This window comes from Pseudorasbora parva, chromosome 3 (assembly GCF_024679245.1).
Source record: "Pseudorasbora parva isolate DD20220531a chromosome 3, ASM2467924v1, whole genome shotgun sequence".
NCBI classification, from domain to species: domain Eukaryota; kingdom Metazoa; phylum Chordata; class Actinopteri; order Cypriniformes; family Gobionidae; genus Pseudorasbora; species Pseudorasbora parva.
Window position 1 is genome coordinate 55,077,592 of NC_090174.1, and position 288,358 is coordinate 55,365,949.

At 38.9% G+C, this 288,358-nt stretch overlaps 1 protein-coding gene, 2 long non-coding RNA genes and 1 other non-coding gene across 5 annotated transcripts; 2 read left to right on the forward strand and 2 right to left on the reverse strand.

Moving 5' to 3' along the window:
- Positions 1 to 83,306: 83,306 nt before the first annotated feature.
- trnaa-agc (transfer RNA alanine (anticodon AGC)) lies at positions 83,307 to 83,381 on the forward strand. Its single transcript has one exon. It is a non-coding gene; the product is annotated as a tRNA-Ala (tRNA).
- An 18,718-nt stretch (positions 83,382 to 102,099) lies between these two features.
- On the reverse strand, positions 102,100 to 221,510 carry LOC137072064 (uncharacterized). The gene is made up of 5 exons (XR_010904610.1): positions 221,492 to 221,510; positions 216,371 to 216,435; positions 118,015 to 118,097; positions 102,218 to 102,356; positions 102,100 to 102,137 (listed from the first exon to the last, which is right to left on the reverse strand). It is a non-coding gene; the product is annotated as an uncharacterized lncRNA (long non-coding RNA).
- Positions 208,482 to 212,787, forward strand: LOC137072063 (uncharacterized). 2 transcript variants are annotated; one of them, XR_010904609.1, is made up of 4 exons: positions 208,482 to 209,044; positions 210,410 to 210,569; positions 211,352 to 211,431; positions 212,129 to 212,787. XR_010904609.1 is itself a non-coding variant. In XM_067440278.1 (4 exons), the coding sequence occupies exons 1-4, from the start codon at positions 209,853 to 209,855 to the stop codon at positions 212,417 to 212,419; spliced, it is 624 nt and encodes a 207-aa protein (XP_067296379.1). In that variant the 5' UTR covers positions 208,482 to 209,852; the 3' UTR covers positions 212,420 to 212,787. The 2 variants fall into 2 exon arrangements, 1 of the variants encoding a protein (XP_067296379.1); XM_067440278.1 differs by having other exon boundaries at positions 208,482 to 209,945.
- A 28,250-nt stretch (positions 221,511 to 249,760) lies between the features above and the next one.
- LOC137072065 (uncharacterized) lies at positions 249,761 to 260,669 on the reverse strand. The gene is made up of 3 exons (XR_010904611.1): positions 260,014 to 260,669; positions 255,808 to 255,866; positions 249,761 to 251,070 (listed from the first exon to the last, which is right to left on the reverse strand). It is a non-coding gene; the product is annotated as an uncharacterized lncRNA (long non-coding RNA).
- Between the last annotated feature and the right edge of the window lie 27,689 nt (positions 260,670 to 288,358).

Genomic DNA, 288,358 nt, shown 5'->3' on the forward strand with positions numbered 1-288,358 from the left:
GTCATGCACGAGACATTGCAAAAGACGTAAGGTGTAGTGCGTATTTACATATATAAACAATCTGTGTGAACTACTACTACGTCGACATGATATCCCCATCTTACTGATGGAGCAGTGTGATATGTAAAGTTTAAGAAACCTCCAATGCTGTGCGAAATGTGAATGCAGTGATGTTCAATCAAGGGTTACGACAAAAACAGACATACCACTAGAAATATTTACCGTTGCAGGTTTTCTCTTTTCTTCAGTCTTCTCCATAAACCGCCAAATTCATCCCACTCCACGAACAAGACAGGTTAAACAAGCCCTTGACATCACTTCCTTTTCAGCTGAATCAAAGAGAAATATATACATGTTGAGGCAGTGTTAAAAATGATCTGTGACCAATATATATAAGAGGAAGGACTTTAAGGAAAGTTAATAACACATAACATAATAAAGATACATTCCTTAAAAACAAATCTGTTAAAGCTAAATGTGTTCACCTTTACCTGTGAAGGGCTGAACCTTTAAAGGACTTGTTCAGCCTCCATTGCAGCTTCTTCAAGATCAGCATTGGGAGCTTTGAGTTCAAGTTCCCTGTTAATACTAGCAGCTTTCTGACATAACTGGTCAAAATTAGATTTTGAGTTTTAAAAATATGCCAAGATATGTCTAGATGAATTACAAAATACAGTTCAGAAAAAAAGCTGAGAGACAGAGAAAGACAGACAGACAGAAAGATAGACAGACAGATAGTAAGTTAGCTTTTGCAAGAGATGGCTTCTTAAAATAACTGTTGGATTTAAGGTTGTTGTTGGAGATGGAGGAGCAGGTGATCTGAAGACACTGCAAGACAGAAAAATATTAAATTACAATAACATAAATATTGAATTACAAAAAAAAAAAAACATTAAAGGCATGGCAAGTGTTGGGGTAATTGTGGTAGAACCATGGTATGCAGTGCTTTAACTTCTAATAGAACACAGTAAAAGTACAGTTACTGAGGTAAAACCATGGTACGTGTCATGGTTACTGTGCTTTAACTACAAATACAAAAGTAAAGCTATGCTTACTGTGGTGAAACCATGGAAAGTATTGTGTTTACCGTGCTTTAACAACAAAATACCACAGCAAAACTATGGTTACTGAGGTAAAACCATGAAAATAGTTTTTTATTGAGCTTTAACAACAAATACCACAGTACAAATATGGGTACTACTACTGTGGTAACTTTAATAGATTAGCAAGTGTTGTGGTTATCGTGCTTTAACAACAGATACCACAGTAAAACTATGGTTACTGCATGTGGTAAAAGCATTGTAAGTGTTGTGGTTACCATGCTTTAACAACAGATACCACAGTAAAACTATGGTTACTGTGGTAAAAGCATTGTAAGTGTTGTGGTTACCATGCTTTAACAAAAGATACCACAGTAAAACTATGTTACTGTGGTAAAAACATTGTAAGTGTTGTGGTTACCATGGTTTAACAACAGATACCACAGTAAAACTATGGTTACTGTGGTAAAAGCGTTGTAAGTGTTGTGGTTACCATGCTTTAACAACAGATACCACAGTAAAACTATGGTTACTGTGGTAAAAGCATTGTAAGTGTTGTGGTTACCATGCTTTAACAACAGATACCACAGTAAAACTATGGTTACTGTGGTAAAAACATTGCAAGTGTTGTGGTTACCGTGCTTTACCTACAAATACCACAGTAAAACCATGGCTACTGTGGTAAAAGCATTGCAGGTGTTCTGGTTACCGTGCTTAACTACAAATACCACAGCAAAACGGTTACTGAGGTAAAACCATGAAAAGTGTTTATTGAGCTTTAACAACAAATACCACAGTAACACTATGGTTACTGTGGTAAAAGCTTAGCAAGTGTTGTAGTTACTGTGCTTTAACTACAAATACCACAGTAAAACTACAGTTACGCTGGGAGAAGCATGGGCTGCTTTTACTACACGACATGCTCGATATACTATGGTAAAAACATGGTAACATCGTGTGCACTTTTAACATGATCCCTTTCCCATCACTGGGGAATTTCAAATGAATATTACAATGAAAACTTACTATGCTGGCGTCCGTATTAATGATTTGAACGTCACCGTGCTTGAAAAATCGGACAAAATGTCCCATATTTAAACAAGACACATGATTTCATTCATAAATACGTGACGATCGACTACTTTACGGGATGTATGGAACCCCTACCTGTACGTGTCTCGAAGTCATCTAAAATCCATATTTTTATAGGAATAAACAAACCACTTCGAATAGCTGCAAGAGTTTAACAAAAGAGCAAGTAGATAGAAAAGCCACAATGAATTGAGGCGAGAGTTTCTTAAAGTGACATATCTCCAGCTGCCGGTAGGGGCACTATTATAGGAAACGCTTGTATTGGTCGTATTTAAAGGTATGGATACACGACTTATATGGTCGTATGGGTTGGAGGACTTGTTGTGTAGCACCCGTATGAGCGGGTGTTATCTGGAAATAACATACCTCTGGAATGCGCGATTGACCAATCAGAATCAAGTTTTTCACAGAGCCGTGTAATAATCTGCGATAACAACCGGCTGGGTGTACATTATCCCGCTTATTACACGGCTTCTAGTCTCAAATAAATTAGACAAAAAATTTGTCTTGAGATTCATTTTTTTATTCTTACGCAAAGCTTCAACGAAGAAAAACAGTTCCAAACTGCTTTAAGCCTTTATCTATTGCTGCTAAATATTGAAAATGGATGCTGAGGGTTAGTTCACCCAAAAATGAATCCAAGCCCATGGGCGTAGATTACGCGGGGGACGCGGGGGACGTGTCCCCCTCACTTTTAATAAAATGTATTTTCGTCCCCCGCACTTTTACTGGGTCTCACCGATCCTAGTCGACCCGCTCCGAGCGGGATTCGAACCTGCGCGAGGGCGGGCAAGTTAACAGGGACGCTAAAAAACAGCTTTCTCTAATCTCGGTTGAGAGCGCGCTTCTTGAGGTCACGGGCAAATATATTTACATAGAAACCAAAGTGAATACATCAAGATTTAAATTAAGAGACAAAAAAATTATCTATGCAGGACCTGTAATTTTATTCGAATCTAAGTATGAGGAGGGCGCGCTCTCACAGAAAGTCCAAAAGCGGATTCGTAGAGGCAATACCTCTGGAGCTGTAGCTGAGCTGAAGGAAAACAATCGTTATGAGTGATGAAACGTGACGACGACAATCAGACGATTGCGACAACATATGCTTTATGTGTGTTTTTCAAGTCATCAATGTAGTCTATTTATTGACAATAAAGTAGGCTATATGAATAATGCAGCTTTTAATGTTTAGTATCTTCTGCTCACCAAGGCTGCATTTATGTAATCAAAAATAGTTAAAACAGTACTATTTTGAAATATTATTACAAATTAAAACAGCTTTTTTTCTATGTGAATATATATAGTAATTTATTCCTGTGATCAAAGCTGAATTTATAATCATTACTCCAGTCTTCAGTGTCACAAGATCCTTCACTAGTCGTTATAACCAAGATATAATAATCAAAATATAATCAAGATATAAGATATAAAAAATAATTTTATAATCAAGAAACATTTATAATTATTATCTGTGTTGAAAACAGTTGTGCTGCTTAAAAATGTTGTGGAAACCACGATAGCCTACATGTTATTTTTCAGGATTCTTTAATGAATAGAAAGTTCAATGGACAGCATTTATTTGCATTTATTAAATACATTATCTTTTTTAATATTAAAAATATCACTTGTGATCAATTTAATGCATGCCTGATCAATAAAAGTATTAATTTCTCTCTTTTTTAATTTTACCACAAATGTTTAGATGGTTTCCACAAAAATTAAGCAGCACCTTGAGCAGCAAAACTGATAATAATCATAAATGTGTGTTGATCATCAGATCCTCATCTGAGAATGATTAGTGAAGGATCATGTGACACTGAAGACTGGAGTAATGACGATAAATTCAGTTTTGATCACAGGAATAAATGACACTTTACTATATCTTCACATGGAGAACAGCATGGTTTACATCAGAATATATCTATATTTTTTTACATTGCATAAAATCTATGGAATCTTAATGCACAATTGTTTGTAGTATATAAACCAATCATAAAATTGGCATAAAAAATAGGAGAATAATATTATAGATATTAACTAGTGGTTATTGTTCAGCAGTGTATTTGATATCTTGCCCAATTAAAAGCAAGAGATGTGATAAATTATATTGGTCCAAAAAAAAGGGGGGGGGGGGGGGGGGTAATTACGACATTTCTGTCCCCCTCACTTCTGAAAAGATGGCTACGCCCCTGTCCAAGCCTATGATTTACTCACCCTCAAGTCATTATAGGTGTATATGACATTCTTCTTTCAGACAAATACAATCAGAATTATATTTTAAAAGTCCAGGCTAACGTTAATCCCAGCAGTAGTTGTAACGTTAGCTGTTTTTGAAGTCCATAAAAAAATGCAGCTGTCCGTCACGTGCTCCACGCGGCTCCGATGGGTTAATAGAGCCTTCTGATTCGAATCGATGCGTTTGTGTAAGAAAAATATCCATATTTAAAACTTTATAAAGGAAACCCGCCTTGAAGTCTTCCATTGCAGCCATGGCTGTTTAAGTATTTAACAGCCACAAGATGGCGCCAGCGTTGAGCATAGAAGTAGTACTGGTCAAGATAACTGTTATCTGGAAATAACATACTCCTGGAATGCGCGATGGACCAATCAGAATCAAGTATTTCACAGAGCCGTGTAATAAATATTAAATAATGTAGTCATTTTTTATTTTCTTTTTACTTTTACACTGAATGTTTGCTGCTTCAATCCAGATCAAGTAGGCTATTGACTGTAGGGTAAATGTATTATAGGGTGTGAAAATTGTACAGCTGTGGAATTTGTATAGGTTGTGAAGATGTGACTAAAACTAACACTAAAACTAATAAAAACTGAGAATTTTCAAAACACCCACTTTAAAAAGTAATTAAAACTAAAAATTAAATTGAAAACAAACATAACATCAGTTAAAGGGGGGGTGAAATGCTGTTTCATGCATACTGATCTTTTTACACTGTTAAAGACTTGGAATCCCATACTAAACATAGACAAAGTTTCAAAAGTTAAGGTGGACGTTTGATGGGAGTATTTCTTTGTCAAAAATACTACTTCCGGTTAGTCATAAGTTTCGGCAAGTTTTTTGAGATCATGCGTCCCCATTGACGTTAGTGGGGGCGGAATTTCCTTGTATGGGCCTTACGGACAATTCTACCGGAAGCGCGTGAGAGAGAGAGAGAGAGGGGGAGAGAGAGAGAGAGAGAGAGAGAGAGAGAGAGAGAGAGAGAGAGAGAGAGAGAGAGAGAGCGAAAGCAACAGCCTACGCCCATCAAAGCGCTGGTTTGTAGATTGCTGGACAGGTGACAATTACACATAATGTCACCAAAAAAGTGCGTTTTTGGTTGCCAGACCAAGACAGTCTTGCACAGATTCTCCAAAACCCCGCGTTAAGGCAACAGTGGATGTAATTTGCTTTTCCGGATCAGCAACTGAGTTGCGCGAATGTTTATATCTGTTCGCTGCATTTCGGTGCCGACTGTTTCACAAGGCCCAGCTCGACGCCGCATTTTCCCAATCGCCTAATGCTGAAGGATGGAGCAGTCCCAACGTTAGAAGGGTGAGTGAGACTGCTTCAAATGTCTCTACACAAACCACGCGTAAACACACAAACACACGTGCACAACTGCACTTCCCACATGTACACCTTCAAAGACAAAAATACGACGATATAATTCAAGTATAAATATGTAAATAACACAAGCCGCTAAGCATATTATATAGTTAGTGTATAACTTGTAACTTACCACATACAGACGTCCTGCTCTAGTCGTTTTTGCTGCTGCTCCTGTTCAACTGCAGCCTCTGGGTCTGATTCCGGATCATAGATGTATGGCTGTATCTGATTAAAAGCCATATTTTTATTTTGAATAAAGTTTTTTTCCCGCTGTTAGGGATGACGGACTCGACTCAACACTACAGCGCTGCTGTACACGTCATTATTTAGCTCCGCTCACACGACACGCCCCCACCCGCTCGGCTTTTTTCGGAAAGACTCGGAACAGCGCATCTTTCTTATATAATTATTAAAAAAATAAAGACTTTTCGGAGATATGCAGGATGCAATGCTACTCTATAGGTACTCAAGATTGACATGACACTGACTGAAACTGAGTGTTTCACCCCCCCTTTAAACCTCTGGAAACATAAAGAGCAAAGTAGCCTAGGCTAAATAGTACATACTAGTATTTGAATTTGTTTTTAATTGGTTAGTATTGTTTTTACATTATATTATTTCATATTTTTAGTTTGATAAATGTAGTTAATCTGAGAATCCTAATATTATCTTAATGAAACGTTGCACTTGGCGATCACGGTGGGGATTGATATGGTAGTGGACCATGATGGTCATAGAAGAAGTGAAGGAGCAGTACCCCCCCATTTATGGTGGGGTAATTCACACTCGGGTAACAAAACAGCCAATACTGGACAACCCATGCATCTGAAAACAAAGAGGAACTTAGGGAACGTTTTTTTTTGTGTACAGATGACAACAACGTCAAAACGGTCGCCGTTCACGTGGATCCACAGAAACGTATAAAAACTCTGTATTCTGCTGCCAAGCCACTAGATGGCGATGCCATTTTGTAAAGAAACACTACCCATAAACATAGACTGAATATGTAATACATGCGTATGACATCACCGTTTTCACAGGTTCACGTTTTTGTCGTTCACACAGAGACAATAGTATCGTTTTCGAAACAGAGCTTTTTTGAAAACCCGTTTTCAGAAGTTAGCATTTTCAGGCCGTTTTTGGGCCAAAATGCTGTTGTCATGTAAATGAACGTCCAAAACGCATAAAAAAGTTTTCTGTTTTTAGATGAAACCGATGTTGTGTAAACGGCCTCTCAAATATACAAATATAACAGGCCCAAGGGTGACCAAGTGTGCAGACTGAATTAGTTTCCATAGAAACTAATGATTGGTGGGAAAAAGGAAACCGGGAACACAGGAAGTAAGCAACTGAGGAATACATACTAAAAATCAATGAAAATGACAACAGCTTGATTCAGTTCGGTTAACTTAAAGCTACACTGTGTAACTTTTTTTGTTTATTCTTAGCTAAAAACACTTAGTTCTTTCAAAAATATATGTGTTCATTAATGTATATTTACTTCTTTCAAGTAATAAAGTATTCTCGCAAGTTTATAATAGGCCATTGAAAATACATACGGGTGAGGGGTTCGAATGCCAGTCGCCATGTTGCCCCTCCATCTTGAAAGTACATTAGCCAAAGAGGGACATACCCGTAAATTCAAGCTTCGCTTTTCGCGTTTTAACACTCGACGGCAGTCGTGAATGAGGTCGAACTGGAAGCCATGTTAATCTTGGACTAAATCGGCCACCGTAGGAGTTAAAACGAAATCAGAATTGAGAGGAACAGAAACGAATATTCACTGGATTGTCATATACCTTTACACCGCTAGATGGGGGAAAATATCACACAGTGGAGCTTTAACTGTGTAAAGTTCATCAACTCAAAATACAATAGGGGCTTTATTCCCTTTGAGCCAGTTCCATGTTGATTCCATTTAATTCAATAACAATGTTGATGTTGCAAAATGTGTCAATATGAAACAAAATCGAATCAGCTATAAAACAACGCTGCTCCTATGTGATGACAATGAACAAGCCTGCATGCTGGTAACCAACAAAAACAGTTTGATAATCCTTGTGTGCTTACTTTTCATGCTATTTACTATATAGTGCATATCACACTACATAGAGACCGAGGAGTGATTTCTCCTCTTTCTGTATAAAATTGCTGACCATCTAGACTCTAGAGCTGCTACCTGCCTGATCTGCAAGGAGAAAAATCACAGTTCTCAAGAAGTGACAAGCGTCATCATTACTCCACTAAATGTGCAGAACAGAATGTTTTGCTCAACTCTGAAAGTGTCTGTTCATGCATCGATAGTCCTAAATGTGTGCTAATAACTGCATATAGATTAAATTCACAGTTGTAAAAACACTGTTCAACTTGCGCCTGATAGAGAACAACACCTGGCTCTAGACCGCTGCTTTACAGGTTGAGGTTTGCATGACAAAAGAGACCGGCCTTTGCCACAGATGTTTATTATGTTTATTATGACTCATAGACGCAAACAGCATTAATAAGCCCGTGGGGACGAGCGGCTGCCCTAGAATTCCGCAGGTAATTGGCCGCCTAATCAATGTTACATTATTCTACATGTGTTTATAAGATGTGACAGACTGTTTATTTAATTTGTTTTATTAATATTCATTAACTCAAAGAAAGCAAGGCACTGACCAGGGGTGCGTATCCCAAAAGCATCGTTAGCAAACTATGGTCACAAGTTCCACTGTTACCAACACTAAAACATGCTGGGTTAAAAACAACCCAAGTTGGGTTGAAAAATGGATAAACCCGGAAATTGAGTTGTTTGAACCCAGTGAATGGACCCATTCAAACAACCCAATTTCTGGGTTTGTCCATTTTCAACCCAACTTGGGTTGTTTTTAACCCAGCATTTTTTAGAGTCAGCATAGTTCAGCGATTTGGCAGCATTTCATGAAACTGTGGTTCCAACAAACATTTGCAAGCAGTGTTGCAAACTTACATGTTTTTGGAACTATAGCTCTCGAGTTTCTTGTAAAATGCCACGTGGACTTAAATAGATCATGTTCTTGGGCACATTAAGAAACCTAAAAATTAGTTATTTCCCATTTAAATACACACTCTCTTGAGCAATGTGCTCTTAATAATGCTGGGTTGTTTTTTTAACCCAAAATGCTTGGTTGAGACTGTTGGGTTATTTTTGTTGGTTTATTTTTGATCACATTTTAAACACTATTGGGTAGTCTCAAATTTCCAGTTGTTGGGTTAAACCTGCTGGGTCACAATGCTTGGTTAATTCTACCCAGCACTTGGTTGTTTCACGTGCTTTGCGCCTTGATGTTTAAATTCGCTCCCAAACTGTCATTTTGAAAGGACAAAGTAAGAGGTAAACTGGTTGCAGGTGTTTTAAGATAAGTTCATAATGTTTTTAATATTAAGAATAATTTTAATGAGCATAATTATAGTTTTCTTCTTCGCGGCAAAAATTCTTAAGCTTAAATTATGTTACCTATTGATGACAAAAGATTTACCTCAGAATCCGATGCCTTGTAACGTTACTGACTCACATAATCATGTAAGCTTAGGTATGTGAGATGATAGATTAATACAGTTTGTGATTATTTACACGGAACCATGATCCCCTTACGAAAACTATCCATGCTTTTATGTAGAGATGTCACAAGTACCGGTAGGCCTACTTCGGTACCAAGTACATACTGAAATTTAAAAAATGTGACAATAGCCTACCAGCATTTCTGTAGTAGCATATTCGGCTCTTTCCCAGCCAGTGTTTTTAACCTTTTTCACAAAAGTGTCATGGCCCCCCATGAAAATCTGAACATGCAATATATCAAAAAAAAGAACAGACCCTAACAACTCAATTTATTCTAGCTTCATGCATTCTTTTTTTTTAATCAACATTTGAATTAGGGCAATTTTCATTAACTCGTTCCCGGCCAAACACAGCATTTTCAGTTATTTGTGAGAAAACGCTCCCGGCCAAGGTTTCTGTGTTTTCACTGTCAGACGCTAGGGGGCGCTATTACGCATCTCCTGAATGAGTACTGAATCTCCTGACCAAAACCAAGCAGCAACCTCCTGCGATCTCTCTTGAAGTCAATATGGAAGTAATGTAAACTCCAATTCCTCAAATGGCCACTAGGGACAGGCTCCAGAAGGGAGCAGAATCTCATTGAGCCCCATGTTAAAATTCCCAACTTTACAGCAGACAAAAACATGTTTACAGCCTGGTACAAATTGTGGGTTTGGCCTATAAGGCTAATTTTGACCTTCATGACAACTGTGAGGGGGTGAATTTTTTTTATAACTCATTTGTTTACATTAAATAAAACCTTTAAGCTCTGCATAATTAAGGGCATGGTTACAGGTGGATAGCCATTTATCTGCCGTCTATAGTCATTGCATCACCTATGCTCCGCCCACGTTGTTTGTTTGTTTGTTTGTTTGTTTGTTTAAATAAAGAGGGTCAGCTCTTTCTTTTGATATATTGGATGCTCAGATATTCATAAAACAAAATATTCTATGAGCTATTACATTTTTGTGAAAATGGTTAAAAACCCTGACGGTGGCTGGCAACTTACAAAAAAAAAAAAAAAAAAACGCTGTCAGGGAAAGAGTTAAAAAAGCAACATTTTGAGCAAAAAACTGAGAAAGTCACATTTTTGTCAAAGACTACATCTGGAGGGGATGCAGAACGATGATAAAAACACAGATGGTGTAGATCGAGTCCATCAACACTCCCAAAGCTTCACAGTCCTCTAGCTCGACCTGGGCCGACATTTCATTCAGTAACATTAGATAGTTTTGATTTATACGCTGTAATGTTTGTGATCACGCTATTTTACATATGTATGATTACATATGATATTGCTTGTTTCTGCGTCTTCTTCAAATGTGTGGATTGTATACTCTTTCAGAAGATGTGTAATAGCACCCCTTAGGGTAAAACTCTGTGTTTGGCAGGGAAACGTTTTCTCACGGAAAATGTCATGCTTGGTGGGGAAAGAGTTAATGCCAGTCTTATATTGTTGAACTAGCCTGGTTCAAGAGACAGGGGTGCGACTGGTTTTGGGATACAGTCGTGACTAGTTAGTTAGTATATGATTCATCATACTATGGTGGTTTAGCAGTGAGTTACATCGTTGTACTAGAAACACACCTCTGATAGGTTAGCTTGTCCATCCAATCTGAAACAACGGTGTGAGCCTGTGTAGGACTATCTTTGACTTACCAATAGCAAACAGAATAAACCTGTTTAAAAAGTAATTTTTTGCATTGATACAGAGAAAATATAGACTGGGTAAACCCAGGCAGATCTGCCCGCGATTTGATTTCGCCCTGGAGCTTAGGATTGGAAACCTGTACATTTTTCTATCCTGCTTCTGTTACAAATTTGCGGGGACCAAAAAACAAAAAAACAAAAAAACAAAAAACGGCTTATGCACCTGGCACGCTATTGCCGTGTATTGCTATTGTTTTTTACACAATGATGGATAGAGAAGCGATGGATCGTTCGTTGGTCGATTGGTTGAAGGACCATCCAATTCTGTACAGAGTTGTTTGAATTATAATAATAATAATTTGTTACATTTATATAGCGCTTTTCAAGGCACTCAAAGAGCTTTACATTGAAAGGGGAATGTCCTCAAACCTTATTCGTTGATCACACCTCTTGTGTAGTAGAAAATACAGAGCAGGCTCTCCAGACCAGTGTTCAATCTTAAGAGAAAATCTGTATTGCACCCTTATATAAATGTTGTCTGTTACCAATAAAATTTAAATATATTATACACGTATTCTGCTGGAATACATTTTAAATAACTGGCTGGATTGATGTTTTGAAAGTTTGGAATAAAAGTAGCTAAAGCAACCTTTTATGCATTTCAGTGCTTTGTTTTCTTGATATTTGTATTAAAAACTGCCGGGTTTTATATTTCGGTCTACTTAGACATTCTTTTTGTCAATATCCAGAAAGTTTCACAGTGAGATTTGAGATCTCTGTATCTGAAACGCTGCTTCACAGTTATCTCACACTGTCATGTCAAAACTACTTTTTTTCTGTTGATATGTTCTTAGTCAGCCTTCAGAGAGGAAAGTAATTCAATCTTGCTGCTTTCTTCCCAATAGAGCCTCATTCTGACAGCTGCTCTCGCCAACATAATGTGCTACTGACACATTAGATTCGACAAACTTATTTGAAATGGATAATTCATTTTTTTTCCTCAACTTGGTATGGTGCACAGGTTTGTTTCCTTTTTTTTTTCTTCCTCCCAACTTTTCTATATGGCTGTATTCTACTTCAGATGTCATACAAGAGTTGAACATGTTAATGCGAAGGAGATGAAAGCCTAAAAATATGAAAACTGATTGTCGAACCACAGCAATTTATTTCTTAAAAGGGGTCATATACAGCATTTATCATTATTCTTCCTCCTGAGATCTACTTATTAATTCTGTTTGTTTTGGTTATAATTTTTATTTTCATGACCATTTGTCACCCTCACTCTTTTCAAACAGACCACTTTACAACAGCCTACATGTGGAATATAAAACTGCCCTTACTCACTGCTGCAGGTTTGCTGTCGGGTGTAAAAATCAGTGTCAGGAAGGTTACTTTGGAAATGCAGTTTAGTTTAACTCTTTTATTAAAATTTTTCAATCAGAGAGTTGTTATAAAAGGGAAAATACAGAATTTGTTACAGCTTAATAATCAAGAAATCCAGGTAGAATTAAGCAAAAGCATTCATTACTCTCTGGATTAGTTACATACAGACAAAATGAAAAACTAAAATAAAAAATAAAAAAGGAGAAAAGTAAAATAATAATAATAATAATAATAATAATAATAATAATAATAATAATAATAAAATAAATATAAAAAATAAAATACATAAATAAATAAATAAATAAATAAAAAACACCACGCACCTTCATAGAGAAAAAAAAAATTTCCCTTTATTTTATGAATATTTCTGATGTTTCTTAATCAATCGGGGAGGAGCGAGACAATAAGGCCAATAAGAATTAAATGCCAAGGAAGGGTATTTTAGAAATCTAAATATTTTTTAAAGTACAAAAGGAAAGGTTGCCAAATCATGTGGAATCGTTCTGATTTACCGACCATTGTGAATCTGATTTTTTCTATTTGAATAAACTGCAACAAGTCATGCATCCAATGATATAAATGGGTGGGGAAGGATTTTTCCAGTTCATTAATATAAGTCTCTTAGAAATTATTAAGCAGAATGCTAGAGCATTTGATTGGAGAGGTGATAAGGACGCTTTAGCAGGATTAAGACCAAATATCTGAAATGTAGTTTAAGTGGAAACCGTTAAATGTAATACAAATAATTACAGATTACAAGTTACCCTATTTAAAATGTAATTAGTGTTACTATTTCAATTACTTTATTAAAGGGGTGATGAATTGAGAAACCAACTTTCCCTTAAGCTTTTGATATATAAAAGGTCATGATAATATAAGATTATCCTGTAAATTGAAAACTTCCTTTTTAGTAGAAGAAAAGCTTTTATAGACACCAGGCCCAGAAAACAATCCTGAGCTTCATCCTTACGTCATTGCACGATGAAACACCGCCTCTACAGCAGTGTAATTCAGTAGCCCCACCCACCGACTCATGGAGCTGATCGGCTCTAGCCAGCAGCAATAAACATGCTGAAGAAGATAGCAAGATATTGTGGAAGAACACAGTCACTGCATAAGCTTCCTTCGGATCCTAATATTAATATTAGGAATGTGTGATACTTCATTTATTTTTAATGAAGTTCCAGCTCACGTGGGGAAGAACGTTTGTGTGTTCGCTTCATTTCACTGTGGAATCGTTCATAAACAAGCCTCAGGTGCTGGATTTGCAGACACAATGTTGTGCCTTCTATATTAGATCCGACAAAGATGGTGCAACAAACATATGTGAGTTAAACGTTTTTATTTATTTATTTATTTATTTATTTATATGTAATAGTAGTCCTGGGGCTGTACCAAACGGGCAACCAAAACATATGGCCGTCTGCAAAAATTCTTTCTTGATCTGGATGCGCATGTGTGTGTGTGTGTGTGTGTGTGTGTGTGTGTGTGAGTGCGTGTTTCGCGCTTATATCGTCCGATCGTGCGGGTGCGGGCCATGTAATACAATTGCAGGTGGATGAGAAATAAATCATTGTGTTTGTTTGATAAAGACAAGTTGCAGTTGCCACTTTCAAAATAATCTCTCCCTCATGTGAACTGAACTGACAGGGGCTAGATATGACAGCGGAGCTGAAGCTCATTAAATATGCAAATCTTAACCAATCGTAGCTGTGGGCATTTACTTCCAAGTCTCCAGTGTGCCACTTCCATTAAACCCAGCGTTCAGGAGAGAGGCTCAAAAACAGTGTAGAAAATAGCCTATTACTTATTAGTTATGATGTTTTTGAATGTAAAAACCATGCGAACGTCATTAGTTGACCTCACACAACATTAGAAAAAAGAGAAAAAAACAGTTCATGACACCTTTAAAGTAATATAACATGATTACAACTGATTACTTTTTGATTTCTTTTCTAAATTTCTAACAAATGTTTTTAACTGGTAATTGATTTCAAACATTTAAACAAGATGGGGTTAACCCTTACCGTGCTTTCACACCGCCACCGGCGAGAGCGTCAAAATTCACTCTGGCCCCCCTGCCATTGACGCTGTAGAAAAATATGTGGACGCGCTGCCGCTGTGACGTAGATGGAATGCTTGGTCTTTTTTAAAACTGTATTTAAAAAGGCCGCAAAGCAAACAAGCATGTTGATGGACAGATTGACCACAAGCAGGGTTTAAGTTAACCTCAATGAATGGTTTAAATGTAAAAGTAAAGATCAATTGCATTCCCGCTGAAGCGTTCTAGCGCCTATAAAATAGGGTTGCGCTCCGTCTTAACAAATTACAAAATCACGTCATTAATAATAGGGAAACCCGCACAGCAATGATCAACTTCTCCTCTTTTTGGCTTGGGAACTAATGTGGTCGAAACCAAAGTTTACAGGCCTGCGTTCTGTGGATTTCTCTCAAGCACTGCCGCTGAACCGTCGTAACTCATTACCATAAATGAGCTGATTTCAACTCTCCTCGACGCCCAAATCGTCCAAGACGCGCCGCTCTCGCCGAAGCTCGCCGCCGGCTCCCATTGAAAATGAATGACTTCCGGCCACCTAGACGCTCTCGCCGCCGGCGGTGTGAACGCACAGTTAAATGCATGAATGTTTTCGTCAGTCATTATTACAAATTCGGGTCTTTCGAGACCAGGATCTGTATCTAACACAAATGGATCTCTACCTGCCACGATTATATAAAACTCTGCTGATATTAGAAGAATCAAATAAAGCATACAGGTCCTTCTCAAAAAATTAGCATATTGTGATAAAGTTCATTATTTTCCATAATGTATCCCTCAGATTCTCTGATCAATTCTCTATGGGGTTTAGGTCAGGAGAGCTGGCAGGCCAATTGAGCACAGTAATACCATGGTCAGTAAACCATTTACCAGTGGTTTTGGCACTGTGAGCAGGTGCCAGGTCGTGCTGAAAAACCAAATCTTCATCTCCATAAAGCTTTTCAGCAGATGGAAGCATGAAGTGCTCCAAAATCTCCTGATAGCTAGCTGCATTGACCCTGCCCTTGATAAAACACAGTGGACCAACACCAGCAGCTGACATGGCACCCCAGACCATCACTGACTGTGGGTACTTGACACTGGACTTCAGGCATTTTGGCATTTCCTTCTCCCCAGTCTTCCTCCAGACTCTGGCACCTTGATTTCCGAATGACATGCAAAATTTGCTTTCATCCGAAAAAGTACTTTGGACCACTGAGCAACAGTCCAGTGCTGCTTCTCTATAGCCCAAAGTGTCTTGACCTGGGGAATGCGGCACCTGTAGCCCATTTCCTGCACACGCCTGTGCACGGTGGCTCTGGATGTTTCTACTCCAGACTCAGTCCACTGCTTCCGCAGGTCCCCCAAGCTCTGGAATCGGTCCTTCTCCACAATCTTCCTCAGGGTCCGGTCACCTCTTCTCGTTGTGCAGCGTTTTTTGCCACACTTTTTCCTTCCCACAGACTTCCCACTGAGGTGCCTTGATACAGCACTCTGGGAACAGCCTATTCGTTCAGAAATTTCTTTCTGTGTCTTACCCTCTCGCTCGAGGGTGTCAATGATGGCCTTCTGGACAGGGTCGGGGCGGCAGTCTTACCCATGATTGCGGTTTTGAGTAATGAACCAGACTGGGAGTTTTTAAAAGCCTCAGGAATCTTTTGCAGGTGTTTAGAGTTAATTAGTTGATTCAGATAATTAGGTTAATCATCAGTATTAAAACAATAAAAGACCTGAAATTTTTCAGTTGGTGTGCAATGAATCTAAAATATATGAAAGTTTAATTTTTATCATTACATTATGGAAAATTATGAACTTTATTACAATATGCAATATTTGAGAAGGACCTGTATTTTGTTATTTTTGCTTGAGCAGTTCAGTTTGAGCAGATGTTCACCACCATCACTGTCCTCATTAGAGCTCATTTCTCAGTATATTCAGCATCTGCCTTATATTTGCTGTCTCAAAAATAATCTCAAAACTGTCAATTTCAACATCTTCAAAATTAATGTTTTAATGGCTGGCAACTTCTAATTTGCTCATATTCTTTAATAAATATTAGTTTGTTTTTTCTTGTTATCTTGATTATAATTAATTGATTGAGCAATACTAAGAAGGTGGATGTCTAACTTTAAAAAATGAATGAGGAGAAGGATTGTGAATCACGTCCTGGGTCACAAAAGACCCGAGATATGCATTTAAGGGTTTACCACAGAGATATTGTGGTATATTTAAGAGAAAACACACAATTCTAGATCATTATATTGTAGTAAAAACATGTTTTTCTTCTTAGTGATATAAAAAAGTAACCACCATGTGTGTTTAAAGGGAAACTATTATACCATGGCCTAATATTGATTTCTCAGTAACAGAAGCACGAATATATTCTAGTTTTATACTCATTAACAACCCAAACAGACTCCCCCAGTGTAGCTGGCATGGTATTATTATTATTTTTTTTTTAGTAAAGTTATATTTATTCCACCTAAAATATTCTTTGGACTCAATGACCAATCGTTGTGTGGTAGTAGCTCTATTTTGCAAGTTAAAATGAGAGAGAGACTAATAGAGAGGTTTGTCCACTAGGTGTTGCTTAAGGTTAGTCATCATAAGAGATTTCTTTCTCGGGTTCGACATTGAAATATTTTGCACTTAAATGTTATATTTGCGCCCTTTTCAAATTTCTGAATGAAAATATTGTTAAAATTTCCATCAATGGAATGCATTTTATCATTGCCATGGTGGCAACTCTCAGACAGGTTGTGTCAAGCTTTCAGTGGCAATGTGTACTGGTGTAATTGGCAGATTTGGTGCGCTGCAAATACAAACGAGAACCAATCGAAAGCTTCAGAATTGCATCACTTTACTAAACGTCCTTTAAATGGCAGGATGCAAAGTAACAAATTAATAACAAACAGATCCTAGCTTTTTACAGAAAATATTCAGATCCCCTTAGTAATTGTTAAAGGTGCATGTGGCACCAAATGACAGCTAGTGGTTGAAATAGGTACTGCAAATTCAAATTAAATTTGCCCCGCCCACTCCTCCTTGACTCAACGCTCACATGGTTGCCCTGCTCTAATGCTCTACTGGGTGGTCGCCCTGCTCGCTTAGTAAACAAACTGCAACCGGTCCAAAATGCAGCAGCTCGAGCTCTTACTAGAACCAGGAAATATGACCATATTAACTCGGTTATGTCAAAAATGCACTGGCTCCCTATTAAACATCATATAAAGTTTAAAATATTGCTAATTACTTATAAAGCACTAAATGGTTTAGCTCCCCAGTAGTTGAGTGAGCTCTTAACACATTATACGCCATCATGTCTATTGCGGTCACAAAATTCTGGCCAGTCGATAATACCTAGAATATCCAAATCAACTGCAGGTGGTCGGTCTTTTTCCTATTTAGCACCTAAACTCTGGAACAGTTTTTCTAGCATTGTTCAGAAAGCAGACACACTATGTCAGTTTAAATCTAGACTAAAAACACATCTCTCTACTATGGCATACACATAAAACTTTATCAATATATTATTTTTTAAATCAGTTAAATGGTTGTTTTAGGCTGCATTAACTAGGTCAACCGTAACCGGGAACTCTTCCCATAACACTTGATTTACTCGTTAAATCATAAAAAGAATGGCATCTATGCTAATATTAGTCTCTCTGTTTATCCCAAGGTTTACTGTTGTCAGCCAGATCTGGGCTGTATCCAGATCAGATGGTGGACCTGCACCTAGATGTGACAAATGCTGCCCTGAAGTGTCAGCAGAGACCATGTCAACTAGATTCTCCCTGTGATGGCCTCATCGACATAAACAAACCCGTCTCCTGCGTAATGACTCCGATCTTCAACCGGATGGAAATGGACAAATATTCGGACTGTTCAAATCTAATATGACTTCTGATTTGAAATGTTGCCTCAATCATAATCATAAAATGTTTGTTCGTTTGGCAGAGAACTGGCACCCCAACTGAGCCTGGTTTCTCCCAAGGTTTCTTTCTTCATTATGTCACCTGATGGAGTTTGGGTTTGTTGCCAACATCGCCCCTGTTGCCTTAGGCTTTTGGCTTGCTAAGTTGGGAATACTAAATATTGAATTATTACTTTCTTTAAAATAATGTTGGATTATTTTCCTGTTACCATTGTAAAGCCGCTTTAAAACAATCTTCATAAACAGCATTATATTAATAAAGGTGACGATGTGGGTTACCAGTTTGAGGACACGGAACAGGAACTAGCGTAATTGACAATGGAAGGCACGGAGACTTACACCGTAAGTTGATGAGTTGGTTTATCCTCATTTTAATGTGCGTCCATTCCTAGAGAATTTTAGATGGGTGCTGAGGCTTTTTAGGGCAGAAAGAAGCTGTAATCTCTGACCCAGTTTGTTTGCTGGCTTCAATGGCAGCAATAGGCTGTATTTTCTATCAACTGTCAACCTGTGCTGTTGAAATACTATTAGGTAAACAGACGTCAAAAAAAAAAAAAAAAAAGTACCACATTCTACCTTTTAAGAATGACTACAAGTGGCCGTCACTGGGGCTGTACCCTTAAGGGTACATTTTTGTACCTTTAAGTCAGGGGTAGGCAAGTTCAGTCCTAGAGAGCTGATGTTCTCCAGAGTTTAGCTCCAACCCTTCTAAGCAACCACAGTACAAAACTCATGGCTCCCAGCATGCATGGCTACATTAACTATGTCACCATTGTTGAGATTCATAAGCTGATTCTTGATATCTGTGTGCGTCTAAACTTTTCCCCCTTTTATAATGTTTTTAAAAATCCAAATTTATAACATCTGATCTGTGCCAAATAAGTATTGTTGGTGAATATTCTTTATTATTATTTTTATTCAGTGATGAGTTTAGTCAAACTTTATTCTTCATGATATACAGTTTGTTTATGGTTTCTTTTGTTTTAAACAATTATGTGTTTTGTTTACACTGTAACAAAAACCACTAACTCACCTAAAATCCAAGTCAAACTGCCCAACTAAAGGAAACACTGATCTCCATAATGGTGACCAAACATTTCAAATAAAACATCAAAATCTAAACTTGTTCATTCTCAATTTGAGCTTATATAGATGTCTTTCAGGGCTGGAGCCAACCTCTGCAGGACAGTGACTCACTAGGACCGAACTGAGGAAAACAATGGAAGAATTGTGGACCAATTGTGTACCTTTAAAGATACAGTTATATGTTTTGTTCCCCAAGGAACAAAATTGTACCTCCACTGTACCTTTTTTTCTGAGAGTGTACAGACCAAAACAAAAACAGACATTGCGACACAGAAAGCACATTTCAAAGTAGAATAAATGGCTGTAGCATAGTTTTTCAGAGAAACGAGTATGTGAACTCAGCATGTTTCCTAAATATCCGCAAACATATGGTATTGTTATGCTTTAGTACAGTTAAAAACTTACATGCAGCACCTTTAACATGTTCAAAATAGTTTTCCCAATGGATTAAAGTTACATTTATTTTGTAATTAAATTACATAACTCCATTACAGGTAACAAGTTACTCCTCAACACTGAATAATTTTGCCCTGTCATTCAAAAACAGCCACCATGCAAAGCTGCATAACATTTTGACAGGATAACAAAACAATCTCTGATTAAATGTGTTGCTCAAACTGTTGAGATCAAACTGAAATGATAGAACTCGTTAAAAATAAACTTTAGCCTCTTGTTTCTAACTTTAAGAAGGATATGTAGAGCGGCAATTGCAACACAGCCAGGAAGGAACACCAAAAAGTTTTTCAGATTTTACCTTCTCATTGTCAGTCTTTTTAGTATAGGAATAGCCATCTTGCTTCATCTTTAGTACTTGACTGTGACTGGGCTGAAAAAGTGTTTAAACCGAACAGGCATCTTCACTGTTTTGAGTTATGAAGAAAATTAAGAAAATCGAATTATCTTTAAAATGTGTTATATTTTGTGCATGTTGTCGTAATGATCTTTTGACTTGATGAAGGCTTAACCAGACACTTTTGTATTTGCACTTAGTTTGATTTCTGTTAGCCAATTGGATGTTATTTGCATCAAATCATCCATGACACAGTTATTTATTGAACCAGAAAACATTTTCCTCACACTGTAAAATGGCAAATTAGTCAGCTGACTTGGGATGCATGCCACCACAACACAATAGACCTGTATAAAATAAAATGGCATGTTTTCAAACATTTTTCAACATTCCTCTTGCGCAATGAACTCAATACAGCTGGGACATGACGCATGAGCTATAAGTGATGGAATAAAAGAGAACAAAAACCATCTGTCTTGAAAAACTGCCATATAGCAGAAATGAAAAATTACATTTTATCATAATATACAAACTTGACCAAATCCATGTTTTTGTGTGTGTGTGTGGAATCCATGCATCTTGTTATATACTTTTATGATACATTTATGTTGCTTTTATGTTATTTTTGACACTGCACTCTGTTCATTCAAAATAACTCCTTTTGTGTTCAATGTAAGTCATATAAAACAACACAGAGTGAGTAAATGATAACAAACTTTAGTTTTAAACCCATTACCCATCATACCATTCAAGTTCAGCATCTATGGCCTTTTTGACAGCTGGTATTAAAATACATTTTGGGCAACTGGATCACAAGTGGAAAATGCTAAATATAGGTGTAAACAGGGTCTAAAACCTTTTGAGCGTGTTCACCATTGATCACTTCTAGAGGTAGTCGAAAAAAGATATATATATATATTCCCAAAGAGTAAAAAAACAAACATAATGCAATTATGTGGAAGTTTCAAATTTCAATATTTTTTATTAAGAATTCAACATATATGACATATCGAAAGTTTAAACTGAGAAAATGTATAATTTTAAGGGAGAAATAGTTTGATTTAAAATTTCATGGCATCAACACATCTCAAAAAAGTTGGGACAAGGCCAGGTTTACCACTGTGTGGCATCCCCTCTTCTTTTTATAACAGTCTGCAAACGTCTGGGGACTGAGGAGAAAATGTTGCTCAAGTTTAGGAATTGGATTGTTGTCCCATTCTTGGCTTCTAGTTACTCAACTGTCTTAGATCTTCTTTGTTGCATCTTCCTCTTTATGATGGGCCTAATTTTTTCTATGTGTGGGAGATCTGGACTGCAGGCTGGCCATTTGAGTACCCGGATCCTTCTTCTACGCAGACATGATGTAGTAATTGATGCAGTATGTGGTCTGGCATTGTCATGTTGGAAAATGACAGGTCTTCCCTGAAAGAGACATACGTCTCTATACGTCTCTGAGCATATATGCTCGCATCCAGACGTCATATATGTTGTTCTAGAACTTGGATATACCTTTCAGCATTGATGGTGCCTTTCCAGATGTGTAAGCTGCCCATGCCACACACACATTTATGCAACCCCATACAATCAGAGATGCAGGCTTCTGAACTAAGCGCTGATAACAACTTGGCTTGTCCTTGTCCTCTTTAGTCCGGATGACATGGCGTCCCAGTTTTACAAACAGAACTTCAAATTTTGATTATTCTGACCACAGAACAGTTTTCCACTTTGCCACAGTCCATTTTAAATGAGCCTTGGCCCAGAGAAAACGCCTGCGCTTCTGGATCATGTTTAGATATGGCTTATTTTTTGACCTATAGAGTTTTAGCCGGCAACAGCAAATCGCATGGTGGATTGTGTTCACCAACAATGTTTTCTGGAAGTATTCCTGAGCCCATGTTGTGATTTCCATCCCAGTAGCATTCCTGAATGTAATGCAGTGCCGTCTAAGGGCCTGAAGATCACGGGCATCCATGGTTTTCCGGGCTTTACCCTTTCACACAGAGATTGTTCCAGATTCTCTGAATCTTTGGATGATATTATGTGTAAGGGAGGTTTGGATGACCTTGTATTTCCCAGGATATATACTGACTGTTAAGGTAATGGGACATCTTAGATATGATATTGGATGATGCTCCACTATTTTTCGCTGCAGCATTGGGGGAATTGGTGATCCTCTGCCCATCTTGACTTCTGAGAGACACTGCCACTCTGAGAGACTCTTTTTATACCCAGTCATGTTGCCAATTGACCTAATAAGTTGCAAATTGGTCCTCCAGCTGTTCCATATGTACATTTAACTTTTCCGGCCTCTTATTGTTACCTGTCCCAACGTTTTGGGAATGTGTAGCACTCATGAAATCCAAAATAAGCCAATATTTGGCATTACATTTCAAAATGTCTCACTTTCAACATTTGATATGTTATTTATATTCTATTGTGAATAAAATATAAGTTTATGAGATTTGTAAGTTATCACATTTCTTTGTCATTTACAATTTGTACAGTGTCTCAACTTTTTTGGAATCGCGTTCTGGATCACATTCACTCACGCACCGCGCCGCTGCTTTAACTGACTTGCCTATACAGTGATCAGTCACGTCACATTAAAGAGCGTCAGAACGCCATTTATCGTTTGAATTTCCTGATAAATTGGACTGAATACTTATATTCGTGTGGTAACTAGGTTTAACAATTTTTTTCCACACTTAAAACAAGCCAACTGTTAATTGTTAAAAATTGCACTCTGAACCATTCAGTACAGAAGTGCACCGCACCGAATGCCCTGTACCGAAACGGTTCGGTACAAATACGTGTACCATTACATCCCTACTCACAGCGTTTGACGTGGTCTTGCGGCTGTCAGAGCAGAAAATGAAAGCTGCTGCTCTCCATAATGTATTCCATCATCTTTGGTTCACATGTAAATTGCATGAGTTTATTTCATCCATTAGATCAAAAGATCTGAAGAAGCCCACACATTTGCCCGCCCCTAGGCCCTCCCCTTGAATAAATCAGGCCAGAAGGGGTTGAAAGTGGACAAAACTAATTAAAACACCAGGTGTAAAGAGGACTGTGTCTCCATCTAGTTGTGATCAGTTTGACCAACGCACATCTTAATTCCTGGTGTAAACAGGGCCTGTGTAATCACAATACAGGGCTATACTCCAGGGTTTTCTGGGCTACTGCAAGTTTCATCAGCACAATGGATGTGTGAAATAAAGCACACACCCTGAGTGGTCAGTGATGATGAGCCAATGTAATGTCCAATTAATCTGACGTTAGTGTGAACTCGCATCAGTGGGTCCCCGAGCAAAAGAGCTTTAGCATCTTGTTAAAGCTTGCCGGGAAATATGCAAACTTGTCATGAAAGATAATTACCACCTTCAGCCACCCATCTGCTGGCCGTTGACCAAATTGACTTGAGTTTCATGGTTAATGTCGCCATAGATGTGCTGTAGGGGAAATTCTGCTACGGCAGATTTAGCTAGATTTTCTTTTCTTTTCTGTGCAAGTTTGCAATGCCGGTTCTGATGCTACTCTAATTAAATAAGATGTCCCATTACCTTAACAGTCAGTATATTTCCTGGAAAATGCAAGGTCATCCAAACCTCCCTTACACATGACATAATTTCAGTGGCATTATGACATGCATATTGGCAGGCTGGAGAAGGTTTTAACAACTTTAACTAAGTAAACAGTTTCTCTTCCAGGTCACCATGGTGAATAAAGCACAAAAGCGGCTGGATCTTTCTAACTCTCTCCATATGTCTCCGTCCCTCCTGCTGACTTCCCTCAGGGTAACTCTAATTGCTTCTCTGATGACCTCCACAGAGACACTTTTAATAATCATGCATAAATAGGCCTACACAGTATATGCAAAGTTTTTATAATACGTATACTCGAAATATTTATGTATTAGGCCAGTAGTTTACAATAATTGCTACACTGACAAAGTTCAAATGTAATTATTTCATGAATAATTCATAAAAGGAACTACTTGCAATTATGCGCTTTCAAGAAAAAAAACATTGTTCATATTTTCGAGGACTTTGTTTTGTTTGTTTTACCATGATGCATAATGAGAGTAGTGTGAGGTTTACATTAACTTGCCTTCTGTCTAGGGTGACCAGATTTGTGAACTGCAAACCGGAGACATTTCCTATTTGAATGGTCAAAATGTCATTTGTTATTATCTGTTAATTAAAGCTTAATAAACGGGGACAATACATTGGTTGTGGGTTCCCTATGTTATTGATTATTAGGATTTTTGGTCTGGTGGTAATAGTATGTAAATAAATAAAATAAATGTATAACAAATATTTTTACATTTTATAATTCTAAAAGTTTATACTGTATAAATGACAACTTTTTTTTACTTCAAATGTTTGTGAAGTTGTTACATTTGTGCTTAAATGATTTTTACTATACCTAACTGGGCTTGTTATTTAGCATTTTAGACTTATTTTAAGCAGAAAGTGTGTATTCTGCAAATGTATTTGTTGCAGGTGTAATTGTTTATTTTTTTATATAGTTAAGATGTGTGTTAAAGGGATACTTCACCACTTTTTCATATTAAACTATGTTATTCCCTTAACTAAGACGAGTTGGTACTCTCTCGTCTCAGTGCGTTCACTTAAGTGTCTGACGCGTGGTGACGATCTGATAGCATTTAGCTTAGCCCACTAAGCCCAGTTCATTCACTATGGTACCAAACAGAGATCAAGTTAGAAGCGATCAAACACCTCCACGTTTTCCCTATTTAAATACAGTTACACAAATAGTTGAACGATCTAGTATGGTGACATACAATAAAACATGGCGCTTTTCTAAGCTGAGTAAAAAGGAGAACTATAATGCATGGCGGAATAGCACGCAGTAAAAAGTCCCGGCTGAAACATCCTCCCTCACATCTCCCCCTCCCTCTCTCATTTATGTCAACAGGGGGGAGGGGGAGATGTGAGGGAAGATGTTTTGAGCCGGGACTTTTTACTGTGCAGAGTCAAAGTACTCTCAGAAGTGCTATTCCGCCATACATTATAGTTCTCCTTTTTACTCCGCTTAGAATAGCGCCATGTTTTATTTTAAGTCACCATACTATGTTGTTCAACTTTTTGTGAACGACTGTTTTTCAGATCAGATTTAGAGCAGTGATAAAACACAGATGGAGTAGATTTAGTCCATCAACACCACTAATGCTTGCACAGTCATTTTGCTCATCCTAGGTCTACATTTCATTCACTAACATCAGGCAGTTTTGATTTATATGCTGTTTAATGTAAAGACGACGTACGATTGCTTGTTTTACTGCGTCTTACTCGTGTGTGTTTTGGTCAGGAGATTCAGTACTCATTCAGAAGATGCGCAATAGCGCCCTACTAGCATCTGACAGTGAAAACACGGAACCCCGGAATATTCCGTTTTTGGCCTGGAAGTGTTTCTCACAAATAATGGAAAATTCCATGTTTGGCAGGGAAAGAGTTAAGAGATCCATTCATTTCAATGGCTTGCAAAGCTTATATGTGGGTATCGCACAATTGAAGAGCTTGTGCACACACTGCAGTCAAAGTAAAAAATATTTCAAATTTTGCCATTGTGCGCTGTGATGACAGCCAATAGAAACAGTGCATTCAAACAAGCATGGAAAGCAAAACAAGCACGGAGCCTGAATTCCCCAAAGTGTTCCCTGGACATGATGGTTTCATGCACCCAAAGCCATCTTCCTTGCTGCTCTTCTTCTTACTAACAGGGCTAGTGTTATCGGTCACTTCTTGGCATGGGACAGATACATATTCGCATGGTGGAACAATGATCAAATAACTAGACATATAGAACGCCCACTAAAAGTTTTGAAAACTCTGCCTACTTTGCTCTGGCCAGCAAAGGGCTTTGTATCTGAAGGTCTAAACCCTGAAATTACGCATCTTGCGTGAAAGCCCCATCAGCGAGTCATCGTAGCTCGCTGTGTCATCTGTGAAAATAATCACGGCACGATTATATATCCAGGAGGCTTGTTTTGAACAAGCTGTAAAACGGGATCAGGCTCATGATGAAAATATGGCAGTGATCAGGTTGTGTATGTGCTGGGTGTACAAGATGGCGCAAGAATGCAAGTGTTTTTGTGCATCTTTACTTCCGCTCATACTCTTCCGATCTTAGCGACATTCGCATTTGGAACTTATATGAAACTTGGCTAGATATAACGAATGTTTTTAAAATCAAAGGGAAGATGGTGGTCTAGCAGAGATGAAAGAAAACATGCACTCTTATGTTATTGCGTATTTCTGTGCGCAGAGATGATGATCTTTCTCTTGATGATTCCGGCTCAGCTGTTAGTGAAAATCCACAGGGATATCTTAATTCATACAGAACACTCAGGTGTGTAATATCCATTTCCTGATTTTGTTCTGACTGCAGAGGGACTAAATGGTTTAAAATTGCCTTCTCTTACTGTGTGGAATAACACTACCATAATCAAGATCTATAGTATCAATCCTCATCAGAGATATAAATAGGCATGATAATACAATATGGACTCAGTGTACTTTATTTTGGTAACACTAACTGCATTTTTAAATGTATAATTTAATTATTATAGGTGTGCATTTAATGTTAATATTTTGTATTTCCCGTGTGCATTTATAGTAATTAATGCATTTTAAGTTAGAGGAGTAAAGAGAATATTTTGCATAAAACATTATCTGACTGTATAGGCAGCACATACAATATAACATTTTACTATGAGTAAAATATACCCACAACTCTTATTTTTACTTAGCTATATTGAAAACGGTGTTAAATACATTCAAGCAAATGAATCACAACTATTTATTAAGATTTAACAGCCCTTGTTTTTATCCAAAAAGATAATTCATGCCAATCGAATAGTGACAATATTGATGGAGCAAGTTTATGTCGGTAAGTGAACATTTTAAAAACAGTATTTATGAAGAACAGAAAAACAGAAAAACAGAAAATAGTATTTATGAAGAAAAATTGTAGCCTGTCTCTTTTTATGCAAACAAATCTCTAATCATGGTTATTCCGGTAACACTTTAGTATGGGGAACACATATTTACTATTAACTATGACTGTTGCCTCAATAAACTCCTAATTTACTGCTTATTAATAGTTATCACGGTAGTTTTTGTAAGTTTAGGTATTGGGTAGGATTAAGGGATGTAGAATAAGGCCATGCAGAATAAGGCATTAATATGTGCTTTATAAGTTCTAATAAACAGCCAATATCTTAGTAATATGCATGCTAATAAGCAACTAGTTATAGTTAATAACTGAACCTTTAAATAAAGTATTACCGTTATTCCTTGTAAGCCTTTATTTGTGTAGTCTGTTCCAAGGAAAACATAAAACATTTTTTTCAGCTACAGGTTTCCAGTGTAAAGGTATAATTATTTGGATCTTTATAATTCCATACCTAGTTTTTCGCTATATTTGATACATATTTATATATTTACAATAGGCATATTTCTGGGCAATAAGACATAAATGAGACAATTTTGACATCGATACCATGGGGAAAAATTGCCATATCGATATTTTTCACATTATCTCAATTATCGCAGCTATCACTTAAAGAACCTGGCTTATAGATCAATGCATTTTCTTTCTAAACTGTTTACATTCACTTTGACTGTAAACACTGTTTATGTGAAAACTTGCTAAGACCAGCATTTTGACATTATTTTGTGTATTTTACTGTTAAAGTGTAATAAGAAGTGAAAAATAACTCAATTTAGAAATAGGCAGCTTTACGTGTGAGCACAAAATCTGCAAGAATGAGGAAAATTATGCACAATACACACAATCCCACGCGGTAATTCAAGCCCTGAATCTCCACCAATATCTGAAGCGAATGAAACGAGTGAGTGAGTGGAGGCGGGTTTGTGTGTCAACCTGGTCAAAGAGATGAGAGAGCGAGAAATTGAGTATTGGAAAAAAAAATATATATATATTTTTTTTTTTTGTTGAAAACTCTACTCTGTACTTTAGTTATTATTTCAGATGTCTTTTTAAAAGACTACAATTGAATGTCAATATTATATATAACTTTAAACCCGCCAAAGTGGCTAGGAGGGACTGCATTACACGCAACTGTTGAAATACACCCACATTTGGCAGGTTGGTGTGTGTTTATGTCAAGCCCTGATATTAACCTTTATAAATTGGTTCATTTCAGTGAATCAAAGCCATGTACCACAGTCTAAACGATTCTAAATTAATAACTTTATATGTAAAGCAGTCTGAATTGCCATTGGGTATGAAATGTGCTATATAAATAAACTTGCCTTGCCTTGACTCCACTTGGTTCTTTTTAGTGATTCACCACCATATAGCACAAATAGTCCCACTCATTTGCAAATGAATGACTCTTATGAGATTCTTTTTAGTGAATCAGAATTAGACACCCATACTGCATGGACTCAAGCACCTGCACTGTTATGTTGTGATTGGGGTTTGTGAGACTTGGCTGATTGTTTATAACACAAATGTAAATGGAAAAAAGGAAAAAAAAAGTACAAAAGCTGTCACTGGGGCGATACCCTTTCAAAAGGGTACTAGCTTAGTAGCTAAAGAGTGCATATTAGAACCTTATTGCTACATATTAGAACCAGTGATTTGTACGCGAGACTAGGACTTGGTCTCGAGACCATATTTTAATGATCTTGGTCTCGTCATGGACTAGTGCTCTGACTTATTTCTGAGTCCACTCGAGTCCCATTCAAAATATTCATGATTATTACTTTAAATTGATGTTTGACACGTCAAGTAATGTGAGTTTTTCTTAAGCGCCACTGCACACAACTAACATTAGTGCAAATGTAGCAGGAAGGATATCATGTAGAGCGAGCCTCTAGCTCTTAACTGTGTGAAAATGTCTGCTACATCATCTGTTATTCAGTTTTCATATAAAAGCCACAAAGAGTTCATATGTTTCATATGTAGTAAGACTCGATAAAAATAAAATAAAATAAAAACATTCTGCGATGTGTAAATTCTGCAGTAAATCAATTACCGAAGCAAAGGGAACAACTTTCAATTTTCATCGACATGTGGAGTGAAAGCACAAAGATTAAGAACTAATAAGTTCTGACAGCTAATGCTAAGTAGTTTGTTGTAGAAGTCTGCAAGTGTCTTTTTATGCCCGCACTCATGCTCTCGCTTCTATTTTATGCTGTGTCCACCTGCTATCCGCCTAGTGATCGTGTTTTTAAGAAAGTTATATTGATGCTACATTATGTGTCTCAAATATTATTTTAGTATATTTACTGTTTACAAAGTAGGACAAAATTGTCACAGAGAAATCCAAACCTTGTTTAATTAATAATAAAATGAGTATCTCCCCAAAAAATGTCTAACAGAAGGCTGCCCGCCCGCCCTCTCTTTCTCCAGCACACTTCTCAAACACACAGACATACGAATCCATATTAAACCCTGTGGCTCGTGGGGACACATTGATGTCTCAAGACACGAAACGATCCGTTTCTGCGAGAAACACAACAGTATTGTTATTATTTACCTCATATCAGACAAATCTTATCTAGTATATTTCCCTACGTCATTACTTCCATCAAAGGTGTAAACCCAGGCGCGATCATCCTCATTAGTGCCTGCGTTTATGGGTCGAATATGCAATCTATGTAAATATATCTATGATCGCGCCAGCTCTCTCTGGTCTCGGTCTCGACTTGACTCGACCCTCTCTGAACTCGAATTAGCTGGTCTCGACTACAACACTGATTAGAACCTTTTAAAGGCTACCATGCACCTTTTATAGCTTACATTTTTTTCTGAGAGGGTGGTATTTAAAAAAAGAAAAGAAAAAGAATGTTTTATCACTTTTAATATGTAAAAATGTACAGACTTTCTGTATGATTTGTTAAATATCAGCAATGTGACAGAAACAAAAAAAGTGTGGCTCCTTCGCCACCTTGCAGTCCTGACATTGTTCAGAAGTTGGCAAATACCTTCTGTCAGAAATGTGTTGCCATGCATTTGCAACAGCAGTGTATTCTGGGAGTGACAAAGTGGGAATGAGGCATCCCATTTAATAGTCTCATACTCAAATGTGGCTTCTGAAAAGGTTCAATTTCTCTAATAGCACTTTGCGGCTGTGTTCTCTGGTGTCATTTTTTTTTTCTCATGTTTTCTCATCCCTGTCCCCTTCTGTCTATCGCCGTATCGCCTCTTTCTCTTTACTTGCAGTTGCAAGCTAGATTTTTACTGAATATAAAAGGCTGTTTCTTCCTCTTTCCACTCTTCTGTTGCTATTATTTTAATGACAGAGGCCCCATTTCATCTCAGGGCTTTGTTGACAGGTTGTCACGTGGCTTTCTAGCCAAGCAGCCTTTAATAGATGTTTCTCCTTGCAAACGCCATAAACTCTTCACTGAACACAATTAGATCGGTGCAGTATATCAACCCTCAGGAGCTGGATCAATAAAGATGACGTGAACGTATAGCGGTGCATGAGGCGGTATGCCAGGGGCTTTATTATGTGATTCATTTAGCTATTAATGAGCCGTTTTAGTCTCTGACAGCTTTCAGATGATTGAGGAGAGGTTTTATCTATCTGAGTGGTGAGGATGATATTTTTTTGATGGTGACAGTCCACCCTAGGCTGCAAAAAAAGAGCAAATTTATCAAGTGATGCCAAAGTAGGGGTGGCATTAGAGTAGTAATAATGCCATAATGATTCAGGATCAAATATTACAAATGTCACACCTGTTAAACTCTAATCTGTTTTAAAATGTGTCATTTTTTTCTGTTGAAATACTGTGACTAAGCAAGACTTTGCAGCTTCTGGATCGTGACATCATGATGCTGATTGGCTGATAGCACTACAAAAACAAGCAGTCTCTGTATTACTACAAATGTACAGTGGGGGAAAAAGTATTTAGTCAGATGAGAGAGGCCTGTAATTTTCATGATAGGTGCATTTCAACTATGAGAGACAGAATGTGAAGAAAAAAAATCCAGAAAATCACATTGTCTGATTTTTAAAGAATTTATTTGCAAATGATGGTGAAAAAAAGGTATTTGGACAATAACAAAAGTTAACCTCAATGCTTTGTTATATACCTTTTGCCGGCAACGATCGAGGTCAAATGTTTTCTGTAAGTCTTCAGAAGGTTTTTACACAATGTTGCTGGTAGTTTGGCCCATTCTTTCATGCAGATCTCCTCTAGAGCAGTGATGTTTTGTTGGCTGTTGCTGGGCAACACAGATTTTCAACAGGGTTTTATGGGGTTGAGATATGGGATCCTTCATTGCCCGGGCATAGTGTTTTGGGATTATTGTCATGCTGAAAGACCCAGCCACGTTTCATCTTCAATTCCCTTGCTGATAGAAGGAGGTTTTTACTCAAAATCTCACAATATATGGCCCCATTCAATCTTTCCTTTACATGGATCAGTCATCTGGTCCCTTTGCAGAAAAACAGCCCCAAAGCATGATGTTTCCACCCTTCTGTTTCCGCCTTCTTTCTCCTCCAAACATGACAAGTTAGGTTTTTACCAAAAAGTTTATATTTTGGTTTCATCTGACATTCTCCAAAATCCTGGATCATCCAAATGCTCTCTAGAAAACTTCAGATGGGCCCGGACATATACTGGTTGAAGCTGGGGAACACGTCTGGCACTGTAGGACTTGAGTCCCCGTCGTCATAGATTGTTACTGATGGTATCCTTTGTTACTTTGGTCCCAGCTCTCTGCAGGTCATTCACTAGGTTCCTCTGTGTGGTTCTGGGATTTTTGCTCACTGTTCTTTTGATCATTTTGACCCCACGGGGTGAGATCTTGCGTGGAGCCGCAGCTCGAGGGAGATTATCAGTGGCCTTGCATGCGGCTATTGCATATTCAGTCTTCCCAGCCTGGTGCAGATCTACTATTGTGTTTCTGGTGTCCTTTGACAGCTCTTTAGTCTTGGCCATAGTGCAGTTGGAGTCTGACTGTTTGAGGTTGTAAGCAGGTCTTTTATACTGATAATGAGTTAAAACGGGTGTTATTAATTCAGGTAACAAGTGGAGGACAGAGGAGCCTCTTAAAGAAGAAGTTACAGGTCTGTGAGAGCTGGAAATCTTGCTTTTTTGTAGGTGACCAAATTCTTAATTTCCACCATAATTTGCAAATAAATTCTTTAAAAATCAATGTGATTTTCTGGATTTTTTCCTCATTCTACCTCTCATAGTAGAAGTGTACATATGAGGGAAATTACAGGCTTCTCTCATCTTTTTAAGTGGGAGAACTTTCACAATTGGTGGCTGACTAAATACTTTTTGCCCCACTGTAAATCCGCAAGAGTCTAAAAAATATGTTATTATATATGGTGAGATTCCAGCATCTAACTGTAGGTGTTAACCAGGTATGGAAGCTTGTTTCTAGCCTGGCTCCACCTACTTCCGCTCAATTTTCCTTCAGTACTCCTTCTGGGATTGTGGTATATTCTCTGGTTTTCTCTGATCAAATTTTAACCTCTTCAATCTGCAAACAGAGGGAGTGGCTGAGAAGGATGACGTTGATGTTGTGCGCTACAGTCTATGGTTTGAGATTACATACGTCACGACCAAACGTTAGTGATTGGTTATAGCAGATCCACATCCAGATCCCGCCTTCAAGGAAGTTAACGCTTGTCAATGGAGAGTGGCCAGACTTTCTGTACAAATGAAATCCACAAGAGTCTGGTAAGACCAGGATAGCTTGTTTCTGTCACAAAACAATTTAATTGATAATTTTGACTTTTGTTCTCAAAACTGCAAAAAAAAAAAAAAAAAAAAAATCTATAGAAAATAAGTCAGAATTACGAAAAACTGGCAATTGAGAGGAAAAAAAGACTGAATTGACAGTTTATATCTAGCAAATTACAAGAAATGTAAACACAATTGTGAGATTAAAAGTCAAAATTATTTTTTTAAATGTCTTATTGCATGGCAGAAACAAGCTTCCACAACAAGGCAATGCTAACAAGCCAAATTTTGACTAATGGGAGGCAGGGCTCTTTTTGAAAACAGACAGTTTTACAGTTCTACATGTCTCCTTCAAGACATGATACATGCATTAAAAGCATTCATGTGTGCACAATACATGTCTCAAGGAACCAGCATTCATTATGGAAAGATATAATTTATTCTCAAACCTCTGAGTCTTGGATTTCTTTTTTTATCTCATCCCCCAGGTGGCCAAAGGATGTTAAAAATGTTTGAAAATCAGAACAAAGGAGAGAGAGAGAGAGAGAGAGAGAGAGAGAGAGAGAGAGAGAGAGAGAGAGAGAGAGAGAGAGAGAGAGAGAGAGAGAGAGAGAGAGAGAGAGAGAGAGAGAGAGAGAGAGAGAGAGAGAGAGAGAGAGAGAGAGAGAGAGAGAGAGAGAGAGAGATGCACTTAGCTCATGCTTGAGAAGTTCAGAATATCTTTTTAAAATCAAAATTGAAATAGCTTTTATTGACATTAACATATTCATGGTATTTTTGTGCCCAATTTATCAATATATAAAGAAAAAGTAGTTTTTCTTCTTAATCTTTCATCAGAATGTATTAAAGTTTTGGCTGATGTCACCTAAAAATTTGATGATGGTTAAAAGTTAAATATAAACAGATTTAACCAACTATATTATTTTTGAATATTTTTTATTTTTTATATTAAGAAATTAATACTTTTACATATGATATTATAAACTTCTGTTTTGTATAAATTATGTTCTTTTGAACTTTATATTCATCAAAGGATCCTACAAAAAAAAAAAAAAAAGATCAGTTTAACAAATTTACAAAATTAAGCAGCATATTAGAATAGAATCAGCATATTAGAATGATTTCTGAAGGATCGTGTGACACTGAAGACTGGAGTAATGATGCTGAAAATACAGCTTTACTTTCACAAGAATAAAAAAAGGTTATTTTAATTCGTTTTTTAAATTAAATTAAAAATAAATTAAAATAACTCTCTTACCAACCCCTATCCTTTGAACAGTGTGTAAATTCTCTCATTATTTTTAATGGAAGAGCACACTATTGAAATCAAGTTTATTTGGCTCGTTTTTGGACGGATAAACTCCTCTGCTTTGAGACTGTGTTGAATAAAAATAATTTATTTTTTAATATAATTCAGTAAACTGCTCTTTATGTCATTCCAACTCGTGAGCCAGCTCTTAAATTCTAATTGTTTCCCACTCCTGCTGCAAATGCTCTTTCATGTTGACTTTAACAAGAACCAATTATAATGTGATTCCCTAATGAGTAACAGTACACATCCAACTGGCTACAGATGGAAACCACACACACCTGTTCAAAACAAAATGAATCAAATTGCTCATTTTATCAGAAAGGAAGGGACTTAATTTGTTCAATTAATTTGTCTAATGGCGTTGTGATACGACATTCTTTCTTTTTCGTCGGGAATGACTGCTCCAAATGGCAGGATAAAATTGTAACAGACAAATATTTTAAGTCAGAGCATTTAAGGCCTGCCATTCGGAGGAGGACTGCCTGACACGATGACGTTATTGTATCATACCTGCTAAATTAGGTTATGATGTGGGAGAGATGGAGAGAGAGCTCTTCTTTTGTCTAAATTTCCTTCTTATATTCACTTGAAACAAAATCAATATTATATAATATTTTCAGGATCTTGCTGTGTGCACTAGATCCATACAAGTTTTATATCTAGTTTCTGTATTTTAAACCTTTAAGCATATTAAAAATGGGGAAATTCACTAAAAAAGACAACTTTCATGTATGAATTATGACAACCTCAGTCAGGATTTTTCCCTATGTGTTTTTATTGCTCTTAGGGCATGGAAAACAAGATTTGAACAAGATTTTTATTTTTTTGTTCACTTGTTCATTTCAGCGGACAATGTGTTTTAACTGAAAAGATACTGTACTAAATAATACAGTAATAAAACTATGATACTTTGTATATTTGACAAACCTATGAATAGAATAGAAAATCATGTGAAAACTATAAAATGTACAAAAATGTACTTCAATTATAGCAAATGCGTTTGTTCTAGCTTGACCAGCAGACAGTGGAGACTTATAATTCATATTTAGTTAAAGGCCTACTTTGTGTGTCTTTGATATCAGAACATTACGAGGTGATTCCATCAAAGATTTCTACAACCGGTGAAAGGTTCAACTTTGGAAAATCAACTCAGAATATACAGAAAAGCGCCGATTTGCCCTCATTGGCTGAGGAATCTAATTATGTTCAAAATTATCAGTAGACACATTTTTACTGTAGCTCTTCTCTCTGAGAAACCTCAGACTGAGATCTGCATTGATCTTTTGATGCTTTTATAATGTGGAAAATCCGGTAGCAATCCGGTGTTTTCAATTACATATGAAATGAGCACTATTGGGAGTAACACATTACAAGTAACGTGCATTACGTAATCAGATTACCTCTTTAACGTAACGCGTAAAGTAACTCATTACAAGTAACGTGCATTACGTAATCAGATTACCTCTTTAACGTAACGCGTAAAGTAACTCATTACAAGTAACGTGCATTACGTAATCAGATTACCTCTTTAATGTAACTGTTACAGGTGCATGTAGTTGCTGTCTTAATGTTTTGTCTGCCCTCTAGTGGGAGGAATTGTTGTTTCTGTCTTGTTTAGATTCCTTACACCTGTGGATCCGATGAGCCTTGGTATGGAACCTCTCCGCTACGTCTAGAGGAGCTTGTGCGGCGTGCTGGTTGCGTTTCGTTTCCTCCCCGGAGTTTTGTGCTTTTTGCTCTCCCCACTTTGTGCTAACCGTGCGTTCACACCGCCGCCGGCGAAAGCGTCAAAATTCGCTCTTGCCGCGCTGACAACGACGCTGTAGAAAGCTCTGTAGACGTGCTGCCGCTCTGACGTAGATCGAATGTTTTTTTCTTTTTTTAAACTGTATTTAAAGAGTCCGCAAATCAAACAAGCATGTTGATGGATATACTAACCACAAGTAGGGTATAAATTAACTTCATGAAATCGTTTAAATGTGAAAATAAGAATTAATTACATACCCGCTGAACAACGAGCGTTCTAGCGCCTGTAAAATAGTGTTGCGTGACTTCTTAACAAATTACACATCACTATGAATGATCTTATCATAAATGATAGGGAAACCCGCACAGCAATGATCAACCTCTCCTACAATTTGCTTGGGAACTAATGTGGTCGGAACCAAAGTTTACAGGCCTGCGTTATCTGGATTTCTCTCAAGCGGAGAACTTCTACATTCTGTCTGGTTGCTGCCTGTTGCCGCCGAACCGCGTCATAGCTCATTACCATAAAGTTGAGCTGATTTCAACTCTCCTCGACGCCCAAATCGTCCAAGACGCGCCGCGCCGCTCTCGCCGGAGCTCGCCGCCCAGCTCCCATTGAAAATTAATGACTTCCGGCCAGCTTGCCGCTCTCGCCGCCGGCGGTGTGAACGCACAGTAAGATTATGAATTTGTGAATAAAACCCCTATTGCGAGCCTTCTGTGTTGTCCCTCTTTTGTGTTGCGGTGGTGGCCGTAACAGTAACACATAAAGTAACGTGCATTACGTAATCAGATTACCTTTTATGTAATGTGTAAACTGATAACAAGTAGCGTAATACATAATAAAATTACTTTTAGATGTAGCAAGTAATCAGATTACTTTACAGATTACCAAAAAAAGTTACTGCAGCTGAAGTATTCAAGCTGAAGATCAAGAGTCACTGTAATAGTATGAATCATAGCTGAAATATAGCCAGTGAAAGCCAACCTAGTGGACAGATGATTAATCCGAATTTCGGTCCCACTTTAGATGAAGTGTACTTAACTACTATGTACTAACATTGAAATGATTTATTTGCACAAATTGTGTACATAGGTGTTTTTACATTGTACTGCATGAAATTTCATTTGTAATTCATTTCTGTAATTAAATAAATTATTACACTTCCCTTACACCAAAACCCACCCTTAAACCTAACCATACCTCCAAACCTTTCCTAACTTTACACCTCAAATACAATATGAACACAATACGTATTGTAGTTTTTGTTATGTAAGTATGTAGCAGTTAAGGATTTCCTAGTGGTTTTTATTCAACTATGCCATCAAAACCCATGCATAAGTACCATGCATAACCCATGCATAAGTTTGAATAGCGGTCCACTGTAATGACCTCTGTGTGTGAAAGGGTTAATGCAAAAACCTGCATCTTATAGCTCTAGGAACTCAGTGTAACTAGGCACTAAATGTGCTGGAATAGCAAATCAATTCAATAAAAAAGCAAGTGCTACAAACTTAAATATAAAGGTTCTTTATTGGCATCTATGGCTGAGAAAGCTTCAGCATCCATAGAAGTATCCATTGTATAAAAGGTTCTTTATGGTGGAAAATTATGGAGCCCCTAAAGGCACATGGACTGAAAACCCTAATAAGTTCATTGAACTCAATTGATTTGAGTAAACTCGTTCCCTCAATTCAATTGAGTAATGGAGTCTCCCAAAACTTTTATATTTAAGTTTACTTAACTTGGTGCTCACGTTCACTGTACTTATATTGTTAAGTTCACCAAACTGGGTACACCAGAAGTTGCTTTTTCCATGCTGGGTACAACCAATCAAAACTTCAGCATGCATTGCAGCATGAATAAATTATACATCTGAATTGTGACTTGTACTTTTGCTGTTTTGTTCTGATGTTTTTGTAGCTTATTTTATGTTCAGAGTTGATCTGTTTATCTGATTTAAAAAACAACTTTTTGGGTTGTCACCATTGTAGAGATTCATACACAGATTCTTGATGTCTGTGCATGTCTAACTAATGCCTAGATTTAAACATTTTGTGCACAAAATATAAAATAATAAATTGTTCAATTACCACAAGAGTAAAGAATCTCATGGATATTTTTTATTAATCATTTAAAACTCTTAATAACTGCTTTGACAACCAGAGCATTAGACTCTGCATGAGATCAGGGATTCTGCCAATACATGATGATGGTATGAGAGGTTGCTAGGCAACGTGGGGGAGAGGACGCTGGCGTTGTCTGTTCGCCGCTTCTCCACCCACAAATCATGTTAATGTACTATTAGATTTAGATTTTATTTTATTATGTTTGTGACTAGTCTAACAGTCAGAGCTACAATTGGGACTGTTGCTGACTGCTGGCAGCCACTGAGAGGACGTTGTTCGTCGTTTCGCCGTTTTCCACCGCTTCTCTAATGTTTATGTTTGAATTGCTGAGGTTGGTTCTGGTTTGGAGGACATTTGATGTTTCTCGCCGCGGCTGCTCACTGGTGGTCTCCCTTGGTCTTAAGCTGCATGGTGGCTGAAGTTTTCACCGGGCTAGCGTCATCTGGGCCATCGTAATAGGCGTCCGGCATGATGTTGGGATGTTCCGCTTCTCGGCTGCGCCGCTATTCCGTCCTGCATTGCGGCCGTGGAGCGGCTTGGACTTCTGCGCCGACCCCGGTGTGTCCACAGAAGTGCCCGGAAAAATGTTCTGCCTCCTGCATGGTGCTGCGGCGATCCCCATCGTTTGAATCGTCATGAAGACCCATCATCTGGTCTTCAGCTGTCGTGCCTCGACGATGTCATCAGGACACACTGCCGATGGGAGAAATCTGAAACATGGAGTGGACCACAGTGTGCTGCGGAGCTAACAGAGACTTCCACCATCAGCTGTTTTCTGTTCACCATCAGCTGTTTCTGTTCTGTTTTCTGTGTTGGTTGATTGTTTGTAGTATTCTATATTTTTACTTGTTATTCATTTTTTGTTGTTTTTCCCCCCTTTGTTGCACTTTGAGATTCTTCGGAATGAAAAGTGCATTATAATTAAAATCTATTATTATTATTATTATTATTATTATTATTATTATTATTATTATCATCATCGTCAATGATTAAACAACATCACTTGATGATATTTTCTCTTGACTTTTTGTGTTCCTTCACAAATGTGTCTCACAAACACAACGCAGCCAGAGAAACATTAATATTACACAGTCAAGGGTCAAAAGCCCAACTAAAGCAAACACTTATCTCCATTATGGTGACTTCCAACAAAACTATTATTTTCATTAAAACAGAAATAAAGTCAGTCTGGTTAGTTTTAAGTTAGTTCGCATATTTATTATGTTTAGAAACTTACAAATTGTTACTTACCGATTTTAAGATTGCACACAATGAAAAAATCTTAATTTGAATCAGGATCCGCCTTTTGTAAATGTCCTCCAATCAGTGAATTAGTTCTTGTTGCCAGACAGAACTACTTGCATGGCCAAGCACATCAAAGCAAGACCAGAGTGAGCTATTTTAATTAATTATTATTTTGAGTTCAACTTAAAATCTTAAGTTTATGTATTTTGTATTTACTAACTTGTATTTTTGAGTTTTTGGACTAAACTAGTAATATTTAGTTAAGATTACTTGATTTGTTTAAAGGTGCACTATGCAACTTTTCGTCCTCTGGAGGGTGCCTATTCTAAACGGCTCGGACTTTTATTATGACGGGACAGGACACAGTCGACGGACGCGCACACTTCCGCTTTTCCCGGTCAGGTAAAAACAGCTATTTTTATCATATCAGATACATTTAAGGGGCCAAGGGCTTCGGCCATCCGTCCGCTCTCTTCCCTGAACTGAAATGAAGTAGTGGGCTGTACTTTCCTTTTGATTTAGTACAAAACTTTTCTTTTGATTTAGTAGGTCATTTTTTGGATATGTTTACCTCAATTTTTACACAGGCACCTTTAAGTAAAGACAACATTAGGGTTTACAGTGAAATCAAATTTTTTTAGCCACCCTCACAAATCTTTTGTGTTCCCCTGAGAAACTTTGCAGTCGCTCACAAATAACGGTTCATTCAAAGGTTCTTTGGGGAACCAAAAATGGTTAGTCTAAAACACCCTTTCAGAACCTTTATTTCAAAGTGTATCATGATGAATTTAATATTGGATTATTCCTGACTGTGGAAAGCAGGTACTCAACCTAGCAACATCGACTTGCAACATGGGGAATTGAGACACGCAAAAAAAACGGTTCAGCTCAGATTTTGTTTGCCGTGTTTTTGCATTTATTTTAGTGAATCGGGCGCTAAAACAACAGCGGGTGGATTTCATTCTGACATCTAAAAAAAACTACAGAGTCAACTGCCATCTTTCATTGCGAATTTGAATTTGAAAAGCTGTAGTAATCATTTTCATACATGAATATTTTATACAGTTTTTTTTTAAGTGCTTGCATGATAGGTCATTGTTGTGTTTGTCAGATGCCAGGCTTGTATAATGTTATTTATGAGCATGCACACGTGAAAGGACTAAGCGACTGTGAGCTTCCCCTGAGAAGATGGTTTCTGGTGGATGTATGGCTGGCTACCCTCGGTGGTTCAGGCAAAAGCCATTTGGAAGCAAGATGGATGACTCCAGGGAAAAATAAAACGTACCTTTGAGCATAAAAACCATTTCACTCTAAATAATTCAAAAGCCTCAATGTTAATGTCGTCCCACTTCTTCAGATTGAAAGCAAAAGTAACACAGAAAAATAACAACAAACCTGAGTGAAGAGCTGCAGACTGGAGAGTATGAGAGAAAAGTGTGATGTGACCTGGAAACTAAAATTCAATATTCATTTGAAATTACAGGGCAATTCTTGGGTTGATTACTCTTAGATGGAAAAGAAACCAGGTTTAGGGCTGTGAAATGTTCCATTAATATAAAGGAGAGGTAAAACTTTTGTCTTTATAAGACACCCCCCCCCCCCCCCCATGACTGTAAAATATGTATTTTAGTGAATGGCACATTTTAAGTTTTGATATATGGGGTATGGTCATAGGTCAACTTTTGATTGGCCATTGGACTAGATGTTATGCACCCTGCCAGGTGCGTACCAAAAGCGCTAGTGTGAGAGCTTTCACACTGGGCATGTTTGCGGCGGTCTGAGCGTGAGTGTTCCTGGCACCCCCCGCAGCGGCAGTCTGGTTTCACACTTAACTTGATTCTATCGAACCACTTGTGTTCATTTTTTACGTCATCATGACACCTGGTGTGCTCCTGGTGCGCTCTGCATGACAGCTTTTACACTACACATTTTTCATGCAAACAGTGCCCTATATTAACTAAACTGCCAGTGTGAAATAATCCCTTAATCATCCCCAACATTTTCACATTTTCACCCCTTGGGGGATTTTTTATTTTATTATTATTATTATTATTATTATTATTATTATTATTATAAATACACAGATATTCACACTTGTTTGACAAATTCACCCCCCCCCCCCCAAAAAAAACGTACTTGTCTCGTCACAGTTAGTTATTAATGACATGATTTAAAAATGTAAATATTTTAAATTCAAAATGCATTATAGCTTTTTATTTTATTTTATTATAGTTACTGTGGGTTATTAAACATACCCATTGTAAAAGAGCGGTCAAATAGTTTTGTTGATTCCTCCTTTGCTGGCAAAAAAAAAGCAGCATGTGTGACGTGCCAAAGCATGTGTGACGTGGCACGGTGGCAGTGAGATTCGAGTTGACAATGGCGCCGGCATCACACGAGAAAGAAACCGTGCAATCTCTTCTTCAAACTTTGTTTGAAAGAAGACCACTGGCTGAAAAACAAAAAATAAAAGAAATGGGACCGGACCAGCCACAAATTAACATCAGACAGCAGGTGAAAGACAAGGAAGAGTCTTATACTAGAGTAACGTTACTAGAGAATTATGCTTGGAGGATTGTGATTTTTTTTTTTTTCGTCTGTCATTCGCACGGGACTAGTATTATCTAGGGACCTCTGGTGTTTTGTTATAATTGCAGAGAATGTCTGTGATCTTAATCCCGTGCGAATCCTGCGAATCCCGGCCATGTCTGTAATTTGTAAAGTAAAAATTCCCCCTTAAATGACCTACCATATTTCGCCGAACACCGAGGTCCTGTGATAATAGTAGTCCCGTGCGAATCGACATCTCTGTGATTTGGCCAGGATTAGGCGGATCGTATAACATTTTTTGCAAGCTTTTTTTTCTTCCTGTGAGCATTTCTATCTTTATCTTTCACAAAGAATAAAGTCTGCATTCATTATGCACACTGTTATGAATTCCTGTGCAGCCACGCCCGCACGGATTATACTTTCACTTTATCAAATAACAATTTGGTATCAATTTGGGAGTAATCTGATTGAATGGTGTGTTAAATATTAACATCAATACTGTTCTTAAAGGGGGGGTGAAACACTCAGTTTCAGTCAATCTCATGTCAATCTTGAGTACCTGTAGAGTAGTATTGCATCCTTCATATCTCCGAAAAGTCTTTAGTTTTATCATATTTATAAAAGAAATATGGGCTGTACCGAGTCTTTCCGGAAAAAACCGAGCGCCTGGAGGCGTATCGTGTGGGCGGAGCTAAAGAATGACAAGCGCGCAAAGCGGAGACGTCCTCAAGCGTGGAGAAACCCATCTATCTCAGCTAATACAGATAATGATCCACAATCAAATCTGAGGGAGAAATAAATTGAACAGGAGAAACGGCAACAGCAGGACGTCCGTCTCTGTGGTATGTAAGTTACTGTATTTAATGGCCTCTCCACATTTCTGTGTGTTTACTCGCAGAGTATGAGGACATGATTCGGTTTATGGACTATTGTATGCGACTAGACCTTAGAAGTAGCAAGCAAAACGGTTTTGCACGTCAGACTAGTGTAACGTTATACAACAGAGAACAGCAATGGAGTAACCGTTAGCGCATTTGAATGACGAAGCACGCGATCGTGTCGTTTACTGATGTTTACTCATGCGACGGTAGCCAATAGCAGAGACATTTGAAGCAGTTTAAGTTAACTCACCGTCGAAGCTTTATCGCTGGGACCGCTCCGTCAGAAACACACTTCTTTGGTATGATTTGGTAAAGTCCTGTGACAGCAGTGGCGTGTAAATCCATTTTGAGACGCGACTGAAGCGATGTTGTCAAGCTTCCCGTCATTTCTGCGTTCAAATCGGTTCAAATCCAGCGCTGCCTTCCCGGAATGCTGTGCTGAAGCGTTGAAGTCGCTCGACGTCACCCATAGGAATAAAGTGGAGCGCGGCGCGCCACATAAGTGTTCACGGACGACTGGATCTGCAGCTGAGAGACTGTTTACAGCGTGCTCTAGTCACGCGCGCGCGCACCCTACCGGGAGAAGAGCCCGTACGGCCCATACAAGGACCTTCCGCTCTTATTAACGTCAAATAGACCCATACTCGAAAAAAACTCGCCGAAACTTGTGAGAAACCGGAAGTAGTATTTTTGACACAGAAATACTCCATCAAACGTCCAACATTAGTTTTTGAAACTTTATCTATGTTTAGTATGGGATTCCAAGTTTTTAACAGTGTAAAAAGCTCAGTATGCATGAAACAGCATTTCACCCCCCCTTTAATGAAAAACAGAACAGAACAGTACAGTACAATGACAAGCTTGTTTAAATAGGCGCTTTTACATTTAGTTTTGAAACTGAATCTTCTGCTGTATATTGTCAGCTTCTCACTCGTGATGAATAAAACCTGACTCCTGTCGCTGGTGGTTTGCTGTACGATTCATGATGTGAATACTGGAGACAATGTATAGCATTTTTTATTGACTTGCTCCCCATTACAATTGGTAATGGTCTTCTTCATCTAGTGGTTACTCCATGTAATAACAGCGACTATCTACCTCTTTGTGTTTATTGAATATTGACGCAAATTACAGCAATTATAAGTTCACCTCGTATGACTTGGTTTCCAATGAATCTCAAATTGGCACATCTTTCTGTCTTTGAAAGAACAATATTTGAAATCAAGGACATTCTAAATTCTTACTTTAATAATTACATTATATGCTATTTGTTTTTAAATCTTTACTTTGGTGTTAATGTAATAAATAAACAGCAGAAATTGTTCAATTGTTAAAATAATTTTTTTAAAACCACATTGTCCCTCAGCCCCCCCTACTTTTTCCATCACCAGCCACCACTGAGTCACCCATGACCCTGTCGCCGGTTCACCACTGTTCCTTCCTTGGACTACTTTTGATAGATACTGTCCTGCAGACCAAGACCAAGACCACCCCACAAGAGCTGCAGTTTTGGAGATGCTCTGACCCAGTCATTTAGCATCACAATTTGGCCCTTGTCAAACTTGCTCAAATCCGTACGCTTGCCCATTTTTTCTGCTTCTAACACATCAACTTTGACGACAATGTCACTTGCTGCCTAATATATCCCACCCACTAATAGTTGCCGTGATGAAGAGATAATCAGTGTTATTCACTTCACCTGTCATAACCTGATCGGTCTCTCTTACCACGCACACACTCTTTCACTGTAACAACTAAAAGTGCTGCGCTGGAATTCACACTCATATTCAGTAAACAATCTCTGCCTTATTTGATATTGGCCATCATTTTGACATTGACAGGAGCTGTTAGACCACTGATGCAGACCAGCCTAAAAATGTAACATTTTAATGTAAAATTTTGTCTGTCATTCTAACAAACAAAGCAGTGCATAATGGTGAGGAGCATTTAAAAATATTAAATATTGAGGGGGACAATTTGACCATTTCCAATTATTGTCCCTTGTCCCTCTCAACGCCTATGGCGGTAAAGGCCATGCCCCTTATACAGTCTATAACAAAGTATGCTGGGAAAATAACCTGCCCTACCCCTCTTTTTGTGTGCAGTTGTTAATTGTGTCCAACAAAGTTTTTGTTATAAGTTAATAATACTGATTTATTATTTTAATATTATTATTTGTAATATTATATAATTTTAATACAAAAATATTCTAATATACTAATACTATACTAAATAGTATACTAAAATATACTAATACTAATTTCCACAGTTAGTATAGTAAAATCACAGCTAATAGATACTTGTTGGATTTTCAGGCATTTATTTTGGTATGTCCAACTCAAACAATCACTTAAGTGATATTCAGAGATTTTATTAAGATAGCATTTTGTGATTTTTACAAAGCCACTATATAATTCTTTTAGAGTGTATGCTACAAAGATTTGTTCGTTTTGGAATTAATCCTGACCTAATCAATCATTTGCCAGCTATTTCGTCTGTATTGTCTGTATAACTGTTTACAGAGACAGCTGTGTCATTATTTGAATGAGTTAGCACATTGCTGTGTGCCGTCTATTATTGTAGGATCATCAATTTCAGATTTACTCCCCCTGTAACATCACATAAAAAGAACTGCGTTCACTAGCATCCAAGCGATACTTTTGTCTATCCGATCCAAAATGAGCTGTAACGTGAACCAGACTGTATGAGTCAAAGGTCTGGATCCACGAGACTAGGAGAGATTCTAAGTTTCCATTGTGATGCTGAGCAGAAAGCCTCGTCCTGCCCTTTTTGAGGACATTAGGAGTCTGTGAGATCTTGTGCGGTGGCCTTTGGAGCTGCTTTGATGGATGTTATGAGCTATGCCAGAATGACAGAAAAGTTGATGGACCGTATTCAGAGATCCACTGCTTTCAGGTACTGACCTTTACTCCTGACGTTCACATCGTAATATATGAACACCTGCGAGTCTTTCAGACACTAGACAAATGTACAGATACAGTGCAGCATGAAAGAAGGTATCAGTTCACATCAGTTCACACATTAGAACAGACCCAGCACAGAATGGAATGAATTTCCCTGTTTGTCTTGGTTGGATAGGACTTCTTTATGTGCTGGTCAACATAGTGGACAAGTACAATTTGCTTTTTAGCACAATTAAAAGGGACACTTAAAAGTAGGGTAGATCGCCTACCTTGCTTTTCATAAACCCTGTTTGTTATACTGGTTGAAACTCTCTTAACATTCTGATGCAATGTGATCCAGGCAGATAAGCAGGGTTGATTGAGGAATCACATTGCATTAAATAAAATTAAAAATTATAATGACAAAAAAAATGAATCAATGAAATGTAAAAATTGTAATAGCAAATACGTGTCAAGATAAGATAAATCTATCTTAGTATCACAGATGAAGTTTGTGAATATCAGAATGAAAGGCCCCTAAGAAGTAAGACATTTAAAGAAAGTAAGAGGCAAGGAAGAAGCCCCAAGTCTTCAGAAACTGAACATTTTATACGCTGTGCTTACATAACAGGAAGGGACTAGGGAAAGTACTAGGGAATGACTTTGCAACGATTTAAGGATGCGCTGACAAGATCTGATTAGGTCACCATGTTCTTGTAATATAGCAGATCTTGCATTATCCCATGTCTGCAGAGATGAAAACGGATGCACTTTGATAACACGGTACATCATGCAATCAAGTGAAGGAAAAATACACTCAAAGAAATCAATAACGCGCAGGGAAAATCATGTAACATAAGGCATAAAAAGGATCAGGAAAAGAAAAAGAAAAGAGTCTGAAAATGTAATAAAAGACATCAGTAAAAAGAATAGCATTTGAATAAATTTAAATATAAAAGATTTTGCATGCACCACATTCTGATAGCAATCAATAATAGAATTGGTCTTAGTAATTAAAAAAACCCACAGCAAATGTCTGTCCGATCATTACATTTGGTCTGAATGCAATTATAGTTTTTCCTACCTGCCTGTCAACCTACAGTCAAACCAAAAAATATTCAGACACCATATATACTTTTTTAATTGTGCAGGACACTTTAGTTCATTCATGTAATTGAGGACAGCAAAATAAAGTAAACTGTAACATATACCATTATTATACCCTAATATTGCACCATTCATAAAGTTGACTATACCAGTAAAATGTATACAAATTTGGGACCAAAATTATTTAGACCACATACTGGACAAAATAAAGCATTGCTTGGTAATTGTTTGAGGTAAATTGTGTACTGAACTCTCTGAAATCTGAGCTGTTTTTGGGCCCTTTGGAAGTTTTGATATGCTCTGACATCTGTGCTTTTTTCAGTTTCTTATAAACATATTAATGACAAAAGTGTCATTACACTAGCCTAGAAATCTAGACGCACCCTTTGGGCAGCAAATCTAATTTGCAGCGAGTGTCGTCTAGCAACTCTCAATTCACTTCAGAGCTGTAAACAGCAAACTCTGGTCGCGCCAATCATATCGTGTATAGAGTCGGTGGGCGGGGCTTAATATAATGACGGCCGAGTTTGCTTCTAGTAAACACAAAAACGGCGGTCTTTCGAACCAGCTTTGACCGCGACTCTGGAAGACTTGGAGTTAAGCTTTTCTCTGAGAAAAGAACAAAGAACGGCACTGAAGTCATTCTTAAAAAGGCGAATATGTGTTCTGAGTTTTGCCGACCGGATACGGCAAAAGTTTATTCTGTCAACAAGCTCTGTTTCACCTTCGTTGCTCTGGTTGGTTGTAGCACTATCCTATCGCGAGCAGAGGGAGTTTGAAAGACAACCGTTTATCCCGTCCCCTCGGATTGAGCCCTGTCTATGGTGAGTTTCCAGACCAAACATCTTGATGTGGGTCTGGCTTGTTAGGCTATCATTACACTGCATTCAGCACAAACTGGGCTACCACAATATGATCATTGACCTCTAGGGGCTAACTCTAACAGCTGATTGGTTGATTGTAATCCATTACATACCTTTCTATCAAAGTTATCTGTTACAATATACTACCTCAGATACCATCTCTGATAAGATAATTCCACGTCTGACTGTGCCGTTAATTGTGCTGATTTTTAATGCTGGATTTAATCAAAGTTTTTATTTCTGATTCCTGCCTACTGTGTTCTGACCGACACACCAGTGCTACCACAGCTTGTCTAAACACGTGCACTACAGTCCTTAGTACAAACAGTTACAGAGATGCTCTGAAGGGAGGGTCGGATCCCATGTTTTCAAAGCTAGCTTGCTATTGCTAGCCTCTCAGAAATAACATGCCCTACCTTTAACGCTGCATAAGCTCGTTGTTTTTGTTCAGGAGGAACTGTAAAAGGTTGCTGCTTTTTGTTTGTGGCGCTCGGTGACTGATGACTGTCTACAGCAATGCATAGCCTTGCAGAACGTGCTGCGGATGGGTTATGACTGCGCGAGCAGGGAGCAAGTAGTGGTATGTAAATATAAGTTGACAGGCAGGTAGGACATCCTATCATGGCATTCAGACCACATGCAAAGTCCTGAGATTTCCACAGATGATATATGTACACGTTTATTATTTAGACCATAATTATTAATTGCTATCAGGGTGTGAAGAGAAAAGTGTTTACAAAAATGCCTACTGTACATTTAACAAACAAACAAACAAAGGATAATAAATATAGCTGCAAGCAGCAATACCGGAGCCAAACGCAACAGAAGTAAACAAGGAAGATAGCAGCAAACCAACTGCAAAAATTGCACTTTGAAGCAAAAATGTTGAAACCTCTCATTACTACATTGAGTTGTATAGAGCCACCTTCATGTTTTGTTTAATTATAGCGCCACCAACAGGCACAATCCTACCATTTTTCATGTGTCCTCAGGGTAAGCTCATACATTTGTGTCAATTTTAGGGAAAATATTTCGTTTTGGAGTTATAAACATTTATGAAAAAAAAAGAAGAAAAAAAAAAGAAAAAAAAGAGGCTGAAACCTTATTTTCATTGGATTTTACTCCCCCGGCCCTGACTATCAACATTTTCACATTTGGGCATTAGTAAATACTGTAGCTATCGACCTCTGTTTCTAAACTTCTGACACTGGTTTCGTCTTGATCGAACTGGTGGTTTCGCAGATATCAGCTAACATTTTATAAGCGCTTAATTACAATACCGCAGAAACAATATGCCAAAACCTGGCAATTCTGGTAGCATTGGGTGGGGTTCTCCACCAGATGAAGCTGTTTCAAAACTTCTCAGGCTCGTTCAGGGCATCGCGCTCATGACCCAGAGTTTTGTAACAATCCATGTGTTCATAAAATACAGTATTTAAAAATGTTTTTCAAAATGGCCGACAACAAATATGGTCAATATGATCAAATTTGATATCAGTCGACTCGGCATGACGTCCCAAATCTAACAAGACTACATTACGATTTTTGGAATCGCCATTTTTCAATTTTTCCGGACCAGTAGGTGGTGCTGTGCCGAAACACTGCATGTTGTCCCAGGTCATGCTTGTGATGACCAAATGCAAGGGCTACTTTTGCCCTTCATGGCAACTGTGAGGGTGGTTATTTTTTTTTATAACTTATTCGTTTACATTATGAAAAGCCTTAAAGTTCTGCATAATTAAGGGCGTGGTCACTTTGATTGACAGGGGTATAGTTTGTCTGCTGTCTGTTAGTCATCAAGTCACCTCAGCTCCACCGACGTCCCGCCTCTTTGCCCATTTTCTGTTATCCGGGCGTGACGTGATCACACTTTGCCTAGATGGCAACAGTCAGCTGTACTTTACGCTTCAAAACTGCACTTCAGAGTCCTATGGGTGACGTCACAGAACTACATTCCCCCCTTCTATATGTAAAGCGCTTTGGGTGTCTAGAAAAGCGCTATATAAATGTAATGAATTATTATTATTATTATTATTATTATTATTATTACATCCATATTTTTTTATAGTCTATGGTGATCATCCTAATTTTGATTTGAATACGATAAAGTGTTGCAGTTATAACCTTACATGTATTTTCATAACCACTATGTAAAATTAGTTAAATCAGTTTATCGAAAATGATTTGACGAATCAGCTTAAATTCCATAACTTTACTGTCAGCATGGTCTGAAGATGATCTGGTTCAATTTACGAGCAAGTCAGAACAACGGCCAAGGAGGAGTTAGAAGAAAGTTGGTTTTACAGAATATTCTAAATGGCGGAAATCTTTACGTAAGAGAAAATGACATCATATGGTGCAATCGAATAGTATTGAGCCAAGAAACAAATCGTTTTGTTTCTAGCCCTTATGGTTCAAAAGTTGTTAGCATAAACATGACTGAAACTTTGGACATGTGGTGGGGGTGGAGGGAATGAGTTAGAGACTCCAAGAAGAAGAAGAAAAAAAGGAATAATAAGAAGAAGAACACTAATGGTTTCAGCAGGTCCCTTGACCTCTACTAATAATTGCATTAAATAAAGTAACAAAACAAGTGGCATTAACTAAGAAGTGTAACATTTCATGATTTGTGTGTGGAGGTTTAAGTGTTTTTTTGCTTGATAAAAGTTATCAATTAATCAATTAATATAAATATATATATATTTAAATAAGTTAAACCAGGTTCAAAACAAATATTAATGACAAAAGTACTACAAATTAAAAGGGAAAAGAAAAAAAGAATTCAAAATATTTATAAAAACTACGAAAGTATATTAATAATACGAAAACAAAACTGGTTAAAGCCAGTCGCAAAAATGACATTAGATTTGAGAAATTGAGCTTGTGTATCATCATGGTGTGATGGATATATTTTGTTAATGGCATTCTTACATTTTTATGTGTCTTTTGGGGCCATTGTATGCTGGTGAAAAGCTCTGCTGTTGTTTCAGCACTAAATAAATAAATCCATATTACATAATTCGCTGAGGCAAGACAAGCTTTTGGGAAAGCTTAATTGCCACATTAAATGATCAAAATCACATCAAATTCACAGTAATGGGGATGTTAATATCATATTGTTCACATATATTATATCTTTCATAATACCAACAGCCGTGCACAGGCACACTTCATGTGACATCTTGTGCGAGTCAGACTGCTTCATTCACTAATCACAGTTTGCTTATTTCTTTTTAAATGTTCATCCTTGAAGACAGCAAAGATGGTCTGAAAGATCACCGTGTTCTAGATCATGTTCTAATTCTCAGGCAGTGTTTGACTAATCAGAGGCGCAGAAGACCCGGAGCGCTCAGCCTTTCTCCGGCCTGACCAGTGCTCTAAAGCCAGCAGTAATTGGACCTCCAGGGAGGAGAGAAGCTGCTCATGTGACCGCCGTCAGATTCTCTGGGGTCCCGCTACAGCACCACGGGCGGCACAAGAAAGTGTCTTCCAATGCAAACAGCCAGCAAGCCAAATACAGCTCAGAAACGCCGTGCAAATACTGTTTTCTCTGACATTCACGCTTCAAAGAGACGTGCCGTTAATGTGATCAGCAAAACAGCGGCGTGAGTGTCCCGAGAAGGATTTGTCTTTTTCCTTTTAGAGCTTTTATTTGGAAACTGCTGTATTTAAAGCTGATTGTTTAGTGCAGCAAAATGTGTGCCTGAAAACGTTGCAGCACTTGTGAGACAGACAGACAGACAGACGGACAATCATAAGGGACTGCCTTTGCCATAAAGAGATTTCCTAAAGTAATTACACTCTCTAACAAAGGCCTGGGAAATTGAACCATTAATTACAATGCCGAAAGGCACAAATGAAATCTGCTATAGCCCGTTTTAAGGATGGCAAATGCTCGATTGTATCTGTTTTCTGTAATGAGAGATTTGGCTGCGAGCAGATGAGTATTCCATTCCAGCCATCGCACTGTAATTTCAATAAATTAGCTCTGTAGCAAAAAATAACTTAAATGCTATTGAGACCAGTGTCTGTTTGTTTCAAGGACCTCTACCACCATTTGTTTGCTTCTGACCGGAGAAACAAGCCTATGTAATTCAAGCCTCAAGTAATGTGTTTTTGGAAACAGAAGGCCTGTCCATTTATCTTCTTAAACTGGACTAAACAAATCGAAATAAACAAGCAGAACTATGTTAATATAACTATATGTGTTTTAAGTGAAGCAAATCAGTCAAAAGTTCATGTTCACCACATTAACTATGGACATGTCAAGTCAAATGTGTTTGTGATTTACACATTGTTTCAAAGCAGCTTTACAGAAATAAATTATATTAAAGTGCCCCATGTAAGGAACGACTCCATTGACAAAAATCCTACTTTTATGGAAAATAACTACATTTTTACAGTATTTTCTTGTAAATGTGAATTACATTTAAATATGTAAAAGCACAAACAATATCTGTAAATGAACAACTTGACCATTATTTTAAGGATTGTATCATTAATGACAAATTACAGTAATTCCTTTTTTTTATATAGGAAAATGACTATTTTTATACAGTATTTTTCAGACAAATATTCTGTAATAAAATATTTATCTCATTATATTAAAGAGTTATGTCCATACTAACAATTTAACATTATTCTTTGAAATTTTAAATCTTCTTAGTTTATATTTACACACACAAAAAAAAAAAAACAGTCAAATGACTTACAAAGACTTCAAATTAAACAAAAATATTAGGGCTGTCAATCGATTAAAATATTTCATTGCAATTACTCATATCATTGTCATGAGTTAACTCACGATTAATCGCAATTTAATAGCAAAATTTTAATCAGCTGTAAATGTATCTTAAATTAAGTTTTTAATACTCTAATCAACATATGAACAAAATGCAAATGTATGTTTATTATTAGTGAAACCATACTCAGAGCATGAAGACTAGACAAGTATCAAAGGTCAGAGATGTTTATCAAAGAACTAGTTCATGTCTCTTAAGTCTAAGCTTAAATTCTGAATAAGCAGTGATTGCTCATTTTAAGAATATAAATAAAGGGTTTTATTTATATAAATAAAGTTTTTACACTGGCCGTTTAATTCAGAACAGGGCACAGTTTGTATGAAAAATTGGCAATGTGAAAGCTGTCATGCGTAATTGAGTATTTTAATTGGCTTTAAAAATTGGATGAAACGGTTTCACTGTTATCCGTATTTTAAATGTTAAACGTATTATGCATTGTTTTGTTGCACAGACTTCAAGTATTCATATTCTTGTGTAATCGACGCGCCATCCTTAATGAACCAGTCTCTTGCGTGATACCCAAAATTTAGAATATTCCGATCTAATATGATTTAAGACTATGCAGGGTTGCCAGAATAATAATCATACACTGTTTAATAATAGGCCAGAGGAGAACTGGCACCCAGACTGAGTCTGGTTTCTCTCAAGGTTTATTTTTCTCCATCATGCTCTGATGGAGTTTTGGTTCCTTGTCACTGTCGCCTTTGGCTTGGCTTGCTCAGTTGGGGACACTAAAATTATGATCAAAGTTATTCAACTAAATATACAAATTAAATTTATTAATTAGGTCATATTTAATTCTATAAACTATCCAAATCAAACTACCCAAATTGTGTTGCAATATTGTCCTGTTTAACACTGTGAAGCTGCTTTGAAACAATCATCATTGTGAAAGCGCTATATAAATATAGTTGATTGATTGATTGTATTTTGTCTTCCAAAACAAAACTAAATTTACAATCTTGAGCATGCTCACTTTATAGAATGTTTTTTTACTGTAATAATCTGCAAAATAACAGTGTTATTCTGCAGAATTTAGTACTGTCACTTTATTGAAGGTGTTTGATCATAATAATCAAAGAAAAATCTGTAAAATTAGTTTTACACTTTAAAACAAAATAATTAAAAAAACAGTCAAATTACTGGCAGCCAAACAAAAACCGTAAAATGAAAGTAAAATATCTTAATTTAAACAAGAATTTATATATATATACACTGTAAAAAAAAAAAAAAAAAAAAAAAAAAAAAAAAAATTGCTCCAATTGAACATTTTCTAGTGACTGATCACATCTACATTTTTCAGTTGGCCGAACTGAAAATCTGTGAATTAATATATTTTCCAGTTAGCCAAATTGAAATTCTGTGAATCGATGCAGTTTAAATCAAAGGAATTCAATTTGGCTAACTGAAAAATTTAGATGTGATCAGTCACTAGAAAATGTTCAATTCGAGCAAATTTTTTTTTTACAGTATATTATATTATATTATATATATATATATATATATATATATATATATATATATATATATATATATATATATATATATATATATATATATATATATATATATATATATATATATATATATATATATATATATATATATCAGTTGTACGTCAGTTGTATTTCAAGACATTTCTCAGGTTTTTAGGTTAGGTTCTCAGGCTTAAAAACACTCGTGTGTTGGACTCATTTCTTACGCATCTCATCCCACACCAAAACATTTTTAGAACAGTTTAGAGCTAGTAATGAAGGCTTGAGCCTTTGATAGCAGACTAATGCAGTTATTCTCATTTAGTTTTGGTCTCCTAAAATAGGTTTACATGCACCCAAGGTTTAAAAAAATAATTTTCTTACAATATACATTGCCTGGTATTGCAGTGTCTAAAACAGTTCAATAAAGGATCCAGTCTCTCTAAACCCCTCCTTTCCAAGAGACTACTCGGCTCTGATTGGTCAGATGGCCCAGTTTGTTGTGATTGGTTACTGCTTACAGCTCACGTCAGAAACAAAACACCTATAACCATATCTAAAGTTCACCCTTGAATGCTTCCTCAGCACTTATACCAGCAGTAACAGTGACATTGGTTTTACCAGAACCAAGTCGAGTGCGAGTCCTCATATTTTGGAAGTGCGTCAAAGTGCATTCTTCTCAAAATGACGACACCACAAACCAAACTCTTCCAGGCGTCAAATACAACTGCAGTGTTTGAGGGTGGGACAAATTAGATGTTAGAAAATTGTTTAAAAAAGTTAGATGTAAAAAAATTGCAGTCCTTTTACATAAAACTATATTACACACTACATCAAAGGTAATATCTACAAATGCATATTAAGGTCATTTATAGGCTATATAATATACAGGTCCTTCTCAAAAAATTAGCATATGTGATAAAAGTTCATTATTTTCCATAATGTAATGATAAAAATGAAAATAGCATATCATGAAAAGCTTCTTGATAGATGTAAAAAAAAAAAACTTGCAAAAGATTCCTGAGGCTTTTAAAAACTCCCAGTCTGGTTCATTACTCAAAACCGCAATCATGGGTAAGACTGCCGACCCGACCCTGTCCAGAAGGCCATCATTGACACCCTCGAGCGAGAGGGTAAGACACAGAAAGAAATTTCTGAACGAATAGGCTGTTCCCAGAGTGCTGTATCAAGGCACCTCAGTGGGAAGTCTGTGGGAAGGAAAAAGTGTGGCAAAAAACGCTGCACAACGAGAAGAGGTGACCGGACCCTGAGGAAGATTGTGGAGAAGGACCGATTCCAGACCTTGGGGGACCTGCGGAAGCAGTGGACTGAGTCTGGAGTAGAAACATCCAGAGCCACCGTGCACAGGCGTGTGCAGGAAATGGGCTACAGGTGCCGCATTCCCCAGGTCAAGACACTTTTGGGCTACAGAGAAGCAGCACTGGACTGTTGCTCAGTGGTCCAAAATACTTTTTTCGGATGAAAGCAAATTTTGCATATCATTCGGAAATCAAGGTGCCAGAGTCTGGAGGAAGACTGGGGAGAAGGAAATGCCAAAATGCCTGAAGTCCAGTGTCAAGTACCCACAGTCAGTGATGGTCTGGGGTGCCATGTCAGCTGCTGGTGTTGGTCCACTGTGTTTTATCAAGGGCAGGGTCAATGCAGCTAGCTATCAGGAGATTTGGGAGCACTTCATGCTTCCATCTGCTGAAAAGCTTTATGGAGATGAAGATTTGGTTTTTCAGCACGACCTGGCACCTGCTCACAGTGCCAAAACCACTGGTAAATGGTTTACTGACCATGGTATTACTGTGCTCAATTGGCCTGCCAACTCTCCTGACCTGAACCCCATAGAGAATCTGTGGGATATTGTGAAGAGAAAGTTGAGAGACGCAAGACCCAACACTCTGGATGAGCTTAAGGCCGCTATCGAAGCATCCTGGGCCTCCTTAACACCTCAGCAGTGCCACAGGCTGATCGCCTCCATGCCACGCCGCATTGAAGCAGTCATTTCTGCAAAAGGATTCCCCACCAAGTATTGAGTGCATAACTGAACATTATTATTCGAAGGTTGACTTTTTTTGCATTAAAAGCATTTTTCTTTTATTGGTCAGATGAAATATGCTATTTTTTGAGACAGGAATTTTAGGTTTTCATGAGCTGTATGCAAAAATCATCAGTATTAAAACAATAAAAGACCTGAGATATTTCAGTTGGTGTGCAATGAATTAGGGCTGGGCGATAAATCGATTAATTCAAGTTTGTAGTTTCATGTCGATTTTTGTGAATGAAAATCGTTTTTCTCTTTCAAATCTGCCGACGCTCCCTCTGGGCTCCTGTAATGGCTCAGCCCTCCCCCGCGCGTTTGCCAATGCCACAGAGATACACAAACAACAGGGATAGCGTCTAACAACAACATACAGGGTCATTGGTTCAGTTTTTCACAGAAAAATTAACAATACTCTACTGTAAAGTGTGTTTGAAGTCTGAACGGAACTGCGCTCATTTGAGCTGCGCGGACAACGAATGCAGCGCGAGTGACAGACACGATACACAGCGCTGGAAATCTAGTGAAAGAGTGTTTAAATTCACCACAGAATTAATAACATCGCTACTGTGATCTAGTGGAAGCGTTCGGCGCAGAATTCTGTTATGAACCACAGTTATCAGATCAAACAGAGCTGACATGAAGACAACATGAGCGAAGGTCAGGGGTTTCAGTCACAAATCACCAACATTCACCATGATTTACTGTAGTAAAACCACATGGATTTAATGTTGTTGTCATTATTTATCTCAGGATTCGTACAATCTTTTGAGATTGAAATTCAAGCACTTTCCAATGGTTTCGTACACTTATTTGTACACATACTGCACTAATTTCCAGCACTTCAAAGCTCTAAATATCCAACATGCTATTTTTAATGTGATGGTTTGTAAAACTAATAGTTAAAAGGGGTCTTGTGAAAGAAATAGTATTTTAGTTTATTATTTTTAATGTGTAATCCATTTTGTGGCAAACAAGCATTTTTTATAAAAAAAAAAAAAAAAAAAAAAAGATATGCAGTGCCCACCACTATAACCAGCAGAAGAGCACTTATTGATTTATTAGCCATTTACACTCCCTAATATGGAGAAAAGTACGAAGTCACCAAGTCTCATGAAAAACTAAACACAGAAAGCAAGTAAAGAGCTCATTTAATAATCACTGAAGCTGTCGGTCAGTTCAGTGTGAGACTATTGAAGAACAATGGTAATCTATATTTAATAATATCATTAGCATATTTTGAAATAACATTTAAATTTTCCCTATACTTTTTTGCACATTACTGTTGTTAATAAAAGTTCATTTGATCTGCATATCAATTAATACAACTTTGATATGTATACTGTATATTGCAAAAGATATGGTGCCCATTTATACTGTGGAATGGTCTGGGTTATTCCCATGCTGAAAGTTTTGCACCCCAGGAAGGCACTCTACCAAGCCGCAAATATTTAACCTAAACAAAATAAAGTTAAAACTTGTTTTGAACAATTTCTTTGTCATGCCGATTAATTTTAAGTAGGAGGGAAAAAAAGATAAATAAATCAAAAAAAAAAAAAAAAAAAGTAATAAAATAAAAATCGATTAAAATTGTAAATCGAATTTTTTGGCAAAAAAAATATGGGATTTTTTTTTTTTTTTTTGGCCATATCGCCCAGCCCTACAATGAATCTAAAATATATGAAAGTAAAATTTTTATCATTACATTATGGAAAAAAATGAACTTTTATCACATATTTAATAAATCACTATGCGAGTATAGTCTACTGTAGTTATGCAGATTAAATTATCCCACGATTGTCTTGGTTGTTTTATTATTTTAAACCTAATAAACTTATTAGATTAAAAAAAAGAAGGGGAAAAAAAGTGATTGTGCTCTTTAAAATAAATTCCACTTGCTTTGATATGTTATCTAATGCGGTGACATTCACGTTTTCAACTGTTGCTAAAGTGTCCAAATGCTTTTTGAAGCTGCTGTTGGTCTTTTATTGCTGTAGTCTCAATTTCCCTTGGGGGATCATTGAAGTTGTCATCTTATCTTGTTCTCACAGACCTTTCACAACACATTCAAAATATTTATTGCTATTGGTTCTTACCTTGACGACACAAGACAGGAGGGTGAACTCCATATTAGTGAATTCGAACTGTCATATTTGTCACTACAATTGTTTAAAATCCTCAATGCAGTTGTTTAAGCCTTTTCTATTCATTGATAATTACAACAAAGGAGTGAAAGTTTAGTTGATTGGCATGAGACTCAAAAGAAGCCACAAAGTCCCAAATTCTTTCTGACATGAACATGCAGCAGACAAGGAAGGGAAAAAAAAATAGTATAACAAATAAAGCAAATCAATACATTTTTTTTTTTTTTTTTTTGGATTGTCTAAAGATACACAGTAAGAAAGGATTGCTAAGGCATGGACGGTTATTTTTGCAGCTGATCTTAATGCATATGCATTTGTAGTTTCCCTTTCAGGCTCAAAATTTATAGGAGGAGAATATTTAAATGAATCACACAAGGTGATTTACTAAGGTTTAGCTCTTGTCAATTTACTGGCCTTTGCACTATTATTTACCACCCCCAAAAAAGTGTCTCTTAAAACAGATGCTAACTGGTAGTTTATGTTGGTCATTGTGTAAACGATCCGGCTGCGTCTGTGTTCTTTAATGTGCGTCATCAGTAGGTCATGCGCAGAACTGTCCACTCCCATCTGTGCTTTTTTTCAGGGTAATTTGCCCTGTTTAGTAAATCGGGCCAAAAACTGTCCAAATGGTGTAGTTACTATATCTTCCAGAAGGGCTAATGGGTTATGATTGGCTCAAACAACAACATCAAAAACAAAAATCACACAGAAATGAGTATGCATGAGCAAAATGCCAGATCTAAATAGCGTGTTTTCAGAGGTCCCGCATCAGCCAATCAACTCTAAAAATGGAAAAACTAAGGCTGAATCCAAAATTGCCCCCTATATACCCTCAAATAGGACATTATCTGAAGGGACACTGTAGTGGTGTCTGAAACTATAGTGGACTTTATCAAGCGCACTCATTCTGTGCACACATTGCACCACAATAACGATTGTACAACTGATGTTCACACAACAGCTGTCTCGTTTCCATTCACTTTTTCAAGTGAACTGTATTAGTGGACCAATGTAGGGAATAGTAATTGGGGGTTCGGTGGTGGTGGTAATGGGGGGGGATTTTGGTTTTAGCCAATAAGAGAGTGAGATACAGGGCAGCAGGAGGTTCAGAGAGGAGTTAAAGAGCAGAATATCCATATTTTAATAGATATATTTACAATTCTATCAAACAGACACAAAGCCCAAACATTTGCACATCCAGCCGCAGCAGCAGCACATTACAAAACTCTTTATTTACCTCAAACTCTCTTTGCAGAACACAATCCTGGCTCCCTGTCTCTCCAGCAATGTCCTCCGCCATAACCTTTTTTTCTTTTTCTCCACAAATCACAGCACAGACAATTTGGAGCAAGCTTTGTGCAGTTTATCATTTTTAATAACAATTCCAAGTCTTGCGTAAGAACTCCGGTCTGACGCATGTGATCTCGCGTGTTTGGTTGGGAATGTTGGGAAACATAGTTTATGCACCGGAGAGGGAGTTGACGGCGATTCTTTCCAAGGGGGTAATCTAGCACTCGGAAAGCGTTCCACCCATAGGGGCGGCCATTGCTAACCAAGCCATCACCTGCTGTTAGCATCCCATTGACTCCCATTCGTTTTTGAGTCACTTTGACAGCGAATAACTTTACATCTGAGGCGTTTAAAGACTCCATTTGTCCATTATTTATTTCTAAAGAAACACGTAAATGTAGAAATGGCTCCATTACCTTGTATCTTACACTATCGCCCCGTAGAAGCTGTTTTTGTAAAAAAAGGCTAACGATTGCGTCATAACCAACGCGTCTCTGTCGCACATTTGAGAAATTACCGTACAGACAGGAGGAGACGCTCAGAAACAATCTTTTACTGTCTATAGCCCTATTCGGACGGGATTAGATTAACATGGGGACATGGGGGTAAAGTCATTTTACCTCAGGACGTCGGTAATATTAATGGTCAATTCGCACGGGATTAAGACATCTCAGTAAAACTAGCAGAAGTGGGAGGAGTAACTCGCTTTACACACCATGGTAACCTCCGTGTCGTCATGTGCATATGACGTTGCTGTTATCACGTGAGCAAACACACGAGCGCCAGTCTGAACTCCGTCTACAATATAATGTTTGTTTTAATAAACAGTTAGATCCAGTCTAACGATTCTGATTGGATTATGTTGGTAATAGACACTTTCCTAGAGCTAAAATAAGTGTTGTGCCTCTAATAAGTGCTTTTGATCTTCTTTTTGTTTTAAATGATATGCGGAAAATACTGGAGGTTTGCCACAGAGTTGTCCCTCCACCTACAACGCAACCGAATGCTTCAAGCGCCTCAAAGCTCGCAAAATGTGTTTTTTAAAAAAAAAACTTTCAAAAAGGAAATGATGGAATTTTACCTCACATTTTTACAGCGGGTCTATTCAAACGGGATTAGTATTACCCCAGGTAATTTTTCCGGACCGTTTTACAGAAGGTAAAAGTCTTGGTAATCTTTACTGACATTGTCCGTAATGACTACCAAGATGGCACATTTCGGACGGGACTAAAATCCCCGAGAACCTCTGGTAAAAATTAATTTACCCCCACAAAGTCTGATAAAGTCAAGGGAGAAGAATGGGGAGAAGCCGATAGTGAGCCAAAAGCAACGGGAGAAAATATTTAAACAACGTCATTTAGATTTTACTTTCCACAACTACTAGAAGACCTACAGCTGTCAGACAGGTTGTTTAAGTCACATCTACATCCTCAAGCTCAGTCTGAGCCATCTGGACGTGAGTGCCTCTGATATACCTCATTTTCCACCGTCTATGGGAATGCTCTGTCCATTTCTTTTACTGTCTATGATTCTTCCTCTTGTATAGTCACGCAGTGTGAAACCTCCTGACGCCGATCCATCGTGCAGTGTGAACACAGCAGTGACTGAATGCTACCCCAGATAGTTATGCAGTGTGAAAAGAGCAATGACTGGACGAGTTTGAAAATCGTGCAGTCTGAACTAGGCTTTACTGACTGCTTTCACCAGGCATTCTAGGCTCCTTGTGTGCAACACGCTAATGGGCTACATGATGTGGGTCGGGCTAATTAGTGGACGCAGGTGTGACAGGATACTGAGATGCCTTCATAAAGCCTCAGTTTGTGGCACACCAAGGAAATGGGGAATATATGTTTGTTTGTGGCCAATTTTGAGAAATTGTGAACGTTAATAAAAAGGAAAGAAAAGGGGGAAGAAAAGATTTTTACCTTTTCTCCTGGGGATTGTTTTCCTCACTGTGAGAATTGAGTGGGCCAGTGCTGTAAGGAGATACATCTCTCTATTAGTGATGCAGAAGTTCTTGATTCTCTTCCAGTAGAGTGGAAAAACAAACAACAATCAAAGATATGTAAGGCAAATGTGACAAGCAGAAGCCGAAGAGTTCCAAGCATTCATTATAAGTCATTGACTACCTTTGGTTAGAATCACAACACTACCAGAGTCTCGCATTCACACCACGTACAGCGGACGGGATATTAGCACTCATTAAAACATGAGATCAGTGTTCATAAGGTCAAGGGGCAATGATAATGTACAAAACTGAGACTGTCGGAAATTACTGCACCACGACCCAGGTGGTTATACTGTATGTATATACTGTCATTTGTAAAATTACATTTAAAGCAATTTAAAGTCCCTCTGTGGTAAAAATCTAGTTTTATAAATGTTGTTTATGTCTATGTGGTGTTTTAAGACAAACCATGTGTATATTCATAAGTCAAACCCATTGTTGAGTATTTTCTCTTTAAAACTGACTGATACTGAAGGCAGACTGTTAAATTATGTGGTCAAGCAAAAGGATAATCATATTAAAAGGGTACATAACATAGTTTCTGCCGATCTCATGTTAATTTTAAGTACCTAAAGAGTAGTATTGCATCCTTCATATCTCTGCAGAGTCTTTAGTTTTATCATATTCATAAATCAAAATTCATAATTAAAGGTGCACTATGTAGTATTTTTGCAGTAAAATATCCCAAAAAACCAGCAGGCCAGTGTTCTATATTTTGTTCAGTTGAGTACTTACAATATCCCAAATGTTTCCAACTATTTGTAAATTGTGAGAAAATTGCTATTTTAACCAAGGACACGGGATGTCTGAGGGAGTCGCCTGTCAGTGGCTTCATATCTGCGTTACCGTCGGTTTCCAGTTTTATTCTGCAGAAGCGCTTTACTCTTAGCAGTGTGAACGAGTGTCAGCAGCCGCTGAGCGAACACACAGAGTAACGTCATAACATCATTTTAAACACACTTAAATGTGTCTAATACGATAAACAGAGCTGCGTTACCTCAGACTCATGACCGGAAAAGCGGAAATGGTGCCCGAGACATGTCCTGACAGTCCCGCTGCTTGAGCTGAGTGTTGCGAAACAATCGCTCCAGCGGCCTTGCTCAGCTCCTCAACACTCGGTCCTGCTCTTCTTCATAGTACAGTAATGCTAATAACCGCATCCATGAACATGATTTCTACCCGAGTCCTATACTGATTATTTTCCACTGGCTGTGAGGTGAAGACCACGTCATATGAATCTGAGCTCAAGTTCAAGAGTTCAAGTTCAAGAGTTTTATTTGTCACATACACAGTTATACAGAATACAACCGGCAGTGAAATGTAAACTGAAAAAAGGATTGGACATTGGCGAGCAGAATGCTTGGGAGAGGAGGACTGAATGCTTTCTTCCTCAGTCTGTTGCGGATCCCAGCGCGTTTCCCGCTGTGTTTTTTGAATCTTCGCCTACGAGTCAAGTGGCCTTTGTTCAACTCGGCGTTCCGAAGAATCTCAGGTGGCCACAGAGGATTGATGAAAGCGTCTTGAACCAGGTCAGTGTAGCGATAACCTATATCCAAAAGTGTTTTGCTATCATAGCAGAAAAAGGCTGATGATAGATTTGTAAAAATCGAGAACAAAAGAGTGTAGAATAATAAATAAAAGCAAAGTCTCAGAGGAGCGACCTGAACGGCGACCGAACACGGCGGCGCCATCTCGCATGATTGAGACTTGGTGTCAAAGTTGACTTGGTGTCAACTTGGCTCAAACTTGGTGTCATCAAACTACACCTTTGTTTTGAATAGGCGCTCCCTATCGACGAAAAAAAAAAAAAAAACATAGTGCAGCTTTAACTCTTTGTGAACAGCCAAACTCCTGGAGGCGTGCAGTGGGCGGAGCTAAAGAGTAATGAGCACACACACGCAATACATCATGGCATTATCACTGGATAACATTTGATTCCCTATTAATTCGTATTGTTGACATTATATGCACTTGTGCACTGATTGCCAACAAAACACAGACATTTGATGCAGTTTCACTCACCGTCTGCAGATTCGACTCATGACCGCGAACAAACAAACACACTTGCAGAACTCTCTTACTGCTCCGGAAAAACAAACTACATCCACTGTTTGGTTAACGCTGGGTTATTTGGGAAGCTGAACAAGGTTATCTTTCCTTCACAACCAGAAACACACTTCTTTAGTGACATTGTTGATTTTGTGGTTTTAAAACAAAATTACAGCACTGCAGATGGCTTTCGTAACCGAACAAAGCTTGTTAATGGGCAAGCTCTCGCTCTGATTGATGTGCGCATGTGCTCAGCCGGGAGAAGTGCCCATGCAAGTAATTCCACCCTTTAAGATGTCACACAGGGCCTTAAGAAAAAAAGACAAAAAAATACTTTGAAACTTGTTCGAATCCTGAAGGAGAGTATTTGGCACAGAAATACTCCATCTTACGTCCAACTTGTTTTTTTTTTTTTTGAAAATTTTATTTTACTTTTTTTCACATATAACAACCACAACGAATACAAAACAAATAAAAAGAACAACATACAAAAAATTTAAAAAAATTACAATTAAAAATTAAAAATAAAAAATAAAAAAAGAGATACAGTAGTTAAATCAACTTTATCCAATCAAGCCATGTGGTACTATATTTATATAATTCAAAAAGGGTTTCCAGATCTTATAAAATAATTCACCCCTGCCCCTCATTGAATATGTGATCTTCTCTAAAGGTACACAGCTGCAGACCTCCGACAACCACAATCCAATTGGCACATCAGTGTCTGCTTTCCATTTCAAAGCAATGCATTTTTTAGCTATTATTAGCAACATTTGAGTAAGCTTAATAGCTTGACTGTTTCGAAGATTAGAGTTGGCAAAATTACCCAATAAACACACCTCTGGATCCGTTGGGAAATCAATTCCATGAATCTGTGATATACTATTACATACTTGCACCCAAAAAACCTTCACTTTGGGGCACAACCAGGTAGAATGCAAAAATGTTCCTTCTTCTGCACCACATCTGAAGCAGAGAGGTGAAATCCTGTTGTTAAATTTATGTAATCTAGATGGAGTGTAGTAGAGCTGGTGTAAAAAATTAAACTGAATTAATCTATACCTAGAATTCAAGGTTGAGGTGACCCCATCTTTACACAAATGACCCCACAGGTCCCCATCAATTCTTACTCCCAAATCCAGCTCCCATCTACTTCTGGATTTGTCTGGATCCTCTAGAGGCTGATTTGAGATCAGAGCTTCATATACTCTAGAAATTGTTTTATATAGTGGTTTATCAGAATAGCAGAGTTGCTCAAGACCTGTCAAATCAGGTATCTTAGGATACGATTTGGCTTTAACTCTCAAACAATCTCGTAGCTGCAAATAACTAAAGAATTCTTTGTTACTCAAATGATACTTATTTTTAAACTGTTCAAACGACATTAAAACATTATCCTCAAAACAATGCTCCAAATGTGTAATTCCCTTATCTGCCCATATCTTAAAGTTTTTGCTTTGACACATCGGTAGCAATCTGTTTCCCCATAAAGGTGTTTTAGGAGAGAGAAAATTGCCCTGTCCCATCAGCGACTGCAATTTGTACCAAGTGTGAACTGAATGGATAATCATGGGGTTATTAGTTCTTGTTTTGATCAGTTTATCATCCCATGTGTATAAGATATTGGCAGGATACTCTTCTTTTATCTCAGATTTCTCCATATTAAGCCAAGAGGGAAGGGGGTTACCAGCAAACATCTGAGCCAAATACCTGGATTGGGCTGCCCAATAATACATTTTAAAATTGGGAAGTCTCAGTCCTCCTTGATTATAATCCCTAATCAGTTTATCGAGGCTGACTCTGGGGGTTTTACGATGCCAAATAAATGATCTTATCGACCCATTAAGCGAAGTGAAAAAGGAGTTGGGGATTAATATTGGAAGAGATTGAAACATGTATAAAAATTTGGGCAAAATATTCATTTTAATTGCATTTATTCTACCAAGTAATGTGAGTGGTAGATCCATCCAATTGGTTAAATCTCTACCCACCTTCTCTAAAAGACTAGCCACATTAAGTTTGTAGAGATTCTTTAAATGACCATCTACTTGTATACCCAAATATTTAATACCAGTAGGTGAACACTTAAAAGAAAACCCGTCTAGTGCAGTATAATCAAACTCTGATAATGGCAAAATTACACTTTTGTCAATATTTACTTTATATCCAGAGAATGTGCTATATGATTGTAATATCATCTGTAAATTGGACAAAGAGTCTATAGGGCTGGTAAGGAATAAAAGAATGTCATCTGCAAACAGTGATATTTTATGTATTTCAGAGCCAATTTCAAAGCCCTTTATGTCAGGGTTACATCTAATGGCCTCAGCCAAAGGTTCAATAGCCAGCGCAAAAAGGGCTGGGCTTAAGGGGCATCCTTGTCTACATCCTCTATAAAGAGAGAATGTATCAGAAGTAATTCCATTAGTAACAATTTTTGCTTTAGGGGATTTATAAAGTGATCGAATTAGGTCAATATATGCCGCTCCAAATCCAAATTTTTTCAGCACTTCAAAAAGATATGACCACTCGACACGGTCAAAAGCCTTTTCGGCATCAAGAGAAACAGCTACTCCTGGTATGTGTTTTTCTTTAGCAGTGTGAATGACATTGAAAAATCTCCTCAGATTGTTTGCTGATAGTCTCTCAATTACAAAGCCCGTCTGATCTGGGTTAATCAACAGAGGAAGACGCATTTCTAATCTCTTGGCTATCATTTTAGTAACTAATTTATAATCTACATTAAGGAGTGAAATTGGCCTATAGGAGGCACATTTCAGCGGATCTTTACCTTTCTTGTAGATTACCGAAATTATTGCATTGGAAAAAGAGTCTGGGAAACAATTGTCCGTCCTAGACTGGTCAAGCACTTCCATCAAATATGGCACCAGCAAATCTTTAAATTCTTTATAAAATTCGGCTGAGAAGCCATCTTCACCGGGAGATTTATTATTGGGCAGTAGAAGAATGGCTTCAATCAGCTCAGAAGCAGAGAAAGGTTGATCCAAACTAAGCCTGTCTTCCTCTGAGAGACATGGTAAGTGGACTGAAGAAAGGAAAGAATCCATTTGTGAATAATCTGTACTCGCCTGAGAGGTATATAATTCTGTGTAGTATTGCTTAAATGCACCATTAATCTCTACAGGATTATATGTTTCCGCGTTACCTATATCTATAGCATTTATCGTTCGTTTCTGTTCATCTCGTTTTAGTTGCCAGGCCAAAACTTTGTGCGCTTTCTCACCAAGCTCATAATAACGCTGATTAGAACTAATAATAGCCCTCTCTGCCTGGTAGGTGTTCAATTTATTATACTCCAATTTTTTATTAAGTAATTCCCTATAAACATCCTTATTCTGATCCTTATGGTATATTTTTTCAAGTGCTGAGATTTCAGTTTCTAGCTCATTCAGTTTGGAATTTTTGGTTTTTATTAACCCCTTAGTGTATGCAATACATTGACCCCTAAGATAAGCCTTTAAAGTGTCCCATAAAATAAAGCTGTTGGAACAAGAAGGTTTATTCGTAGAAGTAAAAATATCAATTTGTTCTCTTATAAATTTACGAAATTCAGATTGTTTTAGAAGAATGGGATTTAGTCTCCATCTATAAGACCGTCCTGTTTTCTCTGGGATGGACAATGACATAACAAGGGGGGAATGGTCACTCAATAAACGAGGAAGATATTCAACATCCAGCACACGATATAAAAGCTGGGTGGATAACAAAAAATAATCGATACGAGTGTGGGTATCATGAGGATGTGAATAAAAAGAGTAATCTCTATCCTGTGGATGTTCCTGCCTCCAAACATCAGTTAAATTTAAATCTTTCATAAAAGCAGTGGTAGACTTTGCAGCTTTAGAAAGAGGCATTGGTTTAGTCGAAGATCTATCAAGTATATTGTCAAGGCAAAAGTTAAAGTCTCCACCCACCAAGAGAGAGCCTGTTGATTGAGCAATTTGAAGGAAAACATTTTGTATGAACAAGTGATCATCAATATTTGGGGCATATATATTTAACATCGTCCACTGTTCAGAGTACATATGCCCTTGTATCATTACGTAACGTCCTGACGGATCGAGTACAGATTTTGTAACGGTAAAAGGGATATTTTTATTTATCAGTATGGCCGTTCCCCTCGACTTGGAGTTAAATGAGGATGCAAATACCTGACCTACCCACTCCCTTTTTAATTTTTTATGCTCAGAGTCCGTTAAATGCGTTTCCTGCAGGAAAACAATTTCTGCCCCCAGCTTTTTAAGGTAAGTATATACTCTTTTTCTTTTAACTGGACTATGTAGGCCCTTTGTATTGAATGTCACAAATTTCAAGGGCTTTATCATGTATAATTTATGATATCAAAATCACCATATAAAATGCCCACATGAAGAATGAACCCTAACCGTATCGATCCAATATTACCAAAGATTCTAAATGATGACCTGTATCTCTCAGAAAAGCAAAAATACAAAATAAAAAAAAACACATATAAACACATAAAACCTATAGCTGCTGATGCTGAACCAGAACTATACAGCAGCGTAGGAAAACGAATCCGTTGAGAAACGCTCAGCTCGCGCTTCGATCCTTTCCAAGCAAAGATGCGGGGCTAACCCACGAGCTCTCCTTACACATAAAACACACTGATATAAGCAGCAGTCGTTTATAAAAAATAAAAATGCCCCAAACGTATTGAACACATTACAAAAGAAAAACTGTGTCTGTCTTTTTGGTCCATTAAGTCTCTGACAAATAGACAGAAGCAAAGTAAGAAAAAGATGAATTAGTCACCCACCGGAATTCCTCAAAGGAAATGGGGAGGATAAACGAAAATACCAAATATCCAAATAAAAAGTACGGGTGACCAAGGGTGATCAGGTGAAGTTCCCAAAGTATCGGTCTGCAAAATCACTCACCCGTCCAGATCTAAAGACTAATCGCCGAGACAAGTAACGTTATGAGGCCGTATCTGCGTCCCGGAACGCTGCAGACTCCGCCACGTCAGTCGCGATCCGACAGAAACTTGAATGCTTCATCTGGCGTGTGACAGAACCGTGTTCCACCATCATCTGTAAAAATTCGAATACGAGCGGGATATACTAGATGACAGTTGACATTCTTCTCCTTTAATGCCTTGAGTGCTGGAACCATTGCTCTTCTGCGGTTCATCACCTCCGATGAGAAATCTGGGAAAAAGCTGACTCTCTTCCCATCAACAGTAATTGGAGCTTTATCACGGGCGATCCGTAGGATATTTTCTCGGTCCTGGAATTTCAGAAGTCGAATTAGGATGGGCCGTGGGCCCTTCCCCGGGATACGCGCTGCTGGAACGCGGTGGGCACGCTCGATGACAAGTGGGGCGCCGAAGTTCTCTTCTCCCAAAACACTCGGAAACCATGTCTTAAAGAATTCGACTGTGTCTCGGCCTTCAACTCCTTCACGCAAACCAATCAGGCGGATGTTATTTCGCCGGTTGTAGTTTTCCATGTATTCCATCTTATTTCTGAGAACTTCGTTTTCTTTTTTGAGGAGACTGAGAGACTGCTCGCTTCCCGAAACTGTATCTTCCACATCGCTGATCCTTTGTTCAGCCGTAGTGATCCGGCCTTGCATAGATGAGACAGAAACTGTCAGGTTATCAATTGATCCCTGAATAGAATTGCGAAGGTCTGACATTTGAGAGATTAGCTCTTGCTTAACACTCCCAATGATCTCGCGAAACTCTTTCAGCGCGGCGGCGAGCACTCCCGCTGAGCTTTCCCCCTCTGAGACGGTCGCCTCGGCGCCATTTTGTGGAGACTTTCTCTCGGTAGTTTCGGCAGTTTTATGTTCATCTTTCTTAGGTTTTGGTCGACGCTCCATGGTTCCACGCTGTTCACAAGTACTAGGTGAAGATTGTCCTCTATTTTGGGATATGTTTCAGTGTTTATTTCAATGGAATTAGGCAATTTCTAGAGAGCTCTCCCGGCTATGTCTAACTACCGCGAGCACATCACGTGACTCCTCCAACTTGTTTTTAATTTTGTTTTGTTTTTGGCCATGTTTAGCATGAGAAGTAGAATACGTCAGAATGCATTAAATAAAATGGCATTAGGCATTTTATTTTTTATAATATGTCGTTATGGCGACCAAAGATGAATTTTAAGGGATACAATTATTGCCTACAGGGGGATGAAATGCTCCTAACAAAATGTTTAATGTTCACCGCTAAAGTGATAAACTGAATGCAAACAATATAAAGAGGGTTCATTGCTGGAAATAACACCTGCACAAAGAATCAATGTTTAAAAGGATATTCGGTAACACTTTACAATAAGGAACAAATCTGAAAATGAAACAATAATCTTATAGCATTAATTAATCATAGTCAATGTTATTTTTACATTTGTATTTAACATTTCTTAAAGGAACACTCCACTTTTTTTGAAAATAGGCTTATTTTCCAAGTCCCTTAGAGTTATACAGTTTAGTTTTACCGTTTTTGAATCCGTTCAGCCGATCTCTGCATCTGGCGGTAGCACTTTTAGCATAGCTTAGCATACATCATTGAATCGGATTAGACCATTAGCATTCGGTAGTATTAGTATTCGGCCCCCTTGAACTGTGCGACCTTTTGCCACATTTCAGGCTTTAAACTTATAAAACTGTAATTTTTTGTGAAGAATCAACAACAAGTGGGACACAATCATGAAGTGGAATGAAATTTATTGGATATTTCAAACTTTTTTAACAAATCAAAAACTGAAAAATTGGGTGTGCAAAATTATTCAGCCCCTTTTTTTTTTTCAAGTGCAGCAAACTCTCTCCAGAAGTTCAGTGAGGATCTCTGAATGATCCAATGTTGACCTAAATGAATAATGATGATTAGTAGAATCCACCTGTGTGTAATCAAGTCTCCGTATTAATGCACCTGCACTGTGATAGTCTCAGAGGTCCGTTTAAAGCGCAGAGAGCATCATGAAGAACAAGGAACACACCAGGCAGGTCCGAGATACTGTTGTGGAGAAGTTTAAAGCCGGATTTGGATACAAAAAGATTTACCAAGCTTTAAACATCCCAAGGAGCACTGTGCAAGCGATAATATTGAAATGGAAGGAGTATCAGACCACTACAAATCTACCAAGACCTGGCCGTCCCTCTAAACTTTCAGCTCATACAAGGAGAAGACTGATCAGAGATGCAGCCAAGAGGCCCATGATCACTCCGGATGAACTGCAGAGATCTACAGCTGAGGTGGGAGACTCTGTCCATAGGACAACAATCAGTCGTATACTACAGAAATCTGTTCATACATGTTCGAGTGCAGTCATTCAGTCTCACGTTCACCGCAATAACGAGTGTGCAGCCGCTTTACACACAAGAGCTGTCCGACTTCACGCACTCGATCGTCTTCATTCACTCCTTCAAGTTGTATTAGTGAACAAAAGTAGCGAAAGTAATTTGTGTCTTCACTGAGCGTGCTCAAACTTTAATGCACAAACCAATCCCATGCATCATCACCAAAACATCCTGCCTCTCTTCCTCACGTTAACTTATCCCATCATCCTACCTAGATATTTCCCTCTGCTGGATACATTAGGCATTACAGTTAATCTACTGCATATCAACAGTCTATCTATGATATCAACACAGGGAATAGTGATGTATGCGCGCACGCAGTGCGTGTGTGTTCGCGCCGATCTGTTGGTGTGTGTGTGTGTGTGTGTGTGTGTGTGTGTGTGTGTGTGTTCGCGCCGATCTGTTGGGGTGTGTGTGAGTCTGTGTGAGTCTGTGTGAGCGAGAGAGTTTATGTCCACATGTATGTTTGGGTGCGTGAAGTCAGACAGCTGTTGTAAATCGTCTGTACACTGCGGTGCAACGTGAGACTGAATGACTGCACTCGAACATGTCCACTATGATGTCGGACAATACTACAAATGGCCGTCCTTTCAAATAATGCCCTATTTCAGGGTATAGGGGGTCGATTTCGGATTCAGCCCCTGTCGTGGAGACTGAGCAGCCCAACATCTCGATTGAGACAACGCAGTCTGTCAGGTGTGTGTGCCCGGCCGCCGATCTGTTTGTGTAGGTGAGTTTGTGTGCACATGTATGTTTGAGTGTGTTTTAAGTACAATTACAAAGCAATTCATTGGTTTTGTTTAACTCTGAAACAATTTTCGAGTTGCGTTGTGGTAAAAATAGCTACGGGTAACGCCAGCTGATTGAGGAGTTCAACCAATCTACGTCATCAACCTAGAACGCAAACAAAATGGCGCCGCGCATGGTCCAAATATAAAATCAATTTTTTAAAATAACGTAGATCTTTCATGGGTTTTCTACTACATAATTCAGTGAGAGACATCATTTATGTTATATTAAGCCATACAAGTCTCAACACCAGGGGATCCCTTTAAATAAGAGTTCTACACAGAATCCAATACTCGATAATGAAGATACTAGGAGGTGAAGGGGTGGAGGTGGGTGTAAATGTCTGTGCGACAGACTGAGGAACATGAGTTTTGAATGAGCTTAAATACTATAATTGATTAGAGTAGGTGGAGGAACAAATGAGCTAAGCGTCAGCTGATCACGTTTAGCGATCAGTTGTTTGCCTGAACTGCTTGAATTTCATTCGATCACTCAAGCACCATATATCCATAAAAAGTGCTGTTTAAAGTTTGCCACAGGCCACCTGGGAGACACACCAAACATGTGGAAGAAGGTGCTCTTGTCAGATGAAACCAAAATTGAACTTTTTGGCAACAATGCAAACCGTTATGTTAGGCGTGAAAGCAACACAGCTCATCACCCTGAACACACCATCCCCACTGTCAAACATGGTGGTGGCAGCATCATGGTTTGGGTCTGCTTTTCTTCAGCAGGGACAGGGAAGATGGTTAAAATTGATGGGAAGATGGATGGAGCCAAATACAGGACCATTCTGGAAGAAAACCTGATAAAAGAGACTGGGACAGAGATTTGTCTTCCAACAAGACAATGATCCAAAACATGAAGCAAAATCTACAATGGAATCGTTCAAAAATAAACATATCCAGGTGTTAGAATGGCCAAGTCAAAGTCCAGACCTGAATCCAATCGAGAATCTGTGGAAAGAACTGAAAACTGCTGTTCAAAAACGCTCTCGATCCAACCTCACTGAGCTCGAGCTGTTCTGCAAGGAGGAATGGGCAAAAATTTCAGTCTCTTGATGTGCAAAACTGATAGAGACATACCCCAAGCGACTTACAGCTGTAATCGCAGCAAAAGGTGGCGCTACAAAGTATTAACTTAAGGGGGCCAAATCATTTTGCATGCCCAATTATATATATATAGCTTATTGTTAGATCATGTTTGCATGCTGTAAAATATTACTTATTTAGATATTCTCTAAAATGCCCACTTCCTTTTTTAATTATGTATGAACCGTTATAAAGGGCTATAGTTGGAGGGAAGCAATCAGTGATGTTTTTCTCTCACTGGTGTCTTGCACATTGATGAGAAATCTCTTAATGGATATATTTCTGGTATTCCAGTCTGACCTTGCTCTGTCCTAGCAAAGAAATTGGGATTGTTAGGCAGTAGACGTGTTGGCGATCAAGAATCCAATGTCAACAGCACAGTGAATCGATCTAATGTCATCTTACACAGGGGAAAAAACATATATCACGACATTGACGGGTTACCAAAGAAGCTTTTGTTTTTGCTTCACTATAAATCAAGATGATGAAGGTTTTTATAATACAACTTTCAAATAGAAACCGGCCGATTACCTCAGGGCTCGGGTTTTCTTTCTCTGGCTGTTCTGTAATAGAGGGGCACATATCTTCATTTGCGTCAGCCTAAGAAGAAATATGATTATTAAACTGGTTTTGCTTCAGGACTTTGGACACAAGTAGCAACCAAACGTAACCTGTATTTATTGCTGTATTAAGACAATATTTCCCTTCGCACTGGATTGTGCTGTTCACGGTCTCATCCTCAAAGCACCTGCTTATTTTGCTGTCCATCTACAAACTGACAGAGAAATATTTGCTCTGTTTGATTGGATGTACAACAAATCTGTGACTCGAGTATTGTCTGTCAGGTGTCTTCTATTCTTTCGACTAATACGTGAGAAGCATACTGTGAAAAATGGTATAAAAAAGGCATACAACTTTCTCCCGAGGCTCCCACAGGACTCTCTATTTGGGCCAGTGCTATTCTTACACTGCTATTAGTGAGGATCACAATCATTTCTGTTAATTAATTCAGTTTTTCCTCATAGCTGATAAGCTATTGAATCTTTTTTATTGGCTAGCAGCTATTTAATGTTTGCCACTGATATAAAAATCGGTACATAAAAAGGGTGTAAGATGAAAATGATCAAACTGCAATATTTCTCGACTAACTGCTCCCTTTAGGATACAGTAAGAGAGACCGAGAGAGAATCTCAACCACAGAAAAAAGAGCTGAATTGAAATGGGAGCTGGTATGAGAGGATCTAGGAGGAGGACGACGAGGAGGAGGAAGAGAACATAGAAAGAAAGCTTTTAAAAAAGAGTACAAGAAGAGAGGAAGCTTTGAGGAAGAAGAGAGATGGATAATCACCCCTCTGTGTGGGCGGCAGAGGCTTCCTCTAATGAGAATCTGGTGGGTGTTCTGCTGGAGTCGTGACTCGTCTGTTCTCTAGTATTGTCTCTGAGAGTTTCCCAGAGCACTGTACAGAAAGCACAATGTAACACCAATCAGCCAATCGCAACAGCACTGCTGATTCAGATGTCACGGATCCTTAATTAGATCTGCTAATTGGACCCACTCCATCAAAGACTTTCTCGCTACATCTGTGACTGATTGGCCTGCTTAAAAGCTGTAAGGTTCAGTAGTGGGATACAATATAATAATAGGATTTTTTTTCTCTCCAAATAGCATGTTATAAAAACGTTTATATACATGTTATATACATTTGTTTTATTTATGTTTATTATATAAATATTATGCATTTAAATATATTTTATGGAGTCATAGACTTGCAAGTGTATGAATATAAATATAAATAAAATGAAAAATAATTAATAACATCAGAGTTTTTAATATTTTTATACTGTAATAATTGTACAGTTACCCTCCAAAATAATGTAAAACAAACTTAAAAGTATTTGTTGTAATGGTATCTTTTTATGAATGAAAGCCAGTATAACTTTTTTAACGGTAATGATAGCCATTCAACATTACATAAACCCATTGTAATACATTTCATATTTACCTGTGACCTCCGTCTGACAGATAGAAAATATATACAGACATTTAATAAAGTTATCAAACAATATGCACTGCAAAAATAATAAATTAAAAATAGATGAATCTTTATTAAAGCTGCAGTTTTCTCTGTTACCTTTGTTCTTTGATTAAAATTAATGACAGTCGACATCACAGCAACTGGTTTGTTAGGCTGCTGTCACTTTAAGATCTGTCACTGCCGATCATGACGCGGATCTGACGCGCTGTCAGGCGCATCTCATTTTCTCTTTTCAACTCTTTAAATGTGTCATGAACTGTTTATGTTTGTAAATAAAATATATACTGTTGTCTGAGGTCAACTAATGATGTTTGTGTGGTTTTTACATTCAAAAACATAACTAATAAGTAATAGGCTATTTTCTACACTGGTTTTGAGGCTCTCTCCTGAACGCTGGGTTTTGATGGCCGTTTGAAGACTTGGAAATAAACGCCCACGGCTAGGAACGGACATTTGCATATTTACTGAGCTTCAGCTCCCTGTCAGTTCACATGAGGGAGGGATTGTTTTGAAAGCGGAAACTGGAATGATTCTCTCACAGGGCTCGTAAATGTATTTATTAAACAAGCACAATGATTTATTTCTCATCCACCCACGATTGATTGGAATATTATTTCTGTATAACTTGGCCCGCCGGATCGGTGTTTTATGGGGACTTTCCATAGGCGTTATGGATTTTATACTGTACAAACCGTATTTTCTATCCCCTTACACTGCCCCTGCCCCTAAACCTACCCATCACAGGAAACATTCTGCATTTTTACTTTCTCAAAAAAACTCAACCTGTATGATTTACAAGATGTTAACATAAAATGTCCTCACAGGGACAAGGATTTCGGACATTGCCATCTTTGTGGGGACATTTTGTCCCCATAACGTAGGGATTACCAGCCCACACACCCACACACGCACACACAAACACACACACAATCATCTGTGCACACACCCAGATCAAGAAAGGAATATTATTTCTCTATTTGAGATTCACCGGCCTGCTGACAGCCGGCTGCCGTTTGGAAAACACATAGACCCAGGACTTACTATTACATATAAAATATACATTTTATAACCTCTTAAAAAAGAAGTTTGTTGCACCATTCCTGTCAGATCCAATATAGAAGGCACAGCATTGTGTTTTAATCTCAATATGTCTGCAAATCCAGTGTCAATCTGAGGCTTATTTATAAACGATTCCGCAGTGAAATGAAGTGAACACACAAATGTTCTTCCCCACATGAGCTGGAACTTCATTAAAAATAAATGAAGCATCACACATTCCTAATATTAGGATCCCGAAGGAAGCTTATGCATTGACTGTGTTTTTCCACAATATCTTGCTATCTTCCTCGGCATGTTTATTGCTGCTGGCTAGCGCTATCCGAACAGCTCCATGAGTCAGTGGGCGGGGCTACTGAATTACACATGCTTATTATTCTGTAGAGGCATATATATATATATATATATATATATATATATATATATATATATATATATATATATATATATATATATATATATATATATATATTCCCCTACACAGTTATCATATAAAAAACTGCAATGAGCCATGAAAGGGCAACCTCTGAATAATTTTCTTCTGAAGTTTCCAGTCCATCTCAACTATCCTTTTGAATAAAGTTAAAAAGTCCATAAATTATTCAAATATACTGTGCTACTGCACTTCATGCACCATGAATTAAAGCTTATGTGTGTAATTTTCTGCACCACTAGAAACACCAAATGGAATTACAAAACGAATGACTGTTTTCAAGCAGGTTTCCCAAACAATCCTCCCACCTGCCATTATAATATGCCATATAAAACATCTTAATAGCGATGACAAATAAATTGCTCTTCAAGCATTGAGGATGCATCTCTGTAATCTAATATGCTATATGTCTATAGTGGTTATAAAGTATGCATTCATTTGTTTGATGGATTGATGTACTAGTTTGTGTGTTAGTATTAAATAAGGAACCTGCTGATAAGTCCATCATAAACCAGCATGGATTTCATGCTGATCCCAGCTGGGTTATGCTTTTTAGTGCTGGTCTAGCTGGTGGACCAGCATGGTCTTGCGGGGTTGAGTGTGAGCAGGCCAGATGTTTGTATGCAAACAGTTTTTGTGAAGACAAGTATTGTTTTTGCTTTTATATTTCAATATTTTCATGTTGCTCCAAACCTGTATGAGTTTCTTTCTTCTGTTGAACACACATAAAAAAAGAATATATAGAAAATATTTTAAAGAAAGTTAGTAAAGGCCTATCCAGACAGTCGACAGCACCCATTGACATCCATAGTATTTTTATTTTTTTCCTGCTATGAAAGTCAATGGGTGCTGTCAACTGTCTGATTACCAACATTCTTTAAAATATCTTAAAATATTTTATTTTTGGGTGAACTATCCCTTTAACGATATAGAGGCAAAACAATATAAGATTGAAACATGATTTACTGTAATGATTTATTGTAGCCTAGCTTTGTAATTTCTTTTGCTCCCTCAGTTGAAAGTAGACCTAAACATTTCAATCGTTTTAGTTTTAGTTCTAATTTTAATATTAATCAATGTCATTTCTAAATCAAACTGTCAAAACTTTTTGCTTGTGTTTGATTTGTTCAATTGTTCAGTGTCCCGCCACATTGTGAGTTCATTTGTTTCAGCTGTGTTTAATGCATTGGGTTTCGCACTCGTTGTCCGATCACCGTCATGTTAGTGTGTATTTCCTTGCCTGTCTGCCTGAGTATTTTAATTCAAGTTTTCAATCATAAGCATTTTGTTCAAAAACAGGGGTTATGAGAAGAGCTCTCACAATGCTACTGTTAATAACAACCTGATAATGAAATTGGAAAATTGCTGTTTTTAAAGACATTCTTGCTCATTTAAGAACTGGTGAGTCACTGATGCCAAAAAGTGCACATAGTAAAAGGTGTTATCGCAGTCAGGTGCATTAAATATTGTCGACAATTAATATCATTAATTAAAAAGTCGGATAATTAATTTAACCAAATGCAATGTTCAAGTGCCCAACTAAAAGGAAAACGAATCACCATAATGGTGACTTCAAAAAGACTTCAACAACTTTTGTACATGCTCCATATGAGAGCAATAAATCCAAATGGGTTTATAATAAGTGAACATGGTAATGCTGTTTTTTGCAGTATTTAATCATCCTCTTGTGATATATTGATATAATTTGCAGCTTATTGCATCTAAGGCTTTTACTTATACTCTCTATAAATTAGGACCATTTGGAAACTAGGAAGTTTGCTGTGTGTACCAATAAACATAGTAAAGCAAAAACATTTTATTACAATGAATTGGAAAATTGTCTTGTTCTTTATTTAACTCAAAACACACGATATGTAACACATATACAAGTTTTGTTGCGGTCTTGTTGGGATCATACTAGCACCTAAAAGACCAGCAGGTCCACCAGCACACCAGCATCCCAAACTGGGGACTAGCAAACCAGCAACCAGCATCCCATGCTGGTCCCAGCATGCAAAACATACCTTATACTGGTGACCAGCAATGCTGGATTTTTCAGCAGGAGAGCCTGGTATGTAAAGATGAACTTGAAAGCGGAGTAGCTCCTCTAATTAGTGATGGGAAGATAAAAGGCCATCATCCATAATTGAGCATGGCGGTAGTATTCTGTCATCTCCTGTTCTTTAACTTTTTCCCAAAAGTTCAGAACAGTTTGAGCACTTGGCTTCTTTCATCCGATAAAGAATTAAATTCCTTTTTAACTTCATGCATGTCACCTGCATAGTTTGTACAGGGAAATTAAATCGTTGGCCTTTTGTGCACATCTCTGCAATAAACAGAACCCGCTTTATGTTTTTTGATTGTGTGCGTGTTGGTATATGTGTGCGCTGGTAACTCCGAGTAGCCGCGGGGCACACAGTAAACAGTCTCCAATGGATTAGTTTTCTGTGGCTGTCAATTTCATGCTGAGGAAGAAACAGGTGCTGCCGTAAACTTTATGCAGAGTGTCAATCGATATCCTAAAGCAACACACCGGGAGTGCATCAGAATCTGGATCCTGTTGTGCAATCATTGTCAGGTCTCATCAAAACAAACGGAATGTGTGCTATTTAAATTTCATGTCTTCTCTATAGGTGAGTTTCTTAGATTTATATTTTAAAGGGCTAGTAAGAGATTTCTGAGATGCACTGTTGATATTTCAAGTCAAACCAAACAAACACACCGCTGCCTTTTGTCCTCTGCCCCCAAAATGCACGTGAAGATGACAAAACAAATGGCAAAGAAGACAAAAAATAAACATACAGTACACAAGAGAATATACAAGCAAGAGTTGGTTGTTAGTCTCAATCAGAACACCAGCTCCAGACAAACAGTGACACTCAAAACGGTCCTATCACTACAGCTAACATTGCCACAACAGCATAGCTTGATTCTGTGAAGCAGCAAAACCAATGTTACTCATGTTTGGCATAGATACTCCAAAATCTCCATGTAGTGCATTTAGAAACTAGTTTACTTGCGATTATTTACTTGCGATTAATCACGTGATTGTCATGAGTTAACTTACGATTAATCACATTTTGATCAGTTATAAATGTACCTTAAATTAATTTTGTTTTTAAGTTTTTAATACTCTAATCAACATGGGTATGGACAAATATGCATGCGTTATGTAAATGTGTGTTGATTATTAGTGAAACCATACTCAGAGCATGAAGACTAGACAAGTATCAAAGTTCAGAGATGTTTATCAAAGAACTAGTTCATGTCTCTTAAGCATAAGCTCAAATTCTGAATAAGCAGTGATTTCTCTCATTTTAAGAATATAAATATATGTTTGTTTTTTTACACTGGCAGTTTAATTCAGAACAAGACACAGTTCAAATGAAAAAATTGGTCACGTGAAAGCTGTCATGCGGACCTGTAAGCGCACCAGTACCACACCATACCTGGAGGAGGTTGTAACGAGTAGGAATATAGTGTAGCCCCTTTAAGAGCCGCGCGCTATCTATTAAACTGCGTGTGTGTACTGCAAACGCATCATGTGTGTTGAATATTTTCTGTTGCTCATAAAGATTGTGACGCGCTTTTGTGAGTTTCACGGGGAATGAATTGGGAGCTGTTTAATGTCAATCCTCTCCGTGTTTGCATTAACTCATGTTTAGTGAGCTATCCCTATTTTTTTCTTCCAGACACAACGCGTTACAGATTATGGTTACAAAGTGCTCTGATTTCGGCTGCACTAGGACTGTTCCGCGATTCACGTGAACAGAGAAACACGGACTCGAGAGCGCGCTTGTTCAGAAAAGTAACCGGCCCATTTTTTCAGCCGATTGTAATGTATAGTTCAATAAAAAAAAGTGGTGATGGTGTTAATGATTTACTTCGGATATGAGCGAGAGCGAGCTTGTAGCGGATTCGCGCATCGTGCTCAGACTTGGACTGCAGAGAATGGGCTCAGTGTAAAAACGCACTTTTCTTTCGACCTAGAGTTTAATAAAAGTTAAACTGAATTTGTTTTAATCTTATGTAGGCTATAACTGCACTGGTTACAGAATAGTTTTCCTTTTCTTTCCCTATTTCTATTTGCTCCTGTATCCTTTACGTCTATGGCGGTTCTTGATTTCTCCAACTACGGGCTACGCCACGGATAAAACAGAAAATGCATGCTGGGTTAATTGCGTTAATAAAATGAGCCGTTAAAATGAATTTGCATTAACGCGTTATTAAGGCGCTAATTTTGACAGCCCTAATAGGGATGTATGATATATCGGCGCCATATCGTTATCGGACAATAAATTATTATTTTTAGTGTTATCGTTTTTGCCCTGATGTATGATGTTGGTCAGACGCGTTTCATTGGTACATCACACGCAGCAGACACACTAGAAGAACTTAAGCTAGAGTGAAGACAAGATGTCGGCAGTGTGGGAGATCTTCACGGTGAAAAAACAGGACATCAAAACTGCACTTTGCACCCGCTGCCAATGTAAGCTAATGCAAGGAGACAGTAGAACAAAACGCTTCAATACAACAAATTGAATAAGCCATCTGAAGTTCTTTTGACTATCAGACAAAAGTCACTGCCAAACAAACAGCGGCAGCCCTTACCAACAAGCCAATACAAAAGCAATAACATGTAAAGTTATTGAAATGATTGCAGTTGATGACTAATCTTTTAGCATTGTTGAAATCCATGAATTTCGTCGGCTAATCGAGTTTTTGAACCGTGCTACTCCAATGCCTAGCCGGCGGTACTTCGCTGATGTATCGCTCACCGCTTTATACAATGAAGTAGAGACCATAGTCGGACAGAGTACACAGCTTCATTACTTGAGCAAAAGTACAGATACCCCTTGCTAAAAAGTACAAGTAGAAGTACTACAGTCAGACGTCTACTTAAGTAAAAGTACTACAGTGCTTGTTTTAAAAAGTACTTGAGTATCATTTTCTAAATATTGCATTACTACTGCCACAGTGCATACATTTATGTACAGAAACATCCTATGGAGTTATGAAAAATAATAATACCTTGGAGAAAGTAAAATGAATTGAAAGTTAAATCAAGTGATTTTCATCTATTTACCATGTTGCTTTATTTAACATTTCTCACTTGCCCACAAGGCAATAGCACAATGGCAACGCTCTGACAAACCTCTGCTAGAGTTTTAATGGATCACATTTGAACCTGCCTGTGTTAAACACACCGCATGCTCAAGAACATTTTGGCACATTCCTGGGATGAACCTGCTGCATGCGTCTTCATCCATTGTTTCGTCCATGGCTTCGTCTCTTATCTAAATCTGACCATGGAGTTGACTTTGGCGGAAAACTGATTGCTGATAGGCCGTCCCAATCAGTGGTGCCTGTACAATCCAATCTTGTTTGAGAGGGAAACAACAAATTGAGGGCTTCCGAGATTTTTCTTTCTCCTTTTTAATTTTTAGTAATGGGTACTTATGGTTATGAATAGAAATGTAGTGGAGTAAAGAGTACAATATTTGCCTCTCAAATGTACTTGTATGAATACAAGTCAAATGTACGAGTAAAGTCATGAGGACTCCCCAAAAATGATACTCGAGTAAAGTATGGATCCCTCAACATTGTACTTAAGTACTGTACTCAAGTAGATGTACTCCGTTACTGTCCGGCTCTGGTAACGACAAACATCTGCATGCTTTTGAGCAAAAATAGAGCTGATATAAGTTTTACTAATAACATATGGATTTCCGACGTATGTCCAGTGAGTATGTTGAGCCTTATTGCTCAGTGGATTGAGGAAAACTTTGAAATGAGGAGAGTAATGCTGCATGCACAAGAAGAATGCCCACCCCAACATGTTAGCTCAGTGGAACATGACTAAAGATATGTAGTGATGTGAGATAGTTGCCGAAACATGGCAAAAGCCATAGAGGATTGCGGTTTGAATAGTCTTGACTATATGGCTCATTCTCTTCAGTTAGCCATACATGAAGGAGTTCTGAGGCAGCGCAGCATTTCCAACTGTATGGCGATAGGGATAAAGATAGTTGGACACTTCAAACATTCTCAGCTCGCCATATCCCGACTTGGAGAGATTGCTAGTGTAACAGAGGTCATCTAGTAGTCACTGTGCGGGTAAACCTCACTCCTCTGACCTCAAGAGATGCTCTAGTGGCTGACACTAGAGGTTGCAGCCTCCTTGTTCGAGCGTCCAACTCTCGTGCCAGCGGACCCCGGTTCGAATCCCGCTTGGAGCGGGCGGTTCAAACAGGGGAGTTTACACTAGGATTGTCAAAAAATATGCTCCAACAAGACAGCATATGTTATATGATGTCGAGTTTGTCAGCGCAGAAGTGGGCATTTGGGGCAGAATGCAAGCTTTCTGCATTATTCAGCACATACCTGTGGGGCCTTATTGAAAATGCATTAACACTCCTTGCACCTTTCGAAGAACTGACGAGAGAAATAAGTTCACACACGGCAACAACTTCAGACGTGATTCCCTCTGTTGAGGCTCTAAATCGTTTACTGAACAAGAGTCTTAGTACAGATGGTGGAATGAAGACAACAAAAATGACACTTCTGGAGGCTGTGAAGTATGCTGTCAACGGTTTAACAGCATATTCACCAAGCCTTTGTACATCTTGGCAATGACCTTGGACCCAAGGTATAAAGATCACTTTTTTGATCAAGCCACTAAAACATGGGCCACAGACATGCTGCTGTGACAACTGAACATGATGACAGCAGCAGAAAATCACACCGAGAAAGAGAGACACAAGACCGAGTCCCATTTAAAAAAGAGACGCACAGAGAGCAACAGGTGCAGCATCCGGCTTGACACGTACGGTGAAATTCTTGAAGAAAACATGACCAAGGGACATTATTTGAAGACACTCCAGTAGGACAACAGGTCATTTGCTTTCTCATATTCAAAAGTGATTTACCTAATCATTTAAGAAATAAAATATTATTATCTGACAACTGTTATATAGAATACAAAACAAAAAAAATATTTAATGTTACAGCTTCCCTCATGACAACAAGTTCTTACTTTACTGTAACACATCAAAAGTTAAGCAATGTTCCAAAAGTGTATAAGTCACACAAGATTTAACTCATTTATTTGTTTAGCTATATTATTATATAGCTTTCCTGTAGCTCAACTAGTAGAGTGTGGTGCTAGCAACGCCAAGGTCATGGGTTCGATTCCCAGGGAAAGCAAGAAATTACAATAATGTAAAATGTGTGCCTTGAATGCAATGTAAGTTGATTTGGATAAAAGCGTCTGCCAAATGCGTAAATGTAAATGTTATTAAAGTCAGTGTAATATAATTTAAGACAAAATGACTTTTTGAGTTTACTGTTCTTATTTTAATTTCTTATTTTTTTTTTTTTTTTTTTTTACCTTAAACTACTTGCATGGATTCAACTTTATATTCTTTTCTTTTCTTAAAAGAAGAACTTTATATACTTTTCTTTTCTTAAAAGAAGAACTTTATATTCTTTTCTTTTCTTAACTTTATATTCTTTTCAAAATCTTTCTGATTTTGTGTGTTATATTGAAGGAAATATTGTAATACACTTTGTATTCCTCTTTGTAGGTGAATGCATATCTAAGCGAGCCACCCATTTCCAGGAATAAGAGCCCATTGCAGTTTTGGAAAAGCAATATGTCCCGTTTTCCAGCCCAGGCCCAAGCTGCATGCAAATACCCGTCAGCTCCCTGTACAAGAGTAGACAGCGACCATCTCTTCCCAGCAGCATCAAACGTGATTGATGAAAAGAGAAACAGACTTTGTGGAAGAACGCGGAAATGCTTCTCCTTGCCAAATAAATAAATAAAATAAATAAATTCTGCTGACATTCACATAAGTAGCAGCCAAATGGTCTGACAATCCCATATCATTTGGCCTACTGGTCTACTTGTTCTTAAAGACCCACTGAAATCAAAATGAAGTTTTTGAGCTTTTAGTATGACAATGTCAGCCTTAAAGTTATAATTAGGTGGGTGTGTTCCAAAACAATGACAAATTTTACATTTAGGAGATATAAGCATTCAAATCTTACAGTCTCTCACTTCCGTTTAAACGAATTACAGATTTTGATGACATCATCGCAGACTTCACCTTCTTGTCAAATGTTCTGTCCAGTCAAATGCTCTCTAGAATCTAAAGCCCGCCCCCTACGCTGCTAAAGACGTTGTGGCTGTAATCGGTCTGTTTTTAGTACATTTACTAATTTCTACATGGTGGAAGCACATAGCACACTATATGCGATAGGAAACGATTCGGTGTAAATGAAGTCTGGTCTCACGTTAGTTTCACACACCGCAGCAGCGCACACACACATAGTCTAGACCAGGGGTTTTCAACCTTTTAGGATATGCGCCCCCCCAAGCTTGTCTAATTTCATTCGCGCCCCCCCACCCATCCACCCACCCCATCCCTATCCCCGGAACATCATTGCTATACAAGTTGTGAAGAGATTCAGTGTTTGGAAGGAAGAAGACAGGGTCGGCGTGACTGCACTCGCACGTTTTATTTACAAAACTCAAATCAATAAACAAAAGTCGTGCCAACAGTGCATTCACTGTAGCCTTTCTACAGCATACAAAACAATCTCACAATAAAACTATTTCCAATAGTCAGTAACTCATTCCACTCGTCAGTAACTCTTTACACTCGTCAGTATTTCCACAGGATCCATCAAACTCTCCCGTTACAGACCTTGCGGAACCACTAATATTTCACCTTTAAATTTGTATTACTGAAATACAATAACTTTAGCACAATACATTTTTCGAGTTTCACGTATTATGTCCTGCATATAGCATGCATAAAAAAGTTATATTGAACAGTAGTACATAATCTAGCAGCTTACCTAATGTGATGGCTGAGCCTGTTTCTGAGAGCATAACATACCAATCCGTGGTTTCATACCCGACACAGCTATCCGTAAATCATCGTCCACTGTCAATAAGCGTGAGCGATACTTGCTTTTGATGTAAGTTAATATAGAAAATGTTGCTTCGCAGAGCCAAGTTGAGGCAAAAGGCAAAAGTATATCAATTGCAAGTCTCGCAAGTTCAGCGTACTCTGTCTCCACTGACAGCCAGAATTCCGGCAGTGTGTTCGAGTCAAACAGTGTCTTCAAAGTTCGGTCACTTGACAGGTCCAGAAGGGCATCCTGCTGATTTGATGACAGACTCACTGCGCTTTCGATGAAGGGGTTACGAACCCAGTCATACTGGTTCCAACTATGCTGCTCAGGAAAATACTTATTGAAATGTGCAGACAGGGCTTGTAGATGGAGAGTTATTTCTTTTTTTGTATCATCCCAATTAAGCTCATTTTCCGTGAGAAATTCATCCAAGGTTGGGAACATGTCTACATTACCCCCATCAACCTGTCCTCTCCATCGCTCCAATTTCTTCACAAACCCCACAATTTTATCGGACATTGTTAATAGGTTTGAATTCGGGCCCTGAAGAGACGAATTAAGGGTATTGAGTCTATCAAAAATGTCAGACAGGTATGCAAGATCTGTGAGCCACTTTGGGTCAGTAAAAATATTTGCAAAGGAAGATGCACAATCGAGCAGAAAGTCTTAGTTCGTCGCGCAATGCAAATATCCTCTGCAATACTTTACCTCTGGAGAGCCACCGTACCTCCGTGTGCAAAAGTAATGATTCATATTTTGACCCCATTTCTTTGCATAATAGGCCAAAGAGTCTTGTTTTTATGGGGCGAGTCTTGATGAAATTGACAATTTGTGTTGCTGTTTTAAGCACTGCGTTCAATTCGTCAGGAAGAGTTTTTGCTGCAAGAGCCTCCCTGTGGATCATACAGTGGGTGAAACGCACATGCGGAGCTACTTCACGAACCAAAGCAGCGAGTACTTTATTTTTCCCTAACATGGCTCCCGCTCCGTCTGTGCACACACCGACACAGTTGTCCCAACAAAGACCAAGTTCATCCAATTTACCATTGATTTTTTCAAAAATGTCTCTTCCGGTGCATGTTTTTTCCATTGCTGAGCAAAATAACAGATCTTCAAGCAATTTTCTCTCATGATGGTAGCGAACAAATACAAGTAGTTGCGAGGAGTTTGAGATGTCTGTCGACTCGTCTAATTCTCTCAAATAGTTGACATTTGATGTCGGTTGCCATTTCAGTAATACGGTGGCTCATAGTGTTGTCTGATAGTGGAATTTGTTCAACGTCACTGGCAAACTTATCTCCAAACATATTTCTACAGATGGCCATTGCTGCTGGACAAATGAGGCTCTCTGCAATTGTATGAGGCTTTTTATCCTTGGCAACTAAATAAGCCACCTCATATGATGCTGTAAGCGCTTTGACTGCCACAGTGGTTTGGCTGGTCATAGTTTGTTTTTTTTATTTTTTAATCCTGATTCTTTACGGCGAAAAAAGTCAACCGGTTTATCTTTTAACGTTGAGTGTTTGGTTTGTAAGTTACGTATAAGCTTCACAGGTTTCAAACTGTCATTTGCAAGCACTTCAGAACAGACAACACACTGTGGACGTGGTTCCTGATTTAGTGTGATGCATGTGAATCCGTATTTTATGTACTGTTCGTCATACTTTCGTCGTTTTGATGATCCCAGCAGGCCTTTGGTTTTTGCTATTAATCCTCTTTGCGTGGAAAGCCCGGTTGACGTGGAGGGTTCGACATCAATTTGCGGAAGTTGTACGGGTTCAGTCGGACACTCTTCTTCTTTTTCGCCCGTTTTACCACTGGTGGTACGTTTAAGCCAACGGTCCATTTTAGTTTTGTTTTTTAATATTTAGCTTGAACTCGATCGCGTCAATTCTGCTCTGTAACTAACAAGGTCCCTCGCCTGATTAACTGAGGTACTAATCAGATTGCCCCCTCTAGTGGATGAATGAAGATTTGCTATCTTACTCTGAATTCACAGTTTCTCGCGCCCCCCTTAACAGGTGATGGGCCCCACAGGTTGAAAACCCCTGGTCTAGACCAGAGCCGTTGACACGAGAGTGCAGATCATGTGCGCGAGTCGGCGCAGACAACAAACATATCGGACCCATTTAAATTTTGCACAGAATGCTGTATTTCAAAGTGATATGGAGGAGATTATGATGATAAACGGTTAAAGGAAACTGGCTTTACCAAACAGAAAGGCTCTAGTCAAACTGTGATATTGAAGCGCTATTGGCTGTTTCAGAAAAAGGGGAGGAGCTGCTCACAGCTGGAGCCGTTTCAGGGGAAATCACGTCAACACACTGAATAATGCGACGCGTTTCAAGGCACTTCAGCGGGCCTTTAAGTACACTGGAAAATTTAATTAGTTAGATTTAAAAAAAGAGCATGCAAACCGATTGCCTTAAAAAACACAAAAAGTGAAATAGGAAGAGTATTGAAATTCCTATATACTTGATTGAATACTTGATAATTTACTTTATATATACTCTTGACTTTATATACTAATTTCTGTCTGTCTGTCTCTAATTTCTAAAATACTGTTGTGTTTTGATGCTGAAAATAGAAGTGTGTGTGTGTGTGGGGGGGGGGGGGGGGGGGGCATGTTTTTGGACATATGAGGACACAAATGTGTATAATAACATGGGTATAACATAGATATTACAAGAAAAGGGTGAAATATGAGGACATTGTCCCCACTTATCAAAATGCTTATAAATCATACAGGATAAGTTTTTTTTTAGAAAGTAAAAATGCAGAATGTTTCCTGTGATGGGTAGGTTTAGGGGCAGATTTTTAGATCATCAAGACAAAATGGAGGGCGTCATGATCTGTGAGGAATTGCCTCATAGTGTTTGGTTCATCCACAGTTGAGCCAGGGGGATCTAAAAGAAAGAATGAAAGACAGACAGACAAACAGACAGACAGACATTTGACCAAGCTGTCATTGTTCATAGCATGATATTCAAATGAGGAGGTGGTAACATTAGAAAGCCTTATAGAGGTTAAGTGCCACTTTGCCCTGTGTCAATGCTGCAAATCTCAAAAACGTTGTGTGAATATGAATTAGGGTGAGCCCGTTGGGGTATGGATGTTAACAGCTTTGTAAGTAGCTTTAAAGTAGTGTCACAACCCCATCCCATCCTCCTACCATCAGTTACACGACATCCAGGGAAATTCACTTTTTGTTGAGTTTGTCGGTGCAGGATAATGCAATTGATTACCCCAGTGCTTCTGCATTTTATTACGTTTACACAGGTAACATTTGCTGTGCAAACAATGTTAATTATGCTTTGATTGAAATTTAAATGTGAGATCTTGCAGATTTTTAAATTGCATGCATATTTGTGCAATAGTTCTGGAGAAAACTTTCACTGACAGCAGTGTTCTGAATAATATATGTAATATTTCTGTAGAATATATAGTATGTGTATTATGCACATGTACATTCTCTGTAAGAATTGAATACCTGTATGACCTCTGATACTTCGAACAGATATTTTAAGCTGCAGTCCGTAACTTTTTGCACTCTAGTGGTTAATAAACAGAACTGCATCCGTCTTGCGGAAGAACATTACAGCCGGAGCTACTTCTCTCTGTTTATGTCTATGGGCGAGTCACGCAGGTACTGTGCTCCTCCACAGCGGTACTTACCAGTCTGGCCTGAAATAGTCCCAATGTAAACCCTTATTATAAGTGTACCATAATGATTCAGGGTAAGATAAAAACAGGGTTTGGAAAAGGGATTCATGTTGTACATTATCATTATATAATTTTTGTAAATCTTGAACACAAAAAAAGTTACGGACAGCAGCTTTAAGTTTAAGATGTATGTATTTGTATGTATAAAAATATCCATCCATTTGAATTACAAAGCTTAACATAATACACTTAATGTAACATAAATTAAACGGGTTTAATTAATTATTTTTTTAATAAAAAAGGGAGCAAATTTCTGTACTTATAAAATATATTATCTATTTTATTAAAATCATAAAATCATACTTTTAAAATGTATTTATTCAAATTCTTTATAATCTGCATAAACCTTACCCGTTTCTTATCTTTATTTACAATTGACAAATATGCATCACATTAAGTTTATTAACAATCTCATCAAAAAGAATGGAAATTGTATGTGCAATTCAATTATATAAATCTTTCACCTTAAAATCTTAAATCTTTTTCAAATCTATTTTTGTATATTTGCCAAAATGTGCAGTATACAAGACAAGGTATACCTGGAGAAAGCATTACGTATATAATAATTAAATAATTGAATATATTTGATATTGTTTCTAGGTGTTATTAGCGAAACCATTTTTAAAGTCTGAATTTAATTTGACAAGTCAGGTGTCTCCGTTATCACTATAGGCTAGACTACAATATACATGTGGGCATCTCAATCGGGAAAGTAGCCAGAGGAGAAGAGTGGAAGCCAATCCTTCCCCGACCCCCACTCCCGCCCCCACCCCCACGCTTGCACAGAGGGCAAATGAACTAAGCCGCCCACAATCCCACGACTATCCTGCCTCCTGCCCTGTGTTTTCCACTGTTCTCACTCCAGCACACCTGTATGCCACGACTGGGCACAGCGCCAGCGTCCCCTGCCAGCGGCCACAAACACATGCTCGGCCAGCTTCACTGACCTGCACTTCTCACTATACACATCTTTCACTAATTTCATGTCCTTCTGGGGTAATTGTTCATGAATTTGTGCTTTGTCCACTTTTCTTGCCACCAAAAGATGTGCATCACTGCTATGAAAAATAATTAAAACAGCCGATGTTTCGGAATCTCCTACGTATATTATTAAACGTCAAGGACTTTCTGCTGTGCAGTGTTCCCCATCCTTGTTTGCTTTCATTCTGTAGTGAATCTGTTTCCTGAGGCCTGACAATGCTTAAAGTCTAACGCACTGAAAAAAAGTGTGTTGGATTCACATGATTTAATTGTGTACACCGGTCCCACATTTCATTCAAATTCTATTCAATTCTATTTTACATTGTGTTGCCATTATAACTTCCTTTTATGTGATTGTTTATTTCTCAGGATTATTCACAGTTCTAATTGAAAGCTGATAGTAAACTGTATTATATTCATCTACTGCCTCACAGTTTATATACATCCGTGTTTAAAAGTTTGAACACATTCAGAGTGCACCAAGGACGTTTTCCACCTCCGCAGGACTCTTATACATTCAAACTGTCTTTTTTAGAAATGTTTCTTCTGACCCGCAAACACCTCTAGAACTACACCGTATTATTCCATTCCCGAGTCTGTGGCCTACCTTCCTTTTATCATGATGAAAACAGTCCAACTGTTTGCTCTGCTATGGCCTTCACTCTTCACTAATGGAGGGCACCTGGAGTTCTTCCTGACCGACATGCCCACCACGGTAATGGCTGCTTCTGTAAAAGAGATCTTCCTTGTAGTGAGAATGCAAACGGCACAAACCAGCACTTTCGTCTCTCCCATAAGGGCCGTCACTCGTGGGAGGTGTTAAGTAACCGCATGCCCGCCGGTGGGGTATTATTGTACAGCTCAGATGAACTAAACACAAATAACAGGACTCGAAGTCCGTATATAGAATAGACTGGTGCTCATTAACATTTGTAACATTAGATGTCCCTTGAAAAAATAAAAGGTTTTCCAAATGAGAATCAACAACATACACTGCAAAAAAAAAAATATATATTTTTGTCTAGGTTTCACTTCATTTTTCATACCCCATTGCCAGATATTTTTGTTCTTGTTTTAAGCATAAACTCACTTAATTTTGATATTTTTTCCCAGACAAAATCTTGAGTAATGATGTAATAATATTTTTAATAATTGTTGCTTGTGTATTTATTTATTTTTCTGTGAGTAGATAGGATGTACAGTAGCCTACATTTGAAAAGGGTAACTATCTATAGCAACAAAAAGTATTTGTATAGGTTGGGTAAATTTAAGGGATACGTATGGATAAGTTTAATTGTATAGGGTTAGGTGTGAGGGATGGGTCCACAGTGAAATGCAACTACATGCAATTTTTTTTTTTTTTTTAAATGTAAGTAATGTATAAAACATGTATGTACACAATAAGTGCATTGTATCAAATTATTTATTAAAATGTTAGTATATAGTAGTTAAGGCCACCTAATATGAAGTGTTTTTCAAATTATAATTTCAACTCTCTCCCTGAAAAATAATTTTCACAAAAATATCATGGCCCTCAGAACATTTTGTTGTATGAATATCTGAACGAAGGAACAGACCCTCTGCTTTTCAAATACAAAAAAGGCATTTTATTCTAGATATGCGTTGTTATTATTTTTTTATCATCACTTGAATGTGGGTAAGTTTAATACAAAAAAAAGCAACGTTTTGAGTAAAAAGCTGAGAAAATCTCACTTTTGTCAAAGACATCTAGATTGCTTTCAGCACAATGATCAAAGCATAGATAGAGTAGGTAGAGTCCACCAACACCCCCAAAGCTTTGCATCATGTAGCTCAACCTGGGTCGACATTTCATTCAGTGACATTAGACAGTTTTGATTTATATGATGTTTAATATAGGTGATTGCGTTATTTATGATTACATATAATATTGCTTGTTTCTGCTTCTTCTTTTCCTGTGTTTTAATACAGAGATTCTGTACACTCTAAAAATGGCTGGGTTAAAAACAACCCAATTGGCAACTCAGCGCTGGGTAAGTATTGGACAGAACACAGGCTGGGTTAAATTAACCCAGTGGCATTTTAACCCAGCAGGCTAGGCTGTTGAGAAAACCCAAAATGTGGTCAATTTTTACCATAATGGATTTGCTATTCTGGGTTATTCTTGCTGGGTTGTTCTTACAATTTCTCCTGTGCATTAGCCTACCGTAAAACGAGACAATCATGAAAGAACAAATGAAGAATGCATGTTTAGACTGTTAAAACAATCACTTTTATTGCTTGACAAATGGCACAACAAACAAATGTGTTAAAATTGGCAACAATGACAACTACAAACCTAATATATTCTGTCAATTTATTCACATTTAAATCAAACTTTTATTTTTTACGGGTTGCGTGTCTGTGTTCATGATATGACAGCTTTCTCAAATGAAACGGTAAATTTTGATGTCCTCAGTAACACGGCAGAGTCTAAAAAGACAGAGAGCGTGTGTGCGCACGCCCCTGTCATTCACACAGAGACGCAAAACATGGAAGAGTAATATTTAGATAGTATTTAATAAACACAGACACTGGTATATATTCAGCCAACACAGTCTCACCCCTACTCGTCAAATGTTGCCGAACGGTCAAGGGACCCTGACGTCAGCTGTTGACGCACAGGGTACCCCTAAATCGCCATTTTTCGACGTACTGGGTAATCCACTGATTTCAATGAGAAACCTAGGGCGTCATATACAGACGTGTTGGGCATGTGAATGTTATCGTCATGATGGAATTTATTGGGTTATAATTTTTCCATTATGGCATGTTGGAGTGTGATTCTCAATTTAATCAGCCAGCACAATTGTATTTACATTTATTTACGCTATGATACACGTTTGAAACAGTAGTCAAACCCCACCCCGCCCTAAACCTACCCATTTGCGTATTATATGATATAAAACACAGACTGTAACAGACAACAGGCACACTTTATTGAAAAAGTCCAACTATTCCGACGAGGCCAAACGATTGAATTCTTCTTACTAGAAGGGTTAATGCTATCGCTCGCTTTTTTAGCACGGGACATACATATTTGCTGCTGATTGAATGAATAGAAATAGACATATAGAACTCCCGCAATAAGTTTTGAAAACTCCGCCTACTTTGCGCTGGCCAGTGAAGCGCATCTGAAGGGCTGCGCTGAACCCCGCGGCAAGCGCAGCGCGTTCCGCGTTCGGTGTGAAAGGCCCATGACGCCGGGGCGCGGGGCGGCGCGCGGCGCGGATAGAGACGGTGATTGCTTTTGGGTCTTTCTTCACACAATTCAATCGTTTGGCCTCTGCGGAATAGTTGGACTTTTTCAATAAAGTGTGCCTGTTGTCTGTTACAGTCTGTGTTTTATATCATATAATACGCAAATGGGTAGGTTTAGGGCGGGGTGGGGTTTGACTGCTGTTTCAAACGTGTATCATAGCGTAAATAAATGTAAATACAATTGTGCTGGCTGATTAAATTGAGAATCACACTCCAACATGCCATAATGGAAAAATTATAACCCAATAAATTCCATCATGACGATAACATTCACATGCCCAACACGTCTGTATATGACGCCCTAGGTTTCTCATTGAAATCAGTGGATTACCCAGTACGTCGAAAAATGGCGATTTAGGGGTACCCTGTGCGTCAACAGCTGACGTCAGGGTCCCTTGACCGTTCGTCAACATTTGACGAGTAGGGGTGAGACTGTGTTGATTCAGCTACAGTCTGGAGCCCTGCGTGACGCGACTGAATATAGTCTACTTGTGAGTGAGTCGATGCTATACAGATAGGCTATCGTCACATTTTTTAAATTTCAGTATGTACTTGGTACCGAAGTACCGGTACTTGTGACATCCCTACATAAAACCATGGTTAATTTTCGTAAGGGGATCATGGTTCCATGTAATCACAAACTGTATTAATCTATCGTCTCACATGCCTACCTAAATAAACACGAGTCAGTACATTGCATCGGATTCTGAGGTAAAACTTTTGTCGTCTTAACGTCATGTAAGCTTAAGAATTGTTGCCGCGAAGTAGAAAAAAAAGCTAGAATTATGCTAATTATCTGCAACCAGTGGCTGTGTCTTTTGCATTGTCCTTTCTAAATGACAGTTTGGGAGCGAATTTAAACGAATCAAGGCGGGAAGCACGTGAAACAACCAAGCGCTGGGTAGAATCAACCAAGCATTGCGACCCAGCAGGTTTAACCCAACAACTGAAAATGTGAAACTACCCAATGGTGTTTAAAATGTCATCAAATAAACCAACAAAAATTACCTAGCAGTCTTAACCCAGCATTTTGGGTTAAAAAAACAACCCAGCATTATTTACAGTGTACTCTTTCAGAAGATGTCTCAAAATGCCTCCTAGTGTAAGAGTGAAAAATTGGAAAGCCGAAAAATTCCATCAATGGCAGGGAAGTGTTTTCTCACAAATGATGAACATTTCTGTCACTGGCGGTGGAAGAGTATTTTCGTCCTGTGACCGCGGGGGCAGAAACATTCACTTAGTAGCCATGCCCATTTACTAGACCGCATTTAATGCTGAGGAAGACTCAAGACATTTTTTTTGCAGATCCGTGCGTAATTGTTTTTACAACGTTGTCATCATGTACATTAAAAACACAAGGGAAAAACGTTTAATTTTTAAGTATATTTTTGTTGTGTAAACGTACAGCCTACACGCCTCTGAAGGACTGAACTAGAAAGGACACAGTCTCACTATGTGAATGCAGCTTTCCATTTGAGAAGCACCCATAGCGTACTTCTGTGAGGGATAATGAAGACTACTTTTTATCATGAGCCCTTATCACTCTACTTTCCGGACACCCAATTAAATTACAGCTCTGACTGTTTCTTTTTTTACAGGTTACATCATGGTGCTGCTCAATGCATTATTACTCGTCTCGCACATCATTACGTTATGACACAACATAGTTATGGGTGAGATAATTGGTACCACAGCTCACCGTTAATGTAGTTTGAGACTAGTGAGGAACAGACACGTACATCTTGCACAACAGTTTTTGCTTTCAGATATCAATTAGAAGAATAGATCACTCAATATATATATATATATATATATATATATATATATATATATATATATATATATATATATATATATATATATATATATATTTATTTATTTATTTATTTGTGTGCTATATTCAAAGTCTTCTGAAGCAAACTTTGTGTGAGGAACACATAACCATGAATATAAACCACGAAAATAAACTGGAATTTTGTGTCTGTTCTGTATATGCTGCTTTTACTCCTTAAAGGTGGGGTAGGTAGGACTGATCTAAAACACTTTTGCCCAAATTTGTTTAAACTTTCTTTATATGTCAATTCATAATTAAAATGTAAGTACTCTGAAAAGGAGAGTATAAAAATCGAGTGACTCTAGTCTTTTTAATCTGCAATAAACACCGCTCATTATTTTCGTTCGGGACGAAACACATGATTGGCTTGGGCGACTGTCACTCTCTCTCGCTACCATGGCGACCACCACTTTCACTACAGGATCTGCCCACATGCGCACGCTCGTTTGATTTGAGCAGTTCAAGAGGCACGAAACCTAGGCAGAGAAAGACCATTCAAAATTCACAGTGCAGGATTTTACAGTCAGCGAAGGCAAACAATGGAAAAAAGAAAGACAGTACGAGAAAAGGCAATGCACAGAAAGTCTTTGGATAAACAAAGAAATCAAACGCGAGTAAATATCTGCGTGGCTTTTCAATGATGGTGAGAACTGAGGGACCTGAAAAACGACTCATTGCTGACTGTATTTCTGCTGGACAGGTAATCTTTCATTTTGATTATAATTTTTTGGGCATGTATCAAGAGCACATGAAGCTGCCTAAAATAGCTAACATAACATTACTTAGCATAAAGTTGCAATATTATACACTTAGCCATTAGTAGAGATGATAAATATCAATATGTTTAGCTCAAGTTGATCGCTGTTGTGTCAAATTTCGCAAAATGTAACTTTAGATAACAAAATGCATGTGTAAAAACTAGAACACTGCATCCAGGAACTTTTTTTTAGAACTAAGTTAGCTTTAGCTGCTAATCAACAATGCTTTCATCATGGAAACTCTTACATGCAAAACGCTGTATAGGTTATGAATCTTACACGAAATTCATTGTCATCACAGTATAACTGATGTTATTGGAAAAACATGATGCTACCCGTTTTCTTTGCCTTATAAATATAACTAGCTTGTTACCGAATCAAACAAAAATATATTTTTAACTTTACCAGTAATTTATCGGTATTCTAGCTTGATAGTGAGTACTAAAAGACATCTTATTTGTTTATATTCATACTGATAAAGTTAGATGTTTTATTACATGCACACCGCTCATCTGAGGTAAATAATGCGTCTTCCAGCTGAGCGGTCTGGGGGAGAAATGAAGAGACCATTTAACATTATTTTCTCACTGCGCATTGATCTTGCTCTGTGATTTTTTTACATGGCCTAACACTTTGTGGGTTGAGAGTTGCTGTTGTTCCCAATTGTGTCCACTTTGTTATAATACCACTAACATCTCACAAATGGACTTATTGCACAGGAGGCAACCTATCACGGAACCACACTTGAATTCACTGAGCTCCTGAGAGCGACCCATTCTTTCATAAATGTTTGAAGAATCAGTCTAGGTGTTTGATTTTATACACAAGTGGCCATGGAAGTTATTGGAACACCTGAATTCAATGATTTGGAGGGGAGTCCCTAAACTTTTGGCAATATAGTGTATATACAACTATTCTTCTGACTAGATAAAGTGGATAAAGACATTATGTTTCATTTTGTTTTGTTGTAAATTAATCTCACAATGCTAAACTGTGCACAATGTTAACCACTGGAAGACCACAGGTGAATGTACTGCATTCATAGAAAGGCAGTTAAATGAAGGTTTGTAATATGAAGTATTTTTCAAATTGTAATTTTACTAGTTTTTTTTTCTCTCCCCAAAACATACCAACTAATGGTCAGCTACTTGAACAAACCTAACATGTTCCTCCAGAAGTATAGCCCTACTTTTTAAGATGCAATGTGGTGCTTTTTGTCCATTGACTTATACTTGATTATGGAATAAAGTACACACGCTATTGTAATAGGAATTGCAAAAAAATAAATACTACTAAACTATTTTTTAAAAGTATAGCTTAAGCATAAGATTTATATAAACTGCTACACCACACACAGCATGCTATGATTAAACATCATATATTGGCTGGTTGGTGTGTGTGTGGGGTTGGAGGAAACCACCGTTGATTCACATCAGTGTATAGACCAGGCATTTGACAGGCTGACAGTGACTGGAGGTCTATACATTCAGCAGCAGTTCAATTGAAACCTAGAAATGTTGTCAGTGTGTAAGAGACGCACGCATGCTGCTTCCATGCTACACACACGCTGGCGTCCAGTGTGAAACAGGCGTGAAAAAAGAATGGTTCAAAAAATCAGGCTATGTTCAAATATAATTGGAGATTCAGTACTGTCAAAAATAATTAAGCACAACTCAGATTGTTTATTGTAAATATGTTTTTGGAAATATGACTCATTTTATACATCATGTACAGTCTGTATAAGTTTTGATTTTGTGTTCAACCGAAGAAGTAAATGCATACAGGTTTAGAACAGCTTGAGGGTGAGTAAATGATAACAGAATTGACAATTTGGGTGAACTATCTATCCCTGTATTATCTGCTAACATATTATTTTGATGGTTCCCCAACATTCTACTAACTTTGCAACTATACATGTAAACTTATTCTACTAACCCTAAACCTAAACCTAACCTAACAGTCTAATACTCTGAGAGTTAGTTGACATGTATCGTTGCAAAGTTATTTATAGAATGTCTGAAGTGGATTAATTAAATTAAGTGTAACCAAACTTTTTCATTGTTCAGTAATCGATTTCAAATAAACACTGTAATTTTGAACTTCCTATTCATCGAAGGATCCAAAAAATTTGTATCATGGTTGCCACACAAATATTAAGCAGCACAACTGTTTTCAACACTAATAATAAGAAATGTTTCTTGAGCAGCAAAAATATGCTTTGATTAGGGTTGCAAAGGGGCTAAAAATTGCAGGTACATTTCCAGAAACCTTCCAAGCATTTCCGAAAATGTCCAAAAAAATCTTGGAAAGTTTTCAAAAATTCTGTAAAGTTTCTGGAAATTTTTCAACCCTAGCTTTAAGAAATACAGCATGTTTACACTCTCAAAAAAAAAAAAAAATCCTTTTGAGTTTTTAGTTTGTGTGTTACCCAGCTACCTGTCCCTAACTTTACCCTTAAAGCTCCACTGTGTGATATTTTCCCCCATCTAGCGGTGTAAAGGTATATGACAATCCAGTGAATAATAGTTTCTGTTCCTCTCAATTCCAATTTCGTTTTAACTCCTACGGTGGCCGATTTAGTCCAAGATTAACATAGCTTCCAGTTCGACCTTGTTCATGACTGCCGTCGAGTGTTAAACGCGAAAAGCGAAGCTTGAATTTACGGGTATGTCCCTCTTTGGCTAATGTACTTTCAAGATGGAGGGGCAACATGGCGACCGGCATTCGAACCCCTCACCCGTATGTATTTTCAATGGCATATTATAAACTTACGAGAATACTTTATTACTTGAAAGAAGTAAATATACATTAATGAACACATATATTTTTTGAAAGAACTAAGTGTTTTTAGCTAAGAAAAAACTAAAAAAGTTACACAGTGTAGCTTTAAACTTACCCACACCACCACACCTGTCCCTAACTTTACCCTTAAACTTACTCACACCACCACACCTGACCCTAACTTTACCCTTAAACTTACCCACACCTGTCCCTAACTTTACCCTTAAACTTACCCACACCACCACACCTGACCCTAACTTTACCCTTAAACTGACCCACACCACCACACCTGTCCCTAACTTTACCCTTAAACTGACCCACACCACCCCACCTGACCCTAACTTTACCCTTAAACTTACCCACACCACCACACCTGTCCCTAACTTTACCCTTAAACTTACCCACACCACCACACCTGACCCTAACTTTACCCTTAAACTGACCCACACCACCACACCTGTCCCTAACTTTACCCTTAAACTGACCCACACCACCCCACCTGACCCTAACTTTACCCTTAAACTGACCCACACCACCACACCTGACCCTAACTTTACCCTTAAACTGACCCACACCACCACACCTGACCCTAACTTTACCCTTAAACTGACCCACACCACCACACCTGTCCCCAACTTTACCCTTAAACTTACCCACACCACCACACCTGTCCCTAACTTTACCCTTAAACTTACCCACACCACCACACCTGTCCCTAACTTTACCCTTAAACTTACCCACACCACCACACCTGTCCCTAACTTTACCCTTAAACTTACCCACACCACCACACCTGTCCCTAACTTTACCCTTAAACTGACCCACACCACCACACCTGACCCTAACTTTACCCTTAAACTTACCCACACCACCACACCTGTCCCTAACTTTACCCTTAAACTGACCCACAACACCACACCTGACCCTAACTTTACCCTTAAACTTACCCACACCATCACACCTGTGCCTAATTTAACCCATATCCCACCTCAATATCAGCAAAAGTGTTCAGCAAAACAATATGAACACAATAAGTACATTTTACTCATTTGTTGATGTAAGTACATAGTAGTTAATGCCACCTAATAAAGTGTGACTTTAATGTTCTTCCATATGACACATGCATTTTTATTTATTAACCTCAAGAGCAACAAAAGTTACGGACTGCAGCTTTAAAGATAACGCGTTTGTGTAACTCACACAGAAAAATGAAAGTAGAATGTAAAAAGCATTCAATTTTGAAGATTTCTGAGCTGTGTTTTACTCTCCCCGATAGACAGTGTCTCCATCTGAAGGTTAACCGATTAAAAACGTGTGAATAATTCAGCATGTGCCTCCCCATTGGGTTTTACTCCGTCTCTTTCTGCTCTTTCTTCCTGAGTCACAGAGTTTCATACGCTCACTCCATATGAACCATTTCAAATAGGCACATATTGGTAGAGGTCTTTTTCTGTTTTCATTGGGTAATTAATTAAGCTCTAATGTTTTCATGTGTTCTGATTAATATTTACGTGGGCGACGGCACTGACAATATTCCTCTTGCTGTATTTATTAGACACGCCATCTGTAACCACACTCCCAAAAATTTAATGAAAATGAAAAGCTGAAAATGACCTTTCGAGCTTCCACAGTAATCAAACAACAGTGTTTGTTTACAACTTCACATTTCAAATGATTAAATGAATTGAAACCCCAATTAACGGATATCAAGGACACCTCGCTGCCACTCATCATTCAGATGTGTACCATATTTAATGATGATAATAATGCAACCTTGGTGAATGGATTGATTGAAAAGTGGATGTGAGGCCTAATGAATTTAAAAAATGTTCTTGGCCATTTACAAAGGAATCCTTTTGAAGATTGACATTCTAGTTCAAGGAGAACAGGCTAATAGATGGCAGGAAACAACTGTTTTGAAAGCGAGGCGCTCAGGAAAACAGGAAATAGGTCCACCCTTAAGAAGAAATGCAAAAGTGTACCGTTGATTGGGCGGTGCATTGAAAACCGCACGAGAGAATCAGAGCGAGGCCTTTGATCGAACGATGCAAAGAACGTCAAGTAGAAATGAATGCAAAGAATCCTGGGTTGTTTTCCTATACCAAAGAATTTTCCCATGGGATAGCGAGAAGTCATGAAATGCTGCTTTTAAATGTGCGGATCACCACCAACTTCATAGTGCCTGAATAAAAGAGACACTTGGTTTATGTGCAGTGAACCGTAGAAATGAACTGCCGTAAAAAAGAGAAGAAAAAGCATCTCACACTCTTCCTTCTTCCTAACTGAATAAATATTCTTAGAGCTTCAAAATAACAATGTCAAGACACCCCATATTTTTTTATTACCTTCTGAAAAGCAAATCCTGGATTTCTTCTCAAATTGTACAGTGGTGTCTGCGCTCTGAGCTGTGCTGGCAGGGAAAACGATTGAATATATTCCAAACGTGGAAGAATTTTAATGAACACGAGCTGTGTAATGTTGGTATTAAACACTGGTGAATTTCACCCTATCATCTAAGAGAACGATCTGACATCCAGTTTTTATGCTGGAAATGGTTTTGTTTCACCAGTTAGGGTTAGAATCTGTGTTTTGAAATCCATACACTAATGTACAAATGAATGGGGTCGGTAAGATTTGTTAATGTTTTTGATTCATTCATCAAAAATACAGTAAAGATTCAAGACGCTTTATTGTCGTTATACAGTTGCAATATACAGTGAAACGAAATAATGTTACTCCAGGACACATAACACAGAACAACAGAGAGTTTAAAAGGAAACAAGTGCAAAACAAAAGTGCAGACCAAACAGTTGGATACAATACGCCACAGGACAGAAACAAATGAACATAGAACATAGCGCCGACTGTAGTGTAACGTGTGACGTGTAACTTTGTGCTAAGTAATAATAGCAGCATTGAAGTAGAAATAGGGAAAAAGCAGCAATAGTTTTGAGAATTTAAAAATGGCTAGTGTTTACAGCAGAAGCATTAAATAATTAAAAACAGTAAAATCAAACCACACAAAAAACACTTAATATTGTAAAATAGCATTAGATTTTTTTTAAATAACCATTTTCAATTTATCCTTGTCATTCAAAGCTGGATTTTCAGTCTTCAGTGTCACATGATCCTTCAGAAATCATTCTAATATGCAGATTTAATGCCTTATTAATCTTGACAGTTAATTATTAACAACAGTTTGCAGTTGAAAGAACAGCATTTATTTGAAATAGAAATCTTTTGTGACATCATCAATCCCTTTATTGTCACTTTTGATCGACTTAATTGAAAAAAAATTAATTTAAATGATTACATTTAAATTGTAATAATTAAATAACTTATTTCAACAACAATAATCAAAAACAATAACACGTTTTTTGAGCAGCAAATCAGCATATTTGAAGGAGTTTCTGAAGGATATGTTTTTATCTAACAACTTTTCACTCCAATAAATGAGCATAAGACTTGGTGAGCATCAGAGACTTCTTTCGGAAAAAAATAAAATCATAGCGACTCTTTAGTCTGGTGTAACCTCTATAAAACTCCCATTTCAACAACTGAACACATGGCAGAAACTCATTTTGCATAATTAAAGTGAGGCAATGACATGAGTGAGAGACGGGATTTCGGTAACTCAACCTTTGTCCCCGCATTTGGAGTCCATCTGTCTTCCCAACTCTCCTTAAAAGGAAATCCATTTTCATGAATTTGGTCTGACAAAACCATGCTGTTCACCAACAAACCTCAGGGGAACTACTTACCCCAAAAAACATTTCTGTCATCATTTACACACCCTCATGTTGTTCCAAGCCCATACGACTTTCCTCCATGACATACAAGGAGACATTTTAAAAATCTTAATATTTTCACTGCATAGACTGCGTCTGCATCTATGAAGCTCTACAAGGAGAAAACAACAACATACAAGTAACCCATACAACTAGTGTACTGTATTTCAAATCTTCTGAAATCATAGAGAACAGGCGCACAAAGAGAATAACAGCATACGTCTTTGGACTAGGGGTGTGCGCGAATATTTGAATAATCGAATATTCGATCTGTAACTAATATTCGAAAACTAAAAATACTAATCAAAGTTTACTGCATTATTTGCTGGCTGTAAATGCACTGAATCCATTATAAATCCCTCTAAATTTTACAGTTATAACTAAATCCACTGGGTGGCGCTGTGGAGCGGGTTAATAAGTTGAGTGTATTTGATCACTGTGTCGTCTTCTGCCTCGCGATGTTTGGAATTACTTAGATGACAATTGAAAATGATCTTTTTAAAAAATGAAGTTACTTTTGATGAAATCAATTACTGAAACTGAGTTATTATAATGTCACCACCACAAACAAAAATCACATCACATTCAAACACCAGTGGAATGAGGAAAGACGGATCACTGCATTCACGACTGCAGGTAAGCAGCACATCTGTACCCCGAGAGAGAGTGAGATAACTTATGATAGCAAAATTATCTCGAGACAAATGCTTCCTTTAAAGTTCATTGAGGGTTTATGAACAGAAAACACAAAGTTCTTCACTTAAACTTCAGTTAACTGTTATATTTGTCTCCACAAATTCTGTCTGTGGTGCATTTTCTTAGCCTGACAAGCCAGACCCACATCAAGATGTTTGGTCTGGAAACTCACCATTGACAGGGCTCAATCCGAGGGGTGGATAAACGGTTGTCTTTCAAACTCCCTCTGCACGTGATAGGATAGCGCTACACCAACCGGAGCAATGAAGGTGAAGCAGAGCTCGCTGATAGATTAAGCATTCGCCGTATCCGGTCAGCAAAACCCCGAACACATCTTCCCTTTTTAAGAATGACTTCAGTGCCGTTCTTTGTTCTTTTCTCAGAGAAAAGCTTAACTCCAAGTCTTCCAGAGTCACAGTCAAAGCTGATTCGAAAGACCGCCGCCGTTCGCCAGTTTCTGTGTTTACTAGAAGCACGCAAACGTAACTCGGCCGTCGTCATTATGGCCCCGCCCACCGACTCTATACACGATGTGATTGGTCCGGCAAGAGTTAGGGGAATACAGCTCAGAAGGGTATTGAGAGTTCCTAGACGAACCTTGCGGGCAGATTAAATTTGCTGCCGCTAGGGTGCGTCTAGATTTCTAGGCTAGCATTTTCTTACCTGAGAATATCATCATCCAATAATATTATAGTTTTTCTCAACATGAAAATGTGAAACAATACAAACACGACAACCATACCGACTCGTGTGTTTGTGTGTGTGTGTGTGTGTGTGTGTGTTCTGCACGATAACTGACACTCTGCTTTATTAGTATTTCTTTTCCGCTTGCGCTGCTTGAGCTTATAACGCTTTTGCTCTTTAGACACATTTTTTATTATTATTTTTTTTTACATGCTGTTTAATGTTTTAAAAACCTTAAGATATGACGTAAACGTGTTGACTAATCATAAGCTTGTTCAGAAATGGTGACGACATGTTGATGATAAAAACAAAACAAAAACTCTTATTTTCTCAAAATACCTCATTTAAATAAACAAATATTCGAAATATTCGATTTATATGAGCCCAAAATTCGAATACAATATTTTGGGAAAATGCCCATCCCTACTTTGGACCAATAGGAGGGCAAGTGAATTGCTGCTAGTTGACTATAGCATGGATGTTTTATATATATATATATTAAAAAAAAACGTATAAGGAGTGCTTTAAACTAGTTAAAGGTAGGGTAGGCAATTTCTGATAGGCTAGCAATAGCAAGCTAACTTTGAAAGCATAAGATTCCACCTTCCCTTCAGAGCATCTCCAAAGCCACACCTTCAAAACACTTGAACGTACACAGCAGAGTCTGCAAAGCGTCGCCGTTAAACTAACTAATGTCTCAAAGCACATAACATTTCAATAATAATGAACATAAACAACTTAAAGAGCTCTGACTTGTACCACGACTGCTTCAGATTCATTTCGCCATTGATAGTGTTGACATTGAAACGCAGAGGTATGGATATACACATGTTGAACCCCATGCAGGACATTGTATCATTGCATTCGGATGAAATCGTATGAAAAGATGTTTTCCTGAGACTTCGAATTGCTATCAGGATGTGAAGAGAGTTTCAAGCAGTATAACAAAATGTGTTTTTAAAAACACACATCCTACCTTTCCTACCTTTAAGAAACATGGTGCAGACACCAGCATCTAAAACTAAATAATATAATGGTGATCCCCTTACACATTTTAAGTAGTTTTTATTTTTTATGGACCAGTTTCCCAGAAAGATATTACCCGCTAAATTTCTTTTAAATTGTTATCCAGTAAATCCAGCTTCCTTTGAGGAGTGGCCAATTTAAATTCGGCTCATGAATTTGAACAAACACTATTCTGAAATTTGCCCAAATCTATTCAATGCTTTACTTGTCTGCCACAACGACAATGTCTTTGAATTAGGGGTTGAACGACTTTTAAATCAACATTTATGTGATGAAAGTCGAGTTGACGTCGACTAGTCGCTGACGACGTCAATAATGAACAAATCAGCCTGATCCTTGAGCTGAGACGCGAACTCGGGTCTTCTTGTGCCCAGGACAGCTATGGCATATGACACACCACTGCCCATAAGGTTATTGCTCCTACATAATACCTTTTGTATCAGTTATTTTGTCTTATGACGTTATAAACTTTCCCACAGATTTCTGCTCGTTCTGAATAAGATGCAGATAAATTAGCACAATAAAGATTACATATGAATGCATTAGTGATTCTGTGTGAATTAATTATACCTGGCAGCGTCTCTCTACTAATAGTGAAGCTGTAAGTCTTAGTCATCAAGATATATATGCTAGAACTTTTCAGTTTCTAAGCTATTTTAATGATAAATCCCAGAACTGTGTTGACAATACATTTCTGCACTACTGAATGGTTTTATGTGAGGCGCGCGCAATCTCCGTGATCAGGCTATGTGTTTACGATCGGCTATGTGTGTTGCAATGCAGCACGCAGTTTAGCGTGATGATTAACTTACGCAAAATCTGATATTTGCAGCTGAATTAAATGACAAGATATGTACAGGACACTATACTGTTAAAAAAGTTTGGGCAAGTATGATTTTTTTGTTTGTTTGTTTGTTTGTTTTTTACAGAAACTGGCAATTATTTATTCAGCAAGGATACGTTATTTTGATTAAAACTGACAGTAAAGACATAACGTTACAAAAAAAATGTATTTAAAGTATAGGCTGTTCTTTTGAAATTCAAAGAATCCTATTAATTTCTACAAAAATATTAAACTGCACACCTGTTTTCAACACTGATAATAACATGAAATGTTTCTTGAGCAGCAAATCATTGAGAAAATGATTTTTGAAGGATCATGTGACACTGAAGACTTCAGCTTTGCATCACAGAAATAAATGACATTCTTAAACAAATGTATTATTTTGTAATATTTTGCATTATTACTTTTTTGTATTTTTTTTTTGGAATGTACTGTTGATCAAATAAATGCAGCCTTGGTGAGCATTAAATACTTACTTTTCATTAAATTCATTACAAAGGAAATGATTCCTTTAAAAATATGATAAATTAAGGACTTTTTTCCGAGTGCATGATACGCACTTTATGGTTTATTATACTCACGTGCCACGCACCCCCATCCTACCTAAGAGAGTGTCATATACACGGCATAAAGTGCGTATCATATGCACGCGAAAAACTGCGTACCATATGCACACCAAAACTCATGAAAATCAAGTCAATCAGAAAAAAAAAAATCCTCAGCTCTGCGTCTGTCCCCTTTATGGCACTGCTCATTGGTTTAGCTGGGGAGGATGCATGTGTGCTTAGTGCTGAATAAGGTCATGGAGTGTAATCCTACCAGTGAATTTCATTTTCAGCCTGCACTTTCAAATTAATTCATTTAACTCCAACCTCCTAATCACAGTGGAGGGTAGATCTGCATGCTAATTGCACAGGATAACAGCGCTGATAAGACCCACTGATTCTTAAGGGAGCTTTAAGAAAGAGCTGCGCCATTGGTCCTTGTAGTGCATCTGATTGGATGGGCTAATTACTGGGACAGAGAACAACCCAGAGCACCATGTAGACTCCAGACTCAACAGATGTCAAATCAATTACATAACGTGTAAGGCTTTTTACGTGGAAAACAGGATTGTCTTTGCTCAGCTGAACTGAAAGAGTTGTATTGTGTAGAAATATGAGTCATTAATTAGAAATGATCACACCCATCTGCACAAATGACAGTATTATTACGATTAACAGTACTGTTGAATGCAATGTCGATTTGTGGTTGTTTTAAAGGTGTCATGAACTGGCTTTTTTATTTTTATACTGTTGTCTGAGGTCAACTAATGACGTTTGTGTGGCTTTTACATTCAAAAATAGGGCTGGGCGATATGGCCAAAATTTCATATCCCGATATAGCTCATTTGATATCCCGATAACGATATACATAACGATATAGCAATTTTTCTGTTAATTCAGTTTATGAATAGTCTATACAAAATTGCAATGTGGAAATGCAGTTTGAAATGATATACAAAACAAATAAAGGTAGTATGGACTACATTTTTATTTTATTTAGAACCTTTTTTTTCCAGCAAGACTGATGGTAAAGTTAACACCTGCCTAGGGATGTTAACCGATGACCGTTTGACCGATGGTTGACCGTATCAACGTTAACCGATCAAAGTTGTCGGTAAAAAAAAAAAAAAAGTGATCTCTAAATTAGGCTATTATAGACAGTGGCCTAAACACTACTACAGTTAGCCGTCTCATTCCAAAATCTTTTCGTGTGAAGTGAACATATCCCTCACACTCAATTTTTCATAACTCGCCTGTTTGTACTTAATAAACCAATAAAATCATTTGGCGCGAGGTCACAGCGTTTGGGTTTGCGCGCTCACAAGGTTTGCAAAAAGTAAACAGGCTAAAACACTCGAGGTTAGAGCCAGGGCAGACGGCAGGATGAAGCGTCATTCTGCATAAGATGGGCTTACATTTGGAAATATATTACATCTACATTTTAGTGGTAACACATAAGGTGTTGATCCTCATCTTTCTTTATTATTGTTAGCACTACCTCGAACTAAAGCGGCGTCTCTTCGGAGCTGTCACTTTCTTAAATGAGCCGCGGCAATGTTTCAAATGAGCTTCTAACGCTAGACAAATGCCTTTATTTTCAACGCGATCACCTTGTACCCAAACCATTTCTAAACTAAGGAGCCATTGTCCTCAGATTACCAACAAGCTCCTCGGCGGCGCGTTTGCGGGACTCGTGTGCGCGTGTGTGTGTGTGTGTGTGTGTGTGTGTGTGTGTGTGTGTGAGAGAGAGAGAGAGAGAGAGAGAGAGAGAGAGAGAGAGAGAGAGAGAGAGAGAGAGAGAGAGAGAGAGAGAGAGAGAGAGAGAGAGAGAGAGAGAGAGAGCACGCAGCTCGCGGGTGTTATTTCAAATAGCGCAGCATATTTTAAACTAATCAGTTAACCGGTTTCAACCGGCTAATGAGGCTCGGTGGTCGGTCAAGAAAATGTTTAGTTTTCGCCATCCCTACACCTGCCATTAAAATATTTTAATATATGGCTATATGGTGTGCCACGCGTAAAAGCCCGTTGCAGCGTCTGTGTCTGAAGTTTGTTTTGAGCGCTTGTGCCACCACTCTGGCATAATTACTCTGAGAATTACCCTGGTCTGAACCGCGTCTACTACCGTCTTCCTCCATGATTGCTTATGTATTGCAGCGTGCATGGGCATGCCGATGCGTGAGGAGCATCTTGACGTAAAATTCTGCCGTAAACGCCTTATCGTGGCGTAAGCGATAGAGCCTTATATAAAACGATAGACATTTTCTATCATCCAGACGATATATTTTGTCATATCGCCCAGCCCTATTCAAAAACATCATAACTAATAAGTAATTAATAGGCTATTTTCTACACTGGTTTTAAGGCTCTCTCCTGAACGCTGGGTTTTGATGGGCGTGACGCACTGAAGACTTAGAAGTAAACGCCCACGGCTAGGATTGGATAAGATTTACATATTTAATATCAGATCACATGGGAGAAATTGTTTTGAAAGCGGCAACTGGAATGATCCCCTCAAGGGGCTCTTAAACTTCTTTATCAAACAAACACTATGATTTATTTCTCATCCACCCGCGATTGATAAGAATATCATTTTTGTGTTACATGGCCTGCCCGATCAGTGGATATAAGCACAAACCGCATGCACACAGACACGAGCCCTTCAAATGTCAAGTAAGGAGAGAGTGAACAAGCGCAGATCAAGAAAATAACATTATTTCACTATATGAGCTTCATCGGCCTGCCGACAGGCTTCCGTTTTGGTAGTTTCCCGTCTGGAAAACACACACCGCAGGGATGATGGGCTTTGTGAGCCCTAGCCCATACATGCCTGAGTCCAGTGTACTAAAGGTATGATCTGTTAGACACATACACATAATCAAAATTATCTATAACAATGCAATACTATCACATACAAACACGTTTTACTCACATAAGTGTGTTGCACCATTTCTATCGGATCCAATATAGAAGGATCTTCTTAATATGTCTGCAACAAATCCAGCATCTTAAACTTGTTTACTAACGATTCCACAGTGACATGAAGCGAACAATATCTTGCTAACTTCTTCTGCATATGTATTGCTGCTGCCTAGTGCTATACGAACAGCTCCATGAGTTGGTGGGCGGGGCTACTGAATTACACATGCTTATTATTCTGTAGATGCGGTGTTTCATCGCACAATGACTTAAAGATGCGGCACACGATTGTTTTCTGGACCTGGTGTCTATAAAAGCTTTTCTTTGACTAACAAGGACGTTTTCAGCTCTGAAACTTGTTACTCATCTCGCTTCCAAACTTTTGCAGAGTGGGTGTATGGCACGGCTTTCTAAATCACGGCACTCAAGTTCAAATAACTTTTTTTTAAACGCGTCTCAAGACCTGCATCTGGCATTTTTAAAAGCAAAAACGTGTCCTGTGTCCTCGCGACAGCCTCTACTTTTCTGCTACAGACTGAAGCACGTGAGTATGTAACCCGCTGAGCCGTTACTTTCAGTAAAAAAAGGGATTAAAAAATACTACAATTTTCTGTTGTTATTTTTGTGATTGTTTGGGGCATTGTACAACCCAAACATTAATCAATGCACAAATCATAAAAATAGAGTAACACAATCTGTTCCTATCCTGTTTTGATTGGGTGGGCAAGGCAGATGTTTGGGTGGTCCACCCCTGCCCATGCCGGAACCGACCCCCCCCCCTGATGCGTATTATTAGATATCTCAGGCTTTTATGGAAAGAGAAGCATCATATTTATAAACAGAAAGGGGTCAATTATTTACATGAGCGCACAATATAATTCTTAATTGCAAGCTGCTCCTACTTTATATGAAATAAATAGTCAGGTGGAACAGAATATATAGCAGCTGAAGTGTTAAAGCCTTCGGGCTTGTTCTGTTGCAATACAAAAAAGACGAAATTAAAAGGTAATAAATGCCTCAGCAGTGAAATTAATTTTCAGGGGATATTCCCACACTTGGCTTTGATTTTCATGGCAAGGTATGTGGGCTGATTCAGTAGCTCCAGGGTTTTAAATAACCCTGAATGTATGGCAGAGCCCTTTTCATCAGACTATCCCACCTATTCTTTCTTTTTTATGTTAGAAACACCTACACATCGTTCTAAAACAGTCTATGAAGAACAAAAGTTGATTTATAAGTCAGCCTTTTATTAGCACATAAAATGCATTAAAACGAGGTACCAATGATGTAGCTGTCACTTTATTCACCAAGCTTTTTGACACACATTTGACAACCTGATTCAGACAACAGTTATTTCAACAAGTCTGCTGTCTGCTAATGCAATTGCGCTCGCTCACCTCACTGTTTACTGCAGTTGAATACGTGACTGTGATCAAGCCTTTTGTTAAATCGTTGCTAATAGAGGTCAGCTGGTGCACAATTAGTGAAGAATTAAAAGGAAAATCTCATGGCCATAAACGCATGTGAATGATCATGCTAACAAAAGTAGCCTCTTATAGTCTGACTGACTTAGTTCACATATAAAAAGTATTTCTCTAAGAATATCTTTCTTTCTTTTTTTCTTTGAGAGAGACATCATTTGTGAATAGATGATAAAAAAGGAACACATTTTGCTGTTTACTAGCAACCAAAGAATGGCATTAAGGACTTGCAGGAATTAGAAGAATGTCTGCAACCTCTTTCAAATATTTAGTTGTATTTTTTTAAAGCATCAAATAGAAAACTAGTTATTATGTGGGATGCACAAATAATACAATTATGACAAATACAGATACACTAAAAACTAAAATTGTAGGCCTAATTGTATTACATTTAAAGGGATAGTTCACTTTGAAATTAAATGTTGATATGTTTTAGCTTACCTCATGGGCATCTGAGATGTAGGAGTATTTGTTTCCCCAGTAGTTTCCATTTTGATCATTTTAGGTCAAACCGTTCTTGTCTGTGCCTCACATAATGCAGGTCTATGGTCACCACCTCAAAGAGCAAACACAGAGCCCAAAAAAGTCCAAATTAAACAATCCCCCATCGTAAGTACACACTGATGGCCTAAGACACGAAACCAGCGGTTTGTGTGAGTAAACGGACAGTGTTTATATCTTTTTTACCTCTTGTACACCACTACGTCCGACTGATCCGAGGGCGCGCGGGCGTGCATGTTTCCTGTTGTGACATTCGCGCATTCTGGCTTTAGTTTTTTTATATGGTCACCATATATTTGGTTAGAATGGTTTTACATGAAAGAGATATCTAGTCAAATCAATGTGAAACTATGTGTACTACTCATAAGGGTGTAGTCAATGATACTACTACTAATACTACTACTAATAATAATAATAATAGTACACAGTGTATTCATGTTCGTGTAGCTCTACTTAGTGTTGACTTTGTAAAGTACAAGCTCTGAGTTCTTGAGTAGTGTATTCTGGTTCAAATAAATATGGTTGTGAGAAATTCAACGTTGTCTGTTAATATATCGAAATCTTCTTCCATTGCGATGTCCTGTACGTCTAAATATGTTTAGATCTTCACAGTGAAATGTAGCACTTCCCAAATTTCTGTGTAAACAATGAGAGACGTACACGCGCGAGAGATCCACTTCTGGCGCTCTGATTGGTCAGCTGGACCAGTGTGTTTTGATTGGTCAACCGCTTAGAGTGTTTCGACATGATGAGTTCAAAATTGCATGCTATCTGAGTAGGTTCTACATTTGAATTTGAACTTACTTTGCGACCATTAAAAAACTACATTCTATATAGTATGAATATGGGAATGAAATTCAGTCATATTTTTACTGTCACAGACACACACACACAAAAGTTAAATGTACTTAATTTTTCTTTGTCGAGTAATACTTTGGCATTAAGTAAACTCCAATTAACTAAGTTAAGTAAAATGAACAAAGAAACAACATGTCCTTTAACCAATACGCCTATATAGGTCGTCTGTCACATCCTCGAAATACGACCCATAGGAACGTTTACTAAAGTTGTGCTCCTTTTGACAACAGGACACTTTCATTTTAAAGCATTTTTTCCCCTTTTATCTGCATTACAGTTCCAGTTTTGCATCGCTCAATTGGTAAAGCATTGCAATATACAACAACAACAACATGTGATCATGCTATCGTGGGTTCGATCCCAGGGAACACATGTGCTTTTAAAGTGTGTATACACTAAATATCACTGGGTAGGATTATGGAGGGGGTAGGTGTAGTTGTAGTTGTAAAAAAATATATATATATGTATATTTTTACTTAATGGAAATATTACAAATTGTGGTAAAAAGTCCACACACTGCATTTTGATTGGTAACAACAGTCATGTGTCATTTCATGACGTCAGATGTAACACGACTGTAATTGTTTATTTTATTTTACGTCCCCTAGAGGACACATTACTTTAAAACGTAAATAAAGGTCGTAATAAGGTTCTTGAAAAATGACCTATAGAGTCAGGGTTTTTTTGCAAAGAAAGGGACAGTTTGCTAGCCTGACAAGCCAGACCCACATCAAGATGTTTGGTCTGGAAACTCACCATAGACAGGGCTCAGTCCGAGGGGCGGGATAAACGGTTGTCTTTCAAACTCCCTCTGCACGCGATAGGATAGCGCTACAACCAACCAGAGCAACGAAGGTGAAACGGAGCTCTTTCATAAATTAAACATTCACCGTATCCGGTCGGCAAAACTCAGAATACATCTTCCCTTTTTAAGAATGACTTCAGTGCCGTTCTTTGTTCTTTTCTCAGAGAAAAGCTTAACTCCAAGTCTTCCAGAGTTGTGGTCAAAGCTGATTCGAAAGACCGCTGTTCGCCAGTTTCTGTGTTTACTAGAAGCACGCAAGCGCAACTCGCCCGTCGTCATTATGGCCCCGCCCACCGACTCTATACACGATGTGATTGGCCCGTCAAGAGCTTGGCGTTTACAGCTCAGAAGGGTATTGAGAGTTCCTGGACGACACTCGCGGGCAGATTAGATTTGCTGCCGCTAGGGTGCGTCTAGATTTCTAGGCTAACAGTTTGCAAAGAAAATAAGTAATTTTAACTTGGCCAGTAAAAGGTTATTTCTATTTAGCTGATGTTTCCTTTAAACTATTTTTTACTCAAACAATATAACACACACAAAAAAAAAAGTCTCCAATTGATCATTTTCTACTAACTGATCATATCTACATTTTTCAGTTGGCCAAATTGAAATTCTGTGAAATGATGCAATTTAATTCACAGAAAGTCAGTTCGGCCAACTGAAAAATTTAGATGTGATCAGTCACTAGAACATTTTCAATTGGAGACCTGAATTTTTTTTTGCAGTGTAAATTAACGGTGCTGAATGTAAGAATGACAGCTAATGATTGAAAATAGACACTGTAGCCCAAATTTAAAATGTTGTTTGGAAAATGTATATATATATATATATATATATATATATATATATATATATATATATATATATATATATATATATATATATATATATGATTACACTCTGCATGTGAAAAAAAAAGTTTTTTTTTTTTTTAATCTTTTTTTATGATTTAAAATTTTGAACAACAATAAAAAATGTCTAAAAAAAAGCCATATTCTGTTTACAAACAGTATTATGTCACTAAACATGCTTCACAATCTAATGTCCATAGAGAGATCCACATGAATAGCATAATTTTTTTAGACATAGGTTTTGTTTGCCAGACAGTTGTTCGGTAAGCTCATCTGCATGCCTGCTGTGTGGACGCTCACCCGGGTCAAATTAGCATTTTGCAGGTGGAGACGGCAGCAGCTCTGAGCAGTGGCCATGACACATTGATGTGCTTTGTTGTTACCCTGAATGGCTTTTAGCTGGCAGCGCTGGTAACAGGTGATGATTGTAGCCGGAGAGCTGGCTAGTCTTTTAAGTTTATGTGTTAAATGCGATTCCCTCCTTTTTGAATGATTGCAGAAGCGATGTGCATTGTTTATCTGGCCAGGGGGGAAAGAAAAACAACGTTTCGCTTTCGAACGCCTGCTGGCTGAGGGATTCTTCGAAAATCAAAGCCATAAACAAAGAATTGATGTATGAGTTGAACATTGTCTATGACACTCACATTGATATGTAACACAATATGGAGGGCTTTAGATCATTTTTCTCTCTATCATATTTTGTAAGCAATCTACCTCTCTTTTTGGCACATAGAGAAATGGTTGAGATACACATTAGGAATTAAACCATCACACGCAAGTGAATTTCTGACATATTTATCAAAATTAGGCCTGGTGCTATGAGAAAAGCCTGACCCTGAACGGTTTGTTTGGATGGTGGATAATTTAGCATTACAACAAAGCAATTAATGCTGCAAAAAAAAAAACAAAAAAAAAAAAACCTCGGAATTCATCAAATCAAGAGCCAAACACCTATGTGTGCAATGTTGATAGTTAGGCTTTTTTTTTTCAGCAAAAATGTCATTTCAAGAAAGATGATGTCATTAATGTCGGCATGAATAGAGTACAGGTATGACGTCACCCTTTTGGCAGGGGCGTAGCCATCTTTTCAGAAGTGAGGGGGACAGAAATGTTGTAATACCATTTTTTGGGGGACCGATATAATTTATCCCATCTCTTGCTTTTAATTTGGTAAGATATCAAATAAACTGCTGAACAATAACCACTAATATCTATAATATTATTCTCCTATTTTTTAAGCCAATTTCATAATTGGTTTATATATTACATACACTTGTGCATTAAGTCTCCATAGATTTTATGCAATGTAAAAAAAAAAAAAATTTAATTCTGATGTAAACCAGCTGTTCTCTGTGAATATATAGTAAAATGCAATTTATTCCTGTGATCAAAGCTGAATTTATTATCATCATTACTCCAGTCTTCAGTGTCACATGATCCTTCACTAATCATTCTCATATGAGGATCTGATGATCAACACACAGTTATGATTATTATCAGTTGTGCTGCTCATGGTGATGCTTAAATTTTGTGGAAACCATCTAAACATTTGTGGTAAAATTAAAAAAGAGAGAAATTAATACTTTTATTGATCAGACATGCATTTAATTGATCAAAAGTGATATTGTTAATATTACAAAAAATTATAATTTATTTAATAAATGCAAATAAATGCTGTCCATTGAACTTTCTATTCATCAAAGAATCCTGAAAAATAAAATGTATCATGGTTTCCACAACATTTTAAAGCAGCACTGTTTTCATCACCGATAATAATCATAAATGTTTCTTGATTATAAAATCCTCATATGAGAGTGATTAGTGAAGGATCATGTGACACTGAAGACTGGAGTAATGATAAATTCAGCTTTGATCACATAGGGAAAAAGCTGTTTTAATTTGTAATAATATTTCACAATATTACTGTTTTAACTATTTTTGATTAAATAAATGCAGCCTTGCTGAGCAGAAGATACTAAACATTACAAAAGTTGCATTATTCATATGATAGGCTACTTTATTGTCAATAAATAGGCTACATTGAGATGGCTTGAAAAACGCACATAAAGCATATATTGTCGCAGTCGTCTGATTGTCGTCGTCAGGTTTCACATCACTCATAACGATTGTTTTCCTTCAGCTGGTGCAGCTCCAGCGTGCCTGGGTACTTCTACGAATCCGCTTTTGGAATTTGGACTTTCTGTGAGAGCGCCCTCCTCATATTTAGATGCGAATAAAATGGCAGCAGGACATGCATAGATTCATTTTTGTCTCTGATTTTAAATCTTAATGTATTCACATTGGTTGGTTTCTATGTAAATACACTTGCCCGTGACCTCAAAAAGCACGCTATCAACCGAGATTAGAGAAGGCTGTCTTTAGCGTCCCTGTTAATTTGGCCGTCGCCGCGCAGGGTAATGCCGATTCGAATCCCGCTCGGAGCAGGTCGACTAGAATCAGTGAGACCCAGTAAAAGTGCGGGGGACGAAAATACATTTAATTAAAAGTGAGGGGGACACGTCCCCCCGTCCCCCGCGTAATCTACGCCCATGCCTTTTGGATTATCACTAAAAACAAGCTCTGTCATAACATTTATGATACTTAGACGTTTTGTCCATTAAGATCATTTTCACAGATTTTATTCATTTTCAACACAACTTTTATTCATTTTAAATGCAGTCGCCAGAAGTAAAACGGTAGGCTATAAACGATCTACACCATGGTCGCTCGACTTCAACGTCTCCATCACTAACTTCCTAACTCTTTTCCCAGAACATTTGATATAGAATAGTTCATAAAAGCACAATTATGATCATGGCTGTAAAAGCGACGAGTTTACCTGTTCAACATGATGATGTTTAATATCCTTAACAGCTTCTGAAGTCACATTTAGCCACTTGTTAGGAACAGCCTTTTTCAAGACACAAAACAGCTTAACACCAGGACCATTTTTAGGATTTGCGCCTGCATTTGGCCTAGCCAAATTGAAAAGCCTCCCATACACACATACAGTGGTCCAGGTTAAAAAATTTGGTGTCCTTTTACAGGAAACCCTTTGAAGTCACATAAAACACTGCTAAAAGTTATAAACATGGAAGTATATGTCGTCTAAGCTTTTGTTTTTTGTTTTTAATAAATTCATGGGGGGGGGGGTAATAACACCTTAGACAACCTATACTTACATGTTTATCACTTTTAGCAGTGTTTTATGTAACTTCAAAGGGTTTCCTGTAAACTGTATGTGTGTATGGGAGGCTTTTCAATTTGGATAGGCCAAATCCAGGTGGAAATGGTACCAGAGTAATTGAGTGTAATACATTACTTTGTCTAAAAAAAATGCCAAAGGGATGCATATCTCCAGAAAGCAGAGACTCTAAGCTTTCAAATGGTATATACATGATAATGTCATTCCAGACCCTGTACAGGAAGTTTAAGTGGTTAAAAAAAAAATCATGAGTGGGGTAATACTGATGTATTTTATGCTGTAGAATAAAAAGTGTCTTGACCTTGTGCAGGCCTTATTTCAGCCATTAAAAAAAACAAAAAAACATTGACTTGCTAAAATGCTAACCGTTAGTTTTGTCTGTCATAAACTCTATTGGAAGTCTTTTCTTCCCTATTGTGATGCAAATCCAAATGTGAAACGTGTTCTAGTGTTACCAAGTCTGTGGTTTTCCCTTTGAATTGGACTACTTTTAAATGAATTTGCTGGTTGATTTCCACCCCCGTATAGGCCTATATGATTTTGGCACTACAGCACCTCCCCAGACATACACATTCAGTGGGACAATTCTGCTGCCCGATGGAGAACATCACATTGGGCTATTTCGGGGCTACTTTTGACTGGCCATTGGACTACTTTTCTTGCTAAGTTACTAAATGAGAAAAAAAATGTAGGGCGGGGGAATGAAGTGGATGTTCGTGGTTTGTTATTGCTGTGATCTCACTTGAGTGACTGGTTGATGGGTCGCCAGTAAACACGTCATCAGAGAAGAGATATCACTGCAAGTGGGAGGGGATTATAGCTATTTTGGTTAAAGATCATAAGGGTGAATCAATTTGTAATATTTTAATATTAATACAAAAATGTCTGTGACTTTAAGCAATTTGCTTTTATAATTGTACCAACGTGATACACAAAATATCAATAACATTGTGTTTCACACTATTGCTTTGGCAAAGTGTTAGTCAAACTAATCAAACTAAAATCTTTTTTTTATTATTAAGTTTAATTTAGTCACTGAAAGAGGGTTGGAAGGTCTAAAGTTTGCTCTCATTTAACTTTAAAATGTACATAATGTCCCCTAGATAGTCCAGGATCCACCCAGTCGAACGAAATCCTGTGGAAAACACTATATGTTTTCTGACTCGATTTTTGCAAGCAACATATTCATTTTAAATATAAATATTTCCATATAGTAGATGTTTTTACGGGTGATCATATCTGTTTTGGACAAATTTCCCATATCTGCAGCCTTTTACATCTGTGGTGCCATTCATAGTCATCAATGTTGTCATTATATAATTTTCCCAGAGATGGCAGATTTTAAATTGCATACTTACAGGGCTATATGCATTGGCAGACCAAGTTTCACTGAGATGAATGATAACAGATTGCTTCTGCCATTTGACCTGTTGAGAAAAACCTAAAGGAAAGAAAAGATGAAATAATTATGAATTAAAACATGTTTTCTTTGAACATTTAAATTAGAAAAAACACAATAAATTGAGCTTCCAAGGACATCACAAACTCAGACTCTGCGAACACACAGGTGAAATAATTAAAAATTCACTCCAGTGTTCAACTAAAATGTAATCAAATGTAACTTATATTTTGAGCGTAATACTGTATCCAATATATCAAGACATGGCATGACAATGCACTGCATATTAGGAATGCCCCAACGTAATGCATTTTATTCTTTTTGACCCACTGATGATTTTGCCTTTAAACAAATTAGGGTAAGACCAATTTCCAGTCAGACGCAGCATGGCTTATGGGGATAAAAAACGTAGTTGCTTTTTCATCAAGCGCAGTACCTGTCAACACAGTATTATTAGAGCACATCAAATCCTGATTTAAATCTATTTCCCCACTAAATAACATGTAAATTAGCTTTGGCATGATAGGAAATAAAACCCCAACAACTTTAAAAATGTCATGACTAAGGTGTTCCATATTCATGAATTAAGCGGATTATGAGTGCACTCGTAACACTCGATTCAGCATTGGTGGAAATTACAGAAAAAAACAACCTGCAGTGGGTGGATGAATGTCATCCTTATACCCTTGTCGGAACAAGCACAAAGCTCAATTATGATTCATGTGCTTCTTTTCTAAATCAACCTTTATCTTGCACCTGTCCATTAGAAAGGAGTTTTGCACGTAGCTTATCTCGGTCGTGCCGCGTTTTTAATTGAAATTCAGTCTCTGTTGGCTCTTTATGTAATTGTCCCATGGTAGTGATACATCTTTGGCAACAATGCAAACCTTTGAACCCATTTCATCAGACTTTTCCATTTCCTTTTTGATGTGATCTGATGTCTATATCCATTGCCTGCATTCACTTCACATCAGCAAGCAGGGCCTAATTACCTTTGTATTCGGCATAACATGATGCCCCATCCATAATCCCACCTGACAGGAATACCTCAGAGAATACACATCCTCGTAAGTGGAGTGAATATGTGTATACTCATTATACTAATGCTGTAAATTATTGAATGGACTCCCTATTGCACGTATAAGACGGACAAGAGCGAAGGATAGGCTGAGGGAGGAGAGATTTGATTTCTACCGCATTGCAGGTTTCTGCTCTCTTTCGTATTCGAATTCATCTTGAATTCACGCTGCATATTATCTGTCTCTCTAGTCCCTGAAGCCTGACTGCTGCGTTCGCCTGGATCCTTGTTAAAACAATGCTGCGAGAAGGAGAGGACACCTTGCCGTGCTAAAGCAAACATCCACTACTCTGGATCAATATTTGATGCTAAATTTTTGAAAGCCTGCGAAGGCATGCTTCCTTATTAAGACATGAGAAATTTTGCTTAAGTGATATCTTTGTGTTTCTGCCATTTACGAAAATCATTTACATTTTTCAATTGGCTTAGATTATAATGAAAAAAAATGACAGAGGTTTATTTTGTTACTGAGATGACAAGTAATTTGGTTGTGTGTGTGTGTGTGTGTGTGTGTGTGTGTGTGTGTGTGTGTGTGTGTGTGTGTGTGTGTGTGTGTGTGTGTGTGTGTGTGTCTGTGTGTGCCTTTGTTTGTATTGCATTGTGGGGACCAAATGTACCCATAAGGATAGTAAAACCTAAAATCACCTACATTGTGGTGATGTGATTTTTAAAAGGCTTATAAATCATACAGGAATTTTGTTTTGTTTTTTTGTTTTTTTTTGAGAAAGTAAAAATGCAGAAGTGTAGGCGGATAGAATGTACAGTTTGTACAGTATAAAAACCATTAAATTTATGGAGAGTCCCCACAAAGATAGTGAACCTAACGTGTGTGTGTGTGTGTGTGTGTGTGTGTGTGTGTGTGTGTGTGTGTGTGTGTGTGTGTGTGTGTGTGTGTGTGAGAGAGAGAGAGAGAGAGTGAGAGAGAGAGGGGGGGGGACTTGCAGGTTGAACTGAAAGTGATGAAGAAAAAAAACTTTAAAATGTTTTTCATTACATTATTAAATGGCAAGCAAACACAACTCAGAGTAATGACTCATAAACAAATGACTTATAATATTATCTCCCAGGTCTTTACATAAAGGTGTAGGGTACAACAGGGCTGTTGCATTATAAATATGGTAATTATCTCTAACAGAGTCCGGGTACCCGCATAAAAGTGTCTAAAACGGGTGGATTGTGACATTTATAAAATTCACGGGCGGGGATGCGGGCGGATAATTAACTCTGTGCGGGCGGGTAGTTGCGCGTATGGGCGGATGAAAAATATGCGCAATATTTCTGTGGCAAAGTGAACGAGAGAGAGAGAGGGAGAGCGAGAGCGAGACCAGGGCGTGATTGTGAATGAGCGTCACCTGCGAGCCACACCGGTCTCGAGTCCTCTGAGGGAGCTCGGAAGCATATAAGGACGAGAGATCACCACACCTGGATTTGACGTTGAGTTGTTTACTTTTTATTATGTGTGTGCGCTTGGCAGATGTCCATGAGGGGCTGCCCACGTTACTTTCGTTTTGTTTGGTTAAAGTCTTTTAAATGTTCGCCGGTTTCCGCCTCCTTCTTCCCCCATCGAACATATTGTAGGCTTTTACAATTTCTATGTCCAAATTATCATTACACACACACGCAACAACGATATGCCATTTGACCCATCACGTCACCATCACTGCGACATTGAAACCTTTGTTGATGCCTCTCGTAGCGGATGAAGCGAGCGTTGCAGGAGTAGCAATGGATGAAGTAAAAGTAAAGTTGGTGAGTGGAGTAGCTATATGAAATTGTTGACAATGAGTCTTTAAAGGCACTTTTGCCTGTTTCATTAGCCCATTCATGACGCTGTTGATGTTGAGAGAGGTGCAGGATAAAAAAAATAAAGCATTTTAATTTTGTTTTAGCGTGTGTGATTTATTGCGGGCACGGGTCGGGTAACGGGCCAAATATTAACGGGTCTGGGCGGGTACGGATTTAATTTTGATATTTTCACGGGTCACGGGTCGGATCTGGTGCTAAACCTTGCGGGTACGGGCGGGGGCGGGTCTCCAAAAATGGACCCGTGCAGGACTCTGATCTCTAAGGTGGACACCCAACTTAATGTGATGTTCACCATCTGAATCTAACCATCTCATGCCAACAAATGGAAAAGCCAGCCAGCTGTTTATTATCATGTTACTTAAATGTTCATACATGTTACTTACATATACTGTATGCAGTATGCACGTGCATACAAACATACAGTATACTTATGCAAGCGGAATACACTATATAAGTATTGGGATACCCTTCCAATTAATTGAATTCAGGTGTTCCAATCACTTCCATGGCCACGTGTATAAAATCAAGCACCTAGACTCATTCTACAAACACTTGTGAAAGAATGGGTCGCTCTCAGGAGCTCAGTGAATTCAAGTGTGGTTCCGTGATAGTTTGCCACCTGTGTCACATGTGCTTTTGTGAAATGTCCTCAATACTAAATATTCCACGGTCAACTGTTAGTGGTATTATAACAAAGTGGAAACAATTGGAAACAACAGCAATGTTCATAAATCGACAATTTTCTGCAGAGACAATAGCTACACACCTCCAAACTTCATGTGGCCTTCATATTAGCTCAAGAACATTGCATAAAGAGCTTAATGGAATGGGTTTCCGTGGCCGAGCAGCTGCAACCAAACCTTACATCCTTAGGTGCAATGCAACGAGTTGGATGCAGTGGTGTAAAGCATGCCGCCACTGCACTCTTGAGCAGTGGAGACATGTTCTCTGGAGTGACAAATCACACTTCTCTGTCTTGCAATCCGATGGATAAGTCAGGGTTTGGCAGTTGCTAGGAGAACGGTACTTACCTGACTGCATTGTGTTAAGTGTAAAGTTTGGTGGAGGGGGGATTATGGTGTGGGTTGTTTTTCAGGGGTTGCGCTTGACACCTTAGTTCCAGTGAAATTAACTCTTAATGCTTCAGCATACCAAGACATTTTGGACAATTTCATGCTCCCAACATTGTGGGAACAGTTTGGGGATGGCACCTTCCAGTTCCAACATGACTGCACACCAGTGCACAAAGCAAAGTCCATGACGACATGGATGAGGGAGTTTGGTGTGGAGGAACTCCGTGGCCTGCACAGAGTCCTGACCTCAACCCGATTGAATGCCTTTGGGATGAATTAGAGCGGAGACTGTGAGCCAGGCCTTCTCGTCGATCATCAATGCCTGACCTCACAAATGCGCTTCTAGTAGAATGGTCCCATAAAATTCCCATAAAAACACTCCTAAACCTTGTGGAAAGCCTTCTCGGAAAAGTTGGAACTGTTATTGCTGCAAAAGGTGGGCCAACACCATATCAAACTCTACGGTTTAAGAATGGGATGTCAATAAAGTTCATTGTGCATGTAAAGGCAGACGTCCCAAAACTTTTGGCAATATAGTGTATACTATAAAGCAAATCTCAGCTGTGTGATTGCTTGTGTCGTATATATACTGTATAGTACATGGAATTCATCCGCATATTGTACAGGATAACTATGTACGAGAGTTTATGCTATTATGGCAAATCCAAAATGCTTGTTTCGTTGCAAAATGTATACATTAGTATCAGCTAGCTCTAATTGGTTAAATGTGACTATAAGGCATATAGATGTTAAGATATAATAAACATTGACATTAAATGTTCTGAAAAGCTGCTTTGAAACAATGGGTATTGTAAATCTGCTTTGAAAAGTGCTATACTAGTAAATCTGTCTTGACTTCTACAAGCTGATTAATCAGTCAAAAACTCTCAACACTGAATTGATTCTTGACTCACTTACAGAATCACACTGACCACAGTGATATATTTTGTCTCCAACTAGTCATAAGTCAAGAAGTGAATGGCTTCATGCAATTAGGGCTTGTGAGACTTCATGTGTCAATAAAAAACGGAAACCAGCACATTCATTATTATTCCCATCCCTATTTGTCAGAGATAAACTGACTACTATACTCTGATCATCACCCTGCAGGGAAAGTGTGGCTTATGGACTTACTGGAAAAGTCTCAAACATCAAGAGCAGTGTCATCAAGTACTCACACCAAATCGGTTGATAAGCAGTCAATAAAGCATGCCATGTCTTTCCACCAATAGGCCATGTCGTTCCATTCGTCTGGACAAGCTTTAAAGATCAAGACCTAAAAAGCCTCGAGTGTATGAGTGTTTGTGCCTGTGTGAAAGAGAGAGAGAAGAAAAAGGTGTAAAAAAAATAAAAATAAATAAATAAGAGAATCTGGCAGCCACTCAAGTGAATCATTATGTTCTAAACATGTGCTGTAGTTGAGAACGGGCTAATAATAGTTTGGGGATGGAAAGAAACTGTGCTTTAATACATGTTGCACTGTTGCTCAAGCCTGACAGAATACACAGAGGGTTAAGCCATCGCTGGCGCTCTCCAGCTCATATCTGCAGTTGGACCTTTTAACTGAAAGCGTTTTGGATACTTTTAAAGCCTCTATTTTTGGATGCTTAGAGACAGTACAATCCTAATGTGAAGTCCCTAAGTTCTAAGTTTTAAAAAGCTTCCTGCAGTGAGTCTTTTGTGTAAAATTAACTGTAAAATGTAACATTTTAAATTTGAATTACGCACACACGTAAAGGACAATGCTGATCCTGTGTTTTGTATTTCTTCATATAAAAATAAAAGCCATAAACACACCATAATAGCATAAATAATACTACAATAGCACTGATTCTCGTTTATTAGTGGAACAAAATAATAATTTCCAATTTCCACTTGTATCATTATGAATCCCCATCACCAGGCCCACACATAATTTTCAGCCACAGTGTGCTGTTAAAATCTTTGGACGCCAGTCAGTCACAAATTTCTACACATCATTTGTGCCTTGCCTGTCCATTTATTAAATATTTTTGGCTGATTTGATAGTGCTTACATGCTGCTGGCAATAAGAATGCAGCTCCATTTGTTCCATTCCACTATGTAAGCGACACAGATTTTATTTTCAAAACTTTTTTTTTAAAAGTATGCAGATACCATCTGGGCTCAGTAATCATTTTAAAATAAAATAAAAATCACAATTAACATACACTATATTGTCAATGTTTTGGGACGCCAGCCTTAACATGCACATTTTGACATCCCATTCCTAACCCATAGTTTTTAATATGGAGTTGGCCCACCCTTTGCAGCTATAACAGCTTCAGCTCTTCTGAGAAGGCTTTCCACAAGGTTTAGGAGTGTGTTTATGGGAATTTTTGACCATTCTTCTAGAAGCACATTTGTGAGGTCAGGCACTGATGTTGGACGAGAAGGCCTGGCTCACAGTCTATAATTCATCCCAAAATTGTGCTATCTGGTTGAGGTCAGGACTCTGTGCAGGCCAGTCAACTTCCTCCACACCAAACTCCCTCATCCATGTCTTTATGGACTTTGCTCTGTGCACTGGTGAGCAGTCATAATGAAATAAGAAGGGGCCATCCCCAAACATCTCCCACAATGTTGGGAGCATGAAATTGTCCAAAATGTCTTGGCATACTGAAGCATTAAGAGTTCCTTTCACTGAAACTAAGGGGGAAAACCCACCTCTGAAAAAGAACTCCACACTATAACCCCCCTCCACCAAACTTTACACTGGCACAATACAGTGAGGCAAGTATCGTTCTCCTGGCAACTACCAAACCCAGTTTTATCCATCATATTGCCCCGCCACTCCCCAGAACACATCTCCACTGCTATACAATCCAGTGGCGACGTGCTTAACACCACTGCATCCTATCACAGTACCACGCTTGAATTAACTGAGCTACTTAGAGTGACCAAATCTTTCACAAAAAATGTCTGCATGCCTAGGTGTTTGATTTTATACACCTTTGGCCATTGAAGTGATTAGAACACCTGAATTCAATGATTTTGTGACCCAATACTTTTGTCAATATAGTGTATAAAACGACATCAAATAAATAAAGTACATGCATACCTACATTAAATATCCACACATATCCCAAAATGCAATTTCTCAATGGCTGAAATAACTTTTTTTTTCAGATACCATCACAGCTGCCAACTTGTAAACAGGATTTTTCTGTTTTTAAGTGCAGTCTGTTGGGGACACACCAGTACTCCAATATCTCATGCTGGGGACCAGAATCCAAAACACAACATATGCTGGTGATCAGTTCTTTTCAGCATGTCTAAGAAGGCTATTGTGTGCCAAGTACACCCTTGTGAGTATTTTTCACCGGTGGGGTGGCTGCTACTACCTTTTTGAACACAGCATTGGCAATAATTATTTGGCACACTGCACTGTGGCAAGACTGTGGAACATCTAAATGGCAATAGATCAAAGATAGTGCTACATTATGCAAATTCATCATTGTAAATAAAGTATTTGTATTTCATTTTCCCTGTGCCCTGAATAATGTATCTATTTATAGAGGTCAAAGAAAATATTAGAAATCCGGATATTTTTGTTTCTCTTCAGAATTACGTCAACATCCCTCAAAACTGCATGACTCATGTACATATGGAAGATTTTATTAATGAGATCAAAAAGTACCAACTCATGAATAAGCCATTTTGATTCCATAGTTCACTCTAAGGAGGAGAATGTGAAACTCAATATTATGTGGTTTACCATTTTATTCAGTAGAAGTCTTCCTGCTGAGAAATGGAAAATAACAGGCCAGATGAACCTCGGGGAAGAGAATGAGATACGGTAAGACCGGCTTTTTCCATAATGGCACTCAAAGTTGAAAGCGAATAATCCCTCTCAGCTGATCTCAAGGTTGTCTGTGTGAAAGTAGTCTTCAGACAGCTGACTCCGGTCCAATACTGATCCCATCAGATGCTTTCTCAGAACTATAAAGCCCTGGCCTGAACGCTTTATCGAAGTCTTCAAGATTTGTCTTGCTGGGGATTTAGATTTCCGTAAATGTGTGAAATGAATACGCATGATGCATGCTAATGGATTACCATTAGTACTATGGAATTAGAGAGGACTTGTTCTATTGTGGTCTACTAATGGAAGACAAAACTTAGTCTATTAATTTAAACGATCAAATGATTAATATGTAAGACTGAAAAAAATAGTATATGCCGAAATGTCTGAATGAAGAACAAGGACTCTGAGAAAATAAAGGAAATTAACATCTGAACTGTCCCTCACACAGCACTGGAGACGCAAGTCTCACCTCACTATCAGCTAATCTACATTTTTCCCTTTTGACCCACTCTCCCCCAATTCCTTCCCTCTCTCATGCTGAGATCACTGAAAACACACACAGAATCTCTATATTACAATGTCAATCCACACGATACAGTATTATATGTGTTTGATATCATTTGAAATGTCTCAGTGCAACTGGTACAAAGATCTCATCCCTACAGAAGTGAACCAAAAGATAATCAATGTTTTAAGAGTTTAAAGATATCTTGTCTTAGTTTGGTGGGTGTGGCTTTCAGCCATTTGGCCTTTGCATCAATACAAGTCTTGATCAATGCAAATTCTCATTGTGAACTCATTTTTACACTTGAAAGAGTTTGTGCATTTGTTTCTGGGTATTTAAGGGAATGTTGCAAAGAGCTCAGGGCTTGACACTTTAAACCGGTCAGCCCGTAATGTTGGATGTCACAAGATAGCCAGCATTATGTAGTTTTCAGAAGTCAGGTATACATTTCATTCTTTACTTCAGAGTATTTGATGTTATATATGGATTACCTTTGAATTGACTATGTAATTGGCTTTATACATTTACCTGACTGTTAAATAAATTGTTACACTTTGATAGATTCTGACTTGCTCTGGAATTATTCAGGTTGGGTATAATTTCAACAAAGGGTTAAACGGAATAATTAAATGTGTACTTAAACTATTAAAAATGAATGACCAAATAACCAATTGGCATTCTAACCTAAATTCTAAATTATCATTAAATGGAGTCAGATAACGAGGAATTGAAATAAAATCCTTTATGCCCCGCTGAAAAGACCGAACGCGCAGCGACCTTCACCCGCCGATCGTTAGCCTCCATTGGGACGATTTGGGCGGCCTTACAATACGTCCAAGTGGAGCGCAGAATTCAGAGCCTTTCATGTGAATAAATTATACTTTTCTCTGGCTCTTTTTGTGTGTGTGTGTGTGTGTGTGTATTGTTTTTTTTTTCTGTGCTATTTACAAAAGATAGAAATGTTTATTAATTTTAGATAATCATTTATCACAATATACTGGTGCTTGCTGCCTCTGTGCTTGATGGGAAACCAGACAAATAATTTTTCTTAAGATAAAACTGATGAAGGCACCAGAGCCCTATGGTCACATGCCTGTCCTGTCTTGTGTACTCATGTGGGTTTTGTTATGTGGGTTAGGGTTAGGGTTTTCTCCCACCTGTACCGTCTTGATTTCTTCCCTTTATAAGCTCCTTGTGGTTGTCAGTCTTTGTCGGATCGTTGTACAGTCTACGTCTCCCATTTCCCAGTGTTTGGTATGTTTTCAGTTTATGTATTTCTAGTTTATGTTTTTCCCCCTCGTGGGTTTTGTTCTGAGTTTGTTTGATTTTTTTAAATAAATCGCCTTTCTTACTGCACTTGAGTCCACCTGTTGTCCTTAAGTCATCCCGTGACATAATGATCCGACCATACTATGTGGACTCAGCAGAGAAGGTCTCCCTCGGTGCCAGGTCTGGGGGTCCCGAGTCCAGACATGGCCTGGAGGGCTGTAATGGGATGCTTCGTGATGGCAGTCCTGTATGCTTGGGAGAAGCAGGGTGTTATCCAAAACTCCGGTGGTCCCAGTCCCAGTGGTCTCTAAGCGGAGGAAAAGAAGGAAGGCTACTTCCGTCTCAGTCCCGGTGGATTATGTTCTGATGGGCCCACGTCTGGTGGACTGTGTCCCGGTGGACTCAGTACCAGTGGATCCAGTTCCGGTGGACTCAGTTCCAGTGGCCCGTGTTCCGGTGGATCTAGTTCCGGTGGTCCGTGTTCCGGTGGTCTCAGTTGGATCTAGTTCTGGTGGACTCAAATTTTTTTTTTGTTGTTGTTGTTTTAAGATGAGGTTAAGTGCTCACAGAAGATCTTGGTTTTCAGCTGTCTTATGTTGTCAGTGATTCTGTATGGAGGTGGGAACCATAATTTTACCAGCAAGGAACAGTGAATGAAAATGGGATTTCATGCCTCTCTGTGATGGTTAACCGCCGTTGCTCCTTAGCTGAGCAAAGCCTTCTGATGGGGGTGTAGACTCATAGGAGGGAGTGGAAGTATGCGGGTGCTAAGTTTGTGATGGATCTGTAAGCAAGCGTCAATGCCTTGAACTTGATGTGAGCAGCGAGTGGTAGGCAGCGCAGAGAGATGAAGAGAGGTGTGACGCGGGCCCTTTTTCACTCATTGAAGACAAGACTCTGTCTCTGTCTCAATGGATTCTGGATCATTTGAAGAGGTTTGATTGCACACGATGGAAGTCCAGCCAGAAGCGCATTGCAGTAGTCAAGCCTAGAAATAACCAGGGCCTGGGTGAGAAGCTGTGTTGAACGCTCTTTTAGGAATGGTCTGATCTTTGTGATGTTGTGCAGCGTATAACATTGATTCAATACAAGGTCCTCAGAAAGGATACAAATGCTTCCTTTTCTAAATCTGTAAATAAACGCTAGCATGCTGTGTATTTAACTTGTATTCCCAAATGCACATCAGTAAGAGCACCTAGATTAACTCAAGGATGTGTCAAAAGAAAAAGTTAGTTAGTTAATTTGCATATTGATGGAGATGATTGTGGTGTTGATAGCAGAATTTTCAATACGTTGTAGAAATGTTAGAGTTCTCTTCACTTGCACTAATTTAATCAGACGTAATCGCTGTTAAATGAGACTTCAGTCGACTGAAAAGCGTTTGCCTCCATCCTTATGTGATGAGCTTTTTTTAAATTAATGTTACTACATAATTTAACTAAATCTTTCATGAAAATTGGCAAATAAGACACTTAATTCCAGGACTCATAATAATAATAACCACTTCATGAGCACATTTTACTGAAAAATCACAATAGCTGTATTTCCAATTGCACAAATTGAAAACCAGCCCATTATAAACCCATCAATTTCGCAAAAACTCACACATCGCAAACAAGTTTTTGCGCTCATATGCTGTGGCTTCTCAGGCAATTTGGAAAATATATATTTCACAAAACTACAATGGAAACATTTAGTGCATTTTTTTTTCTCTTCACATTCAAAGGACATCTGATGTACATAAAATGATGATATGATCATTCTTTAAAGAGGGTGCAGTATGACAGAAAATATTCTTTTTTATTATCAAAAACTTGAAGCAGATAAGAGGGAGAAACACCCACACAAACAATTAATACGTGGCCACTCCCGAGTACATTCCTTGCCACTAATTCTTGGATAACACGCCTCCTTCTCCTTCAATTAAAAAATAATGGCTAAGGCAGTGGCTGTGATACATGTAAACCAGTCCCACTTTATATTACTGGTATAAACTACTATGTACTTGTATCAAAAAATAAGTACAATTTACTTATTGTGTTCATATTGCCATGCAAAACACTTTTGGTGATACTCGTGGGATACGAGTAAAGTTAGGGTCAGGTGTGGTGGTGTGGGTAAGTTTAAGGGTAAAGTTAGGGTCAGGTGTGGTGGTGTGGGTCAGTTTAAGGGTAAAGTTAGGGTCAGGTGTGGTGGTGTGGGTCAGTTTAAGGGTAAAGTTAGGGTCAGGTGTGGTGGTGTGGGTCAGTTTAAGGGTAAAGTTAGGGTCAGGTGTGGTGGTGTGGGTCAGTTTAAGGGTAAAGTTAGGGTCAGGTGTGGTGGTGTGGGTCAGTTTAAGGGTAGAGTTAGGGTCAGGTGTGGTGGTGTGGGTCAGTTTAAGGGTAAAGTTAGGGTCAGGTGTGGTGGTGTGGGTCAGTTTAAGGGTAAAGTTAGGGTCAGGTGTGGTGGTGTGGGTCAGTTTAAGGGTAAAGTTAGGGTCAGGTGTGGTGGTGTGGGTCAGTTTAAGGGTAGCGTTAGGGTCAGGTGTGGTGGTGTGGGTCAGTTTAAGGGTAAAGTTAGGGTCAGGTGTGGTGGTGTGGGTAAGCTTAAGGGTAAAGTTAGGGTCAGGTGTGGTGGTGTGGGTCAGTTTAAGGGTAAAGTTAGGGTCAGGTGTGGTGGTGTGGGTCAGTTTAAGGGTAAAGTTAGGGTCAGGTGTGGTGGTGTGGGTCAGTTTAAGGGTAGCGTTAGGGTCAGGTGTGGTGGTGTGGGTCAGTTTAAGGGTAAAGTTAGGGTCAGGTGTGGTGGTGTGGGTAAGCTTAAGGGTAAAGTTAGGGTCAGGTGTGGTGGTGTGGGTCAGTTTAAGGGTAAAGTTAGGGTCAGGTGTGGTGGTGTGGGTAAGTTTAAGGGTAAAGTTAGGGACAGGTGTGGTGGTATGGGTTAGTTTAAGGGTAAAGTTAGGGTTAGGTGTGGTGGTGTGGGTAAGTTTAAGGGTAAAGTTAGGGTCAGGTGTGGTGGTGTGGGTTAGTTTAAGGGTAAAGTTAGGGTCAGGTGTGGTGGTATGGGTCAGTTTAAGGGTAAAGTTAGGGTTAGGTGTGGTGGTGTGGGTAAGTTTAAGGGTAAAGTTAGGGTCAGGTGTGGTGGTGTGGGTAAGTTTAAGGGTAAAGTTAGGGTCAGGTGTGGTGGTGTGGGTAAGTTTAAGGGTAAAGTTAGGGTCAGGTGTGGTGGTGTGGGTAAGTTTAAGGGTAAAGTTAGGGTCAGGTGTGGTGGTGTGGGTAAGTTTAAGGGTAAATTGGACTGCATGGAGTGCATTTTTATATAGCGCTTTCAACAGACCCTATGGCCATCCAAAGCGCTTTACATATTGCCTCACATTCACCCATTCATACACCGACGGCGGTGTCTGCCATGCAAGGCTCCATCCAGCTCGTCGGGAGCTGGCTAAATTATCACTTAACAATAGTTTTTTTTAAATAATTACTATCGATATTTGGAAGTTATTGCTCTAACGAAACCTTGAAACTCCTACAAATGCACATGAATAATGTCAGCCAGTAAAAATAACCCTATCCACGGCTTTTCAGCGCTAATTTTTCACTGCGTGTCTTTAGTAAATCCTGACAGTAGTTTATTTTTACACCAATAGAGGGTTTTTTGCTGTTTTTTTGCTGGCGTAAACTGTTAATTTTGGCCCTTAATCTGTACACAAACAGATTAAAACAATAATATTAAGGAGTGAAGATGCCATTTATGATTATCAGGATCTTCACAGCATGCATGTATCAGATGGCTGGAATAACTCTTTCAATTCCAACCCTCCTCTATTATGGGATTGAACTAAAAACGTAGTTGAAGCAAATTGCCAATCTTGTTGAGCGTAATGTGCAGCATGTGTATGTGGAATGTGGAGGGAAGATGAAAATGACACATTTGATGGATGATGTCTAGATTCTCTAATGGAACAGATGTGTTCTCTAATTGGGTTGCCGAGATCTCCCATACATATGGGGGTACCTGCCAGTAAGGAAAATTAGACATTAATACTAACATTTTCTTCTGTAATTCCATGGAAATTTGAGAAATCAAGCAGTGTATTAATATAGTTTGATAACACAATCTATAAAATCTTTCCTGGAGATATTTACAACACAGTGACTATTTAAATGCCCAAGAATTTTCCAAAAGATTATATGCAGAACAAAACAAAACAAAAAAAGCAGGTAAAAAAGGACGCTTTAGTTCAAATTATGCTGATTACATATTCACTACTGTTGAAAAGTTTGGTAAGATTTATTCATTATTAAGTGTCTAATGCGCAACAAAACTGCATTTATTTGAAATACAAAACTGTTGTGAAATATTATTACAATTTAAATGAAACTGTTATTTTATATGAAGTTAAATCTTCAGCATCATCACTCCAGTCTTTAGTCTTCACATGATCCTTCAGAAATCATTCTAATATGATGAATTGCTGCTCAAGAAACATTTCTTAGTATTATCAATGTTGAAAAGCAGTTTTTTTAGGAATATTTGATCAACTCAGTGGTTAAAAAGAACAGCTTTTATTTGTAACAGGAATTATTTGAAACGTATTACATGTTTTTACATTCACTTTGGTCATGCATCCTTGCTAAATAACAGTATTTATTTATTTAAAAAAAAATACTGACCCCGAATTTAGAATAGTACAGGTCCTTCTAAAAAAATTAGCATATTGTGATAAAGTTTTTCATGAGTTTAATTTTTATCATTACATTATGGAAAATAATGAACTTTATCACAATATGCTAATTTTTTTAGAAGGACCTGTAGTGGAAACAGGAAAACTATAAGAAGTATAAAATTGTGATTGCAATTGATTTTAAATAATAACGTGACTTTTAAATAAATGATATTGCAGGAAATTAAGATCTAAAAGTACTGATGAGCATTGCCTTACCTGAGCTAACATTGATTAGATGTAATCAAATATAACTTACCGTTTTATTTTAATGAACAGACATGATCCAGTTCTTATCATCTTTTATGCTTGAACTGATTTTTAATTTATTTTGCATTAGAAAACAGACTCTATTTCTCTATGCTGTTGCACTTCTGATTAATCTGAATGAATAGCATTCAGACGTTAATTGACTACTTGCAACCTGGGGAAGCTTGTTATCTGGAGAACTGAATAATGTCAGTAAATGAGTAGTTATGTTCAAACTACTTCTGCATTCATGATTTGTTTTCAATATTTTAACTTTTAACTTAATATTTGTTTCTGATTAAACAAATCTATTTTTGGGCCCTATTGTAAGGATCTGAGAGCATGGTCTGAAGTGAATGGCACAGGTGCCCTTAGGGCGTGTCCGAACAGGCAGAGAACCAATCAGAGTCTCATCTCCCATTCCCTTTAAAAGCTAGTTGCGCTTGCACCATGCCGGATTTTGCGACTGAACACTTATCCAGAGAAATCCTTTTATTTGTAATATTTAAAAATGTGTGTGTGCAACTGTCCCTGTATGGGCTTCTGTCCATGTAAAAAGTGCATGCACATTGTGCTAATTAAACAACGTGGCACTTTATGTGAAAATGACAACTGCGTCTGAAAACAGCAAAAAACACTTGTACATGGCATTCCATTGAGCTGGGTGTATGATAGGGCTGATTGAATTACCTAACATTTTCAAACTCAAAGACGACATAACTCTGGGTTTTTACATCCATGTCTAAAAGTTAAATCACAAAATGGTTTTAACGTAAATGGTGTCCATTTTTTCCTTCATGTTCATTGAGATTTAACTGTGCTGAGGAAAGAATTTCAAATGATCCTGTTCTTTATGTCCTCGAATGTACTTTTCTTTTAGTTTGCTCTTTTCTCCTTCCAGTCTTTTTCATCATCTTCATCATCATATAGCCATTTCCTTGACAAGTCTTCAAAAAAAAAAAGGATGGCGCAAAATGGCGTCTTCACTTAAAGGGATTCACGGTCTGTGTAGATAGAAATGGCTCATTCTAAGGAAATAAAACATAACATTTTGTAAGGTCTTTATACACCACTAAAAAACACAGTTACGTATTTAAAGTTGCCTTTCTGTCAATGGATCGTGATAAATATGACACACTGCACCTTTAATCAAGCTTATAAGATGTAATCAAATACAAATATTATTTTACTTAATTTAATTTATTTTAATTAATTTAATTTTAATTAATTTACACAAAAAAACATTGCATTTTTTTGGTCAAATAAGATGCTTCACAACAGAAATTTCAGAAAACATCTATCCAGTGAATAATATTTTCTGTTAATCTCAATTCTGATTTCGTTTTAACTCCTACGGTGGCCAATTTAGTCCAAGATTAACATGGCAATCCCTCTCTTCACATTAGACACGGTGCCATCGAGTGTTAAAATGCGAAAGGCGAAGCTTGAATTTACGGGTATGTCCCTCTTTGGCTAATGTACTTTCAAGATGGAGGGGCATAGGGGTGCAACGGATCGCAGTTGATCCGTGATCCGAACGGCTCACGATACACGGTTCGGAACGCACGTGACCCGCGGATTTATTGTTGATTTTTTTTGTTGTTTTTTTTGCAGATTCATCTGTTTAGCGATCGCAGAGTAAAAGGCCGTTTAATTTGCCGATATTACTTTTTAAGTAATTTTGTTCCTTTAAACTCGCCGAGTTTTAGTGAAACTACACACAGCAGTCATTCACGTGAAGGCATAATCAGTCAACAATGGCTGGCGGAGGAGCAGAAGAACTTGAAAAGCCTCCCGCATCATTCACATCGCATGTAGCCTATGAGAGCATTTTGGCTTCCCCGTGAAATATAATAATGACGGAAGGAGGGCGGTGGACAGAACTGTAACAGTAGGTAATGTTTACTGTGGCAGCATGAGAAAGCCGTATACAAGTGGCATTACATCAAGCATGGGCATGGCTATCTGAAGTGACACCTGCTGATGCCAGTTTCACACACAGTGTAGTCTGTTTGCGGTGCGTGTTTTTTCCATACCATGTTAACAGATTACATTTTTCGGTGTCGGTCCATCAGTGCGAAGTGCCGCGATCGTTTCTGCACCGAGTCTGATTTGCTGTGCTGGACGCGCTGAATTAAAGGGACAGCGCGCTGTCTGCATTAAAACAAACATGTATTGATGCGGAAATCTAATAATTTCCCAACATATGCATATAATGTAAAGTGTAGGCCTACTCTGTTTCAAAGTCAACACATGGCTTTTTGCCTCGGGTAAAGCAAGAAAAATGGCTTTTAGCTTTAGGTAAACAAGTGAAATAATGGAGAGCACTCTTTTCTGGAGGTGGAAAAAAAAGTTCTTTATGAACTGCAGGATTTCTTTTAAAAAGATTTTAAAAAATGAAAGAAAAAATGAGTTGGCTGTTTTTGTCTTTTGTAAGTTCTAATTTAAAATGTTATTTTTACATAGTCTAGCCGGTTTCTAAGGTAAGGCTAGGCCTGTATAAATATAAAGTAATGCATTGAATAAAACATTGTAGTCTGTTTAAACATGAAGAGTGTAGACCTACAAAGAGAACTGCAATGATGACAAGCCATGTTCAGTACCAACGTTTGGATTTTAAACAAAAATAATGATTGTGTGTTAAAGAGGCATGAGAGGACTTCTCTCTCCCCTGAGAATGTTGACATCCTAATCTTGTTTTTCATTATATGCTCATTATATGCCACTTTTACATCACAGGTTGTATTTCACATGTTACACTTTAACAACTGAGTAAAATGTGATTTATTCAGCTGGTTATTTATTTTAGCCCTTTTTTTCTGATCCAAAAATGATCCGATCCGTGACTAGTGATCCGTGATGTGATCCGAACCGTGAGTTTTGTGATCCGTTACACCACTAGAGGGGCAACATGGCGACCGGCATTCAAACCCCTCACCCGTATGTATTTTCAATGGCATATTATAAGCTTACGAGAATACTTTATTACTTGAAAGAAGTAAATATACATTAATGAGCACATATATTTTTGAAAGAACTAAGTGTTTTTAGCTAAGAATAAACTAAAAAGTTACACAGTGTAGCTTTAAATTTAAAACATGAATGATAACATCTGTGGTTGTATGGGTCCTTAGAAATAATAATATTAGTATTATTACTCTGAGAAGTGCATTTTAGTATACATTTCTATGTATGTACAGCGGGGCAAAAAAGTGTTTAGTCAGCCACTAATTGTACAAGTTCTTCCACTTAAAAAGATAAGAGAGAGGCCTGTCATTTTCATCATAGGTATACAGAATGAGAAGAAAAAAATCCAGAAAATCACATTATCTGATTTTTAAAGATTTTATTAGATAATTATGGTGTAAAATAAGTATTTGGTCAATAACAAAAAGTTAATCTCAATACTTTGTTATTTACCCTTTGTTGGCAATGATAAAGGTCAAACTTTTTCTGTAAGTCGTCACAAAGTTTTTGTTTTTGTACACACTTTTGCTGAGAGTTTGGCCCATTTCTCCATGCAGATCTCCTCTAGAGCAGGTTTTTACTATTCAGGTTTTTTATCCATTCATTCTTTCCTATTACACAGATCAGTCGTCCTGGTCCCTTTGCAGAAGGGCCCCAAAACAACCCCAAAGCATGATGTTTCCACCCCATACTTCACAGTAGATATGGTGCAACTCAGCGTTCTTACCACAAAAAAAAATATATATATATTTTGGTTTCATCTGACCATATGACATTCTCCCAATCCTCTTCTGGATCATCCAAATGCTCTCTAGCAAACTTCCGACGGGCCCAGACATGTACTAGCTGAAGCAGGGGGACACGTCTGGCACTGCAGGATTTTGAGTCCCTGTCGTCATAGTGTGTTACTGATGGTAGCCTTTGTTACTTTGGTCCCAGCTCTCTGCACGTCATTCACTCATTCACCCAACGGGGTGAGATCTTACGTGGAGCCCCAGATCAAGGGAGATTATCAGTGGTCTTGAATTTCTTCCATTTTCTAATAATTGGTTGTGGACAGGTCTTGTATACTGATAATGAGTTCAAACAGGTGCCATTAATACAGGTAATGAGTGGAGGACAGAGGAGCCTCTTAAATAAGAAGCTACAGGTCTAATTTTTTGTAGGTGACCAAATACTTATTTTCCACCATAATTTGCAAATAAACTCTTTAAAAATCAGACAATGTGATTTTCTGAATTTTTTTGCCCTCATTCTGTCTCTCATAGTTGAAGTGTACCTATGATGAAAATTACAGGCCTCTCTCTTATCTTTTTAAGTGGAAGAACTTGCACAATATGTGGCTGCCTAAATACTTTTTTGCCCACTGTATATATATTTCTGTCATTATTTCAAGTGAAACCAAGCTTTTTTTCATGACGGATTGTCATGATGATCTTTCAGTTTTAGTTTCAGTGTGTATTTTGATGGTAGGAGTGGTTTATACCACTTTTTTTGTTGTTGATATGATATTGATACTTCCCAAGGCCAGTATCGTCCAATACCTGCTTTTAAATTATTAAATTACTACGGGTAAAATATAGTTAATGATACCCACTTAACATATTTGAAAGGCATTTTAACATTTAATACGCATTAAATGCAACTTCATAAGAATATATTTTTGCTAACACGTGGTTAAAATATGTTTCAAAAAAGCATTAATGGGTTCTTATGATGCTTTCGGGAAATGTAGTCCTGTTTGAATGCAGTGTCAGCAGTGAGTGAATGCTCTCTGTGATTGATTGGTTCTGGCTTGCAGCATTTGCGTGTGTTTAGATGAGCAGGAAAATATTTGTATCCTACAATTATTTGCTAACATATGTTATTCGTCCAATTTAATGCATATTATACGCATCAAATTTCTTGTTAAATACACAAAATCTCAGGCAAAAAAAAATACGAGTATCGATAATTTTTATTTGAGTATAGATATATCAAGCTTGAGTAGTGAAAGTATCGATAATTCATGTCTATATGCCCATCCCTATTTGGAGCTATTGAAGTGCCTCTCAAAGCACTTCTGGAGATGAAGTTCATGTCTTTATATATTGAGATAGCAAAAAATACCACGAGAGTGACGTGTGTGAGTTTGTTAATCAGACAAAACCGCGCCGTTCATTCACAAGGAAACATCTACAAATCACTTATTAGCGACATGCACTGACTGGCTGTTGTCGTGTTTATTTCTGCTGCGTGATAGGCTGTTAGATGAATGCATATCGATTAAAAATGCCCAGAGCTTATCATCGCTATCCACGTAAATTTTATTGCGATCTTGATGATATCGTTTATCGCCCAGCTCTCTCACTCTTTTACCTGTGACAGCTTTAGCCTACCTTTTTGTTTTGGTGTTAGAGTGTAGTAGCCAAACTAGCCTTGAGAAACAAATTCAACTTTATATTTTTACTAATAATACATACCGCATACAACAGTGACAAATGTTATGATGGGGGAAGGTTTTTTTTTTTAGAGATGCACAGGCCTCTGGGCTGAGTTATCTGCAGATGAACTATGACAGGAGAGGTGTGTGCTAAATAAATAATTCTTCCTCTAGCCTGAAACAGCAGCTCAGAGTAGTGAAGCGATCACGCCACAGGGCTACAGGAAGCACAAGCACAGAACACACAACTGTGGACTGACTAGCATGTGTGCGTGTGTAAGCACACAAATAGGAATGCATGCGTTGCAACCTAAAAAGGAAAAAGCAAATCTGGCACAATAACAAGGATGCAGCACTAAATATTTACTAGACTGTTCTGTTCTGGCTGGTTACTTTATTGGCTCAAGACAAAATATTTCACCTTTATGATATTCTATACTTGTTCAGATGCAAGTGCAATTACCACTTATCATAAAGATAATTTATTCTCTGCTCAACAGAATAATAATCCCTGAAACAAAATAAGAAATAAATATATTAGACGTTCTATATATTAGCTCTAGCTTCATATCTGACTTTTATTAAACACGAAACAAGAGCTATAGAGCATTATTCAGTCACTTTCCACTCAACAGTTCATTTGTTTGATTAACTCAGTGTATATAATTGACACTAATTAGCTTTGAAATTGTTATGTCTATTAACGATTCCAAATTAATTGAATTCTGTTCTTCTAATTGGCACATCTCAGTTTAATACCGTTATACTCTTTCTTTCTCTGTCTCTTTGTATGTATAATATTATATATTATATAATTGAATTTACTGGAGAGGCATTACTGACTTTGAAATTCAAACACATATAATGGACGTCTCAGAGAATTATGTTTAAACCATTTATTCACTGATTGCATTCATAGGCAGAAGAGTTTTATTCTTTCTTCACATTTTGGAGAAATGAAAGCTTTCAATAGTTCTTTGTTTCTGTGGTGTATTAAGTTTTATTCACACAATCATGCCACCAATTTGCATAGTGATTAAGTATTAACGTTGATTATTATGGCTTATTCTCCTTTTCAACATGATCACAAAATGTGTGGTTTTTAACTTATATTCCAGTAAAGCCCCATAGTCGGACCGCAATTCTGTCAGGACCTAGCCTGGATGCCAGCCGAACTTAGCCCCGCCCAAAATCTTTAGGTCGGGCAGTTCAGGGCTTGGGTTATATTTTTTCTAATCCTAAACGGAGAGCATGTTTGTATATGCATTCATCTTCACAATTTCTCTCCGAAATGATGATCATGTTGGGAAAGTACACTGTGTATCATTAAATTATGTTTTTTTTTTACAACACCGGCAAAGATCGTGTTTTCCTGCTTGATTAACAGCGCGCGTGCAGACAGGGTTGCCAAGTTTTTACAACAAAACCCGTCAACTACTAGCCCTAAACAATAGCTTCTCGGGGGGTTCTTCGGGGGAAAAATGGTGTTTCGGGGGTAAAATGTGTGTTATTTTGGCAAGGTTGCCTGCTAAAATTCACACTCTTGGGTCTATATATCACATAATAGTAGCTTAAACCCGTGGACATAGAAAACAACCCGCGGGGGAAAAAAAATGCGGACTTGGCAACATAGTGCAGTTAAGCTATGTTGACGTCACTTCGTTGCTCTGATTGGTTGTAGGTCTATCCAATTGATGTCTTTCCTGGTTCGGTTGAAACACGCCCCATAATCACAGCCCAAAGGAGCAGTTTCAGACTCATATTCTGACTAGAATTGAGTATGACCACGTCAGGCTAGTCAGGACCACTATCGTCAAAGATGATTGATTGACTATTAGCATATAGTTTGGATTGGCGGTATGGTTCTGTTCTGGGCAAGAACTCCCTGCGCTCAAATCCTGATTGGACGAGAGGAGGAGCTGGGGATGGAGGGTAAATGAGCTCCGGAGAAACACAACAGCTGCTGATAGCACTGAAGGAGCTTATATATCTATCCTGTGATAGACGTCGTATTCCTATAGGTAGATGTGATCAGCTCACAGTCAGCTGATGCGAGCTTGACTAACGTGATCTGCCAGAACTGACGCTAAACTTGATTTGTTTCTCACGTGGAAGTCCATAAAAATACACTTGCATGTCTTTTTTTACATTAGGCAAACATAATGCTGCTTGGTTACTTTAACATATATAATTCCTGCCGTAATAATTGCAACCTATTTCAAATGTTTAGGTGCTTTCCTTCTTTTAATTTTTTTGTTGCGCTGTTATAAAAAATATATTGCTCTTGTAAATACTTGCCAGCATTTCAGTAATAGATCTTTAAAATCTAAACACAGACATTCTGGAGTCGGACGGCAATAAAATCACTGACAATCCCGTCAGTGATGAAATTTCTCTTGACCCCACGAGAAACAATTACCGTCCGAATCGGGCTTAAGAGATGTAATTTTAGTCAATTAATAATGATCATTTAACTTACTAATGTTACTAATTGTTTCACAGGTCTTAGAACAATCTTGATTCTCTGACAATACCTCATGTCCTACATGAACAAAATGGCGAATTATTAGAAAATCTCACCCTAAATTTAGACAAACTATTCCATCCGGAATCAGTATTGCACTCTTCTTGTGTTCAGGAATGCTCTGAAGTCATAGTGAAAGCAGGCATTAAACTGAGTGTGCAGCATATTCTATTCTGAGTGAATCGTTCACCCCAGCAGGCCTTGTTTTGGCCCGAGGCTAGTCTGCCAGGGCTGACCACTCCTTACTCGGGTAGTACCTTCAAGAGCCAACAAATGAGGAGCAAATAAAGAAGGGGAGTGCTTAGAGCAGCTCAGTGGTGTATAATGTGTCCTCTATGGACATGGTAGGATTGATGGGAAGACTGACATTGGTACTGATTAAAATCAACAATGACTTCGAAATACATACTGAACCCTCCAGAAACATTTCAAATGTTAATTTACCAGAAATTAAAGGTCATACACAATATTAACTCATATAACCTTGTCCAATGAACCCGATTTTGACAATAGTTTCCACTTCATTTTGCTCAATGTATTTAACATTTAAAGCATTAAACATAAATGAGGTTTGCTACTGAACTGAGCTGGTGCATTAACAATATGCTTCATGTAAAGCTGGCTATCCAGGTCAAACACACTTCCAATGTTATATTCTGATTGGATAAACAAGATTGTATGTGGTGTAATTGCTGCATGTCAAATCAATTAATTATGATTAGATCTATGATCATGATATAAAAATACAAACTCATTCATATATATATTATACATACACTCACCTAAAGAATTATTAGGAACACCATACTAATACTGTGTTTGACCCCCTTTCTCCTCCAGAACTGCCTTAATTCTACGTGGCATTGATTCAACAAGGTGCTGAAAGCTTTCTTTAGAAATGTTGGCCCATACTGATAGGATAGCATCTTGCAGTCGATGGAGATTTGTGGGATGCACAACCAGGGCACGAAGCTCCCATTCCACCACATCCCAAAGATGCTCTATTGGGTTGAGATCTGGTGACTGTGGGGGCCATTTTAGTACAGTCAACTTATTTTCATGACCAAGAAACCTTTGTGACATGGTGCATTATCCTGCTGGAAGTAGCCATCAGAGGATGGGTACATGGTGGTCATAAAGGGATGGACATGGTCAGAAACAATGCTCAGGTAGGCTCTGGCATTTAAACGATGCCCAATTGGCACTTTAAGGCAGAGTGGCCCGACGGAAGCCTCTCCTCAGTGCAAGACACATGAAAGCCTGCATGGAGTTTGCCAAGATGAGAAATAAGATTCTCTGGTCTGATGAGAACAAGATAGAACTTTTTGCCTTAATTCTAAGCTGTATGTGTGGAGAAAACCAGGCACTGCTCATCACTTGTCCAATAAAGTCCCAACAGTGAAGCATGGAGGTGGCAGCATCATGCTGTGGGGGTGTTTTTCAGCTGCAGGGACAGGACGACTGGTTGCAATAGAGGGAAAGATGAATGCGGCCAAGTACAGGTATATTCTGGACGAAAACCTTCTCCAGAGTGCTCAAGACATCAGACTGGGCCGAATACTTTAGCAACTGCCTAGCAACCACCTAATAACCACCCAGAATAACTTAGCAACCGCCTGGCACAGACTAAGCAATTATGTTTAAAGTTTAGTTAGTGTCAGCTCTTACTATTAGGCCCTGTTAGTTGCCAGTGAGTTAGCCACCAGAGAGGTTTTTTTTTTTTTTTTTTTTTTTTAAGTGTGTCAGTATCACCCCTTTTGTTTAACAATAAAGTCAATTAAACTTTATATGTGTCTGACATCCATCACTGCTGCACAAAATTCAGGGTAAGGCCACGTGAACATGTCCCATTGGCCTCCATTCATTTTGTCTATAGGACAAATGAATGGAGAATCTTGAAAGTTGAATTCTGAGAAATCCCCAAGTTGCCAAAAATGGCAAACAAGCAACTTTTACTTTGATAACCCTATAGAACATGATACTGTATAAAAGTTTTCTTTACTCAACATTTTCAGGTCAACCTTTTGGCAATAAGACAAAAAATTGCACATTTTTCAAAATTCAAGATTTCGATGTTTAAGATTTAGGTGGCACCCCTAAATCTCAATTACATTTTCAATTTCAATTTTCCTTAATCCTAAGTTTAAATTTTTTGAAGAATTCCTCAAGACTTTGTAAAAGTAATTTTATGTTAATTGGAACAAAATACAATGCCAGCCAAATTGATATTTTGAAATTAAATTTTCCCATTCAAATTTGAAATTTGATCCACCCTAATTATTATATATATATATATATATATATATATATATATATATATATATATATATATATATATATATATATATTGTGGCAGGGTGAAGGATCATGCAACAATGAAATTGGTGCAAAGCCCCCAGAGGGTGGATTTATTTGTAAGAACAGTGACAAACGTGGTGATTTAGGTGCAGGTGCGCTGTAGGTGTCCTTCTTCCTGGTGCCCTGGTGCTAGCGGTGACGTAGGTGCGGCGAGGTGGCCGGAGCGTCACAGGCTGCAGTCTGGGTGAGAGAGAGAGACAAGGATTAGCGTAGTGCTGCATGGAGATCGTGCTCAAACTGGTGTCCCAGAGTGAAGGCTTTTATGCCCGGGCCTGATGGCCTGCTGCTGTGACGATCCGGCCTGTGCTGATCGTGTGCAGGTGTTTTCAATCAATTGCCAGGGCGACGCTGATGAGAGCTTGGGAGACTTGTCACACTGGGCGGCCGCCAGGTGGTCCCCGACGTCTACAACCAGTGGATCGACGGAGGCCAACGCGGTGAGCTGTTCTCGGGTCCCCACCCACCTCTTCAGCATGTTAACGTGATATAGCTGCTCTTCTCGCCGGCGACCCGGCTGGTGCAGCCGATAGTTGACGGGCCCCACTCGTTCTACGACGGTGAACGGACCTTGCCAGGTCGCGAGGAACTTGCACGTGGAGGTGGGGACCAGCACCAGGACTCGATCCCCTGGTTGAAACTCTCGTGGCTGGGCCGCCCGGTCGTAGCGTTGTTGTTGGGACTGCTGCGCCTTGGTGAGGTGTTCCCAGACCAATGGCATGACCCTCTCAATCCGCTCACGCATCTCCCTCACGTGTTCAATGGCGGAGCGGAGAGGTGCCGGCTGCTGCTGTTCCCAGGCCTCACGGGCCACGTCCAGGAGACCCCTCGGCTGACGGCCAAAGAGCAATTCGAATGGGGTGAATCCTGTAGATGCTTGAGGCACTTCCCTGATTCCAAACAGGACGTATGGGAGCATCAGGTCCCAGTCTCTCTTGTCTTCCGCTGCCACACGCCGGAGCATCTGCTTCAAGGTTTGATTGAACCGTTCTACGAGGCCATCCGTCTGTGGGTGGTATACCGTGGTGCGGAGTTGTTTTACCTGCAGCAGCCGACAGAGGTCCGCCATCAGCCGGGACATGAAGGGGGTCCCTTGGTCCATCAGTATCTTCGCTGGGATGCCGACTCGGGTGCAGAGTAGGAACAGCTCTTGGGCGATGTTTTTGGCCGTGGCCTTCCTCAGGGGAACTGCCTCTGGATACCGGGTGGCGTAGTCGACGATCACCAGGATGTATTCGTGTCCCCGGGCAGACTTAGGCAACGGCCCCACCAGGTCCATTCCGATTCGCTCGAAAGGTACCCCGATGATAGGAAGCGGAATGAGCTGGCTGGGGGGAGGAGCTCGTGGTGCGGTCCGTTGGCAGGTCGGACAGGCCTGACAGAAGCGCTCACTTCTCCGTCCAAGCCTGGCCAGTGGAACCGGATCCGCTGGATGGTGTTGGCGACTCCCAGGTGGCCAGCCATCGGGTGGCCGTGGGCTAGTTCCATGACCATCTCCGTCTTGGTCCTCGGCACCACGAGGAGCTCTTTAACCTCCCCCCTCCGCTGGGCGACACAGTACAACAGGCCGTTCCGAACGATGAAATGCGGGAGAGGATGGGGCGCTGGGTGATGGTCCTGGCCGTCGACTGCCCGGACCTGAGTCCAGCAGTTCTTGAGGCGGTCATCTTCCAGCTGGGCCTTCGCAAAGGAGCCCCCTCCCTGGACCTGTTGGAACACATCAAAGAAGACGTTAGGAGTTTGGGAGGGGGACTCACCATCTCTCCCGCTGTCCGATGCCAACAGAGCGGCCTGGGTCGTCCTCCTTCTCCGACCGCGCCGCTCTCGGGGGCGGCTCCCGGCCTGGCTGGCTGGCTGGGCGGAGGTCCAAAGCAGTTCTTCGAAGCCCGGCCAGTCCCGTCCAAGGAGTACGGCCACGGGAAGGTCCTTCACAATTCCCACTTCCAGCGGCCAGGTGCCCGGGCCAGCGGAGATCGTCACTCGGCGGGCGGGACATGACGAGTGTCGCCGTGTACACAGGTGATAGGAAGCAGGGCTTTGGAGTTCTTCTGGGGCGGTAGGATGGCGGCCTGGACGAGACTGACCGAGTCGAGAAGGGCCAGAACCGGCCGCCCATTGAGTTTCACCTCCGATCGCGGGGCTCCGCGGGGCGGTTCTTGATGGACGACGCAGCCAGCCAACCATGCACGTACCGGTGGGACCGGTTCCTCCGTGGGCATCGGCTCATCGATTGGGCCGGGAGCCGCAGGCCTGTGTACTGCGCGCTGGGTACCTTCCGGCGCGCGTCGCTCCTGGACCACCCTCCGGGGGAAAGACGGCGCTCGCTCCCCAGGGTCGCGGTGCATCGCCGCCTCCGCCAACTCGATGGCTTCGACGAGCTTGCCGATGGTGGTTGGGTTCGTCATTCCCACCGCCCTCCTGGTGGGTGGCGGGAGAGCTCGAAGCAAACGGTCGATCGTTACGTGCTCCGCCACCTGACCCGCGGTGGTTGTTCCCTCGAGCAGCCAGTGTTGGGACAGTCTGGAGAGTTCAGCGGCCTGGGCGCGGGCTGGGCGACGAGGCTTGTACTCCCATTCGTGAAACAATTGGGCTGCTGAAATGGACGACAGCCCGAGGCGTCCGAGGATTTCTTTTTTTAATGCATCATAGATGTCAGCCCTCTCAGTGGGCAATGAAAAGTAGGCTTGTTGTGCCTCACCGGTCAGCAGGGGTCGCAGCAACCGCGCCCATTCGCTCCGGTCCCAGTTCTCCCGAACCGCCGTGGTCTCGAATAGCTGAAGGAACAACTCGATGTCATCATGGCTGGTTAACTTCGGCAGCAGCTGGGTTGCGCGGACGCACGGATCAGGCAGCGGAACGCGCTGGGCAGGGGTGAGGCGGACAGCGGCGACTTCCTCTTCAACCTTTTCCTGACGGGCCATCAGGTGTTCGGTGATCTGTTGCTGTCGCAAACTCACTTCGGTAAGGCACTTGATAAGGTCGTCCATGATGGAGGAGGAGCGCCGCCTTTTTCTCCGATCTGGTTGACTGCGTGGGTGAGAAAAAAAACAATGTCAGTGTTGAGGGGGTGGTTGGTGATCCTTCACGCTCTTGCCCGCATTCTCCACCAGTGTGGCAGGGTGAAGGATCACGCAACAATGAAATTGGTGCAAGCCCCCAGAGGGTGGATTTATTTGTAAGAACAGTGACAAACGTGGTGATTTAGGTGCAGGTGCGCTGTAGGTGTCCTTCTTCCTGGTGCCCTGGTGCTAGCGGTGACGTAGGTGCGGCGAGGTGGCCGGAGCGTCACAGGCTGCAGTCTGGGTGAGAGAGAGAGAGACAGGTTAGCGTAGTGCTGCATGGAGATCGTGCTCAAACTGGTGTCCCAGAGTGAAGGCTTTTATGCCCGGGCCTGATGGCCTGCAGCTGTGACGATCCGGCCCGTGCTGATCGTGTGCAGGTGTTTTCAATCAATTGCCAGGGCGACGCTGATGAGAGCTCGGGAGACTTGTCACAATATATATATATATATATATATATATATATATATATATATATATATATATATATATATATATATATATATATATATATATATATATATATATATATATATATATATATATATATATATATATATATATATATAGGGCTGTCAATTGATTAAAATATTAAATCCTGGTTAATCACATATTGTCATGAGTTAACTCGCAATTTAATTTTATTAATTTAATTTTATTGATTAATCGAGGACATATCAAATGTTTAAAGAGAAAATTTATAATTTTAAATAAAAAATACGTTGATTTTCAATGTCATGGCATCAACACATCTCCAAAAAGTTGGGACAAGGCCATGTTTACCACTGTGTGGCATCCCCTCTTCTTTTCAAAACAGTCTGCAAACATCTAGGGGACTGAGGAGACAAGTTGCTCAAGTTTAGGAATAGGATTGTTGTCCCATTCTTGTCTAATACAGGCTTCTAATTGCTCAACTGTCTTAGGTCGCATCTTCCTCTTCATGATGTGGCAAATGTTTTCTATGGGTGAGAGATCTGGACTGCAGGCTGGCCATTTCAGTACCTTTTCTACGCAGACATGATGTAGTAATTGATGCAGTATGTGGTCTGGCATTGTCATGTTGGAAAATGCAAGGTCTTCCCTGAAAGAGACGACGTCTAGATGGGAGCATATGTTGTTCTATAACTTGGATATACCTTTCAGCATTGATGGTGCCTTTCCAGATGTGTAAGCTGCCCATGCCACACACACACTCACGCAACCCCATACAATCAGAGATGCAGGCTTCTGAACTGAGTGCTGATAACAACTTGGGTTGTCCTTGTCCTTGTCCTTGTCCTTTAGTCTGAATGACATGGCCTCCCAGTTTTCTAAAAAGAACTTCAAATTTTGATTTGTCTGACAACAGAACAGTTTTCCACTTTGCCACAGTCTATTTAGTCCATTTTAATTGAGCCCTGACCCAGAGAAAACGCCTGCGCTTCTGGATCATGTTTAGATATGGCTTATGGCAATGGCGAATGGCATGGTGGATTGTGTTCACTGTTCGAATTGTGTTTTCTGGAAGTATTCCTGAGCCCATGTTGTGCTTTCCATTACAGTAGCATTCCTGAATGTGATACAGTGACGTCTAAGGGCCTGAAGATCACGGGCAGATTCTCTGAATCTTTGGAAGATATTATGCACTGTAGATGATGATAACTTCAAACTCTTTGCAATTTTTCTTTGAGAAACTCCTTTTTGATATTGCTCCACCATTGATCCTCTGCCCATCTTGTCTTCTGAGAGACACTGCCACTCTGAGAGACTCTTTTTATACCCAGTCATGTTGCCAATTGACCTAATAAGTTGCAAATTGGTCCTCAAGCTGTTCCATATGTACATATAACTTTGCAGGCCACGTATTGCTATTTGTCCCAACTTTTTGGAATGTGAAGGTCTCATGAAATCCAAAATTGAGCCAACATTTGGCATGACATTTTAAAATGTCTCACTTTCAACATTTGATATGGTATCTATATTCTATTGTGCATAAAATCTAAGTTTATGAGATTTGTAAATTATTCCTTTTTATTCACAATTTGTAAAGTGTCCCAACTTATTTGGAATCAGGTTTGAATTATAAAAATATATATATTTATACAAGTATTAAAAAAAATCTTAAATACTGGGCATCCAGAAAGTATTCAGTGCTTCACTTTTTCCACATTTTATTATGACACAGCCTTATTCCAAAATGATTTAAATTTATTATTTTTTCCTAAATTCTATGAACAATACCCCATATGAAAAATGTGAAAGAAGTTACGCCTGTTTCACACATACTCCGTCTGCAGTGCGTGTGCGGTGCGTGTTGCGTTGCGTGTGCGTTGCAGGAGCCCCACACCCTGTAGTGCTTTCACATATGCTGCGTTTGCAGTCGTAACTGATCCGCTGTTGCATACCACAAACACAGCATTGATTCATTATTTTTTATTTAAAATCCAAAAGTTTTTACTGAACATGCCTCGTCAGAATTCCAATTCTCTTTGTTTACTCTTTAATAGAAGTCAGGTTACGTAGCCTTCTACATTTAAACAACATTTTATTAAATTAATTTATTCATATTTATATACTTTAGATTTAGCTCACACAAGTGGCAAAACATGTAAACATAGTTTATAGCCTTAAATCACAAACATTTTAAATTAGAAACTTACAATAGTCTATTCAAAAACAGCCGACTCTCGTCTTTTCTTTCGTTTTTACACCCTTTTAAAAGAAATCCTGCAGGTCAAAAAGAACTTTGCTTTTCACCTCCAAGAAAGTACGAGTGCTCTCCATTATGGCACATTTTTTTACCTAAATGCCAGGTAAGGTGTCGTTTTGTTGCTTTACTTGAGAAAAAAAGCCATGTCTTGACTTTGAAACATATTTTAAATGATATGCATCTGTGGTGAAATTACTAGATTTTCGCGTCAGTACATGTTTATTTTAATGCGAACATGTTCTATCACTTTAATGCAGCAACGCAGCGCAGCAAAAAATAGACTCGGTACGAAAACGATCCGTGCACTGCTGCAAACGCAACGCTCCTGGAACGGCCTGACGGACAGCATCCGCGTGCAGTGTGAAAGCTGTCATCCGTTAACATGGGTACTGAAAAAAATACGCACCGCACACGCACACGCACTGCAGACGCAGTATGGGTGAAACGGGCGTTAGTTTGACATCTTTGCAAATTTATAATAAAAAATAATAATGAAAAATAAAAATAAAATAAAAAAATTGCATGCAGGCTCAAGTATTCAAAGCCTTTACTTAATACTTTGTTGAAGCACCTTATGTAACAATTACAGCCTCAAGTCTTTTTAAGTATGTTAAAAGTTTGTTACATCTATTTTAGGTCAGTCTCTTCCATTTTTCTTTGCATGACCTCTCAGGTTGGATGGGGAGCCTTGATGCACAGCCATTTTCAGATCTCTCTAGAGCTTTTTAGTCGGTTTCTCTGGCTGGGCCACTTAAGGACATTCACAGAGTTGTCCTGCAGTCACTTAGAAGTTTAACCTTTTGCCCCAGTCTGAGGTCCAGAGCACCTTGGAGCAGGTTTTGTTCAAGGATGTCTCTGTACATTGCTGTATTCATCCTTATCTTGATCCTGACTAGTCCCCCAGTTCCTTCCACTGAAAAACATCCCCACAGCATGATGCTGCCACCACCATGCTTTACTGTAGGGATGGTATTGGCCAGATGATGAGCGGTGCCTGTTTCCTCCAGTTGTGACGCTTGCCATTTAGGCCAAAGTGCTCAGTCTTTGTTTCATCAGTTCAGTGAATTTTGTTTCTCTTGGTCTGAGAGTCCTTCAGGTGCAAACATTTGGCAAACTACTGGTGGGCTATCATGTATCCTCTGGCCATTCTACTATACATGGTTGATTGGTGGAGTGCAACAGAAATGTTTTTTTTTTCTTCTGGAATGTTCTCCTCTATCCAAAGAGAAACACTGGAGCTCTGTCAAAGTGACTATGTGTTCATGGTCACCTCCCTGACTAAGGCCCTTCTCCCCCAATCACTCAGTTTGGATGGGTGGCCAGCTCAAGGAAGAGTCCTGGAGGTTCCAGACCTCTTCTGTTTACAGATGATGGAGGCCACTGTGCTCATTGGAACCTTCAATACTGTCCAGATCTATGCCTTGATACAATCCTATCTCGGAGCTCTACAGACAATTGCTTGGACTTCATGGGTTGGTTTGAGCTCTGACATGCATTGTTAACTGTGGGACCTTACATAAACATGCGTGTGCCTTTCCAAATCATGTCCAATCAACTGAATTTACTGAACTCCAATCAAGTTGTAGAAAAATCTCAAGGATGATCACAGGAACAGGATTGAGGGTGAGCATATGGGGAACTTTTAATTTGTGGACACACTATCCCTTAAAACTGAACAAGCTCCTCCCTTGATAAGGTGGTTGATTATCCCTAACTTTGTTAATAAAATATCATCAAGTAAAAGAAGGACTGAAAATAAATGAAACAAACTTAATTGGCTCTCACATCTATTGTGGTAAATTTGAAGTGAGAACATTATATACAAATCTATAGTTTTTTAAGTCATTTATTTAGCCGCATTAAATAAATGAATATATTGCGTGTGTGTGTATATGTGTGTGTGTGTATGTATGTATGTATGTATGTATGTATGTATGTATGTATGTATGTATGTATACACACACACACACACACACACACACACACACACACACACACACAATATATTAATTTATTTAATGCAGCTAAATAAATGACTTAATATACAATAGATCATTAAAGATTCGATCAGGTGGAATTAGCTCCTTAACAAATGTACATTTTCACTTGTTTGTGCATGTAGCTGTTTGCCATCTTATGCTTTATACTGCGAGTTGTTGTTGTCTGCATGTTCTTGTCCATGTACCCACAGGCTTTTTACCACCTATTAACAGAGGAAATAGAATGCCTGAAACTGAGCTCTTGTGTGGTTGGGTTAATGAAGCTTAACACACAAGCTGACTGCTGTCATAAATGACAGCTCCGATTTAAAAACAGGTGAAAGAGAAGAGTCAGGGGGTTTCTCACACAACACTGTTATCACTGGCAAGACCCAGAGTTCACTGCTTCCTTTGACACTGGGCGATAATGTCATCTTAACAGCAAGCGTTACCTCCTGTATTACAATTTAGACATAAAAACTAAGAGAAAAGGCGAACGGGCTATCAAAGGTGCACATTTATATGACAGAAAATTATCTGGATATGGTAGACTGAATATGCTAAACTGCTGGTCGTTTTGGCCATTTGAAAAGGGCAGTGATTTGCATTTAATACTTAGACAGTGAGAACCAGTAAGTCTATGGATGAGGAGTTTTAATGAAACATCTTGTATGTTTCTGTACACTAAATGCTACAGTTTTATATATATTTTTTATTTATACATTTTTTGTCTGATTTAAAATGTACAAACAGAGAGCATGAATTATGAATTGTTGTTTACAAAATTATAATTGTCTTTATACTGTCTTTGCACTAAAGCCAAAATATATTATTAAAATATCTTTTTTTACCCACTATTAGAGTACTATGTATAATCGATGGGCTGTCATTTAAAAATAAAAATAAAAACATGATTAATCTGTGATTAAATCAAGACTTTTAGAGTTTTTTTTGCCATTTATTTTTTTCTTAATTGTCTGTGTATGTAAATACAGTGCACCTAAAAGGGACTAATGCAACACATTCCATTAAAAAGTGCATTAATTATATATACTTGATACATTGATCTTTACACTTGTAACATGACCAACTGACATATCTTACAAAACAGCAGCTTCTTTTATACCAGACATTTAATAGCTCACTCCAAAATGAGCATGTCTTGGCAAATATGCTGTAGATTAGCAGCAAGGCAATCAATTTATGATGTGATAAACTGTCTGCACACAAAAGCAGTTTACTCAAGGTAATAAGGTATTTCCTCCAGTGACTTCTAATCAGATAGAACAGCCTCCAGTCTCCCTGCTGAGATCCCATCGTGTTACACGGTTTTGACTAGAGATTTGTCTCCCCTGAGAAAGGTTCTCTGATGTAATAAAGCACTGTTTATATTCTACCACTGGAAATTACATCGGTAACTCAAAACCAGACGTTCCTCCACCTGGACAAATATCCCCATCTCCAAAGGACAATAAGACAGCTTTTACAGTTGAAATAGCAAACATGTTTTTTAAAGATTAACTAATTTCCCATGCTTTAATAAAAAACACAAATTTCACATCTGCGTTTAAACCTTTCAGTCCCCTTGTCTGCTAGGGCTTCATAATAAATGCTGTAAATGTGTTTTCTGTTCATTTACACACGGAGCAACAAGCTATTGTCTGTGCTATTCAACATGCTAAAGCTGTGGTATGTAGGGAAGGAGACGAGGCCTTTTTTAATGGATGTCAATGGAAAAGAGGCTTCATTACACTGGATAAAGTATTTTTTGACGAATTAGCTTATCAAATGAATCGGCAGCCCATCTGCTAATCTTCAAAATGTTTGCTCTTAAACATTAGTTTTGGATTGATCTATTTTTAGAGTTTACGCCTCTCTTGTTTTATAAGATAAGTCATGGACCATTGTGTGATAGTTATGATTTAGTTTGTGGCCCTTCTCATTCATTTTTGGTATTCAAAAAACAGTGACTGAATCTGTCGCACATCTCTAAGACACATGATTCGAGTTAGCCATTCGCGTTTTCCAGTGGTAGAGTCACGAACCTTTCTATCACCCAATAATAAGATCATCTCTGGTTGTATTAAAGGGTTAGTTCAGGGCGTCGGAACCATTGTGTGTGGGTGAGACAAGACCCACCCACTTTTTAAGACCAATGATATTGGACCCACTCACTTTTATAGTCTCTAATTCAACACATGTCTGCTTACATTGACTACCCCTTAACCGAGAAACTTATTAAGAAACTTAATATTAAACACATGTTAAACGCTTTATTTCCCCTTTTCTAATATTTTCTATTTTTTTATTGAAAATAAATACCTTTCCGATCTGATATGAGATGGGGAAGGGGAGTAGAGCGAGTGTGGCAAAAGGCGGATTCGAACCTATGCTCGATATGCGTCAAAACTTGATGTCATGCGTCTTAACCCTACTCTATAGCAACTACAAATATTTTAGTGGTTTCTGTAATTTTGTCTGGCCCAATCAATCGTTTAGTAAACAGCACTTTTTCTGTCTGGACACGGAGCATAAAAAACATGCAACTTGTTCACTATCATTATCTGTGAAACTGTTGATTATGGCAGTTAAATGAATATAGCCTTTTTATTAGACTATTGGTATTGACTGGTTTGAGGTCTTTTTTGGTATAGGAAAGGGATATGGCCTAAAACGCACCATAATGCAGGAAATCACATCTATGAAATCATTTTTTTCTGGTGGAGATCCCCCAGACCCCCCAAAAAACTATTTACCCACCTATCATATTTTGTCTTAGCCGCTACTGACCCACCCACTTTTTATTTGCTTCCGACGCCCATGGGTTAGTTCACCCAAAAATTTAAAATATCCCATCATTTACTCACCCTAAAGCCATCCTATAGGTGTATATGACTTTATGCTTTCAACCAAACACAATCAGAGTTATATTAAAAATATCCTGGCTCTTCCAAGCTTATAGAAGTGAATGGTACCTTAGACTTTGAAGCCCAAAAAAGCTCATTCATTCATCATAAAAGTAATCCAGACAGCTCCAGAGGGGTTAATAAACAGGTCTTCTGAAGTGCGGCCATGCATTTTTATAAGAAAAATCTCCATATTTATAACTTTATAAACGAATCCCTAGCTTCGGGGAACGGCTGTACATGAGTCGAGCTCCAGCGATTTAGAGACCTCTGACCTAACGCATGACGTATTGACAAACGCGGAACCACAGAGGATAGAGAAAAACAAAACACCGGTCACGAATCAGACGTCGAAAACGAGAATTTATTCAAGATTTTGAGTTTGTTGCCCAGCCTGTTTGAACAGTCGAGCTATTCCTACGTCATGTTTCGTGTCAGAGTCCACTCTTCCATCAGAACTCGACTTGCGGACGGCTGTTACTGGACGCCAGTGATTATAGTCTATAAAGTTTTAAATATGCAAAAAGTGCCTTGTTTCGCTTCAGTAGGCCTTTTTTTTTTTTACCCCCCTGTTATATAAATATATTATTTTAAACGTTTGACTGGTAGTGTGAACATTCTGAAAAAAATGGTGTAGGATTTACTTTTAAAACCATTTGCACAAATAGTTACAAAGAAAGATCTCCTTAACATTGGGTGAATTCTGATTGGCTTTCAATGATTTCATCATTCATAAACTGGAAAAAAATAATAGTTCTGAAAGTGATAACAACAATATTGTTCTTCAGTGCTGTTATAATTGTAGTGTAGACTCTAGACATTTTTTTCTATAAATAGATCTATCTATTTATCATTTTTAGTTTAGTTGTCCTTATTGTGAATGGGCCATTTTTCTTTGGAAGAAAAAAAAAGATTTTTTTCCTTTTTTTTTTTTTCCTTTTTACAGTGTATGCATATAGTGACTGACCCCATAAACTTTTCATCCTGAAATATTATTTAAAGGGTTGACAGTTTCTTTTCTCTTCTGGCAAATTTAGTTACTCCCTCTCTACTCCCCTTCCCCTCTAAAGATACAATATTTTGCCTCCAAGGACACTCTGGAATATGAATTATGTTTGAGCGAAAGTGTAAATATCCCCCGATGACAACCTGTTGGTATTGTGTTCGCATGGAATCTGATGCGACACGCATTGGGGCAGGCCCAGTGCCCAGCAGGCTTTCGGCTTCCAGTTGAAACCTTGAGAGAGGAGCAGCTTTTAACAGGGGCCTTAGATACCCACTGGGAGAAATGAGATGTTGTGATAGTTTGTCGATGTGAAGTGGGGAGTCATTATGAGATGTGCCGTTTTGTTGGGAGGAAAAATAAATAAATAAATATATTTTTTAAATTACCTCTGCTGAATCAGATTATTTTTTCGCTGTGGGATGTACAAGATGAGTTGGATCAGCAGGTTCTCAACTGGTGGGTCTCAACCTAAAAATGGGTTACTCTATACATTTTAATAAGCCTCCCATGTGTGGCCGTATGAATGAGGTAAGGGTGGTGATTGACGAGGGTGGTCATGTCCACCAATCAGTAGCGAGTATGTACTATTTCGGGGCTGGTTGGCTTGAGCCTGGGGTGCGTCACGTTTGTATCCTCCCCTTGTTGTCGGTTTGCTTCAGCAGTTCTTGGTATGTGCTGTTAGCACATAGCGTTTTGCTAAATACTTTTATTTTCCGCTGTACAAATGGTTTGCTTGTTGTAAACCAGTCTTTTCTTTGTGTTTCTCTGTCGGATGCTGTTTTGGATGCGATTGCTGTCCTCCCTTCAGGTATGAGGAAGTTTTATTGTAAACAATGTCTAGCCCACTGAGGGGCGGGTGGTTTGAGTAATGTGCAGTCCCTGTACTTCAGTTTACCAGCGGGTTATTTGAAGGCTGTGCATCCTGATCGTAAAACTCATCTATCCATATTGGGTAAGTTTTGTTGGGTTTACCGGGTTGGGGAATTTGGGCATGTGATGCGCGATTTATTGTAATCCTGTTTGTTTGTATGCATATTTGTTATAGGATTCTCTCTTTCGTCCTGGGCGTTTATTATTACAGCTCGGTTTTTCCTTCGCTGCGGGCCGTACTAACAACATCGGATTACAACTATTTAAGGGGACTTCTGCTGCCGTCTGGTTTCTGTGATTTATTTTAAATCATATTTTTTGGGTTACTTTGGGGTGGAGGATCGTGCTGTTTTTGGAGCAGGCCCAAGGTCAATGTGGCCGCTGCTTTCTGAGTCCTGTCCCGCAAACTTTTAACGAGTTTCCGTTGTTTTGCTTTTCCTTTTCAAGATTTGTCTATTGTAACCTGTACTGTGCCGTGCTGTGGTGACTGTTGCCCATCGTCTATGGTGGAATTGTGACTTTGTCTTTCATTCATTTGTTTATGAGACTTATTTTGTTTTTGATTTCTTTCAGGAGCTGGGGTCCCACAGGTAAATGATCTTTGTGGTGGTGGTGCTGCTACAATGTTTGCCGTGTGACAATTTTGAAGTGTACGTGTGTGTGATATGAGTTCACGGTGGTGTGTGGAAGTGTGCTTTTTGGATAGTGTGGCGATCACTCCAGTGGGCAGTGGTGGAATGTAATGAAGTACAAAAACTTCGTTACTTTACTTAAGTACATTTTTCACATATCTACTTTACTTAAGTATAATCAATAGTGTATACTTTTTACTTTTACTTTCGTTACATTTTGCAGCAAATATTTTACTTTCTACTCCACTACATTTCTACAACGTTTCATTACATTTTCGTTACATTTTCTGATCAGTTTCAGGGCTCGAGATTAAGGTTTGTTTGGATAATTAATGGATAATAATTGGCTAATGTATGAACTGACGGTTGCGCTGTTGACAATCGTGCAGCCTCTCGAGGAGAAATGGAAACAAACCAACGCCGCTCGTATAGAGAAACTCAGTAACATACTGCAGTAAATATTCAAAATGTGAAGGTTTTTATATTTGATAATGTATAATACAGTTAAAAAACATCACATGACACGACCAAGAGTGCCGTTTTCCTGAATTCCATCACGACTGAAAATGTGACACTGATTTCATGAGAGTTCCATAAACAATTAATTAAAATTAGTCACTTACATTTTAGACGCAATATAAACTGCTTTTGTTTTACATTTACATTTATGCATTTGGCAGACGCTTTTATCCAAAGCAACTTACATTGCATTCAAGGCACGCATTTTTACATTGTTATTTCTTTCATTTTCTTTCGTTTTATTACAGCAGCGAAAATATTTCCAAGATCAGATCATATTTCCACATCAAAACCACAACGCATCTCACAGCAACTATTGTGGTGCCAGACGGGCTGGTCTGAGTATTTCACAATCTGCTCAGTTACTGGGATTTTCACGCACAACAATTTCTAGGGTTTACAAAGAATGGTGTAAAAATGGTAAAACATCCAGTATGCGGCAGTCCTTTGGACGAAAATTCCCTGTTGATGCTAGAGGTCAAAGGAGAATGGGATGACTGATTCAAGCTGATAGAAGAGCAACTTTAACTGAAATAACCACTCGTTACAACCGAGGTATGCAGCAAAGCATTTGTGAAGCCACAACACGCACAACCTTGAGGCAGATGGGCTACAACAGCAGAAGACCCCACCGGGTACCACTCATCTCCACTACAAATAGGAAAAAGAGGCTACAATTTGCACAAGCTCACCAAAATCAGACAGTTAAACACTGGAAAAACGTTGCCTGGTCAGAATTTGGCGTAAACAAAATGAGAACATGGATCCATCATGCCTTGTTACCACTGTGCAGGCTGGTGGTGGTGTAATGGGGGGGGGGGTGTCCCTTAGTGCCAATTGGGCATTGTTTAAATGCCACGGCCTACCCTAGCATTGTTTCTGACCATGTCTATCCCTTTATGACAACCATGTACCCATCCTCTGATGGCTACTTCCAGCAGGATAATGCACCATGTCACAAAGCTTGAATCATTTCAAATTGGTTTCTTGAACACAACAATAAGTTGACTGTACTAAAATGGCCCCCAGCAGTCACCAGATCTCAACCCAATAGAGCATCTTTGGGATGTGGTCGAACAGGAGCTTCGTGCCCTGGATGTGCATCCCACAAATCTCCACAACTGCAAGATGCTATCCTATCAATATGGGCCAACATTTCTAAAGAAAGCTTTCAGCACCTTGTTGAATCAATGCCACGTAGGATTAAGGCAGTTCTGAAGGAGAAAGGGGGTCAAACACAGTATTAGTATGGTGTTGCTAATAATCCTTTAGGTGAGTGTATATATCTGTATACACACACACGCACAAACACTGAGCTGTGGGCAGCCCTATTGCTGCGGAATCCACAGTAGTTGGAGGTTCAGTGCCTTGCTCAAGGGTCTCACCTCGGTCATGGTATTGAGGGTGGAGGAGAGCGGTTACACACAGACAATTCCTGCCGGACCTGAGACTTGAACCACAACCTTTGAGTTACAAGTCCAACTCTCTAACCATTAGGCCAGGACTGCATTTAAACTGCATTTAAACAGTTTTTTCTTACCCTATGACAATTTCAACATGCTACAAACATGACTTGTGAGACTATTTTTACATGCTGTAAAAAGGGACATATGTCGTCACCTTTTAAATATCTTCATTTGCGTTTCAAGTGACAACAACATTTTTGGGTGAACTTGGCGTTTAATCGATAATCTGCCCCATAATCATAATGTGTGGAAAAGTTGCTGGAAACTACAGTGAATGTATATTAGGCAGTATAATTATATAGGCTACAGGAATATGTATTTTAAATGTAACGTGCATATATAAGGATAAATTGGGTTTGCACCGACCACTGCTTTTCATGCAGCGAATTACTGGCTGCCAAGAAAACGCAAAATACATTTATAAACCACAATAGTCCATTTTCCTATGCCTTGCTAATAAAAGTGCCGTCTGTTCGTTCTAAGCATTTAAAGTTGTCATGTGATATGTAATTGGGGTTTTTAGTGAAATCTAAATGATGATTGATGATTTTTCCAAGTCTTTACATTTAAACTATATTTCCTTGTTAAAACTCAGTCTTTTATGGTTTCTGTCTTTTATATTTCTTTGTAGATCCATTAGGAATTTGTAATTAAATATATAGTACTGTGATGACTAATGTTCTTTGGCTGATGATGACATAAGTGCACATTCAGGGGGTGGAAAAAGATAGAAATCATTAAACCTGCTGTATTAGGTTGTCACTTTATGGAAAACCTGGAAGCAAAATCAGTTGATAACTACAGAGTTAGATGATAATGATCAGGAACTTTGTTGATAAATTTGCTTTTATACTCTCATATGACTTTGTAAACGTCAAAATCTACATTGACGGTTGCCGCTACCTTTGCTCTTTTAGATTTAGTGTGACCTTGAGCATCCCTAGAGCCATTTCTCCCCTTTTTTGCAATTAAGAGGTTTATTTTGCTCCAGTAGCTGTGGTTCATACCGTCTCCCTGTAGTAATTATTCTTCTATTTACATTGTCCTGAAAAGCCGTTAGTTATAATCTTGTCAGACGGCACATGCTATTTACTCAACATTAAGCAATCAAACCTAACCCCAGAGGTAATCAACGGTGAAATCACTAGTCCTCATTGCACCTGCAAGATGGATGAGTGATCAAAAATGTTTGCAAAATGCTTCATATAGAGGGGCTCAAGAGAGAGACAGCCGCAGAGGCAAATGGCGCCTACTCATCTGCTACCACGATATGGGCTGCTAATACACGGGCCTTGTGTCCGTCGGACCATTTAGATTTATGCGTGTCATGGGAATAGCATTAAAATTTCATGGATGTGTGGATGGAAGGAAGGATAAATGGATAGAGCAAAGGAATATCCTTAGTAGTGAGATATTGATGTTACAGGGTTTTTACGAAATCTAATCCCCTCCACTGTGACCATTAATATGGCTTAACATATGCTTGTGAATAGTGCTGGTCTGGTATTACCAATATGCAGACATGTATTTGCCTTTACAGTACAGTATTGCTTGTATCTTTTCAATCCCCAACTGAGAAACTTTTCAATGATTTCTTCTGCTGCCAGACACACAGTAATAAAGTTGTTCTGTTGGATTGACAAACACAAGAAAATGCATTAGTGAAGAATAGATGTTTATCCACCAAGAACAGTAGCCCCGTGGCCATGATTTTTGACTCCACGGCTCAAATACTGCTCGGTTTTAGTGCTTTAACAAAAGGAGTAGCTTTACTTCCATTGTAAAGGCCCACACTGCAAAAAGTCAGTCATTTAGTATTTTGAACATTCTCAATGTTGAAAATCAAAATGAGAAAAAGTTATTCAAAAACAAGACTTCTTATGCAGTGAATTTCTTCTAGTGGCAAAAGAAAAATCAACTTCATTTAAAAGCAATATCAAGTTTATTTTACTTACTCCACTGGAAGAATTATTATTGTTTAACCATATAAACTCATCCTAAAAAATATTTATTCTACCTAAATTCCGTGTTGAGCCTTTTGGGTAAATTGTTGTTTTTTTTTTCAGCATTTGGTTAGTTTTTGTGTTACCCAGATCCTGTGTTAGACAGAACAACCCAGGGGTTAAGTTATTTATTGTGGGCTTTTTTCTACCTCTTTAAGAGAGAGCAGGGTTGCACTTTATTTTGATAGTCCACTTTAAGCATTCTACTAACTATAAGTAACTTTGCGACTACATGTCAACTAACTCTCATTAGAGTATTAGTACACAGTCAGTAGACTGGTAGGTTATGGTTAGGTGTTAGGGTTTGGGTTAGTAGAATAAGTTGAATTGTAGTTGCCAAGTTACTTATAGTCAGACTGTCTGTTGGGGGCCCAACAAAATAAAGTTTTAGTAAATATTTATCAGGCAGTCTACAAACTCTAATGACAGTTAGTTGACAAGTAGTTGCATTTCATTTGTCCTATTTAGCTCCTAAACTCTGGAATAGTCTTCCTAGCATTGTTCGGGAAGCAGACACACTCTGTCAGTTTAAATCTAGACTAAAAACACATCTCTTTACTATGGCATACACATAGAACATTTTTAACTTTCATTATTCAGATCAATTGACTGATTGTTAGGCTGCATTAACTAGGTCAGCCGGAACCGGGAACACTTCCCATAACACCTGATGTACTCGTTACATCATAAAAAGAGTGGCATCTACGCTAATGTTGTCTCTCTGTTTACCCCGAGGTTTATCCCGGATCTGGGCCCTGTCCGGATCTGATGGTGGACCTGCCTGGACATGACCAACGCATCCTGGAGTGTCTGCTGAGCCGTGTCAAATGGTGTCTCCTCCGAGTTTTCCTCACTGGCACGACATGCTCAAAACCCGTCTTCGGCGCAATAATTCCGATCTTTCTTGTATTCATACTCTTGTGTAATCGATGCCCCATCCTAAATAAATCTGTCTCTTCCGTGATACCATGAAATTTTGAATATTCCAATCTAATATGATTTCCGACCTGTAAGGTTGCCAGAATAATAATCTTACACGGTGTGTTCATGGGCCAGAGGAGAACTGGCACCCCGACTGAGTCTGGTTTCTCCCAAGGTTTATTTTTCTCCATCACGCCCTGATGGAGTTTTGGTTCCTTGCCACTGTCGCCTTTGGCTTGGCTTGCTCAGTTGGGGACACTAAAATTATGATCTAAGTTATTTAACTTATTATACAAATAAAATGTATGAATTAGGTCTTATTTAATTCTATAAACTATAATACTAATCTGCCAACATTGTCGCTATATGATAAATTAAAATAAGCTGATAATATCACTGTTTTCTCCAGTACGACTGTACAGCCAAATCTAATTTTGTCGCAATATTATCCTGTTTGACACTGTGAAGCTGCTTTGACACAATCGTGATTGTAAAAGCGCTATATACATAAAGTTGATTGAAAGATGTTTATAGTTAGTAGAATAAGTGGACTATCAAAAAGTGTTACAGAGAGCAGTGCATGTCTTCAGTAAAATAAAGGTGTGTGTACATTTTATTCTAATTCTTTATTGTGCTGTATATCATTTAATTTTAAGCAAAGCAACATACAGGGGTGTGAGTATTGCGCAAGTATCTTTTCACATGATGGGAACTACTGATGCCTTGCATAAAGTGTTATGAATTGATTAAAAAAGATACAGAATATAAAACTTATAATGTTAAAATGTGTTCTCAGAAATGTACACCGATTGTTTATGGACATCATGTTATGGAGCTAGTCATGGTATATTTCTGCTACGAGCGAAACGCAGGGCGGTGGTTTAAAGCTAGAAGTTCCTCCACTAAACACGATACAACATTCAGCGCCGTTACGGTGGAAACCAGACAGCGGGTCGATCACACTTGATTTACTTCTAAATGTTTAATTTGTACTTCTAATATTTGTTAAACAAGCTTAAGGGATATTTCACCCAAAAATGAAAATGTGATGTTTATCTGCTTACCCCCAGGGCATCCTAGATGTAGGTGTGTCTGTTTCTTCGGTAGAACACAAATGAAGATGTTTAACTCCAAACGTTGCTCATATAATGCATGTCAATGGGGTCTAATTAGAATTAAACTATCCCTTTAATTGTAGACAACATGTATGAAAACCTATTTAATATATGCTATACTGTAAAATATGATTGAAAATAAAGGAATTATCATGCAAACCAGTGATTGTGTGGAGTATTTTTAAAAAGTTTAGAGGATTTAAGGTAATCCGTAAACATTAAATCATGTATGATAGAAAAAAAAAAAAGCCATATTATAGTAAATATAAATCAACCCATTTTGCTGGGTTAATAAACAACCCAATTTGCTGGGTAAAATTAGCCAAATATTTGATTGTGCTATGTTTTGTCCTATATTTACCCAGGCCCAAATTGTTTTTTTTTATACTGGAAACTCACCATAGACAGGGCTCAATCCGAGGGGCGGGATAAACGGTTGTCCTTCAAACTCCCTCTGCACGCGATAGGATAGCGCTACAACCAACCAGAGCAATGAAGGTGAAGCAGAGCTAGGTGACAAAATAAACTTTCACCGTATCCGGTCAACAAAACTTCGAACACATCTTCCCTTCTTAAGAATGACTTCAGTGCCGTTCTTTGTTCTTTTCTCAGAGAAAAGCTTAACTCCAAGTCTTCCAGAGTCGCGGTCAAAGCTGATTCGAAAGACCGCCGTTCGCCAGTTTCTGTGTTTACTAGAAGCACGCAAACGCAACTCTGCCGTCATCATGTTAAGCCCCGCCGACCGACTCTATACACGATGTGATTGGCCCAACCAGAGTTTGGTTTTTACAGCTCAGACGTGTATTGAGAGTTGCTAGTTCTCTAGACACTCGGGGCAGGTTGGATTTGCTGCTGCTAGGGTGACTCTAGATTTCTAGGCTACTTAATATTTATATATTTACCAAGAAACAAGACTTGCGTTACTTCGCTTCATAAGTAAGTGTATCTTGATTTATGAAAGTTTATATATTTGTACTAGAAAACAAAAATACTGATTAAATCAGTATGTCAAAAAAACATTTTTAAAACATTACGCCACAAATGGTTTTCATAGAATTTTGCATTGAAACCAAAACATTAAGCGACTGCAATAGCCTAAACCAGCCATTTAAACAATATATAATTGTTGTTAAGTTAAGCTATATAAACAGTAACAAAACTGCATCTCTGAATATCAGCTCATTTTAAAAGATGCTTTACTTAAACATTGTTTACACTGACTTGTATTCAGCCAGTGTAAAGCATTCCAAATCGGCTTCTTATGAGGTTTCATTTCAGTCAGGAAGCTGCCTAGTGCCTATGTATGGCAACAGTTTGAGAACAGAGCCTGTCTTTTATGAAAATTGCATGGTTAAAAAAATGTATTTCAAAGATTCAAATGAGGCACTAAAGAAGACACTGCAAAGCTCCACCTGTCAAACTCGGCAGGTAAAAAAGGCGATGACAGGTTTTGCAGATTTAGTAGCTTAGAAACTACAGCAAATGAAACAAAAACCTCCATCTAACTGAACCTCGGAGTGACAGTCAATTTGAAAACAAGTCACTCCATTTCAGCAGCAGAATCTGTCAGAGGGATGAGTGTAATGTGAAGAGGGCCAACGTCCTTTTTAAGGGGACATTTTAGTCCTCTTTGGAGATCCAGAGTAAGTGGCGGAGGCTTTGGTGCTAAGCTTGCATCCGTGCGAGAAAGACCCAGGGGTAGTACATACGCTTTAAGGGAGTAATTCAAGTGCATTTGACAGCAGAAAGAAATAAACATGACAAACAAATCTCTAAACGGCTCCAAACCACTCCCGATCACTTTAGAAATGATGTTTGGAGGAATACGGGAAGTTGCCATGATGTTGAACATTTCAGAAAAACAAAAAGTGTTTGGATGGATGCCCAAAAGTTTACTTTTGAAACTGAAGCAGTTTAAAGTATGAGCGCACATCCACAAAACCAGCAGAACATTTCGTGACAACGCTATTTTGTTCATAACTTGGGTTTAAAGAGATATGAATACTGAGATTGACTCGAGAGTTTTCAAAATATTTTCTTTTGTGTTTCAGAGAAGAAAGAAAATCAAGTGAAGTGGGTTTGGAATGACACAATGTTAAGTAAATTAAAGGTTTCATTGTTGTCTGCAGGACCAAAAGTAGTAAATAGAAAACAAATAAAATGTTTTCTAAAGCCAAAAAAAATCTGAATTTTGTGCACTATTTTCTGGTACATATACACTACTGTTCAAAAGGTTGGTGTAAAGATTTTTTTTTTTAAATGATAAACAAAAAAAATACTATTTTTATATATACTATTTTTAAATACTATCAAGGATGCCAAAATTGACCAAAAGTGACATTAAAGGGGTGATGAATTGAGAAATCAACTTTCCCTTGAGCTTTTGATATATAAAAGGTCATGGTAATATAAGAATATTGTGTAAGTTTCAGAGCTGAAAACTTCTTTGTTAGTCAAAGAAAAGCTTTTATAGACACCAGGCTCAGCAAACGGTCCTGTGCTTCTACTGACGTCAGTGCACGACGAAACACCGCCGAAAATAATAGTCCAATCAATCGCAGGTCGATGAGAATTAAATCATTGTGTTTGTTTGATAAAGATGTCTACGAGCCCTGTGATCGAGAGAATTTCCGGTTGCCGCTTCTCCCTTAATCTCTCCTCTCTCATGTGAACTGAACTGACAGGGGAGCTGAAGCTCATTAAATATGCAAATCTTCTCCAATCCTAGCCGTGGGAGTTAACTTCCAAGCCCATCAAAACCCAGCGTTTTGGAGAGAGCCTCAAAACCAGTGTAGAAAATAGCCTATTTCTTATTAGTTATGATGTTTTTGAATGTAAAAACCATGCAAACGTCATTAGTTGACCTCAGACAACAGTATAAAAAATAAAAAAAGCCAGTTCATGACACCTTTAAAGACTTTTACAACACTTTAATATAAGGTTTCATTAGTTAACATCAGTTATACTGTGCAAAATCATTTAATGCACAGGTAGTTCCAAGTCAGTTTAATGACCGTTCTATATCAATGCGCTGAACTGTTTGTATTGGTGGTTTCCATTGTTTCCGCACACACAAACACACACACACACACACAGAGAGAGAGAGATTGTGCTGCACACACATAAAAACATTCAGGAGCACAGTCACGTATTATCAACGCTGCCCGCAACTTAATAAAATAATAAAATAGTTTGACTACTGAATTGCTACATTCCATTTCTCAGCAATGAGGCGGATGTATGTATGTGGGGTAGCACGTCGATATTAGGCATGGTCAAACATGGCACTCACAGTAAAAATAAATATATATATATTATTTAAACAATAAGACTACCTGTGCTGAGCTATATAACAATGATCCGCTTTCTGTTGATAAATATCTCCAAACAATTGCTCACCTTTCTAAAACAACACAATATATTAAAGCGTCTTAGGTGTTTCTGAAAACAGTGGGTTACGCGGGTATAATGTCATTGACAGGCAATGCACAGACATGAGCCGTAAAATTGCTTAATTCTCTGGATTTAAACATTCTTGGAAACATTTGGTATAATGCAAGTACACAAGTCAACAAAATATGTGTGACCCAGGACCACAAAACCAGTCATAATGGTACATTTACTGAAAATGAAATTGACATGTCATCTGAATAAACAAGCTTTCCATTAATGTACAGTTTGTTAGGATAGGACAATATTTGGCCGAGATACAACTATTTGAAAATCTGGAATCTGAGGGTGCAAAAATATTCAGAAAATCGCTTTTAAAAAGTTATCCAAATTAAATCCTTAGCAATGCATAATACTAATAATACAGGTGCTGGTTCACTAATTCCATTCAAAAAGTGAAACGTGTATTATATTAATTCATACAGACTGATATATTTCAAATGTTTATTTCTTTTAATTTTGATTATTATAACTGACAACTAAGAAAAATCCCAAATTCAGTATCTCAGAAAGTTTGAATATTTTGAAAAGGTTCACTATTAAAGACAGCTGGTGCCACACTAATTAACTCAAAACACCTGCAAAGGCCTTTAAATGGTCTCTCAGTATAGCTCTGTAGGCTACACAATCATGGGGAAGACTGCTGACTTGACAGTTTTCCAAAAGACAACAATTGACACACACAATGCACAAGGACAAGACACAAAAGGTCATTGCAAAAGAGTATGGCTGTTCACAGAGCTCTGAGTCCAAGCACATTCATAGAGAGGCGAAGGGAAGGAAAAGATGTGGTAGAAAAAATTGTATAAGCAATAGGGATAACCGCACCCTGCAGAGCATTGTGAAACAAAACCCATTCAAAAATGTGGGGGAGATTCACAAAGAGTGGACTGCAGCTGGAGTCAGTGCTTCAAGAACCACTAACTACAGACTTATGCAAGACATGGGTTTCAGCTGTCCCATCCCTTGTGTCAAGCCACTCTTGAACATATAACATCTATGGAGAATTGTGAAGAGAAAGATGCGATATGCCAGAACCAATAATGCAGAAGAGCTGAAGGCCACTATCAGAGCAACCCAGGCTCTCATAACACCTGAGCAGTGCCAGAGACTGATTGACTCCATGCCACGACGCAATGCTGCAGTAATTCAGGCAAAAGGTGTCCCAACTAAGTATGTCTTTCTTACATTTCTACATAGTGCTGTACATGCTCATACTTTTCATGTTCATACTTTTCAGTTGGCCAAGATTTCTAAAAATCAAAGTTTTGAACAGTTTTGAATCAGCGTATTGATTCATGATTTGGATCGCGTGTCAAACCTCCAAACTGCTGAAATCACGTGACACTGATGATCCGAATCATGAATCGATGAGCTGATTCATAATAGTTTGAAACTTTGTTCTGAAATCGGCCCATTGCTACATAAGTTGTTATTTAGTTTTTTTTGCACACAAAACCATTCTCGTTTCTTCATAAAATGATTGTCGAGCCACTGTAGTGAGATGGGCTTTGTAACGCCGTCTTTAGTGCCTTTATGGGTCTTGAGAGAGGAAATGACATTGGTGTCAATGAAGGCCTGTCTGAGCCATCGGATTTCAACAAAAATATCTTCATTTGTGTTCTGAAGATGAACAGAGGTCTTAAGGGTGTCAAATGTCATTAGGGTAAGTAATTATTAACAGAATTTTCATTTTTGGGTGAACTAACCCTTTATGAGTTGATCGAAATTGATAGATGCATTGAAAAAAAATGCATCTATCATCCGTGAGGGGCTGCCCGCGTTACTTTCAGTTTGTTTATTTTGTTTGAGTAAAGTCTTTTAAATGTTTGCCGGTTCACGCCTCCTTCCTTCCCTGAACTAAGAACTATGTTACAAATATGAATCATTGATAATAATAAGAAATGATCAGCAAATCAGAATATTAGAATGATTTCTGAAGGATCATTCTTCAATATTGGAGTAACAATGGTAGAAATTAAAATGTGTTGTCACAGGAATAAATGACATTTCTAAATAATATACATTTTATAATTGTAATATTATTTCACAATATTACTGTTTTTACTATTTTAGAGAAAAATAAATGCAGCCTGTGTGACTTTAAAACCTTTGTAAAATAAGTATGTCTGATAAATGGTATTAGGTTGCAAAAGAACAATCTGATGGGGGACAGTTTTGCTTTTTGTCTGCACAATAGAGGAAGTCGCTGTAATATCTCCCAAATAATAGCTGCATTGAAAATAATTACAGTATTCAGCTTGATAATGGCAATTTCATGAGCAAAATACTGAATCCTTAATAATGTGCAGTTAGTTTGGGTCTACCATTACCGAAGCAACAGTGCGATCGATCGCCACAGGATTACTGCTTATTGAACACATATTTGTGAGAGTTTTACAGATGTCTATTGCTTCACATCCTCTGTGGCACAATCAATTTCTTGTGCATGATACCGATTTCTGGCAACCTGACTGCTCAATAGGCATAGAAAAACCGCCCATTCTCTTTTGTTTGAGCTAATAGCTTTTAGTTTATATTCCTGTAATGTGCTGCAAAAGCAAAAGCAAATGTATTATTAATGCGGGGAGAGTACATACTATCTATGTGATAATGTGAAAAGTTCCATCAGAGATCTTATGCACAGTTCATCTTTTGTTGTGTTCTTGGTTGCCATTCCATCTTTGCAACAAAATGCCTGCCATTTAAAACTCAAATTTAATAACATTTGTATTGCTGTACAAACAGTTCAGTACACAACAACTTGGACTGCATATTCAAAAGCATGGATTGTGAATTCAATTCAGTTTATAAAGCAACAGAGTGCAATTACTGCTGCTCAATAGTCCTGTAGGAAGCTGAAAATGTTCACAATGGCTAATCTAAGTGTAATCTAAAGCCCCGGCGTCATTGTATGTCCAGACAGGTGGGTACCCTGGAAGGACATATGGCAGCACGGTTTTACCATCTGTGCTTCTCATCCGTCCTGAGCTAATGATGGAGGGCATGTATTCTTGGCAGATCTTCTAGAATGATCCGCGGGCCGAGTAAACTAGTTTCTCTCTCCTTTCCAGTCCGTCCTTTGTTGTTGCAAATAACCTGCCATCCATCAATATGATGCATCTTTAAGAGGGGCTGCAGTACCACCCTGCCAAGACAACAGTTGGAACCCTCACAGTTACTCAGTAACAGCCCTTTAACAGAAGACAAATGCTCTCCGTTCTGTGTTTCGTCCCAAGGCACTGCATAGATCAGTAAGAAAGGTTGGCTGGGTGATGTTTGCATTTGCCTTTCAAATTTGTTCTCACAGCATTAAAGAATGAAAACTGTGTAAAACAGTAATATTGCTAAATATTATTACAATTTCAAACCTGTTTTCTATTTGAATATGTTTTAAAATGTCATTTATTCCTGTGATATCATAGGGGATTTTTCCGCATCATTTCTCCAGCCTTCAAGACATGATCCTTCAGAAATTATTCTAATATGCTGATTAGTCTTCATAAATGACTGTAATATATTATTAAATAAATGCAACCTTGGTAAGCAAAACATCTTTCAAAAAGATTAAAAGTGCTGTTAACTTGTTGAATAGTCAATGCATTTGGCCTAAAAGAAGAAACGAAAATTATCAAAATGCTGATGATTCTAGTTTAATATTAAGTATAAATATTTTGTTAAAGGCACTGTTTTCTTCAATGAACAAAAATATTGTTGTCAGATGTCTATTTCAATGTTATTAAGCCAAACTTCAAAAAAAAAAAAAATATTTTCCAAGATGGTCGGCGATTGAATCATTCTACTAGAAGAGATTGACATGACTTGTGAAGGTTCTACGTATATGGCAAAAGCAGGAGGAAAATTACTCAAACTGTTAGTTTTGTACAGTAACAGCCAAGTATACTTTATTTGGAAGCAAAAGTGAAAATAAGGTGAACCTGGAGTCCCCTACATTCATAAAGGACAAACTGTACAGGCAAACTACAAGCAAGTGAGACGTGGCTGTTTGTTGCAGAGTTAATGACAATGCAAGCAATATGAATCTGGGAATAATATGCATTATTATTTTAACCGTATTTTCCACTGAATAGCAAAGATGGCACTTTGTACATACTTTTGAGTGTGTAACAGAAGAGTATGCAAGCTTTGGGACATACTACTTAATCTATAACTGTCGCTTAGTTACGTGCATCAGGACACTGTTTAAACTGCTCTGTCAATCATCACAGTTAAAATCCTCAACATTTAGTTTTATTTCCTACCGTATTTGAGAAAAATGTAGTTGATTTGACATGTGTGGGTTATAATGCAGAGAATCTCCTTGTGTGTTTGTAGTTTAAATATGATGCATTTAAAAGGTAATGGCCAAACGTGTCATTACAAAGGTCACAATGCTGCTGCAGGTGAAATATAATGTGGACAACACTGAATGAAAATCTTTTTGTCAGGTTAAATATTGAAAATGATAACTCAAACCCCTTTTGTCCATGTTTGTAGTTCTAATCGAATCCTCGTCCAACTCGCAATGGGTTGTGGGCAATATAAGCCACTAGTGTGCACTTCAAATTCTGACCGGAAATAGTAAACCATCCGGGGATCTTTGGAATACTCTTTTTAACATACTATGACTTGGGACATACTAATTCTATTTTCGAGTACTATTTAGTATGTATAGTATGCAAATTGCGACGCAGAGAGAGTCTCCTGATCAGAACACAGGTGAAGAAGAAGCAGAAACAAGCAATAGCATATGAAATCTTATGCATATGTAAAATAATGCCATCAACATTAAACAGCATATAAATGACAAAACTGCTTAATGTTACTGAATAAAAATGCCACTTTCCTGCCGAAATACGCCCCCTCAGCTGGACTAAGTGGCAGAAGAGCTGCTGCATGACTGGAGTAAATAGGGGAAACTGCGAAAACACAAGTAAACCAACCAATTATCAGTTTAAACTAAAGGTTCACTGCCAGAAAAAAAAAAAAGTACATTGCTGTCATTGGGGCGGTACCCTAAGGTACAAAACCAAAAAGGTACTAATATGATATGTACCTTTCAGCAGTGGTGGGGGAAGTACTGAATCGCAGTACTTAAGTAAAAGTACAAATAACCAGAGCCATTACTTAAGTAAAAGTAGAAGTACTACAACGACAATCCTACTTAAGAAAAAAAGTACTTGATTTTAAATGTACTTTTAGTATTAAAAGTAAAAGTACTTGTATAACAATTTATTCTCTTAATGTCTATATTCTAATAATTAAATGAAGAAAACAGTATGGGCTGTGGCGTTTTAATTAAGTTAGTTTTGGGTTAGTATAGGCTAATTGTGCGTCTCATCTGTTGCTCAGTTTACATTCTGACTCACAATATCAGGGCGATCTGCAGAGTTAAATATCAATATTCAGAAGTAACCTTTTCATCAGCTTTAATGTATTTAAATCTACATATTTATGAGGATTAATCTTAAATATAGGAAATGCTTCAGCTTTCCTTTTATCTTAAATTTTGATCAATAAATTAAATTAGAATAACGCTATGGTTGTTAAATTAAATAATTTACACTGACAAATTACAACTGCATTAAATATTGTTATGAGATTGTTTTAAATATATATTTTTAATACAATAAGAAACATTGGAAAGAATGTTTAAACATGAAACTAAACTACCAGTAGGTGGCGGCAGGTCTTAATGAGTGAGTCATTGAGTCGGTTCGTTCAAACGGCTGATTCGTTCATGAATGAGGCAGCCGTTTACGAACAGGTCATTGAATCTTGGATTCAACCGATTCATTCAAACGCTTCATTCAAACACTATTGCTGTGAGATGCGTTGTGGTTCTGATGTGGAAATATGATCTGATCTTGGAAATATTTCCGCTGCTGTAATAGAACAAAAGCAGTTTATATTGCATCTAAAATGTAAGTGACTAATTTTAATTAATTGTTTATGGAACTGTGATGAAATCAGTGTCACATTTTCAGTCGTGATGGTATTCAGGAAAACAGCACTCTTGGTCGTGTCATGTGATGTTTTTTAACTGTATTATACGTTATCAAATATAAAAACATTCACATTTTAAATATTTACTGCAGTATGTTACTGAGTTTCTCTATACAAGCGACGTTGGTTTGTTTCATAGAGAGTAAAAGAAATGGACAGAGCGATCCCATTGACTTCAACGGTGGATAATGAGGCCAATCAGAGGCACTCACTTCCTGATGGCTGAGCAAACTGCGCAGACTCAGACTGAGCTTGAGGACGTAGATGTGACGTAAGCAACCTGTCTGACAGTTGTAGGTCTTCTATTAGTAGAGGAAAGTGAAATCTAAATCATGTTGTTTAAATATTTTCTCCCGTTGCTTTTGGTCCACTATGGGATTCTCCCCATTCTTCTCCCTTGACTTTATCAGACATTATGTCTCCATGTCCCCCGACTGTCTCATAGACAGTAAAAGATTTCTTCTGAGCATCTCCTCCTGTCTATACGGTAATTTCTCAACTGTGCGACAGAGTCGCGTTGGTTATGACGCAATCGTTAGCCTATTTTTCCAAAAACAGCTTATACGGGGCGATAGTGTAAGATACAAGGTAATGGAGCCTTTTATACAGTGTCATGTTTCTTTAGAAATAAACAATGGACAAATGGAGTCTTTAAACACCTCACATGTATAGTTATTCACTGTCTAATTGACGCAAAAATGAATGGGAGTCAATGGGATGCTAACAGCAGGTGATGGCTTGGTTAGCAATGGCCGCCCCTATGGGTGGAACGCTTTCAGAGTGCTAGATTACTCCTTTGGTTTGTTTCCATTTCTCCTCGAGAGGCTGCATGATTGTCAACAGCGCAACTGTCAGTTCATACATTAGCCAATTATTATCCATTAATTATCTGAACAAACCTTAATCTCGAGCCCTGAAACTGATCAGAAAATGTAACGAAACGTTGTAGAAATGTAGTGGAGTAGAAAGTAAAATATTTGCTGCAAAATGTTACGAAGTAAAAGTAAAAATTATGCATTATTGATTCTACTTATATACGTGAAAAATGTACTTAAGTAAAGTAACAAAGTATTTGTACTTCCACCACTGCCTTTAAGGCACTACTATGCACTCTTAAAGTACTGATATGTACCTTTTACTTTACTAATATGTACCATTTAGGGGTGAGTAAGGTACAAAGATGTACCTTTTCACTTTTGTACCTTAGGTTACCGCCCCAGTGACAGCACTGTACCTTTTTTCTGAGAGTGTTGGATTTAATATTGTGTCCTTACAACTTACCAAAGATCCTGTGATCCATTAATATTGACATGCAGCAGGAATCATGTTTCCATGAGGGTGTATTCACACTAGGCGATCTGAACTGTGATCCGAAGTCTGGTTTGGTTGACATTAATGCTGCATATCGTGCTCGGGTGCGATTCATTTAGCCAACCCTGGCCCGCTTGGAAGACGTGGGCCAGAGCGCGGTTTGGTTGGGCTTGGGTGCTCTACACATGAAGTGTGATCACTAACTGAACCGGTGTACTCTGCTGTGATCATTATGACAGCAAACACCAAACAATTACCAATTGGATACACTTTTCAATGAATTCAAGTATATTTAGGTTTATAACGGGTCTGGTTCTCACCTTATTAATGAACAGGGATGGACTGTAGTTTGTAGCTGCAAATTCCTCCATCAAAGTCAAAATAATAATTATGCAAATAATAATAATTATGTATTAGCCATCAAAGTAATAATATGTCTAAATGCATCTGGTTGTTGAAACCACATCTACATTTTACTATATTGTAGCCTTTACTGTAGACTATATATTTGTTTTCAGTGACGTAACTGCATAGATCAGATTTATATCCATTTTGCGGAGACACATTTATGTGACCAAGTGTATATGGAATCATTTTGATAAATCAGATAGCTATCTGATCAGTAAAATCGCATGATGTGACCGGGTGTAAACAGGCCCTTAGACATCACAGTCATGTTTAGAATTTGTAATTGTCAAGTGACGCATGTTGACACTGGGAAACATCAACTCTTAACACCTACACACAAAACCACCACTATTACATCCTTTAAGCCATTTCCCAGCATTTTATTTTAACTTCTCAAGCTTTCTATTCATCTGTCATTAAAGATAATTGTTCACAGTGGAGCTCAGAGCAATTTTCATGCACATGGTTCACTTTTAAATGTTTTTCTCTCTTTTCTAAAACGCAATCATGTTTTAATTTTGAGCATTTGCTTGATTAGCTTTAGTCCTAAATAGAGTTTTCCTCTTACCTGTCGATCCACATGTAATGAATTCAACAGGAGGGCACTTACACCCCCATCACTGTCTAATCAAGATTATTTATGAGTATCTGAGTGCTATTACAGTAGAATTGGGCTGCAGATGTGCAAGACCTCCTCAGGTAACAGTGTCACATCACTCTAATGTTAGAATCAATCACACGCTAATTGAGTCTATAGGAACTGTTGAAGCTTAAATAACTCAACATTCTTCACAAGTACTAATTAAGGGCATTTTTATCATTCAGCAGCCATTATGGCCCAAGACAGGTTTCCCACTGAAGCTAATCAGGGCTGAGCCTGGTCAGTACCTGGATGGGAGACCAACTGGGAAAACTAGATAGCTGCTGGTAGAGGTGTTTGTGAGGCCAGAAGGGGGCGCTCACCCTGTGGTCTGTGTGGGTCCTAAACACCCCAGTATAGTGATGGGGACACCATACTGTCAAAGAGCACCATCTTTCAGATGAGACATTAAACCGAGGTCCGACTCTCCGTGGTCGTTATAAATCCCAGGATGTCCTTCGATAAAGAGTAGGGGTGTAACCCCGGCATCCTGGCCAAATTTGCCCATTGGCCCCTGTCCATCATGGCCTCCTAATCATCCCCCTCTCCTGATTGGCTTCAGCACTCTGTCTCCTCTCCACCAATCAGCTGGTGTGTGGTGAGCGTTCTGGCGCAATATGGCTGCCGTCACATCATCCAGGTGAATGCTGCACACCGGTGGTGGTTTAGGAGATTCCCCTTTCTATGCACTCTAAAAAATTTGGAGTAAAAAACAACCCAGCTTTTTTTTTTTTTTTGAGTGTGTAAAGCGCTTTGAGTGTCTAGAAAACCGCTATTTAAATTTAACTTATTAATGAATTCATTGTTTTTACTTTTCGCTATATAAATAAAGTTGACTTAATATCTGCTAACACTTTATTTTGTGCTCCCCACACTACTGACTATAAGTAATTTTGCAACTACATTGCAATTTCTTATAGTTACAAACCTGAATTCTTAACAAGAGTGTTACCAAAAGGAAAAAAAAATCTGATATATATATTTTTTTAATTTAGCTTAGCAAGCAAGCCTAACTGCTCAATAAAATACTATAAGCAACACTATTACTATCTTTTCCAATAATCAATAAAGTTTTTATTGCTGCTTAATATCAATTTCAAAATAACATGGAATATTTGTCATTCTAATTCTTTCCAGGCGCAATTAAAATTAATTAGGGAAGACAAAATGTGGTATAAATATATTTAAATAAATAATAATAATAATTGTAACCAGGACCTAAGACATTATTTTAAAAACAGTTTAATTTATAATTTCAACATTTAATTAAATCACACTAACTTAACGTGTTAATGTCGCTGTCACGATTAGTCTGTTTTCATTTCGTTTTTAAAGTCTTTAGTATATTTCTCTTTGTTTCCGGTTTCCTTCGTTCCTATGTTCCCACTTTTCATTAATTGTCATGGTTATTCATTGTTATTAATAAGAGCACACCTGTTCTTCACCTTGTGCATTTTAGTCCCTTGCCAAGTTCACACTGCCTGATTGTACCCCCGATTTTGACTCGCCGCAGTCAAAAACGCAGACAAATTCCCAAAATCATAGGCAAATCGGTGCTTGTGCACGCGAGTGACAATCACGCAGTGTGAATGATCACAGAGGCGATCAAAGAGAAACATTGAAGAAAAACATGGATTGTCCAATAAATTTATAATTTTTTAAGTTTAATAAGTTTTAAAATGTATTAACCTCTTAACCCTCGCCCTTCTTTGAGAATAAAAAAAAAACTGACATACCCCAAATAAAAATGTCTGCAGCTCTTAAACCCTATATCCATAAATGTGGTCTTATTTTAAACTAGACACTTCAAATTATGTTACCCAAAAGTCATAATAACTCAAAGTAGTATAGGGACAGACTTGTTAATACTAATCGTGTTTTCAGTTCATGCCTTTGGAAGCTTAATAGGAATTAATTTGAGAAGTTGAAACACTCACTTTGCTCCACCACTCCGTTTACATGAATGCCTGCAGCTGCGAGCTGAGCTGTGAGTGAGATCCCACCGCCCATGAAAACATGTGAAAAAGACTCCCTCTACTGGCTGTAGTCTTTAGCCTCTAGCCAAAAATTTCTCAGATGAGGCAAATTTGCACAATCATTCGAATATACTCCAGGGTTTCTACTGATACAAAGCCATATGCTAATCGCTGAAGTAAACCTTAAATGTATTTTCAAGATCTGATGTGAATCATTGTTGCTTTCAGGCAATAAGGGTCACACAAAATGAAATTCACACTCACACAATTTTAACATTAAATAAAGAAAATAATAAGTACCTGGGATTACCATTGTCATACATGTATGTCGTTGTTCCAGCATACTGTTCAGGAAAAATAAAAACACTTTTAGACCATGTTGTTATATACTGTAGCAAATTCTATGCACATACAGTCTTACTGTATCATTGAGTCACAATTCAAGCCTTAAATATAAGACATGCCACTTATAGTGGAGATTTGGTCAGGCCTGGCAGAAACTGTCACCATTGATTGCTAATTTCCTAAAATATTTATTTTAATGGCCACTGCAGAACAGAATGTCCAACTAAGATTAATAATTTATGGTACCTTTCACAACACTTTTAGGGTGGTAAGGCTTAGTAAATTCATGTCCAAATGATTATAAATACATATACATATATATATATATATATATATATATATATATATATATATATATATATATATATATATATATATATATATATATATATATATATATATATATATATATATATATATATATATATAAAATTTACAATCTCTATATTTTTGTAGACAGCTGCTGAATAAGCTCTTTCCAGAACAAACACTAAAAGTTTTCTTGTTTGGTGCAATTAGGTTCCTGTGACTGTATATACTGTGCACTGCTTTCAATTGCCTGTTTTTGTCATTTTTGAATTCCACTTGACCCACAGGATTTCAACGGTCCTGTTTGCTTCAACAGACATTAGTATTGAACCGCAGTCCAGTTCCCCTTGAGTGAATTTTGTAGGCTCCAAATACTGTGAGTTTCTTACTTTATCAAGAACCTGAAAAAAACTGTCGAGACATTCGTCTTGCTGAGTCAACTTTTAATCTCCTCTGGGAGTTTGATATAAAATGAACACCACTATATTCAGACTGCTGTACAAACAAATTCAAAGCTGTGCTGACCTACACCTCTTTAAGGTTTCGGACAGCAATATTAGCCTGTGTTTCATATTCCTAGAAAAGCAGGAAGCTAAAATGAGATATAATGATGCCTTTTCGTGCCACCGTTGCACTGCGTCCTGACTGGCAACTGTTGGCAATGTGGCCAGACCATTGAAAAGCCAGTCGTCATGACTGCAGGAAAGATAACCGGGTCAGATTTTTTCCATTGAAGGCAACTACCGCGGCAATTGCTACAATATGGCCTTGTACCGATCATTCAGGAATCAATTCACTGCAATCTTGCTGAAGGTTAAACAGCATCAGAACTTGGTCCAAAAGATTTAGTGACCACTTCTGCTCCCAGGTAATATATTGAATAGTTAATCGTATGCACGATCAATTACGGACTATAACATGGCTGTTTCAGAAACGAGGAAGCGTTGGATCCAAGTGCTGTGGAAATTATAAAATCAGACAGTAACAGAATATCCCAGACAAACAGAACTAAAACAAACAAGTAACATCCAAAAAGGACAACACACAAGATAAAGCAAACACAGAAAAATTAAAAAAGAGAAAAAATAAATACACTTTTCTTTTCTGTTAACAACTCTTATTAAAAAAAAAGTTTGGTGGGGATGTAGTGAAGGGCTTGAAGGTCAAACATAAATATTGTTGAGGACTGAATATTGCTCATGTTCCTCATCTGTACATCCCTTTGGATAAAATCATCTGTTAAACTAATAAATGTAGTGTTAAGCTTCTTGCTATTGCTACTGGAATGAGGAATATTCTTATTTGAGAAAATTTTATTGGTACAATTTTTATATGGCCCTATAGTGTGATATGTATTATGCAATATTTTAGAAATTTTTCAATATTTTATTAATCAATTTTATATCTGTTTTAAATTTGGCGTTTTTTCATTTTGGGATGAGTGCACTATATAATCTTGTGAAAGCACATAAGTACATTTTGAATCACTATTTTATAATAATCTTTTGTTGTACTTTAAAGAAATACATTTATTTTGATGTTGTCACTGACATACTAAAGTATAACATGTAAAGTATACATTTAATGTATAAGTGTATTGTGTATACTTTAAATGTTAAATGTATAAAATGTACTACATTACAACTTTGTTACATAATTGAAAATGACATATGCTGTTTTTAAATGCACAATATACAAGTTGTAATAAAAATTGCTGTTAAAATATATTTAAAGGGTTACTTCAGCGATTAGCATATGGCTTTGTATCAGTAGAAACCCTGGAGTATATTCAAATATTCATGTAAACTGAGCTATACTGAGCAATGTAAGTGTTTTAACTTCTCAAATTAATTTCTATGAAAGTTAAGCTTCCAAAGGCATGAACTGAAAACGTACCATGACTGAGAACGCGTTGTGAATGTATGCCGCGAGCGCGGTCGCGATTTATAAGCTTATTTATGATTACGTCCCGTCCTTCGGATGAGACGTTAAACCGAGGTCCTGACTCTCTGTGGTCATTAAAAATCCCATGGCACTTCTCGTAAAAGAGTAGGGGTGTAACTCCGGTGTCCTGGCCAAATTCCCTCGATTGGCCCTTACCAATCATGGCCTCCTAATAATCCTCATCCACTGAATTGGCTCTATCACCCTCTCTCCTCTCCACCTATCGCTGGTGTGTGGTGAGCGCACTGGCGCCGTTGTACTGTGGCTGCCGTCGCATCATCCAAGTGGATGCTGCACACTGGTGGTGGTTGAGGAGAGACCCCTGACATGAGTGTGAAGCGCTTTGGGTGTACAGTTGTACATTTGAAAGAGCTATATAAATGCCTCATTCATTCATTCATTCATTCATTCATTCATTCATTCATTCATTCATTCATTCATTCATTCATGATGTTAAATGTAATCTCACTCCTGCAGCGTTTGTGCAGCGACTCACTCATTATATTGAACAGACACGTTCAGTATTTAATTGTAGTGTATTTTCTCTATCTCAGTCACAGTAATCCAGTAGCGGTGGCTTTGGGAGTGGCCTCGTGGGGCAGCGAAGCATTCTGGGAATTTTTGTCTTTCATCCCCATGAGACAAAAAAAAAACATTTTCTGTCTTTTCTTAGTCTAGGAGGCACCAAATTCAAAAATAATTTCACATTTCTACTACATTAATGACCCAGTTTAAATACAGAATAATAATCTCAGCGCTGAAGTACCCCTTTAAATGCTTGTCAGTATTTGGCAGGACACTTTAACATATTTCAAAGTAATTATGAAATTACATATAAAGATGTAATTAAGTCCTATTTTAGTGGATCAATAAAGCTATTCTTAAATTCAACATATTGTACTAATATTATATAATATATACAAATATAATTCTGTAATAATCAAAAATACTAATCTCAAGTTTCCTTGATCTCCTTTTTCACATGGGTAAAGATAACAGAGCACAGATAAGAAACAAACTTACATTTAGATTTTGATTTGATGAGGTCTTTGTTTTGTGACATGTTATTCAATGCCATGGAATAAGAATGCTCTTGTGGCTAGCGATGGTGGTCTGACATGAGCTGCGGTGCTCATGTGGCTGATGCAAGTTCACGCAATTATGGCTGATCCTGATTCTGTTCACCCCTTTTTATTTCCTGCCATTTCTCTGCTGTCCTGTCAATAAAAATAAGGCCAAGACATGCCAGAAAATAACACTTAATTAAACTTTTTTTTTTTACTTCCAAATGCTCAATGCTCCTATACGAAGTGCTGTGTTATCTTATTAGGCAGGGCACTAGTTTTTTCAATTACATTCAAACTTACTGTGTGGTCAATTCCTTTACACCCTCCAAAAGAAGCTAAAGGTGCCAAGAACTGAGAAATCACATTTCAAACTTCATTGTTAGTCCAAAAACAGCTTTTATTGTTACCAAGCCCAGATAACAACTCATTGTGAAAGACTGAAAATCAATGGCTACTTCATCATTGCAACTGTGGCCCCGCCCACAGGCGTGTTAGTGAGATGACGAGGAGAGAAGAACGACAGGATCACTTGACTTAAAATAACATTACCTTCTAAAAGATCCTAATGCTAGAAATGTGGTTATTTATTTTCAACAATGTAAATGTGGCAGGTGAAAAATCATTATTTTTATTCGGTACATTTCACTGTAGATTCTTTGGTACATTTTTATTTTATTTTTTACTGTGATTACCAGTAGGAGTTTATCAGTAATAATTTTATCAGTGATTGAGTTTTGGACTCTCACCAAAACTCCCATAATAATCAACAAATCTCTTATTTACATTGTGTTTGCATTGTTAGTTCTGATGAAAGCATTCTTTAGTGTGCAGAAATCGAGTTGCAATGGCGAGGTCGCCATGTGCTCAAAATGTCTCCAAACAAATGCTCATCGCTGCAAACCTTTCATGCCATAGATCTAAATATAACCAACTAAGTAACTGCTATAATCAACACTTTTCACAATTAGTTAACCTTGAGAGCTGTAATAGTAAAACGTAAAAAAATAGTAATAGAAAAAAAAGTTTTCGAGAGGGCATGCAATACTTAAAAAGATTTAGACTGAAGTCTCACAGCAAGCACGCCCCTTCAAACAGAGCGTTCAAATCAGAAGCTAAAGTGTAAGAAAAATGCCTTTTTATTTCGAAATTATGACAATTATTTATGTAAAAATCATACTAATTATAAGCACACCTCAGGAAACCTTATAAAAAACACAACATTGTAATGCCCTTTAATGCTTACTTGTAATTTAGTGCACAAAAATGCAAAAAAAAAAAAAAAAAATTGTTAAAGATGCCCTAGAATGACTTGAAACAAAATGTTAAATTGTTCTTTGGTATCTAAATATAGGGTTTTGGCTTATTTAAGGTATATATATAAAAATAAATAAAGTCCAGATACAGTTGTACAGGTCCATTTACAACCCTAGAAATTGTCCCTATAGGATTTAATGCCCTCTTTTTGCCTTTTTTGGTAGGGTCATGAATATTAATGTTGAGCTCTGCTCTGATTGGCCGTTTCACCCCACTGCTGCTCAATGACAGCTAACACATCTACCATCCATCATGGCAATGATTTGACAATGATAGCTTCTCAGCTTTGAATAACAAACTGAACTGGGTAGCGCGTAAATATGTTGTTTACAGTAACGTTACAGTTTGACAGTAGATTACTGATTTAAAAGTCGATTTATTTAGCCGAACAAAGTAATGTAGAAGCCACTCAAAATAGTCTGTGTCATGTTTGTCACATTGTTGCAGTGGATGTGTTTATAAAATTAATAAAAACCCATGTTTGAGAGAGTGACTTTCTGTTATAAGGCTGTTTTGATGTATGGCTCAGGTCAGTATCTCTGGTCCAGGGAGTAGATTAGACACATGGACTGCATTTATATATAGCGGTTTTATCCAAAGCGCTTTACATTTTTGCCTCACATTCACCCATTCATACACCGACGGCGATGTCAGCCATGTAAGGCGCCATCAGCTCGTCGGGAGCAGCTGGGGTTAGGTGTCTTGCTCATGGACACTTCGACACTTGGTCAGGTGGAACCGGGGATTGAACCACCAACCTTCTGGTTTGTAGACAACCTACATGAACCACTGAACCACTGCCGCCCCGCTCGTGTCAGCAGTGACATTAGCTGGCGCGCTAAATATTAGCGGGAGAATCATTGCAAAGTGTTATAGATAACTTAATGTCTTGCGTTTATTCCATAAAATTGATTGATTAGCTGTTTGATTTAGAATTATAAGATTATTTTCTAATTTCACTTACCCTGCTGTGCAGGAACATGCGTACGAGGCGGCTGCTGATTGTGCTGGGACTATAGGCTTTAGCTTCAATTTAAATTAAATTATTCTCTAATCGGTTGCATAGTATGTCATATCCCGCGAATGCATACTACAGTCCCTTTTGTCTTAATCTCTCATATATTTCACCTGTTCGGCAAAAATGACTAATTATCTCCCTGGAAATGTCTGGCACCGGCGCATACATTCTGTAATAGACGAGCATAGCGCAAAGCTTGACAGGCATAGCAACAGTAACTAAGGAGGGTGGGGCTTAGCGAAGGTCAATTGTTGAAAATGTAAACAACAAAAAAACTAACATTTGGTTTGGAACATCTTAGCTGCTTTCTACCATCTCAATCCCTCAACAAACCAGCTACCAGACGTTTGTACTAGCTTTTAGTTGTCAGTATGGTTTTTGGTTATACCATTGTCACCAGACAATGACTAGAAATTACCTACTGTGTTCTAAAACAACTATGTAAGTGGATTCAGATGCTGGAGGATGACTTCAGATGCAAGATGTACACATTTGCAATCTATACACATTGAATCTAATCCTTGGCTAAAAAAGATAATGAATTAATTTTCAACATCATAGACCTCAAAGGAACTTTGTCAAATTGCTGTTCTCTTTAGATCTCCTGGGCGCAATATAGCGTGCACAATGTTTATGACATTTAATTATCCTGGAAAAGGATTCACTGGCAGAGGTTTGGCACCCTCAAACTTTTTCATTAAGAACGATATTATAAAACCTCACGTTTCCTCAATCTTTTCCTTTCCAGACACACATTTCAGCAGACTTCATGCTTGTCATCAGATGTTTCTAAATAGTGCAGACAGACTCTGAGATACAAAGCCGAGGCCAGTGTATTTTTTTTACTTTTCCAGACAGCCTTTTCTGCCGCAGACAGTCTGTGCTCAGAAGCCCTTAACAGAGACAAGTGACCTGAACAACCCAGAAGTCACTTTAAAGACCTTTGTATCTATTCAGCAGAACCTTGGCAGACGTCTGAAGGTAAAGATCTGACCTCGGATTCTTCTGTTACATAACTCCTTTATTGAGTTATAAGCTTGATTTCTGGCTCAGCCTTTTGTATTAAGGACACATTTGTGCGATTATATGAAATGGTCTAAAGCAGGGTAGTAAAGGAATCCAGACTTATACTCACATGGTGTGATGAACCTTTAGATTCAATGGCTTAAATGCTGTCGCCTTGTCTCGGAAAACAGATACGTCTCAAAATACCGACTGAATGCATTCACAAACTCAAAGTCAACTACTGTCTGAAAACTTTTCTCTTTTAAAACCTTGTCTGGATACCATCTACTTTAACAGCACAACAGGTCAGCAAGGTTCGTTGAGCATATCCCTGCAGAATAATGACATTTTGATTCCCCTGGATCCCCTTGGCGGCGTAAAAAAGTCATCTTTGATTAAAGGAGCAGCAGGCATACTCAGGGGTAAAGCGGCAGCCCCCTGACTATGCGCTTCTATGAATGTTCATGCAATGCGTTTTTATTCTCTGATTCTTCCGTGATGGATGTTATCGAATATCAAAAGTCACCGGCGGTAATGATTCATGTAACATGGCCTGTAATGGAGGTGTTGTTAATACTGTAGCCTATATTCCGGTGGCTTTGAAGCACAATCATTCTCTCATGTTGCCCTGGGTTGGCATTGTGCAGACGTTATTTATTTTTCCCACATATTTTATGTTCGTACCAATGGTAGAGGGAAACAGAATTCTTTTTGACACTATATTGTTCAAAACATTTTGCGTGGTCTGCTGAGGGTTGCACAGAATGTGGCGGTGGATGGCAGCTCTGAAACTAAAGGACATTACCGTTGCTTTTGAAATTATTTTTTAGATTTATGCTCTTAACAAAAGAGATTGCTTCTTAAAACTTAAGTGTTATATAGGCAAAACATGAAACATTATGAGCCAAAACAGTGAATAACACTGATTATATGCAAGTGGGTAGGATATATTTGGCAGCAAGTAAACATTTTGTCCTAAAAAGCTGATGGGTAAGAAGCAGGAAAAATGGGCAAGCATAGAGATTTGAGCAAGTTGGACAAGGGCCAAATTGTAATGGCTAGACGAGCATCTCCAAAACTGCAGCTCTTGTGGGGTGTTCCTGATCTGTATGGTCAGTATCTATTAAAAGAGGTCAAATGAAGTAACAGTGGTGAACCGGCGACAGGGTCATGGGTGGCCAAGGATCACTGATGCACGTGGAGAGCAAAGGCTGGCCCATGTGGTCCAATCAAACAGACAAGCTACTGTAGCTCAAATTGCTCCAGTTAATGCTGGCTCTGATAGAAAGGTGTCACAATACACAGTGCAGGGGGGGGGGTGGGGGGTGTAGGTCTATACAACTGATGCCTTTCCTGGTTCGGTTGAAACACGCCCCATAATTACAGCCAAATGCAGCAGACTCATATTCTGACTAGAACTGACCTATCGGTAAGCCCCTCCCTTTGATCGCAGATGAGCCAATTGCAGTTGAGCATCACTTGCACCGGAACTCTGATATCTTTAGGTTTCAGCGCCATAGAGAAACATTGGAAAATCTGAAGCTCGGTTTGATGCTGTTTCTGCTACAAAAATAGTAAAACGATATTTCCTGGGTTACTGTAACACCGACTCAACATTAAAAAATCCTGGGTTAAAAACAACCCTAGTTGGGTTGAAAATGGACAAACCCAGAAATTGGGTTATTTGAATGGGTCCATTCAATGGGTTCAAACAACCCAATTTCTGGGTTTGCCCATTTTCAACCCAACTTGGGTTGTTATTAACCCAGCATTTTTAAGAGTGCAGATATCCTGAGTGGAATTATTTAGTTTTTTTGGTTGTCATACTCTAAGTTACGATTAAAGTTAGGTAACTAACTGTTCTCATGTAACGGTGTGTGTTCAATCAAAAACACATAAAGGATGGTCTACATTTCAGTCTCTCCATATTAGTGGGTTACATGTAAATGAATTTAACCTAACCCTGTGGTGAACAGTGTTGATCCTGGATGTTATCATCTGCGATCGTAATGAGGCTTCTCCTCATATTCGTCTGTATCGTTTAGTGTGTTTTTGTAAACATTTTTGATATTTCTGTAAGTTTAAATATGTTTGAGAGACTCCTATTTTGATGGGTATTCTAGTTTACGTGAAAGGGAGAGAGCTCGCACACAGTTTATCGGAGTTGTTTTGCAGATACAGATGCCAGTTATAAAGAGTAATAAACGAAAAGTTGTTAATAAACGAATATGTTGGTTTATGAGTGTTTTTGTGTAATTTGCTGTGTATGTTAATGATAATACAACGCAGAGAGTTTGTAAATAAGACGTTAATGCGCACGCTTTGTTTGTTCAGCTCTTATAGTGATTTTTTTTTTGGAGTGAAAAACGATGTAATAAACTTTATAAACCATCAGTAAAGTTTGGTCATCATTCAGACAGGGTATGCGCTACATTTTGTGTCCAAAAACATCTTGGGATGAGGTTTTCCCACTGACAGCTGTCATTGTAAGACATAGCAAATCCGTTTGTTTGTCCGAGTTAGCAAAAGAAACAAAGGGGGGCGGGGCTTACCGATAGTTCAATTGAGCATGACAACGTCAGGCTAATGTACACCCTATCATGAAAACGGAATTCCCTGGTGGCCGTGGCCTCTTTCATCAGGATAATGTGCCCTGCCACAAAGCAAACATGTTTCAGGAATGATTTGAGAGCACAAGTCTGAGGTGTTGACTTGGCCTGCAAATTCCCCAGATCTCAATCCAGTCAAGCATCTGTGGGATGTGCTGAAGAAAAGTCCGATCCTTGGAGGCCCCACCTCGCAACCTCACAACCACCTCATTTCCTTTAGAAATAATCCTTATATGCTGATTTTCTGCTCAAGAAACATTTCTTATTATTAACAATTCGATTCGCTGTGGCGACCCCTGAAGGGAAAAGCTGAAAGAAGAAGAACAAGAACAATGCAAATTTTTCTGGAAACTTTGATGGTTTTTTTTGTTTTTGTTTTTTTTTTTACAGAATTATTTTAAGAATAAAAGGTTCAAAAGAACAGCTTTTATTTGAAATGGATATGATTTGTAACATTATAATTCTTTATTGTCACAATTTAATGCATATTTAATGGTACAGTGTACATCATGCTATAGAAATAAAGTTAGTTCATTTAATTTCATGGTGATTTTAATATGGCTGAAGATTTAGCCCAGTATCTGATTAGCTAATAGCTAAAATAGAATTACTTTTGAGCAATATCTAACAGGGTCTGAAAGCATCCCTGATGTCTGCAGTGTCCTTACAAGTGCAAAATACAAATAATAAATAGAAAAAAGTGCTATACGATAGGATTTCTGACCTGTCAAACATGCACTAGAGGAAGGCTTTGAAAATAACAAGAGCCTTTTAAACTGAGTGGTGTCCAAGGATTTGTTAAGTGCATATGCTAAAAGCATCAGACCACAAGGTTTTCCTGTTTATGGGTCAAAGGTGAGTCTGCTGTGAGCTCCTCTTATACAGACACAGGATATTGGTCTTGTATGATGAGCTTGTACTTCAATTCTTGACTGCCCCTTTTATAAAAGTTGTGTGTTTGCATACTGACTGCAGCAGATACACAGTGCGGTTTATCAGTGCTGCACAACTTGTAATGAACAGACTATTTAAAGCTGTGAATGTGGATGCAGTGTCTGTCGGCTCTAGTACATTGTAATGGATGAATTAATTTGCTAACAAGCTCAAATCAGATTGTTAGACAACAATTATAATGCGAGCATCTGGTGAATAAATTAGAATAAGCTTAGGTTTGGTTAATGTGTAATTGGTCATTCTGGGACATACCAGTGTTTTTAATTCCAGGGTTTGTGTTGTGAATCTATAGCTGCATTAATTTATCATTCCCAGGGCTTTAGTTTCAGAATAACTCTCTAATCAAACACAACATGAGGCAGAAACATACAGCTTTGTTCACTATGTCATACAAGTTTACTTCAGATACTTATTTCTGAAGAAAAAAAATAGTACATACACTGAACAAAATTATGAAAACAACACTTTTTTTGCCCCCATTTTTGATAAGCTGAACCCATTTACACAAAAAACTTTTCTTTGAAATCTTGTTCACAAATCAGTCTAAATCAGTGTTAGTGAGCACTTCTCCTTTGCCGAGATAATCCATCCACCTCACAGGTGTGGCATATCAAGATGCTGATTAGACAGCATGGTTATTGTACAGGTGTTCAATGGGGGGTGGGGGTATTGGAAGGGACTGGAAAACCGGATATTGGCAGGGACTGGAAATCACTTTTGCATACACCAATCCAGAGCATCCCAAACATGTTCAATGGGTGACATGTCCCGTAAGTATGCTGGCTATTCAATAACTGGGATGTTTTAAAACATGTGATATAAATGTGATAAGACTGCCTTTTATTGTGGCCAGCCTAAGGCACACCTATGCAATAATCATATTGTCTAATTAGCATTTTGATATGCCATACACTGTTAGAAAAAAAAGGTACATTGCTGTCACTGGGGCAGTACCCTTAGGTAAAAAAACGAAAAGGTACTAATATGTACCTTTAAGATACTACTCTGTACCTTTAAGGTACTAATACACACTCTTTAAGTACTGATATGTACCTTTTAAGGGGTGAGTAAAGAACAAAGATTCACTTTTGTACCTTAGGGTAACGCCCCAGTGACAGCACTGTACCTTTTTTTCTGACAGTGTACCTGTGAGGTGAATTGATTTTTTCGGACAAAGGAGAAGTGCTCACTTACACAGATTTGTGAACATTATTTGCGAGAAACAGGCCTTTTGTGTACATAGAAAACGTCTTAGATCTCTAAAAAAAAATCAACAACAAGTATGCTCGACCCTATACCGACTAAGTTACTAAAAGAGATGCTTCCAGAGATCATAGATCCTCTTCTTATTATCATTAATTCACATTTGAAAGTAGGATATGTACCAAAAACTTTTAAGTTGGCTATTATTAAACCACGTATTTAAAAAACGCAACTTGATCCTACAGAATTAGTCAATTACAGGCCAATCTCAAATCTACCTTATAGTAGGTGTATCACCACTGCCTAGTTGTTGTGGCCAAACAATGTTTAATTTCACTTCCAGTTTATACTGTATACTGCTCACTATATATATATATATATATATATATATATATATATATATATATATATATATATATATATATATATATATAGTGAGCAGTATACAGTATAAACTGGAAGTGGTACTGCATTCTTAACTGCCTTCACTCTCAGAATTGTTTTGTTGCAAAAATAATACCTTTAGGGTTACAACAGCTTGTCACTGGGGGAGTACACCTAGGAGGTTCTGGGTCTACCTTAATATGTGCCTTTTAAGGGTGAAAAAGTTACAAAGATGTCCTTTTACTGCCAGTGACAAGTTGTTGTACCCCTAAAGGTGCAATTTGTATTTAAAAAAAAATCAGAGTGTGTTATTTTATAGAAAAGGAGAGAATAAGCTTATAAATGCATCTGTGCTTGAATGCATGCATTTCTGTCTTTCTATCTCCATCTTCTGCAGCTGAAGTAAAACTCAATTTTGTTGAGCTCCGCCAAACAGGAGGGCTGGGGTGTGGATCAGTGTTACTAAATTAGGAAAGGTGTAAACCCGTACAGGAGGAAGAATACTCCAGGTATTTAGATTCTGGTACATCACTTGGCCCAGTTCCTTTACACCACGGTAACTTCACAGCTATAGCTCTGATTTAATCAGTTTAGGAAAGCCAGTAAAGATTTCACTTATTTTTTTATTTTTTTTTGTATACATTCATTTTGAATAGATTTACAGTAGGTGATTTACATTTTTTTAAAGCTTTTTGAATACCAAATCTTATTTTTTAATAAAGATATGATATTACAGCATTATATTATGATTTAAGATATTAAGATTTAATAAAAAAGTATAATATATATATATATATATATATATATATATATATATATATATATATATATATATATATATATATATATATAAATATATATATATATATAAATATTATATATATATATATATATATATATATATATATATATATATATATATATATATATATATATATATATATATAATTTATTTATTTATTTATTTTGGGTATGAAAGTATGTTAAACACTGGTAAAGTGCAAACAATCACATACAAAAATGACTTTTTGGCATACCATAAAAATAACCTGTAGCCCATTTGAATTGTATAACAATTAGGCCTTCCATCTTACAGTGAAAATCATATAGCCTACCAAAATTTCATTAACAGTAGAAGTGCTCTGTTCTCCACCGGTTCTCCCCACACAACAACTCAATTTGTCTCCCCTAATTGTTGTTCTGTCTAATCCTGGCCTGTCTCTAGTTATCTGTGGTCTGTGATATGAGTATGAATAAACATTTACAATTTCCTCAGCGTCCAAACTGTCATTGCCATCCATTGTTTTCCTATTGTTGAAATTGACCGCACTCCCTCCAATTACGTCACTTCCGTTCTTGACATTTTTAGATGCGGAAGTAAAATTCTCTCACAAAAACGACTCCAGAAGCAGTAGCATATTTATAAGTATTTTTTAAAGAAAATCTAGTTCCTATAATATTTTTCTAAACATTGATTCAGGGCTCTTACTTGCATATGCCCTTTAATGCTTCAGCATACCAAGACATTTTGGACAATTTCATGCTCCCAACTTTGTGGGAACAGTTTGGGGATGGCCCCTTCCTGTGCCAACATGACCTCACACCAGTGCACAAAGCAAGGTCCATAAAGACATGGATGAGGGAGTTTGGTGTGGAGGAACTTGACTGGCCTGCACAGAGTCCTGACCTCAACTCGATAGAACACCTTTGGGTTGAATTAGAGCGGAGACTGAGAGCCAGACCTTCTCGTCCAACATCAGTGCCTGACCTCACAAATGCGTTTCTAGAAGAATGGTCAAAAATTCCCACAAACACACTCCTAAACCTTGAGGAAAGTCTTCCTTGAAAAACTGAAGCTGTTATAGCTGCAAAGGGTGGGCTAACTCCATATTAAACCCAACAGATTTAAGAGTGGGATGTCATTAAAGTTATGTGCATTTATAGGCAGGCGTCCCAAGACTTTTGGCAATATAATGTTTCACAAACAGTAAATAAAAATAAAAAGTACAGATCCCAAACTGGAATGGAATTATGATCGTCTCATTATCAAATTAATTCTAATTAATCATAATAATTGAGCTTTTAAAATAGGAACAACACAGAGCGGTTGTAAAACTTGAACTCTGAAATCATAGCTGAAATAAACAACAAAAGAAGTCTAATCTACTGTATCCTTTGATATCCAAGGACAGTTCAATCATTAAAACTGGTAGAAATCTCACTGTGTTTGTCATGTCAACAAATGTCTATTAAAGTCCGGGACATTTTAAGGGTCAGGAAAAATGAGAAGTTGACTAATCCTAAAAACCAACATGAATTTTATTCATGACTTCACAGTGGGGGTGTCTCTGGAGGGTAGCAGGTGCCGAGGTTTCAGCGGGTATTAACCGCAGCGCTTCAGCAGCATCCAAGTTTAATTAATGCTGGGAAGCAGAGCGAAGAAGCGGGGAGCGGCAGGATGGCATTGGGGTAGATAGCAGCCACTGTGTGGGTGTGCCAAGTGCCCTCAGGTTAGTGCCACGTCCTTTGCCAAGGCCGAAGGTGGGGACGGTGATGTCATGAAACAGCGGCTATGCTTGCTAGCCAAGTGTCTAAACTTACAAGAAGGACAAGAAACAGCTTTATAATCAGAGAGAGCAGAAACGTAATCTTGGGATCGGGATTAATCAGTTTGCTGAGAGAATATAACTAGTTTAATTTGACTCCAGCACAAAACACGTCTATGTTGTTTTTGATGCTGGACATCACAATGTTAGCCAAATCATTAACAATATAGGGCCACATTCACGAAAACATTTAATCTTACCACTGAGTTCTAAAATGGCAGTAAAATTTCTTAGTTACGAGTTTTCTCTTTAAACCCATTCACAAAGCTGCTGAGAGAAACATTTTCTAAGGGATAAAGAGAAGTCTTAAACTAAGATTAAGCACTGGGTTGAACTCGTTGATATAGATGATGTTAACACGCTTACTATCAATGCCCACAGTTACAGAAATTGTCTTTCTAATTAGCGTGAGGTAATCTGCCATCATTTTGTTTTATTAAAGATACATTTATTATCACTATTGCTTCAATGTTGTAATGTATTTGGGCGGATTGCAGCAATAGCCATTAGGATTGTTTAGTAATTGGGCCTAGTGACTTAGGAGTCATCTTTACTACTCCTAGCCTTTCATGGATTTAGGAGCTAGTTTTAGTGCTAAAATGCTTTGTGAAATACTCCTGCACCTGCCAAGTCATCTATAGTGATAAAACACAATATCTTAAAGGAATACGTTTTTTTTTTTTTTTTCATAAATAAATTTGGCTCACTTTCAGTGTTTTGATTGGATTTTGAGAATGAATAAAGGTTTAAATATGGATTTGGTTAAATCATACAAAGATACTTACATGTTGTAAGTCACTTTAGAAGACTTACAACATGCGTAAAAAAATAAGTTCTGTGATGAAACTCTAGACGGTGCAGGCTGATAGGTCCTCAACTCAATCTGCTTGCAATCACGTTGTTCTCTATAGGGCACCGCTGATTGGTTTAGGGTCTTGCTATATCAGCAGCCAATGAGCTCTCTGTTTAACCTTCTAATACTTGGTCAGCATTTGCTGTTGCAGTGTGCTTTCAGAAACCCTCCACCTTCCCCAACTCCACTTGTATAGATCTGCTACTCATGTATTGAATATTCTACAGCAGCAGCATGTCTTACCTGCTCACATCGTGTATGTATTGTCAGTAGCAAGTGCTCTGAAGCAGAAGCAATAATAAACAGCAACAGCAACTAGATGAGTAAAGAAAGAAATTGGCTTGAGAATGTCAGACCAGGATGTTTGAAAAAGTTGTAAAAGCTTGAAGGCTTTATGTTTAAAATAGGCTTAGTTTGACGTTTAAAGTTCAAATGTTTTGAAGGTAAAATGGTATTCACAATAGGGGTGACCCTATATAGTCGAAAATGTGATGCTTCGATAGGAGGAGCTTGTTTTGAGGACCAATCTCACCATTGATTCTTCATAGAGGTGTTAGGAATTGAGGATCATGCCATTTTGGCGATATGGCGGTGCTAAATAGCCCCTTTCACACATATAGTCTTTACTGGCAAATCAAGCTAAATTATCTTTTTTCAACGTGTTGCACTCGAGACCTAGCCTTCTGTTACATCCATCAGCACTGCGGCTCCGCAGTTGGATACTATTATGTGCTTCTCATGTTTTTAAGAGCAAAAACGTGTTCTATTTGATCACCCCCTTATGCCTTTCACTCAGATGTCAAAATACAGTATGTTGTCAAATTGAACAGATTCAGCACTTCTTCTCATGCGGGCGACTGAAGACAACGGCGTAGCGTTTAAAGAGACTGACAACACAGAGTTTACTGGTATTTTGGTGCTGATGTGTGTATAGCATTTTGTGTATTTACTAGTAAAGTCATTTAAGTAATTTCCTGGCAATTTCCTGGGATTGCTGTGTGAAAGAGGCTAATGTCTGATTTCACATAGAACTACCGGTTTTCATCGCACACAATTTGAAAAGACTCAAAATTTGAAAGAACAGACACAGGCACACAGTTTGAAAAAACAGACACAAGCAGAGTGAAAGACTAGATTTTTGCCGTTTTGATCAGGGTACAAGTCGTTTCAAAACATTTTAGCTTGTTCTAATTAGATTTTTAAATGCTATTAGTTTAGTGACAATGACTGCCACTCCAGTTTATCATTTATTGTTTTCTCTGCAGTTATTAAAATACAAAGTTAAAAATTCTGTCTATACTTTTGTTATTTTAATAATTCTTTTATTTTTATTGTATTTATTGTTCACTCAAGGATATCTAATATAACTGTTTTGAATAGGTGTTCCCCTGTAGCCTATTTTAGGTATTTTGCGCACATTTGTTCTGGACCTTGTGACTAAATTCTAACAATTACTTTTTTATTTTTTATTTATTAGAAGGGTATATTCTGTTCTAATTTGATTCTGTAAATTAAATTTAGATTTTTCAGTGCATCTGTACTTAGAGCGTGCTCGCACAGGCATTGTAGCCGATTCATTTAATTTGCCGACAAGTGAAATACGAATCTTGTCTGCAGTGTGGCATTTCTGCAATTATTAATATGTTATTTTTTTAGGTTTATTGAGCCAAAATGTTTTTATATTCTTCTATATCTTTGTGTGATGTTTCATACATAGTGGCTTTAAAATATGAAGGTTTTCCGAACATTTATCCCTCCACACGATTCGACTATAGGCTTAACATGACCATTCCATGTAAATCCTTAGTCTGGGACACCCCTAGTTGATATATGTAGCTAGTACGGTTGGTTGGTTGGTTGGTTGGTTGGTTGGTTGGAGTTTAAAGATGTCATGAACGTTTTTTTTAATTTATTTTTTATACTGTTGTCTGAGGTCAACTAATGACGTTTGTGTGGTTATTACATTCAAAAATATCATAACTAATAAGTAATAGGCTGTTTTCTACACTGGTTTTGAGTCTCTCTCCTGAACGCTGGGTTTTGATGGGCGTGCCGCACTGGAGACTTGGAAGTAAACGCCCACGGCTAGGATTGGGTAAGATTTGCATATTTAATAAGCTTCAGCTCCTGTCATGTCTAGCCCCTGTCCGTTCAGTTCACATGAGGGAGAGGTTGTTTTGAAAGCGGCAACTGAAATTATTTAAGTACTAAGTGATTTATTAATAAACTTATTATTTATTAATAATAAGTGATTTATTTCTCATCCACCCACGATTGATTGGACTATTATTTTTGTATTACACTGCCCGCAAGATCGTTCAATGTAAGCACAAACCGCGCATATGTGTGTGTGTGTGTGTGTGTGTGTGTGTGTGTGTGTGTGTGTGTGTGTGTGTGTTTGTGTGTGTGTGTGTGTGTGTGTGTGTGTGTGTGTGTGTGTGTGTGTGTGTGTGTGTGTGTGTGTGTGTGTGTGTGTGTTTCGCACTTATATCAAACGATCTTGCTGGCCCCCCTTCAAATGTCAAGTCAAGAGAGAGAGAGAGAGAGAGAGAATAGCGCAGAACAAAAAAGGTATATTATGAGATTCATTGGCCTGTCGACGGGCTTACGTTTTGATAGCCCGTCTGAAAAACACACAGCACCAGGATGTTGGGCTTTGCAAGCCCTGGCCCATACATGTCTGAGTCCAGCGTACTAAAAGTATGTTCTGTTAGACACATAAGTACACATAATCAAAACAATCTATAACAATGCAATACTATCACCAATAAAAACATGTTTTTCTCACATAAGTGTGTTTCACCATTCCTGTCAAATCCAATTTAAAAGAAATAGCATTGTGTTTTAATATCAAATGTCTGTAAATCTAGCATCGACCTGAAAACTATTCCGCAGTAAAATTAAGTGAACGCCATATTCCCCACATCAGCTGGAACTCCATTAAAAATAAAGTTCAACCACACATTCCTAATATTATGATCTGAAGGAAGCTTATGCAGCGACTGTGTTCTTCCAAAACCAGGAATAGCGCAATTTCTTGCTATCTTCTTTGACGTGTTTATTGCTGCTGGCAAAAAAACCATAAGTCGGAACAGTTAGACAAGATATAGTAACCCGAGTCAGAACAGTCTGAAAGCCGATGGCTGTAAAAACCAGGAGACAAAAGACAGCGAGCTTGGGGGCAGGTCTTCATAAGGTCTATATAGCATTTTATATTTGTGGAAAAATCATTTAAACACATTTAAAGTTCAGAGTCAACTGTCATAATAAAAAAAATTCTCCAAATAAGACAAATCTCATTACTCTTCAAAAAGGGCTAATGCATGCTAGTGTACTCACTGCACACACAATTTAAGAATATTTCTTTTACAAACAAATCTAAATTACCATTTCAATTAATATCTACATATTACATAATGGCATGCGTTTTGGGTTGCAATTACATAATAGCGTCATAGCGCAATGATGTCACAAATGCCTTTAGTAACTTCCCTAGAAAATTAGCTGGCAACAGTTTCTGTAATCTTAACCTAACTGTAAATACACTCGTAACATCAGGTAAATTAGAACTTTACAGTCTTCTGGTAATAATTTCCAGTAGATGCTGGGAAATGTTCGATCATCAGTGGTCAGGCTGATGAGATCTGACTCACGGTCACACAAATCTGAAATGAGAATGCATTATTGCATAAACATTTCCTATTGAATCAGTAAGCTGCCTGCAGTTGCAAAAAAAGCCTTGACGTGGGATGCCGATCAGGGCTGATTTACAACCTCTCATCACGAACATTATTCATATGAGATGTACAGTGAATTTCAGAATACTGGGGCGCAGGGGTAATACGAAGGAAACGGGCATCTGGGACTCGTCCTGCCATTTTAGACATGTATTTATGCATTTGAACAGCTCTGAGCAATTAAACTGAGCTCTTCCTCTCCAGAGCTTCCCTGAAAACTTCCCCTGTTCCTTGTTTAGTCAAGGTAGAAATATGTAAAGCGATGGAAGAAAGGAAGAACTGGGATAAAAGTAGCAACAATGCGGGCGCTGGGCCACTCTCAGCCTCGCCTGAGCTCCAATCCCCAGAGTCTCCACAGAATCAATGTGCTGTAAGGGATAATGCAGGAGAGCCTACAATGCCCCCTACTGCTCAGGAGTGGAATTGCACCACACTCTTAAAAATAAGGGTATTTTCAGGGAACCATTTTTGGTTCCCAAAAGAGCCTTTCAGTGAACAGTTCTTTAAAGGATCAAGTTTTATAACACACTCTTTAAAATAAAGGTTCCAAAACTGGATATGCACAATGATGCCATAAAAGAACCATATTTGGTTCCTCAAATAACCTTTCTGTGATCATGTTCTTTTATTAGAGTAAAAAACATTTTAATAATCTAAAAGAACCTTTTCACTATAAAGAGCCTTTGTGGAATGAAAAGTTTCAATGGATGGTAAAGAAACCTTCAATGAATAAAGAACCATTACTCACCCATCAATAAAGAACCTTTACTTGTAAGTGTGTGCAAAGAACATTTAAAATAATCTAAAGAACTTTTTTTCCATTATAAAGAATGTTTGTGGAATGTAAATGTTCGATAAATGTCAAAGGTCCTTCATGGAACCATATATGCCATGACAGAACCGTTTTAAATGACAAAAGTGTGACAAAATGACATGCTGAAACATGTTACATGGCATAATGACTCAGCATGAGTTTGAGGTTGTCTTTCTTGGGTGAATCTCTTTAATATGATATTCCAAACTGTGTGTCTTTCTTCTGCTAAACAAAATCTGTGAATTTTGGAAGCATTTATGATGTATAAATTCATACAAAAAGGCTGAAATGTGTTTTTCACAAAAGGAAAGGGATTTAAATGATGAACAAATAATTGATTTTTTTTTCTTTAAAGTGCACAATAAATAATGTTATTGTCTCCCAAAAGAAAGAATCTACTTACAGTTACTACTCTTCACTAGCTAACATAATTTGTTGGGTCAGTACCCAGTTTATTTGGATCATCTTGCTCCTCAGAATCACAATTCTGATTAATAAGGATGTACATATTTTCTACCAGGTATTAAAAATTTTGTGTTTTAAATTGTGCAGGTCTCTGGCTAACTTATTATTGTAAAATTGTTAATTAAGCTGTGTGACACTATTCTAACAACTGTGTCTATTAATGCTGATTGTCTGTCATACTTACTACTTTAGGTATATGATCAGGGATGTAGTGGAGGCTACATGGACGTAAACGCCATTTACGCACCTTCCAAAATTCGTAAATAGCGTTTACCCACCTCCAAGGTGCGTTTATCCACCTCTAAATAGCCTACAGTTCCTAAGCCATTTTAAATTAAGCTTATGTCGTTTTAGTTTCATATTGTTCATTTTCATTGGTTGTTTGTTGTACAGATAGACAAAGTCTTTCATATTGCGCTGCGACTGTCAGTGTGAGTAGTGGGAAGTTCGGATAATTTTACTGACTCGGATCTTTGAGTCTTAGCAAAATTAACTAATCTTTTCTCTTTCCGTCTCTATGGGACTGACAGGAAGAACAAAAGACTCGGATCTCACCGGTCGATTCAGAATCAGAACCCATTTGTTGCGTATTGCGCATGCACAGTCAACACAATGAACGAATCACTCTCTGAGACAACTCGGTAGTCCCGAGTCATATTAAAGATACTTTCAAAATGGAAAATATTTGGTTTTATTGTTTTTTTAGTTTAGCAAAATCGTCTGTTAAATTAATGTTGGCAGCCATTACACTTGTGGAAACTACAGTGCAACTGATATTGTCTTTCTTCTGTTAATTACAGAAACTGAGTTTTCTTTAAATTAAAATCTGTTATAGGCACCAAATTCATCCTTCTGTCGTTAATCTGCACCTGCCTCATTAGCAATTGGCAAAAACTGTAATCAGCAACTATTTTGATAATCGATTAGTCGGCTTGAGTAATTTTTTAAGACAAAAGTAAAATTCGTTGATTCCAGCTTGTTTTATGTGAATATCTCTCGTATGTGCTCATATTAGCCACCTCGTAAAATTAGTATGAATTGCCGTGAGATCGGGCTGCATACACCGGTAGGCAGTGGCCCACCTTACCGTGACCACGATGCGGTCACCCAGAATTTATAGTTTACTCACCTCTTTTTTTACCACTACACCTCTGTATATGATGAAGGATTTAGCTAGACTGACAAGCCAGACCCACATCAAGATGTTTGGTCTGGAAACTCACCAATGACAGGGCTCAATCCGAGGGGCGCAATAAATGGTTGTCTTTCAAACTCCCTCTGCACGCGATAGGATAGAGCTACAACCAACCAAAGCAACGAAGGTGAAGCAGAGCTAGTTGATAGACTAAGCATTCGCCGTATCTGGTCGGCAAAACCCCGAACACATCTTCCCTTTTTAAGAATGACTTCAGTGTCGTTCTTTGTTCTTTTCTCAGAGAAAAGCTTAACTCCAAGTCTTCCAGAGTCGCGGTCAAAGCTGATTCGAAAGACCGCCACTGTTCGCCAGTTTCTGTGTTTACTAGAAGCACGCAAGCGCAACTCGGCTGTCGTCATTATCGCCCCGCCCACTGACTCTATACACGATGTGATTGGCCCGGCAAGAGTTAGGGGAATACAGCTCAGAAGGGTATTGACAGTTCCTAGACGACACTCGTGGGCAGATTAGATTTGCTGCCGCTAGGGTGCGTCTAGATTTCTAGGCTAGGATTGTTACTAGGATGTTTTACAAACTTTAATGTTAGTATTCATGTTAGTGCTGGGCTAACGTTATTGATGCAGTTCCCGCATGTACGCCACAATAAATTAGACATACATGGGTTTGTTGATCTACATACTCTTGCTAATGCTGATGGCCAGGAATTACATCAATATCTCAATAATTGTACCTCAAAATGAGTATTGTATTACTGAGATACGTCCTCTTGTGATAAAGGATCGGGTTGAATAACTAATTCTTCCAATGTTTCATCATCGGACTCGTGCTCGTATTGATATGGTAAAATCGACATCTTCGTTACTATCCTGCTGAGCTTAAGGAAGCCTCCAGAGCTGAAGTTCAGTTATGGTAATGGCCGTTTAGCTTCCGAAACACGCGTTTTAAAAGATAGATGAATCACAACAGACTGGGCCATCTGGCCAATCAGAGCACAGTAGACTTGTGGAAATCATTAAAAAATGTGGTGATGTGCAATATTATGCAAAAATTAAAGTGCTTTTTCATGCATGTAAATCTGTTTCAGGAGAAATTTAAAACTAAATTAGAAACCTTTAAATTAGCATAATGGGGCACTTTAAACAGACTAATTTTAATTTAAAAAATGTGACATCTCTGATCTGAAAGAACTGTTAAAGCGAGGTTGTCAGCTCTGATGTTGCTTGCTCAAGGCTTTCAGACTTTGATTTAGTACAAAACCACAAAACCAAAGGTAGTTTAAGACTCACTGCATAGACAAGCACAAGAGCATATTTAACTCTGAAGAATAGGCCATCTCATAAAGAGGGTGAAGGTCCAAGTATTTCTGTCATTTCAGTGTGCAGGAGTGAATCTGTCAGAAAAGACACTGAGAAATCAATCACAGCCAAAGTCATGGCAACTGTGAAGTTTACCATTCAGAGTGGATCGGTTTGACAGGCAGGTTATATAGCATAACATAACAGAGCGTCTAAAGCAGTCAGCCCAGTGGCCCCAAGAGTAATAAAGCTAAATATGGCCACTTTAGGCCCACTTAAGTAAAGTCTGTGATTATTAATAATTGTATAATGAGAGAGGGCAGCGAAGTAAAGCCACACTTCAATAGATCATTATTACAGTGTTTGCATGGTACATTATCCTTAAAATATGACCTTTAAAGGGTCACTTTACCCACAAAATAACAGTGTTATCGCTGACTTACCCTCATAAAAAAAGAAAACTAAGCTACCATACAATAAATGCAGTTATTATTTTAGTTTTAGTGATTTTTAGTGATTAGTACTTTATTTCAGGTACTATAGGTCACTAGTAATGCCCTTTTTTTGTAAAATAAGTCTTTGGTGTCCCGAGAGTGTGTATGTGATTATAAAGTTTTAGCTCAAAATAACGCACATATCAAAAAAATAAATAAAAAAGGCATGTTAAATTTCCCACTTTTCAGGGCAAACAAACGTGCCGTTTTTGTTTGTATCCCTTTAAATGCAAATGAACTGGTGCCTCCAGGACCCTTTCAAGAAAAGAGTGGACCTTCAAGAGTATGTGTCCAGTGTCAGGACAATCTCATCTCACTGAATGAAAATGGCAGAAAAGAAACTCTCAGTAATGGTGTTCAGTTCAAACTGGAGTCGGACAATAATGTCTTAGAGCCAGAGAATAAATGCTGCATGGAGATAGAACAGTGTGGCAAGGGGGGCGTGGTTCAGCGAGGTCTGCAGCGGGAGAGAGGGCCGCGGGACGAGCGGTAAGTGAGTGGGTTGGACGCAGATTAATAACACCTGTCTCTTGTTCCAGTAATGAGCGCGGAGAGGGTATAAAACCTCGGTGGAACCAGAGACCAGGGAGAGAGAGAGACGGACGGTTGATGCACAAACCCCAGAGACTGAGTAACCGGAACCCGGAAGTGCCGACCCGGAAGTGATCGTTGTGACATTGAGAAAGAGAAACTATACACCACGGAGTGTGTTTTGACAGTAAATGAGAATAAATAAAGAAAGCATCAACCGTCTAGCCGACCCCCGTGTCCTCTTCCTTCCTTCCATTATCGAACTTTGTTACACTGGTGCCGAAACCCGGGAAGGAAGTAGGACCGCGCCGCCGCCATGACAACACCAACGCCCTCCGCCTCGCCGTTTGCGGACATCATCACCTCTCTCGCGGCCCTCCATCAGGAACAACACCAGGCCATGCTGGACCTGCGGGCGGACCAGGAGCGCCGCTTCGAGGCCATCGTCCGCGGCCAGCAAGAGGACCGCGAGAGGTTCCGGAGCTGGATCGACCGGGAGGTTCGCGCCGAAGCCGCCGGGCTCGCCAGCGCACCGGTCCACGTGCCCCTACACAAGATGGGGCCACAGGACGATCCCGAGGCCTTCATAGACCTATTTCAGAAGGCCGCAGAGGCCTGCGGGTGGCCCCGGGCACAGTGGCTGGTGCACCTCATTCCTCTGCTGACCGGAGAAGCCCAGGCGGCCGCCCAACAACTGCCGGTGGCGAACCTCCTGGAATATGAAGACCTGAAGAGGGCCATCATCCAGCGGGTCGGCCGGACCCCAGAGCAGCACCGCCGGAGGTTCCGCTCGCTGGAGTGGGGCGAGGCCGGCCGACCCTTCGCGATGGCCCAACAGCTCCGGGACGCGTGCCGCAAATGGCTATTGGCCGGTGGAAGCGACGTGGACCACATCGTCGATCTGGTGGTACTGGAGCAGTTTATCGCTCGGCTACCCAAGAAGACCGCCGAGTGGGTCCAGTGCCACCGGCCCACGTCGCTGGAGACGGCCATCCACCTGGCGGACGGCCATCCACCTGGCGGAGGACCATCTGGTGGCGTGCCCGGGGGTCGGCGCACCCCTTTTAACCTCTCGCTCTCTCTCTCCCCCCTCTGTGTCTCCCTCTCCTCCTATCCCTCTCCCCAGGTCCCGTCCTCCAGGCCCTCCTCGCGTTCCCCCCAGAGGCCGGGGTGGGATGGGCCCAGGACCGTCCGGGAGTTCGCGGGCTCCGCCCAGGGGGGCGGGGCCGCTGGGGGCGGGTGGCGACAATGGCTCCGGTTTCACACCCTCCCCGCGCTCATTTTCCAACCCACTCCCCGCCGCAGGGGTGGCGGGTAAGCCTGGGCTGGCCTGCTGGCGGTGCGGTGATCCGGATCATTTTGTGGACCGATGTCCGAGGATGGACATCGGGACAATGATCCGGATCCCGGACGTCCAGCGGACCACCCCCGATCAAGCAGGAGAGTACCAAATTCCTGTAAGTATCAAGGGGGGTACATATCAGGCCTTGGTGGATTCAGGATGTAACCAAACCTCGATCCATCAAAGCCTGATGCAGCCTGGGGCATTGGATACAAGCCGTATGGTTAAGGTGCGGTGTGTGCACGGGGATGTGGTGGAATATCCGGTTGTCCCAGTCACGATACAGTTTAGGGGGGAAAAGCATAGTGTAGAGGTGGCGGTTAGTCCACACCTCCGGCATCCGCTAATTCTGGGGACAAATTGGCCCGCCTTTTCGGCGTTATTGGGGTCGTTATGCGCGGATGCCGCTTGGGAGAAGAAGGCGCGGAGGGGGGCGGCGCGAGTGCAGCTTGGGGAGACTGAGACGGGACCCTTGAGGACAGCTTCAGCGGAACCGAGCGGGGTCGAGAGACTGATTCTCTCGGACCGCGATGACTTTCCGCTGGAGCAGTCACAAGATGAGACCCTCAAAAATGCCTTCCAACAGGTCCGATCGATTGACGGTCAGTCTCTCCAACCTGCCTTGCCTGTCTCGTATCCATATTTAAGGATCGGTTGTATCGAGTGACCCAAGACACTCAGACAAAGCTAGATACAACCCAGCTGTTAGTACCAAAGAGCCGCCGGGAAATGCTTTTCCAGGCGGCTCATTCGAACCCAATGGCGGGCCACCTGGGACAGGCGGCCACGCTGAATCGTTTAATGACCCGATTTTTTTGGCCAGGCATTCATGACAATGTGCGCAGGTGGTGCGCGTCTTGTCCGAAATGTCAGTTGGTGAATCCACTGGCCGCCCCAAAAGCGCCATTGCGCCCCCTTCCATTAATGCAGGTCCCCTTCGAGAGAATTGCGATGGACCTCATCGGGCCATTAGAGCGATCCGCACGCGGACATCGTTTTGCGCTAGTTATCGTGGACTACGCAACACGATATCCGGAAGCAGTGGCTCTCCGCAACATCTCGGCGAAGAGTGTTGCGGACGCACTGTTTCGTTTAATCTCCCGGGTGGGGATTCCGAAGGAAATCCTCACTGATCAAGGCACGGCGTTTATGTCACGCACGTTAAGCGAATTGTACGGATTATTGGGCATTAAATCCATTCGAACCAGCGTCTATCACCCACAAACAGACGGCTTGGTCGAACGATTTAATCGCACTCTTAAATCCATGATCCGTAAATTCGTACAGGAAGACGCCAAAAATTGGGATCGGTGGTTAGAACCCCTCTTATTTGCTGTGCGCGAGGTCCCGCAAGCCTCCACGGGGTTTTCCCCCTTCGAGCTTCTCTACGGTCGGCAGCCACGGGGGGTGCTGGACGTCCTACGAGAAACTTGGGAGGAGGGGCCTTCGTTGGCCAAAAACGAAATTCAGTACGTCATGGACTTGCGAACAAAACTCCACACATTGGGGCGGCTATCTAGGGAGAATTTGTTGCAAGCCCAGGACCGCCAGAGCCGGTCATATAACAGGGGTACTAAACTACGCAAATTCACACCGGGAGAGAAAGTGCTCGTTCTACTCCCAACGTCGAGCTCAAAATTAATGTCAAAGTGGCAGGGGCCGTTTGAGGTCGCACGACAGATAGGTGAGCTCGATTATGAAGTGATACGATCCGATAGGAACGGGGCACGTCAAATATACCACCTCAACCTGCTAAAAAAATGGAATGAGGTGGAATCGGTGTTGTTGGCAACGGTGATCGGGGGAGAGGATGATCTCGGGCCAGAGGCGAGCATTAAAGCGCAATCAGTCGCGTTGGCCCCTGGGGGAGATCACCTCTCACCGTTACAACTCACTGATTTATCGAAATTGCAGGCGGAGTTCGCTGACGTGTTCTCGCCCCTACCGGGACGTACCGACTTGATTCAGCACCATATCGAGACCGAGCCGGGCGTGGTAGTTCGCAGCCGGCCGTATCGCTTGCCTGAACACAAGAAAAAAGTAGTTCAGGAAGAATTAGGCGCAATGCTCGACATGGGAGTAATCGAGGAGTCCAACAGTGACTGGGCGAGCCCGATAGTTTTGGTTCCCAAAACAGACGGCTCGGTCAGGTTCTGTGTGGACTACCGCAAGGTGAACGCTGTGTCGAAATTCGACGCGTATCCAATGCCGCGGGTTGACGAGTTGCTTGATCGGTTAGGCACGGCTCGATTTTATTCGACACTGGACTTAACAAAGGGCTATTGGCAGATCCCCTTGTCTCCATTGTCCAAAGAAAAAACAGCTTTCACCACGCCGTTTGGATTACACCAATTTGTCACGCTTCCTTTCGGCTTGTTCGGGGCACCCGCAACCTTCCAGCGACTCATGGATAGGATTTTGCGTCCCCATGCTGCATATGCTGCTGCGTACCTGGATGACATAGTGATTTATAGTCACGATTGGCAGCGGCATATGCAGCATGTGAGGGCGGTCCTAAGGTCGCTGAGGGGAGCGGGGCTCACGGCCAATCCGAAGAAGTGTGCGATTGGGCGGGTGGAAGTAAGGTATCTGGGCTTCCACTTGGGTCATGGGCAGGTGCGTCCCCAAATTGATAAGACTGCCGCAATTGCAACCTGTCCGAGGCCCAAGACCAAAAAGGAGGTAAGACAGTTCTTGGGGCTGGCGGGATATTATAGACGGTTTATACCAAATTATTCGGGCCTCACCAGCCCTTTGACTGATCTTACTAGAAAGGGGCTACCAGATACGGTCCAGTGGACGGAGCCGTGTCAACAGGCTTTTACCCAAGTGAAGGCTGCTCTATGTGGCGGGCCGCTTTTACACTCCCCTGACTTTTCTCTCCCTTTCTTGTTGCAGACTGACGCGTCGGACAGGGGGCTGGGCGCAGTCCTGGCCCAGGAGGTGGAGGGGGGAGAGCGGCCGGTGCTGTACATTAGCCGTAAGCTCTCCAAGAGGGAAGCTAAGTACAGCACCATAGAGAAGGAGTGTTTGGCCATCAGATGGGCCGTTCTCACTCTCCGCTATTACCTCCTGGGGCGGGAGTTCACTCTCTGTTCGGACCACGCTCCTCTCCAATGGCTCCACCGCATGAAGGATACCAACGCGCGGATCACCCGTTGGTATCTGGCTCTTCAGCCGTTTAAGTTCAAGGTGGTCCACAGGCCGGGTGCTCAGATGGCTGTGGCCGATTTCCTCTCCAGAAATGGGGGGGGGGGGGGGGGGCTGCAGGCCGGACGGCTCCCCGGCCTGAGTCGGGCGGTGGGGGTATGTGGCAAGGGGGGCGTGGTTCAGCGAGGTCTGCAGCGGGAGAGAGGGCCGCGGGACGAGCGGTAAGTGAGTGGGTTGGACGCAGATTAATAACACCTGTCTCTTGCTCCAGTAATGAGCGCGGAGAGGGTATAAAACCTCGGTGGAACCAGAGACCAGGGAGAGAGAGAGACGGACGGTTGATGCACAAACCCCAGAGACTGAGTAACCGGAACCCGGAAGTGCCGACCCGGAAGTGATCGTTGTGACATTGAGAAAGAGAAACTATACACCACGGAGTGTGTTTTGACAGTAAATGAGAATAAATAAAGAAAGCATCAACCGTCTAGCCGACCCCCGTGTCCTCTTCCTTCCTTCCATTATCGAACTTTGTTACAAACAGATATAGTTGTTTAATTACCGTTATAACCCATTTGTCATCTTGCTTTTGTTCACTACTAGTACAACCCATAACCTTCCAATGACGAACAGTGAGGCCGCCAATGTCCGAATTTGGCGCTGACAGATTAAAGTTCCAATCTCCTCCCAAAAATCCCCAAAATGTCTTTTACTGCCTCTGTGACAAATTCACTCAGAGAAGCTGTCAATCTCAGCTGTCAACCATGACGTCACTCGAATACATGGAGGGGTGGGGTTTATGACCAATACTGGGACCAACCACCTGGGGGCGAGCGAGACGCATTGGCTTCAGTTTTCAGCACGAGTGTGGATGGCTTGGTACAAACGTGCTGTTGAGGACCCTGTCTGAATGATTGCAGAAACTTTACTAATGAGTTTTATGATGTTTATTGTACTTCACACTAAAGATGAAGTGTCTGTTTTACTGTCTTATCCATACTGAATCTCCCTTCCATTATCAAATTTGTAAGGAAGCGAGAATTTGTCTCTCTCCCTTATTTGTCCAAGAAAATTTGCAGAATTTGTCTGCTGTGTATATCACAGCATACACAGCGAATTACACAAAAACACTCGGTACAACTAATAGTAAACAAATATGCACAGACCTTTTCAGGTGGTGCTTAATAAACTGATAAACTTTATATACGTAAAACAACTCAGATTAATTAATAAAGAGGGCTCTCTTTCTTTTATTACTGCTGTGACATAAACAAACCTAAACCTGCTCCAGTGACAAAAACAATGGCGGACTGTGTACAGCTCCTTCAGGGCGGGTCTACGGTGAACTGGGAGTGTCTATAAATGTGGGAGGGGCCTGTGCAAAGCTACATCACTTTGCCCAGAATCTGCAAACGGCTTGTTCTGAGAAAGTGCTTACGATTTATGGGGATTTTAAAAAAGCACTGGGAGGATATTTAGCATTATAGGTTGGTTGTGTACACACACTGCCAACACACGTTTGTTCAAACACAATGTAAAAGTGAAAGTTTGCTCTTTAAAACTTTTGAAACCTAATTTTGTTGTGTTCAAGTCATTGGAAAGAAAATGTAAATGATGACAGAATTATAGACTAAAACTTAGTTAGTTACCAAGACTTTTATAATTTAACCTTTTGTATTTTTTATGTTATCTAATTTTATTTCAGTAGATTGAATGGTTTTATTTTTAGTTAACAATAACAACACTGACACAAACTTCAGTTATATACCTGGAGGGGATTCTGCATAAGGTCAGCTGGAACCGGGAACAACACCTGATGTGCTTGCATTATAAGAAGAATAATGCCATCTACACTAATTAGTCTCACTGTTTATCTCGAGGTTACAGTAGTCGGCCGGATCCAGGCTGTATCCAGATCAGATGGTGGATCTGCGCCTAGACAAGACCACCATGCATCCCTGAAGTATCAGCAGAGACCGTGTCAACTAGACTCAGGCCTCCTTCACTTCACTTTCCCTCTGTACAGATGAAAACATTATTGAATATATTGGAAATATCAGGGGCAAAGGACAAACAATGCAATTACAAGTAATTTGGCAGTCATTTTGCAAAGAAAAACTATGTATTAAAACATGCTTGCCTATAGACTCAACACTCAAAACTCAAAACTTACACACATAACATGCATGCCATCACCGATCTCACAGATTCATGTTTTTCTTTTTTTTCTTTTTTAAGTTTACCTGAAGATGATACCAGGATGTTTCAAGGTTTGAATTTTCTAGCCACCAAACACAGATGACCGGCGCGAATACGATGAGAGTTTTCTATTTTGGTTGAAAATAGTGTCGTGTAAGTGGCCCCGAAGTAAATAACTAATGATTATTTACAAACAGTAAAGCTGCTTTGAAACAATGTATAATGTGAAGAGTACTATATAAATGAAGGTGACGACTATAAAAAGCTTGTTTCTTAAAAATTAATATATTCATAATCTCTGTGCAAATTGAAAACTGTGCTGTTGGATCTTCAAAATTGGTCTCAGGGTTAAACAGTTTAAAGGTGTAATGAACTGGCTTTTTACATTTTTTTATACTGTTGTCTGAGGTCAACTAATGATGTTCATGTGGTTTTTACATTCAAAAACATCATAACTAATAAGTAATAGGCTATTTTCTACACTGGTTTTGAGGCTCTCTCCTGAACGGAGAATCGGCAACCGGAATGATTATCTCAATCACAAGGCTCATAGACGTCTTTATCAAACAAACACAATTATTTATTTCTCATCGACCCGCGATTGATTGGAATATTACTTTTATATTACACATAGCCCGCAAGATCGGACGATATAAGCGTGAACCGCGCGCACACACACACGTTCAGCGCCGCCCTTCAGATGTCAACGAGAGAGAGAGAGAGAGAGAGAGAGAGAGAGAGAGAGAGAGAGAGACTGAATATAATGAGATCCATCGGCCTGCTAGGCTTTGCGAGCCCTGGCCCATACGTGTCTGAGTCCAGCGTGCTAAAGGTATGCTCTGTTAGACACGTACACATAAGCAAAACAATCTATAACAATGCAACACTATTACATATAAAAACATGTTTTACTCACGTCGGTGTGTTGCACCATTCCTGTCGGATCCAAATCCAGCATCGACTGGAGATTTGTTTACAAATGATTCCGCAGTGAACAGAAGTGAACACACAAACGTTCTTCCCCACGTGAGCTGGAACTTCATTAAAATTAAATGAAGCATCACACATTCCTAACATTAGGATCCAAGGAAGCTTATGCAGTGACTGTGTTCTTCCAGAATATCTTGCTATCTTCTTCGGCATGTTTATTGCTGCTGGCTAGAGCCGATCAGCTCCATGAGTCGGTGGGCGGGGCTACTGAATTACACATTCTGCAGCAGTTACACAAGTATGAAGCACAGGACCGTTTGCTGAGCCTGGTGTCTAAAGCATTTCTTTGACTAACATTTTTTTATATATCAAAAGCTCAAGGGAAAGTTGATTTCTCAATTCATCACCCTTTTAAGTCTGAGAAAGTTAAACAATACTTTGTTTAACCAATAAACAAAATTTGTTTATTGCTGTGTGCTATAGGAAAGAGTTTAAAGTTGAATGTCTGTTAATCAATTAATTACATTCTTTGATGTCCCCGGAGTGTGTATGTGAAGTTTTAGCTCCAAAAATTTAGCAGATAATTTTTTATAGCATGTTAAAATCATCACGTTTTTTTTTTTTTTTCTTTAAATGCAAATGAGCTGCTGCTCAAGGGGTGGAGCTTCAAGAACTTCAGTTACCAGTTCTGATGACTTCATGCAGACAGGCAATGAAACGGTTAAGCCTTTTATGTTCAATTCGGAGTTGGACAATAATGGAGAGACTCAAGAAGTCAGAACAAGTAGAATGTGGCTGATGTTTCTAATTGGTTAGTTAATTGATTTATGTAGCTGGTGTGGAGTTAACTATCTTCAAGTCCTTTATTAGCATATTCTGTCTTGATGCTCTCACCCCCTTTGTTGTGGTGAAGTTTATGTAAATTTCAGGGTTAGTGATGACCCTACACTCTTAAAAAAAAGGGTTCCTTGAGGTTCTATATAGAACCCTAGGGTTCTATACTTGGCCAATAGAACCTTTTACAAAAAAAAGGGTTCTATGTAGAACCCTTGGAGAGCAAAGAACCTTTTTTATTAAAACGGTTCTATAATTCATGTTTTATGACTGAAGTGTAAACTGAAGATTACACAATAATTATAGGCCTACACAACACATTCACAAAACTTTTTGAGAATGACTGCTGTAGTCAAAAAGAAGAGTCAACAAATTTTAATATGCATGAATCAATGTATGATTTAAGTTTTTTAATGCAATTTTGTACATTAGCATGAAACTTATATTTTCTACATATAGTTTGGCTTTTTAACGAATAATTTTGTCAAATAAATAATCTAACCAGGTGTTTTATTTATTTTGTACCATGGTTTAATCTAACCTGAAGGGGGCATTAAAAAACAAATAATCGTAAAAATGCAAGTAGTGACGTATATGCGTTGTGTCATCCTTGCTTGAATTCCTATTGGTGGATTGGCGAAGAGGAACCTTGAGACGGTTAATTTTTCAAACTGAGGAGTCCGCCATTTCTGCCCGTTTAAACATCAGGTAAGTTAAGGTTTTACATTTTTAAAACCATATTACTGGAATATGTAGTACCATCAGTTAATATTCTGTTAAAATTAATGTTAAATTGTGATACTAGAAGAAAAATTTATAATATTTACTTAAGTTAAAGGTATTGCTGGTTAGCACTGAGAGGCTTCGTCAGCCGTTTGTTCAGAAAGCCCTGTTAAATTGATTTTTTTAAACGAACTAAGTTATAGTCTCCCTTTATTCCTTGTCAGTGTTAATTATTTTAATGTTAATGTCAATAACAATAGGACAGCTGTGTTTAGAAGGAGACGAGCTAATCGAGACTAAGCGTGATTTTATTATTTCAGTGAAGCGCGCGGTCGCTGTTTATTAACGGTCATTTTACAATAACGTTAACGTTAGGCGCCGATTAAAAAATTAAAGCGAACCGGTTGGAAGACTGAGGGATATGGGAATATTTGTCGCAGTTTCACAAACAAGTTAACGTTACTCATTTTGCGGTGAGTATTTTTCCCAGGCCTATGTTAAAAAGGTGTAACGTTAAGTTAGGGGAGAGCGGGGCACAAATGTGTTTGTGTAAATTCACTTGGGGTTCAGAGTATTTTTTTTCCCCCACATTAATTTCACACATGTCTAGTTCAATTATGTGGTTTTGTTTAATTAATACTACAGTGTATATTTTTTTCTTGATTTACCCCGAACTAGGGCTGGGCGATATGACGAAATATATCGTCTGGACGATAGAAAATGTCTATCGTTCTATATTAGGCTCTATCGCTTATGCCACGATAAGGCGTTTACGGCAGAATTTTACGTCAAGATGCACCTCAAGCCACGGCATGCCCATGCACGCTGCAATAACGTACATAAACAAACATGGAGGAAGACGGTAGTAGACGCGGTTCAGATCAGGGTGATTCTCAGAGTAATTATGCCAGAGTGGTGGCATAAGCGCTCAAAACAAACCAGACACAGACGCTGCAACGGGCTTTTACGCGTGGCACACCATATAGCCATATATTGAAATATTTGAATAGCAGGTGTAGTGATGGCAAAAACTACACATTTTCTTGACCGACCACCGAGCCTCATTAGCCGGTTGAAACCGGTTAACCGATTAGTTTAAAATATGCTGCACTTTTTGAAATAACAGCCGCGAGCCGCGCTCCCTCTCGCTCTTTCTCTCTCTCACACACACACACACACACACGCGCACTGTCCTAGCGCTGCCGCCTCCCTTCCACTCACGTCACTTTTTAAAAAATCCCCCACAGCGCGAAACACGAGCATTAATGAAGCAACCTCCAGTTCATGATTACTAATTTGTTGTGTAATTTGGATATATGCACCTGAAGTAAACAATGTTTTGTATTTAAGATGCTGCATGAAATGACAATGAGGTTTGGAACAGACTTGGCAAAGAACATGGAAACCTCTCTAAATGAAATGGCCCCAAGCATCATCAGGAGTGCAAAAGAAGGAAGTAAAAAAAATCTCTATGCCAATCTCTTTGGACCAGCAGAGGAAATCCCAGAAGGTAACTACACCAGGGTTTTTCCTGCATAACTTTTATGTCCGGCACACCCCCGGGTACCCCTAGAGCAGTGGTTCTCAAACCTGTCCTGGGCACCCCCAACCAGTGCACATTTTGCATGTCTCCCTCATCTAACACACCTGATTTAAATCATCAGCTCATTAGTAGAGACTGCAAGACTTGAGTTGGGTGTGTCTAATGAGGGACACATACAAAATGGGCAGTGGTGAGAGGTACCCAGGACAGGTTTGAGAACCACTGCCCTAGAGGGACTAATGATTTACCAGTCCCTCCAGGATTTTGCGATATTTTTTTGTTTTTTTGTGATGTTAATTTTCTGAAATTTGCAAAAAAAAAATTGTAAAGTTGGATTGTCTGCATTGTCAATGTAAAGGTTGTAGGACCTATAAATTGTTGACCTATAAGTTAGTATTAAATTAATAGTTTACCCAAAAATTTTAATTCTGTCATCATTTGCTTACCTCTTGTCATTTCAAATCTGTATGACTTTCGTCTTCAGAACACAAAATAAGATATTTTGAAGGATGGTAAATGGTCGGTGCCCATTGACCTACATTGGTTTTGTGTCTATACAAATCAAGTGAATGGGTACCAGTGTTTTTCAGTTTCCAAGATTCTTTAAAATATCTTTATATGCTGTAGAAAGAATGCCATTTATGTTTGAAATGATGAGTGAGTGAATGTTGACAGAATTTTCATTTATGGATAAACTATTCCTTTAATTGAATTCTGTGCCTGATACACTAACTTGTATCTGTTTGTAGGTCTTGTTAGGAATGCTGCACTCATTTTATTGCCAGCACTTTTCAAAGAAAACGTCAGCTTCCTCTACTGTGTAGATAGTGTAAGTATAGAGTCTTCTGTAGTTTCATTAACATTTGAGGGACTTGACTTGAATAAAGGAACTGTTCATTCAAATATAAAAATATTACTGTTTACTCACCCTTACACCGAATTTTCAATAAAACTTACCATATAATTTACTCAATCTCTTCCTTAGTCACAAGCTTTGTAATGTCATTGAATAGCACCCTAACTTTTGAAACTCCCAAAAAGTGCATTGATCAAAAAATAAATCTATACTACTCCAGGGGTTAATAATTGTCTTTTAAAGCAAAATGGCATGTTAGTCAGCAGGACTGGACTGGGGCTAAAATTCGTCCCTGGACAAACCCAGTCTATGCGGCCCACGAGTTGCCCTGTGGATGTTTTTTGCAGGAGTAAATAAATAACTAAGCACAATCACACATCAGCTCCACATAAATAGTTTTGAGTCTTGTTGGTTCTTGCATGTCGTGTGCCTTATGTTGTGTCACGATTCAGTCACAAGAACAAATGATCCAGTGGGATTCAAAGTAATCAGAGGCATTACAAAGCTTGGAATGATTATAATTAAATATAACTCGGATTGTGTTGAACTGAAAAAAGCACATCATACAATGTCTAGGTTGCCTTGTTGGTGAGTAAATTATGGGGTGATTCTAAGTCTATTTCTATTAATTGGTGAAAAGCACTCAAAAGGTGTATTGTTTGTTTTACAGGAACCCAAAGGTCCTGCACCAACTGTAGTGCTTAACGGCTCTCCTGATCCCCTCAAGGCTGAAAGTGTCAGCATTATAATGGACAACGTGAACATTATAAGAGAGGCAGACATTGACATGACACAGGCTGTGGAAGGCCTGTTTGCAGCCTATTTTCTTTTCAATGTTCAGTACCCGCTTGCCATTAAGAACACAATGATATTCATTCAGAAATACATGCTTAAACTAAGATCTCGTCATGACACAAGAATGCCAATACCTGTACTAAAAATGTACAGTCAACTTGTATAAATAATACTATTTAATGTGTTATTTTTGTTAGTATTGTGATTAGTTTTCTCAGTTCAGAGACATTTAAAAGAACGGTATATATGTGAATAGGGTATATAAGTAAGGTGGTATAACTAAAAATTGAAAATGCGTGAATGTTTATTAAATTGAAAAAGAGTAAAATGTTCAATTACAATTTAAAAAAAAGTTTATATTAAATGGTTGTATGTAATTAAACATTTTAAGTTTAGCTGTTTAATACAGATACAGAGATGCAATTTTAAATGTTTATGTATGTTTATTTAAAAGTGAAAAATGCTTGGTTTGCAGAATATACAGATTTTAAATGTTTATGTATGTTTATTTAAAAGTAAAAATGCTTTGTCTAATACAGAATACAGATTTTAAATGTTTATGTATGTTTATTTAAAAGTGAAAATGCTTTGTCTAATACAGATTTTAAATGTTTATGTATGTTTATTAAAAAGTGAAAATGCTTTTTTAATAATAAATTTAATGAATTTTAACTTTTTTCATTGTCTGGATTGGTTTATTAAATAATAAAGAACTTAATAATAAAGAACCCTTAAATGGTTCTATAAAGAACCATCTAACTTGGATTCAAAGAACCATTTAGGGTTCTTTTTAATGAACCCTTTAACATGGTTCTATATAGAACCATTTTGGGGTTCCATATATGAAGCAGGTGATAGAACCATTTCTGGTTCTAAATAGAACCATTTCTTTTAAGAGTGTACCAGCCATTTGTTGTAGTCCTTAAAAAACAATTATTTAAAAGTAAATATCTCCCTTTTCTATGAACTTTGCAGATTTAGTTTTATGCTCAACATTACACTAACTAAAGTTAAAAAAAAAACATCTTATCAACCACCCCTTTAAACGAAGATAATAATTTGCATGTTGAAAAAAGCCCTCATGAAGATCATTTAAAGACATTGTCTTGAATGAGCAAATCAGCCAAACATTTGTCAATATATGTCCATATCATTTAACAATATAATCAAACTGTTGGTCTATATAAACAAACTGCTTGAAAGTATTTAACAATTGAACCAATGCATCTTGAGACCCCTGCATTTTGTTCCATTGTGTTGCTCCTCGTCTGCTTCTGAACTCAAGAACGATCTGTAGAAATGTTTTCTTATTTTATATATGTGCATTCAGCATTATCACATCATCTGAGCGTGGCTTAAGACCATTGTGAGCGTAAAAAGGTCACTGCACGCTCTGTGATATTAGCAGCAAGTTCTGTTGAGACAGCATCTTACATGAACACCAGAACAATCTCTTCTCACTCTGTCTTTCTTTTTTGTAATAGGAATGCTTTAGGGTTGCGAATGTCCTACTTTCATTCTCACTTGTTCGTTTTTTTTCTTCCTTGTCTGTTGGTGGTAAAGAGAAGCAGTGGCACGTTTAAATATAGTAATGCACAGATGTTTGATTTTCTCTGGGGCCTGTAGGTGATATAAACAGATTCATGCTGAGCCATGTTTAATGTGACCACTGCAAAAAGATACAGCCGGTGCAAACTGGGCCCTCATGGTTTATCTCGTCATTCTCGTCAGTCACAATCTCTATGTGAACGTCTGTAGCAGCTGAAATTGTTCTGCTCTTGTGTGGATTGTGGGATATTCACAGCAGCAGCTCTTCACTATATTAGTAATAGTGGCATTAAACAGAGAGAATAGTTATTTAAAGCTGTTATAAGAGATGATTTTGACCATGTCTCTGCTATCTGACAGATATCAGATATGCCCTGGGAATCACACCTGTCTGTGTGACAGTCCTGGCATATATGAATCTGACTGCCGCCTGCATGTCAATCAGAAAACTTGGAGCCAACCAATGACGGAAATAGTTGAAAAAATGAAGAAAATCTGTGGAAAAATGTAAACTCTGCTGGATTCTTCTGCCGGGACATCTTCTGTTCAAGTTTACAGAACCGGGAAGATACTTTTCTATATTTTTATGGACTTTTTTTGCATGTATAATATTATATATTATATTATACTCTGAATAAACAATAGCGAACTTTCTAACATTATTTCTCTCATAAAATGCTTTCACCACACACATATATATATATATATATATATATATATATATATATATATATATATATATATATATATATATATATATATATATATATATATAATGATTTACTCTCTCAAATATTTTCTTTAAAAACATTATATTAAATGTTTTGAGTAAATACATTTTTTTTTTTTTATTGACTGTTTTCAGACTTCTTTTAACTGTGAAATACTTTTGTATAAACACTTTTTGTTATACTGGTTGAGATTCTACGCATCCTGATAGCGTTCAATACTAAAAGTGGCCTTTGACGTCACAGCAGAAGTCTGACTGCAATCATAACGGATGTTAGTATATGATTAATGCTGCAATAAACAAACCTTTGTGCTTCTCTTGTTGCTTAAATGAGCCAGTTCTGTGCCAGACTCTTCTTTGGCCACACACAACTGCTTTACATAACAAATGAATCATTTCAAATGAAATAAATGGGAAGTTACAGCAATATATCATTTTTTATGCATATGAGATGTTTTCTTCAAAACTGCAAGTTGTGGTGGTTTGTTTGTTCTGTTGAACGAACCCAAAGCACTGAAGTTAAAAACACAAATGGTCTTTGCTCAGTTTGTGGAGTTGGTGACATTTGTGTGTATTGTTCAACTTTGACACATGCTTTTGCTGTTTTAAATATAGAATACGTATATTTCCTGGACTTAGTTTCCCAATAATTTTAAATACACTTTCTTTTTAGTAATTCCTAAATACTGAATATAGTAAATTAGGCCCCATTTACACCGCATGGTGCAAGTGACCCAATTCCGATTTTTTCCCTCATGTGGCACAGATCAGATATGACGTGAACGTGTAAGTAAAAAAAAAAAAAGCATGAATTCTGATATCCTGAGAACAGATTCAGGACTCACTCATACAGTATGTGGTTATAAATCCGATATGATTCGGATACATGCATTTGCATCTGCCATGCAAGCGATCAAATCGGAAATTCCCAAGCAAATGCGAGTCATACGTCAATTAAAAAGAGACGCAAATGATGTCAACTCGTGGACATGAATTGTGATCAAGAGCTCTCCTCTTTTTTCTCCACCTTACGAGAGCAATGTTTTGCTGACCTCTATTGTGTGAAAATCAAAACGTAGAATAATCATTTTGTCTGCTTCCATTACATCCATTGCATATCGCTCCGTTTTACTTCCTTTCCCAGGTCAGATCACATCTTGGGCTGTTTCGCCAGTGTACAGTGTAAATGCAAATATCAGACACTGGTCGTTTAAAAACAAAACAAAAAAAATAAGTCACCAAATTGGAATTGTGTATCTGTAAACACGGCCTTAGTAATCAGTTTAACTTAGTGGCTTAATTATATACTTTTAAAGTTTACTGAAATCTACCAATGGGACTGATACGTGGGAACTCATTTACATTTACATTTACGGTTCAATTTACTGTTCAAATTATTCAATTATAAAATTTAGGGCAAATGCAGCATTTGCATAATATTCAATGTAGAAAATACTAAAGCTTTCCTACTGTATTTATCACAAATTGTTGTTTTAAAATGGCATTGTACTAATCCAATATTAGTTAGATGTATTTGCACATACATACATTACATATACAGTATACTTCCAGTTACAAAACAAAATTAAGGGGGTGTCTGTTTAACGTAGCTGAAGAGGAGCAAAATAATGCTTCAAGAAAAATAAAGTGAAGATAACAAATGAATGACAAGGAAGAACAAAATATTTACATACAGTAAACAAGAAGCAAGAATTGGTTGTTAGTCACCAGCAGCACAGCAGACAAACAATGCCACTCAAAACTATGCTGCAACTCTATCTAAAATTACAACAACAGCATATCTTGATTCTGTGAAACAGCAAACCCAATGTTACTCACGTATGGAGCAGAATCAATGCAGACTTGGCGTCCGTTTCCAGGTCTTCCTATGGAGCCAGATCAGCCTGAAAAATAATACATATATTTAACAAATGCATCTTACTTAAATACATTTTAAATCTTCTTCTTGAATTAATTTCCATCAACACATTTATGAATGATGTTACATGCATTTACTAATCGGATTTTGTAAATGTGAATTGTGCTATGCATTTATGAATTTGTTTTGTAAATGTATTATTTTTTTAGGCTGATCTGGCTTCACACCTTTCCGCTTTATTCTCTCCTGCTCTGGAAAGTTTTTCTGATATTAACATAAACCCTAAAGCTTCTTTTCCCAGTGATATTCCTCTGACTTTTTCTCTTTTGTAATGTCTCTCAGCCATCTCTCTTTCTACAGTCTTTCTTCAAATCTCCTTTTTATTCACTTTCTCTCCTCCTCCATCATGAGTGGACACGCCCCCTACTTCTGATTGGCTATGTGTTGCGCTGCTTTTAGTCCAATCAGCTTTTAACGGTGTATTGTTTTAACAAATTACTTGCTTACAGCATGTCTAATTTACTTCGTACATCAGCTTCAAATTTTGCTTAAAGGTCACCATGGCATGGATTTTTTAAAAATATTTTATAATTATGTTTCCTGAGGTGTACATATATTATTAGTTTGGTTTTTACATCAAAAAATGTCATAATTTAGAAATAAAAGGATTTTTTTTATATACTGATATTAGCCCTCTGGCTTGAATGCTCTGTTTTAAGGGGCGTGTCTGCTGTGTGTCTTCAGTGAAAACACCCACTGTTGTGATTGGCTGACATCTTTGCATTTGAAATGAGACTATGTGGTGGAGGGGGCGTGGTTTAGTGAGCAGCGAGCAGCTGCAGCACTGCCAGTCCAGAGAGAGACGGAGAGCTGGGGAAAGATTGCTGAGAAACTGTTATTGTACCGAGTTGTTGAGAGCGTGAGTTTATTTTGTTTGTATCTGAGAACTCTGAATAAACACGAGAGAACTTTCTAACGTTATTTCACTCACAAAATGCTTTCACCACAACTAACAACAGACACGACACGAATACAGTAAGAGCTTCTGTTGAGCAGCGTCATTCAAACGGCAGTTTGGGCAAGTGTGCACTGCAGATATACATGTGATGGACTTATCTGAACATTATAAAGAGTGTTCTTTGAATGCTCTCTTTGGTTTCATCATTTAATAACAGATTTGTTTCATGCTGCTAACAGAAATGAGTGAAGTTGATCGTTTTAGTCACTGGCTTGATTCACTGATGCATCAAGACGGCCAGCGGCGGGACTGACAGTATTAAACGATTTAGAAAAAAAGTCTTACCTTACCAGAAATCATGTTGATGGATGCGGTTATTAACGTTACTGTAGTGTGAAACAGCAGGACCGAGTGTTGTGGAGCTGAGCACGGCCGCTGGAGCGATTGTTAAACAAAACACACGGCTCTCGAGTATAGGGACTTTTATTAAGACGGGACGGGACACAGTCGCCGGGCGCCCGCACTTCCGCTTTTTCCAGTCATGAATACTGGAAGGTAAAGCAGCTCTTTTTATCATATTAGATACATTTAAGTGTGTTTAAAATGATGTTATGACATTACTCTGTGTGTTTGCTCAGCGCTGCTGTAACATGTTCACACTGATAAGAGAAAAGCACTTCTGCCAAATAAAACCGAGGGTAACGCAGATATAACGCGATTGACAGGCGACTCCCTCAAACGCTATGCTGACACGTCCCGGGTCCTTAGTTAAAATAGCAATTTTCTCACAATTTACAAATTGTTGGAAACATTTGGGATATTGCAAGTACTTAGCTGAACATATAACACTGGCCTAGTGGTTTTTGGATATTTTACTGCAAAAATACTACATAGTGCACCTTTAATGTCAATTTCTGGTATGAATCAAAATTTTATGTTATTCATATGTCAATGCAAATCTGGCATTTCCAACAAGATACATTTTAATAATGTAAATATATTTCCAGTTCATAGCATAACCTCTTCCTTTCCTGACATTTCATATTTCCGAGGTGTTATATTGTTCATTCCCACCAATGCAGGTGACTGAAAGAATCTGCTCTTTTCTTGTATAATATCTGGCATTTGCCACTATAGTTGTACCGGTGTGATAATGTGAGATCACATATATGTAATACATTTTGTTCAGCATTATATTTCTTCACATCAGGAAGCAATGATCCAGCCTTTGGCCGTCCTGCCTTTGTTATCCTCATTTGCCCTGCTCTAGTGCTTCTTCCTGTTGTTATCTTCATCTCTGTGCCAGAAGTGTTGGCCGCTGTTCCACCTGCAGCACTTCCTGTTTGCCTCTACACCACACAGCCTTACGTCCCGATCCCTCATCTCTGCTCAACCTTTTGGCCCATCACCTGCGGCACTCTTTCATCCTGACGTCCCTTCTGCATTTTGTCTGTCCTTTGTGATCCCACCCCAGTGAGAGGCTGCCTCCAAAAATTGCAGTTGTTTTTCTCTGTAGGACTCCAGTTAAAGGCCACGTTTTCTTTTGTTGTGTTTCTCTGATCTCGTTGGATGTTTCTGTATGACTCAATGATGTGCTTTTTCAGTCTAGTGGAGCTTGTATAGACACTGTTTTGTTCATTGATGTAATGCAGTGGCCCCAAAAAGAGCATTGGACATTTAAAAATGTACACTCACTGTACAAAAAAAAAAAAAAAAAAAAAAAGATATATATATATATATATATATATATATATATATATATATATATATATATATATATATATATATTCACACACACACACTCACCTAAAGGATTATTAGGAACACTTGTTCAGTTTCTCAATTATTTAATCAACAAATCACATGGCAGTTGCTTCAATTCATTTAGGGGTGTGGTCCTGGTCAAGACAATTTCCTGAACTCCAAACTGAATGTCAGAATGGGAAAGAAAGGTGATTTAAGCGTGGCATGGTTGTTGGTGCCAGACGGGCCGGTCTGAGTATTTCACAATCTGCTCAGATCCTGGGATTTTCAAGCACAACCATTTCTAGGATTTACAAAGAATGGTGTGAAAAGGGAAAACATCCCAGTATGCAGCAGTCCTGTGGGCGAAAATGCCTTGTTGATGCTAGAGGTCAGAGGAGAATGGGCCGACTGATTCAAGCTGATAAACGGGATAAACGGTCCTCTTTCAAACTCCCTCTGCACGCGATAGGATAGCGCTACAACCAACCAGCGCAACGATGAAACAGAGCTTGTTGATAGATTAAACGTTCGCCGTATCCGGTCGGCAAAACTCCGAACACATCTTCCCTTTTTAAGAATGACTTCAGTGCCGTTCTTTGTCCTTTTCTCAGAGAAAGGCTCAACTCCAAGTCTCAAGTTCACCAGTTTCTGTGTTTACTAGAAGCACGCAAACGCAACTCGGCTGTCGTCATTATGGCCCCGCCCAACGACTCTATACACGATGTGATTGGCCCGGCAAAAGTTAGGGGAATACAGCTCAGAAGGGTATTGAGAGTTGCTAGACGACACTTGCGGGCAGATTAAATTTGCTGCCGCTAGGGTGCGTCTAGATTTCTAGGCTACAAAATTGGACATTGAAGACATTGAAGACTGGAAAAATGTTGCCTGGCCTGATGTTTTTCAATTTCTGTTGAGAAATTCAGATGGTAGAGTCAGAATTTGGCGTAAACAGAATGAGAACATGGATCCATCATGCCTTGTTATCACTGTGCAGGCTGGTGGTGTAAGGGTGTGGGGGATGTTTTCTTGGCACACTTTAGTTAGGCCCCTTAGTGCCAAGTGCCCTTAGGGTTTAAATGCACGGCCAACCTCAGCTTTGTTTCTGACCATGTCCATCCCATTATGACACCCATGTACCCATCCTCTGATGGCTACTTCCAGCAGGATAATGCACCATGTCACAAAGCTTGAATCATTTCAAATTGGTTTCTTGAACATGACAATGAGTTCACTGTACTAAAATGGCCCCCACAGTCACCAGATCTCAACCCAATAGAGCATCTTTGGGATGTGGTGGAACAGGAGCTTCGTGCCCTGGATGTGCATCCTACAAATCTCCATCAACTGCAAGATGCTATCCTGCCAAAAAGATGCTATCAATATGGGCCAAAATAAAAAAAAATAAAATAAAAAAAAAATGCTTTCAGCACCTTGTTGAATCAATGCCAGATGAAAAATGGTTTGTTTTTTTGTTTTTGCCACAAAACAACGTTTTATTAGACTATGTGCAGTTTCTCCCGCTCTCTCCCACTTAAACACACACACATACAGACACACTCTTACACAGAAATGTGTTATCAGCATTGCTCTGGCCATTTTATCAGTAAAATAGCTTTACTTAAAAAAAAGTACTAAAGGTACTTTTTCTTTTAAAAAATTAAAAGCTATTTAATTTTATGTAATGTTATAGCCATGTGCATTATTTTTCTAATTATTCTACGTCCGTCATGTAATTATTCCCAACTTATCCCCGACATTCAATAATGGCACCAATTTCAACTGTCAAGAAACTAGATTTGACAGAGGCATCAAAAAGGGTCCACCATGGCACCATCACAATGCAATTTTTTTTTTTTTTAATTATAACCATTCCCTTTGCTCACAAAGTGTGTTTACATGCACTTTCTTAACCCAGAAATGCTTAATTTATTAACAATACACACGATCATGAATGCATGTTACTTTATCAAAAAAATTAAGCATAAACCAATCGTCATAGCTAGATTTTTGCCCCTTACTTTGATTTCACCCAGCATGTAACGCATTGAAGGTGAACTCTGTAGTATTTTTGCAGTAAAATATTCAAAACGAGAATTATTCTTTATATATATTATATACAAAATTATGATTTTTTATATATATATATATATATATATATATATATATATATATATATATATATATATATATATATATATATAAATAAAAGTATGATTGCATGTTTTATTTTTATGTTTTATACACCTGTCACTGAATGGAACACATAGGATTGTGGGATACCAAAGATACATCTACGCTGCCTTCGATCAGATTAAGGTCTCGCAGGGAAGTAAGTGAATCTAATATTGGATTTGGACATGCCTTTATGCTTTCCTACCTTGAAATGTGTCCTCCAAAGGCTTTTTCCAGTTTTTGGAAAAAAGTGGAAACCCCAATTAACTTCCTACTGTGACTCCTTCTTTACTCCCTTGAATAGGTGAATTCATGCATTTCGCAGACAGAGCGCCCTCTAATGCCCAGGTGAATAATGACAGTGCTGCACTGGTGACTACTGGTACAACAGTAACAGGAAAACCACCAGTATTTTTTAACAAAATTGCCAGCCCCTGCCAGTCCTTTTTATAATTTTCACAAAGTATTCATGGCCTCCAAAATATTTGGTTGTATGAATATCTCCACATGCAATTTAGTAAAAGAAAATAACAGACCACCAGCTTAAAAAATAAAATAAAATAAAAAACAACCTTATTCTAGCTTAATGCTTTCATTTTATTTTATCACGACTTGAACATGGGCAAGTTTCATTAAAAAAAATATACATTTTGATAGCCTGGTTAAAACCAGAGCATTCTCAGTAGTAACTGAGTTATGGTCTGACAAAGCTTCACAAATCTTTTCCAAAGGGGCGTCACCAACAGACGATGACGTATGCAGAGCGACGGAGAAACATCTGAGACTGCAATTCTCAATTCGTTTGTGATTACGAGGAAGATGTTGCAATGGCTTCTGACGACTTTTGCTGTTGTTGTAAAAGAAATAAGATAATAACTGGTGTCCACTGCCACTCCATCAACATTTTTACAAAATTTGGAAAACCTAATAGCATCTCAGACCAAGTGAAACATCTCGGATTGACGGTCAAACAGAAAACATCAAGCTCTGATCGCGTTTGCCGCCGTTGTAAGGCATTTGTATCGCGATAAGAACGCGATATTGCAAGATTTGCAAAAAAAACAACAAAAAAACAGAGAGGCCCCACTTTTTATTTGCTTCCGACGCCCATGTAGAGCGTTTGTACTTTTCATAACTACCATGCATACGTTATCCATATTTATAACGAACTGGACTTTTGATATTTAAATGACATCCATGTAGGTTATTGTAGATTTTTGTCAGTGAAGTTAAGTTTACAATACGTAGTAATACGTAGAAAGTGATAGCTTAGTGACAATATTAATAATATTAATATTAGTTGATAATATAATACTAAGTACATTTATTTAGTTTGACAACTTATTGGCTGAGATAAGAAGACTAACATCTATACTGGGCTTTCTTTCGATTTTCTTCCTCTCTTTTTCCGTCCCTGTGCATCCGCGGGTTTAGACGCCTAATTTTTTAAAGAACACGCAAGATGAGCACTGACCTAACGCCTGAACCAATAATCAATAATCACCATCAATTCCATCTAATAATCAGGTTGATAAGTAATTAAACGTGTGGCTGAGGGGGCGCCCTATGATGATCACATTTAATAAACATTATGCTGTATTTCGCTTGTTCCGATTCTATGCTTAATGGGTGATGGGCGGCATTAGAGCGCACTCGCTCCCCAAACTGTGCGTTCACACCGCCAGCGGCGAGAGCAGCAAGCTGGCCGGAAGTCATTCATTTTCAATGGGAGCCGTGCGGCGAGCTCCGGCGAGAGCGACGCGGCGCGTCTTGGGCGATTTGGGCGTAGAGGAGAGTTTAAATCAGCTCAACTTTATGGTAATGAGCTATGAAGCGGTTCGGCGGCAACAGGCGGCAACCAGTCAGAATGTAGAAGTTCTCCGCTTGAGAGAAATCCAGATAACGCAGGCCTGTAAACTTTGGTTCTGACCACATTAGTTCCCAAGCAATTTGTAGGAGAGGTTGATCATTGCTGTGCGGGTTTCCCGATCATTTATGACAAGATCATTCATAGTGATGTGTAATTTGTTAAGAAGTCGCGCAACACTATTTTACAGGCGCTAGAACGCTCGTTGTTCAGCGGGTATGCAATTAATTCTTACTTTCACATTTAAACGATTTCATGAAGTTAATTTATACCCTACTTGTGGTTAGTATATCCATCCACATGCTTGTTTGATTTGCGGCCTCTTTAAATACAGTTTAAAAAAAGAAAAAACATTCGATCTACGTCAGAGCGGCAGCACGTCCACGGAGCTTTCCACAGCGTCGTTTTCAGGGCGGCAAGAGCGAATTTTGACGCTCTCGCCGGCGGCGGTGTGAAAGCACGGTAACACAATTGTCGCCCTAGGCAACCGCCTAGCTCCCCTATGGCAAACGCCGGCCCTGATGGCAGGTTAGCATTTTTAAATGATGAAAAATGTCCACCAATATCGGGGAAAGAGTTAAAACATTGTTTAATTCATAAATCAGTAAGATCTTTCCATCATGCTGTGGAAATAAAAACCGGACAGATAGAACACAATGGCCCTCATTTATCAATCTTGCGTAGAAACTGGCGTATATGTTGGCGTAAGATTATGCTTACACTCCTCTCACCGCCTGATTTATGAAGCTGTGCGCACCTCTGCAATCCAGGTGTACGCAATACCTGCCCTTGATAAATGCGGCGGCTGAAAAGGATCGTCATTAGAATAACACGCCCCTATATATTCAAGTCTCCGCCTCCCCCACGCCCTCATTTTACGCCATGGACAAATAGACGACGGCAAAGAAGCGAAACTTCTCCGACGTGGAGATCGGGCGCGCCTCAATCATCTCACTAGTCCACTAGTCAGGGCACTGATTAGGACATAAGTCAACGGGCTGACTCCCTGATCAGTGCCCTGACTACTGAACTATTGAGATGATTGAGACGCGACCATCGAGATCACCCGGGAAGTGGGAAAAAAAAAACGAAATTGTTTTATTTGGGAGTTTAAAGAGTGGAATTAAAGGCACCTAAAAAAACAAAATATGGACCTAAATTACGAGTACTGTTAATAGTGTGGAGGTTGAGAAGCGCACTCCAGCAGTTTATAGTTGTTTGGATGATAAATTACCATCACTGCATTATTTTACAGCACGTTTTGAAAAAATTAGCATTTAATTTCGTATCACGGCACATGTATTGGGGTGTACAATAGTGATGATGATGTGATGTGGAGTAAGATTCATTCACATTAATAATTACATGACAATTTGCAAGATTCTTATTATTATTATTATGATTATTATTCTTAATGACGCTTGTTATTTAGAAGAAGAATGTCGTTTTTATTGATTTTATTATTATTTAAAAGAAGAAGGTCATTTTTATTATTTTGTCAGTCTGAATTATTTTAGTCCCAGTCCGTGCGCAGCTGCCGGGCCAGGCGGGCCTGAAACGTCAGATAAAGCGCACAGGCTCGCGACTGGAGGAATACATATGCCTACAAATCAAACGCTATGGTAAAGTCACACAAATTAAACATTGACATTCATGTTGCACAAAAATAAACACTGAATGTTGTTGTTGTGGTTTTTAACAGTGGGTCATATAGCATATCTTGTCAGTGCGTTTTGTGGTGTTAGGAATTGTTTTTCTGCGCATTTTCGCACTAACTCAAACGTGAGTACACCACCTCCTGAGCTGGCGTAGGATTTGAGCGTGCCGTACGCCAACGTCCATATTGATAAATCTCAAAGTCACCGTGGGTTTGGGTGTACGCAAGGTGTACGCTGGAAATTTGGTGTACGCACTTTTGATAAATGAGGGCCAATAAGCGCATTGCTGAAAAGGGGCGGGGCTACATAAGGTCTACTAAACCTACATATTCACACTCCATGTAAATCCATATATACAGTAATACCATTGAAGGGATTTTACCATACATTGCACACTAATTAGCCTATTGGTAAGGGCTGCACTGAGGCTGTTTTGCCACGCTAAACATAGCAATTAACATGCTGAAAATGCACTATAAACAATATTTGTTGTTTACAGTGTGTCATTGCATTGCTTAAAATATCAAACAAAGTGGCATTTATATTAATTAAACATGGCTTTATTATACAAAAGAAGTACACTTTTAAATAAAGACAATATACAAAAAGAAGTGTTATTTTGTGAATTCAATGCACTGATGATGGCCATTTTTAAGAGTTAAGGTTTACAAAGTCAGACTTCAGCAAACATTCAACATTTATTGACCATTGTGTTCTGCAAACATAATTCTTCAATAATAATGTACGCTACAGCTTAGAAAATATACCACAAATTAATGAAGAACAGTATCGATTTGTGTTTGAGGGTTGGGGATCTGCAAGAGTCTGATTTGGGAAGCTCTCTGGAGTGCCTGACCACCTGATTACTTGTGTAATGATCTGAAGATTGAGGCTGATAATCCAATTGCTATTCTCCATAAAGCTGGCATGATGACGAGCACATTTCATTTGCCCAGCACTGAAATTGTTACGCTGACACTTACTACCGGAATCAATATGTTGGACATTATAATGCCATTATTTAAGTAGAAAACAAAATCATTAGGTGGAAATCTACTTTCTCTATCATAAAGCAATTCACTTCATGAAAGCAAGGTATAAATGTCCATTCAAATGTTTAAGCTATTATATAGTTGCTTTATGACTGCTGCACAAAAGCAACAGCTCGAAACAGACTTAAGCAGAATAATCTGTCCTTTTAGTTCTAATTAGTGGAAAACAATGAAAATATAGGCTAATCGTTTTACAAAAAGCCTGAGTGATAGCAATTAGAAAAATAAAAGCATAATTCTTAAAGGGATAAATAATGAAAGGGACCCTAATAATTAAAAATAACCAAACCCTATATCGTATACCCACATATTATTAGGACTACACAGGATGGGATCATTCTGTGATACTTTTAAAAAGCTTGATGCGATTCACTGCCATTATATGGACGAACAAGCAGGACATTGTTTAAAAATTCTCCGGTAACACTTTACAATAAGGTTTCAATAGTTTGCGTTAGTTATCTGTTTTATTTGATAGCAGTTAATGCACTGTGAACCACATGAACAAACAATAAACGATTATATTAGTATTAACTAATGTTAAAGGGTTAGTTCACCCAAAAATGAAATGTCTTTCATTAATGACTCACCCTAATGTCGTTCCTCACCCGTAAGAGCTCCCGTTCATCTTCAGAACACAGTTTAAGATATTTTAGATTTAGTCCGAGGCCTTTCTGTCCTTTGAATGTAAGTGTGTGCCCACTTGCTGTCCAAGTCCAGAAGGTAATGAAAACATCATCAAAGTAGTCCATATGTGACATCAGTTGTTTAGTTAGACTCTTTTGAAGCGTCGACAATACATTTTGGTCCAAAAATAACAAAAAAATACGACTTTATTCATCATTGTCTTCTCTTCCTCGTTTGTTTTCAAACCTCAAATAAAGATTCAAATGGTCGTGAATCAGCAGATTGATTCGTGATTCATATTGCCAATGTCACGTGATTTCAGCAGTTTGCCAGTTTGACACGTGATCCGAATCGTGAATCATGACTGTTTGATTCTTTATTTGAGGAATACGGAAGAGAAGGAAAGAAGAATAATGCTGTTATTATTGTTGTTTGTTATTTTTGGACCAAAATGTATTGTCAACGACATTGGGGTGAATCATTAATGAAAGAAATTTCCTTTTTGGTTGAACTAACCCTTTAACAATGATTAATAAATACTGTAACAAATATAACAAAAACAAACAAGCTTGTTGTTAGTTAATACTTTAGCTAATGTTAAAAAACGAGACCTTATTGTAAAGTGTTACTGAACTAACTAGTAATGCAACCTTTGCGTAGAACAAACAAGCTGACTTTTTAGGAAGTTGTGAATGATGTGATTGGCTGGTGCAGACAGTGTAACTTGAATGGATGATTTAATGAATGATAAATTGCATCTGCACAGTCCTGACACGTTCTCTGCATATCATAGGAGCGCACGTCTAAATAGACAAATTATGAGGTTGGTTGAGGAAGGAACTTTTGACAGAACCACTGGCTGGAATACCTGGTTGAAAATCTCGATTGTTTATGAGAAATGTCAGAAGTCTCGACTAAAGAACATCACATTTTGATGAACTCCTCAGTGCAGCTGTACATCACAGGGATTCACACACACCACAGAGGGACGGGATGAGGCCAAACAGCACCTTGTCCAGCAGCAATTGACTCAAATCCAAGCAAGGATCAGCCTCCATATGCTTGGCATGAGTGATTTTCCAAATTGTACTTTGGTTTTGTCACACACACACACACGCACGCACACACGCACTATCACTGCTTTACTATCTTTGTGGGGACTCCTCTTACACTAAACCTACTCATCGCACAAAACTTTCTGCATTTTTTACATTTTCAAAAAACATCACTGATTGACATATGATTTATTGACCGTTTTCCTCATGGGAACCCAAAACATGTCCCCACACGGACTTTGGATATTGCCATCTTGCGGGGACATTTTACACACACACACACACACACACACACACACACACACACACACACACACACACACACACACACACACACACGCAAGCACAAATACACACAGACACACACACACACACACGCACAATTAAATCAGCTCCCCTTTGGATTCCAACATTTTCCCAGCTGACTCAACATTTTGTTCTCTGTAGTGCTTTCCAGGTGAGTGGACACATTTAGTTTCTTCAGACAATTCAGAGAGCATTTTACAAGCTTTAAATAAAACAAACAGTATTGTTGTTACTAAAATGGCTTTCATCAATTGAAAAAAAAAAAAAAAAAAAGTTAAACAATAATGGAAGTCAGTAATATTGCCTTGGCTTGTTCACAAGTTTAAGTTGAAGTACTAAAAAAAAAATGAAAAAGGAAAAAAAAAACTGAACATAAAAAAACTTTTAACATAAATTATTTTTAATATAATACTAAAATAACATTGGAAAAGAATAGAAGAGTGTATGCAGAGGTAAAATAATTGCAAATAAATCAGGCTTTAGTTGCACATGCTGCACTATGCGATCTGAATTGTAGTGTATTAGATCACAGTGAAGAACTTGGGAAACAACACTTTATCAAAAGGAATGAAAATGTCTATATTCCATTTCAAAACAACTTATTTTCTATCTTTCATATCCATTGTTCTCTGATTCCCTGCTGTTTTCATATGGAGGGTCCTGAAGTGTGTCGAATAGACACTGTGGTGATTGCACGAGGAGCTTTTGAAAGAAGAACATTTCTGTAGGTATCTATAGTATTTACTTATTCTTTTACTTGAAACCTTTGTCTGTAAAGGAAACCTCATGCTCCCTGATGAATAAAATGACCTGGTGTAGTTGCAGAATCTACTGCAGCAGCAGGGTTAACGGAGGAATGCTATAACCAGCATCTTCACCCTATGCTTTATAGTCTTTTCTTCCTTACTGTCTGTATTTTGTCTTAATGCTGTAATTGCTGCAAAAGGTGGACATACCAAACACTGAAGTTAGAAGTGGATCAAAATAGTATGACTCACTTCATCTGATATTTGATGGCCAGAGCAACCAGATGCATGTTTCATGAACATTGGGAAATGTTTTGTCTGCAAAAAGAGTCAATATTTTCAGATTTGTCAGATATTCTAATAATTTTGGCCTCCATATACTGTATATGAGAATTTTGCATGACTGTATTGTGCCAAGTGTAAAGTTTGGTGGAGGGGGGATTATGGAATGGGGATGTTTTTCAGGGGTTGGGCTTACCCCTTTAGTTCCAGTGAAATTAAGTCTTAGGGTGATTTCACACTAGCACTTTTGGTGTGCACTCGGGTTCGACTGACTTCAGAGTTCGATTGATGGATGATGTTAACGCGGTCTTCTATGGGGGGAGTTTTTTTGCATTATTCCAAACAAATAGATTGTTATCCACAAATCACTTCCTCTGCATTTGGTGGATCTCGTCTTGCACATTTGTAAATCGCAGCACAGCACATGGATTTTGAAACATTTCTAGTGTCTAGACTCACACAAATCCACAAATATAGACTCCATCCACCGTCGACTTAAGCCAATCAGATAACGACCATATTGTGCTGACCAGAGCCATGGAGCTCTCAATAGTTCCAAACAACTCCACACTGTCAATCTGTTTAAATAGGGTTAAGCAGGATAGACAGCATTTTCACTATATATTAACACAATATGTGCATAGACTTCGACTAGTCTTTAAAGTGGCATTCTAAATTCTAAAAAAGACCCCATCTTCATTTGGGTCACGAAAGTACAACATGCGTTTACAGCGTTGAGTGTTGTAGCCAGTCAAAGGCATTTCTGTTGAAAATAATGACCTCTCAGTATCAATCAAAAGTTTTATACAGTCTCAAAACGCTGAATAAATTGTAGTGCAAGTTTACGTTTTACATGAATCTTTCCATTATATACAAATCCTCTCATCATAACAAACAGCAGACATGATTTAAATAAAGATTTATTGTGAAGTAGTCAGATATTTTTGTTTTTCATTAGACTTTGTAATATTCCTTACAATTATCCTATACATTTAACATTCCATTACGAATTAATTAACAAAAATAGATATTTTAATGATATAATAATGATTTGATAATCTAAAAAAGTATTTGGTTTTGAATTGGTGTGTGCCGAATCTTGTATTATTACAAGGGAATTTAAGGTATGGTTGCTAGGTGGTTTTGGTTTGGAATTTTTCTGATTCCAACAAATCATACATCAAGGTTTTTTTAATAGAGAATTTGAACAATAACTCATTTGTGGAAATGTGCTCATTGCAACTCGTTTTGCCAGCAAAGGTCACATATGCAAAAGAAATGTGATCATCAACATTAAACAGCATATAAATCACAACTGCCTAACGTTACTGAATGAAACCTCAACCCAGGACAAGATACAGGACTGTGCAAGCATTAGAGGTGTGAACGGACATGCTTTTTCCATCTTTGTTTTGATCATCATTCTGAATTCAAACTGTATGTAGTTTTTTTTTTTTTTTTTTTTTTATGAAACTTACCCACATTCAAGTGTTGATAAAAAAAAAATAATTAAAGAATGCATGAAGCTAACAGCTTTTTGTTTGTTTAAAAGCGGTGTCTGTTATTTGTTTTCATATATTGCATGTTCTGATATTCATACAACAAGTTCTAGAGGCCAAAACATTTTTGTGAAAATTATCAATGGTGGGGAACAGCCAACTTAAAAAAAAACGCTGGCGGGAAAAGAGTTAATACCTAAAGAGGGTTTGCACTGGCACAAGCTATTAGTAAATCTGGCCCTATGTGTCTTTTAAATCCCAACTAAGTAGCCAAAGGCGACAGTGGCAAGAAACCCAAACTCCATCAGGTGACAGAAACGGAGGGAAAAAAAACTTGAGAGAAACGAGGCTCAGTCAGGGGGCTAGTTCTCCTCTGGCCAAACAAGCAAACATGGTGTGATTTATGATTCCATGCTGCAAAATGTGACTATTTTATGTAATATTTGTGTGGGCATTCCACATTGGTCACTTTTAAGGTTTCACTTCAGTTTAGAAAGGAAGCTCATGGAATTCAGTTTGTGTTGTTTTAAACTGAGCTCCGTTAAGTTAACTGTGCGTAAAACGTCCTTTCCTGCTTTATCTGAGGTTCTTTCCGATACTTCTAACTGCAGTCATAATCCTATGAAGCTGAAGTGTGTTGGGGCCCGTAAAGTGTTGAGAAGTCAGACTCAATTCACATTTTATTATAGGCCAAGTTTATATTAGCACCAGGACAGTCAATACGATCACTCTCTTCTCATTTGACCATATCTCACTCTGCAAACTCAGTCAGACGGCATGAGTCTTTTCATCTTCGGTGTCAGGATTTTTCATTTGCCTTTCTGAAGGGGAATAATTTTCCTGTGTGAGAAGCAATAAAACTGCAATGGCATTAGAAAGGCAGAGCAATCAATATATCATGTTGTCTGCTCAACCTGAAATCACAGGCCTGCACTATTGTGAACTCCATTGTCACAATATACGTGTTGTTTGTGTGCGGTTTATCTTTGATTACTGCAATTATTAAATATGCTTCAGACCATACGCCAAATACATGACTGTCTCTTCCAATACAGGTTTTCAGCATCCATCATTTAATATCATAGTTTTAAAGCTAATCTGTGTCACTCTTTTACATTGTCCAGGGAATTATATATGAAGCAAAATAAACCACTCTTGATAATTTGCCCAACAGACAATTACACACAGGACTACATCGATCAGGCATAACATTATAACCACTGACAGGTCAAGTGTATAACACTGATTATCTCTTCATCACGACACATGCTATTGGATGGGCTATATTAGGCAGCAAGTGAACATTTTGTCCTCAAAGTTGATGTGTTAAAAGCAGGAATAATGGCCAAGCGTAAGGATTTGAGCAAGTTTGACAAGGGCCAAATTGTGATGGCCAAAATTGTGATGGTCACTTACCTGGGGAACACATGGTACCAGGATGAACTATGGGAAGAAGGCAAGCCAGAGGAAGCAGCATTATGCTTTGGGTAATGTTCTGCTGGGAAACATTGGTGTGTCCTGCCATCCATTTGGATGTTACTTTGACACGTACCACCTACCTTAGCATTGTTGCAGACTATACACCTTTTTATGGAACCTCTTTTATCAGAAAAAAATGCACTCTGGCACAAAATAAAAAGGCTTAGGAATGGTTTGAACGTTTGAGGTGTTGACTTCAGCCTTGAAGTTCCCCAGATCTCAATCCAATCGAGCATCGGTGTGATGTGCTGAAAAAAACAAGTCTGATCCATGGAGGCCCCACCCTGCAACTTAAAGGACTTAAAGGATCTGATGCTAACATTTTGATGCCAGATAGCAACACCTTCAGGGGTCTAGTAGAGTCCATGCTTTGACAGGTAAGGGCTGTTTTGACAGCAAACGGGGAATTGGTCTATATGTACACTACCCCATAAGCATTGAACCAAATCATTACACTTCATTTATTTCATACAATCAATGAGATACACTGAAAATAATCAATAAGATGTCTATTAAACCAATATGTTACAGTAAATTACAGTATTTTTTTGGGAGTTGGACAGGTTTACTTTAACTAAGCATGTGTTTGGCATCAGTGTAAAAGCAGACACAAAAAAAAATGTTGTATGTATGTATGTATATTCTTCTAGAAACGCATTTGTGAGTTCAGGCCTGACATGCAGTCTTCTTGGTATGCTGAAGCATTAAGAGTTCCTTTCACTGGAACTAAGTGGCCAAGCTCAACCCCTGAAAACATCCTCCCTCCATCAAACATTACACTTGGCACAATGCAGTCAGGCAAGTACTGTTCTCCTGGCAGCCACCACACCCAGACTCATCCATCGGATTGCCAGACAGAGAAGTGTGATCGGTGTGACTCCATTAAACACATCTCCACCGCTCTAGAGTCCAGTGTACAGCATGCGTTACACCACTTTATCCAAATGTTTGCAGTGCACTTGATGTAAGGCTTGAATGCAGCTGTTTGGCCATGGAAACCCATTCCATGAAGCTTTTTACGTGTGTGTATGTATATATATAGAAACAAATGCGATTATATTTTATTTTGTTCGTTTTATTTGCCATTGCTTAATGCAATACATACCACTATATTTACAGCAGTTGCCTCTTTCTGAGATGCAGCATGTTTTTACTTAACATTGAGCAAACCTATTGGACATATTTGTGTGTTAGTATACATAGACCTGCATTTAGCCACATTTTGATTGTAAATGTGAAGTGGCAAGGCAAGCAGATGTAGCAGTAAGACAGGGAAAAATATAGAGCCAGTGAGGAAAAGAGATGATGAATGGAGTGACAAGGTTGTGTCATTTCAATTCAGTAATTTCAGGCAATAAATTCAATTTATGAAGCATAACTCGGGAAATCCTGCAATGTTTGCCCTCCTGTCTTGTTTTGCACTGAACTCATGCTATTTTGCTCCTATATGGAACAGATATTAATATGCAAACATCACAGCTCAGCACATCATAAAGCTGAAATTAAATGATTTATATATTATTAATGTAAACTATAAAATATAAACTGGCCAGACACGTAATTCTGCCATGCTATAACAACTTTCAGAGTGTTTGGCATGGTAATGGAAATGTTGATGTTTGGTCATGGTGGAATAGATTCGTTATTGATCTGATTATTGCTTCTGCAAAGTAAGTACGGGACTTTCTAATGCCAAGACATACAAGACACGCTTCTGTGAAACACGCTATAGAGCACATGAGTAGCAGATCTATACAGGTGGAGCTGGGGAAGGTGGAGGGTTACAACTACAGCAAATGGTCACCAGTTATTACAGTACATTTTACTGCAGAACAACTCATTATGTCAACGTGAAATAAACAGTTATGGAAATATAGAAACTAAAGTTAAAGCTCCATTCTCCTCCCAAAAATAAAAAAAACTCAGTTGGTGCCTCAGAGGCTACTTCACTCAGAGAAGCTGTCAATCATGACATCATCACCCCCCGGTATTAAATAACTAACTTAAGCCAAACTTATCTTTTTTTTTTAAACAAACACTGGAACTTACATCAGCGTGAGAAAATGCCTAAAATAAAAGAAACTATGGCCCCGATCACACAGAACGCATTTTTGTAGCGAGAGGCGCCTTTTTTGAATGGATTTCGGTTGGCAGAGAGCGTTATGCGCGCTGCTTATACTCCCTGGGCGCCTCACGCTTTAACCGCCTGCTGCGCCTCGCGTAAAAGAGCCCGACGTCATCACGTTTATTTTCTGTTGTCCAATTGAATGAATGAAGAGGCGGGCCTTCCGTTGTGTTGACCGTTACATTAATTTGACTGACAGTACAGGTGATTCGGGGGTTGCCTAGAAACATTAAAGCGTACTTTACGAACCTGAAAAACGCGTTCGGTGTGATTGGGGCCTATCTTTGGAAAAAGTTTATTTGAAGTGTAATTTGATTGTTTTGTTTGTCTCTCAGTGTTTGGTGTAACTAGTTACAAAGTTACTGTAATTGAATTACTTTTCCCTTATTTCTTCTGCAATTTAATTACAGTTACTTTTAATGTAATTGAACTAAATACTGTATAGACTGTAGAACAATTATATATACTACAATAGTGGAATTAACATTTGTTAAAGCTATACCAGGGGTCCCCAGGCTCGGTCCTTTCGGGCCGCTGTCCTGCAGAGTTTAGCTTCGACCCCAATCAAACACACCTGAAACAGCTAATCAAGGTCTTACTAGGTCCTAAAAAACAATGATTAGCTGTTTCAGGTGTGTTTGATTGGGGTTGGAGCTAAACTCTGCGGCCCTCCAGGACCGAGTTTGGGGATCCCTGAGCTATACTATGTAAGTTTTCCGTCCGCTGGAGGGTCCCTATTCAAAACAAAGGCGTAGTTTGATGATGCCAGATTTGAGCTCAGAATCTTGGGACATGTGGTCTTCACCTCACAGCAGGTGAAAAGAATCGGGATAGGACTCGGGCAGAAATCATGTTGATGGATGCGGTTATTAACATCACTGTAGTGTGAAGCAGAGCAGGACCGAGTGTTGAGGAGCTGAGCAAGGCCGCTGGAGCGAGTGTTACCAAACACACGACTCGCAAGCAATGGGACTTTAATAATGATGGGAGACAGTCGCCAACGCTATTTCCGCTTTTCCGGTTATGAGTCTGAGGTAACATAACTCTGTTTATCATATTAGACACATTTAAGTGTGTTTAAAATGATGTTATGACGTTACTCTGTGCGTTCGCTCAGCGGCTGCTGTGACACTTGTTCACACTGCTAAGAGTAAAGCACTTTTGCAGAATAAAACCGGAAAGCGGCGGTAACGCAGATATGATGCCACTGACAGGCGACTCCCTCAGTTCCTTGGTTAAAATAGCAATTTTGTCACAATTTACAAATATTTGGATATATGTGTGTATGCTAGCCTATGCTGCATTCACAATATAATTACTTAATAATATATAATATATAGTAATAATAATTTGGAAGAGATGGAAACCTGCGAGTTTATATTCTAAATGGTTTATGACATGAATTTATGGGTTTCAATGGCAACACCACCAATGCCAAAATTAATCTGCAGCAGTTAGGTGTTTAGGTTCATCAGCAGTGTTTGGGATCTTAAAGTTACTCACCTAATTAAGCTACCCTTTTTAGAAATTACACTGTAAAAATGATATGATCAATAAGTTATGACAACATATGTTTTTACAAGGTTAATCAAGGTTAAACAAGGTTATTCAACAAACAAAAAAATCATGTCAGTTTAATGTAAAAATTCAAGGTGATTGTATTGAAAAATGTAAGGCAGCAATTTGTTTTGATTTTTTTTACAATATAGTACTAACGAAAGTAACTAACCACTTTTTAAGGGAGTAAAATCATGAATAATGACATGATTCAGACATCTGTGATTATTATTACAGCTGGTTACAATTAAATAATTGAACTTTCTTTCAGATTGGGATTTGATGAGGTATAAGGTTCACTCTCTAATAGGACCCATGGTATTTATTAAATAAATCTACGGCATTTCAATGCGGCTTCCCATTAGCAAGCTGAGGGGTTTCAATCCCCAGTTCAATCCTTGGAGGGGTCTTAAACGGGGAACACAAACAAAGACACACACACACACACACACACACACACACACACACACACACACACACACACACACACACACACACACACACACACACACACACACACACACACACACACCTCTGCACAGTAACCTCAATATGGCATCAAACTGTTTGTTCCCCGTACAAGCCCTCCAGGACATGCAGATATCATGTGGATCAGATCAGCACCTGATAATTTAAATTTCAGACGCTCTCTTGATATGCCCCCAAATTTGACATTGCAACCATTGGTGCGAATAAACCATTCCATCTGTGAAATTTGAATCTTTTCAGATATGTGGTTCTGTCAAGGAGGTTTTATATGGGTGAATTTATTCCCGTTGAAACTCAAAGCCAACAGATTAGATCTCTTGTTCATAAGTTTGATAATAAAAAGATAAATATATATATATATATATATATATATATATATATATATATATATATATATATATATATATATATATATATATATATATATATATATATATATATATATATATATATATATATTCTTGTTTTCTTTGTGTTTTCTTCTGGGACTCCTGTTGTTTTGTATTCCTTTGTTTATTGCCATTAAACCATTTATCTGCTTTTGGATCCTGTCCCACCTCGCCTTCAAGTTCATCTTCATAACAGCCGGAAGTCAATATATATAACATTTGAGAGCTACTGGAGGGAAAGATTTTCAGCCAATACCAAACTAAATTTCATTGTACAATGCTTATCATGTGATAGTAAGGCTTGAAATATATCACATACCACCTGGTAGACATATTTTAACCTTGCACCTTCTTATGATTATAGATGGAATGCACTTTAAGTGACACAATTTTTTTTATATTATCAAATCTTTCATGCACACCATTTTTCATAGTCAAAGGCTTATGTATTACAGCACCACATAAAAGCCCTGAGCACTGGCTATGAATCCCTCTGGTGCACACAGCCAGCCTTTTGTCTTTAAGAGTACATTCTCCCATATATATATATATATATATATATATATATATATATATATATATATATATATATATATATATAATTTTAGTTTTTTTTTTTTTTTATATATATATATCCCTATATAGAATTCTTAATATAGTATCTGTATCTTTATTATTATTAAATATCCAATTAAATCGGGGGAACAAATTAGTAAAACGTGCGCACGATTTATACGAAATAGTAAATTGTGCGCACAATTTTGCCTACTAGTTTTTACTGCATGTCATGTGCAGCGCTCCGTATTATGAAAAATAATCTCTCTCTCTCTCTCTCTCTCTCTCTCTCTCTCTCTCTCTCTCTCACTCTCACTCTCCCTCTCCCTCTCTCTCTCTCTCTCTCTCTCTCTCTCTCTCTCTCTCTCTCTCTCTCTCTCTCACTCTCACTCTCACTCTCCCTCTCTCTCTCTCTCTCTCTCTCTCTCTCTCTCTCTCTCTCTCTCTCTCTCTCTCTCTCGGCTGTAATACTCCTCCACCGCTCATGGGAGATGCTGACATTTAACAGCCTGAGTTAGTCCGACTCCATATGTACTTGGAGTTGTTTGGGGTTGTTGTATTCTTTCAAAGCTTCCGATAGCAGAGATAATAATGGAGCAGAAACGAATGGGGTCACACGAGGAATGAAAACGTATACTGTAACTTTCAGGAAACAAATCTTACTTCACAGTCAAAAAAAAAAAAAAAAGAATCCAATCCTATCTCTAATTCTCTCTATTCCCTTTTTTCAGTAACGCTTTACTTAAGGATTCCAGTTATCGTCAAAGAAGATTGATTGGTTGATTAGCAATGTTAATAGTTCGGTATGGTTCTGTTCTGGGCAAGGACTCCTTGCAGTCATAGTAATAATGTGGTAAAGTTGTTTTTTTTTCTTCTTTGAAGTTTGGCAGGAACTGGAAAACGCTTTCATAGACGCCGATCCAGAGCATCCCAAACATGCTCAATGGGTGACGAAGTTACACTTGTGATCAAAATTAACCAGCCATATGTTATCACCAAATCTTGGATTCAATCTTCAGTGTCACACACTGTAAAAAATTATTTAGAAAAAAAGTTACCTGGTTGCCTTAAAATTTTAAGTTCATTGAAATCAAAATTTTGAGTTAATGCTATGAAATTTTTTTGAGATTCGACAACCTTTATTAAAATATTATTAAAAGATTTTGTAAGCATATTGGGTAATTGTGTGTGTTTTATTTTTGATGACGCAGTGAAACATGCCAAATTATGCTATTTTTATGATTTATCAAATTTTGTATGTGGTTCAGATACACAAATATTTTGAGTTTCTATTTATTAAACAAATTTCTTTCATTGTGTCAACTCAAATTTTGAGTTGGTTACTTCAGAAATCATTCTGATATGCTGATTTGCTGCTCAAGAAACATTTCTTATATTATTATCAATGTTGAAAACAGTGGAAACTATGTTCCTTTTTTTCTTCCCAGGATGCTTTGATGAATATAAAGTTCAAAACAACAATTTATAGATCAATTTATTACTTGTGTTCAATTGAATATATTGCTGTTGAATAAAAGCATTCATTTATTTAAGATTAGTGAGTGTGTTCAAACACTGAATATAGCCAAAGCTCTCATTTGCTAATGTTGCCTATAGTGGGGTGAAATTATAGGGGCCCTCACTGCCCAGGGGATCCATTAAATCCAATATTTGTGTTATTTATTCCCCTAGTTTTATGAATCATTATAGTAGGCTATATTGCAGCATCAGCTTTTATGCCCAAGAGTTTAATGAAAACCCCAAAAACATGCAATTTAAATAAATATGTTTTCCAAATATCTCAGCTGGATAATTATTTCAGCTCAGTTAGTGACAAACAGTAGAAGGACCCAATAAAATCGCAAGTCCCACCCCATCTAGTGAACAGAACCAATCAGAGGTCAGGGGGCTCCAAAACAAGTAAAATTACAGCGGAAGTGGACTTGGAATGAGGGTGAGTAAATTATGTCAGAATATACATTTTATGGTGAATGACTACTTTTGAATGTTTAACACAATGCAAGAAGTATAAACAATAAAAATGATAAAAAAAAAATAAACAAACATCATACAATGATTTGCGCAGTATGCACAGTGTTCACAAACAGCGTCTTATCTCCTCTCTGCTGATGTTTTGAAGATTTGCTCAGAAGAGAAATGAAGCAAATGACGGCAAGGGAGAAATCTCTCCCTACATTGCGTCGCCCGGAACTATCTACGCTAACAATGACACAGCATCTATTGACTTTTCTTATCTCACGGCCAGAGAGTTCTGACATATGTCTGCAATTTTGTTTTCGTAAGTCATTTTCCAACCAGCGTTGCCCAGAGGTCTGCAAGGTGACCTCGTTTTCTGAAGAGAAACATTCTCCACATCTGAGGCAGCACACTTTGACTTCCCTCCACTCGATGTGGTGTTGTAGTCCTACAACCTGGCTGTTGTAAATAGACATTTTTTCTTAAGATGTTTCCCTCGTGCCTCTTTGTTGCCGGCCTTCCGCGGACGTCCTAAAAAAAGCCCTTGACCAAAGCTTTCCCTTGATGCAAACCATGCAATCAAGGTCTGTCTCTATTGATACCCCAATAAAAGCATCTCCATGCACTGCGTTTGAGAATAAAATGTTTTTGATAAATGTCTGCTTGTTGTAGTTTTCTGGTGTCAGTGGGTCAGATTATTCAAACTGTTGAAATGAATGTGAATGAAGACGTTTTCATTCCCATTGAATAAAGCAAGATAAATATAAAAATCTATTAAATGAATGAAATCCCAAAAGCATGTTGTGAAGGAATTGGCAGTGGTTTAGTCCTGTGGGAGATCATTATGGACTCGAGCAAAGGAACCAGGGCGAAGGTTCCCTGCAGACTACAAAAAGCTCTATAGGGGAAGAATACAACTTATAATAATAGCTAATAATAATACAAACAGTGGGGATTCTGAATATCACAGCATCTGCCAATCACTAATAGAGACTGTGAGATGAAGCAAACTGTGTCCAAGGATTAAATTGTTGTTCTTCTTGTTCTTCTTCCTCCCAGAAGTGCATTTCTGGTACCAGGAAAGTCATTATCTTCTTTTGCTCATTTTTAAAGCCCTGGTTGGAGCGTTCTCATCAGTTTTGTACATGGCACATGTCTTTGGTTAAATGGATTCCATCCACCTATTTCAATGCACATTTTGGGATATTGCTTAAAAAATGCTGGATAGAAACGCCAAGATGCAAAAAAACCAAAACAAAGAGGATGCGCTAAATTGAGTCGGATTAACTTTTTATCTAATAAAAAACATGCACATAACCTTACCAGCTATCAACACATTTAACTTATCATGTGCATCAAAAAGGCATGCGACTTTGTGAAGTGGTGTAACAATACCGTCATGTCACGATTCGATACATATCACGATACGATATTATATTAATATTATATATCGTATATTAATATTAATATACAATATTATTGCGATATTCCAAGGCATTTAGAAAAAGGTTACATATATATAATATACAAACTGGGGGTGTAAATGAATCAGCTTGGACTTGGTGTTGGTGAGCCATGCACAGAACAATGATGACAGAATACAAACATTCATGATTCTGAAGCTGAAAATACAGAATTATTATATATACATATACATATATACATAGTGACTGAGTGCAAGCATATTTGTCTAAAATAATTCATTTGGCAGACCTCTGGGCAACGCTAGTTGAAAAGTTACTTACGAAAACAAACTTTGGCTATTATAAATAATCTAGGCCATTTTTTTTTACTGGAAACAAAGACATTTTGCATTATCATGACCCACAAATATTCCCTCATTGCATTGTTATACATTATATTCAACATTAGTATACTCAAAATTACTAATTGGACAAACTCAATTTAATTGAGGGTAGGTTTTCCATCCAATAAATATGTGTAGCCCCAACTCATAAAAAAACGAAGTCAAGCAATACAGTGTAATTAATCATATTAAAAGAAATCTCATAGATAAAGCTGTTTATTTATTTCATGTTAGACTTGTTAAATATATATATAAGTATTCATCCTAATTAGATATATGCATATAAAGTAAATATAATATAAATGTGTCATATTTAAGAAGGGCTTGAATGATTTTTATGAAGTACTGACATTTAAACTGTAAACAGTGATTTTCGTTTTGGGTGAACTACACAATACAGATTGTCACTATCCACGATACATATTGTTGCATTTTTGTATTGCAGTATATTGTGACACTATATATAGTTTTGCCAGTAAATTGCACAGCATCTGAAATGTTGGGTTATTCTGAAAGGCCTGAGCAAAGTCTGTCATCGGTAAGTATAAGTGCTTCAGAATACAGAACGGTCTTACGCGACTGCGTTCCCAAACAGCAGGCATCCACCTAACTTTATTGTGTTTTATCTGCATGCTCCAAGGCACAAGTAATTTATTATACGAAATAGTATAAAATATATATACTATAGTGCATTTCACTTGCTTGTCATAATGAAAAGTTTGATCCGTCACTTTCTGTTAGTCCCGCCCTGGATGTAATGGTACGATTTGAATGTGCTTTGTTGTTTTTTTTTGGAAGAAGCTGAATTTGAAAATTGTGAAGCTGTAAGATACAGATACACTGGAGGCAAGTTGTAGTAGAACCCAAGTGCAGTTTGATAGTGATGGCTATTTTAAAACACTGTTAAATGTAGCTTCAAGCTTTTACGGATCTTTTGTTTCTAATCAATTTGTTCGGAGCACATATCAAACTGTCAAAGTCACATGATTTCGGTAAACAGGGCTATGTTACGTCATCTATGGCCCTGTCCCAAATGGCACACTTCATGTGCACTTTCGGTCTTGTGGGCTTAATGGCCGTTGTGTGCGCGTGTCTTTACAAAACTGTAGGGTGTCCCATTCGTCATTTAAGCTTAAAGAAGGGTGCTCGTGAGCGCTCCCTTTGTGGTTGCTATGCGACTTCGATGCGCACTTCAGCTGAGCCCGCAAGTTTGCGAGCTACGCAGAGGACTTCTACCCAGCAGTCAAAGCGACATTACGTCGTGAAAGTGCGGACTCAGAGGAAGACCGTTAGGGTTTCGGGTGCCATTTGGGACAGAGCCCCTGTTTCAAAACTTTTCAAACATGTTGCTTGCTCACCATAATCTCTCTCAGTGTCAATATTGTGTGAGTGCAAACGAAAATAATAAAAGTCTGAACTCAGACACAAACACGGAATTGACAGACAGAGTGACATAGAGCGCTTTTTGAGGACAACAGTAGCTATCGGCGTGTGTTTGCTGGTGTGCTTTATAGTTTCCGGGTCTGTGACGTCACCCGCCTGTGAAGTTTTGTCTCTCTATTGGACTGATGACATTTGTGCTTCACGACGCAATTACGCAGAGGCGTTCACATGGTTGTTGGTGCCAGACGGGCCGGTCTGAGTATTTCACAGTCTGCCCAGTTACTGGGATTTTCACGCACAACCATTTCTAGGGTTTACAAAAAATGGTGTGAAAAGGGAAAAACATCCAGTATGCAGCAGTCCTGTGGGCGAAAATGTTGATGTATAGAGGTCAGAGGAGAATGGGCCGACTGATTCAAGCTGATAGAAGAGCAACTTTGACTGAAATAACCACTCGTTACAACCGAGGTATGCAGCAAAGCATTTGTGAAGCCACAACACACATAACCTTGAGGCGGATGGGCTACAACAGCAGAAGACCCCACCGGGTACCACTCATCTCCACTACAAATAGGAAAAAGAGGCTACAATTTGCACGAGCTCACCAAAATTGGACATTTGAAGACTGGAAAAATGTTGCCTGGTCTGATAATCTCAATTTCTGTTCAGAAGACATTCAGATGGTAGAGTCAGAATTTGGCGTAAACAGAATGAGAACATGGATCCATCATGCCTTGTTACCACTGTGCAGGCTGGTGGTGGTGGTGTAATGGTGTAGGGAATGTTTTCTTGGCACACTTTAGGCCCCTTAGTGCCAATTGGGCATCGTTTAAATGCCATGGCCTACCTGAGCACTGTTTCTGACCATGTCCATCCCTTTATGACCACCATGTACCCATCCTCTGATGGCTACTTCCAACAGGATAATGCACCAGGTCAGAAAGCTTGAATCATTTCAAATTGGTTTCTTGAACATGACAATGAGTTCACTGTACTAAAATGGCCCCCACAGTCACCAGATCTCAACCCAATAGAGCATCTTTGGGATGTGGTGGAACGGGAGCTTTGTGCCCTCGATGTGCTTCCCACAAATCTCCATCAACTGCAAGATGCTATCCTATCAATATGGGCCAACATTTCTAAAGAATGCTTTAAGCACCTTGTTGAATCAATGCCACGTATAATTAAGGCAGTTCTGAAGGCGAAAGGGTGTCAAACACAGTATTAGTATGGTGTTCCTAATAATCCTTTAGGTGAGTGTACAGTACATTATTATTACTATTACTATTTGTATAATTGATTTATTTTGATGGTTGATGGATTATGATTTCTTTCCAAATTAACTTTTATAATGAGTTCATAATGAGTTCACTGCTTTTATATTAAAAGCTGTGCAATGTGCCTGTGGGTTATCTGATGACTAGTAGTATTAATGATGTTAAGGTAATGTTAAGATCTTTAACCAGTATTTTTAGCATGCAGAATTATCTACCATATTATGATAAACTAATTCTAATAAAACCACCTGCTTCAGTCTATTGCAGATATAGATATTCAAACATGCATGCGTATAATTACGGTTGATGACAACACAAAGCTGGTTCAGGACCGGCTTTAACCGTTCAAAAAAAGGGCAGACGGCTAACTTATCTCTGCACTGTAAAAAAATATTTAGAAAAAAAGTTACCTGGTTGCCTTAAAATTTTGAGTTCATTGAAATTAAAATTTTGAGTTAATACAATGAACATTTTTTGAGATTCGACAACCTTTATTAAAAGATTATTAAAAGATTTTGTAAGCATATTGGGTAATAATGTGTGTGTTATTTCTGATGGAGCAGTGAAACATGCCAAATAGTGCTATTTTCATGATTTATCACATTTTTTATATGGTTCAGATAAAAATTTTTTTGAGTTTCTATTTATTAAACTAATTTCCTTCATTGTCTCAACTCAAATTTTTTATTTCAATAAACTCAAAATTTTAAGGCAACCAGGTTACTTACTTTTTTAAGTTAAACCAACAAAAACCACCACAATTTTTTTACAGTGTGTATATATGAAGCACATGACATGATCAATCAATCAATCAATCAATCAACTTTATTTATATAGCGCTTTTACAATCACGATTGTGTCAAAGCAGCTTCACAGTGTCAAACAGGGTAATATTGCGACAAAATTAGATTTGGCTGTACAGCCGTACTGGAGAAAACAGTGATGTTATCAGCTTATTTTAATTTATCATATAGCGACAATGTTGGCAGATCAGTATTATAGTTTATAGAATTAAATAAGACCTAATTCATATATTTTATTTGTATAATAAGTTGAATAACTTTAATCATATTTTTAGTGTCCCCAACTGAGCAAGCCAAGCCAAAGGCGACAGTGGCAAGGAACCAAAACTCCATCAGGGCATGATGGAGAAAAATAAACCTTGAGAGAAACCAGACTCAGTCGGGGTGCCAGTTCTCCTCTGGCCTATTAACACACCGTGTAAGATTATTATTCTGGCAACCTTACAGGTCGGAAATCATATTAGATCGGATTATTCAAAATTTTCAGGGTATCACGGAAGAGACAGATTTATTTAGGATGGGTGTCAATTACACAAGAGTATGAATACATGAAAGATCGGAATTATTGCGCCGAAGACGGGTTTTGAGCATGTCGTGCCAGTGAGGCAAATTCGGAGGAGACACCATTTGACACGGCTCAGCAGACACTCCAGGATGCGTTGGTCATGTCCAGGCAGGTCCACCATCCGATCCGGACAGGGCCCAGATCCCGGATAAACCTCGGGATAAACAGAGAGACTAACATTAGCGTAGATGTCACTCTTTTTATGATGTAACGAGTACATCAGGTGTTATGGGAAGTGTTCCCGGTTCCGGCTGACCTAGTTAATGCAGCCTAACAATCAGTCAATTGAATTGAATAATGAAAGTTAAAAATGTTCTATGTGTATGCCATAGTAAAGAGATGTGTTTTTAGTCTAGATTTAAACTGACAGAGTGTGTCTGCTTCCCGAACAATGCTAGGAAGACTATTCCACAATTTAGGAGCTAAATAGGAAAATGATCGACCGCCTGCAGTTGATTTAGATATTCTAGGTATTATCAACTGGCCAGAGTTTTGAGACCGCAATCGACGTGATGGGGTATAATGCGTTAAGAGCTCGCTTAAGTACCGGGGAGCTAAACTATTTAGTGCTTTGTACGTAATAAGCAAGATTTTAAAATGTATGCGATGTTTAATAGGGAGCCAGTGCAGTGTTGACAGAACTGGACTAATATGATCATACTTCCTGGTTCTAGTAAGAACTCTAGCTGCTGCATTTTGGACTAGCTGGAGTTTGTTTATTAAGCGAGCAGGGCAACCACCCAGTAGAGCATTACAATAATCTAGCCTTGAGCTCATGAACGCATGTACTAACTGTTCAGCATTTTGCATTGAAAGCATGTGCCGTAATTTAGATATATTTTTAAGATGATAGAATGCGGTTTTACAGATGCTAGAAACGTGGCTTTCAAATGAAAGATTGGTATCAAAGAGCACACCCAGGTTCCTCACTGACGACGAGGGCTTGACAGAGCAGTCATCAAGTTTTAGACAGTATTCTCGGTTACTACTTGTGGAGCTTTTCTGTCCAATAATTAAAAATTCAGTTTTATCTGAATTAAGTTGCAGAAAATTACTATTCATCCAATTTTTTATATCAGCTATGCATTCTGTTAATCTTGTGAATTGGTAGGTTTCATCCGGGCGTGAGGAAATATAGAGCTGAGTATCATCAGCATAACAATGAAAACTAACGCCATGCTTCCTAATGATATCTCCCAGTGGTAGCATATACAGGGTGAAGAGCAGCGGTCCTAACACTGAGCCTTGCGGTACCCCATACTGAACTTGTGATCGGTGTGACATCTCTTCATTTACTGCTACAAACTGATAACGGTCAGATAAGTACGATTTAAACCATGCCAAAGCAGTTCCACTAACGCCAACATAATTTTCGATTCTATTCAGAAGAATATTGTGATCGATAGTATCAAATGCAGCGCTAAGATCGAGTAACACTAATAGAGAGATACAACCACGATCAGATGATAAGAGTAAATCATTTGTAACTCTAATTAGAGCAGTCTCAGTGCTATGATACAGTCTAAATCCTGATCACACAAGGGCAAGGAGGTCACATGACCACACCAGGAAAAACTGAGGCTTTTGTATCATCCTGACTTATCAAAAAAAGAGGGGTTGGGAAACATTTATGTTGTGTATGCATAACTGCTATAATTTTGCTGTTCAACAAGCGCCAACTACTGGCAAAGAGTTAATATGAATATGAACTATATTTGACCCATTTTTTACACAACATGCATACAGTGTTGTAAATGTTGAATGTTATGGACAGTATACATAATGGTCAGGAAGCTAAAACATTTTATTTTATTTTATGTGGGGTTTAGGGGGGCGGCCCGCACCCCTGCTTATACATTTCTGGGGTTTGAAAGTGTTGCATAGGCTGCCAATAGAGGCACAGAAAGCTCTCAGATTTCATCAAAATATCTTCATTTGTGTTCCTGAAGATGAATGAATACCAGGTGTGGAATGACATGAGGGTGAGTAATTAATGACAGAATTAAAATTTGTGGGTGAACTAACCCTTTAAATCTGTATTTTATTCAAATAACAAATAAATAGTATGATACTTTTTCAATAAAATGTCACTGTGTATGTTTGTTAAATACACCCCCCCCCTTACCTTATTAACAGGTCAAACATATTCATATAGTAATGACAAAAATACTCAAACACTATAATATATTACTTTTTATGCATTAGATCTGTATAAAGAATATTCTGACAGCTTCTTTTAGATGACCCCCCCCCCCCCACACACACACACACACACACACACACTTTAAATTGACAACGTGTACATTTATTTATTTCTTTTGGCTTTGGGGTATTTTGTTAATTGAGAAAACGGGTCTGTTGCTTCGTGCTTCATTAAGAGAACTTCTTATTCTAATTCGTCTTATCGCAGTGCCTAGATCCAGCTCCTAATCAGTGCTATAGGACTCGTATACTGGTTTAATCCCCTCCAGACGATCAAGTTAATTAGAGAGGCCAGTTCTAATCACCAACTCATTACAGATATTAATTTCTGTACAGACCAGGACAAGTAAATTATGGTTGCTTAATTATCAATGGTCTGGAATGAGACAAGAGCTGTACCGCATCAGCTGATCTGAGCAGAAACATCTTTAAAGGGTCATTAATTATATATTTGAAGTCTCACAAACTGCATGCCAAACTAACAAGTAAATAACATATTTGCACCAGAACTGTAATGTTGTTCCTTATAGCATTAAAAATATCCTGCTTTTTTAGTCAGAACTGCTTCTATAGCAACCAGAGCTTCTAACGGCAGCTCCCATGATGCGAAGACTTTACCAACTGATGGTCATCGTCTCAGTCATGCTATGTCACCCCGTATCTGGGTTTTAGGAACACATGCGTGGGTCATCACAAGTTGGCAGGAGTGCTCATTGTTGCAGTTGTTGTGCTACCAGCCAGCTGTTGCTTTCATAAGTCAGGAGCTGGACTGGAAATGTAAGGGCCTAATTAGAAAAAAAGCATGATGCACTTTCTTCAATCTTCAAGCTAATTTTAAAATATAAAATGTAATACAATTTAGTTGAGCTAGTTCCAAATCTGCTTTGCCAGTTAGATTAAAGCGTGTGCTTCTAACTCAAATGTCCCTTTATTTGTGTCATGTTTCTTTTAGCATGATTTGCATCACTGTGCGAGCTCGCATCTCTTCATAATGCACATGCATAATGCAGCCAGAGTCTGGACAGCCTATTTGTGTTTTCATTTGCTCCGTCGCTGTTTGCCTATTCTTTTCAGTATTATTTTCTCGTGCCTTATTTGTTGTCATTGCCTTTTTATTTGTATGTAAAGTAGGGCTGTATATTTATTTCACAGTTCACTCCCGAACACCCCTGATGTACAAATAAAAGACGGAAACTGCTCTGATGCCGCCCAACTGTTGAGAGGATATCGTATCTGCATTCTTACGTGATTTAATCATGGAATGACATGACCGGAACGTATTTCAGAATGAGCTTTTCATTGTAGAAGTAACTAGAATATGTAAACCGTATCATCTTTCTTTTTTTTGTGAAAAATGAAAAAAACACAATCTAATACATACATTTTAAAGGGTTCATTCACCCAAAAAGGAAAATTCTGTCATTAATTACTCACCCTCATGTCGTTCCAAACCTGTAAGACCTTTGGTTCATCTTTGGAACACATCTTTTTAATGAAATATGAGTAAAATGGTAAAATAAATCCACATGAATTGAGCAGTTTAGTCAACATTTTCTGACTCAATCACTTTATATGATGAACAGATTGAATTTAGTCTTTCATTCACATTTGATCTTTGATCATCGAACATAAACAGACGCTCATCCGAAACTGCTTGACGTGCGAGAATGAAGCTCATTGGCTCTTGCGGAAGCTTAAGCGTTCTGAAGCGAAGAGATGGGGGTGTGGAAGAAAAATATCCATATTTAGCTATTCATAAAGTAAAATATGTAGTTTCAGCCAGACCAACTTCCGTGTTTAACTTACAGAAAAAGTGTAACTGGCACAAGATATCACTAAGACGTAGCTTAAGCAGTTTAAATGGGGGGGGGGGGGGGGGGGGGGAATGCTGTTTCATGCATACTGAGCTTTTTACACTGTTAAAGACTTGGATTCCCATCCTAAACATAGACAAAGTTTCAAAAACTAATGTTGGACGTTTGATGGAGTATTTCTGTGTCAAAAATACTCATTCCGGTTTCTCACAAGTTTCGGAGAGTTTTTTTCGCGTATGGGTCTACTTGACGTTAATAGAGCGGAAGGTCCTTGTATGGGCCATACGGGCTCTTCTCCCGGAAGGGTGCGCGCGCGTGACTAGAGCGAGAGAGGAAATGCACGCCCGTAAATAGTCTCTCAGGTGCAGATCCAGTCGTCCGTGAACACTTATGTCGCGCGCCGCGCTCCACTTTATTCCTATGGGTGACGTCGAGCGACTTCAACGCTTCAGCACAGCATTCCGGGAAGGCAGCGCTGCATTTGAACCGATTTGAACGCAGAAATGACGGGAATGACGCTTCAGTCGCGTCGCAAAGTCGATTTCCACGCCACTGCTGTCACAGGACTTCACCAAATCATACCAAAGAAGTGTGTTTTTGACAGAGCGGTCCCAGCGATAAAGGTTCGGTCCTGCTTTGGAAGCAGCCGGTGAGTAAACCGGCTTCAAATGTCTGTGCTGTTGGCTCGTCGCGTGAGTAAACATCAGTAAACGACACGATCGCGTGCTTCGTCATTCAAATGCGCTAACGGTTACTCCATTGCTGTTCTCTGTTGTATAACGTTACACTAGTCTGACGTGCAAAACCGTTTTGCTTGCTACTGCTAATGTCTAGTCGCAAACAATAGTCCATAAACCGAATCATGTCCTCATACACTGCGAGTAAAGAAATGTTGAGAGGCCACTAAATACAGTCCATACCACAGAGACGGACGTCCTGCTGTTGCTGTTTTTTCTGTTCAATTTATTTCAGCCTCAGATTTGATTCTGGATCATTATCTGTATTAGCTGAGATAGCCATGGGTTTCTCCACGCTTGAGGACGTCACCGCTTTGGGTGTGCTCGTCATTCTTTAGCTCCGCCCACACGATACGCCTCCAGGCGCTCGTTTTTTTCCGGAAAGACTCGGTACAGCCCATATTTCTTTTATAAATATGATAAAACGAAAGACTTTTCGGAGATATGAAGGATGCAATACTACTCTACAGGTACTCAAGATTGACATGAGATCGACTGAAACTGAGTGTTTCTCCGCCCCTTTAAACTGCGAGAGGCTTTACACTTTCTGTTGAATACGGAAGGTGGTCTTGCGGAAGCTAGATACTTTACTTTATGAAGTTTTAAATATAGATATTTTTCTTTGCTCTTGACTTTGGAGCTTGATAGACCACATGATTTTATTATGGGACAAAGAGAAAGAAATGGTTTGATAATACCAATAAACGCAAATAATAAAATTAATAATCCCTTCAAGGAGCGAGGGTTACATACGGAACCAAGATTGCATCCGATGTGAAATCTGAGGTTTTTATTTGAGTTTTTCATTCATTGGAGTGCATCTACGATGCATTTATATGATGTCTGCATAGGCTGCACAATGTTTGGAACCGAGCCATCTTCCTCTCTCACTCTCTTTCATTAACCTAATATATTCAAAGTGAATGGCAAAAAAGAGAGTTGCCTGAGACAGACTGTGGCCTTGATGTGCCTAAATTCAGACGGTGTGACCTGGATCTCCATTCAGCCCAGATTCTCATCATTTATATTCCTGTGTGAGCACCGCTGTGCTGCTTTAAGCACCAGGGGTCTAACATTGACTACTGGAGTTTTAATACAGCACGGAACAGAGGGCGCTGGGACCGTTAATGAAGGGTCCTTTATCAAAGACGTGGTACCGCTGGTTATCTTGTAATTGGCAGACGAACAGTGACCTGATTCATGAAGCATGTCACTTGAATATAATTTCACTGTGCCATGTTGGCTTAAACTATGGACTTTTAATTATTTTGGGTGCCTTTTCCCCATTTTATCAGAGAAAAACGTACTCTCTAGGAAGTCAGGGAAATTTACTAACCTGACCTCACATCACCTTTGCCCTCGTTTCTCTTTTTCAGCCTGTGCTTTACAAATTATTCATAGAGTGAATTTCGACCTTTCAATTGTGCCAACCAAATGAATGCATTTGTTCCCCTTTCCCACCTTGTAGACAGTCTGGTGTTTGAAAACGGGACTGACTGCAGACGTCGAGAAGGCACACAGAGGAACACGAGCCTGCAAAGAAAGCACAAGTCACCAAACAATTGTATAACTGCACATCAGGATTTTTACTTATGCAACGCTGCTGTTTTGCAGGACACTGAAGAAATGCATTATGCAAGCTGATGTTCTTCATCCCAGACTGTTTGTTTGTCTGGTAAGTGGTCAAACTGCAGATAACATTTTTAGGTGCCAGACTGACTATTGCAGTATGTTTTATGAAACGGGTGCAAAATTGTGCATGGCCAGTGTGTTTATGGTAAGATTAATTATAAATGGGAAAACTTGTCATTTGTGAATAAAATCATCTCCGTCCATTGGTACAGCAATCAAGTAGTCCTCTAGGAATTATGGAGACATTCTCCACTGCCCACATCGAATTCATTATAGAATGTAGAAGAGTAAATAATTCATAAGATATTATATATATTGAAAACTTCATGTACAGCAGCACAGCATTTCTTCACATTCTGACATGACTTGTATGATCTGTGCTTGTGTTTATGGCACAAGCACAGATCATACAAGTCAACAGACCACCAGGATATTTCATTTGACAGAATGAAATATCCTGGTGGTCTGTTGGTTAGGCTTTGATTCTCTCAATGGTATGGTCTGGATTTGATTCCTGGCAAGGGGATTTATTATATTAATTTTCCCCTCTGGGGTCATTAACGTATCTGTCTATTTCAAACAATAACGTTCTGGCTTTCCTGATCTCACTTTTGGAAATTGAGCTTTACTGATCTAATGTACCCTGAGGCTTCATCATCATGTTTCACATTATATAAGCTTATTAAATAAGTGATGATGATGATTTAAATATATATATATTAGGGGTGTCCCCGACTAAGGATTTACACGTTCGAATCAGAATTTTCGAATCTCTCTATGGTCGACCGATAGTCGAATCATCTATGTGTGTGTAAACCATAGACTTGAAAAAATAAACCATAAACGGGTTGGAAAAGGCAGGACACTAGTCAGTATGGAGGCTAAGACTATTTTTATTTTACTTTACACACGGCACACAGCCACCACTTTTAATAAAGTGATCAAAACTAGGCTACACTAAACATTCGGAAATTAACCACTCTCATAACATTTAAAAGCCGCGATCGAAACACAGAACATCACACAAATATATAAAAGAACATTTTGATAAATAAACCTTAAAAAAATACCTGCCTAGAGAGGAAAAGAACACTTTGAGTGTGTTTATATGCACGTTCTTAAGCCGTTTGGTTGTTGTGCCTAAAGGGGGTTGCAAACGGGACTGAACTGAAGCTCAGCCGCGCCGTGTCTCAGGGATCTCACACCAGGCAGTTGTGAACATACGCGCAAGCTCAATTTTGAATCGACTTCTGACAGAAGAGCTGCACGATGAGTAGGGCTGGGATAAACGATTATTTTTTAAACGATTAATCTAGCGATTATTTTTTCGATGCATCGATTAATCTAACGATTAATTTTCCCTGCCCGATTCGGTTACGATTCGATTCGATTACCGATTATCTCCCCATTAATTGCCTAATAGCAATTTATACATGTTGATTTAATTATCTGAATGAAAAAAACGAATTCCTTAACATTGCAATATGTTTATTGCTCTTAAAATTCCAAAGTAAGACTATACAAGAGCAATGCATTCAATAAAACCTTGTAAACATAAAGTAGGCTACACACACACACACACACACACACACAAATAAGTATTAACCTACAACAAAGAAACACATGATACGATTTTTCTATGTATGCAGCTCAGCCTACAGGCTATGACCATCGATTAAATATCAACAAGTTGGTTAATCAAATCCGGGGACACACTGCAAGCGTGAGCGTCTCGGCTGCGTGGCGTGTCCGTTTTTGTTTCGGCTCACATGTTAACAGGTTGGAGTTTGCACACTGACTGTGACGCGCGGAAAACGCGTGCATGCTAGAAATAGAAGAGCGCCTATTTTTCACGCGTGTTGGGAGCGTCTCCAGGCAAAATAGAATAGGAAAATATGTTTATATATCATTTTGACACGAGTACATATTATTAAATTACATTTTCATGTTTGAAAGTCTGTAGGTTTACATAAATGCAGATATAGGCCTAATTGTAATAATAAAAAACGTCAATTATCGATTTTGAAATATTGCAACTGTCAATACAGAACTAAATATTCTGTAGCCTATTTTGCCGTCAATACCATAGATATGTGGCTACTCCCGACGTTTTCTTTGCTGTATCAGTAGGCTATTTATGTTTAACATTAGGAATAGGGCTTCCCTCCGCATCAATAGCAGCAGCAGCGCCGCGTCAGACACGCTTCTAGTGTGCAAAGGCAGAGAAAACGCCACGCAGCCCCGTGGCTGACCCGCAACAGAAACGCCACGCGCATCCGCGGCATGACAGTGAAAAAAGTTACATGTAGAGTGCATTATGGGCGCCAATATTCCGTTTAAAACCGGAATAGTGCTGGGATGAAACTGTGCTCACTTAGAGGATGGATACCCTCGGTCACATCAGCGCGATTAGACATTGAACATTTTAAATTTGAAACAGCTTATTATGTAGGTAACGTAGCCAATGTGTCCGATGCTTTCACTTGATGCAAACGTTTGTTTTTGTGATTAAAATACATCAAATATTACCAAAACATCTGTCTTCCTGTGTGCAGAAATTTGTTTATGTAGCCGTGACAACAAAACGCGTGCGCGCATGCCTGTGATGCTCCGTGCGCATCGCGCGCCAACCCCATAGACTGTGGCCAACCCGCAAGCCTTGCACTTCTGAAAGTCTGAGGAGCCACTCGTGTTGCTACCATAGATATACATAATAATAAATATACTTAATTACATAATATACTTTATTATGTACATCTATGGTTGCTACTACTCTCCGGCGCCGCCATCTTTATTTTGAGTCTGACGAATCGACGCGCATATTTTGCGTCGACGTATTTTTTGCGTCGACGTCGTCCCAGCCCTAACGATGAGTGTATCTTGTAGCACAGGGTGAAATCAGTATGTACATTCACAATTTGAGGAAAATATACATTTAATCGTCGAATGCCGCCGTCGGTGTATGTGTTCGAATTTTAAAGGTGCGCTGCGTCCGGTGCGAAGCTCAGTGCCCTTAAAGGAGCGATCGCTCAGCACCGCGACACGTCTTTATAACACTAATATTGAGCACCCCTATATTGCCAAAATGGTATGATCCTCGTTTCATAACACCCGTGAAGATTCGACCATGAGATCAGTGGTCGGTCCTGCATATCGATGCATCGAATCTTTGACTATTAGGGGTCACCCCTAGGCCTATATATATATTCAACAAGGTGCTGAAAGCATTCTTTAGAAATGTTGGCCCATATTGATAGGATAGCATCTTGCAGTTAATGGAGATTTGTGGGAAGCACATCGACGGCACAAAGCTCCCGTTCCACCACATCCCAAAGATGCTCTATTGGGTTGAGATCTGGTGACTGTGGGGGCCATTTTAGTTCAGTGAACTCATTGTCCTGTTCAAGAAACCAATTTGTAATGATTCAAGCTTTGTGACATGAGGTGTACATGGTAGTCAGAAAGGGATAGAGATGGTCAGAAACAATGCTAAGGTAGGCCGTGGCATTTAAACAATGCCCAATTGGCACTAAGGGGCCTAAAGTGGGCTAAGAAAACATCCCCCACACCATTACACCACCACCACCAGCCTGCACAGTGATGCCATGATGGATCCATGTTCTCATTCTGTTTACGCCAAATTCTGACTCTACCATCTGAATGTCTCAACAGAAATCGAGAGACTCATCAGACCAGGCAAAATTTTTCAGTCTTCAACTCTCCAGTGATGAGCTTGTGCAAATTGTAGCCTCTTTTTCCTATTTGTAGTGGAGATGAGTGGTACCCGGTGGGGTCTTCTGCTGTTGAAGCCCATCCGCCTCAAGGTTGTGTGTGTTGTGGCTTCACAAATGCTTTGCTGCATACCTCGGTTGTAACGAGGGGTTATTTCAGTCAAAGTTGCTCTTCTATCAGCTTGAATCAGTCGTTCCATTCTCCTCTGACCTCTAGCATCAACAAGACATTTTCGCCCACAGGACTGCCGCATACTGGTGTTTCTAATAATCCTTTAGGTGAGTGTATATCAGGCCTAAAATTATGATTATATCCTAATATTGTGCAATATTTGCTGTCAAAACAGCCCTGTCGAGGCATTGAGTCCACTTGACCCCTGAAGGTGTGCAGTGGTGTCTGGGACCAAGATGTTAGCAGCAGATCCTGTAAGTTGCGAGGTGGGGCCTCCATGGATTAGATTTGTTTGTTCGGCATATTCCACAGATGTCTAATTCCAAGTCAACACCTCAAATTTATTGTTGTGCTCCTCAACCCATTCCTGAAACATCTTTTGCTTTATGGCAGGGTGCATTATCCTGCTGAAAAGGGAGAATACTGTTTCCATGAAAGTATGACAGTATGTGTCAAAGAAGTATCCACCTGGATGGCAGGACTCAAGGTTTCCCAGCAGAACATTGCCCAAAGGAACAATTAAATACAAAAAGTATTTACTAAAAGGGTGCCAATAATTATGGCCAATGTTTTTTGGAAAAAAGCATTTATTTCATAATGTTATGTCAATTTGTTTACTTCAATGAAAGGTATAGATTATGTTTTTTATTTATTTATTATATATATAAAAGATACAAAGAAATATGATGAAAATGATGCAGATTTATTTTTACAGCCATATTTTATCATATTTACCAAGGGTGCCAATAATTCTGATCTCATGGATGTCAAGAATATGTCCAGATCACAATTCACTGCAAAAAAAAGTAAGAATAGCATTTATAATTCGATTGTTACACAGCAACACCCCCCCCCCCAAAAAAAAAAAAAATTGATTTTTTTTTTTTTTTGAAAAAAGAAACCATGAAAGCAACGAGCACTACTGTATTACAAAAGAAAGGAAAGAAAGTAATGTTCAGGTGCAGTAAGAATGTCACAAATGTGACCTTCAGATGTTCTTGCTAGGATTCAACAATTTGAGGAATCAGGTATAGCTGCTTTATTTTCTATAATGATTATCTCAGGCAATAATCTTTTTTTTTTTAATATAATTATTTAGCACGAGGAGAGAGAAATTGGCATATGGCAATGATTTACGATGTGTGAAGAGTTAATTGGCTAGTGGTTTTCTCTCTACGGAAGTGTGGCAATCCTAAACAGTCCTCCGGGAGATTACACATTACATGTTCAACGTCTTATGATATTATGAGCATGTAATTAAGTGGACGGAAAATACGTCAGCCAACACCAGGACTCTTCTTGATTTGGAACATTGATTTGATGCAGAAAATGCAGCTTTGCTATGAAGACATAATTGCTTCTCAATAGACCCTAATTTTAAATCCTGACTTGATCTTTGAATGTCTTTCAGCTTCTGCAGCACTTCAAAGTGATCAGAAATTGGGTCAAATTTGTCAGGAAGAGAATCCTTCCACTCCCAGCAAATGTATTCAAAGTAGGAGTACACACAAAATTATTTCAAAAAATTGAACCGTACGCCCTTCAGGAATAGCAAGTAATTTTGTTTACAAAATCCTCGCCTGAATCTCAGGTCGCCAGCACAACTAAATCTTTGCCTGCTTTATTGTTCATTTTAAACTCGCAGGCAGACGGCTGATACCGAGCATAGATCAAACCAAGGGAGAGATTATAAACGAAAATCCGCCAGCTGTTGGTTGCAATGTCCTTTGGGACTACTTTCAGTCAGATGATATTATAGCGGGAGGAAGGCTTTGCATAGGTTTCGTATGTAGCCTGTCAACACATGCAGTATATTGTGAAGTAATAAACAGGTTATTTTCCCTTTAAATATTTAGCACATGATCCAACCCATGTAATGTAAAACGTAACCTCCCACAGGAAAGAAAGATCCAAAATGAGATTTCTGCCAGACAGCATTGAGATTAAATGGACAGTGAATGGAGATGTGCTTCACAGATTTGTCCTCTGAAAATAAATTGCACTAATCTTGTAGTTTCAAAAGAGATCTCAACAATGCCCTAATCTGTGCTCAGAAGTCAGAGATCTTTGAATATGTCACATCACATTTATCCGAGACCAAATGATCAGAAGCCATATTCACAAAACATTTTATCTTACAACTAAGAGTTCTCCTAAATAGCAGTAAAAGTTCCTAGGTAAGAGTTTCTTCTTAAAACCCATTCACAAAGCTGCTCAGAGCAACTTTAACTAAGGAATGGAGAGAAGTCTTAAAGGAACACTCCACTTTTTTGAAAATAGCCTTATTTTCTAAGTCCCTTAGAGTTAAACAGTTGAGTTATACCGCTTTTGAATCCATCAAAAATGACCAAAGACTTTTAATATTTTTTTCTATTTAAAACTTGACTCTTCTATAGTTACATCGTGTACTAAGACCAAAATTTGCCAAAATGAAAAGCTGTAATTTTTTTTAGACCGATAATTCTCATTCCTACGTTATAATCAGGGAACTTTGCGTCCGTCCCATGCAGGTGCAGAGACTCAATGATATTATGCAGCGCCTAAAAATAGGCACACTTCCATCAATATAACCAACGCGACAACCTGCTTGCACAGAGAGCGCCTTGTAACCATGACGTTTGTGAGAGACGATTCAGAAGATATTTACTTTGGTGCAGATCTTGAACCGTATCTATTTGAACCAGGATATCAGTTAAACTGAAGATAAGCAACTTTGATTTTGGCAACTTTTGGTCTTAGTACACAATGTAACTATAGAAGAGTCAAGTTTTACATAGGGAAATATTGAAAGTCTTTGGTGGTCATTTTTGAGCGTGATGCTAATGGTCCAATCTGATTCAGTGATGTATGCTAAGCAATGCTAAAAGTGCTACCGCCAGATAGAAAGATCGGCTAAATGGTAAAAAAAAAAAAAAACACGTAAAACTCAACAGTTGATGTACAGGAACAGGAAAATGAGTCTATTTTTAAAAAAAAGGGGAGTGTTCCTTTAAGCTTAGGACGGGGTTGCAATGGATGATTATAACATGCTTACTAACAATGATTGGCTGATGGGTCTCTGTCCATGATTTAATCATAGAAATATTGTAGAATGTATCATGTTGCCATTTTCAAATAAAAGTTTTAAAATAAAAATGTTGCCTTATAAGAGATTTTAAAAAGGTAGGCTAAGCGTCACTAATTAAACAAGTATGTTCAGGTAATTGTCAGCCTCTTACATGGCTGAATCTCTAGACAAAATATGGTTTACAAACAAAGCTTGACTGTGCGTTCACACCACCGGCGGCGAGAGCGGCAAGCTGGCCGGAAGTCATTCATTTTCAATGGGAGCCGGGCGGCGAGCTCCGGCGAGAGCGGTGCGGTGCGGTGCGGTGCGGTGCGTCTTGGACGTCTTGGAGAGTTGAAATCAGCTCAACTTTATGGTAATGAGATATGACGCGGTTCGGCGGCAACAGGCGGCAACCAGTCAGAATGTAGAAGTGCTCCGCTTGAGAGAAATCCAGATAACGCAGGCCTGTAAACTTTGGTTCCGACCACATTAGTTCCCAAGCAAAGTGTAGGAGAGGTTGATCATTGCTGTGCGGGTTTCCCTATCATTTATGATAAGATCATTCATAGTGATGTGTAATTTGTTAAGAAGTCACGCAACACTATTTTATAGGCGCTAGAACGCTCGTTGTTCAGCGGGTGTGCAATTAATTCTTACTTTCACATTTAAACGATTTTATTAAGTTAATTTAAACCCTACTTGTGGTTAGTATATACATCAACATGCTTGTTTGATTTGTGGCCTCTTTAAATACAGTTTAAAAAAAGAAAAAACATTCGATCTACGTCAGAGCGGCAGCACGTCCACGGAGCTTTCCACAGCGTCGTTGTCAGGGCGGCAAGAGCGAATATGAGCAAAGAAGGCTGTGAAAATAAATCGCTTATTAAATGCTTATCCTTTTGATCTTTCATTCAAAAAATTCACAGAATTCTAACCTTTCTTTGAAATAAAAGAATGGAAAGTCAGAGGTAAATCAAATTATGAAATAAATATTTAGTTCATGTTGGCCACTTTCTATTTTGTGAAGCTCAACTTTATTCTTTGGTTTTACTCATTGTGATGAACAATTAACATTGAACATCACATAATGGAAAAAAAAAAAGGATTAATACATTACATTTGTAACATATAGCCCCTTAACTCACACACACACACACACACACACACACACACACACACACACACACACACACACACACACACACACACACACACACACACAAAAATATATCTAATTTCCACTAATATTTTTATTTATTATTAATATTTTTATTTATATATATACATATGCATATACACACACACACACACACACACACACACACACACACACACACACACACACACACACACACACACACATATATATATATATATATATATATATATATATATATAGAAATTAGACATTCTGCCTCAGAAACTAAATGGGATAAAATTAGCAAAATAAAAGCTTAATAACAAAACCTAATAAAAATGACAAAAGCACATAAATGACTGCAATTTTAATGAAAAATAAAAAACAATATAATATATTGTTAATATATATATATACCAAATATTGAATATAAAATAAACAAAAAATAATGCATTTATTTCCGTATAAAGCATCCAGAATAGATTACTGATTATCTTAGATTGAATATTTGACAGTTCATTTAACTTTTGGCCAAAAACTTTTAGGAAATGCATAATACACAAGCAAATGAAAAGTGTTCTTCGAATAGAAGAACAGCATGAGGCCTTTCTCTTGTGATTCAATATTTATATTGTATTCAAAGCTCACAAACATTACAGAAACAGCTGCTCAGAACTTTCTTTAACCTCCCAGGAATGAGCAGTGCAATGCGATCGGCAAATGCATATAAGCAGAGCTCAGATGTAAAGGGTACCTGTGTTCAGATGGCTGCAGATGTAGTGTTGCTGGAGTCGGTTTTTGTGCCCCTGTCTTTGCAGCGACTGTAGTCTCTTTCCCTAGGCGCTGCACAAGTCAGCAAAGTAAATAATTCATCTTTCACGGCCCCTGTTTCTATTGCAAAAGATGAGACATCTTGTATTCTGCTCCACAGGAAGTGTTTGAGGTGGAGACAAATAGATACTTGTGCAGTGGCATGCTTAAAGTTTTCTCAGGCTAAGTGACAGTTGCATAGGACAGCGCTCCCTAATAGACTGCAGAGCTGACAATAACAGAATGGGTCAGAATACTAAACGGGTATTGGGAGGGATAGTGCAATGTCACAAATGAAGAAGAAAGCAGTGGGAATGTCTCTCGTGATGCACTGGTGCACATTGCTAATAGAATTCAATTGTCTCAATAAAAGTTGCATGACAGCTGCTTGAACAGCAGAGCTGCATTTCATTCCTTTAACCTCAAGCAATAGCCTTTCCCCCATTTGACACGTGTCTGAAATGGAGGAACTTTCTTGACTTTCAGTCTGGATGTGATAGATCCTCACAGCAGAGCCAAAACCCGGTTACCCGTCATCCTTTGAGGAACGTCAGCGACGTGATTAAGTCCAGTGCGTCTCCATAGAGAACTGACCAGACAAAAAGAATAACCTGTAGTGTCAAAAGTAGAGGCGAAAAGAAAGTCAGAATAATGAGAAAATGTATTGCAATGTCAATCGGCTTCTCTAGGGGTGGGTGTTTTTGACGCAAGGTATTAAAATGTACCAATACCTGACAGATTTTCCATTGAGGGAAGGGTTTTTTTCTTCTAGAAGTGTTACATTACCAAAAAGACAGGGTGAAAACACGCACCTACGGTACAGGACACTTTCTATTTTAAGACTTTAAGCAACTGTGGGGTATCGTAACCTTTCCGTGAATGCCGTGCAATTACGAGTCATATTCTGGTGAAGGGCTCTTTCCACAGTGACCCCTCACAAATAATAAAAAATGCACATGAGGGAATCGGCTGTTCAGATTATGCTGTAATAATAGCCTGCAAGATGTATATGGTAGCATAACACATAACTGTTATTGTGGATTTCCAAGTGACAATTTGTAATATCCTCTGACATCTCAGAATCTCATGGATGGACTTCATATAAAGTCTTGTGATTTTTGCATAAATAATGTGAACTAGTGTGTATACAAATACAAAGTTCTGTGAGGAAACTCTAGATGGCGCAGGGCTTTGCTAGGTCTTTAACTCTGCTTCCGTCACATTTATTCTCTATAGGGCACAGCTGATTGGTTCCTGTGTAACCCCTCCTGTTCGAACCGCCCGCTCCAAGCGGGATTCGAACCCAGGTCCGCCGCCATGAGAGAACGCTCTAACAAAGAGGCTAAAGGCTGCAACCTCTAGTGTCAGTCGCTAGAACGTCTCTTGAGGTCAGAGGAGTGAGGTTTACTCGCACAGTGACTACCGTTACACCTGCTGTATTAGTAGCCAATCAGCTTGCTGCTCAAACTTCAAATACTGTTCAATGTTTACTGTAGCAGTTGCAGCATGCTGTCAGACACCCTCCACCTTCCCCAGCTCCACCTGAATAGATTTTCTATAGGTAATTCATGTATGCTCAGTTGTACAGCAGCAGTGTGTCGTGTATGTATTGGCAGTAGCATGTCTTGTACATGCTCTGCAACAGCAGTGTATTAGATCTGTTCCGCCAAGACCAAACATATTAACATTATCAAGACCATACCGTAGACTTGTCATGACAGAAATAATAATGCAAACAGATGCTCTTGGAGTTTTTTAAACCATGATTATATTTTTATTTAAAAAAAAAAACATAATTTACTTTAAATATAGATTTCTTTTGTAATATTCTTTTTTTGTTTTGTTATTATATATAATTATTTACTATAATTATATTAAAATGTTCCTTATTTATTTATTACTTTATACACGTGTATAGTTGTAAGAAAAAGTATTTGAACCACTTGCAGAATCTGTGAAAATGCAAATAATTATAACGAAATAGGAGAGGATGTGCTTTTTGTGTGTGTGTGTGTGTGTGTGTGTGTGTGTGTGTGTGTGTGTGTGTGTGTGTGTGTGTGTGTTTTTGGCACTGTCTCGAATAAGAGATTTTTTTTTTTTTAATAATCTGTTTAATAATCTTACCTTTATTTTACCAGGAAGTCTCATAATACTGTGCCGTTTTTGGTGGAAGTTGCTAATGAGTCCCTTGTTTGTATCGAGAAGTTAAACTGCCTTACGTTCTTAAAAAAAAAAATCCTCCATGTCCCAAAGATTCTTCAGTTTTCCAGCATCTTTAGCATATTTGAACCCTTTCCATCACAGTATGGATTTGAGATCCATCTTTTCATCCTGACAACTTAGGGACTTAGGGAAACACGAAGCCTTGTTTATGCTTTGGCCTGGCTCCGCAGCACGAGCCTCCGCTGACTGTGCGCACGCCCTAAACGGACGAGAGTGAAAGGGTGAAAACTTTTGAGCAGTCAAAAATGTTCTCATTTTGTTTAAATATCTTTTTTTGGTAACACTTTACTATAAGGGTGCACTAATATGCATTAATTCTTGAGTTAATGGATTATTAATGGTGAACTAACCCACTTATGATTACTGCATCAGCAACTACATGATTAATATATTAAATTGTTATTAGATAAATATGTCATATGTATTCATTCCTTAATAATGTATTATATTAAAGGTGCACTATGTAGTATTTTCGCAGTAAAATATCCAAAAACCACTAGGCCGGTGTTATATATTTTGTTCAGTTGAGTACCTACAATATCCCAGATGTTTCCAACTATTTGTAAATTGTGAGAAAATTGCTATTTTAACTAAGGACCGGGACGTTTCAGCATAGCGTTTGATGGAGTCACCTGTCAATTGCGTCATATCTGCGCTACCCTCGGTTTCGGCTTTTATTTGGCAGGAGCGCTTTACTCTTAGCAGTGTGAACAAGTGAACGCACGGAGTAACGTCATAACATCGTTTTAAACACACTTAAATGTATCTAATATGATAAACAGAGCTCCATTACCTCAAAATCATAACCGGAAGAGCGGATCTGTGCAGGCGCCCGGCGACTGTGTCCCGTCCCGTCATAATAAAAGTCCCGGTATTCGCGAGGCGGGTATTTGTTTAACAATCGCTCCAGCAGCTGTGCTCAGCTCCACAACACTCGGTCCTGCTCTGCTTTACACTACAGTAACGTTAATAACCGCATGCATGAACGTGATTTCTGCCCGAGTCCTATTTTCCACCGGCTGTGATGAGAAGACCACATCTCCCAAGATGCTGCCCTCACACTTTGCGTCATCAAACTACGCATTTGTTTTGAATAGGCGCCCTCCAGTGGACGTAAAGTTCCATAGTGCACCTTTAACTAATAATGTAAATTAACGTGTTAATTACCACAAGGGTTCAAAGCCATGCATTTCAACTTCCAGTTGTCTGCTTTAATTAACTTGTCTGCATTAGCTAATGATTTATAAAGGTATCATTATGGTATGACTTTACTTGTTGGGGCACATGACTATTAACTTACTTATTAAGTAATATGTAATTGTGGTTATGAGTTTTGAATGAATTCTGAATTAGTTAATAGTCATGTGCCCCAACAAGTAAAGTAACATAATGATCCCTTTATAAATCATTAGCTAATGATTAATTAAAGCGGACAACAGAGTTAAAATGCACGGCTTTGACCTGTTGTGGTAATTAACACATTCATTTACATTATTAGTTAATATAATACGTTATTAAAGAATTAATACAAATTATGACACATTTATCTAATAACAATTAATGATTGCTTAATCTATTAATCATGTATAATCTTCCTTAGTTGCTGATGCAGTAATCATTAATAAATGGATTAGTTCACCATTAGTAATACATTAACTCATGATTATCTGTGCATTAATTAAGCATGAATAGTGCACCCTTATTGTAAAGTATTACCCTTTTTTTTCATTTAGTACTGCCCTTCGGAAGCAACAGAACATACTTGCATGTTTCCCAGAAGACAAATTCAGTTCAATTCCCTGTAACGTTCTGCGTTGCTCTGTGACAGATTCACAAACAATCAATGTTGAAATGTTTCACTCAAACCATTAAAATAAAGCTGAAATGACTGCTAAAAAATAAAGACACCTTTTTGTTTCTCATGTTGCACATAGAACAAGATTTGTCTGATTTCCCCCACATATTTTCCTCATCATTAGTTCTTAAAATATATACCCTACTTTCTCAGTATAACCTCGCCGTGACTGACTGGGCAACGATGGGAATGATGGGTATAGACTTTCAAGTAAAAGAAAATGTAATCCTCAATGACCCCACTGAATACTTTCTTTAGTTCCAATATTCTATCCAACAAACATCTATCATACTGCAAACTGGCTCTGAAGCTTATTCCTTTACACATAGCTGTTATTTTAAGTGCAGTGTTTTTGTGAACATACCTTGAAACCGCTCCAAGGATGAATAGCCATCTGGATCACTGAATAATAGACACATCCCGCCCGCACTGGCTTTAAACGCCCCGCCTTGCTGTTTGGAAACGAACCTGCAGGGTTATATCTAAAATAAGAGCTGTGTTGAATTTTATTCTTCAGTACGGCCTTGCAGTGACTGAGCGATATGAGAGATCATTGTGTTCTGAGAAGCTGTTAAGCTTTGTTGTAATGAGAAAGAAACTACTTTGTCCTAGACCATTTGGAACACAACATTTTAACAGATAACGGTCTGTAGCAATTTGGTATACATTGTTGGGAATGCAACATACCTCAGTTGTTAAACAAACTGCAGTTCACACCCTTCGCTTTTACCTAATATTAATTATTGATCAGACAAGAAGATGCACAAAGGGAATTGCAAGTCAATATTTAATCAAGAGCACCTGCCTGGATCTAGATGGGTGTGAGGAGAAGGGCATCATTATAACACACAGGCAGTCCACCATCTATGATGGGATTTCATCATGCTGTTTCTTTGGTCAAACAACTCAGGGGGGTTTTCAGTGCTGTACACAGGCTGCATTACAAACGGATGCCCTCAACAGCATGCCCTTATTCCTCACGCTGCCTTTTCATAATGAAGAAGCGGTGAAAATTGAAATTGTGAAATGAGAGGACAAGGTCTTCCAGGATGAAAGCTGTTGACCTTGTGTTGGATATGATTGGCTTTAGATGGCATAATTTGGCCAATGTACCCTCAATCTTCTCTGCAACAAGCTAAAAAACTGAAAAATAAATATGATAAAACCAACACTTGCTTGGTGGAAAGGTGGTGGAAAAACAATGCCTTTAGTTATATTTCACTAAATTTAGATTGCAGAAAGAAAATATATACCTTAAGGAACAATTTCTGCTTGATCTGAGCGTTAAATGTGTAGTAACTTGTAAATGTTAGTGTTACCGAATATAATATGGTTGATTCGTTTATATTGAATATTTTGTGACCTAATGAAATTTGCGAAACGTACATGCTACATCGTGAAAAACATTTTTAGGTTGCCATAAAATATTTCTTACAGTGTAGGTTTTGGACCTTTTATGATGCCTTAATTTGGTTGTATGTTTCACATTTTTGATAATTAATGATGCATATGACATTATTGTGTTCCCTTTGTGCTTATTTGTTCATTAATGACGTCATCAGGGACTAGTCGACGTCGACTTTCATCATATAAATGTAACCACTGGACCACGGAGCAATGGAAGAAGGTGGCCTGGTCTAATGAATAATGCTTCTTTTACACCACCTATATGGCCGTGTGTGTGTGTGCATCACTTACCTGGGGAACACATGGCACCAGGATGCACTCTGGAAAGACGGCAAGCCAGCGGAGGCAGTGTGATGCTTTGGGTAATGTTCTGCTGGGAAACCTTCGGTCCTGCCATCCATGTGGATGTTACTTTGACACGTGCCACCTACCTAAGCATTGTTGCAGGCCATGAACACCCTTTTCATGAAAACTGTATACCTGGTGGCTGTGGCTCTTTCAGGAGGATAATGCGCCTGCCACAAAGCAAAATGTTTCAGCAATAGTTTGAGGAGCACAACGAGTTTGAGGTGTTGACTTGGCCTCCAAATTCATCTATGGGATTTGCTGAACAAACAAGTCTCTGCCATGGAGCTCAGACTGAGACCCCACCTTGCAACTTACAGGACTTAAAAGATCTGCTACTAACATATTGGTCTCATATAACTCAGGGCTATTTATATTTTATTTTTATTTTTTAATAAATATTTTTATTCAGCAATGAATGTTTCTTGAGCATCAAATCATCAACCCCCGGATCTGCTGGAAGTCACCGATCCCTGGGAAGTTGAAGCCCGTGGCTCCGCCCCCAGCCTCCGGGGGCTCCGCTCCACCTCGACCCGTCATCCTGGCTCCTACGCCCTCACTCCTTCTTCCCTTGGCTCCAACAAGGACCATCGGCCATTCGGCATCGCAGGGCTCCCTCGGTACGTCGGCTCCACCTGGGTCAGACGTCGCCATGCCTCCGCCACGGACTTGCGAGCCGTTCGCTGCTCTCCGACACTCCACCCCTTCAGCCTCGGCAAGCTCCGCCTTCCCTCAGGCTTCACCTCCGCCCTCGGTCGCTCCCGCTAAACCTCTGGCCTCTGGATCATTACTTCCACCTCCGGGGGTCGTCGTGGAGACTCCGTCGCGGCTGCCGAGGTCTTCAGTCTCGCTCCACCCCAGTGGCCTTCCATCTACGCGGTGGGCTTCATCCTCGTCGTCATCGCCCTCGGTCGTCCCCAAGGTGACATCGGACGTCACTCCACCTTGGCTCCTCCCTCCTGCGACGCCGCCTTGGGGCATCCTCCTGGCTGGGACCTGGATCCTCATCGGGATGTCCCTGCTCGAGGCCATCCCATGGCTCCTCCCACCTCCCACTGGACTCTGTTTCTTTGTTGTCTTTTCTGTCTCATGTCTATCTGTTCACAGGTCCTGTGTCTGCACCCTCCTCCGGAGCCCCCGCCCTCCCTCCTCAGAAGTTCCCGTTATCAGGGGAATAAGTTCCCGTTATTACCTTTTCGGAGGGGGCGTACTGTCACATGTCTATCTGTCTGTTACCACTGTCATCCCTTATTAGTTTAGTTTAGCCCTGTTATGTTAATTGATCATCTGAATCACCTGTCCCCCTCCTTATCTTCCTCATCAGTGTGTGTATTTAGTTCCTCTGTGTTCACTCTGTCTTTGTCCATCGTCGTCAGTACACCCGTCTGCGTACCTGTCCTGACTGAAGTCAATGTTACCAGTGGTGAAGTATTCATTAAAGTATTGTTTACTAAAGTCATCTTCCTCGTCCTTCTTCTTCGTGAATTATCATCACCACTGGGGCGTGACATTAATAACAATTTACTAAGGATCTGTTTGATTATTTTATGCTTTTTTTTTTAAAGAAAACTTATCACAGATTTGCAAATTGTTAGCATATTAATTAAAAATGTATGAATGTATAGTCATGCTTTGTAAATAAATAGTTTATCATTATCTAATAACTTGTAAATAATTTATAACTAAATCTACAAAATATACAAAACAGTAACAATTTATTAACATTTGAAATGCATAGTCATGTTTTGTAAATTATTAGGTCATCTAATCTAATCACTTGTAAATTACTTGTAAGAGAATTTACAAAACATTCATAAAATGTTAGCATATCACTTGATAATAATTTATGAATGTTTTGTAAATTATTAGTTCGTCATTAACAAACAACTTATAAATGACTTACAACTGAACATTTTTATAAAGTGTTACCCTTATTTTTTAGGGTTTACTTACCAGGTTACTTACTTTTTTAAGTTAAACCAACAATATATATATATTTTTAACAGTGTACTGATAGTTTTTAAAGGGAAAAGCTGCCATAACTGCCGGTCTGGGATCTGTTTTATTCGTAATAATAGCATATGCCATTATAGCATTTTATTCGTAATAATAGCAATAGCGATGCCATGAACCATTTTTAGTTCTTTGTCAGATTTGTATGAATGGGGATCGCTTTGACAATGTTGTCTGTTCCCTTTCGAAAGGGAACTCGAGCTGCGTCAGCTGACGCTATGGGGAACGCCTCCAGCGTGACCGGTGTCTGAAACGTTTATCCAATCACATCAGTCCTACTGACCGGCGACAGCCTCTGACGTCATAGACGTGCGACCAGGAAGTATAAAAGGGCGCCTTGCAAACACAACCGCATCCAATTCGTCTTCAGGGACTGTTTGTCTGATTCGAAAAAAAAAAAAAAGCATCATGTCTAAGCGCACGCACAAGTCAAAGCACGGCTTCAGAAAGTGTGCAGACCCGTGTCCCAGGTTCCTCACACCTGAGGACACACACACACTCTGCGTGTTCTGCCTGGGTGAGGAGCACGCACGGGAGGTTCTGGAGGAAAGTGCCTCCTGTGCGAACTGTGAGCGTCTGTCACTGAAGACGCTCCGCTCTCGTCTGGCCCTCTTCTCGAGGGAAGAGGGTCCAGCGGCTGGGAGTGGTCCCGCTTCGGCCGAGGCCGAGCGGCGACTTATGTCCTGGGGCTCCCAGCTGGATCTGGCCCGCCGTCTAGAGACGGAGGTTGTGCTCGGCGAAGGGCCAGATCACGAGGGGCGGCCGCCGGAGGAGGAGTTGGGTGATAACTCCTCCTTATCGTCGGCCGAGGAGCTCCCGCATCAGCAAGGGATGGAAGTGGAGGGTGGTGAAGCGGCCGAGGCCGAACCCTCCCAGCCATCCTGCCCCGTGTACGGGGAGCTGTTGGAGGTTATGGAGCGGGCTGCCGGGCGGCTACAGTTGCCGTGTCGGCGCGCTAGGGGAGAAGCCGCTCGTCCAAATCGCCTGGACGATCGGTTTCTCTCCGGCCATAACCCCCCGGCTCTTGGGAGCCTTCCATTCCTCCCCGATCTCCACGAGCAGATCGCGGGGGCATGGAGAACCCCGTTCTCGGCTCGCTTATTCCGCCATCAGCGGGCGAATTTCGCTGATGTGGAGGGAGTGGCCGAGGCGGGGTACGTGTCGATGCCGCCGGTTGATGAGACGTTTGCGAACTATCTCGCATCCGGCCGGGCATCGACATTGAGAACTCCCACCCTGCCGTCTAAGCCGTTGAGAACGACCTCACGGTTAAACGGCAGGGCGTACACGTCAGCAGGTCAGGCGGCGGCGGCGCTGCACACCATGGCGGTGTTGCAGGCTTACCAAGCCGACCTGCTGAGGGACCTCGATCAGGGGGAACGCCAGGGTGGCCTACCCCCTGAGGCGATGGCTGAGCTCCGCCGCACCACAGATTTAGCTCTCCGGGCCACCAAGCAAACAGCAGTCGCCATCGGACGGTCGATGGCGGCTATGGTGGCCACGGAGAGACATCTGTGGCTGAACCTTGCGGACATCGGGGGGAAAGAGAGGTCCTTTCTCCTCGATGCCCCGGTTTCGCCCTCTGAGCTCTTCGGCACCTCCGTCGAGGCGGTGGTGGGAAGGTTTAGAGAGGCAAAGGCGCGCTCAGCGGCTTTTAAAACCTGCATCCCACTGAGGTCCGGGGCCGCGCCCAGGCAGGCGGGTGTCCCTGGTACGTCACGGTCTGAGGACCGGAGACAAGACCAACGAGCGAGCGTGGCCTCTCGGGCGCCCCCTCCATGGCGGAGTAGGGCGCAAAAGAGGCGGGACACCCGGAACTGGAGGAAGGGTGCCGGTGCCGAAGACCGGAACCAGCGTAGGCGGGGGGAAACTCCGCCTACGAGGGCGAAGCGGAGGTAGTAGGTGAGCCCTTCCTTCCACCCTTTTCCTTGGCGCTTGACATCAGGCCGGGCGGGGCCAATGATGAGCGGACGTGAGACTCTGACGGCCCGTCTGGTCTGGTGAGCAGGCGCCCCCGTCAGGTTTGGGGTGCTTTCGTTTATGAGCTTATAGAGAAGTTATCATAAGCACTAGAAGCGGAAAAGTGGCGTTTTCCTTGTGTGAAAGGAGTCGTCTGAGTAAACTCGACCGCTTCCCTGAGTGGGCATGAGGAGGAAGATTCAGCGTTGGACGCCTCATCGGGAAACAACCCTCGGGGTCCGCGCAATGGATACTGTGAGTATATGCCTGTGCACGGATGTCATCACGCGCCGGTGGACAGCGGGTAAGCCTCAGTATGAGGGACGTTTTATGTTCTTAAAATGCTGTGTGCTCCCCGCCGAGGGTGTGTTGTACGGTGTCCCCGTTTGGTGGCCGGAACGATTTATTTAAGGAAGCCGTGAGACGGCTGGTGAGAGCTAGCCTCGCTAGTGGAGAGTAGCCGTCACGTTAAGCCAGTAAAGTAAACATGTTACTTGGTGTGTTCTCTCAGTGCGTTGAGAGCGGTTACCGCTCATTTTCGCGGAAATATGTTTCAAGAGGGAAACTAAGCGAGTGTGGGTGTCCCTAGCGGTCGGCTAAAAGCTCTGGGCCACCGGAGGGCAAGTGTTGTAGCATTAACCCCTGCGGACGTAAGTAAGCGCGAGGGTGAGTAGGCTAACACACGAACGAAGATATGTGTACCCAACCCTCGAGATATGGGCTTGGGATGTTAAGTTGCTATGGTGGCAGCCTTAGCAGAGACTGGTATACAGGCAGATAGCTTAGGCTGTGTTTTTACAGGATGATAAAAACCCCTATTCAGCCCCCTCTCATGTGAGAGTCGCCTGGCCAGGGCCCGCCCCCGGGTCTGCGCTCGGGGGTGCGGTAATACAGATGGGAAAAGGTGAGAGCATTATAGTTTTGCAACCTAGCCTGTAAGGCGGTAAGTAAGGTTTGTGGGTCACCTGGGCCAAATACTTTTACCCCATCCAAGGGATGTGGGACTGTGGTAACCATTATTCGCATATTGCAATAATTTGCCCTGTGTTTTTTTGCTCCACCTTTCGTAGGGCTCGGGGTGAGCGACACGCACAACCTGTGTGCCTCTTGAGGGCCCAGCGTTGGATGCTCCCCTGGGAAGCCAAGCATCACCATGGCGACGCCTTGGAGGAAACTGCGGGTTGCTGGAAATAGCAGCGGTCTCCCCGGGGCTGGTGTGGTAAGGAATGAACTCCCCTTACTTAAAGGGGTTGTAAGAGCAATGTGTTGAGTACACCGCTCTGGCGATGCAATTAGGTCTGTGTTGTAGGTTCTGCCGGAGGACTGGGCTTCGCAGGGAGGACCCCGTGAGCCTCCGAATGAAGCCAGCTGTGAGCTGTGAGCAGCCAGCCCGGACAGTCCAGGCAGTAGTCTCTGAACAGGAGGCCTCGACGGGCCTTCTAGTTGGAGTGACGACATCGGGGCCCGTGTGCGGGATGGTAAAAAAAAAAAAAAAAATCTCCCTTTTGTTGTCACAAACAGTATTGTCTCGTCAACAGGCTTCGTCAGCCAAGCAGACAGCCATGGTTAGCCCGACATGGAGCGGCCAGCATTCATCCGACCTGGGCTACAAGCCCAGTTAGTAGGCCTCCCTAGGCCTCCCTGAGGGCCTGCTGGGGTGCAGCAGGCCTTGCCGGGCCTCCCTTGAGAGGGTATTCCCGTGCTTCAGGTGCGAGACGGCAGGTAGTAGGCCTCACCAGGCCTCCCTGAGGGCCTGCTGTGGTAACAGTAAGCCTCGTCTGGCTTCCCCCAAGGGGTCGTTCCTGGGCTTCAGTCACTGGATGATAGGTAGTAGGCCTCGCGGGGCCTCCCTGAGGGCCTGCTGGGATGCAGCAGGCCTCATCTGGCTTCCCCTGAGGGGGTACTCCAGGGAACCAGCGCTGGATAACAGCTCCCGGGCTCCAGTCACCAGATGGCAGGTAGCAGGCCTCACCAGGCCTCCCGGAGGGCCTGCTGGGTTGCAGCAGGCCTCATCGGGTTTCCCCTGAGGGGGGGGGCCCAGGGCCTCGGCCTCTGGGTGACAGGGGTTAGGCCTCGCTAGGCCTCCCCGGAAGGTGAGCAGGGAGCATGGTTGCTAGCCGGGGCGGTTAGCATAATCTGCTATCAGGTAGCAGGCCTCACCAGGCCGCCCTGAGGTCATTCCCCGGCCGAAGTGCCGGCTACGAGTAGCCTGGCAGGTAGTAGGCCCTGCGGGGCCTCCCTGGGGGAACGAGTTCCTTGGAAGGAGACACAGAACTGGAACTCAAGCTGACAGCTAGTGGTTCCTGCCGTCAGGCTTCGGTCCTAGCCGGCAGCACCTGATGGCAGGTGCATACTCTAGCACGACGAGTTTACACTGCTGCTATGCGGTCCTTACAGGACAGGGACCTGCATAGGTTGCCTACAGCATGGTACCTACCAGGCAGGCTTAAGAGCTCCCCTCTTAGGAGGGTTGTCTGTGAGCTTACGGCCGCCTGGGCCTGGTCAGTTGGTCGTAGGCCCCTCGGGGCCTCCCTGTGAGATCAGCCTGTAGGCCTTCTCAGGCCTCCTGAGCACCCCTGTAATGTATGTGCTCGGTAGATCCTAGGATTGAGCAGCTGACTCCCCTCGCTAGCAAGGGTGGGAAAGCATTACGCTGAGCGCTGTTCTCCAGGATAGCCCGTCTCTGAGTTCCGGCCTGAGGCGGACACTGCCAGTTCGCAGTCCCTCAGCTTGATGCCTCTCCAGAGGCGAGTTTCCAGAGGCTCTGTTGTTAACAGACTGGGCTGGCAGACGGAAGCGTCCCGCATAGTGACGCCAGGTCAAGCCTCCCTGGTGGCATTCGGTGAAGTTCTTCCCGAATAGTGACTGGCTGGGGCGCCCTCGGGTCCCCTAGCCACATTCCCTTAAAGGAACCCCTTCTGTCGAACAGGTTGGTTCCAGGCCTTTGAGCGGCCAGGGTAGGGTACATAAAGGTGCCCCAAGGCCACAGCTCGGGCTATGACCGTAGGGAATGCTGTCACTGACAGCCTAAGGTGACCAGAGGGGGAGTGGTTCAGGCATTTCTTCAGAATTTGCTTGTCCTGACAGTGGTCACTGCCAGTAGGCATGCACTCCCCTCGGCATGGCGGCGTGGGTATATCGTTCCCCATAGCGTCAGCTGACGCAGCTCGAGTTCCCTTTCGAAAGGGAACGTCCCTGGTTACGACTGTAACCTTAGTTCCCTGAGAACAGGGAACGAGACGCTGCGTCACTTTTGCCATACCTCGGGGCCTGCCTGCCTGTAAACAGTCCCTTCAGACGAATTGAATGCGGTTGTGTTTGCAAGGCGCCCTTTTATACTTCCTGGTCGCACGTCTATGACGTCAGAGGCTGTCGCCGGTCAGTAGGACTGATGTGATTGGATAAACGTTTCAGACACCGGTCACGCTGGAGGCGTTCCCCATAGCGTCAGCTGACGCAGCGTCTCGTTCCCTGTTCTCAGGGAACTAAGGTTACAGTCGTAACCAGGGACGTTTTTAGTATATCTAAGAATGTAGAAACAATTTTCAAGTGCCAGTCAATTCATGATGTATAAAAACAAGTAAGTCAGCTAGGAAACAGCTTTGTGTGTATATTGCAAAGATTTGCAGCTAAAATCATAATTAGTTCTCCTAAAATCAAGAACGCTTGGCGACCCCCAGGTTGTGAAAGCCTGTTACAGAGCTCCATCCTTTCCTGGCTGTAAACGTTTCCGGATCCATTTTGTTATTTCATTATAGATAGAAGCAGTGCAATACTTTAATTCTACCCCCTTTTTAGTGTATTAGCGCCTCCAAGCACAGCAGCTCATTAATCAGCATGTGCAGATGCTCCTAGCAGCCTGCAGTACTACTGTTCTTACAGGGCCAAGTCAATGGATCTCTCTGTAGGAGGCAGAGAGAGACCGAGTGTGAGTTGTGAGGGCTCACTGTGAGAGAGAAGAGAAGGGGCATTGAAAATGAACTGGAGTGAGAAGCTAGCAGAATGATAAGAGGGCAAGGGGCTTCACATCGCCAATGGAGACCAAGAGGGAACTCAGCTGGCCTGCACAGAAAGCTGAACTGACACTCCAACACAGTTCAGCTCAGGGCAGAGAGAGAGAGAGAGAGAGAGAGAGAGAGAGAGAGAGAGAGAGAGAGAGAGAGAGAGAGAGAGAGAGAGAGAGAGAGAGAGAGAGAGAGAGAGAGAGAGGGTGATCCCTGTGCTTGATGCCATCTGGCCTCTCTCACTGATCCAGAACGTGATACTGACAGCTGGGGGAGAAATGAAAAAGAAACATGGGATGGGCAGAAAGGTGAAGAGAGAAGAGAATCGAGAAACATTCAAATTTTTGGCAAAAAGTTTACATTTTCTTTAGAAGGTATAGGACACAAAGAGTGTCCTCCTTTTAGTCAGTGTATTGACAAGAGAAAAGCAAGGGTTTTAATTAAAGGCATGTTGTTCCAAACCCGTATGGCTTTATTCTGAGGTACACAAAAGTAGAAATCAGAATGATTTTTCATGTGACACTGAAAATATGGCGTAATGATGCTGATAATTCAGCTTTGCCAACACAAGAATAAATTAAATTTTTAAGTCATATTCAAATAGAAAACAGTTCTATTAAATTGTATTATTTGATAATTTTACTGTTTTCTTATTTGTTTGTTTGTTTGTTCAGATAAATGCCATGGTGAACATAAGAGACTTCTGTCAAAAACATTTTAAAAAATCCTACCAACCCAAACTTATTAGCTGTTTGATAATGTAGTCAAGCAATTGGCTGCTCATATTAATTACCGTTATATGTGTCCGACGTTGTAAAGAGTGATACTATAGTGCAGCGTTTACTACAGTAAGCTGACAGAGTGGATCTCTGAGCTGGTGTGAGTGAGTGGGGGCAGGGATCATTTACATATTTATGGGTTCACGTATAGAGGCTATGCATCAACGTCACTTTCCTGCAGGAACCCGCCCCCTCAGCCAGGGCTGAATGGCAGAAGAGCTACTGCATGACTGGAGTTAACAAAGGAAAACACAAGTAAAGCAAAAAATTATCAGTTTCAAAACCTATGGTTAAACCTATGGTTTAAACTAAAGGTTGGGATCGATATAGTGTTCCTTGCAACTTACCAAAGATTCAGTGATCCATGGATAATGAAATATAGACAGGAATCGTGTTTTCCTGACATTTTTATGAGCCTGATTTCGACATGAATATATATGTAATAACGTTCGTTTCAGGGAAGGCAGGAGGTGGGAACCGGCAAACATTTAAACGACTTTAATCAAATAATAAACAAAACTCAACGTAAAGTCCAGGCCTGGTCCTCTCTCGTCCTTGACTGGTGTCGCTCACCTTATATGCCTCCTCCCTCATGAGAGGACTCGAGATTGGTGTGGCTCGCAGTTGACGCTCTTTTAGAATAACGTCCCCGGTCTCGCTCGCTCCCTCCACGTCTCTCGCTCGCCCCAATATATAACTGTCAGTCATCAAATTTTTCAAGTAAATGTACACCGCATGTACACTCACCTAAAGGATTATTAGGAACACCTGTTCAATTTCTCATTAACGCAATTATCTAATCAACCAATCACATGGCAGTTGCTTCAATGCATTTAGGGGTGTGGTCCTGGTCAAGATAATCTCCTGAACTCCAAACTGAATGTCAGAATGGGAAAGAAAGGTGATTTAAGCAATTTTGAGCGTGGCGTGGTTGTTATTGCCAGATAGGTATTTTTCGGAGAATTTCACAATCTGCTCAGTTACTGGGATTTTCACGCACAACCATTTCTAGGGTTTACAAAGAATGGTGTGAAAAGGGTAAAGCATCCAGTATGCAGCAGTCCTGTGGGCGAAAATGCCTTCTTGATGCTAGAGGTCAGAGGAGAATGGGCCGACTGATTCAAGCTGATAGAAGAGCAACTTTGACTGAAATAACCACTCGTTACAACCGAAGTATTCAGCAAAGCATTTGTGAAGCCACAACACGCACAACCTTGAGGCGGATGGGCTTCAACAGCAGAAGACCCCACCTGGTACCACTCATCTCCACTACAAATAGTTAAAAGAGGCTACAATTTGCACGAGCTCACAAAAATTGGACAGTTGAAGACTGGAAAAATGTTGCCTGGTCTGATGAGTCTCGATTTCTGTTGAGACATTCAAATGGAAGAGTCAGAATTTGGCATAAACAGAATGAGAACATGGATCCATCATGGCTTGTTACCACTGTGCAGGCTGGTGGTGGTGGTGTAATGGTGTAGGGGATGTTTAATTGGCACACTTTAAGGCCCCTTCGTGCTAATCGGGCATTATTTAAATGCCACGACCTACCTGAGCATTGTTTCTGACCATGTCCATCCCTTTATGACCACCATGTACCCATCCTCTGATGGCTACTTCCAGCAGGATAATGCACCATGTCACAAAGCTTGAATCATTTCAAATTGATTTCTTGAACATGACAATGAGTTCACTGTACTAAAATGGCCCTTGCGTGCTACTAGTAAACACAGAGGCTGTCGAACAGTGGTCTTTTGAATCAGCTTTGACTGCGACTCGACTTGGAGTTAAGCTTTTCTCTGAGAAAAGAACAAAGAACGGCACTGAAGTGATTCTTAAAAAGGCATGATGTGTTCGAAGTTTTGCCGACCGGATACAGCGAATGTTTATTCTATCACTGAGCTCTGCTTCAACGTTGCTCTGGTTGGTTATAACGCTATCCTATTGCGTGCAGAGGGAGTTTGAAAGACAACCGTTTATCCCGCACCTCGGATTGAGTCCTGTCCTTGGTGAGTTTCCAGACCAAACATCTTGATGTGGGTCTGGCTTGTCAGGCTTGATTAACACGCATTAACTGAACTCAGCACCTTGACAAACACTCGAGCGGAAAGTGGATTCCAAATTCAACACCTGTCAATTGCATTGTAGAAATCTACAAACATGTCTGTGATTGGCTACATTACTCACAGAAGCGAAAACATGTTGGTAATGTAATCATTTGATGAATGCAAATACAGATACACACTGGATCTTTTGCTAGCTCCTTTTCGCTAATAATATGCTATTATTACAAATTCTTAAAGAGGATTACAAGGATAACAGATCCTAGACAAGCAGTTATTGGCAGCTTTTCCCTCTAAAAGCAGAAGCAGCAGCAGGTGGCAGTGGTTTGAGTGAGAAAATTGCACACTATTATCAAGTCCGTTAAACTTTCCATGGGGTTAAACCTTCATTTTGATATCGCGATGAACAAGAGTTTGCATAATTAGAAACAAAATCATGTATTCTGTGTTGCTATAGATTTATAAAAGATTTACGTAAAAAAATGTGGTTAAATGGCGCACACTATATTCCCAGATGAATGTTACAAGCAACCCAACCCATATGCAGAGATGGAATTAGTTCACCGATTTATTATTTGATTTGAATTTATTTAATTTGGAATTTGTTAAGCTGTTGTTTGTTATGAAACACAAAGAGCCTCAGACTTTAACTGCAGTAGCAAACGTACGTTATTGGGATTTAATTGAGGAATCGTAACAGTCTAGCCACATCAAGATGTTTGGTCTGGAAACTCACCATTAGCAGGGCTAAATTTGAGGGGCGGGATAAACGCTTGTCTTTCAAACTCCCTTTGCATGCGATTGGATAGCGCTACAACCAACCAGAGCAACGTGAAGCGGAGCAGATAGGTTAAACTTTCGCCGCATTCGGTCGGCAAAACTCAGAACACATCTTCCCTTCTTAAGAATGACTTCAGTGCCGTTCTTTGTTCTTTTCTCAGAGAAAAGCTTAACTCCAAGTCTTCCAGAGTCACGGTCAAAGACGAATCGAAAGACCGCCGTTTGCCAGTTTCTGTGTTTACTAGTAGCACGCAAGTGCAACTCTGGTGTCATCATGTTAAGCCCCGCTCACCGACTCTATACACGATGTGATTGGCCCGACCAGAGTTTGGTTTTTACAGCTCAGACGTGTATTGAGAGTTGCTAGACAATACTCATGGCAGATTAGATTTGCTGCCGCTAGGGTGCGCCTATATTTCTAGGCTAGTAACAGTCCTACTCACAACTGAACTGAAAAACTATTTTGGAACAAAGGCCCAATTATTATTGGTGGCCTTTTGAGCAAAATAATTATACTTACCACATCTAAGGTGGTTGGAGTAGCATTTTATGATGGATTCTAAACACATTTGACGTGTAACCTTTAATAATGCTGTGGTGCTAATTGGATTTTTGGCATTTGTAGCTGCTAAATGGTTCCCTTACAGAGACCTCAGCAAGCATTCTCAAGCTGATGTTAATTTAATAGTTTCTGCCTGCTGAAATTCACCTCATGAACTGCTATTGTCTCATGTTGAGCCTGCAATCATTGGTCCTCAGCTTTCAAGCCCTACTTTCTCATTTAAAGAGACATATCATCAGTTGTCCTAAAGATACAGCAGTGCAAATAGCATAGGTGGAGTTGTGACCAGAGCAAATAATGATTTTGCCTGAGCTATGAATAATAATAATAATAATAATAATAATAATAATAATAATAATAATAATAATAATAATAATAATAATAATAGGAAAAAGGTTTAACAGTTTAATGTTAAGGCTTCTGTTCCTCAGTCATCTAACAGATGGTTAAAATAATCGAGCTGGCCAATCAAATCAAAGATGATGAGCCTTACTGTCCTATTTTCAGTTACAGCATGATGAGAATTCATGAAAAGATGTAAGCAGATGCAATTATAATTAACAGTTTTATGACAGAAATGTTCAGTGACCGACAGTAATAGACCCTGATGCAAAGTACTCAACTTTTTATGAAATTTCGCCATTTTGAATTGAAAAGAAGCGTTCATGTAATTTATAAATGAATGTGACGAGACACGAAACGTTTGCATTTTCGACATATTATACAAGAATAAGAGTGATTACTGTGTGAACTTGAAGAGTGAACTTTTTATCTTACATTTTTCTTTTGTCAAAAGGATTAAGTGGGTTTGTAGACTGGGTAAACCCAGCCTGACCTGTCGGCAATTTGATTTCGCCCTTCAGCTCAGTCTGGAAACACTAATTAAAGTACATACGTTTTTTTCTGCTTCTGTTACACATTTGCGGGAACCTGGCCACCTGGAGTGCTATTGACGGGTTTATCACAATGACAGATAGAGAAGCCATGGATCGATGCCCATTGATCACGCCTCTTGTGGTCTGACTGGTTGAAAGACTATCCAATTGCATACAGTCATTTGAATTATGCTCGTCGATCACGCCTCTTGTGCAGTAGAAAATACAGAGCAGACTCCCCAGACCAATGTCAATTTCTTGAATGATTGATCTTGGACTGGCGATAGCTAGACAAGTGGGTTTGTGTAGGAGGCACACTATTAACTGGTCCTATACTCGACCCGCTCCAAACTGGATTCTCGGCATGGGAGGCGGGTACGCTAACAAGTACGCTAAAGTGCCTTAGTACCCAATAGTGTCAGTCTCTAGCGCACCTCTTGAGATCAGGGGAGTGAGGTTTATAGGCACTGCTCTTACTGGCTTTCGTCTGTTACACTCACCCCCCTAAACCTCCATTCCATACGGGTCACGGTACTAAATGTAACCAGTCCTACTCGACCAGCTCAGATTCTAACCAGGGTCTCTGGCATGGGACAGTTAGCAGGCACACTAACATGGACAATAACTCTTTCACCTTCAGCGTTTAAAAAAAAAAAAAGTTGCCAGCCACCTCCAGGGTTTTTGACCATTTTCACAAAAATGTAATAGCCCATAGAATATTTCTATATCAAAAATATAAAGCTGACCCTCTTCTTTTAAACAAAACAAAAACGTTTTATGCATTCCTTTTCTGTCAACAGTTGAATATGGCTAAGTTTCATAAAACAGCAGCATTTTGAACAAAAAGCTGAAAAAATCATGTTTTTGTCCAAAACTGCATTCAGATTAGATTCAGGGCAGTGATCAAACACAGATGGTGTAGATCGAGTTCATCAACATCAATAATGCTTCACAGTCCTGTAGCTCGTCCTGGGTCCACATTTCATTCAGTAACATTATAGTTTTGATTCATATGATGTTTAATGATGATGATCACGTTATTTTTTCATATGCATCTGTTTACATACGATCACTTGTTTTACTGCGTCTTGCTCGCGTGTGTTTTGATCAGGAGATTCAGTACTCATTCAGAAGATGCGCAATAGCGCCCCCTAGTGTCTGACAGAGAAAACACAGAAAATTCCATTTTTGGTCCGGAACCGTTTTCTCACAAATAACAGAAAAATCTGTGTTTGGCGGGGAAAGAGATAACAGCTGCTAGTGTGCATTACGAGGCCAGGGAAGTGAGGTTTACATGCACAGTACTAAGAACCACTCACTCAATCATTTTATTTCTGAATTGCCGCCATATGTAACAGCCATGTTGGCAAAATCAAGTTTTTCCGTTTCACTTTGAAAGTGTTGCGAAAACGTGCAAGAAGCAACATAATCTCATTTTGTAGAAATGCTGCCATAGACTCGTTTTTTTTATAATGAGACTGGGGTGAAAAAATAACACGCTATTAAAGTACAACGTTTGTCTGTTGTTGTTTAGTTCAATTGAGAGACTAACAAAATATAGTTTGCCAAATCAAACATCCCCTCCGGTCTTAGTTTTTAAATCTAAAGACTAATTAAGATACTAAATATCAGGGGTCTGATTATACATCAGGTACACCTAGAGCGCTCGAGGCTCCATCTTCATGATGCAATTCAGCTCTGACAGCATCAAAGCATACAGTACTCCTTATTTCTCAACCGCACTTCAGCGAGAGCAGCTCGATGGTAAATACTTGTGATTGCCAATTGTAGTCATTCAGGAACAATCATTTACACTACAATTCTCAAAAGAAGATCTAAAATACGAGCTGTATGAAGCAGCTATTATGAATAAAAGCCACTTATTGTTGCAAAATCTATTGCATTGTAGGATGAATGCATGTACACACAAAAGAAAAGAATGGCTAAGACTGGAACACAAACGTGACCAAACACTTGTTCACGTTGTTTGTTCTGGATCTATTTTTCCCGTTCAAAGGGAAGGAAACGTCACAACATGGATGAAAATTAGCACCCGCCACTGGGCAAATGTGGGTGATTTTGAGTTGTGGCGGGTAAACTCGCTTCACCTACCGGCCACCGTGCCGAGTAAATAAACATAGCATACTGTTTCACCTCTTCTTAAACTTTTTTCAATGCATGCAAAAGCGGCCGTAGGCCTATGTCTAAATATGACGAGTTATTTTTGCCGTCATAATAGTAGAATGAAGACGCAAATGAGAACTTGCGCACGCTGTGAGATGATCTGTCTCTGTGCTCTCATCCGAAAGTGCGCACACGTCTCACAGCGCAAATATTGAGTTCTCTTTCAAGTCTTGTGCTTGAACAGACAAACTCACACAAAAAGTATGTCAACATCTTGATGAGTATCCTAGCAGACATAGTCTGTATTAGGGGTTGAACAACTTCCGATTTTTTAAAAGTCGACATTTATGTGATGAGTCATGAGTCGAGTCAACGTCGCTTAGGCGCTGAGGATGTCATTAATGAACAGAGAACCTTGAGCTGAGACGCAAACACAGATTTTCTTGTGCATAGGACAGCTGTGGCATGAGATCGCTATATTTCCTTACAGATTTCTGCTCGTTCTGAATAAGATATAGATAAAGTAGCACCATAAAGATTACATGAATGCATTAGTGAGTGATTGCGTGTGAATTAATCTGCCAGCATCTCTCTACTAATAGTGAAGCTGTGAGTTTTAGTTATCAAGAAATATATGCTAGACCTTTTCAGTTTCTAAGCTATTTTATTGATAAATCACAGAACAATGTTGACATTACATTTCTCCACGAGTTGTTTTGTGTGAGGCGCGCGCGATCTCCGCGTGATGTACGATCGGCTGTGTGTGTGTGTTAAAATGCAGCACGCATTAATTTAGCACGATTTGTTTACTTGCATGCATACTCCCGATCAATTTTGAGCATCCAAATGGTACAACATAAAACATGTCTTGTGGAGAGTTCTCGGAGTATGCATTTATTTGTCATTTTCAAGCCTGCGTGTCAGGAAATTGCTTATCCTATTGCGCCCTCTATAGGTCAGCGACTAGTCGACGTCAAGCTTAAAGCATCACGGCAGAGCATTAAAGTCGACTAGTCGATTAGTCGACTAGTTGGTTCAACCCCTAGTCTGTATATGTCTTAAGTGAACTTTATACAGTCGAGAAAACTACACATATCCCTGTATAAGCTCTTAAAGGGGCAGTGTCAGTGCTGTCTGTTTAAAGGATAACTCCAGTGAGAAATGAACCTAGGGGTAATTAACAGATGGTTACAGAGTAGATCGTTCTCTGGGATGCGTTTTCATGAAAATCGAATGTAAAGATTTTTATCTCTAAAAACAGATTAGCTTATAGCACTTGTCTATGGGGAACAAGGTAGTGAAATTAAATCGCTAGTTAATACCACTAACAAGGCTCAAAATAGCCTCACACTAACACGGTAGCATAATGAGGGTCCCTACATGCAAACCGAAGCATTGAGAACTTTGTAAGTGTACAAACAGTTTAAAGGGGGGGTGAAATGCTGTTTCATGCATACTGATCTTTTTACACTGTTAAAGACTTGGAATCCCATACTAAACATAGACAAAGTTTCAAAAGTTAAGGTGGACGTTTGATGGGAGTATTTCTTTGTCAAAAATACTACTTCCGGTTAGTCATAAGTTTCGGCAAGTGGAACAGCGCATCTTTCTTATATAATTATAAAAAAAATAAAGACTTTTCGGAGATATGCAGGATGCAATGCTACTCTATAGGTACTCAAGATTGACATGACACTGACTGAAACTGAGTGTTTCACCCCCCCCCTTTAATAAGAAGATACTTTATAAAGACATTACAGGCGCAATCTTGGAAAACAGTCTCGACTTGTCGAGCCACGCTAAGTGATGAACTGTGACTTGGAATCTCAAATAGGCTCTGTTGTTTCCGGAAGAAAACACTGAACGCAGAGAAAATAAATAAATAAAAATAAAAATGTCCATGTAATTAGATTTCACAAACATAATTCCTATCGACCAGCTCACTTAGCACAGCGTTCGTGGCTCGACTCGTCGCGACCAAGATGGCGCCTGACTGTAAACGCGTAATGGACTGTCTTTATAAAGTATCTTCTTATTAAACTGTTTGTACTCTTACAAAGTTCTCAATGCTTCGGATTGCATGTAGGGACCCTCATTATGCTACCGTGTTAGTATGAGGCTATTTTGAGCCTTGTTAGTGGTATTAACTAGCGATTTAATTTCACTTACTCTGTGCCCCATAGACAAGCGTTATAAGCTAATCTGTTTTTAGAGATAAAACTCTTTACATTCGATTTTCATGAAAACGCATCCCAGAGAACGATCTACTCCGTAACCATCTGTTAATTACCCCTAGGTTCATTTCTCATCGGAGTTGTCCTTTAATGTCAAACAAAAGATAAGGACATCACTCACTGCCTCTTAATTTAATAGCTTTTTACGTTTAATAAGGATTAATCTTTAATTTAAACAGTTAAATATGCAGTTATTTTCCATTTGATTACTTTATTCAATATGTACCTTTCTGCAGGCCATTAGGCCACACAAGTACATTTAATCTACACAAGTGAGGTCAAGTTAAATATTTTAGTTTGAATTTTATTTTATACTGTGCATTTTTACAATGTGCTAAATAAATATTTGCATCATTTGTAATTGATTTGTTATTTGAAACTTTAATATTAATTTATGCAATTGCAATGCCTTGTTTTTTAGTAAAGTTACACAGTCAAAGCCATAAATGCAATGGGACTAAAAACCTAAAACTTGAAGCTATAATAGACCACGAATCATCCAAATATCAAATCTAGGTAAAAAAAAAAGAGCACAGAGCCCTACTCATTTAGATCTGGTTATTGGGCAGGTCATGGGAGATGTTCAACTTCCCGTTCATGCTCATCAAACCATTCTGTCACGAGTCTTGCTGTGTGTATTGCTGCATTATTATTCTGGTAGATGACAACCCCTTTAGGATGCAATGTTTGAAACATTAGGTGCACATGGTCCTCCAGAATGGTTCGCTCCAGAATGGTTCGTCACTTGGCAGTGACGGCCATCAAGCACAGTAGGGAATGCCATGATATTACAGCCCAAACGTAACTGATCAACCGCCGTGCTTCACTCTGGGCAGCAATAGTCCAGGTGTTGAGCCTCTTTGGGGATTCTCCACACCGTAACTCCCACGGATGTGGGAAAGACAGTGATGGTGGACTCATCAGAGAACAACACATGTTTCACATTCTCCACAGTTGTCTCCACAGTCCAAGATTTGCACTGTTGGCACCAATAAAACCGACATTTGCTTTGGCTACAGCATCCAGACCATGAATACTGAGCTCCTGACTAACAGTTTTGGTGCAAACAGGAGAGTTGAGGTGCAAATTTCATTCGGCAGTGAGTTGGGCAGCTGTGGTTTTATGTTTTTTTTAATACAATCTTGGTTAATACATGGAAACCTCTTTCAGAGAGCTTCCTCTTGTGTCCACAGTAACTCCTGTTAAAAGGGGTTAGTCCTACGTGGAGATATGCCGACATTACCCTGGATCATAATGCCTAATACACCACAAACACTTGCTGTCCTGGTCACAGATGAGCCAGCCAAACGTGTAACAACAATTTGTCCTCTTTTATGTAGAGCTGTACTATTGCTTTGCTAATTAAACCTTCACACTCTGCTCTTACTTATTGAAACGTATAATCTCAGAGCTCACGGATGAGGTTTTTACCACTAGAACTCTAGCTCGAGTTTCAGATTGATGATTTAATCAAAACATTCATAAGCGGATGCAGAAGTTTTCAGTACCTCAAGGACCAAATTTACAAGGCAGGACTTAGATGACTAAATGGTCGTATTCTCCATTCAATGTGAAAGTTTACTTTTTCTTGAGTGAAACAACATTTGATTGAGGTGTCAAGCCTTTATTCCAGTGCTCGAGGCAAACGCTTTGAGTGCAAAGCAGATCAGAAGATCCTTTTCTACAGGATCCACACACAAAAAAGGGCTTTTTGTGGTGGGCCATCGGGGGTGTTGGAGGGTCACAAAGAGAGAGGATCATGTCTCACACTGTGCCACAAATACCTTAGAGATGCTTAAAGATGATAGCATCAATCACCAGCCCCCGTGGACACCCGAAAGGTGCTCCAAGAAAACGCTGTCCTTATTTGAAAGTAGTGTCTTTAAACCATCCCATATTCTTATCACCACAAGATGGTTTATAAAACTGGTCACAGATCAAATCACAGCAGCCTGTATCTGCAAAAAAAAAAAAAAGGTTGCATAGGGATGGAAAGTTCACAGCAGAAACAATCTTTCAACTAGAATGCCAATGCAATATGCTTTTCAAGAGCAGCAGTTTGATTGATTATTAATACACAGTTTTATTTTTCAACTGGGTTTTTATTGTATTGTATCTGTCAGAACATTCTTTTAACTATGTGGAGAGATGGATGAATCAGTGCTGTTTGGTAATTGTGGAGCTTCTGCAAGTTGAATGACAAACATGAGTAACAATAAATTAACTTCACCATTTCAGCAAGAAGAGTCTGTACATGTGCAAGGTTAAATATGGCGATAACTAGGTCTCATTTAACCCAAAAAGGATTTTAAATTTAGCATTAATAAAGACCATTATTGATGTTTTGCATCGTTACTATATTTTTATATAATTTTCAAACGCATTTACCCTTTTTCATTCCAAATTCAACTCTTTTATTTCATCGTAGCCAAACAATACTGTAATAGATTATTTTTAAAACATTAATATCCTTAAAGCTGCTGTCCGTAACTTTTTGGGGTAAAAAATTATTCAAAATAAATTTTTGAGCAAGTATATAACCAGCCAGTGTTCAAAACGATCTGCTTACCGTAGCTCGATTTACAGCAGTAAGCTTGTAATAATGTTTTTAATTCCAGTGGTACTGGTGGATTTCCGCGGGAATTTCAAGCATATCTTTGCGGCATTGCGTCACATCTGTACACATAAAGAAGGAGTCCCGATTAGCAGGTGCTCCATTTCCGATTCATCCGCAAAAGTCTTCGGACATCAGAGAGGCTACAGAAAAAAGAGACTTCAACCGGGCTGATGAGAAAACAAGGATAATTAAAGGTGGCGTGAACTCCGTGTTTTGAAGGGGTTTTTCAGCATTTTTCCTGCTGGACAGGTAAGACTTTTCAATGGTTGAATTAGGATGTAACAGTAGCACACTCTTTTTGCATAATTCATTCAGTTACGGAGTTTTCTTTTTTTTTGCCTTTCTTGTTTTGCTATATGCGTTATGGTAAACATCAAATATTTTGTGTTAGCTCTGAGAGGAAGCAATTCACCTCTTACTCCACATATTGCACAGAAATCAAAATATTAATATTAATATAAAAATTATTTCAAATTTTGGCTGAAATACTTTTTATTTTGGTTTAAGTTTGAAGTACAACAATTAAAACAAAATAAAAAAGACACAAAAAATTTGGTAAAAATTTGGTAAACAAATTGCAAAAAAAACTAAAAAAAACTAATAAGAACTAAGATTTTGGGGCTTGTGTTCTTAAAGCTACACTGTGTGATATTTTCCCCCATCTAGCGGTGTAAAGGTATATGACCATCCAGTGAATATTAGTTTCTGTTCCTCTCAATTATGATTTCGTTTTAACTCCTACGGTGGCTGATTTAGTCCAAGATTAACATGGCAATCCCCCTCTTCACATTAGACGCGGTGCCATCGAGTGTTAAAATGCGAAAGGCGAAGCTTGAATTTACGGGTATGTCCCTCTTTGGCTAATGTACTTTCAAGATAAAGGGGCAACATGGCGACCGGCATTCGAACCCCTCACCCGTATATGTAATTTCAATGGCATATTATAAACTTATGAGAATACTTTATTACTTGAAAGAAGTAAATATACATTAATGAGCACATATATTTTTGAAAGAACAATGTTTTTAGCTATGAATAAACTAAAAAAGTTACACAGTGTAGCTTTAATTGTCATTAAAACTATGCGACATCTACAGTAATAAGCTATTTTTTATTTTATTTCTTAAAAAATATTGAGTTGAAATAGGACCCGTGTCTTGTGAAATTGTTTCACAATCTCACAAATAGCAGAGTCCACCAATAAGCCAATTCAAAAAACTGCACAAAGGAACGAGTACCGCATTGGATCATCATTCTGTGCCTTCTGTGGTAAAAAGTACTTGTGTTGGCAGTCAAATAACTGTTACATGGGGAAATTATCTTTTTATTCAAGGTATTTTTTATGGAATAGCTCTGAGACAGTGACTGGAAGTGCAACCTCCAGCTGTTTCAATTTACTCTCTTTTTTACAGTTTTAATTATCTTCTCTTCTCTTCTTGAACGTAAACATGCAGAACTAATAGAACTTATTGGTGCATATAGTTCTCCTGATATCCATAATGACAGTTATGTCCAGGGAGCAAAGACAACAAGTGGCACAATTTCTAGGCAGTTGAATATACAAGTAGTTTACTCGAAAGCATGCACACAAGGAATATTAAAGCACTATGTGGAAAAACTAAATGTCAAAATGTATACTGAAGATGCAACCAACTTAGGAACATTTCTGAACACACAATACATCAAACCTTGAACAGGCTAAGAACAGGAAACAGAAAATACAATTCACACAGGCTCAGCGAAATCACCAAAAGAATGGATCCATCCTGCCTTGTATCAGCGGTTCAGGCTGCTTCTGCTGGAGTAATGGATATTTTTTTGGCACACTTTGGGCCCTTTAGTACCAAATATGCATCATTAAAATGCCACAGCCTACCTGAGTATTGTTGTTGATCATGTCCTTTCCTTTTATGACCTGTACCCATCTTCTGATACTAGAGGAGCGCGGGGCACAACCTAACGCCAGGTTAGTAACACGCATGGTTTAACACTTTCCACACATGCCAGGATGACGAAAATTTGTGTATTTACTAGTTGATATCACTGAACATTTATTGTACCATAGCAAAAGTACATTTCTTATGCCTGGTTCAGACTTTTCAATGTTACGCTAGTTACTGTGTCAGATTACGTGATTTTTACTCCTAAAATCTTGTCGTGTCCTGGACTAGAAACATGTCAGACTACACGTTGCTACTCGACCAATCATTGCTTGTTGTCACGACGTGCGTGGTGTCATTGACTTTCAGAAACAAAAGCGTGAACACAAGATGTCTGAAGCAGCGGGTTTTGGCTGTTTTATGTTTAGAAAAGCGCAAAAATAGAAAGAAAACCCAACAAAGAACATGTTCCTGGCTTGCTGGAAGAGGACATTATGGGCTGTCAATCCTCCTGAGAGAACTTGAGGTAAAATATTGTTCTTTTTATATTAAATATTTAGTTATTAGCC

Coding starts and splice junctions, on each gene's coding strand:
- LOC137072063 (XM_067440278.1), top strand. CDS start 209,853: ATGCACCTCAAGCCACGGCATGCCCATGCACGCTGCAATAACGTACAT. Junction 210,570..211,351: donor AGCAGAGGAAATCCCAGAAG/GTAACTACACCA, acceptor ATCTGTTTGTAG/GTCTTGTTAGGAATGCTGCA. Junction 211,432..212,128: donor TCCTCTACTGTGTAGATAGT/GTAAGTATAGAG, acceptor TTTGTTTTACAG/GAACCCAAAGGTCCTGCACC.